At 38.8% G+C, this 280,689-nt stretch overlaps 26 protein-coding genes, 11 long non-coding RNA genes and 4 pseudogenes across 65 annotated transcripts; 20 read left to right on the top strand and 21 right to left on the bottom strand.

Annotated features, from left to right (window-relative positions):
* Positions 1-35, bottom strand: part of LOC133714179 (kiwellin-1-like) — a 567-nt pseudogene extending 532 nt beyond the window's left edge.
* A 2,084-nt stretch (positions 36-2,119) lies between these two features.
* Positions 2,120-7,084, top strand: LOC133717643 (uncharacterized). Of its 6 annotated transcripts, none has more exons than XR_009849866.1 (8): positions 2,120-2,759; positions 2,839-2,981; positions 3,055-3,257; positions 4,033-4,120; positions 5,423-5,529; positions 5,774-5,925; positions 6,234-6,315; positions 6,791-7,084. It is a non-coding gene; the product is annotated as an uncharacterized LOC133717643 (long non-coding RNA). The 6 variants fall into 6 exon arrangements; XR_009849862.1 differs by having other exon boundaries at positions 2,122-2,759; positions 5,423-5,560; positions 6,791-7,083; XR_009849867.1 differs by lacking the exon at positions 4,033-4,120 and having other exon boundaries at positions 2,123-2,759; positions 6,791-7,083.
* Positions 7,085-21,072: 13,988 nt separating this feature from the next.
* On the top strand, positions 21,073-23,833 carry LOC133716677 (uncharacterized). The gene is made up of 4 exons (XM_062143353.1): positions 21,073-21,097; positions 21,184-22,383; positions 22,552-22,973; positions 23,606-23,833. The coding sequence occupies exons 1-4, from the start codon at positions 21,073-21,075 to the stop codon at positions 23,831-23,833; spliced, it is 1,875 nt and encodes a 624-aa protein (XP_061999337.1).
* Positions 23,834-28,251: 4,418 nt separating this feature from the next.
* Positions 28,252-32,932, bottom strand: LOC133714412 (multiple C2 domain and transmembrane region protein 5-like). Of its 4 annotated transcripts, none has more exons than XM_062140522.1 (2): positions 32,640-32,932; positions 28,252-31,580 (listed from the first exon to the last, which is right to left on the bottom strand). In XM_062140522.1, exon 2 carries the CDS (start codon positions 31,493-31,495, stop codon positions 28,451-28,453), a length of 3,045 nt encoding a protein of 1,014 aa, XP_061996506.1. In that variant the 5' UTR covers positions 31,496-31,580; positions 32,640-32,932; the 3' UTR covers positions 28,252-28,450. The 4 variants fall into 4 exon arrangements, with proteins under 4 accessions (XP_061996506.1, XP_061996508.1, XP_061996507.1 ...); XM_062140524.1 differs by having other exon boundaries at positions 28,252-31,558; XM_062140523.1 differs by having other exon boundaries at positions 32,655-32,932.
* A 14,703-nt stretch (positions 32,933-47,635) lies between these two features.
* Positions 47,636-49,484, top strand: LOC133718148 (actin-depolymerizing factor 10). Of its 2 annotated transcripts, none has more exons than XM_062144965.1 (3): positions 47,636-47,829; positions 48,592-48,857; positions 49,205-49,484. In XM_062144965.1, exons 1-3 carry the CDS (start codon positions 47,827-47,829, stop codon positions 49,353-49,355), a joined length of 420 nt encoding a protein of 139 aa, XP_062000949.1. In that variant the 5' UTR covers positions 47,636-47,826; the 3' UTR covers positions 49,356-49,484. The 2 variants fall into 2 exon arrangements, with proteins under 2 accessions (XP_062000949.1, XP_062000947.1); XM_062144963.1 differs by lacking the exon at positions 47,636-47,829 and adding an exon at positions 48,083-48,498.
* A 133-nt stretch (positions 49,485-49,617) lies between these two features.
* On the bottom strand, positions 49,618-52,839 carry LOC133718147 (uncharacterized). Its single transcript, XM_062144962.1, has 6 exons — positions 52,288-52,839; positions 51,287-51,837; positions 50,740-50,932; positions 50,574-50,638; positions 50,259-50,469; positions 49,618-50,137 (listed from the first exon to the last, which is right to left on the bottom strand). The coding sequence occupies exons 1-6, from the start codon at positions 52,477-52,479 to the stop codon at positions 49,775-49,777; spliced, it is 1,575 nt and encodes a 524-aa protein (XP_062000946.1). The 5' UTR covers positions 52,480-52,839; the 3' UTR covers positions 49,618-49,774.
* A 470-nt stretch (positions 52,840-53,309) lies between these two features.
* On the bottom strand, positions 53,310-53,970 carry LOC133717732 (uncharacterized). Its single transcript, XR_009849902.1, has 2 exons — positions 53,852-53,970; positions 53,310-53,710 (listed from the first exon to the last, which is right to left on the bottom strand). It is a non-coding gene; the product is annotated as an uncharacterized LOC133717732 (long non-coding RNA).
* Positions 53,971-53,986: 16 nt separating this feature from the next.
* Positions 53,987-57,419, bottom strand: LOC133717731 (tRNA-specific adenosine deaminase TAD1). 4 transcript variants are annotated; one of them, XM_062144450.1, is made up of 11 exons: positions 57,067-57,419; positions 56,866-56,986; positions 56,561-56,754; positions 56,337-56,459; positions 56,060-56,173; positions 55,662-55,831; positions 55,510-55,586; positions 55,302-55,418; positions 55,134-55,221; positions 54,524-54,638; positions 53,987-54,407 (listed from the first exon to the last, which is right to left on the bottom strand). In XM_062144450.1, the coding sequence occupies exons 1-10, from the start codon at positions 57,245-57,247 to the stop codon at positions 54,525-54,527; spliced, it is 1,299 nt and encodes a 432-aa protein (XP_062000434.1). In that variant the 5' UTR covers positions 57,248-57,419; the 3' UTR covers positions 53,987-54,407; position 54,524. The 4 variants fall into 4 exon arrangements, with proteins under 4 accessions (XP_062000434.1, XP_062000435.1, XP_062000433.1 ...); XM_062144451.1 differs by having other exon boundaries at positions 53,987-54,362; XM_062144449.1 differs by having other exon boundaries at positions 53,987-54,400; positions 57,067-57,417.
* Positions 57,420-59,327: 1,908 nt separating this feature from the next.
* On the top strand, positions 59,328-60,145 carry LOC133716676 (actin-depolymerizing factor 10-like). Its single transcript, XM_062143352.1, has 2 exons — positions 59,328-59,470; positions 59,818-60,145. Exons 1-2 carry the CDS (start codon positions 59,328-59,330, stop codon positions 59,966-59,968), a joined length of 294 nt encoding a protein of 97 aa, XP_061999336.1. The 3' UTR covers positions 59,969-60,145.
* A 41-nt stretch (positions 60,146-60,186) lies between these two features.
* Positions 60,187-62,383, bottom strand: LOC133716675 (uncharacterized). The gene is made up of 6 exons (XM_062143351.1): positions 62,376-62,383; positions 61,759-62,178; positions 61,375-61,567; positions 61,209-61,273; positions 60,894-61,104; positions 60,187-60,761 (listed from the first exon to the last, which is right to left on the bottom strand). Exons 1-6 carry the CDS (start codon positions 62,381-62,383, stop codon positions 60,336-60,338), a joined length of 1,323 nt encoding a protein of 440 aa, XP_061999335.1. The 3' UTR covers positions 60,187-60,335.
* Positions 62,384-71,829: 9,446 nt separating this feature from the next.
* Positions 71,830-73,672, top strand: LOC133714199 (remorin-like). The gene is made up of 5 exons (XM_062140287.1): positions 71,830-72,049; positions 72,138-72,185; positions 72,376-72,463; positions 72,750-72,831; positions 73,232-73,672. Exons 1-5 carry the CDS (start codon positions 71,872-71,874, stop codon positions 73,424-73,426), a joined length of 591 nt encoding a protein of 196 aa, XP_061996271.1. The 5' UTR covers positions 71,830-71,871; the 3' UTR covers positions 73,427-73,672.
* Positions 73,673-73,934: 262 nt separating this feature from the next.
* On the bottom strand, positions 73,935-77,381 carry LOC133714198 (transcription factor MYB17). The gene is made up of 3 exons (XM_062140286.1): positions 76,531-77,381; positions 75,258-75,387; positions 73,935-74,962 (listed from the first exon to the last, which is right to left on the bottom strand). Exons 1-3 carry the CDS (start codon positions 76,664-76,666, stop codon positions 74,239-74,241), a joined length of 990 nt encoding a protein of 329 aa, XP_061996270.1. The 5' UTR covers positions 76,667-77,381; the 3' UTR covers positions 73,935-74,238.
* A 4,599-nt stretch (positions 77,382-81,980) lies between these two features.
* On the bottom strand, positions 81,981-84,067 carry LOC133715834 (LIM domain-containing protein PLIM2b). Its single transcript, XM_062142493.1, has 5 exons — positions 83,665-84,067; positions 83,325-83,418; positions 83,178-83,209; positions 82,850-82,939; positions 81,981-82,469 (listed from the first exon to the last, which is right to left on the bottom strand). Exons 1-5 carry the CDS (start codon positions 83,797-83,799, stop codon positions 82,179-82,181), a joined length of 642 nt encoding a protein of 213 aa, XP_061998477.1. The 5' UTR covers positions 83,800-84,067; the 3' UTR covers positions 81,981-82,178.
* Positions 84,068-84,570: 503 nt separating this feature from the next.
* Positions 84,571-90,072, bottom strand: LOC133717943 (uncharacterized). 2 transcript variants are annotated; one of them, XM_062144715.1, is made up of 14 exons: positions 89,936-90,001; positions 89,619-89,693; positions 89,342-89,499; positions 89,016-89,090; positions 88,826-88,927; positions 88,616-88,653; positions 88,402-88,515; positions 87,523-87,637; positions 87,215-87,405; positions 87,016-87,132; positions 86,218-86,298; positions 85,800-86,035; positions 85,657-85,696; positions 84,571-85,342 (listed from the first exon to the last, which is right to left on the bottom strand). In XM_062144715.1, exons 3-14 carry the CDS (start codon positions 89,463-89,465, stop codon positions 84,734-84,736), a joined length of 1,842 nt encoding a protein of 613 aa, XP_062000699.1. In that variant the 5' UTR covers positions 89,466-89,499; positions 89,619-89,693; positions 89,936-90,001; the 3' UTR covers positions 84,571-84,733. The 2 variants fall into 2 exon arrangements, with proteins under 2 accessions (XP_062000699.1, XP_062000698.1); XM_062144714.1 differs by having other exon boundaries at positions 84,573-85,342; positions 89,298-89,499; positions 89,936-90,072.
* A 2,215-nt stretch (positions 90,073-92,287) lies between these two features.
* Positions 92,288-93,286, bottom strand: LOC133715753 (germin-like protein subfamily 1 member 8). The gene is made up of 2 exons (XM_062142394.1): positions 93,067-93,286; positions 92,288-92,941 (listed from the first exon to the last, which is right to left on the bottom strand). Exons 1-2 carry the CDS (start codon positions 93,209-93,211, stop codon positions 92,394-92,396), a joined length of 693 nt encoding a protein of 230 aa, XP_061998378.1. The 5' UTR covers positions 93,212-93,286; the 3' UTR covers positions 92,288-92,393.
* Positions 93,287-102,415: 9,129 nt separating this feature from the next.
* On the top strand, positions 102,416-107,645 carry LOC133717242 (acetyl-coenzyme A carboxylase carboxyl transferase subunit alpha, chloroplastic-like). The gene is made up of 12 exons (XM_062143923.1): positions 102,416-102,816; positions 102,933-103,001; positions 103,507-103,953; positions 104,083-104,157; positions 104,562-104,669; positions 104,754-104,914; positions 105,065-105,179; positions 105,324-105,478; positions 105,697-105,748; positions 105,830-105,898; positions 106,229-106,306; positions 106,508-107,645. The coding sequence occupies exons 3-12, from the start codon at positions 103,579-103,581 to the stop codon at positions 107,522-107,524; spliced, it is 2,205 nt and encodes a 734-aa protein (XP_061999907.1). The 5' UTR covers positions 102,416-102,816; positions 102,933-103,001; positions 103,507-103,578; the 3' UTR covers positions 107,525-107,645.
* A 543-nt stretch (positions 107,646-108,188) lies between these two features.
* Positions 108,189-114,654, bottom strand: LOC133714824 (DEAD-box ATP-dependent RNA helicase 8). Its single transcript, XM_062141082.1, has 10 exons — positions 113,976-114,654; positions 112,380-112,440; positions 111,960-112,194; positions 111,483-111,721; positions 110,964-111,215; positions 110,690-110,870; positions 109,950-110,038; positions 109,770-109,843; positions 109,567-109,680; positions 108,189-108,674 (listed from the first exon to the last, which is right to left on the bottom strand). Exons 1-9 carry the CDS (start codon positions 114,281-114,283, stop codon positions 109,602-109,604), a joined length of 1,518 nt encoding a protein of 505 aa, XP_061997066.1. The 5' UTR covers positions 114,284-114,654; the 3' UTR covers positions 108,189-108,674; positions 109,567-109,601.
* Positions 114,655-118,366: 3,712 nt separating this feature from the next.
* On the top strand, positions 118,367-120,485 carry LOC133713611 (uncharacterized). The gene is made up of 4 exons (XM_062139646.1): positions 118,367-118,749; positions 119,092-119,250; positions 119,848-119,918; positions 120,252-120,485. Exons 1-4 carry the CDS (start codon positions 118,389-118,391, stop codon positions 120,456-120,458), a joined length of 798 nt encoding a protein of 265 aa, XP_061995630.1. The 5' UTR covers positions 118,367-118,388; the 3' UTR covers positions 120,459-120,485.
* Positions 120,486-121,267: 782 nt separating this feature from the next.
* Positions 121,268-122,233, bottom strand: LOC133716674 (uncharacterized). Its single transcript, XM_062143350.1, has 2 exons — positions 122,018-122,233; positions 121,268-121,897 (listed from the first exon to the last, which is right to left on the bottom strand). Exons 1-2 carry the CDS (start codon positions 122,231-122,233, stop codon positions 121,268-121,270), a joined length of 846 nt encoding a protein of 281 aa, XP_061999334.1.
* A 2,068-nt stretch (positions 122,234-124,301) lies between these two features.
* Positions 124,302-128,476, top strand: LOC133717685 (uncharacterized). Of its 2 annotated transcripts, XM_062144397.1 has the most exons (5): positions 124,302-124,488; positions 124,783-125,133; positions 125,741-125,902; positions 126,478-126,548; positions 128,086-128,476. In XM_062144397.1, the coding sequence occupies exons 2-5, from the start codon at positions 124,854-124,856 to the stop codon at positions 128,281-128,283; spliced, it is 711 nt and encodes a 236-aa protein (XP_062000381.1). In that variant the 5' UTR covers positions 124,302-124,488; positions 124,783-124,853; the 3' UTR covers positions 128,284-128,476. The 2 variants fall into 2 exon arrangements, with proteins under 2 accessions (XP_062000381.1, XP_062000380.1); XM_062144396.1 differs by lacking the exon at positions 124,302-124,488 and having other exon boundaries at positions 124,495-125,133.
* A 552-nt stretch (positions 128,477-129,028) lies between these two features.
* LOC133713394 (uncharacterized) lies at positions 129,029-131,082 on the top strand. The gene is made up of 4 exons (XM_062139400.1): positions 129,029-129,342; positions 129,434-129,598; positions 130,451-130,521; positions 130,658-131,082. Exons 2-4 carry the CDS (start codon positions 129,541-129,543, stop codon positions 130,853-130,855), a joined length of 327 nt encoding a protein of 108 aa, XP_061995384.1. The 5' UTR covers positions 129,029-129,342; positions 129,434-129,540; the 3' UTR covers positions 130,856-131,082.
* Positions 131,083-134,671: 3,589 nt separating this feature from the next.
* LOC133716673 (receptor-like cytosolic serine/threonine-protein kinase RBK2) lies at positions 134,672-136,703 on the top strand (annotated as a pseudogene).
* Positions 136,704-138,090: 1,387 nt separating this feature from the next.
* LOC133714553 (uncharacterized) lies at positions 138,091-138,560 on the top strand. Its single transcript, XR_009848708.1, has 2 exons — positions 138,091-138,200; positions 138,356-138,560. It is a non-coding gene; the product is annotated as an uncharacterized LOC133714553 (long non-coding RNA).
* Positions 138,561-138,686: 126 nt separating this feature from the next.
* On the bottom strand, positions 138,687-141,628 carry LOC133713684 (uncharacterized). Its single transcript, XR_009848193.1, has 3 exons — positions 141,080-141,628; positions 140,449-140,525; positions 138,687-138,932 (listed from the first exon to the last, which is right to left on the bottom strand). It is a non-coding gene; the product is annotated as an uncharacterized LOC133713684 (long non-coding RNA).
* Positions 141,629-145,662: 4,034 nt separating this feature from the next.
* On the bottom strand, positions 145,663-148,604 carry LOC133713580 (uncharacterized). The gene is made up of 3 exons (XR_009848122.1): positions 148,056-148,604; positions 147,425-147,501; positions 145,663-145,908 (listed from the first exon to the last, which is right to left on the bottom strand). It is a non-coding gene; the product is annotated as an uncharacterized LOC133713580 (long non-coding RNA).
* Positions 148,605-149,201: 597 nt separating this feature from the next.
* On the top strand, positions 149,202-150,048 carry LOC133713641 (umecyanin-like). Its single transcript, XM_062139676.1, has 2 exons — positions 149,202-149,562; positions 149,696-150,048. Exons 1-2 carry the CDS (start codon positions 149,379-149,381, stop codon positions 149,953-149,955), a joined length of 444 nt encoding a protein of 147 aa, XP_061995660.1. The 5' UTR covers positions 149,202-149,378; the 3' UTR covers positions 149,956-150,048.
* A 5,155-nt stretch (positions 150,049-155,203) lies between these two features.
* On the bottom strand, positions 155,204-208,405 carry LOC133718758 (uncharacterized). Of its 5 annotated transcripts, none has more exons than XM_062145633.1 (5): positions 208,108-208,405; positions 207,492-207,848; positions 206,773-206,934; positions 206,076-206,146; positions 155,204-155,618 (listed from the first exon to the last, which is right to left on the bottom strand). In XM_062145633.1, the coding sequence occupies exons 2-5, from the start codon at positions 207,775-207,777 to the stop codon at positions 155,406-155,408; spliced, it is 732 nt and encodes a 243-aa protein (XP_062001617.1). In that variant the 5' UTR covers positions 207,778-207,848; positions 208,108-208,405; the 3' UTR covers positions 155,204-155,405. The 5 variants fall into 5 exon arrangements, 4 of the variants coding, with proteins under 4 accessions (XP_062001617.1, XP_062001615.1, XP_062001616.1 ...); XR_009850557.1 differs by lacking the exon at positions 155,204-155,618 and adding exons at positions 204,338-204,756; positions 205,772-205,987 and having other exon boundaries at positions 207,492-208,404; XM_062145631.1 differs by having other exon boundaries at positions 207,492-208,405.
* On the bottom strand, positions 156,399-158,668 carry LOC133718759 (uncharacterized). Its single transcript, XR_009850558.1, has 3 exons — positions 158,210-158,668; positions 157,805-157,861; positions 156,399-156,640 (listed from the first exon to the last, which is right to left on the bottom strand). It is a non-coding gene; the product is annotated as an uncharacterized LOC133718759 (long non-coding RNA).
* On the top strand, positions 159,852-162,408 carry LOC133717613 (tyrosine--tRNA ligase 1, cytoplasmic-like; annotated as a pseudogene).
* On the top strand, positions 177,872-200,395 carry LOC133718622 (uncharacterized). 9 transcript variants are annotated; one of them, XR_009850426.1, is made up of 17 exons: positions 180,313-180,497; positions 180,954-181,268; positions 181,457-181,534; positions 181,662-182,227; positions 182,505-183,119; positions 183,341-183,495; positions 184,283-184,497; positions 184,582-184,715; positions 184,823-185,154; positions 185,254-185,357; positions 185,511-185,670; positions 186,073-186,231; positions 188,036-189,070; positions 189,164-189,518; positions 189,609-189,773; positions 199,811-199,881; positions 199,994-200,395. XR_009850426.1 is itself a non-coding variant. In XM_062145485.1 (13 exons), exons 4-13 carry the CDS (start codon positions 180,977-180,979, stop codon positions 185,579-185,581), a joined length of 2,562 nt encoding a protein of 853 aa, XP_062001469.1. In that variant the 5' UTR covers positions 177,872-178,256; positions 178,473-178,542; positions 179,082-179,173; positions 180,953-180,976; the 3' UTR covers positions 185,582-185,888. The 9 variants fall into 9 exon arrangements, 7 of the variants coding, with proteins under 7 accessions (XP_062001469.1, XP_062001471.1, XP_062001472.1 ...); XR_009850425.1 differs by having other exon boundaries at positions 189,157-189,518; XM_062145485.1 differs by lacking the exons at positions 180,313-180,497; positions 186,073-186,231; positions 188,036-189,070; ... (2 more) ...; positions 199,811-199,881; positions 199,994-200,395 and adding exons at positions 177,872-178,256; positions 178,473-178,542; positions 179,082-179,173 and having other exon boundaries at positions 180,953-181,268; positions 185,511-185,888.
* On the top strand, positions 202,329-203,621 carry LOC133714422 (putative F-box/LRR-repeat protein 9). The gene is made up of 2 exons (XM_062140536.1): positions 202,329-202,748; positions 203,123-203,621. The coding sequence occupies exons 1-2, from the start codon at positions 202,363-202,365 to the stop codon at positions 203,619-203,621; spliced, it is 885 nt and encodes a 294-aa protein (XP_061996520.1). The 5' UTR covers positions 202,329-202,362.
* A 1,565-nt stretch (positions 208,406-209,970) lies between the features above and the next one.
* On the bottom strand, positions 209,971-212,379 carry LOC133714217 (uncharacterized). Its single transcript, XM_062140301.1, has 5 exons — positions 212,019-212,379; positions 211,878-211,925; positions 211,544-211,705; positions 210,767-210,837; positions 209,971-210,411 (listed from the first exon to the last, which is right to left on the bottom strand). The coding sequence occupies exons 1-5, from the start codon at positions 212,368-212,370 to the stop codon at positions 210,208-210,210; spliced, it is 837 nt and encodes a 278-aa protein (XP_061996285.1). The 5' UTR covers positions 212,371-212,379; the 3' UTR covers positions 209,971-210,207.
* A 1,008-nt stretch (positions 212,380-213,387) lies between these two features.
* On the top strand, positions 213,388-215,295 carry LOC133716672 (uncharacterized). The gene is made up of 4 exons (XM_062143348.1): positions 213,388-213,958; positions 214,034-214,198; positions 214,704-214,774; positions 214,905-215,295. The coding sequence occupies exons 1-4, from the start codon at positions 213,388-213,390 to the stop codon at positions 215,100-215,102; spliced, it is 1,005 nt and encodes a 334-aa protein (XP_061999332.1). The 3' UTR covers positions 215,103-215,295.
* A 1,524-nt stretch (positions 215,296-216,819) lies between these two features.
* LOC133718803 (uncharacterized) lies at positions 216,820-218,979 on the bottom strand. Its single transcript, XM_062145686.1, has 4 exons — positions 218,471-218,979; positions 218,206-218,361; positions 217,291-217,361; positions 216,820-217,162 (listed from the first exon to the last, which is right to left on the bottom strand). Exons 1-4 carry the CDS (start codon positions 218,910-218,912, stop codon positions 216,959-216,961), a joined length of 873 nt encoding a protein of 290 aa, XP_062001670.1. The 5' UTR covers positions 218,913-218,979; the 3' UTR covers positions 216,820-216,958.
* Positions 218,980-219,488: 509 nt separating this feature from the next.
* Positions 219,489-221,180, bottom strand: LOC133715827 (uncharacterized). Its single transcript, XR_009849236.1, has 2 exons — positions 220,677-221,180; positions 219,489-219,835 (listed from the first exon to the last, which is right to left on the bottom strand). It is a non-coding gene; the product is annotated as an uncharacterized LOC133715827 (long non-coding RNA).
* Positions 221,181-222,137: 957 nt separating this feature from the next.
* Positions 222,138-226,434, top strand: LOC133716671 (uncharacterized). Its single transcript, XM_062143347.1, has 3 exons — positions 222,138-222,465; positions 223,112-224,399; positions 224,526-226,434. The coding sequence occupies exons 1-3, from the start codon at positions 222,138-222,140 to the stop codon at positions 226,432-226,434; spliced, it is 3,525 nt and encodes a 1,174-aa protein (XP_061999331.1).
* Positions 226,435-227,382: 948 nt separating this feature from the next.
* LOC133716670 (leucine--tRNA ligase, cytoplasmic-like) lies at positions 227,383-232,893 on the top strand (annotated as a pseudogene).
* Positions 232,894-233,809: 916 nt separating this feature from the next.
* Positions 233,810-245,426, bottom strand: LOC133713813 (uncharacterized). Of its 2 annotated transcripts, none has more exons than XR_009848256.1 (6): positions 244,968-245,426; positions 243,434-243,709; positions 242,963-243,129; positions 235,417-235,558; positions 235,201-235,296; positions 233,810-234,212 (listed from the first exon to the last, which is right to left on the bottom strand). It is a non-coding gene; the product is annotated as an uncharacterized LOC133713813 (long non-coding RNA). The 2 variants fall into 2 exon arrangements; XR_009848257.1 differs by having other exon boundaries at positions 233,811-234,212; positions 243,033-243,129; positions 244,968-245,425.
* A 5,273-nt stretch (positions 245,427-250,699) lies between these two features.
* LOC133713377 (uncharacterized) lies at positions 250,700-253,169 on the top strand. Its single transcript, XR_009847980.1, has 3 exons — positions 250,700-251,062; positions 251,797-251,873; positions 252,760-253,169. It is a non-coding gene; the product is annotated as an uncharacterized LOC133713377 (long non-coding RNA).
* Positions 253,170-257,909: 4,740 nt separating this feature from the next.
* Positions 257,910-260,235, top strand: LOC133713393 (uncharacterized). The gene is made up of 3 exons (XR_009847988.1): positions 257,910-258,272; positions 259,007-259,083; positions 259,968-260,235. It is a non-coding gene; the product is annotated as an uncharacterized LOC133713393 (long non-coding RNA).
* A 10,598-nt stretch (positions 260,236-270,833) lies between these two features.
* Positions 270,834-272,551, bottom strand: LOC133717497 (uncharacterized). 2 transcript variants are annotated; one of them, XR_009849671.1, is made up of 3 exons: positions 271,242-272,551; positions 270,998-271,080; positions 270,834-270,917 (listed from the first exon to the last, which is right to left on the bottom strand). It is a non-coding gene; the product is annotated as an uncharacterized LOC133717497 (long non-coding RNA). The 2 variants fall into 2 exon arrangements; XR_009849672.1 differs by having other exon boundaries at positions 270,841-270,909.
* Between the last annotated feature and the right edge of the window lie 8,138 nt (positions 272,552-280,689).

The following is a 280,689-nucleotide window of genomic DNA, read 5'->3' as shown; positions in this document are numbered from 1 at the left end:
ACTAGAATAGACCCTTTTGAAAACAAGCTCTTCATTTTCAATGTCTCTCTACTTCATATATCAATTTTCTGGAAACATTTTATTTTTATTCATATACCTCATGAACTACAGCATGAAATGGTATCTTTAGGAAAACTATATACGGCATTCACTTCTACTGAGAAGATTACAAAAACATGTCATAATTAGGCATAAAAGTTTCTAGCAGTGTGTATGATCTCTATTTATAGCCAACTTTAGGTTCTAACTTCTTTAAACCAACACAAACCGAAAAAGAAAGAAGCAAAAGCATGAAATACCTAATATGAGCATTTTAATGCGATGTTTTAATAATTATTTCCTCATATTTTACTTAGTTATTTCCTTAAATGAATGAATTTTAATTTAGTTTTTATTTTTTAGGTACATCGGAGAGATGAGGTAAAAAGAAGAAAAATGGCAAAAAATGAGGAGTCCTGATGACACTAGGATACCTGGGTGGACTAGGAGAGCCCAAGAATAAGCTCAAAACGTCATCTACAAAGGTGATATGGATTGGGAGTCATTTTTGGCAAGAAAAGATGGTTAAAAATCAGATTTTGGGTCCGTATTAGATGCAAACTGATTTTGGCCGAATTTCAAGAATATATATGGATAATGACATCTCAATTAAATCCTAAATGCATGATTATGGCCAAAGGGAGATTTCGACAGATAAGGAAGGAGAATTTCAAGGGATTGCAACAAGCAGAAAGGTTGAAAACAGGTCCAGATACATTCCTTGATTTCCACATTCATTCTTGGCCAAAATTGAGGAGATAAATCAGAAAATAATCATGCAATTAATTCAAAAATAATCTCCCTAAATCAAGGTGTTAAATTGGAGGTTTCTCATTGGTTGGATGACAAAGCAAAGCTGATGTGGCATTATTTGATTGGTTAATACTGTGTGGATCAATCTGGAAGACTTGGAGACTAAGTTGCCATCCTCCTATAAATAGGAGCATCATTGAGACCACAACAACCACACCACCACAACACAACACCACTTCTCCCATTCTTTTCTACTTACCAAAAATTCTCTCCATTCTCTAGTCTTCAGAAGCTTTGCGTCTCAACCAAGGAGGAGAAGAAGCCATGCAATACATCAAGATCCTAGCCACCATCCATCCTTGTGTCGTTCCTAGAAGATTGCTTGCTTTCAAGGATCTTCAAGTTCTTCGTCTCAAGGCTTTGTCATTCATCTTTCACGGTGTATTTCATACTTTCTTTTGTTTTCCTTTGTTTGATTTGTAGAGTTATGAATTCTAGTTAACATGACGTTTAGGGCAAAGTTTAAGCCCATTTATATGTTTTGAAATAAATTTGTGATTTCTTTATGTTGATTTATATGTTGCTTATGTGAGATTGCTTGATTGATTTTGGATTATAGAAAACTTTTGCATGTTTATGTTCTTTGGTGGCCAACTTAAGATATATGCATGTAATTGGAGCTAGATTTAAGTAGTGAAGGCTTTGGACAAAAGTCAAAATCAATTAAGGAGGATTGCAAATAGGTGAATTTATTCATAACTAGGTTGTGCACTTTGGTTGACATCCTTTCTTTGTTCTTCATGCATTGAATGTGTTCTTGAGTAGCTAGCTTTCTAGACTATGATTGCATGTTCAATAGGTTTAATTTAGGTGCTTTCACTAAGATTAAATATTGAAGGAAAGTAAAAAATGGGAAATCATTTGCTTATTAACGTTTCACATGGTCAACTTATTTCTCATGACATAGAAAATCAACTATAGGAATTGTAATTCACTACACCAATAACTTAAACGCACAACACTTTTTGCACAACGAAAAAAAAAAGTGTTGTGTGATGAAGAAAAGTGAATCACACAACACGTTTACAAAACTTGCGTTGTATAAGGTGGTTAAAATTCTGAAGTTTTTAGCTAGTAGATCATTGCACAACAGTTATAAGAATAGTTCGTTGTGTGAATGAAAAAAAAAAATAACGGAAGATTTCCCTCTTAGCCTAACTCAAATTTGGCTCTAAATTGGTGCTCCAAAGGACAACAGAATAGTTATATCTGTTGTATGAGTGTAGCTTGCAAAATGTCACACAACAGTTTCTGTTTTTGTGTTGTCTGATCAAGGACGATATATTGGCAGGTTTGGATGTGCCTCCAAAAACCACTCATTCCCCCCTTAAAATTGAAACTTGAATTGCATAGAGCGGGAACTTCCCCTCCTTGCTGCCTCAGCTCAAAATTAAAGTGTGCAGAATCAGACAACATAACTTCATTTATGTGTTGTGTGATTCATGAATACAAAATAAAAAGAGCCAACTGCCCGGTGTTTGACAACTTAAGTTAGGGCTAGCAACTTGTGTATATCCTACTTCATTTATTTCAGTATACAAAACACCATGAAAACACGATTTCTTCGTCAGTCTCCATCTCTCCCCGAAACACAGATACCGTCCTCTTCATCCACAGCCAACCTTCATCCATTAATCGAAGCGCGCCCAGCTACTCACCTAAGTGCCCAGTGAATTTCACCCTCTCTCCACTGAAACCAATTCCTCGGATCCCTAATCATCAATCGTAGAACAATGGCGAAGCAATCTAAAGCCAAGAAATCGGAGAATTTGGGAAAGTGTACCGTCACCCCCGTCCAGATCGCCTTCCTCGTCAGCCAGTTTCTCTTTGATAACAGCTACACCGAAGCCTGCTTTGTTTTCTGAACTGACGCCTCCTCACTCTTCTCTACGTCTCCGATTCAAGAGGTACCCACTTCTTTTTCTCCATCAATTTGGACTGAAATCTTCTAATATTTTTCTGATTTAGGGTTTTAATTTTTTTTAGGTGCCGAAGAGCCTGCTGAGTTTGTCTGAGATTCTGAAAAGTACAAAGCATTGGGGAGCAGAAGATGATTCGCGAAGCCAATGGCGACCCCAACAAGGCTAACAAGCCGTTCATGCGCTCCTCATCGAGCAACCCCAATAAATGTATATTTAATTGTCTATTAGTTAATTGTTCTATTTTATTGTTATGGTTATATGGTTGTCTTTTTATTTGCAGATTGATTTCTTCACATAATAAACACCCAATGGAAACCAAGGCCACCCAGAGTTCATCAGTTGCTTCTTCTACGACGTCGTTTGGGAGCTCGAAGAAGACGGTGTGGGTTTAGACGGAGAGGAAGCAGGTCATGACGGCCGCCGTGGAGAGAGGCTGGAACACCTTCCTGTTTCAGAGTTAGAAACTCGCCAATGACTGGTCTTGTAAGTTGATTTAAACTTTCAGAGTCTATTTTGATCTGGGTTTTTGCTGTAAGTGTGAGATTTTGATAAAGGTGGAAGCTTTAGGTGGAATTGCATTTGGGTTTTGTTGGGTTTTTGCTGTAACATTGAGATTTTAATAAAGGCGTAAGCTTTCGATGGAATTGGATCTGGGTTTTGTTGTGAATGGAATTTGAGTTTCATTTAAGGGTTTTATTTTGAATTTGAGCAGCGATTGCATTGATAGATCCTCTTTTGATCAAAGATGGAGGGATTTTCTATAGCGAGAACACGAGAGTTGCCACAGTTGTTGAGGTTTCCAACCCCAAAGAGTTGGAAGAGCTTCAACCCGAAAACGGGGTGGCTGAGAATGTTGTTGTTGATTTGCTGGATTAGCAGGTGAGGTTTTAGATGACTGATTAGATAATATTGCTCCTTGCTGGTGCATTTAGCTTGTTTGCTTATGTTTTCAGAGTGAAGTTTAGCTAGTGAGGTGTTGTTTCTTTAGGTGGCCGACTAAAGGAGAGTGGAGGAGACGGGAAAAGGGAGAGGAGAAGAGAAGATGAAGAAAAAAAGAAAAAAAGAAAGAAGAATCAGAGCCAGAGCGAGCGAGAGAGAGAGAGAGAGAGGAAGAGAAGAGAGTTTGGAGAGTTTGGGTTTTTATCAAAGGCTACGAATTAGGTAGTTTGGTTTTGAGGGGAGAGAAGCTAAAGGGTTTAGATTGATTTTCACAAGCAAAGATGAGCATTTGAGAGTTTGGTTTTCTGGTTTTGATCAGGTTTGTAGAAAGGCAAAAGGGGAGAAAGTTTCGGAAGTGGAGGGCTTTGTTTTGGGTTGTTTACTGTCTATGTTTGCCTTGCTTTATGGTGAGTGACTCCTTTGTTTTATAATTTTACTTGAATTTCCTTATTGCTCTATTGATGCTTGGTTAAGATTTATGGCTTTGCGAATTGGTTATGTGTTAGTACATTTCAAATCAATTTGGTGGTCCGATTGTCATCTATTGCTTTGAGCATATGAACAGTGTGTGGGATTGGTATGCTTGGTTGGTCCGATTATTATTGGTTGTTTTGAGTTGGGTGAGTGGCTTCTATTTTCTGGATTGTGTTTCTTTTCTTCATATTATGTTCTTGTTGATTGTTCTTTGATTAATAACATGGTATTGATTTCGGTTAGTTTAATGGTGCTAGTTTTCCATCTTATTCCTGAATTTGAAAGAAGTTTGGAATTTGGCAGACTTGAGCTTTGTTTCAATTCTATTTTTTTGTTCTTTTTAGTATTTGGGGTGAGTGACTTGTTTTTCTGAAATTGTCTTTCTTTTCCTGATGATATATTATGCTGTTCTTGGTTTTCATTATATACGTTTCAAATTGGTTTTCCTATCATTGTGTTATGACATTGAGTTTGGATGTTTTCATTCCTGTTGTTTTTCATCTCTCTAAGTTTCATATATGTTATCTTCTTACTAGTAAGAGTAAGAATTGCTCAGTGAACCTCTCCCGGCATTTATTCTTGACGGTTTGGGTTTTCTACGAATCTCACTCTTTGGTTTTATAAGTGGTGGAGTTTTGATGTTTATCAGATAGATAGCTTTGAAAACCAATTTTCTACTTCTTATTTCTTTATTCAGTTTGGTACCATGATTTGTTTATAGGAGAAAGTTGTTTTCCTCTTTGGTTCCATAATTTGTTTTTCAGTTATATTTCGAAGCTTTGGTTGTGTTTCATGCATTTACTGTGAGTTTTGGGAGGCAAAGTGTGTTTTGAATGAGGATTTTTGGGGGGTTTGATGCAGGGTAAAGTTCCTGAAATTTTCAGGTCTCTACAAGTTTACGGATGTTTCTTGGCTGTTCCTATTTTGGTTTTGCTTAGGACTGATATATTTGACTTCGCTGCTTTGATATTTTCTTTTCATTGTAGCAATTTCCCCACTGTGATATTACTAGGGAATTTGAGAGTCCGGTATTGATTAAGGATAATTTGGGTGCTTGATATCATATGATTTCACTCGTGTTCAGTTTGGGGTAGTTGGTTATATGATGTCTTTCAAATGTAAGTTTATAAGTCTTACATTTTGTTATATCATTGATATTTTAATACACTGTTCTGGATTTGGTTTTAAGTCTTTCAAATGTAAGTTTATAAGTCTTACATTTTTTGAATATATAGCTGATGGATATATCTAGTTTGTCTGCTTACCAAAATGTTGGTCTACTTCAAAAGAAAAGAAGCACTGAAGTTTTATTTCCTCAATATAACCCCACGCCTGATGAGAGGTGCCCATCTACAATATCCTTCATCTCTTGGGTATGATTTTACTACTTTGATTAGGAATTTGGGTATGAACTGGAGGTGGTATTTCTTCTGTTTGGTTTAATCATGATTATGACTTTGTTGGTTTAAACATCTCCACAGAATATCATGATTATGACTTTGTTGGTTTAATCATTTGATACTCATTAAAGTATAGCCATATAACAACTAGATCTAATGTAGTATGCTTATGATGTTCTCGATCAGAAACGGAGCAAGGAATATTTCAGCAGGTTTTAAAAGGCGAACTCGATTTCATATCAGAACCTTGTCCCAGCATATCTGAAAGTGCCAAGGATTTGGTCAGGAGAATGCTTGTGAGGGACCCAAAAAAGCGGATAACAGCCATGAAGTACTTCGTGAGTACAGACTTCTCTGCAATTTGGACTTCTTGTTGCAATTAAAAGTTTCATAGTTTATGTTTTCATTACTCGATGATATCTGTGGAGATGTTTATCTATGTGCATGTCTTATGGTTTCTGATAGCCATAGACATAATTTGTTGTATTGACCATATATAAAATGTCTTTGTTGGACTCTCTAAATCAAGGTCAATGGTGCTAGAGAATGATCAATTAGTATAGCTTGGGTATAAATGTATGATAGAATGGGGTACTTTATTTAAGAGATGCTCTGACTTGTTTAATTTTATCAAATATATGTGCAGTAAAGGTACTTGTGAATAGCAAAGAAGCTTGTGATCATGGGCGAAAGGTGGGAGGCTACATTATATTTTTTTTTCTTTTGAGGTAGTCGCGTTATTTTTTTTTCTTTTGATTTACTAGCATTTGTACATAGTTGCATAGAAATCTAGAACTCTTCCTTGCTTATATGTTTTTCATTGCAAACTCAATACAAGGGGATGCATTTTCACTCTATTAAGTACTTGCAAGAAATATGTTCCTGCTTTCTAAAATCAATTGATTTCTGCATAAACAGAAAAATTACAACAGTTTCAAGGAAACCAAAGACTTCTCAATTGGATGACAATTCAATTTGAAGCTATTTCTCTGTCCTTACTAGGTTTAACATGAAAAGAATATTACTCTGTCAAAGCTGATGGTGTGCTTAAATTCAAAGCTATTTCTGTACTTGCTAGATTTTTCTGGAGACATCCAATGTTGGGCATAGTATTAGCTCTACTCTTAACTAATCATAGAATGTAACATTTAATTTTAGGTAATAGAGTTGCATAACTGTATTGTTGTTTTGTCTGAATTATAGGTTTGGTACTTCATATGGTATTGCTAGTAGAAGTGAGAAGGGGAGCAGAGGTAGAAACTCGGGGAGCTTCGGAAAGATGATGAAGTGTGTTTGCTCGGGAGAGCAGTTAAGAGCACCAGATGATTTGGTATTTTCAGATGTGGAATGATTGGGCTAAGTTTGTCGTCAATACATATGTCTAGGAGCTATTAGAATGGTTTTTTGTGTTTTAATGTATAGATGATTAGGAAATACATCATTTGTAGTACATTTGACTATAATGTATGAATTGTACATTTGAATATATGGTTACTATAATGTTGTTCATTAGGTAAAATGGAGCTATATATGCACAAAATATAGCAAATGAAATTGATCATACAACAGGTTTATAGTGTGGCAATCCAACGTTGTCTGAATACATAAAAATTGGCCATTCAGTCAATGCATTCTTTACATATCACACAACGATAAAAATTGAACTAATGTTGTCCAAAACCAATTCACACAACAAACAGACAATAAAACTGAAGTGTGATAGTATATCAGACGACAATGACATTAAAGAACACGTTGTCTGACTAGGCTTTCCAACAACAGTTTGAAAACAAGTTCTGTTGTATAAATGATGCATCTGCCATGCTGTGCAGCAGCTCTGCCTAGCATCTGCCGAGAGAAGACACAACGGTGATAACGAAAATCTGTCGACTGATTGCATATCATACAACGGTGTTGCACCGTTGTGCAAATTTTAAACACACAACGCTCCGATACACAACGGTGGGCGTCCAAATCAGACAACGAATTTTACCCGTCGTCTGTTTCATTTTTTGGTGTAGTGATTGGATTTCATTCATATGGATATGGTTTTGATCTTTATTCCTTGCGTTCCACCCTTGTATATATGTTTTTACTATTTTCTTTCTTTTATTTATTTTAATTTTCGAAACCTTAATTCTTAAACCCCCCCTTTTCATTATTTGTATATATTCTTTTGGATTAAATACTTGTTACTCCTCAAATTTTTGCCTGAAAAACAGTTTAGTCCCTCGCCTTTCAAATTAAACTTGATAGTCCTTATTCTTTCTAATTCTCACACAACAGGTCCAAAACAGGTCTAAAATGACTATTCTACCCCCAATATCCTTTTTTTATTTTTTTCTCTCTCTTTTTTCAATTTCTCTCTCTCTTTTTATTTATTTTTTCTGCTTTTCTCTCTCTCCCTCTCCACAGATCGATCTTCTCCCTCTTTTTTCAATTTCTTTCTGCTTTTCTCTCTCTCCCTCTCCAACAAACCTAAATTTGAACGAACATATCAAGACCTGGAAAACAGCAATTACAACCAATGTACAAGAGATTCATAAAAGAACAGTTCAAACACTGAATTCACAAAATGTTTAAACATCCATTCAACAAATGAAACTAGTGATTCGACCATCTTAAAGTATTCACCACAACTTGTTTGCTGTACCGACAGAAAATCTTTCCCATTCCACCAGTCAACACAATCACACCGACGAAGGATTGATTCAATTAAATCTAACCAAATATGAGATATGTAGCAAATGGCTTATTAGGTATTTAACAACATAATGTGTAAACCCAATAATTGGAATTAGATTTAGGTGTGAATCAAATAGACCCAGTTAACAAAACCCAATAGGTTCATCAAATCAAGCCTAACATCAAAACAAGCAACTCGAGATCCAACAAACACAATCATACACAGACCAATTCAACCAAACAAAACCATGAAAAACTAAAAGTTGGGATCAATATAACAGCAAATTGGGGATTCAAAAAAAGCTCGAAAAATCGAATAAAAAAAAAGGAGTACCAAATGAGGAGCACTTGTTGACACCTTCAAGAGTAACAACAGCAGTGAGAATGAAGACAAAGGGCAACAAGAAAGCGAGGACTAGAATGGTGTGGAAGACTATTCTATAAGAGATGTGACGAGCTGCGACCTTGATCTTCATCAAGTCAATAAACCCATTGCTGCTCGAGATCGTTATGCTTCTCATGCTCGGCGAGAAGTGAAGCTGCATCGTCGTCTATGCAGCCCCAACAACTCCTTTTTGTTCTTCTTGTTCAAATCCCTATCACAACCACCCCAGCTTTTTGTCAATGCCACCCATGCCCTCACCATTAGATCCAAACCCACCAGCCCCAATACCCCAATTGCCTAAATCGAATTCAGATCTAGTTCCACGCCTCGAATCTCTGCTTCTTCTTCTGGGTCTTCTCAGAGACCGCATTGGAGATTCAAAGACTCAAACTTTTCTTCGCTTCTCGTCCCAAGAAATTGAAAAAAGAGAGAGAAGATCGATCTGTGGAGAGGGAGAGAGAGAAAAGCATAAAGAAATTGAAAAAAGAGAGAAGATCGATCTGTGGAGAGGGAGAGAGAGAAAAGCAGAAAAAATAAATAAAAACAGAGAGAGAAATTGAAAAAAAGAGAGAGAAAAAAATAAAAAAAGGATTTTGGGGGTAGAATAGTTATTTTAGATCTGTTTTGGACCTGTTGTGTGAGAATTAGAAAGAATAAGGACTATCAAGTTTAATTTGAAAGGCGAGGGACTAAACTGTTTTTCAGGCAAAAGTTTGAGAAGTAACAAGTATTTAATCCTATTCTTTTTGTAAATTTTTACTTTATACTTTAATTCTTTATTTGTTTTTGCAATTACAGGTGTACCCTCAATCCCCGGCTAGAACGATCCCTACTTATTCTATACTAACGATGACATCTTGCAGGGTTAAATTGCGCGCTTACTTTTAGCGTATCAGTACCATATATGTACAGGGGCTTTGCTCTTAACCTTCATCATTCTTGTTTCAAACTGGTCGAGTATTAAAGCTCAAACCTGCCATCCAAGTGGCAAGGTAATTGGTAGAAACCAATGAATTAAAGGCTCAAAAAGAAAAAATCTGGCCTGAAATTGAGTGTGTTTCAATGATTAGGCGATGAGGCTGCTGAGGCGTCAACCAAGGCGTGAAAGGCGACGCCCAAGGCGCCAAAGGCGTACGCGCAACAACAAATGAAAAATGACATCGTTTTGAAATGGATTGGGTTTAAAGCCTTTCTAGGTCGCGACCCCAGAATAATTGAGTGTTGGAGAGCCGATTTCAGCCCTCTCTCTTCCAAAAGGTAGCAAGTTCGATCCCTAACCCAGAGTTCTAGTTAGGAGTTAGATTTCAATTCGCAGCAGTCACTTTGAAGGTATTGGAGTTCGATTCACAGCAGGCCATTGTTCGATTCGCAATAGGCCATTTGAAGGTATGATTCCAATTGATTCCATTATAAATCTTGAAAATAGTGTTTGAACCAAGGCTATATTTATCTAGGTTTGAGTTGTTCCCGTCTAGAAAATCATATATGTATCTGGGTCTGAGTAAATGTCTTACTTTTGGGCATCATTTGTTGATGGGTTGATTGCATAGTAAGGAACTTTTAAGTTGTATATAATCTGGTGATTTAAGTTGTAAGTAATCTGGTGCCTTGGTCAATTATAATCTGCTTAAGCTCTGTCCAGCAACCCCATTAATTTGGTTGCAGTAGTTTGAGATTTGATTTGTTATCAGAAAGCTGTCCAACCGTGAAGGCTCGGGGAGTGGCTTGAAAATGGGGTTTGAAGGATTTTCTTCAGGAAGGGGTTCTTCTCCAACAGCCTTCCGAGCCATGTTCTCGGTCCTTCTCTTTTGAAGTAGTAGTTGGAAGATATTGAGGCAATTTGACTTTTTTATTATTCTTTGGCGCCATTGGTAATTGGACTCCCTTCTGTAGATAACTATAGGCATTGGTGATTTGGTGTATGGTAATGCATCAGAATGATGAAAGTTGATGCTCTCAAAGAGAGTCAGTGATGATTATGAATGGGAGCTGAACTGGGTTTACTATATTGAGGCCAAGTAGTATATGATTGTCTCTTGTACGTGTTAACTGATATGCCATCATTATAATATTAATTGTGTTAATTGATATGCTGCCCGAAATAGTATATGACTATCTCTTGTGTATAATACCAATTGTAGTTTAGATCTTTGGTCTTTCAACTTTAGATCTTCGATTTCATTTTCTGTTGGTGATTTTGTTGAATCATATGGTTCTAGTACTTTATTTATTATGAGTCAATGACAATTAATAATGTTCTTTTGGTTACTCTTAATGTGGTATATATAAGAGTAATAATTACATCAATATAGGTCTTTTACAGATAAGGCTTACGCCTTACGCCTCAAGACGAACGCTTTCTTGAGGCTCACAGAAAAACGCCTCGGCCTACGCCTCAGCGTTTTAAAACATTGCACGCGCGTGAGGCCCATAAAAGCTTAGATCTCCAAAGATCAAAGTCTTCTGGAATCTCAGGTTGGATCATAGCTTTCGTGGATCTAATTGTCATATCCCTTGCAAAGGTGAAGAAGCTTTCACCTTTTTCATCCTGAAAGAAATGATAATCGTATCAGATGCACAATTATCACACTAACACCATATAATAATGGAAGAGAAAGATATAGAAGTTCATCATATCAAATATACTACTTGTACTTATCAACAAGAAAGGGAATATAGACAATTGAACCAGACGCAACTTGAAAGTCTCAAACTCGAGATCTGCATGGTACCATTTCTCAAACTCGTAATTCATATAGTTTAACTGGAAATCAAGCGTCAGAAAAACAGCCATCTGCCGCTGAATGCATCCCAGAATGTTAAAGCTTCTTGACCGGCCGTGGACTTTTGACTTTAAGTCTTCTTGTGTCAACAAGGTTTCTTCTATTCTCCAAACTCTCCCTGCTGGTCACCATCTCAAAAAGAACAGCATCATAGGACTCGAGCTCCTTTTAGAGGGTTCAAAAGTACCTGGACGTGGTAATTAAGATCATCAATCTTTTTATATCTGGGACAACCAATTTCCACTCATATTGGTTAAAGCACATCAAGTTTCCCTAATCCAATACAAGGCAATAAGGTATACGATAAATGCATGCCTGTAATCTTAAGGTATTTAAGTTATGAGTACTGCCAGTAAACAACTATAACACATTTCGAAGTGAGCCCCAAAAGAAATTGCACAATTAGGAACCCAGGATATAATCTACCCTTACGTGTTTCTCGAGTTGTGTTCTTAGCATTTCATTAGCCTTCATTTTCCAAACTCCATCTATCATAAAGGTTGCAAACACTGCATTTACTTAGCTCACTATATCACTCCTACTTTTTTCAACAACACCTTAAACTCTCAGCTCTGTTGAAAGCAAGAGGCTTTAGCTTGTAAGAGACATTCACAACTTCCAAAACAAGGTTTAATAGGCGCTTCAAAACATAACATTTTGCAGCATTTTCAGGCTAGAAACAATTACCAAACACTTCCAATCCCAAGTACATAATTGCCATATTACTAAAAGCAATTTAGTCAGTAACATACTCTTTATCTGCTATGTGAATCGTGGAAACAAAATCAACCTACAACACTAATTTACGACCTGAAATCCTAGATCAGAGTTCATAGAGAGTCCTAATTATAAGCATATATGGAGCAGATATGTAATATGACAGGACCCGCCCCGGATTTCACCATGAAATCCGAGGTGGCCCTGCGGGGTCCACCTTAGAAGAACTTCTTCCAAAAATTGGCAGAACTTCCCCTAAAATAAACTACCCAAAACCTGTAGAAATGAAATTTACACTTCTAAAACACTCATCCTTATGCTCCTGGAGCCACCCTGCTCCCCAAATCACAACATCTCCCATTTCACAAAACTATTCTGAACTTAAGAATATTAATCTCAAGGGTTATCAGAGCAATCTATTTCTTAGGCGTACAAGAATGTAGAATACAAGATAAAGGACCGATACTTTTATAATGCGGAAGCTATGACAGCTATGCCTCAACCCCAAGTACGCTCGACCTCAAGCTAAACTGGCCTGCAAACTGGGCATTTGAAACCGAAGGGCCCAGGGGAAAACATTTAAAAACCGTTAGAGTGAGTGGATGAAAAATAAGTAATTTCGAATGAATAAGTGAAACTTAATGCTTTCCCAAGTTATTCTCTAAAATCTCGCATGCAGTAACAATATTGAAAAATACTTTTAATCATCATCTTTACTGCAATCTTAATCACGTAAAAATAGAACATCTTGCAATCTCTTAAAATCTCATCCTCAATCCTTATAAAAAAAAAAAAAACATCCTTTTCAAGAGGCTTGCTTGATGACTAGAAAGGACTGCTGTCTAGTCATGTCATGCCATCTGGGAGGGACTGCCACCCAGATGATGCATCGGAAGTGACTGCAACCGGAATAGGAGGCGGTGGTAGAAGGGACTGCCAACTAACCACAGGTAGTAGACGGGACTACCAACTAACTACCTCATGTCATCTGGAAGGGACTGCCACCCAGATGACGCATCGGAAGGGACTACCAACCGGAATAGGAGGCGGTGGTAGAAGGGACTGCCAACTAACCACAGGTAGTAGACGGGACTGCCGACTAACTACATCATGTCATCTGGAAGGGACTGCCAACCAGAATATAGTCCGGAATGGATTGCCAACCAGACTATTACCTAGAAGGGACTGCCAACTAGGTAATATACGCATGCGCCAAAGATAGCCTCCTCAATAAACTGAATAGCCTCCTCAATAAACTGGAAACAACCTCTTTCAATTACTTGCTTTCGGAAAGAAACTCGCTGTTACTTCAATAAAACATTAAAAATTCAACGAAAGCATCACTCAGGATTATCTCGCTAACTCAAGGCTGATAAGTGAGGAGCTCAAAACTCAATAAATCTCGATAATTCAATCATGCTCAAATATTTGCTAAATCCTTCGTACTCGTATATCATCATAGAAACTGATATTCGAAATCAATAATTCTCATAATATTTTCTGAATCAGTCACTTCCCGAAAATCATTTCCCAACTCAATAACTCATAAATAATTAGCTTGAAAAATCTATTGAAAGCCCTCGGGAAGGAAATCCACTAAAAATCCCGTAACTCATAGAGCATAATAAATCTCAAGAAATCAAGCTCAGAAAATCATAATACTCAATAATTCAAATAATAAATTAAACCTCAATCGGAAAATAATAATACACTGCATGCACATTTAATTTTAAACAAATGTCCACTCACGGTTTGCGGCTACAACGGCCGTCCAACTATCCCGTCCTCAAACTCACATATCCGTCGTCCTGAACAATCAATATAATAAATAATTGTTTCTCAAGAACCGAGACTTAATTTACGATAATAAATTCAATACCCTAAAACCAATAAATCATTGGATGCTCGAAATCAACACGGAACGAGCCCAAGCTTCATACGTTATATCCAATCAATAATTACATCAACATATCGAAAATAGGATCGATCCAACGGTCAGATCTTCCCCAAATCAAAATCCAAACTTTCCAAAATTTTGAAAATTCCTATTAATATCCAAACCTCCTCCAATTTCCACTAAACACCTATCTATATAATCGTAACAACAAATACTATCCAACAGACCAAAACAACTCACCAGGAACGGCCGGACGCGCCGCCACAGGCGACTGCACCTGGGCCCCACGCGCCGCCGGTCAACCACCATATCTGGCTACCAAATTTTACCAGCATCAACAACTCAACATTCTAAGCATTTTTCACAACTACAGCAAGTTCCAATTTTACCTGTAAGTGATCGAAATTGGCCGGTGAAGTTTTTTCCAGAAAAACCCAAGAACCCTAGGATTTGAAATCGTCGATTCAACCTCCACACTGCAAATCGTGGCTAAAGGGTAGGGGCAAAATGATCCTTGGCAAAAACCGAACCTTCGACGCCGGTTTGGTGGCCGGAGAGGGCCGGAATCGCCGAAAATCGACGAAAGTTCCGATCGGCTGCAGTGAACTTCACGGCTCAAAATCGAGCTCCTCCGGCCGAATCACAGCAAAACACCACTACAGATGTGACAAGGAGGAAGAGGCGAGCTTGCCGGTGTCCGGATTCCATCGTGGGTCGGCCGGAGAAGGAAGAAATCGGGGGAGGAAGAATCGGACCGAAGAGGAGAAAAGGATCGGGGAAGAAGAGAGAGAAAACTGGGTAGGTTTCCAAAAATGGCAACTTACCACAGTAACTTTCTATATTTATAGAAAGTTACCGTGAACAGTAACTTTTACATTTTCGGCCATAACTTTCACATACGAACTCCGATTAAAGTGTACCACATGTCCACGGACTCGGTTTAACGTCATCTACAACTTTCATGAAGAAAATTTCCTAAAATTTTGACCCGAACAAAAAATCAACTTTTAGGGCCCCCTAAAAAGTCGAAACGGAGCCAAAAATAAAAATAACTCTCGTTTACCGTCCGAAAGACTAGTAAAATGGTAAATTTGGGTTCGGGACGTTACATAATATATATATATATATATATAAGTAGTTGCAGGAGCATATAGACATATATGTCGGATTGCTGAATATTCTTACAAACATCTCATCATGAAACAAGGAAAAAATAGCCATTAGACAGTCATACGGTGAACCCATAAGAGATTCTTAAGTGGTCCCGAATCATGGTACACGTGGTGGTCCGGGTTGAAGTTATTGGCCCATATGATTTGTGTTTGTTTCTGATTGGTCTCTTAATTTAGTTATTTTTTTTTTTTTCACCCCCTGCATGGTCCCTACAAAATTTAAGTGATGTACAGATAATTAAGTAAGCTAGAACTAGCAGTACAGAAATCATCCTTATCCTAACTAGATTACAGAGGCTGCACAATGGAGAATACAATCTTGCTAGCTAACTGCAAGGTGGGTTTTGATTCAATTTTGGGGCATAAGGACAGATTGCAACAAATCAGGACAAGAAGAATAATGTTATTGCAATGAGTGACGGATACTCACTCATGATAATACCTAACAAGTACTAGGAAATCCGAATAATTTATACTACAAAATAAAGGAAACATGAACATAACACAAAGATACACAAGATGAGTTATTAGATTACAAAGAAACCAAAGTTAGGAGAAAGCTTTGGAGAACAGGATGGGTTGGTATGGTATTCCAAGATGCAAGGAGGCAGGAATTGGACGGTGAAACAATTTTCCTTGTCAAATTCAAATTGAAATGGTATGGCATCACACCTCATCTTCATACTCCCATGCTTATAAAATTCATTAGGTGGATCATTGGGGATGACAATGCATACATTGTTACCTCCTAGATGGAGGAAATGATAGCTTGCTGGTTCACCAGGGATTCTGGGAGCTCCGGCGGCTGCATCTCACGGATTAGCGTTATTGTCTCTTGGTTTTCATCTAAGGACATAGCATACACTGTTATACGATCTAGTTTAGTGGTCTTGGAGTGAGAGGTAAACATTATCTTCTTGTTGTTATGGTGTTCCGGCAGGTCTAGGACTAAAGCTTGTCCCCAAAAGGGAAAAGGGCCGCCTCCGCACATACTAGGGACTCTTCTCCATTGTTGTTTGTTTGACTCGTCAGCCACGTCAAAGCAGCACACCGGCACCTTGCATTAGAGACGAAAAACTTGGTGCCCACAATTGCATAAGACATGAAGTGACCATAGTCGGATGGAAAATCAGGCAGTAGGGACCAAGTTCGCTCTTTGCGGTCAAATACCTCAAATGAATCAGGAGGACAGTAAGAAAACTCATAATTGCACAGGGAGTAGAGTTTGCCGGCCACCTGCACCGTCAACGGTCAGTGTTTCCCTAGGTTTAGAGTCCCATCCATTTTCATGATCCCCTTCTCGGGATGCTTGGTATCAAACACATAAGCTTCTCGACTGGAGCAACATCCACTAAAAGAGCGTCTAGAATGATTTTGTGTCAGACCGCTGACGAAAACAATTTGGGAGCCCAACACACCGCAACCCCCAAAAATGGGGAGGTCATTTCCACCCCTATATATAAGTTACTTGTTGTAATTCTAATTTCATTTTGGATGATGACAATGAGAAGAAATCGCCAAGATTGATGGCGCGGACAACAAAAGCATCCCATTTCTCCTTGGGCTTATGAATGGATTGGTTAACTTCAAAGCTACAACATTAGAGGGACTTACGATAAACCTCCTCCGCGTTCAAGCTCCTACCGCATCGAACAAGAGTGCTCTGATTCTTCTTCTCCTTTCCACTGCTTGTTTTCACTTTCAAGTCTTTTTCACAGCGTCGGATCGTCTGAAGCTTATGTGGATGCCTTTCCTCTTCTTTGCCAGATCGTGATTTTTTGGTCATGCGTGCTGTTTTTTCCTTGTATACGAGAATACAATAAGATGCGGCTTTGACTGATCATGGGGCCTTTATTTTATTTTTTGAAATAGGGCCAGTACGGCTGTCCTCAAATCTTGACCATTAATGAAACCTCAGAATACATGGGGGGACATGATACTTGAACCCCAAATTACAATAAGCATAAAAAAGATAGTGTCTAATTTTTCTAGGTTTTCTACTTTGATTAGATTTTCTATTCCTAATGTGATTGGATTGTATGTTTCTTCTAAATCAATTCTATCCCAGGGCCTCCTTTTCCTTTTCCTTTTCCTTTTGGAAGTAGTAGCCGCCGCGCGCCTGCCATATCGGTGATTTAATGAAATTTTTGAAAGGGAGAATAGTCACTTTGGTCACTCAACTATGACCCATTCGACACTTTGGTCACTCAAGTTTCAAATATATTACTCTGGTCACTCAAGTATTACATTGTCATTCACAAAAGTTACTTTGTTGTGAGAAAAAATGCCCCTTGGATGACTTTTGTTAATGACAGTGTAATTCTTGAGTGACCAAAGTGATATATTTGAAACTTGAGTGACCAAAGTGTCGAATGAGTCATAGTTGAGTGACCATTTGTGAAATTGTCCCTTTTTGAAATTTTCAATGGGTACCCTCATGAACCTGAAGTAATTACACTACCGAACTGGCCTCTTGTCTTCCTCAACTCTTTGTCTCTTCTCCGTCAACTCTCTCCCTCTCTCTCTCTCGATGGTCTTAGGACGATGTCGTTCCTCCATCTTCGCTCTCCCCGGTAAGGGGTATTGTTTGTGATTTTGATTTCATGGGTTTCAGACTTTTAAATTGGGTAGTTGGTTCTGATGTTGTATTGTTGTTAAATGGAGTCTTGTTTCTCTTTGATTTCATGGTGCTCGGTCTTTGTCTCTTATTTCTTTCTTGTTTTTAAATGGAGCCTTGTTTTCAATTTAGCTGGACTTTACTGAGGCCTTATGGATTTTACAAGGGTGGTGTTAATATCTGGCTTAGGCAATGTTGGGTTTTCAGTCGGCACTCTTCAATTTCATGCCTTTCTACAGTGGTGCTATTGGTAATCTGTGCCTGGCACGTATGTGAAAATTGCATATCCACCACTTCTTGAGAAAAAACTGGGTGTGTTAGATTCTGTTTACTTGCCTACTAGTGACTTTTTTTTTTTTTTTTGACTTTGTCAAGGGGAACCCAAAGGCTTCCTAGGCCCAAGATAAACCCCTTCGGCGCATGTGAAATGCTCCAACTATGCATTGCAGCACAGTGTCTCGCCACTTTGACAGCTTCGGGGTTCGAACCTAGGTTGGGGAGCACACCTAACTAGACAAGAACCACTAAGCCACTTGCAGTGGTTTGCCTACTGGTGACTTAGTCTGAGGGATAAATGGATTCAATGTCTATTTTCAATTAAAATGACTATATTACCGTGATCTCGTAAACTAATATGATTTTTGATATATACTTTTGAACTACATTATATTTTTATGTCTCCATGTCCTAACAGTATTGTCGACGCCTCTAAAGCTGTGTGGAAGGCCTTGGCAGTGCCGGAGAGCGACTGGGGTGCAATGGAAGTACAATGGTCTGATGCCTGAATGAGACCATCCACATGTTACATGTAACATAAATTTCAGTAAATAAGGTTCCCTCGTTTGCTAGGCATGAACCTATCCTACCTATGAGGCCGCTAGCTTGTAATTGAATTATATGTGTGCATCTCCTGGCAGCAAAGAAGAAAAACAATCTTATAAATACCAAATTGATCAGTTTTGACTTGGTTTTTTCTGGCTAGTAGATCTCTGAGGCTTTTGAGCGATATAGTGGTAGCCAGGCACGTCGTATGTGACTCTTAAGTTTGTTTTCAAAATGGAGACCTGGGGGTGTTTTTCCAGCCTATTACTAATATATGAAAGTTCAGTTTACTATTCACACCTGTTCATTGGGTGTGGAAAAGACGGTTTTGCCCTTGCTTTTCACGCATAATCTCAGGCTGCCATTGCTTTTTGGGTTTTTTGCACCAACAGTGTCTAGACACTCGGGTGACTGACAATATGATCCCCGAACTTTAAAAGTTATCAAAGTGATACCCAGACTCAATTTTTCGTATCTCTGGCGTACCTGCGGTCATTTATCGTAACGTCTCCGTCAAATTCAGCATGTGCCACGCACGTGACTCCTTAAATGAAGGCAAAATCGACTTTTACACATATTTCAACCCTAACCTCGATCAAAACTTGAAATCCCTCTAAAACAACACAGTTAAACACAAAAAGGAACCAAACTGATTCCCAAGCTTTGGCTCCCAACCCAAAAATTCGATAAAAGTGAAAGAAACTATCCGAAAAGGATTCGATTGGATTTGATTCCTGACCAAAGGTGACGATGGCAAAGATGTGGAGGTTTTTTAGAGAATCTGGCCCCAGACGCAAAGATAGTAAGTTCCTTTTCTTCTTTGATTTAGAATACATGGTTAAAGCCAAACGATCCAAAGCCAAAAACGTCACTTTCAGAGACTCTGTGTTTAGCATTAGGGTAACCCAGATTAGGGTTTTGATTAAGACGAAATAGTATTTTAGGGTTTAGGGATTTGGGGCTGAAATTTTAAATTTTCAGTGGGAGTGGTCCATGTATTGAAAATTAATATTGTCTTTGTCATTTAGTTGTTTTGGATTGGATTTGGGTTGTTTAAATTTTCAGAAACAATTTTATAATGATTTCGATTATGGGTACCAAATTATATATTGGATTTAAGCGTTTTGTTAAAGCATTGGTTTTTCTGGGTTTACGGTTGCGATGTATGCAACCCAGGTCATACATAGGAGGATTAATGGTGTTCTTACCCATTTTCAGTTCCAGAAGATCTATACACCATGGAAATACACCATAGTGGTTACTTTGACAAGCTTCCGGATGGTACGAAGAAGTATAGGGTGGCTAGGTTCAACAAGGATGGTGGGAAGATTTGGCTAGATGGGTTAGATCCTGACATGATTGCATGGACAGAGTTCGGGAATATAGCCTGGGATCTTGGGTACAGGGAGAAGCCCATTTCATACTACTTCAAGATTCCAATGACTTCTTGCAATGAGGGTTGGGTGCCGATTAGAAATGATGCAGATGCGTTGGAGATGGTTAAATTGATTCCACTTAAGACTAGGCAAATCAGTGTGTACATAACTGGTGGAGGGAGGAGGAGGAAAGCAGAGGCTGAAGCTGATGACTTGGTGCCAAAAGACCCAGATTGGGAGAATCCCTTGAATAGGGTGACTGGTGAAGAGAGAAAAAGAATGGAGCATGAAAGCAACCTATTTGGGAGTCAGTTAAATAGGGAGAGTGATGTAGGTGGCAGTTCAAAGGGAGTAAATAAGGTTGGTGCAGATGTTAATGCACATGGAGGGAGGGTTAGGCATGAAGGAGGGCCAGCTGATGTTATAAATTTGGAGGGAGATAGTGATGTGGATGTGGGGAAGGGTGTGCAGAGGCAAAGTCAAGGCACTTTTGGAGGGCTTAGTGACTTGCTCCTTGACTTGTTTGCTTCACAATGCGAGGTGAGGAAGGGAGGTAATGACAAAACTGGGCAGGAGCAGAATGAAAGCCACCAGCAACAGGAGGATGACTTAGGGGTATTTAGTGGATTCTACAATGCATTTGTCAAAAGGCCTAGACCAAAGCATATCGCTAAGAGGCCTAAGCAGTATGGTCCAGCTGTTGAAGAGGCAATCAGGGCATCTGAGGAGGCTTTGAAGAGATCTGAAGAAGAGCCTTTGAAGGCATCTGTTGAAGAGCCAGAACAGGTTGGTGCAGGCCAAACAAGACCTGAGGTTGGGCAAGTTGTTGAAGAGGCTGCAGCCCAAACTATACCAGAAGTTGGGCCAACTGAGGAAGAGGTTGCGGCCCAAACAAGACCAGATGTTGGGCCAACTGTTGAAGAGGCTGCAGGCCAAACAGTTGGTCAAGACAAGGGGAAGAAAGATAAGGGGAACAAGGCTGCTAGTGAAACAGCAGCTAGCCAAGAAGAGGAGATCTGAAAATAGGTCTAATGGGAGACAAAAGAAACAGCCACGGTACAATACCAGAAAGAAGGGCAGCAAGGGATATGAGGAGGTAGATGGTGATGATTCAAGCTCGGATGGTTCAGATTTTTTTGTAGACAGTGAATATGACCAAGAAGATTCTGAGGACGACCAACAGTTTGAAGAAAATGTGTCAAATCCCCAAAATGTGGAAGAATTTGAAGAGATGAGATTCAGAGGAGATTGTAGTGATGATGGGGTTGAAACAGATGAAGAGTTGGCCAGTTTGAAGGGATCTGAGACAGAGGAGGATGAAGATGGGAATCCTCTCCCTATAGCAGCTTGGAGAGGCATAAAGCTCAAGTCTTGGAACAGAAGGGTAGATCTGAAGAACCCTAGGTTTGTGGTTGGTTTGTGTTTCCCAAATTCGAAACAGTTGAAGGAGGCAATCAGGGAGTATGGTCTGGTGAGCACAAGAGGAATTTGGTTTCAAAAGAACACAGCCAAGAAGATTGAAGTTAAATGTCAGTGGGGATGTGATTTTTGGTTGTATGCTAGTGGGATAGCTAACCTTGGGCCTAACACAGTTGTCATCAAGACTCTCAAATCTGAGCACAAGTGTTCACATATTCATTCCAGTCACCACCTAAACTACAATAGGGTTGCTCAGGAGGTTCAGCAAGACCTCTTGGTTGATGAAGATTGGAGCAGAAAAGGGATTCAGAACCACATCCAGAAGAAGTTCAATTTGGATGTGAATGTGCAGACCATCTCAAGGGGAAAGAACAAAGCCAAAAGGATGAATGAGGGACACTATGTTGAGCAGTACAACAAGCTGGCCAGCTATAAGAAGGAATTACTGAGAAGCAACCCAGGTTCAACAGTGGAGATCAAGACCGAAATGGTTGGGGACGTGAGGAGGTTTCACAGAATGTATGTGTGCTTGCCAGCTTGCAAGAAGGGCTGGAAGGATGGCTGCAGGCCTTTAATTGGGTTGGATGGGTGTCACATTAAGGGCCACCACCCGGGCCAACTGTTATGTGCTGTTGGGATAGATGCAAACAATGGGATGTTCCCCATTGCCTATGCAATAGCTGAGGTTGAGAACACTGATTCATGGAGGTGGTTTTTGAGGTACCTCATGTGGGATTTGAGGATTGAGAGGGATTCAGCCTACACCTTCATAACAGACAAGCAGAAAGGATTGGGGATTGCAATAGCAGAGTTGTTTCCCAATGCTGAACACAGGCACTGTGTTAGGCATATGTACAACAACTTCAAAGCAAAGCATCCAGGAGAAGGCCTGAAACAGCTAGTTTGGGATGCAGCAAGATCAAGTACAAAAGTGTGGTTCAAAAGGCATATGGATGAGATGCAGCAGCTGGATCCACAAGCATGGCAGTGGTTTCAAGATAAGAATCCAGCTCAATAGAGTAGAGCATACTTCGGAGAAGATGGGAGGTGTGATATATTGTTGAATAACCTATGTGAGTCATTTAATGCAGCTATTATTCCTGCTAGGGATAAGCCAATATTGACTATGCTTGAGAAGATAAGGATGGACTTGATGGTTCGGATGGCTAATAGAAGAGTTGCAGTTCGGGGCTGGAAAGATATGGTTGGCCCTAGGATTAAGAAGATTATGGATAAGGTGGCAGAGAGAACTTCATGTTATAGAGCATGGAGTAGTGGTGAATTTGAGTTTCAAATTACTGGAGGGGGAGATAATGGCAGCAAACATGCTGTGGACTTGAGGCTTCACACATGTACATGTAGGAGGTGGCAATTGAGTGGCATACCTTGTGTTCATGCCATATGTGCCATTAGAAGCAAGAAAGCAGAACCTGCCCTGTTTTGTGATGACTACTTGATGCCTTCTAGTTATATGGAGGCATACAGTCCCATTATCCATCCTATTGCTGGCATGGTGAGGATGATTGGGAAGTTGTGGATTACCCCATTGCACCTCCCCCATACAAGAAGCAAGCTGGAAGGCCTAGAATGACCAGATTCAAGGAACCGGGTGAGAATAAGCAGGCACCACCAGCCCCTAACCCAACCAACACAACAAGGATGCCTAGAACATATACCAAGATGACCTGCCAGGTCTGCTTCCAAAAAGGGCACAATCGGTTGGGATGCCCAATCACTAAGGCAAAAGCAAAAAATGCAGCAGCAGCAAAGCAATCAGTGAGTCATTTAAATTGTTGGTTTTTTGACAATCACACTTCATCAAATTAATGTTGTTTCCATTGTAGGGGGAAGGTACTTCTAATGGTGCCCAGCAAACTAGAAAGAGGCAAAGAAGGCAGCAGGTTCGGCTTATAACCTTGTCATTTTGTTGGTTTTTGTGGTTGTTGTTATGATCTGTTGGTTGTGGTTAAGCTTGTGCTCCATTTGGTATGCTCTAGTTTGTGATATGTTGCTTATGGTTAAAGTTGTGCCCCATTTGGTTTGGAACTAGTTTGTCATCTGTTTGTTGTGGTAAAGGTTGTGGATTTATGCTAGTGATCTGTTGGTTGTGGTTGTGATGGATATGTTTATGATTTTTACATGTAGGCACCAAAAGTTTCAGCTTCAAAGGGTAACACCAGCTTGAAAGATCAGCTCATTAAGTCTAGGAAGGCTTGGAAGAAGCGAAAGACCATGGAGGGCAGCCAAGGTGTCAATGCAGGGCCTTCTAGTTCACAAACAAGACATGCACCTCCAACACAAAGTAGCCAAAACCCAGCAGCAAAAAAGGCACAGCAGAAAGGCCAAACTGAATCTGAATGGGCAGGATTTTAAGCCATGTTGACATGAACCAATCCAGTTTTTGTTTCATATATGATCTGTTCAATGATGTTAAGAACAGTTGTTGTAATTGCTCTCTTTTGAAGACATTTTCTTGAACAATTTGTTGGTTTATAGAGCAATCAATGTATGTTGACTTGTTGGTTTGATATTGTCATTTTTTAAATCTTTATATCCATGCATCAAAACAGATACCTTTGCTTCTGATATGGTACATCTCTTTTAATTATGTTTTTGTAGCCATCTGAAGTGATATAGGTATTGGTCAAATTTGAAGGGAAGAGTTCATAGGTTTGACAATGAGGGAAAAACAACCCAGGTCTTGGTCAACTTAATGTGTTTTGGAGGGAAGAAGTTGTGGTTCTCATGTTATAAAAAGAATTGAGGGCAAATCGGACTTTTTACCCTCATTTAAGGAGTCACGTGCATGGCACATGCTGAATTTGACGGAGACATTACGAAAAATGACCGCAGGTACGCCAGAGATACGAAAAATTGAGTCTGGGTATCACTTTGATAACTTTTAAAGTCCGGGTATTATATTGGCAGTCACCCGAGTGTCTAGACACTGTTGGTACAAAAAACCCTTGCTTTTTTTACTCCTCGCGTGTCAATTGTCATCGTTTCTTTGTTGCGCAGAAACCAGATAGCTCTAGAACTGATCCACAGTCTCAGAGTAATAATACTCTTCTGCTTGGAATTGAATTCTTTCCCGAAAACTGACCAATTTGCTGGTTTTCTGTTAAGGGAAAAAAATACGCTGACTCTGCAACACTGATCGTGAATCTTCAACAGCCCGTCAACTTTCTCTCCGTCGACAACGTGAAGGTGAAGTTTCAATTTCGTCCAAGTGATTGATTGTTGGTATATACTTCCAATACTCATGTAAGCTATTTCAATTTCCTGGTAATTGATTGTTGGGTTCTTCAAAATTGAATCTTTAATTAATTTCCCAACTGGCCTTTAAAAATTTGATGGTTTCTGAAGTAGTTTGGTGCTGGTTTTTGAAATTCAATGTTGAATTGATGTGTGTATACATATATGGATTTAATCATGATTCTATAGAATTGCATTTTCTCTCTGCTTTCTGTTTTGTCATGAAGATATTTGTCAATTGTAAATCTAGGATGGTCTTGATCGATTGGGTTTTCTAGATGGCTAAATTACAAGTCTGTTGTCTTTATAATTACAAAATTTGACAAACTAAATGGAAAAGGTAGATAATTCGGTTGTTTACTTGATCTGTGCACAAAGGGTAGATAATTTTGGAGCTTCTCGGAATTGAAGGAGGAAGAACATAGTATTAAAACAAATTGATAGATGTATGAAGCTGTGTTTTTGTTTGCGTTTTACAACTGGGTAATTGGTGCATGATAGCCATCATATTTCTTATTCTTCTGTCTGGTTTTGTTAAAGGTTGGAGGTAGAGAGCTAGGTTGCTTCTGATCGGTGGTGTACTTATCATTTGTCATACCTCTACAGAAGCTACATAGGTTAGTCAGTATCATTTGCCGTCCTAGATTTTTTTTTTCTCTGTTTTTTTTTTCAAGTTTTTGGTACTGTATCTGTAAGATCCAATATATTCTGTCAAATGTAAACTGTAGGTTTCAATTCCCATACAGATCATTTGTACTTATCATTTGCCATACCTCTACAGATGCTACATAGGTTAGTCAATATCATTTGCCGTCCTAGATTTTATTTTTCCTTTTTTTTTTTTTTTTTTTAAGTTTTTGGTACTGTATCTGTAAGATCCAATATATTCTGTCAAATGTACATTGTAGGTTTCAATTCCCATATAGATCTTTAATTTGTGTAACGGACTAATGGTGTAGTATGTTGCCCTTTTGTTTCTTTGGATAATTTCCATTGATAACAGTGGTAATGGATAGATTATTTGGTTGGTTAATTAATTGAAGAATTAATGGTGTTGTATCATACTTTTATGTCTCTTGGCAACTTACTGCTCAGTAAACAATCTACTCACATTAAACTTTTTATTGACTTTTAGTAAACCCTTAGTAAACCTTCAGTAAGAGAAATGACTTTTTAGTTTTTATTGACTTTTAGTAAACCCTTAGTAAGAGAAATGATGACTGTTTTTGGAAGTGAAACCAGTGATGTGCAGACAATAACTAATATAAGTAGATTTCATTATGCTACTGTTCCTCTTTCAAGTCTTGGTTAACAGTGTTCAACTAGTTGCCACAGCTTTCTTTCTCTGCTGCTCTGTAAAGAAAATCCAAACTCCCAAGTCAAGGTAAAGCAAATCTTCAATCTTTTAGTTTCTTCCCATGGTTATCTTTACTGGGTTGTGACCTGTTCTGTTCTTTGCTTAAAGCCACTATTGAGAAATAAAGCTGAAATAGTGTCTCTTGATACTTCATTTTTGTTTTCTGTGATAATTCTATAGATGAGTTTGGCTATCAATCATTGTGGCGATTACAGCATTAATAAGTCTTTTGTTTAAGGAAAAGAGAATTGAGAGAGAATTGTAGAGAGAGATGTCCAACATATTATTGAGAATAGGAGCCCTATATATAGGGATTACAAAGTACATATTCTAATGTTACAAGGAATACTAATCCATCTATGATTAGGAATTCTAGAACCTTCTCTCCTATTACTACTCCTAGTTTGATAAGGCACACTAAGTCGATTTTCCTTCAACATCTTTCACTACTTCAAGCTAGAAGCTTGCCCGCAATACAAGTCATGGTCAGTAGATTTTGATGTGATATTTGGCTGATAATCTATTATGTTTGTTTTATCTATTCTTAGGATTACTTTCCAATAACATAAAAGAATCGTTTTTGTGGAAGTTAAGGTTGAATTTTGTTGTTGTATGTTCTTTAAGTATACTGGCGTTTTGATTATTAAAAGTCGTGTTCTTGATTTTATATGTTAGTATAGATTCAATGTGTGAATACAATCTAGCACAATTGTTCCTCAAATTTTTTTTATCTTTAAGGTAGATATATGGTGCCTGTCGGAGTGCTGAAGAGACATTCTACACCTCAGGATGTTTGCCGAGATTTTGCACCATTGGCAAAGAATGATGGAAGCAGTAGCTTTCAAATTAAGACATTTGCAAATGCCATAGCAGGTAATAGCCTTTGTCTGCTGCTTAACAAATAGCAAAAAGTACGTTGCTGTTTCTGTATTGGTTTTTCTCCTCTTTTTTCTAACATGGGGAATATCTTTACTCTTCAAAGTTCAGATTTTGAGGAGTCAGTCGTTGTTTTGCTTGATTGTTCGTGTTCTTTTGTTTCATGTAGTTTCTGAAAAATGGAAGGAAAGTTTTCATTTACATGTGATTAGGAAATTGATTATATCATTTACAGATGATGCACTTGCATATATACATGATATACATGTACATTGCATTCATAGCTTTTCACTTCTACTTCTGACTCTTAGGGGGTCATGGTGCTCAAATGATTCTATTGCAATTTTGTGGGATTATACCCCCCAATTTGGGACAGTGATCGAAAGAATTAATGAAACTTTTTTTAAGGAAATCAGGTATTTCATTGTTCAATTAAGCTTCTTCGTGATTGGGTTTAGGGTTTTACTTTTACTAGATGTTCTGCAAATATTGGAACATTTCATGCCAAAAAAATTGGTCTTTATTTATTTATTTGTTTTTTAAATTACAGTGATGAATTTTCAGCTTTTAATTTTGATAATGAAAATTATTACCTTTTAAACTCTTGAAATTGGAAGAATATTTTGACCTGATTTTCGTGTTTGATTAATCTGATTCTGAAAGTTCTGATCTTTTGTTGCTCTTGGTTTTATTTGCAGCACCTGTGTACCTAATTGGAGCAGAATTGCTCATGTATGTAGCTGGTTAACATACCAGATTTTCGAATCTGTAAAAGATACTCTGATTACTGATATAATGTTTCGAACGTTTCTATTTGTTGTAGTTAAACATATAACATACCCGCAACATCGCACGGGGTTGGTCTCTATCATTGTCTACTCAAGCAATTACTCTCTTGAACAACAGTAATGTTATGAGATCAGGGATACCATGTAATGTTATGTAATAATTTCTTTCTTCCATTACATACATCTAATTCATTGACAACAGTAACTTCCGCAGCAAAGCGCGGGCACAATTTCTAGTTTGTTCTATATTCTACCTTGAACAATTCATATATCGTTCCGATCTAACTTTTCTGCTGATGGCTTGAATGTTGAGGGGACAGATGTGGACAGCTGATTTCATCCCCTATACTTCAGGAAACAACTAAAATCTTTTCTAAGACGAATGCGTGACCCCAAAGCTGTTACAACGTGAGAGCATAGGCAATTAGCCAATTACAACTTGTAATTCGTAACTTGAGAGGATTTGAATTAAAAAGGCAGTTTGGATTTAAGCCAACACCACCATGAAGAATATATGACTTGTAACAAATACTAGCATTCCACTGATAGATACTTCAAATACAGAACACAAAGCAAAGCTGCAAAAGCACTAAACTTAATTCTACAGTTGCATACATATGCATTTCAAGATTGAAATACACTTAAAAAGAACAGCAGCAGATACACCGAAAGATTTACTGGCAGTGCAAATTTAACCACATCTCAATGGACCATCTACAACATACTATCTGTCCTCGCTGGCAGCCTTCGGAAAAAGTTAACTGGGGCTGATGGCATCTTATGCCTGAACCTGGGGTGCCTCATGAAGTAAACCCCACCAAGAAGAACCAAAACCTGGAAAGGTGTTACGTATAACACAATAGCAGCCACAAGACAGAATGTGATAAATAACATAGTGGCACGAGGATCCCGCCAGCTGAGAAGCGCCTGCATTCGCTCCCCTTGAGTTGCAACATCACCCACCACCGTTTGAATCCTTCCAGCAACACTCCTTAAGCGATCATACCTCATCCGAACCATATCTGAACCCTTAGATGTTGGAAATGTGTCGAATTCTTCATCAAGCTCATCTGGGTGCACGGCATCTGCATATGAGATCCTTGTGTTCATGTGAGGAGGGTACCTTGGGCGAAGTCGGAAATTCCAAATCCCAATCAGAAACATGTACAGGAAAACAGTCGGCAAAATCAGTTCAGGAAAGCACACAAGCATCACAAAGAGAACATGTACAAGTGCTGTTGTGATGGGGTTTTTCCACATGCATACTTCTCCAAACCATTTTCCAACAGCAAACAATCCCGAAAACACAGTCATCAGTCTGAAAAAGTTTGCCTTGCTACGCCTCATGCTCCAAAGATGAGAATCTGCATCAGACATGTATTCCACCACTTCCTTCCTAAGAGGTGGTTCCGCCCGACTAAGCCGGGCTGCAACTATGTTGACAGCTTGGTGACGTAGCATGTCTTGCTGCATCACAGTCAACGGCCTTACATAATGCATCTTCGGCAAAAGAGGTCTAGAGTATTTGAACATCATGTTAACCAGTGATGTGCATGAAAATCTTATTGCAAGATGCAATTCACCCATCTTCTTGACACCTGAAGGATGAAGGACTAGTAATGGGTAAGTGTGTGTGTAGACGCGACCAGTCTCAAGGGTAGACATACGAATCCTGACCTTGCCAATTTTCACATCTCTGTTGCCATTTGAATTACCAAAAATCTGAGAGTTATCGAAAACCCCCACTGTGAGAACGGTTGCAGGATCAAATACCTCCCAAGTGTACTGCTCATTGTACTTTGGGCTTAGACTGTTATTTATGGTTCGAGTACGAACCCATTTGTGCCCATACTTTGCTACACAATATGTATCTGATGTACCCTTCCCATCCCTTGTTTTCATTGGGTGTAGACCATTAGCATTTAGAATTCCGAGCTCCAAGACACCAATGGATGACTTCCAAAGCGGCTTAGCTGTAGGTCGAAGGTCACTACTATAGTGAGTAGACTCATCAAGCACATGATACCCTCCATCAAGACAAATACGAAGATGAATCCTGCTGGAAAACCTATCTCTTTCTTTATCTTTCTTCCGCTGCTCTCCCTCCAGCTCCATGGCATCTGACATGTGCTTTTCAAGGTTATACCACCGCCCACGAATATTTCGATCATCAGCACGCCTCTCAACAGTGTTCAATGGTATGACAACCCTTCCTAAGGTCTCATCTTTGTTTGAACCAACACGATCTTCAACTGAAATGATCAGATGGTCATCAAAGGGTTCAGCAGCAACAAACATCAGGTCCTCATTCCACATTGGGTTCAGAATTCGAGTTTGAACTGTTTTCGTCTTTAGGACCTGATTACCAATTTGTACTTTTGCATATGCATCTGGGAACCGAGACCTGTCAGATATAATCAAGTCCTGTGCCTCAATTACATTTACTCGTACATACCATAATCGTGGTGAATGGTAAACTTTTGAGCGCGAATGTGCAAAAGTAGCCGAAGAAGTATCATCAGGACCAATTGCATCAGAATGCCATGCATCTGGAAAAGCCTCATCAGCTTGTGTGCCATACCATACAGCAAGCATCAGTTCCCCATTCCTCTTCTCCCCTTTCTTGTTTTCTATCCGATACCATTCTGGAGCCAATGGACTATCAGGTGGAACTCGTGTAGGAACTTCATGGAGATCAAACCGCACAAACCCAACATAATCATCTTTCATAAGATCCTTGTCTTTGACCACAACCTCCAATACATGTGCTTGCTCATTTTCCTTTGCAAAGGCAAACACCTCATTCCATTCAGGGTTCTTCTGCTTCTCAAAATGCTTTGTAACTCCTTTGTAGTTCCCTATTCTTACTTCAACATATGGATCAAGGCTTCCAGTAACATCCATCATAGGAAGATCGCGAGCTTTCACAACTCGTACAAAGAGGTATTGCATCTTTTCAACAAGGTCATAGGTGCTGGATGGTCTGTTGGTACGCATAACCCGCCCACCAACAATTTGCCCCCCTCCAAGGAAAGGACTCGTCTCTTTAAGCATATAATCAGAAGGTTGAGATGATGAACCTGAGTACATGCGAACAGTTTGAGGTCCCTGTGGTTCAGACCTCATCTCCTGCATCCCATAGTTCACTGATGGCTGGGTAGCCGCTGAAGGAATATTCTGCTGTTGTGCTATGGTAGGATTTGGAAGGTGACGAAATGTGTGTCTCGAATCAGCTCTGTCGTCAGAGAATGGGTTTGGGACATTATTTGGAACTTGTTGCAAGGGCGCTTGACCATGTGTGTGGCGTGAACCTCTATCCATCGAAGAGTCCATTGCTGGAAGTGGATTTGAGGATCTGATAGACGGGTCATCAGTAACAAAAACTTTGAGGCCAAGCTCTCCCTTCACACGTGAGAAAATACCTCTCTTTTCCAAAGGATAGTGCAAAACACAAGCATCTGAGTATGGGACAAATGATGTCCCAGTAAGACAAACCTTCCCCAAGAATGATTTGGAGTTGGCTTTACCATGGTTGTAAACATAGGCTTCAAGACTTAGGTTAGAGAGGTCGTTTGGATCAGTAACGTTGAAGTAAAAGCTTTCATTCCAGACAGGATTGAGATCTCTTTCTTTTACACTGGTTCGGAATCTCTGATGATCAAAGTGAAGCTCCACAAAGGCACTAGCTGAACCCTGTCCATCTTTGGGCATGAGGTCATGTGCATCCACGACCTCCACCCCTAACTTGAGGTTGCTCATGGGACTTTGATCAAATTGAAGCAATACTGGGGAAGAATATATATATCTAGCTGCTTGCAGAGACTGGCAAGAAAGAAAGAAGAACCTGAGAACCAACAAAAAAGAAGAGATTCAAATTTTATAGATGATATGCTAAACAATCAAAGTAGTAGGAAACAGAGAACCATGAAACAACTGACATATATAGAATCATTTCAAAAAGAAGTGCTTAGGTGGTGCTTCATAAAAGAATGAATGGCCGTTTCAGTTTCTTTCATATTATTCTATTTTTGTTCTCTTCAAAAATCTAATATCATTCAAATTTGTCTCTGAACAGAACATATGTGTTCTTAAGGGAAAAAGGAGCTATATTTTGTAATTGTTATGTCACAGAAAATTGGCACTAAAATGAAATCAGAAGTCTGAGAATCTATACAAACTTAGAAAAAGGCAGATTATGGCCGAAAAATGCTTCAGTGCTATAGCTTCCTATTAAGCATACGATCTACAAAAGAAAATGAAAACAGAAGAAAAGGAGGAACAAACAGCAAAAACGTCCTTGACCTTTCTAAGATTCATCAAACATCCAAATTCTCATTTCCTCAGAGACAAAAAAGGGGGGCAAGAACATACAGAATCTTCCTTAATTCCCTCTCTTTTTCCACTTTTCTCAGAGCAAAAATGAATAATCTTAGCACAAATTCCTTGCTCTGTTCTCTGAGATTACTAAAAACTATTTGAAAAGTTAGGTCTCTAAAGAAATAGTATATACCCTGCCTTTTTGTTCAGCCAAAACCCAAAATCACACATAAAAGCCAATACTTTTCAGATTACTCAAAAGTTGGTGAAGAATTACTATAAACGCAGATACATAAAAAGTCTTTACATTCAAAAACCAATTATCCTGATAAAAGAGGAAATAAAGATAACTATTTTAAATTACAAACAGACAAAGATTAAAGCTTTATTATCTGGTAATTCTCAAATTTCAGTAAGTAATGGAAACCCAGATAAGAACACCTCCCCTTTTGACCAAACTTCACCTCCAAACCCCAAAGCTCTCAAATTTCCTCAATGATCAAAAACCCATTAACCTCAAACAACCACAACACACAACAGCAAAGCAAAGCAAAGCACCAAAGAAAGCAAATGAAAAAGCACTTACAAAGATGGAACACACCTTGTTTTAGAGCTTGAAAGGTTTGAGTTCAGAAAAAGCTCACAGCTTTGAGATGAAAATCCAACAACACAAAGGCCAAGAGAAATTTATAAACGCATAAAAAGCTAGAAAATGGGAAAAAGGGTGGTAGTATTTCTGGGATGGTTCCAAAGAGAGGAGAAGAAGAAGAGAGAGAGAGAGAGTCGTCGAAAACGAGTTAAATGAATGGTTTTGATTGGCGTTAACAGAGAAAGCAGGGTTGGGGGGTCTACTAGGCGAGGCTCTCTGAGTTGAGGTACGACTCTTGACTCTCTCTCTCTCTCTGAGTCGCTCTGTTTGTATTTTAGCTGGAGGCGCGTTTAAGTGCATAGATAAAGACCAATACGCATTGCTTTCGTTTTTCTGAGTGCGTTTTACAGGGACAGAGTTCTGTGTACTCGCTCCCTTTGTGGGCCACCGTGGCATTTCACCAACATATTGCTTGGCTGTTTCTACGTGTTTTCAAGTTTTAAAAACATGAATGACAAGGATAGGATTGATTATCTATCTATCTATCTAAGCTTGTTGGTTAAGGTAAGGGAGATTAAATCAGTGAGGTCGTCTGTTAATTATTTGATATATGATATTGCAAAAGTCATGAGTTTAATTTTTATTGATATTGTGGGTGAGTAGGACCGGGAATAAAAATTAAATTTTGAGGGTTTTGTTAGGGATTGAGTTTGGCTCATTGTGGTACCAAATAGTTGGCAAAATTTGGAAAATTCAGAACAGTGGTCAAATTGATTACAAAATGACTTCGCCAACAAGAGTTGTTTTTGCTGCAGAATGAAGAAAAGAATATTGGTGCTTTGTTGTTTTTTGATACAAAATATTGGTGCTTTGTTGGGATAAACAAGGGTGCAAAGAACTCATTGCGTTTGTTTAAGGAGAAGAAGCAATTATTGTAGCTTGTTTTGGGGGCCAAGAGGAAACTATTATAGTCAAATTTCACATCATTTGAAACAAGGTAAAACTATTGGTGGGTAACACTAACCAAACTGGCTGAGAGTGGAGTAAAAAATTAGGGATGTGATGTGAGAAAGATATTAATTTGATCTCAATATATTGGACGTGCCAACAAGACGTACATGGAATATTCAACATGGTACTCTTCATGAAAGTCATTTGAGAAAAGTCTATGCGCAAACGAGGACGAGGGACCCAGTCTTGCTACACAATCCTTATTTTAGGTTTCGATTGTCATCTTCTGATTTCAAGTTTTCAACAGACAAATCACTTGGATGTTTGATCTTAGCAACTACAGGAAGTCAAGCTTAAACTGTTTGTGCATCGTCATCATAAATTAAGTTACTACCAACTCGATCTCAAGTTTTATGCCTTTTGTCGCATGCTTATAAAAATTAAAATGAAATAGAAGTACGAAAATCAAAATGAAATAGAAGTACGAAAAATCATAGTCAGAGGTTTGATTTCGAAGTTAGAACCTCGAAAGGTTCTACAATGTATTAATATACTGAAACATTAAGTTTATTTAATTCGAGATAAATGTAGACTTGGTCAATATAGATTGTATATATACATTTAGAATGACTTGCTTTTTCTATCATTCATATTGATCCACGTAAATATCTAATGAGTATCAAATTTAAATATTTGTTTGTTGACCTTTAATTTAACGACACTCAATGCATTCAATATATATATTGAAAACAGTCCTAAAAACTTATGAATTATTATATATATCAAAAAATAAAAGAGCAGATAATGTATTCAAACTAACAATGGAGGTAAGTAAGCTTCCTACCTTGCAGCCTGAAGCTCTAGGTCTGGTAAAAGATGATATTGATGTCACTCTGGTGATGCTGAAGAAGAAGTCGGGCAGGCCACGTAGAAGTAGGAACAAGAATCCTCACCCTAGCAAGAAGCTGAATGTTGCTACTTTGCGACTCCCTTACCCTGCAGCTACTGTTACTGATCCTAGCCCTAAAGACAAGGGCAATGAGAAGCTTTAGGTTTTCCAAATCTTCTTGCCTATCACTAGAAGTATGGTTTAATACTACTTGCATTTTAGTTCCTCTAATTGTACACCAATTGAAGTCTCTAGGTGACAAGGTTATTATTCAAAGGGAGGTAGGTAGCAAGGATTGTTTTCTTGTTTTTAGACTCAATAATGGAACGCATTTGTTAACAATAAGGGTTATCTGTGTTTTACTTGGTGGCTTGTACCATTTACGATTTTGGTACAAGACAACATCTAATGTACGTACGTGTCTTCTGGCATTGATAAGTAATGAAATAATATATTCTTAAAAGAAAATAAATAAATAAAAAACTAACAAGTTAACATATATCTCAATTTGATCAAGTAGCCGACTAAATCTTTGCTGGATCTGACAAGGTTCTCTGAAGATCTTGGGAACATTCTTTGGTCTACTTAGCTTTATTCTCCAGGTATTATTCATGACTAAGGTTGCTTCAATCCACAAACCAATCCAATCCACAAATAGTGACGCATTGCTTCAATGCTTAACTCCTAAGGTTGGCTCTTATGTCATTGTCTGGCAGCAGAATAACTAAAAGTAAACTGGTCCTTTCGATCGTAACTGTTTTCCGTCAACTGAATAGTACATTCGACTACAACTAATTATGAACCTCCCCGAATTCTTAACTACTAGAAAAAGAAGGGTAAAGTACACCGTAGGCCTGAAATCATGTTAAAACCTTTTTTACCAGAAAATTTTATGGTGCTGTGGTGTATGATATGGTACGACGAATTACCTTCTTTGTTTTTTTGCTGTGCAATTGCAATTTTAAAATCAGTTTTGCAATTGTCAAAAAGGTAAATGCATCATGAAATGATTATATGATGTACGTAGGAATGGGCAAACGGGGGATTTCCCCACCTCCACCCCCATCTAAAATTTTCGCCGCGCCCCCGTTCCCCTTCTGGGGATTTTTTCAGATGGGGGATTCCCCGCCCCCGTATTGGCTATCTAAACTTTTTTTTTTTTCTATTTTCTTTCTTTTCAGATTTTTTTTTTTACGTACACAGCTGGACCATAAAATTTATGAAAATTAAATGTTGCATGTGCTTCACGAAAAATGTATATGTTTGTTGATCCATCAAAATCTTGGATCATCGTTAAGAGTTTAATGCATATATAAATGCAGGTTGAGACATTACATCCTTGTCAAGCTTTTATGAAGATTCAATTCCAACCGAAATACTTATAAGTTGCTACCTCACCTTCATGATGGTATGAATGTAACTGGAAGCAAACCTGGCGGGCCTGGGCCCTTCCTGCACTGATATTATTCTAGACTCATTTAACATGTGCAGCATTTTTCTTTCTTTGGAACATTTTAGCATATTAGGGTTTTGAATGCCACAATATACAATACAAAAGATTTTTGGGTTTATTACTTTTGAGTTGGCAGATTAATATGCTGATTTTGATGTTCTGGACGAGCTTGAATGAGCGAATTATTTCTTTTATAGTGCTTAACCACTACAAAATAAACAGTTTAGTTTAGTTTTTTTTTTTTTTTTTTTTCTATCGCGCATACATACACAAGGTCACAAGGAGATCATTGAAACAACTCTCCGAAATACTATCAAGTGAAATTAGTGCACAGACCCCATGTTAGATTGAGCATTAAAGTATTAAGGTTCGTCATTAATTGACTAGGGTACTTTTCTTTATCAATATTAAGCCAAATTGAGACCACTTGAGCTATTATCCCCAAATAGAACGCGGCACACGCACGAAGAAGAAAAGGTAAACCAGGAGTCTGTTCGTTCTCTCCCGGCCGAATGCCACAGGTGATCCCGCCGTTGCGTTCCGGCCCGGGAGGGGATGTCGTTGCTGGTTAGTGGCGGGTCCTCAAGGCAGAGACGTGGTCCAAGGGAGGAGGGTGCATCTCAACCTCGGGTTGGGCAGATCGATCTCGATTTGTCCCTCTCGGATCGGGAGCGACGACGGTTCTGGGGTTATGGCAAATTCTTTCTTCCCAGCGGTGGGTTATGGTGTCATCGACCAAGCGATGTGGGTTATGGCGGATGCGGTCAAATCGTGGCAGAAGGGATCCCTGTTGGGATCTGTTTCTGTTATGGTTTTGGATCTGGATGCGGTCGCCAACTGGGTGTAGGATCTGCTTGCTTTTTGGCAAGGTGGAGGGGCGGTATCAGGATGCAGTGAGGCCGCGGGGTGGTGGTGATGGTGCTCGCCGACGGCGGGAACGGTTTGCGGCATTGTTGGATTACTGTTGGGGGAAGTGGGGGTTGGGTCGGGCCTCTGTTTTTGGGCCTTGCTGGTGCTGCATGGTTTTCAATTGTTTTGGTTTTAGTTGTGTTTTCATTAGGGTTTTCTGTTTGGTTTGTTTAGGTTTAATAAGTCCCTACTCTTCTGAGCTAGGGTGGGTCTCCCTCTCTGTTGAGATAGCTAGGATGTGGTCTAGGTGTTATGCCATGTAAATGGTGTCATTCCCGAGGACGAGGACGATTTTGTTCAACTCTGGTTTACTTTTGTTGTCGATTTGCTGGTAAGCGATCCTTTACACGTGGTCTAGTACCTTCGAACACGGTGTTGAAGAGGACGCTGCCTTCTTTGCGGTTGATTACGAGGTTTTACTGGAATTTTCGGGTTCATATGTTCAAAGTAGCCTTGGAAATGGGCGTCTGGTGGTTAGAGTTTGGGCCCTTTGGCCTGATGGTCTCTGTAACCGCGGTTTCTTGGGGTTTTGGTTCATGTCCCCCCCCCCCCCCCCATTGTAAGTTTTGTTGATTAATGGTTATTTTATGTTCTCAAAAAAAAAAAAAAAAAAAGATACCACTTGGGGTATTAAGGGTTTCTAATTTCATGTTTAAAATTGTAATCCTTCAAATGCACTCAATACATGAAAGATTCGTCCATGATGTGGTAAGTAGACTATTTTCATAAGAAAAATAATAATAATAAACTAGATTAGCTTTATACAGTGTTATGATTGTGTCTTTTTTTTTTAAATGATTAAATATTTGTTACTCCTCAAACTTTTGCTTGAAAAACAGTTTAGTCCATCGCCTTTCAAATTAAACTGGATAGTCCTTATTCTCTCTAATTCTCATATAACAAGTCCAAAATGATCCGAAATGACTATTATGCCCCTCATTTTCTATTTTTATTATTATTTTTATTCTCTATTTTTTTTTAATTTTTCTCCCTTTTTTTATATACTCTCTCTCTCTCCCCCTCTCCCTCCCTCCCTCTCTCACTCTCTCCTGGCCGCACGGTCTCTCTCTCTCCCTCGACCTCTCTTCTTCTTCTCTTCCTCTGCCATCACCGGAGACCACCACTTCCGGCCACCATCTCACCAAAAACCTAAACTCTCCATTTCTCTCTGCTCAGCTGCGCGTCCCTCTCTCTCTCCCCTGACCTCTTGCTCCCTCTCTCTTCTTCTTCCCTCTGCAACCACCGGAGAACACCATCTCCAGCCACCATTTCATCACGCCGCCACCTCCAATCGATCCAGCACCCAAATCCCAGAAACCCCTTTGCCCGCCGACGCCGTTCGAGCATCACCGAAGCTCTTGGCAAATAGATACCCAGACACATTACCTCTCCTCCCTCACTCTTTGAACCATGTCAACATTATCATACTACACCAATATACAAAGTAAACCCAGATTTCCTACTCCATTTTCTTCTTTCAATTCGCAAACTAGAAACCTGCTATTACCATAACCATTGTTCACACTCAATGCCTATATTCCTCTTGAAAAAATAAAGGAAGCAATTGAGCCAACTCGGACATATCATCATCATCAGCCACTGATTTCAATCCTCCACACATTGCGTCTCCACTGTCTGATCAAACACTCAGCCAGGATCAGCCTTCCGGTCACTCTCCGATCATCGTCGGAGGGCCACGTGTTCACACCAAATCGAGACGCAGCAGCCTTCGCAGATCGCTGGTCGCTGCTCCGTTCTTAGCCAAAAAAGCCGACAACGGAACAGAGCTCGGCGGCGGAGAAGCATAATAAGCTCCCGATCCATCGTAGATCACATCCATCACCTTGAACTCTGCAACCTTGATCTGCTTTTGCACCGTCTCCGGGTCGGGTCCCAACCGGTCCGTGGACCCCAACACCATATCCGAATCCGAATCCGGAAGTGGTGGTCTCCGGTGATGACAGAGGAAGAGAAGAAGAAGAGAGGTTGAGGGAAAGAGAGAGATCGTGCGGCTAGGAGAGAGGGAGAGAGGGAGGGGGGGAAGGAGAGAGAGAGAGTATAAAAAAATAGAGAAAAAAAATAAAAATAATAATAATAATAGAAAATTGGGGGTAGAATAGTCATTTTAGACCTGTTTTGGACCTGTTGTGTGAGAATTAGAAAGAATAAGGACTATCCAGTTTAATTTGAAAGGCGAGGGACTAAACTGTTTTTCAGGCAACAGTTTGAGGAGTAACAAGTATTTAATCCTTTTTTAAATCAAGGATTAGGCGATATTCACTCTTTTGCAATAGCCGATTTGAGGATTAGTCAAGCGCCCACCCTCACTCCCGAATGAGATGGGCCATTACAACAGGAAACCCACCGCCCGTCCCTCCATTTATTTAATAAACTACAAAGAAAATACAAATAGAAAGGGGCCGGGACCAAACTAAAACCTTTCCAATCAAAAGAAATGTGAGAAAAAGCAAACAAAACATTAACTAAAGTTAATTTACTGTTATAAAAAATTAGTCAATTACTGTACCGACATGGTAACATACTGGAGTAATTTTTTTCTCTTGCATGAATTCTCGACATCTAACCATTTTTAAGGCATATTTGCATAGTCAATCAAGGTGGATCTGCATAAAGTTCACTGTTTCTGCTTTCTAATATGTCAGGCTTCTTCTTTTTTTTTTTTATCATGAAAGCATTACAACTTTTTAATGTACTTAAATGGTCACATTATACACATTATCCACAACATATTTAATTAATATTAATTATGATTTAGCAGAAGCATATGCAAAGTAGGTTGGAATGATTCTGACTCGGATGACAGCACCAAGTATCATTAACAATTAGTTATAAAGCCTAACATACACATCCTTATATGGATGCATATAAGATTTGATAACTTAAAAAATTAGGCATGCATATCTGTATGGGTAGGTGGATTTCTTATAGTATTTTACTTCTATGAAAAGTGACTTCAATTTCAATAACCACAAAATTTAGGCCATGATTGATAATAAGTAATAACAAAGTGATTGATAATCATGTACCCCACAACGTTCACGTTCTAAATCATAAATTTGGTCAATTTCTAACGACTCTAATGTTGGGGCTTCCTCGCTAGAAGAACAGTGCATGCAATTTCCAGGAAGAAAAGTACCACACGGTTACTAATTTTACTAAAGGGGGCCAAAAACTCTTCAATTCTCAAGAGACCTTTAGCTACGTAGCCTAGTTTCTTTCACTTGTGAATATAGATTTTTTTAATTATTTTTTTTACTTTTTTTAAATAAATACAGGATTATGCAATATTGGCTCTTCTGCAACAGCCGATTTGGGGCGTCAAGCACACTACCACATCCCCAAAAGAAATGGGGCCATCACAACCGGGAACCCACCGCCCATTGCTTTATTAAAAAATAAAGGATAAAAGAATACAATGAGGAAAGGGAGACCAAACTAAAACCGTTCCCAAAAAGAGCAATAACAAAAAAAGAAAAAAGAAAACTCCTCCAACAGAGAAAGTAAAAAGAAATCATTCTGTGTGCAGCAATTGTGATTACTATGTAGAAACAGCTTGTGCAATGAAACATTAATTGCGGCGAATATATGAAACTCCAAAAGCATCGTGTGACAACAACCAGTGAATCTCCATTGGTGGAAATAAGAACCAAGAAAGAGATGGATAAGCTAAACCCAAGTTGGTGAGACCATCAGCAGCCGCATCACCCTCCCTGAGAACATGAGAGTAGCGAAATTGCATTACTCGGAGATGAGCTAGGCAATTACGCCAAGGGATTCGCATAAGCCAAGGAGGAACAAAGGTCGATGACGTGAGACAATTGACAACGCTAGTAGAATCACTCTCCAACCATAAATGATGTTAGCCATGCAGATGTGAAAATTCAACCCCAATAATGACAGCCATCAGCTCCGAATCGAAAGCATTGCCAATACCCAACCTACCACAATAACCTCCAATATAACAACCACTTTCTCCCCTGAAAATTCCACCACAAGCAGCTGGGCCAAGATTGCCTTTGGCAAGACCATCAGTATTGAGTTTTATCCATGGACGCGTTGGAGGAACCCATAAAACAAGGCGGGGAGACCGCACCATTTTAGCCACCGGCTGCACCCCAAGCTCCAAAAGCAAATTGGAATCCAACCTCCCCGAAACACAACCAGAAAAGTGAGGGGATGCAAACTTAATCCAAGCCTTGATTGAACAATAAACACGTCTAAGAGAAGGCGGTTTATTGTCAAAAATAAGACGATTATGTGTCTTCCATATCTGCATTAAAGAATAAAGACACACTGGAAGCCACACATTCTTTAATTGTGGTGAAAAATGCTTACTAGTGAAAGAAACCCTTAGGTCCTCAAGAGTTCCTTGAGAGGTAGAGAAGTGCCAAAACAGCAAGCAACCCATTGCCAAACATGCTGAGCAAATGAGCAGGTGACGAATAGATGAGTTGAGTCCTCCACATACCCTAAAGAACAAAGAAGGCATTTTGAAACTAGGGAAATTTTACACTTTTGAAGCTGCACATCTGTTAGAAGCTTATTATGAAATAGCCTCCAAGCTAACAAAGTATACTGAGGCGGGATAAAATGCCTCCATAAGTGAGAGGCCTATTCCAAAGTAGGGAAGTGATGACGTACCAACTCATAACCATTCGAGAAAGAAAGAACACCTGAGCTAGAAAGCTCCCAGATAAGAGAATCACGCTCTGTGTAAATTGGAAGAGGAACATTTTTAATCCGTAGAGCTAAATCCGGGAACAAATCATAGAAATGACGTGGCAAGGACCATTGTTGATTAGTAATAAAATAAGACACACGAATGCTCAAAAGTGGTGCAAGGCGTGAAAGATGCAGCTCATCCAATATTGATACATCAAGCCATTTGTCTAACCAGAAATTAACTGAAGCACCGTCACCAATAAGCCAACGACAATTTTGATAGATGAGAGGAAGGGATAACTTCAACCCATGCCAAATTGAAGAAGTAAAATAACCCCACTTCATGTACCTAGAAACAGAAAACCTTTGGAGAATAAAAGATCCCCACTGAGAGTATGAAGAAAGAGCATCCCAACCAAAACGTAAAAGAGTTGCATGATTAAGAGCCTTAGGATCACATAGACCAAGTCCACCCTCATCTTTGGGAGTACAGACTTAGCGCCATGACACAGTAACCAATTTGCGCATAGCCACATCCCCAAACCTGATAATGTTTCGAGCACAAGCTACTAGGTGATTTAGAAGTGAGCTAGGTAGACCAAATATACACCGAAAAACTATGCAGAAGCATACTTTGAAACCCGATTGTACAAGCTGCACTCGACCAACAATAGTTAACAATTTACCTTTCCAACCCATAAACCTAGCCTTAGCTTTATCCGCTAATTAAGGCCTGAAGATGAACTCGCCGGGGCTTACCCTCGAAATATTGGAACACCCAAATAGGTGAACGGAGCTTTACCTGACCGAAATCCCAACACATGCTTAACTCGTCGTTGATAATGCAAATAAGGTTGACCCAAATAAAAAGTGCTCTTCTCTTTATTAACCAAATGCCCAGAAGCACTCCCATAAAGATCAAGAAACTGTTGCAGAGACCGAAGAGAAGAGTAATTCGCTCGACAAAATAGAAAAAGGTCATCATCTTATAGAACATGAGTAATAGGAGCACAACCTCTTGGAGTGGAAATAGGTTTAATTTTTCTCGTAGAGAAAAGATTAGAGAGACCGTGGCTCAGTACCTCTTCTGCCAAACAGAATAAGAGAGGGGAAAGAGGTCCCCTTGCCGGGCGCCCCTGTTATAGGAAAAGAATTCATGTGGTGAGCCATTCACCAATACCGACAATCGAGCAGAGTGAAGAATAGTTTTTATGCAACCCACAAACAAGGAGAGAAACTAAATTTATAGAGCACCTCAAAGAGAAAGTCCCAACTGAGCATACCAAAAGCCTTAGCAATATCAACTTTAATACCAACATTCATTTTTCCTGTCCAACAAGTTAAACCCTTCAGAGACCAAACTAATACAACCTGCAATATGACGTCCCTTAACAAAAGCTGACTGTTGCGGAGAAATTGTGCGAGAAGCAATAGGACCGGCCGTGTTGACATAATCTTCGGAATAATCTTGAAAAGAAAATTGTGAGGCCAATTGGCCTATATTGAGACACCATGCTAGCACCGTCGACCTTGGGAATAAGAACAATGAAATTAGAGTTGGCATTCAGAAGTAGCCAATTGTTCATGAAGAAATACTGCACAAAAGCCACCACATCAAGACCAACAATATCACAACATTGTTGATAAAAGAAACCGGGAAACCCATCCGATCCAGGTGCCCTAAAAGGGTCCATTGAGAATACTGCCTCACGAATCTCCTCAGAAGTAGGTATAGCAAAATTTGTTTTTTTTTTTTAGGAAAGAGAAACTAGCCAATATATTGATCAAAAGCCAGAATGACCATTACATACCCTTCCGCTGTCATGTAAGACAGGAAAAAAGATGTGTTAGTACCCACAATGGTACATAGGAACTAGGTCACTCATTTGACATTGAATACATCATAAACATAGCGGGATCCCCCTTTGGTACTACGCCGGAGGCGCTAGAAAATTAGAAGGATCCGGCCCTCCCAACCTAACCCGGGAAACAGTTAATCTAGTCGCCTAGAGACCTCAATTGGTGTACAACTAGATATACTGAGAATTAAGTCGACAAGACTAAGACCCAATACTACAACTAGATAGGAAAAAACCACTAAATTGCCCAAAAAAGGCCAAATAGAAACTAGAAAATAACATAAAGGAGTAAAAGACCAGCCCACAGATTCGGCCCAGTAGCCAAAGGAAGACCAAAGGCCCAGAAACCAAGCCAGGGAGTGCAGGTCGGAGCGAACTCGCCTTTGTTGCCGGACCAGCACGTCGACTCCCGACGGACCATCGTCGCTGCACCAACTGACATCGTCTGCCGGATCGTCGTGGATCACGATTCCAAACCGAAATCTGATCCGATACAGGTTCGGTCGCCACAGCCTCTGTCCTCCGTCAGACCTTCTCAACCCCAAACCAGGGAAACCACAATGACAGCCCACCTCCGCCGCGCACCGGAAACCCTCCGTCGCACCACCCTTGCTCGAAAAACCTCCGCCGCGCAGATCGAAAACGAAACAAGGAGGAGCCCCTCTGCTTGTCGTTCTCTCTCCAAACGCGACCCAGTCACTCCCAACCCTCCGTTCCTGCCCAAAACCTCCTGGCCCTCACCGGTGGACTGACACAACTAGTTCGCCCGTCCGACGATGACGTCCCATGGACGCGCAGCCGGACGCGGCATAGGAAAATTTCTTAGGGTTTTCGCTGCTCCGACTTTCTTGGAGCTCTCGGGGACTTTTTAAGTTGGGGGAGGTATAGCAAAATTTGTTAGTTGACTGTCCTTTTCATTTTGTTAAAGACTTAAAGGTCTAAATGTGCACTCAAAAACCTACAATTCGGGATGATGAACACAAGGTGAACGATGCCCTATTTTAATTCAAGAATGGGAAGTCAACCAAATACAAAGATGATTCTTCTCAAAAAAAAAAAAAAAATACAAAGATGATAAATAAATAAAATAAATTGGCGGAGTCCACTCTTTGCTCTGTTATTAAAACGTGCACGAATAGCAATATGAAATTATAACATACAAAGAGTCTCATATCAAAACTACATGTCGTGTGGTTGAAAAGTATTTGGACAGCTTTTCCTTACGGCATTAGAGTGAGGATAAGAGTTTTGAGTAATATTTAACTAGTTTTGAATCAAAAATTAACATCACAAGGGCTATCTAAACAAGTACTTGACAAGGATATGTAGCTAGTGAGGAGTGTCTAATCAAAACTTTTCATATCCTTCTCTTTTTCTTTTCTTCTTTTTATTAAGGAAGAAGAAAAATAATTGAATTAAAATAGGGCATGGTTCACCCTATTTTAACTCGGGTCACCAGCATGACAAACTAGAATACTTACCACTATACTACAACGACTTGATGTTTTAGGTTTTTAATTTATTTTATTTATCAGTTAATAATCTATGATTAAAATTGTGTGACGTACATTTTTTATTATTAGTATGACAAAGATTATTCGTAAATAAGCCCTTAGGGTTAGCCCAAGTGATTCGAGGAGAAAGGGGGTGCTAATCTAATTATGTTCAAGCTAAACTAAGGGTTTGATCCCCTCCAATATAACCAAAAACATGAAGAAAATAAAAATCGAAGGGTTCTTGACCTAAAGCACCAAAATGAGCCAAAATTATCTTACTTATCCCAGTAACAGATTTTTATTCCCACTAACCCAATTTAAAGTAAAGAGACAATTTTACCCTCATTCAAATTAAACAGTTACATCATGTCTCTCTCATTCCTCTTATCTACACACACACACACACACACACACACTCTCCCCCTCCCTCTCCGTACGTACAGATCACCGGTCCTCGCGATAAAGTGTTTCCATTTCACCAATGGCGAGAGGCCCGACGATGACGAGACCGAACCCGGCGTTGTTTCTCACACGCCATCCAAGATCTCGTGGGCGCAATCCCTCAGCGTGGCCTCCAGCAACTCCGACAACACCAACTACAATCGTCGGTCTGAGTTCAACATCGACTCCTGGAACATGTCGGACTCGGCGGCCTTCTACTCCTTGCTGAGTCAGCTCCGGGCCAATGATCTGAGGGTGTTCGCCCTCTCTTAGCTCAAATCAGCGAGCTGCGGGTTCAATCGGGCCATGCTGATCGACGAGGGAGGGTTTAGGGTTTTTGGGCCTCGAATTCTGGCTGAGACGGATGTGCACCGCTGTCATCTTCGTCCTCGGCAAGAGGGGTCTCGAGCTTGGATCCCTCAGCTGCACTCAAGGTCCGGCCCAATTTCTGGGTGGGTTTGCTCCGATTCGGTGCCCAGAGCATTTTCTGGGTGCTGAAATCAAATTTTTTTTTTTGTTTTTGTTTTTTTTTAATAAACTGTGGGCAGAGGCCGAGAAGGAAAGAAAAAAAAGATAAAAAAATGTCTTATTATCTCGTAATAAAGGTTTATTACAAGATAATAAAAGATTGGGTGCGGCTATTGCCATCATATTATTTTCTTAGTTCACCCTACAAACATTTGAATTATTGAAAAACTATATTACCCAAATACAAAATGACTAAGGACTAAATACTGTTTAGTCCTTGAGCTTTTGACCATAAAACACTTCAGTCCCTGACCTTCTAATTTCACACGTTTAGTCCTTGTACTTCAAAATTTCGGACCAATAGGTCCTTGCCGTCTAAAACCTCAGTTAAGTCGCGGCAAAATGTCTATTGGACTAAAAGTACACTAATTTTCTAAAATCTAAATTTGTAAAGAAAACTAAATACATAATCAGTTAATTAAATACAAAGACTATTTAATTTCTCATTGGATAACATTAATCTTTTTCTTCTCCACCCAAATTTGAATTTATTACTTTTTTTTTTGTCTTTTTGTTCTCTCCTCATGGTTAATTCGTTATTCAATTCACAAAACCATTAGTGTTAACTTCATCAAAATCTTTGCAATATTCTTTATGAACACTGAAAGTAAAAAATTAAAACACGAAAAAAAAAATCAATATTTTCTTCATTGCTCATAGTTGTTAACTTACTAATTTTTTTTATATAGATTGAAATAGACGAACATTGAAATTGAAAGAAAAAAAATGGAAGTAAATCAAATTATGATTTTATTAGAAAACTTTAATATATTTTAGTTTTGTTATTGGTATAAATTAAATGAGAGATTTTCGTTAAAAAAATTCTTTTTTAATTGGATATGTCATATAAGGATATTTCTAGAAAGAGAAATGGGTTAGATAAGTAAATTTAATAATTGAAATTAAAATGTAGGGTGTAATGAGCAAGTAGGGTGAACAAAGTAAATGATAGGGTGGCAATAGCCGCACCCTAAAAGATTTTGAATTGACGTTATCTTCTCATCTTCTTCCTCAATCAAAGTTTTATTTGTCTAATTTTAAGAAGATTAGTTCCCCTTCCCCCTAATTAACATTTATTGCCCCCCCCCCCCCCCCAATAAAGGTTTATTGAGGGACAATAAAGGTTTATGAGGGAGGCAATAAATCTCTCTGCTGATCTATAAGATCTCTAACGACCTCTTTGGGGACCTTCGACGAGGTTTCAACTTTTATTGCCCCCTAATAAAGGGCAATATATAAAGGTTTATTGGAGGGGTAATAAACTTGTCCGGTCACCTATGAGATCTTCGACGAGATTTTCATAGAAGTCCGGTGATCGGTGATCTGATTCTTGCAGCCGGTGACTCCGGCGAAGTCTCCTACGCCATCTCTCTCTCTCTCTCTCTCTATGTAACAAAGGGGTGAGGGCAAAATAGTCTTAAAAAAAAACTTAATCGGGTATTAGAGAAGACCTTATTAAAAAAAAAAATAAGTTGGTGGTTTTTTTTTCCTAGAATTAGGGTAAATGATCAAAAACTCTAAATCGAAAACCATCTCCTAGCAGTATTAGTTCAATGATGGCCTTAGATCCTTGTAACTAAATTGCGAAGTGCATGGAAGACCAAGGTTTTGAGAAATCTTAATGTGGAAGGAAGGCATAGCTTTGCCAAAATACCCTATTATTAATTGTGAGCATATTTCATCAAATTAATATCCAAATGCACCCTTAAACGTGGCAACATGAAAGTTTTGTTGACGTGATCAGCCTTGGCTAATTAAGAATATTATCAAAAATCCCAAAAGAAAATACCAACCCCCATTTTCCTCCCACAAAAATCTCTCCTCCCTTAGCTTTCTTTCCATTCCAAACTCTCATTCATTTTCTTATGCACTTAACAAAATCATCAATTTTTCCAGATCTGTCATATCTATCCTCTCTTTTTTTCTGCATTTTCCCTGCTCATTGCTCAAGGTTCATCTCACATAGGACAACAACATGGTACGCTTTCTCATTGAAATTTTATTATTTCATGTGACAAATTAAGATGATGAGGGTGACTTTTAACAGAATTATGAAAATGGGTACTTGCCAAATTATGAAACACAGGTACTAATGGGGTTAGGTCTGTTTTGTCGTTTTCCTTTCTTAATTATATGATGATAACACATAATCGATTTTCCATGATATAAATTTGATTGATCGATAGTGGCGGAACCAAGAATGTGTTCGTTGTTGCCCTGTTGGGGCATGATAAAGTAAAAGTGAGATGAAATATGGCCGGACATGCCTCAGCAGTCTCTTATAAAAAAAATTGAGTGCATTCGGATCAAAATTCCATATATTTATAATTTCAGATTAATGGAAGGGAAAAATTAATTGTTGGAATAGAATGACCCCATTGATTTGTGGCTCAGGCTCTGTCACTCATATCAAAAAGCCGTAGGAAGGCTGACCCTCAACATTAGCTTAGCTATGTAGGCATTTCAACGAACACTACCTTTACATGAGTTGTCTGGTGGATATATTGACTCCATTAGCTCCACCATGGCTGTGCCACTATGATCAATGTTAATGATCTTTGTAGCATAGTAATCTTAAAGTATTTATTCTTAATCTGAGTTCCCAAGCTCTAGGCTCCCTTCGATGTTGTTCCAAATTTATAAAGTTGTACGTTATTTAATTACTTGCTTATGTAGTTGTGTGGTGATCTGTTATTATGAAATTTACGAGTTATACATCCCCTAAAATTGCTGCGTACAGTCGAACTCCGCGTCTGGAATGGCTGTGCATGATGATTGTAAGCTCAAGTTCTTGGAACTGAAAGCGAAGAGGAACCACCGATTCATTGTGTTCAAGATCGAGGAGAAGATACAACAGGTGATTGTAGAGAAGCTTGGAGGTCCTGATGAAAGCTACGAGGACTTCACTAACTCCATACCTGCTGATGAGTGCCGCTATGCTGTCTACGATTTTGATTTCACAACCGATGAGAACTGCCAAAAAAGCAAAATCTTCTTCATTGCATGGTTAGTATATATGTAGACCATAAAAAGCATATGAACTATTGATTAGCAATCTATAAGCATACGCATATATGGGGTGTCATTATTTGACAATACTGAAGCGTTTTACCTGAATAAGCACAAATAAATGGTTTTATTAAAATTTGAAGTGCTTTTTGTAAAAGTACTTGAAAGCTTCTCCAACTCGAATTATACTTCTCCATAGCATGTCAAACATCTGATATGATAGAGAACATGTAATTTGTGACACATAGTTCATGAACAAAGCTACTCTTCAAACACTGGTGCATTATTCACTACTTGCTCACCCAAGCTAGACCATGTAATTGGCTGTTTTCTGTTGTATACAGGTCGCCTGATACGTCGAGGGTGAGAAGTAAGATGCTTTATGCAAGCTCCAAGGACAGATTCAAGAGGGAATTGGATGGCATTCAAGTGGAGTTGCAGGCAACAGATCCTAGTGAGATGAGTTTGGATGTCATAAAAGGCCGAGCACTCTAAATCCTCATGTAGAGAATTCATTCATCCCTCACTGTCTTTATGTCACATGATGATCATCAAATTAAATTTTCTCAGTTAATTGTGACTGTGAGTGAGCTATTTTATACTGATTACTTGCTTTTCAGATCAGCTGTGGATTCAAATCTAAAATATTAGTTTGCTATGGCTTATGTGATCAGATATATTTTTTTTCTGTTCTCTTACAAAACAAAAATCTTACTTATTTTGAAGTTTTGTTTAGTATGAATATAGTAGAAGTTAGAGCATCTAATCCCACATTAGCTAGGAATTTCAATAAGCAGAATTATGGGCATGATCTTTTGCCATTGTCAGTATCCAGGTTTCAGTTTGCTCATCTAAGAAGGGAATGGAACACATAGGAAACGCACTAGAGAACACATGTATGTACAAAAGGGCCTCTATTGTTTTTTATTAGAACTCTGCCAATATTCATTTTCCCAAGCTTCCACTTGCCTAGTTGAGTTGGCTTTTCTCACAAGAAAATCACGAAGAGCTTGAGGATCATATGGAGGAGGCAAAGAACATGGGATTTCATCACTAGGAGACATCACCATGGACTCCTTCATGAATTTCTTCCATGTGCCAGTTGTAGGGCATGCCATTGTTTCAGAACATAGTTCCGATGCGTTGGGAGGTATCGTCGGTTTGAATTTCAAGAGCTTTGCATATTCATTCAGTACATGAAACATGTAGTCATACACATAGTCCATCTTCAGATCTTCTTGTATGAAGTTGCTTGCTGCCTCCCCAATTGCCTCTGCCTGTCATATTTTTAGTAAATCCCAGTTAGGTTATACCGATAAGACTACATGTTAAAGACCACCTAAAAACATAGCATATCAGACAGTACGTATAATGACAAACAATGGGACTAAAATTCACCTTTTTCGTGTGATTATTTCCCCATTCCACAGCAAATTTGAGAGAAGTGCACTTGCTGTTGTCCCTAATGGGCCAATAGTGCTCCAATGGTAGCATGCCTCTCATGTAGAAATCGTAATAACGAGGGTTTACATATAAGGTCATAGAATCACATGCCAGTATGTATTTTTCACTCACAGACCATGCCCATCCCTCTACATAAATTTTGTACCTGCACAAACCGAAGTTCTCTGTATATCAGTTAGTTGAAGTGGGAAACTAGGTAAAAGATTAAAATTGTCAAGATGAAATTTCAAAATAAATTTTAAAAGCTACCTGTGCTTGCATTGATCTTCTAAGCTGGACTGCTTGTACCCTTCTTTGGATTCTTTCTCCCAATTCTGAAGTTCAGTAAACAATCTATCATTTGGTGTTTAAAATTAAAAGCCAAGAAAATTACAGTCATATGTGATTAGATATAATTGGGGAAGTTAATATATACCTGTATGTATAAGAGTGTATTCCAGTCATTTTGGTCTGAAACATTGCATTTGAGAAGGTCTTTCCTGGTTGGAGCCACATTTGGGTTACCTTTCCAGTAAGCATAGGGCACCCTATCCTTCCACTCCGTTCTTTTATTGCCTTCCTTTATGCTTGGCAATAAGTTTTTCCATGGCTTTATATTGGTCTCAGCCCTATCAAAATTTAAAACTTTAGCTCAAATTTAAATTTCAATTAAAAATCTTAAATTGATCCTTCCAAATCCCTCTTTTTTCGCATGTGTGAGAGCGTTCGAACATATATAACTAAATGTTTGAACACCCTCTCACATACAAATTGTGAGATATGTAAAATCTTTCGAACACTCATAATTCAATGGACGAACACCCTCTCATATCATGCATTGAAAACCCCTCATAAGAAAATTTCAGTTATATTTTAATTAGATCTAACGTTGTCCCCTAAATTTAAATGGACACAGTAAAACGAAGAAACAGAAATTAAGGGACTTCACATGCAAACATATAGTGCAAGACAGAAGCAATTACCAGCCCCAAAAAGACCAATCTGGGAACACAATGTCCAAGCTGCCCTCATCGGCACAGTATCGGAAAACAGGCGGCGGCCCTGCATTTGGTCCCTGAAAGTCTTTTGATCGGACCACAGGCCGATCATCACAGTCGAACATGATCTCCAAGTCAGGCAATCTACCAGGGTATACCCTTAGAAGCTGCAAAATGCCCCATAATGTAAACATGTCCCTAGTTTGTATGGACTGCCTATACTTCTCTAGGTAGGCCTTGCCGTCCACAATCACGAGCCTAAAATGTGCGGTCCTGTGCGCCCGCTCCACCATGTCCCTCGTGATTCCCGTCTCTCTCCATGGCCATAGATCTTCGTGGATCCATCGGAAGTATGATGGGCATGTGACATTTGATGGAAGGTTAGGACTTGTAGGGTTGTGTTTGCTAGGGTAGGTTCTTGGACAAGTTTGTGTCACATTAATTCCAGTGGCACATTGGAGTGGGAATTCAATGGTTCTGGGTATTGTTGTTGGTGTTGGGATTGATTTGTTAGAAGAGGCACTTGAAAATATAAACTGAAAAGAGCAAACTCATGAAAGATATATTCTAGTATTAAAGATACAAAGTTTATATGCAATGCAAGTTATGATTTCAGTGGTAGCTACTTCAACAATTTTCTGATGAACTATTGAGTATTCTTAAAAACTTATTATGCGCATTCATAGTTTTTCTAACCCTCAAAAAAAAAAAAAAAAAAAAAAAAAAAGAACATTGCTATTTAGACCAGATTTCTGATCGATGAGTGATGTGATCATCGATCTCTCTAGCTAATAGAGGTCGAAGCAGGTGGATCTCACAATTGATCCCGCTTGTACATATGAATTCACGCTTTATTAGAAAGATGGTCATGAAGGTGACTAGCAAAAGTGGTCGAAAGAGTAAAAATTCGAGTTAAAACACAATGGCAGGAGCTAGACTAATGGATTGCATATACTGAAACTTCATAGGAGTTTAACTAAACTTACGGAGTCAATATCAACACTCCAGCCGGCAAATACCAGTCCAGCAACAAAGAAGAACAACAAGAACAAGAAGGCTACAGACGTAAATGTCCCGCTGCTCTTCTTCGTTGGCTGCCAACTTGATCCTGCAAAATTCCTATGCAATCCTGACCCGTCCAAGAAATCATACAAATGCTTCGCATTGTTCCTCTTCATCTCTATGCATGCAGATTGATTTGCTGCTAGGTAGCCTCCCCTAACAAAACCTCAATACTACCCTTGCTCAGTTTCTTGTTTATGGTTATACGAGTCCCAGTCTCTGTGGACTTGAAAGTCCTATTGGCATGGAAATGATATATAACGAATGTAGTCATTTTCAAACGCACATTTGAAATCTGTGGTTTCTTACTTTGAAAGGTTCATTCACGTTTTCTGCCCACAATATGCTCCATAATCAAATGCAGGATTCCTTATATAACACAACAAAAAGTCTTCCCCTAGCTAGTCTAAGTCTTGGCCAAACAGGCCAAAGCAACTTGCGTCTTTCTTCAAATATTGGAAATGGGACAGTACTACGTTATGTCTAGATCAAATTTCGAATGTACCCTTGTCTGCATCTCACAAGCATCTTAAGTTAGTTGTTACAGAAGAGGGCAACTTTGTCTTTTCATTGATACTCCATTGTCCTAGCTGGGCTGCTAGGTAGTCTTTGTTTGAGTGGGAGGATTAGGCACTTCCCAGTAAAACAAGGCTACATTAGCAGCAATTGCTTTTGATTTTTGGGATGAAACAAAGTCAATGGTGAGATTAAGTTTTAATGTTTAATGATCTTGTTAATCAGTCAATGGGAAACTTATCTTTTCGCAAATTCATTCAGGAGCCATACTTGAACAGAGAAGATCACATGGTTAGTAGTTTAGTAGAGATTAATAAATCACATGGTTTTTGCATCGTTAGCGTGTGATTACAATTGTAACAAGCTTCATTAAGAGTTACAAGGAACGATCAACGTGTTAAGAACGGCTTAGTTAGTTGAGGGTGAAAACTAATGACGGTTAAAGTGAGTCTTGCATAGAAAAGTTGAGTTATGGTCACATAATTAATGACACTATCCATGTTGTTCAACGTGAAATGAAGATGGTGAAAAAAGTGAAATCATATGGTGGGGTGCCAAAGCAAATTGTAAGGGAAGAGTAACAGATGTCATCTTCCTTATCTCTTATTGGATACTCCGGCTTATGCTCCACCCTATAGGGATGTCTTGCTGTGTTTCCTTCCTCCCACCATGGCGGTCAAAGCTTCATAGCCTCTTAGAGACGGGCGTGAATGCACCCGTCCCTCATGTGTGCCGGATCTACAAAGATTAGTGAATCGCGCACCAATTCTGCGAGAGGGAGTACCGTTGCACCCATCACACAGAAATGTTTCTCCAACTTGTGTGCAATTACTGGAAGGTTGGACTCGTGGGGTTAGAGCTAGGCTTGCCATCACAACTAATGCCGTGCAACTTACTCTTCAGTTAAGAAGTCAATGACTATTAAAGTGAAGTTCATATGACCCAGGAAGATAAGAGTAACAAGTACGTAACCTGTAAAACAATCCATTGAATTTCAGTGAACCATTTCGCATCCATGGCAGAGACTATGCAAACTCCATTGCTTCTTTGGCTCACCCTAGGCACTCACATTAGGGAGGCCATTACTCCTGGAGTTGACAAGAATCATTAATTATATGTTAAGAGCTCAAGGCGGAGAAAGATACAGATTTAAGGTCTCATTCTTCTAATTTTTCTTGCCTGTTCGAACAATTCGTCTAACAACTGCTATTCGAGTGTTTTACAATCAATCAATAGATGGCTAGCTAGAGAATCAAACTCCACGTGTCCACTGGAAGGGCAGCAAGAAAATTCTATACCAATTCGCACTAGAAAGCGTGAGAGTGTTGACTGTGAATCTGTCATCGAACATGTTTCCAGAAAGATGTGACAGTTGTGCAGCAACATGCTTTTGAAGGCAGAGACAGGTGAAGCAATGACATTTTCTTAGTTGGTGACTTGGACCCTTCGCTCTTAAGTTCATATGATACCCTTATCCTCAAAGCTGCTAGAAACCCTTTAAGCCACATCAGTATCCTGAAACTGCAAGCTTAAAAATATTTGCCCCAGATAATACTCGATTACCATTTAAATTTCAGTTTAAAGATCACAACATGCGAAAGCCATTACTAATTGTGGATAATGATTGAGCAGTAAATAACTGACCTCACTCTCCCATAGCAGAGAATGCCTCCAAATCTGGGGGCTTCAATAGCCAATTACTAAAGGTATGTCTTCTTTTTAGAACTTTTGACATTGCATTGTATTCATGTGCCCTTTCCTGCATGAGGATACCAGGTCTAAATAGTTAATGGATGACAAGTGATAGCCACTAATTCACACCTTGCTATAGTTAGCTAAGAAACTCTTCTTCCTTCACTCTTTTTTGGCTGTTTCAGAATACGATAGACAACAGTGCAGATGACCACATAATTAACTCAATATTATCACATAAAATTGAGCAAAATGTAATTCATAGACATCTGATATTTCTTTGAACATTAGTTCTTTTTGTTTTGTTTTATAATTAGACACTGATTCTACTCAGAGCAACAACAAAGCTTCCACAAACAATTACAAGCAAACTATAATGTCTACACCTAAAGCTCTTACACTTGCTCAGTATAAACCAGTACCACAACTTAGCTGTTACATTTTCTAATGTCATAAATTGTAGTCATTTATATTCTAAACAAAATTCCCATAATTACTGCATTGCCCACATAAATGAAACTTAATCAAAAGATGTTTGCAAAATTCAGAATACTGATTCTACCTTAATTTCTCGATACGACATCTCATTGACATGGATTTTGGTGGGGCATTCATTCCTTAGGGACAAGAAAATCTCCAAAAGCTGTTTTCTGTCAAATAGTAAGAAGAATTTGTCAATGACAGAAAGTGCGCATAAATAATTTAGTTTGGATCATAATTGTCGCCCTACTTGCATATAGGGGATTCAGTAGACGGACTGCGTGCTCCTTTTGCAGCACCTTGCTTTCTTCCTATGGTTCCAAGAATGACTTCATGCAAACCAGACTTATTCCAACATATCGAATACCTGTGAATCAAATCATGAATAAATCAATGGTAACCAAACAGTTACAGGATAACTTTGCATTCAGAATATGTCGAATTAACTAACAAAATACCCGCATGTTATAGTGGTCAAAGCGGTCTCAGAATGTTGAAATTCCTTTGGTGGCATTGGAGCTTCCCAGAGTAGTGGCTGCCATTGGCATTAGCATAGACATTTATAAGAACCTGGACATTTTCAATATCACAGAGTAGACACTTCACAGACCTGGTTCACCTGAAAGGGACTGGTCAGCTCGCTTGATAATGGTAGGACACGATCATGCAAAGCTTGTTTCAGACAATCAACCACAAGAACCTTTTCGGAGTTGATAGGGGATTGTCCAACAGTAATGGAAGAAAGGTATACAGGTTGAAGAAAGAAGGAAAGCAAAGCACCTGAAATAAGAATACAAACTATCTCATTCACTGATAGCTAATAGTGCAACCATTCAAGTTCTGTGAGTATAACAAGCATAAGCGCACAGTACACTATATGAAGTGCAAGCATGCCTGATCCAAGACAAATCATGCATTTTACAGCATTCAGTTCAAAATAATTTTACACCAAAAGTGTCGATTACTGGGAACTAACTGATTAAGTACATGATAGATCAAAGGACGAACCTTGAACTCCAACGACATTCCAACGAGCTATCTTGTCAGAGCAGCTAACTGATAATGTAGTATCACCACGACCAGGCTTTCTTTGAACCGTGCCAATTAGTTGTGAAGCGTCACCTAAAAAAACATATCACATGCAGACGCTCCGTGACTAAGACTCATGTCAAGGGTAACGATTCCTTTCACAAAAGAAAGTAATGACATTCATCATAGACATATACTGTTTTCCAGCAAACTATTTACACAAGCAAAAAGATGACAAGTTCAAAACTCCCTTTACCATTGTTCTCTAACAAGGCCGGCTTACTTATGGAATCATTAAGCTCCTCCAGTAATGAACCCCCTCCGCTAGGTGAGATATTTTTCAGGGGAGACAACAATGAACTCGGCGAAGCAATCCCACCTGCAAGAAACAACAATTAGTACAATCACAACATAGCTATTACATCAAAAAATTAACCAAGAGAAAGCTCTTCTTTTTCCTATTTACAAGCCAAAACTTACACGGCAGTTGCGATATATACATGTGCAATTTCCAACCCTTCCTCATTGTGTATTTTCCTTGTCCATCATCACCATCTGGGTCCAGTTCAAAAATAAACTTTTTCGCATCATCGTTTCGCAACTGTTTGCTTCCATTGTTATCTCTTTGCCTACTATAGATTTCAGAAAGACATTGTATCTGTGCATAGAAGAACCTAGCACCAGGCAACCCACACACCACCACAGGACGACACAGTAAACAACAAGCAGAAACAAATGCACATTCCCTCCGAACAAAAATAGGAATGAAGTGAATGTGAAGGGACCTGATTAAAGCGCGGCGAGCGATGACTTCGGCGTGGGAATCGTTGACGATATCGCCGCGGGGGCTGAGGAGTGAACGGCCGACGCATTTGGTTCCGGTTCCCAATGCTACAACTTCCAATTCTGATCAGCAATTCAAAATCAATGATTCAGAGACTGTTTGGTTTCAATGAAAGTGAAGGAAAAGAAGGAAAAGCGAGGACCTTGAAGAGGAGAGGAAAGGAGGAAGGCGGCCAAGACGGTGACTTCGCGGCCCTGAGGCTTGCCTTTCTTAGGAAGCGAGTTGTAGAGTGAGAGCACCTTGTCTGAGACTTTGTGTCCCCAATCTGAGTCTGTAGAAGAAGGACAAAACGACGGCTTTTCCAAGCAGGGAGGCGACGTCATGCTTTAGTGGTGGTGGGGGAGTTAGGGGGTGCTCCGGCGAGGTTCTCCGGGAGTTAGGGGGTCTAGAATCAGTTAAATGGGCCAGAACTTCTAGTCTAATATTGAGTCCACCTTTGCTTAGGTGGTCGAATCACGACCGTTCAAAGCTCATTCCTCGTAGACTAACTTGTGATTAGGTTAAACTAGTTTAGACATCGATATCTCAATATATATCGAATTAGTTGAGTCCATGCATTCATATATTGTAGACTACCCTGGAACCAAAACAAGTAATTGATAGTGAACTAGTACTCTAGACAGAAAAGAACATTAAACAATTGTGATTAGCTCAAGAAATGAAGAAATATGTGAATCGAATTTAAGATTAAACTAAGTTGGGGATTTAGTTATCTTCTCCAACATAACGAAATAGAAAAGTAGAGTAAGACAACCCAAGAAAATACTTTGACGGCTACATAGAATTATAGACGTCATTGAACATTGGACGTGAGTCGAGTTTATGTTTGGGTGCCTATGTTTGGATATTATTCTACTTACTAATTAAGTAGGTGGAATTGCATAGGTGGAAATTTTTTTTCAGTCTCGCACAACAGAGGCATGCAAGATGTGTCTAGGGAAAAAACCAACCTTTTGTGTTTTTTTTTTTATACGAAAAGAATATGAATTAAAGGTGGAAGCCTCTAGGGCATCCTGAGTTTACAACATCAAACAGTAAGGCTCTTACGGCCTCAATAGGGACCCTCTTAGTCCACATTGTTCCATTTTCATGTCTATGACCTAAGTTAGCTAAAGCATCCAGCACGAAGTTTGCTTCTCTAAATATATATGTGCTTGAAAGAGATCGATTCAAAGCTTGTGGCAATAGCTTGGATATCTTGGATGATTTTGATTAAGCGCCAAGGCGGCTGAATGGCGTTGTTGACAGCATTAATGACTAGTTTGGAGTCTCCCTCCACCTCAATTGTGTTGTAGCCTTGCTCTTTGGCACTTTCAAGTCCGTCTCTTAGAGCAAGGGCTTCTGCTAAAGGAAATGTAGTATTGTCGACTTGTCTGGTGGCTGCAATAAGAGGTCTGCCACGATTATCACGTACAACAAAACCATCACCAGTAGAAGTTCTGTTGACAGAGCCATCGAAGTTTAATTTAACGGCACAAGCAGAAGGAGAAGTGCACCGTATGGTGGAAGGTTGGTTTTGAGAAGAATCTCTTCCTGCTTGTCCAGCTGATGAGCTAATAATAGCTAGTATCGCAGATTCGCAGCTAAGGCTGCTACCACAAACTGTGGATTTAAATGAGTATTTCTAAATACTTTGTCATTTCTGGCTTTCCAAATCTGCCAGCAAGAGATAATCAATTTGGTATAAAGTTGGCTATCACTTGGAAGACCTTAAGATAACCCTCAGTCCAGTCCAAGTTTGTATGCATACCTGTTAATTTCCAGGCGTATGACATGCATACAATTGCCTTAAAAGTGGTAATTTGAGTCCTCAAAATAGTAATATTAGTCCTCAAAGTGGTAACATGAGTCCTTAAAGTGGTAAATTTTCTTAGTTACCACATGAGTCCTCAAAATAATAATATTAGTCCTCAAAGTGGTAACATGAGTCCTTAAAGTGGTAAATTTTCTTAGTTTACCATATGAGTCCTCAAAATAGTAATATTAGTCCTCAAAGTGGTAACATGAGTCCTTAAAGTGGTAAAAATAGTTGATGTATGAGAAATGTTAACATACCATAGCTTTACCCTAATTTCCATACTTCATTTGTAAAGCTACAATATCTAAAGAGATGATCTGCAGTTTCATTGTCAGAATTGCACAAAGGACAAGAAGTATGATTGATTAAACCAAATCTAGAAAGCCAATCTCTTATTTTCAGTCTCCCTCTTAGGAGAAGCCATCCAAAGAGCTTAATTTTTGGTTGGATATATATCAAGTTTCCATAATTTATTATAATAAGCTCAATTTGGTTATGATTTTCCCTAAACAACCAACCTTGATAAACCAGCGTACTAATGCTCAAGTCTCAAACGCCAATTGGAGTGAGCATCTCCCTCCTAAACTGCAAGTCAAGACATAGGGATGTTTGCCTATGAGTGCCGCGCGCTATGCTACGAGGACTTCACTAAGTCCATACCTGCTGATGAGTGTCGCTATGCTGTCTATGATTTTGATTTCACAACCGATGAGAACTGCCAAAAAAGCAAAATCTTCTTCATTGCATGGTTAGTATATATGTAGACCATAAAAAGCATATGAACTATTGATTAGCAATCTATAAGCATACGCATATATGGGGTGTCATTATTTGACAATACTGAAGCGTTTTACCTGAATAAGCACAAATAAATGGTTTTATTAAAATTTTAAGTGCTTTTTGTAAAAGCACTTGAAAGCTTCTCCAACTCAAATTATACTTCTCCATAGCATGTCAAACATCTGATATGATTGAGAACATGTAATTTGTGATACATGGTTCATGAACAAAGCTACTCTTCAGACACTGGTGCATTATTCACAACTTGCTCACCCAAGCTAGACCATGTAATTGGCTGTTTTCTGTTGTAAACAGGTCACCTGATACGTCAAGGGTGAGAAGTAAGATGCTTTATGCAAGCTCCAAGGACAGATTCAAGAGGGAATTGGATGGCATTCAAGTGGAGTTGCAGGCAACAGATCCTAGTGAGATGAGTTTGGATATCATAAAAGGCCGAGCACTCTAAATCCTCATGTAGAGAATTCATTCATCCCTCACTGTCTTTATGTCACATGATGATCATCAAATTAAATTTTCTTAGTTAATTGTGACTGTGAGTGAGCTATTTTATACTGATTACTTGCTTTTCAGATCAGCTGTGGATTCAAATCTAAAGTATTTGTTTGCTATGGCTTATGTGATCAGATTAATTTTTTTATGTTCGCTTACAAAACAAAAATCTTACTTATTTTGAAGTTGTGTTTAGTATGAATACAATAGAAGTTGGAGCATCTAATCATTAGCTAGGAATTCCAAGTGTTACATCCCAATAAGCAGAATTATGTGGGCATGATCTTTTGCCATTGTCAGTATCCAGGTTTCAGTTTGATCTTCTAAGAAGGGAATGGAACACATAGGAAACGCACTAGAGAACACATGTATGTAGAAAAGGACCACTGTTGTTTTTTATTAGAACTCTGCCAATATTCATTTTCCCAAGCTTCCACTTGCCTAGTTGAGTTGGCTTTTCTCTCAAGAAAATCACGAAGAGCTTGAGGATCATATGGAGGAGGCAAAGAACATGGGATTTCATCACTAGGAGACATCACCATGGACTCCTTCATGAATTTCTTCCATGTGGCAGTTGCAGGGCATGCCATTGTTTCAGAACATAGTTCCGATGCGTTGGGAGGTATTGTCGGTTTGAATTTCAAGAGCTTTGCATATTCATTCAGTACATGAAACATGTAGTCATACACATAGTCCATCTTCAGATCTTCTTGTATGAAGTTGCTTGCTGCCTCCCCAATTGCCTCTGCCTGTCATATTTTTAGTAAATCCCAGTTAGGTTATACTGATAAGACTACATGTTAAAGACCACCTAAAAACATAGCATATCAGACTGTACATACGTATAATGACAAACAATGGGACGAGGGACTAAAATTAACCTTTTTCGTGTGATTATTGCCCCATTCCACAACAAATTTGAGAGAAGTGCACTTGCTGTTGTCCCTAATGGGCCAATAGTGCTCCAATGGTAGCATGCCTCTCATGTAGAAATCGTAATAACGAGGGTTTACATATAAGGTCATAGAATCACATGCCAGTATGTATTTTTCACTCACAGACCATGCCCATCCCTCTACATAAATTTTGTACCTGCACAAACCGAAGTTCTCTGTATATCAGTTAGTTGAAGTGGGAAACAAGGTAAAAGATTAAAATTGTCAAGATGAAATTTCAAAATAAAATTTAAAAGCTACCTGTGCTTGCATTGATCTTCTAAGCTGGACTGCTTGTACCCTTCTTTGGATTCTTTCTCCCAATTCTGAAGTTCAGTAAACAATCTATCATTTGGTGTTTAAAATTAAAAGCCAAGAAAATTACAGTCATATGTGATTAGATATAATAGAGGAAGTTAATATATACCTGTATGTATAAGAGTGTATTCCAGTCATTTTGGTCTGAAACATTGCATTTGAGAAGGTCTTTCCTGGTTGGAGCCACATTTGGGTTACCTTTCCAGTAAGCATAGGGCACCCTATCCTTCCACTTCGTTCTTTTATTGCCTTCCTTTATGCTCGGCAATAAGTTTTTCCATGGCTTTATATTGGTCTCAGCCCTATCAAAATTTAAAACTTTAGCACAAATTTAAATCTTGTCTGTCTAGATGACAGCGGAATGATATGTAATGACCTATTCTGCCTTATGAATATATTTTCGCCCTCGGGCACTTCAAAAAAAAAAATTAAAAATCTTAAATTGATCCTTCCAAATCATTCTTTTTTCGCATGTGTGAGAGCGTTCGAAAACCTTATGCTTGGCCTCAACAGTAAGGTTCTTGAGGCCTCAATAGGGATCCTCTTAGTCCACATTGTGCCATTTTCATGTCTATGACCTAAGTTAGCTAAAGCATCCGCCACGAAGTTTGCTTTTTTAAATATGTGCTTGAAAGAGATCGATTCAAAGCTTGTGGCAATAGCTTGGATATCATGGATGATTTTGATTGAGCGCCAAGGCGGCTGAATGACGTTGTTGACAGCATCAATGACTAGTTTGGAGTCTCCCTCCACCTCAATTGTGTTGTAGCCTTGCTCTTTGGCACTTTTAAGTCCGTCTCTTAGAGCAAGGGCTTCTGCTAAGGGAACTGTAGTATTGCCGACTTGTCTGGTGGATGCAATAAGAGGTCTGCCACGATTATCACGTACAACAAAACCACCACCAGTAGAAGTTCTGTTGACAGGGCCATCAAAGTTTAGTTTAACAGCACAAGCATAAGGAGAAGTCCACCGTATGGTGGAAGGTTGGTTTTGAGAAGAATCTCTTCCTTCTTGTCCAGTTGATGAGCTGATCGATAATAGCTAGTATCGCAGATTCGCAGTTGAGGCTGCTACCACAAACTGTGGATTTAAATGAGCATTTCTAAATACTTTGCCATTTCTGGCTTTCCAAATCTTCCAGCAAGAGATAATCAATTTGGTATAAAGTTGGCTATCATAAGGTCTAGACAACAATACGTCTTGGAAGACCTTAAGATAACCCTCAGTCCAGTCCAAGTTTGTATGCACACCTGTTAATTTCCATACTTCATTTGCAAAGCTACAATATCCAAAGAGATGATCTACAGTTTCATTGTTAAATTGCACATAGGACAAGAATTATCATTGATTAAACCAAATCTAGAAAGCCAATCTCTTGTTTTCAGTCTCCCTCTTAGGAGAAGCCATCCAAAGAGCTTAATTTTTGGTTGGATATCGAGTTTCCATAATTTATTAATATGCTCAATTTGGTTATGATTTTCCCTAAACAACCAACCTTGATAAACCAGCTTACTAATGCTCAGGTCCCAAACGCCAATTGGAGTGAGCATCTCCCTCCTAAACTGCAAGTCAATACATAGGGATGTTTGCCTCAAAATCGCCTCAGTCGAAATGAGAGGTCGAGTAACGCAGTCGGAAGTAACGGGGTTTACAAGCGCGATAAACCCTAAAGACATAGTTCTGGAGTCCACCAGAGAAATAAAGAAAAATCTCTATATTTTATTAAATTTGATATGATAAACTGATTCTAGTACAAAGCATAATGATGCTTATATAGGCATCCAAAACCCTAAATCATAATCTGTCAAGAAATCCTAAAGAATCCAAATTAAAAAGGAAACTAAAAACCTAAAATAAAAAGAGTCCTAAAACAAATGTAAGACAAGCCTAAAAATATTAAATCTCAAATCGGATAATTAAAACGATATATTTTGGCATAAATCTGTTAGGGCTCACTAAATTGAGTCTTGAAGATCTCGTCGTTCCCATTCTGGAAATGTACCATGCATCTCAAACGGACATTCTGGCCAAAAGTTGATCAAATCTGATTCACAATTAAGACCTGACTTTTCGCACGAGAAACCTGAAAAGTCCAAAACCAAATTTTCTTGGATATTGCAGTGGCTAGTAACCTCATTATGCGTGAATTACCTATTTTCCAATCACTCTTCTTGATTCCACGCCGCTTCTTTATTTTTCTAGTTTTTCGGCTAAACCAAACTCATTCTCGTCCTACATCATCGAGGGACCAAACAAGGGAGTAACTGATTCCCCCATGCATAGTCATTGGTCATCACAACCAAGAGTAGAGTGACAGGGATGGCCGTCCTTTGTTTGAATCATCGATGATTAAACTAGCCCAACATTGTGTATAGGATCTTGAGCAAGAGCAAAAGTCTCTCAAAAGAAGGAAAAATAAAATTAAAAAACAGATATATTCTCACTATCTAAAGTGCAATACTTCATTTCTTCGCTTAGTAGAATAACGATTGTATTGCTCTCTCATTATCCCGTTTCTTTCATCTTGGGCTGCTTCTATTTCGCTCGTTGTTAAGATGCAAAAGTTTAAAATCAGACAAGGATGATTAGAAGCAGCTCTAATTCAACTCTAATTTTTCCAATTCTATTCACTTCTTTATTAGTTTTTTTTTTTTTTTTTTAATCAAACCCCAAAAGGCAGTAATATATTCATCTCAAGGCAGAATGACCATTACACACTATTCTGTTATCATCTAAAGACATACAAGAAGGATATGTTAGTACCCACAGTGGTACATAAAGTAGGTCCACTCATTAGACATCAAATATGTCGAAATAGCGGGTCTCCTCCTTCGGTAATACTCCATAAGATTCGCTAAAAAACATAAAAGTGTATAACTCCCTAACAAATAGAGAATTATTGAAAATAAACTAAGCTACTAATGTAGGGTTCCATAAACGAAGGAAAATAATAGAACGAAAAAAAATCTAAACTAATAAGAAAAATCTAAATTTCTTTATTGTTATATGTACTTGTGCATTTGATTAATAAACACGTGTCTTCATCTCCTTGAAAGCTTAGGAAGCTCAGGTGAAAAAGTTACTCAGGAGAGGATCCGCTCTCTCCTTCCATACCCCCCCCCCCCCCCCCCGGTTTCCTTGCACTATTTACTCATTTTTCATTATTTTATTACATTGAATACAATCTTTTTAACAATTTTCCTTATGTTACCAAACACCGGAAAAAAAAGTTCGTGGAAAATTTAATTTTCCTTCCCATGAGAATGACAAATTAATTATTTTCCTTTCTGCGAACCAAACGAAGCCTAAGGGGCAATTTTTGAGGGACTACGAGGGACAAATGAATCTGACAGCTAAAAACAAATTGTCCCTCACAGTCCCTTAAAAATGTCTCTTAAGATTATCCCTTAGGTGAGCAAGACTGCATTCATCCAGGTGCTATGCAATATTTGTTTTAGATTCATTTAATCATTATTTTATATCAATTAGATTAAAAAGAAATTAGTTAGAACTTGAGCCCCAATGCAAGGTCTTGAGTGTTGTGCATTTAAATTGCCTTGAGTCCTCAAATTATCATAACCGACCTTGATAGAGATTAACAACATGCTAAAGAACGGAAATAAGATAAGCCACTGTCATATCTCACAAGGAGAAGTTAGGGAGGGGAGCGAGAGCATTCTCTTATCTTATCGTCATACTATTAAGTAAATTAGAAATTTCATAGTTAAGACATAAAGATAATAAAGTTATAAGAGACTTCATAGAGAGCAGAGCCTTAGGGTTTTTTGGGTAGAGCGTGGCGGTGGCGTAATTGCCGGTTGTGTAGCACCGACACATCATCATCGTGGGTCATGAGAAGCATATCTTAGCATCTACTGTTTGGCGAAGATCGAAGTGATTTGACTTGTTTAGAGGCGAGGCTTCTCAGTGGCGAGGTTTATTGCGCTGTCGGATCGAGTTAGATCGGCAACGGTCCAGGGAGGCCAACTTGGTGGATCTTGGTCAGATTACCGAGTTGTCGAGGAGGTTTCGCACCGTCTTGGGTTTCCTGGTTTCCGGCCTTGGTCGAGCGGCGCATCGTGTGTTTAACAGGCCGTTGGTGATTCTGATCGAAGTTCCGATGCAATGGAGGATAGTCTTGCCACTGGAGAGCCTAACGGTGGCAGAGGCAGTATGGCAGCAGTGGCCTAGGGTTTTTGCCCTATTGGCTCGAGTTTGGGCTTGAGCCTTTGGGCCTGGATTCAAGCTTGGGTTGTTGGGCTCAAATATGTGGGTTCAACTTTGTGGGCGTGAGCTCCACCTTGGGTTTATGAGGCAGGAAAGCCTTCCCGTTAGGCAAGATTTGATTTGGGCTTGGGCTCAAGTCTAGGCAAACTGAGCCCTAATGTATTAGGGTATTGAGCCTGTGTAAGGTTGGATAAACTTCTATGAGTCTTTTTGTGAGGGTTCTTTTTAAGCATTGACTAGGCCAAAATCAACCCAATAATTGATTAATGGGGGGATTTTTGTGTGTGATTCAGATAATGAACAGAGCTTGCAGCGTGAAGAGTGGTGTGGGAGCTAGAAACACACTGCGGTGAGAGAATTGGATAGTTTTTGGATTTGGGATTTCTGGGAAGGCTTGAAGGACGATTTGGAAGGGTAGCTGAGGACTGGGTTTATGCTTGAAAGCTTGAAGGCATGACTGCTATAGGTGCTTCTCAACTTTCTGGGCTTTTGCTCGATTTGTGCTCCCCCCTTTTACACTGGAAAAGCTCTCCTTTTATAGACTCTATTGGAGAGGCTTTGAAGCTTCAGAACATTTGGATTTCTGGGTAAAGCAGTGTTTTCTCATCAATCTATATAGAATCTTTGCCTTAAATTTAGGAAAAGAGATGCTTGCTTGGAAGATGAGAGCTTGGGGGACGTAATGGTTGCCACAGCGGTTGACACTCCTTGTAGCAGAGGCAGCTGTAGTGACGGGAAACAAGGAACGAGGCAGACTAGGTGGTTGAGGGGAATTGAAATTTGTAAACTCATCGTTTAAGGTTAGGGTAGAGGTTGGCGGCTAGGGTTTCGCTGATCTGAGGATATCAACGTTGAGAACGAAGGTTCTCATAGATCGGAGGCGTGATGGCAGAGGCTATGGCGACTCGGCTGGCGGCGGCACTTGCATTGACGGATGACGCGGTGGTGGAGTTTGGGGAAGCTGGAGCAGCGACTGTTGCTGCGTCTGGCTTTTATCTGGTGGGTCGTATGTTGGCACCTAGGGCAGAGGATGCTGCTGGATTGCCCAAGGCGATGGCGGCGGTATGGGGCCTGCGTGATCGTCTCTCGATCACGAAGGTTGAAGGGGACCGCTTTCAGTTCCGCTTTGCGGTGAAGGAGGAAGGTCAGAGAGTTCTGCACGGGGGCCCGTGGCATTTCAAGAATCGGATGCTCTTGCTGGAGGAGTATGATGGCTTTGGGGCGCCGGAGTTGGTTCCATTGAACTCGTTGGAGGCATGGTGTTTGGACCCAAAATGAACATTTTGGCCTGACAAGGCACGTCTTGGAGAAATTGAGCCAATATCAGTGGCTCAAGCTATATATTTTCGACAAGCTCGAAATATATATTTAGAGGCTAAATAAAGCCTACTATGGAAGTATGACAAGTCAACTTTAGCATATTTTCCTACTTCGGCTAGGAAAAACCGAGCTAGACAAGGAAGGAGGGGTGGCAGACTAACCAAATGAAATCGAAATGTGCTGAAACTTTCCAGATCCATTCTAGACAGCCCAAGGATCATTTCTTATGAAGAGTGCAAGAGCGTTTTTTGAGTGGAAGGCCTTCAAACAATCAGCCCAATTTTCTACAGAAGCAAAACTGGAAAACTGGACCTGTAAGAGGTCCAGCAGCATTTTCGGCCCAACCACATGGAATAAAAATCTGAAAATTTGTCAGGATGATCTACACTCATAGTGGAACATTTCATATGAAGAAGTCTAAGGCATATAATGAAGTCTTGTTGGAGAAATAATTGAAGGAATAAAGGGGCAGAAACTGACCTAAAACCAGCTCAATATTCACATGTTCATGTTTCCTACCCACATGAAGAAAGCTAGATGTTTTTCTCTTTTTCCTTGGATATATTTTTCTTCTACAATCTCTTTAATAGATCATCACCACTTCCATGTTGCTGCACCTTCATGCTTTGCTTTCATTTCATCTTTTCTCTATCTTTTCCATATTTTACAAGTGAACTTAGATCTACTTTCATTATTTTTCTTCCACTCATCATTTCACTCTTCTTTTTCTTCCCTATATAAACACCTTCTCCTCTCATTCTAAAACACACATTCACATTCAACAACAACATCTCTAAGATGATCTAAGTTCTCTCTAGAGCAAACCTCTCTAAGAGCAACTCCTCTCCTTCTCTTTCTCTTACCGGTGATCATACTCCTAGTCCTAGTCTTCCCAGAAGCCGACTTTCAGTGCCACCAAACCCTCTGTCAACGTGCTTCGGTCCTAGTCTCCTCGGGAGCCGACGGTAGTGCCGCGACCACAACGGTTACAGAACCAGCCAAGCAAGGGTAACGCCCTAGCAACCCAGCCAAGCTAAAGTCACGCTTTAGCAAGTTCTCTCTACTTCCCGGTGGTTCTCGCTCTGCTCGATCTACAACATCGAGTATCGATTTGGTGACGCAAGAAGATTAGCAAAAGTCCTCACCACGAGGCACAAAGAATCCCACGACGAGGTTGGTGCTCTCCTCGTCCACAATTGCTTGAAAGAAGTCAGGTCAAGGGACACCCCCGACGACCGCACCCGAACGGTGCTGGCACGCCCGCGCAAGAAAAGAGACTGTTGACCAGCTGCAGCAAAATTGGAGCCAAACACATGGGTCACGGTGCGACGTCTACCTCCACGTCTGCAGACGGAAGAGTCGTTGATGTTGATTGGATCGTCAATGGGCCGGTTTCTGCGAGCAGAGAAGTTTGCACTGCAGCGGGGTTCTCCTGACCAACGCTTCCGGGTCCTCTTGGATGTTCGCCGGCGTCTCTGGGGGCAGCGGACTTTTGGCTTTACAGAGACGGTACGGGCGGAGGTGGATCTGTTCTATGAGAAGGTCAAAGGGTGGTGCAGAGAGTGTGGCCTTTTTGACCATGGTGATCGGGTGTGTGATCAGTTTTTGATTAAGAAAAGTGGAGGTGGGCTGACAGGACCTACAGGGTTAGTATTGGGAGGTCAGGTGACTCCGGCGGCAGCTAGGAAAGAGCCGGCTAAGGTGATCCTGCCAGAGACTCCAAGGTGCAGCGCTGGTGTTCCTGTGACACCTACACCAATCCTGTTAGGGCCGATGGCAACAACTGGAGTGCCAAATCTCATGGATATTGTTGGCCGGTCCATGGAGATGCTAAAGGGGATACCAAGCTGGAATGCTCCGTGTCCCATTCAATCTGGAGTCCCACTGAATATACCGGTGGCTCCCATAGCTATAGAAGCAGCACAAGTAAGTGGTGTGAAGCGCTCAGCTTTTTCTGTGCAAGCTCGTCCAGGTAAGAAGGCTAAACTGCGTTCTGATTCTTCTGCGTTAATGTGCTTGGATGTGGAGGAGGGTTTTGGCTTACCTAATGATAATGGGAAAGTGAAAATCTCACCTTTGAAGAATAAGAGGGGTAGGCCTAAAGGGTCCAAGAATCAGTTAGGACCAAGGGTGCGTAGTAAGAGAGTGGTTCAGAAGATTACTATTGCCGAGACTGCTGACGGACAGGTGGGCAATGCCTTGTCTGTGATGGGAGAAGATACTCCATCGGGGGAGAAAGTGGGTTCTGAGGAGGTATGTGTGAGTCCTCTCCTGATGGGAATGACTTCGGGTACCACTCAAGAATGAGTTTTGTCGCCAAAAATATTCGGGACATTTTGGCCTCTTGATTCTCTAGGATGTTCTAGGATAGATTTTGGCAGGGCTTCATGATCTTTAAAAAGGTTGAATTACTTAGGTAGTGACTCTTTTGACAGTCCCACAGTGATGGGTCATTATGTGTAATTTCGCTGATCAATGCAATGAGTTGACAATTCTCTCAAAAAAAAAAAAAAAAAACTCATCGTTTAAGGAAGAAAGACATCACTCTTAACTAGTCACAAGATTTCCCTTTCACTACCTAGCAGAAGGAATCGATCATTCTTGAGGATTTTAGTTTGATCTGTGTGTGTACAATTGCTACGGGGAAGAAGGCAAGATTAGAATGAAGAGGAAGAAAGCTAGGCTTTCTGTTTATTTGGGTTTTGAGTTTTTAGGAAAAAGGTTGGTCCAAATCTCATATTCACCATTTCGCTATCGATTTAAGTCATCGGGGTTGGATTTCGGGCCCAAGACCGAAATCACCAACAACACTAAATCAATAGACGAGCAATATGTATTTTCGTAACCTTCCACACCACACCCACTTTTGCAAGCCTCAAGAGTGTAATTGTGGCTTGGGTCCACATGCGTGGCATGATGGTTCAATATGCAACTTTTAAAGATAAATGTGGTTCGCATGTGTGTTTCCTTTTTTTGGGTTGAAATGTGTGTGCGACATGTCTTGTGATTTTTTGGGTATCAACACTTTTATAACGTTTCTAGTTTTTGCTTGTACCACAATTGCGTGATTGGCAAGTGAGAGCTAGTTGAATGATTTCTTTCTGTAGGAGGTTTTCTTACTTAATTGTGAGCGTCCCAGTGATCTTTAATGGTTTGCTCTAGCTTAGGAAGGTTATTCCGGATTTTCTTGACAGATTTTTTATGTATGTTTTAGTATACTACAACATATTTGTTGTTGATCTAATGATATCAACTTATATTGAAAAAGTAAATTAGAAATTTCATAGTAAAAGGAATATGAAAATCTATCAAGATCTATTAAAAGTCTAACAAATTTGATTAAGTTGTGTATAAAATTGGGTTATGCCGGGCCATGCTGCCTCATTCATGGGATTTAATCATGAATTATGTTGATCAATAAACACTTAATGCTTAACTATAAAATATTTAAAGAGAAGTATTAAAGTGATTGATGTGGGTGTAAAGTAGCCTAATTTGGAATCAAGGCAACATCCAACTATCCAAGTCCTTATTCGTCAATCTTATCATTGTTGATCCAGCAAGAAAAGGCAATGATCTTGGCATTAGACAGGTAAAGACAGTGAGTGATACAAAGCACTCAAAGCAAATTTGGGCTAATCAAGAGCTTAAAGACGAATAAAAGCAAATAATGGAGAAAGAAGGGCACATTGATTCGAGCTGTTCTTGCTTCTTCTTTCTATTCTACGCGATACTGACAGCTGGCCAACAGCGAAGTCCTCCACATAACTGCACCACCAACATGGTGACCAATCTCAGCTGTCAATTCCTCATTACTTGCTTTGGAACAGGGACGCCCCTCCAAGCGCGTGGAACTCTTTATAGATTTTGTTTTTAAAAAAATTGGGTAATTCAAAAATAATTTATGGCGGTAAATAAGCACGATACAGTTCGAGTTCGATTGTATCCGCTATTTGTCTCGTGCTTGTAAAATACATGAGCCGAGTTCTAGCTAAATATTAAACTTGATTAGAAAATTAGCCAAGTTTGAAGTATGAATATTTGGCTCGTCAAGCTCATGAGTAACTCGTATTTTAAGTAGTTCGATCTTGTTAAAACTCAGCTTATGAAAATTTATAATATAAAAATTTCCAATATCATTCTCAAAACTTACAATTATTTTGGGAATTGTTATCGACGCACTCTAAATGTCTTTTTTATTTATTGTATAAATATTGTGTTAATAGCAATTTATAGTGTTAACAAGAATTCTTTTGCCTTTTAAAAAAAATCATTTTAAGGATGAATTTAAACTTTTAGAATATCATATAGCAATGTGAAAAATATCTTACATTTGAAAGGTGTGCAATTTGAACTCAAAACATCACCCGTTCAATTTATGTACTTATTCAGTTAATTAAGTTAAAGAGTTTGATTTGAGCTAAACCATAAGTGCATAGCCTCCACTTTCGGTGTATAAAATCACCTCAAGGCTCAACCATCATGATGTTTCACTTATAGACATTAAATGTTTATTAAATTTTTTTTATCGTCACCTAAACATTACTGTATGTCGCTCTCATGACATTTATTATTTATATTAAGAGAGTTCATGCACTACTATTAAAATTCATATTTTCACCTTGAATTTCACTCTCCTTTTCTGGTCAATACTCAAAAGCATAGCTACTATAGAGAATCCATTGTTATGCTCCTTTGTTCAAAATTTCAAACACAAAGAAAAGATGAAAAACAAACATAAAGAAAAAGAAATGGAATATCGGTGCCCCCGCGTTTCGTACGCGCGTAGAAAAGCCCCGCCATTACGTTGTCACTTCGGATGCCCTCCTTTGCCGACAAAATCATATCTCAACCGCGCCCACGTGGCGCAACTCCACCAGCTTAAACGGCCCGGTCGACATGAAATCCAATACGCATATAAGCCGTGTGATCCACTCGTATCAAAAATCCAACGGCCAGAAACCCTCGCGTCCACCGCATACTCTCTCACTCAGATATTTATAATAGAGAGAGGAGTGCTGGAGTGGGTTATCCGTTACATGCATTATTGAAAACTTTTATGGGAGCTAAAATGGAAGAGGAGGTCAAGAAAGTCGAAACCCAGCCTACTCCGGCGCCGGAGCCACCTTTGGCCTCCGCCCCCGCCCCAACCGACCAGAAGGCTTTGCTCCCACCACCACCCGGTGCTGCTGCTCATGTTGATGACTCCAAAGCTCTCGCCTTCGTTGAACCTGAAAGTAGGTTTAAGTTTCTCTATGGAAATGTATAGTAAAAAGTAACGAAGTAGTACGTGTAAGACTAAAAAGTTTCCTTTCTTGGTGACAGAGGTTCCAGAGACCATTGCTAAGAAGCCCTCAGCATCGCATGATCGAGGTGATTAACCTTTTTTTTTTTTAATTTTTTTTTTTTTTTTTTGTGAGAATTGAACATGTGACCTCTGTTTTGTGAGCTCGTCGGTTGTTTTGATTAACTATTTTGGTTATTGTTGGAATGAGATGATATTCGGAATTTGTTTGAGATGATTTATGTGGTGTGTTGTTAATGGTGGTTTTTATTTTTTCAGATGTGACTCTTGCAAACCTTGAGAAGGAAAAGAGTATGTCTTTTGTGAGGGCATGGGAAGAGAGCGAAAAGGATAAGGCAGAGAACAAGTAAGGCCCTGTGGTTTTTTACCCTCTCAGATTAATTCTCTTTCAACTAGTGTTATGGGATTCATTGGTGATGTTTTTTTCTGGCTAATTTGGTGATATGCCAATAGGATTGTGCTTTTGTACCATAAGAGGCACAAAAACATAGTACTAGTATTTAGGTTGAAGTATGACTGAATTGTAACCATTTCAGATTCAGATTGTTACTGGAAGAAATTAACCATTTCATAGTTTTTCAATTACATGAATAGTTTCATGTTCTAATGACTTGATGAACTGTGTCAAACAGGGCACAAAAGAAGCTCTCAACTGTTACTGCATGGGAAAACACCAGGAAAGCAGCTATTGAAGCCAAACTGAGAACCATTGAGGTAAATTCTAATTCCATTTCTAGTTTTTGTTTGGTTCTAGATACATCCATAGAATGTTGGACCCTATGGTCCATCCAAAAACTCCATTACACTGCTTAGGAAAAGTTTTGCCTTTTAATTATTTTCCACAAACAGGTTCTTTGACCTTACAAATATGCCTGAAAAATTGATCTCTTATCTGATTAGTATGCTCACAAACAAAAAGATTCACATTCTTATTGATCCATAAAGCACACTCGTTTGTTTATCATTCCGTTTTGTTTCAATGGAGAAATGGCATTGGCACAATTTGTGGAACCAACCAGTCTTTAATTAGAAACCAAGTTGGCTGAGTTTGAAGCAATTTGTTAGAGTTCCTTTTAAGTTTAATTCAATTATAACAAACTTCAAATGCTACCAGGAAAAACTGGAGAAGAAAAAGGCACAATATGCAGAAACAATGAACAACCAAATTGGTATGGTTCACAAACAAGCAGATGAAAAGAGGGCAATGATTCAAGCAGAGCGAGGGCAAGAACTTCTCAAGGCAGAGGAAACGGCTGCTAAATACCGTGCAACTGGGGGCGTTCCAAAGAAGTTCCTTGGCTGTTTTTGAAGCATTTGTTTGAGTCTGGTTTGAAAACAATCAATGTAGCTTCTGGTTTTTACTTGTGTATATCTTTTTTGCTGCTTGTTGTCTGTCATTTTGTGTGAAAACCTGAATGGAAAAGTAGCAAGTGTTCTTTATATCCATCTCTGTATAGGAAGTGTATTCGATTTCTGAAATCAGTTTCCTATTTTTAATTTGATTGTATCTTTTTTATTTTTTATTTTTTCCAGTAATGAGATAGACAATTCTACACTTTCATCTTGCAATCCCAACTTGGTTTTTTTTTTTTAGATTGTTTCAGTGCTCGTGGTTTCACTATTTGTTCTACTGCATTAAACTCTCGTTGATCCCCAACACAATAATGTACTCAAGAAACCAGTATACAATGATGCTAACAGTTATAAATTCTCAACCTTTGTCCAAGTTGATGAATAGATGGGTTATGTATGAGATGGCAAGCAACTAAACCAGATGACATATAACATGGCATAATTTCTTCACCAAAAGAGAAAGCAACTGGAAAATATTAGTACTTGATAGCATCTAAGTTATATAAGATGTCTGAAAACGATTGTGGAATCTGTAACTACTATACATACAGAATCCTAACATACTTTGTTAAGGAAATCCTAACATACTTTGTTAAGGAAATCCTACCAAGTGGTAGCAGCACTGCCTCACAGTGGGCCAAAAATTTGGAACAGGACCCTTCATCTTTGCTCTCACTAATTTGAAAGCTAATATAGGAAGCAGCTACCATATAGCAAAACTTAAGCGGCAGATTCAGATACAAAAGAAGCTCCGAGGCCTGCTTCGATTCAGAGAGGGCAAATGAAAGCATTTTCTAACTTGGTAGAAGTGCTTGTTGCATAGTCATTCATATTGTCTTCTAAGAAGCTCATGTCATTGTTAATGGGGTAATCCAGCAGCAAATCCATTGCAGATTCTGACGAGTCATCTAATTTGTTGGAGCTTGAAGAGTCAGAACCACGTGTCACATTTTCAGTGTTGGACTTGTAAATCCTGTAGACCATATCTTCACCAGTAATGGACTTGAAAACCTTGTATTCTATATCTTCATCTTGATTGCCTGCCATGGTCGATGACCCCATTAAGCAATGGCCAATTTCTGTTGTCACAGCCGAGATTGATCCACACTTCCCTGAAGAAGATGCCTCAGAGATGGGGCTATCAGACGGAGTTTTACCTGCTGTGGGGAACTTTCTGAATGACTCCCCAACTTCGGAGTACCATAAGCGCAGAAAGTAGTCCGAATCAGATTTATCCAGAAGTGGGGTACTGAAGTTTGATGACTCCCGTGACAGCCTAGCCTCAGCTTCAAGCCTAGCACTCTCCCATTGTGCCATGTGGCGTGTCGCGATGGAAGTTGATGCTTTGGAAGTTGAACCATCAGAGGTAAAGGGCTCGTGACTTTGTGGATTGACCCCCATGCGGATAAGGCGCTTCCTCAGGTGCGTGTTCCATAAGTTCTTGATCTCATTGTCAGTTCGTCCAGGTAACTGAGAAGCTATAGCAGCCCACCTGCAAATTATTTTTGACACAACTAAGATAACTAGAAATAGGATACAACACAATTGACATACAATTTCTAAATGCTCATCAGTCTGAAAAAGTTGTAAACTAAGATGCAGCAATTGAATTGTAGTTCATGTATATACTGTATAGAGGTAGGGTCGTATGAGAAATAACAATTTAACTTTAAGCTTCAGTTTACACAAGCAAACAGTAAAATATTATTTACTGTGGTTGACTTAGCACAGTAAACAAACGTTGAATCAATTGAAATTTTCCAAACAGAGAATAACAGATTTACTACCTGTTTCCAAGCATGCCATGGAGCTGAATGATAAGCTTCTCTTCTTCGTCAGTGAAAGGGCCTCGCTTAATGTCTGGTCTCAGATAATTTGTCCACCTGAGCCGGCAACTCTTTCCACAACGAAGAAGACCTGTTCAAGCAGAAAATCATATAAATATGTAGAGCATATGCCATAGTCTTACTTAATACTCTGTATCAAACATAACTTCCATAAAATTTGACTTGACATTACACTCGAAACAAATACACAGGGAAATGGGAGAAAATAAGGAACATGAAAAGAAACAAAGCCATTATGTGAAGAAGTGGCATATAGACGGAGAAGTTTCTTCAAAAGACCATAAGACATATTCTCATTTTTGAAAATGATTTATCCCTCGCGTCCAGAAAAGACTTTAAAGCCTGTTTTCTGAACTTAGTAAGTATGCTCAATATTTGGAATTGCAAAGCCACTACATAGCTACAGACAAGTTGAAGGGGAAGTCAGCTGGCTGTATTATGCTCATCTATCCACACATATACAAAATAAAAAGGGGAAATTAAAGAACAAGCAGAAGTAACAAGGAAGCAGATTTCATTATGCAGGGGAACAGATGCCATCCAACTTATCAAAAGAGAACTTGATTTTAATTTAAGTCACCCAAATGGTCAAAAAGGTACTGTTCATAAGGAGTTGCATCTTTAGAAGAGATAATAATTGCTCAAAACGTTTGAAATTTCAAAACTACATAACCACAAACAGGTTAAAGGGGAAGGTAACTGTAATTTTCCTGAATTATCCACCTACTTACACATACACAAGAAAGATACAGAAGAACAACGTAACAAAGAAGTGACTTTACTAGTATACCAACAGATACTACCCAACTTACCGAAAAAGATAAAGATCTCAAGTAAACCAAAAGGTTAAAACGGTTTGACCAGTGCCTAAAACCGCTTAATCATATTCCCTCAAAGTTCAAACACAACTCTCCACCTCTGAGAATAGGAAGAAAAGCTTGCAACTTTGGGGTTTAGCACTTTCAAGTAGTTATCAATCACTTCACATCCTATGAAAAAAAAAAAGAAGCTTTTCTTTGATTTCACAAAACAAGCCACCAAAGCAACTTTTTGGGTTCAAAAATCTTTAAAAAGGGACTTTTTCTCTGGTTCCAGAAAACAACAAACTCAAACAACTTTTGGGTCTCAAAAGCTAAGAACTTTACCATCAAAAGGGCAACATTGACCAAAACCCAGATAGAACGAGTAGCATTACACACAAAGAAATTTAAACCTGCATGATGTGGGAGAGTTCTCCAGCTGCCATGTCCCTTATTCTTGTTGATGTAATGGACAAGAATCTCATCCTCATCAGGTGTCCATGGACCTCTCTTCAGCCCCTTCTTGTCACAACATGGAGTTCTTCCCATCTCTCTTGGTTTTAATTCCAAACAGATAAGAGAGAGAAAGAGAGGGAAATCACAACCACCACCAACACAAACACAAACACAAACCCACCACTACCAAACCCCCCAGCCCCAACAATTAAAGAACACCCCAAGCAAAACCCTTTATAGCCCCAGTCTTTAGTTCTAAAGTTTTGGGTATTAAATGCTGGAATGTGATGTCTATCTGAAGCCAAAAGAACAGTGATACAAATAATGGATGTGGGCTTGTCTGAAATCCCAATGGAAATGAAAGGGTACAAAGCTCTCTCTCTCTCTCTCTCTCTCTCTCTGTAGCTGGTTTCAAGCTGTCTCTTGCAATAAATGTGTTGGGGTTTGGTTCAGAGAGAAAGAAAGGAGGAAAGGAAAGGAAAGGAAAATTGAATCATCATTGAAGAGTAAGACTTGGGCCCTAAACAATGCAGGAAAGACTTTAATGGTGGGGATTTCTCATTTTTGAGGTTTGCATTTACACTCAACTGGTAAGAGAGAGAAAACAGAGCAGTAATGGTGGGATTCTCTCAACTCAGAAAGACAGGGTGAAATTTAATGAGGGGCATTAATGGGGAAGACAGTGACTTGCTGCAGAGTACGGACCATGATATGACTTGTGCTTGCTTGCTCTCCAAAATTTTAAAAGAGGTTTTGTTTGCTGGTCTTGGTTGCTGTGTTGAAATTTTGGTCTTGTACAGAGGTAGAGATACTACTCTCCTTTGGTTGGTTAGGGACCTTGGGAAAGTGGAGTGGGGAAGAAGGAAAGGGAGTGTGGTTTTTTTTTTTTTTTTGCTTCAGTGTGATTTTTGGTTTGACTCGCTGCGTGAATGAGAGCAATTTGGGGAAGAAGCCAAGTTGACTGAGTAGTATGGCACAATGACCTCTGTGCTGACACGTCATCTGTCAGTTGAATTCAAGTTTCTATAAAGTGCTGTATGTCTTTTTTTTTTTTCTTTTTCTTTTTCTGTTTTTAAGGTGTTGAATGTTGATCAACAGTTTGAAGCGACTTCAACTTGCATTATACCAATAATTAATACAAAAGAGACCAAGGTCAAGATTGAACGAATTCAATGGTACAATGAACTCTCACTCTAAATGATGAGAGATTGAATGAACTCACTCTAAACGATGAGGAGAGATTGAATGTAATAATAAGAGGAGTTTGAAAATAAGCGTTAACTGTAATAAAAAAAAAGTATTTTATAATAAGAGTTGTTTCGGTCTATTCTAGTCGATGTTATGGCTCAAAATTGTGACGTATGATTTGGGAGTTTTAAAACAAGTTCGGTTTAAGTTGCACTTTCGGCCAAACCAATGGTAATCACCGTTTGCTCAAACCAACACTACAATTAAGTCGGAACAAGATCTCCGATGCGGCTTTTGGTATTTCGGGTCTTTACAACCTTTGTTTTTGTTTTTGTTTCTGTTTAAAGAATGGGGTCTTTACCACCCGAGATGAAATGCTCAAATACGTCTCTTATACTAATTTATTTCAATAATAGAGGTATGAGCTCATCCAATTATCACAAACAGTCACCCCAAATACCGACACACACCCGTATTGTACAAATTTATTTGTTTGTTATTAGATTTTGATATTGCGGAAGTCAAAGTTGGCGGAAAAAGTAGTAGACTAGTGCAAGGTGTTTTAATTTTTTGAGGCAGTGTCATAAATGTGGTCACTTGAAAGTCAAGACTGGATACCCACGTTACACTATTTCTTGATGGGACTGCCTCTCTGCCTAGCCAGAAGTGACATGATCGAGCTATTCTAACTTCCATCGGTCCAATTCACCATTTTTTTTCGTTGCTTTTGAATTTTGTGTTTGGAACGTGACGTGATCATAATCATTTTCACGGTTGAAATTCTGCCGGAACATTTATACAAAACATCTTGGCCGGCCAAGCACATGTTGCCAGTCGTGTACGTATTTTTTTTATGACAGAATCGTGTACGTTGGATATTCAAAAATCTTTATTTTTAGGTAAATCATGCATACATCATTTTCTTTATTTTTTGTATCATTGGCAGTAGCTATGAATGATTTGGTTTTCAAGTCGAGTTGTACTGTAATAATTTAATAGATTGTTTCTTTATGAATTTTGAATTGCCGTGCAAAGTTTTTTTTTTTTTCTGTACAAGAATTTTTCTAAAACTTTTTATGTAGGAAGCATTGATCTTACCTTTGTTTTTCTAGGTTAGTGTGCACACAAATAGAGTTCTACGCGGTTAGACAAAGTATGAAAAAATTATAAAAAGAAATTTGAGAATCCTCAAAATTTAAGATTTCATCGTTATCGTATGTTAATATAATAACATTTTTCGTATATGACATATTTGATGTAATATTTACCATTATGAAAGCATCTTTAGCAGACTCTCTATTTTAGCTCTTTAGCTATTTTGGAGAGTATGTTTAGTTTTATCTATTTTAGCAGCTGCACCGGACTCTTAAGTGGCTCTCCATTATAACTTTTAGCTATCTCGCTCCTAAATATAGAGAGCGAGATGAGACTCTCTATAATTTAAAACATTCATTTTAAGTTATTTTATGTAATTTATAAATACATTTAAACTCTTTAATCATCATTTAAAAAATAATATAAATTTAAAATTAGCTAAAATAGAGAGCATTGATACATACGTATTTCTAAAGTGGTTAGCCAAAATGACTTTCTAGCTATTTTAGCTAAAATTTAACTAAAAAATGGCTAGCATTGCTAAAGATGCTCTGAGGACTCATATTATCATTTGAACAACTCTTGTTGTAACTAGAAAAAAGTATTCGTTAAGGTAAATAAGATTCTTATTGGAGACTAGCTTGGAGTAAATTAGGTTCTTGTTTGAGTAACTAAGTATTAAAAATAGTAATTGTATGTATGTCATAAGTTAACATATTGTAGAACTTTCCTAACATTTTTTATGAATATAATTGAACCTTAAAATTGAGGGAGGTCAATTCGATTTGCTCCGTCTGTAAGCTCCGTGTGAAATTGTTTATGAAAATAACAAAAGTGCTTCCTTAGTATTAATAGAAGCGTTTTTAGCAACATTTGGCAAGAAAAAAAGGTTGGTTCTTTTTTTTTTTTTTTTTAATAGAAGCGCTTCTTACAAAACACTTGAAAATTTTATGAAATACTTGGTATTTTTAATAAAATTGGTTCGAGTGGAAGCGTCACGTAACAAGAATATTTCTAGTACTTTTTCTTCTTTTAAAAAAAAAAAACAAAGTGAAACAACAATATGTTTGATTAACTTTTGAAAAACCTCTACGTATGTAAGCATGTTTGAGCGTTTCAAAAGAACAGTTGGCAAGAACATGTACAAGGCGCTTAATTTGTGCCTCAATGTGATTGATAGCCGCGTCCAACGCTGTCCATCTTGAGAAGACGAAGACAACTAGACAGGTAAGATTATAACAAGGATCCAGGACGTGATTCTGGTTTGACTCTTCGCAAGTTAAGTTTGTAAAGCCTTCATTTTTGTTTTGCCCTAGTGTTTCCCTAATGATTTGCTCTTCTTACCAAAAACGAAAGTTTTGCACAATGTTCTTATCGTTAATGCTCGTTTTGGTTCCTTATTTCATTTTTGACGTTTCTTTTATGGATAGGTCGGTAAAGGCTCCGAGCTAACTTGCCGGCCTATCCATGCATGCATGGCTCTGGCTCCACATACTGTGCTACCCATGAGTTATGAACCTGCAAACGCAATAAATATGCAGATATACCAGAGCAGAGAGACCAGAGAGAGAGAGAGAGACATCACAGACGGGAAGCTAGGGTCGAGAGAGAGAGAGGTGTCTACCGATTTTAGCGTGTGCTGTCGGCTGCAGCTAATTCGTACATGAATCAAATACATAACGTGTTCATAAATTCATTCCATTAAAATCGGGTTTATTCATGCTTTGCATTAAGCAAGCAACTAGCTTACGCATTTTCTTAGAGTTTAGCCCCGGCCTGTGTCATTTTATGTCCGTAGAGTAATTGTCATCGCAAATAAGCCAACTCATGATGAGTTCGAGTCGTGTTATCGAGAAATTAAGAAAATTGACAACATTAAGTAATATAGTAATGTTCGATAAGGCTCTAATGATGACTATTAAAATAAAGACTTTTTAAACAATGATTGTAAGACCAGCTTTTCGATCACATTTTGGCCAATTAACCATTAGATGTTTAAATATTCATGCGTAGATTAGTTATGCAAATTTTCAATCAAATTGAAATTCGTTAAGACATTCATAATCCTTATTTATCATTTATGAAGATGAAAAGTTTAGATTTGACAGATTTGATTCATCCATTGATTTAATGCTAGTTTGGTTCCTTAACAATTAGCAATTTGAAAGAAAATTTTCAGAATGATCTATTCGTGCATATCTAAACATCTAACGGTTGATTTGTCAAAATACAATCGAAAAATTAACCTCACAATCATTTATTAGAAAGTCATCATGAAGTCCTTATTAGAACCTCTCCCCGAAAATGTTTTGTTTGAAATTGGTAAGATCTTTTGGCTTGCAAAATTGAATCAATATCGGGATAGAAAAAAAATATTATTGTTGCTTTCAAAATCAGTGATTTGTTTTTTTCTGGATTGGGATTCAAACCACATTATATAGCTGCCAATCTGACATGTGAAATAATTCCTGCTTCCCATCAATGTGTCCAGTGTCCTAATAGTGGCTGCAGATTCTGCATAGTCACCCTAAACATTAATACAATCCAAGACATATGCTATGCTAAAAAATTGCTTCCTTTCTAACAAGCAAAAGCACTTCTCCAAAAAGCACGAAGGGAAAGTGGGACATGAAATCAAAGAAAGAAAAAGCATAAGATCTCTTTTGGGAGCATTAAGTGGAATTAATAGAATTTAAAACCAACACATAGGCATACTTGTCATTTAACAAAAAACAAATTAAAAAAAAAGAAGTGAAAATTGGGGCACTTCTATAAAACTACCACCATTTTTTTTTTTTGACTTTGTCAAAGGGAACCCAAAGGCTTCCTAGGCCCAAGATAAACCCTTTCGGCGCATGTGAAATGCTCCAACTGTGCATTGCAGCACAGTGCTTGGCCACTTTGACAGCTTCGGGGTTCGAACCTAGGTTAGGGAGCACACCCAACTAGGCAAGAACCACTAGACCACTTGCAGTGGTTATAAAACTACCACCATATCCCTATTCATATGGGAGAAAAATGAATTGCATCAAATTAATCATTAACTTATTTGCATTGGCACTAATGTTAGGGTTAAACTTTTTACATTAACTTCTGAATGAAAAATTGAAAACAAAAATGGATATAATAATGAAACCATAGATCTGTTTGAACACAACCAACCTCAAAATCAGCTTACAATCTCAAAGTAATTTGTGAACAAGTTGAGTTATACATATATTTGAACAGGATGGGATGGTTGATTAATTTGCACCCAAGAAAACAAAATGCAAGTAACTCTGACAGAGGCCTTGGAAAAAAGATGCATTAATTTAATTTAAGATTACTCTTCTGACTGGTCATTCTGGTCTTTAGGTTGTTCTGGTTCTGGCTCTGGTTCTGCGGCTGGAGGGGCTTCGGGCTCTTCAGCAGATGGTTCTTTAGGTTGTGTGACATTTTTCTTAGCAGCCTGGAGCACATGGCTGTAATTTCCTTTCTCCATGAAGAGCTGAGCGAAATGGTGCTTGCAGTAAAGGATTCCATCAAGAGCAGCATATGATGAATGTGTAAGGGGACAGCCCCCATGAGCACACCTGAAGCATGTCTTGTGGTAACTTTCTCCCTCCAATGTCACCTGTTTTATACCAGACATACTTAGTCTCCAGATCAGTATAATAACTTACTGTGCCTCGGAGAAGGTTCTCTTGCCAAACAATCTGATATGTTATTTTTTCCGATTGTGAATTAGAATCAGAGATTAGGTAGAATCATGTCTAAAAGAATGGTCTATAATCTATATCAAGAATTTGACAACATAAACGCGGAAAGAGAACATTGTATCTACTATCCAACACGATCATAGATCCGTACCATTGTTATCAGTATATCTAAATGAGTGACTGGTAATATTAACATTTTTGCAGCATATAACATTTTTCTAGTACTGAGAAGAAAGGGTATTTGAATCAATGAATGTATATATGTTGATGGAAGATTCCTTTTAATAATGCATACCTTCTCCAGTGGATAGACTGTCTTTGAGCAAGTTGCACACTTGTCTTGGGTTCCAGAGAACATGGAAGAGAGTTTGCTGGGTGCCCTATTCTGTAGGACAATGTCATATTTCACATGTTACACTAGGTCAATTATCTCAAGAGAAAACATACAGTTTTGATCAATTGGTCATCATCATCATGAATTTCCATTCACCAATAGCTGGCATCAGTTCCAAAAATTTAGAAGTTGATTGGGATTAAAACCAAGTTTGAATGCCAGGCATTGGGCTTTGATCATGGTTGGTGAGAAATATATACAATATGCATGTGAAAGTGAGCATACATACCAGTACTTCACTCTGCTTCTCAGCGGACTTTGCTGCAATGAGATTCATGCATCATAATAAACATTGTTAGTTAAAGAAGGAAAAAGAAAAGTAGCGGCTATCAATTCAAAAAATAAAGAAATGAAGGAACAGGAAAAGAAGTTTCACCAAAATTCTTGCTGAAATTCCCAGATTCCTTGAAAAGCTGCTCAAAATGAGGTTTGCAATAGAGGATTCCATCCATGGAGGAATAGGTGCTCATCTGTCAAAAATTATCTCATTCATTTCCATTTTTAGATGATCCAAACAATAAATCTGCAAATTTCCTGTATGAGTCTCACTCATGCGTGAATGATTGTTAACCGTTGATCGATATGAGTCTTAGGATGAACCCCTATCAATCAATGGTTGAGAATCGAAGACAAACTCAAGAAAAGAAAAAACAATGCACATATACAGTGTTTTAAAGTGAAGGCAAGGAGAAAGACGATCACAGAAGTATAAATACCGAGAGAAACCCTTTGCAGTGGCTGCATTTGAAGCAGGATTTATGATAAGGTACTCCTTCAAGGGACAACATATCAACCACATAAACAGTCTTATCACAAGCCTTGCATTTATCCAAAGTTCCTGTAAATGCCATTGTTTCTCCCTTATTCAAAGAGATCCAAAAATCCCAGAAATTTGGTAGAAATGTGTGCTTTTTTCTTCTTCAACTCAGGTGTCTGAGGATCAAAGCCGAGTTTGAATAAGGGAAGAAGCACCGTGCTTGTTACCGGTACCTCAGATCGAAATGGAGATTGAACAAAGTCTCTGGTGTGTCTTAATAAAAGTATATTTATATCAGATTATAATGGATATTGTCATGCTGGTAAATAGAAGCAAGTGAATGGAGACTAATGCAAGGATGTTATGTGGGAAATGTATTGCTCAAATTGTGGATGTTATCTGATTGGATTGGAGTGAAACCAGGTTGGTGTTCTGACCTTTTCAAGAGAAAAAAAGTTTAAGATGACAGATTGATAGCCAGCCAACTGTTTTGCTATTTGGTTGTTGGTAGTTATGTTAGTTAAAATTAGAATTCTTCATATGTGTGAAAATCACTCCACCCTTTTAAAATCTGCAAGGATTATTGAAAAAAAAAAAAAAAAAGAAACTGCAAGGATTAGTAATGGCAAAAGATAGTGTTGAGGCAATAGGTGATCCAATGGTCCAGATTTTTGCCTTCTAAAATTTTACATTTTTTTTTATTTACTTTTGAGTATCACTGCCAAAAGAAAAAAAAAAAAAGATTATTTCACTCGCGATTGAAAATTGTATTCCAAGAACACTATTCATGTCTTCTTTTTATAAAAAAATAAAACCATTAGTTACAGTGAAAAGTACAATTCCAGAGCAGATTAAATTGAGCGCAACAACACTTGTAATTATCGCAACCAAGAATTCTGAGTATACAAACATTTCATATCCCAACTCAAACTGAAAATATAAAGTATTGACATATACGCATGGTAAAAGAAAGGCACATTGGCTATACAGGTGAGATAGTAATGCAAAACTAACCCCATTAGAGCAAATCAAGCAATAAGAGTTCTTGAACGACCCAACCATGGAGGCAATACAACTTGCTGACACAGTATGAGATCGGAGATGGTCTTTCCATGCCGGTCAATTCTTCTAGAGCAGTTTACACCACCATCAAGAATGTCCCTAACCACTACATTCAAAGATCGGATTCCCTTCACTTCATAAATTTCCACCTTTACATTTTCGTCGACCCATTTGTCTCTTTCATTGATGGCATCCGCATCTGGAAAAGAAGAGGAATTTAAAAGAGTTGACACTACTTTCTTTACCCACTGCGGTGTTATGATCCTCTCCAACCTCTCTACATCTGGAGGAAAATGTGGGATGATAGAAAAATTCAAGTCATTTCCTTTGTCTCCAGCTCGGCTATGTGCTACATCATAGAGTGGAATTTTCTGGCCAGATGGAGCAGGAGAGATTCTTCCAGAAAATGGAACATTAATAGAAGAATCGACTTCACTTGCTTCTGAAAACGGCAATGCAGACACACAAGGAAGACTAATATTTGTCCCATCTTGAAATTCAATTCCTGTTTTATTTGATTTCATCACTCTGGTGTGCTTTACTGCAGTCTGCCAGAATACGTGTTCACGCTTGACCTGAAAGGCAACACAATTTTATTTTCTTTTTTCACTTATTTTGTTATGTGTAAAAAATATGGTCACCAGTTGAGTTGAAAACCTGATCTTATCAGTCAAAATAGTAGTTGTAACAGATGTTTGTTGGACAGAAGTGGGACACTAACATTAAAGGTTCAATAAGAAAAAAAATTTAACAAGACACAAAAAAAGAAAGGGAAAAGGGACAGGAACTACTGATTACTATACTTATGATTCAAGTTTCAAGTTTATGAAAAGGGTGATTAAAGAAAATCGCTTTGTAGTTGAGGAGGTGAGGAAGAGCAAGAGAGTACCAAATATTTTTCAAGGATGATCTCTTTCTTGTGTCCAGTGCTGCAATAAAAAGGTGAACAAGGTCACAGGTGATTTCTCAGGTGGCAAGCTGCTGATTTAAGAAAGAGAAAAAGAAAGATGCAAAAAGTGATAACAAATTTACCTGATACCACCACCACCAGCTGGTCCATTTGTATATAAAGCAGTAAAATCTGTAATAAATTGGACTGCATGCTCCTTTAGCTTGAATAACCCATCCATGCGTAACCTAATATCGCTAACCATATGACATGAAGCACTGTCACTAAGACCAGTTGCCTTCAGGCTATCAAGCCCAACTATATAAGAAACTACATGGCTGCTAACATCAGGAATTACTTCTTCCATCCATGATCTCACCTAATATAATATAGACACAGGAAAAAGCTAAGCTTTTGGGAAGTTTCCAAGTAAAGCAAAATCAATTTGAACGCTGTCATTCAAAGAACAGAAGAAGTAAAACAACTACACTTTCACATAACCAACAAGGCAAATTGAAGGAATCACAATAACATGGTATTAAGGGTTTTAAATTTATCTACCAGAAATTCAGCAATCTTGGCACGTTTAACACATTCAAATCCTCCATAAGATATTTCACCCCATCCTTTCCAACCATAGTCCTGAAAACTAGAAGAGTAAAGCATTAGCCAACAAGGAACCAGCCAAGAACAGTGTTAATTATGCTCACATTAGGTGAAAGAGGGAAAGAACTATTGATCTCACATGGCAAGACATGCTTAAGTTAGTGACAGATAAGGATTAGGACATCAAAGCATAATTTTGCCTTGTATAGCATTTTATGAGGTAAAACAACCCACAACAGATTTCAAAGTGAGTAGATGAGTATTATAGCTTAAGCAGTGTAGTAAAGGAACATATCAGAGAGGTAAGAAGGCCGAGATCACAAAGAGCAGCCAAGTATTATAGTATGAAGCAGGGATACTAATAAATACTATGTTAGAAAAGATATTGGAAATAACATGCACAGGAAAAAGGACATGGAAAAGAAAGGAATTGATAAACAAATTTAATCTCTTTTCTTTCTTTTTAAAGGATGCAAAAGTTATCTATCATTTAGCAGCCTTTATCTCAAGAAAACAGCATTAGAGGAATTACTGGAACTAGAGCAGACATTATTTGTGGCAGACATTATATGACCACCAAGACTCTTAAGGAAATTAGAAGTTGCAGTCAATGGGTTCCAAGATTTTCACATAATTGAAATTAAGTTACTCACACAAGGACTTTAAACCAGAAATCTACCACTCGAGCAAAGTTCAAAACCCATAATACTATGAAATTGAATAATTTTTTTTTCTTTAACCGTAAGAATGTACCTTTGGAACCAACCGCAGGAGTTTATCAGGAACTGATACTGCAGATGGTTTTGCTCCAGCACAGAGGACCTTACAACTTGATAATGGGTAGAATGAAACATCCCGGATATCAATTATCTGCAATTGAGAAGAATCTTTTTCTTTATCATCCCCATATATTTCAAAAAAAAAAAATGCTTGACACACTGATTTCACGTACCACATCAGGAGTTACATAAGCACCTGGATTCCCGATCTCATAAAGAAGTTGTTGAGCACATGTACTGAAGTTCAAAACCCCACCACTACCCTCTGCCTTCGCTACACATACTTTTCCATCAGAGCTAATTTCAGCATAAGGAAGTGACAAGTCTAGGAGCTGAGAGGAAGACATGTCTCGAGACTTGTCCCCTACAGTAAAAAAAAAAAAAACATACTTAAAAAAGCAGTAATATCAAATACGTATACATTGCAATTCTGCCTTGATGACCCTTACTGTTTTATGAAGTAACTAAAATAAAAGCTCACCTGGGTGCATGAAGTATCCCCCTGTGAGTTGACAACCACACTCTAGAAGATGGCCTGCCAGAGACCCCTGTGCTAGCTGCTCCAAGTTGTCCCAGTTCCAACCAAGTTCATAAATCTAAACATACCACTATAATAATTCAGCATTCCTTCTAAAAGGAAATGACTACAGAAGAACTAAGAAAGTAAGAGAACTAAATTTTCAAATGCTGTCAGTAGTGAAAAAATAAAAATATACACACAATGATATCATTCCCCAAGCAATCAGGTCAACAGGACAACGTTATATTGAAATAATGAACATAGAACTTCTTAACTTGGCATGATTTTAAGAAAGAAAGATATAATATTGCTCAATCATAGTGGTCATGTTTGGTGTTAGATAACCCTTTTTCCTAGATAAATGTCAACAACATTTCAGTTATTGGAATAATTGGTTCATATTTTGAATTAGTTCCATCATTGAAGTAAGTTTCAATCTTATAACTAATATCAAGGGGCATGTGAAGAAATATGAAATCAAGAAGGATTGATATATATGTTATGACTTATGATCTTGTATAAGTGAGTTTTTGGTTTAAAGATTTAAGCACCCAACTGAATAGGTTCCAAAGGCTTACTTTAGTTAAATTAATTATCAAGAGTGCTTCAATAAGTAAAATGATTATGTGGATGTTATGGTATATAAAACTAGACCAATGAAACATTCACTTAACAACCAAAAAGCTTATTGATTACTTACTACAGTAATCAATAACCCTAAGTGCTGGGGTGGTGAGTGCACTCATCTTCCTTGCTAAATGTCTGGTTTCAGTTGCTACACCCTCAGACAAGGCTATGAATTATTGTATTGGAAAAAATAAATAAATCATCATTTCATACCATTGGTGCTAAAAATAAGGCAGCATCTGCAACCCGTGAAGTTATAATTACATTTGGCTGATACTTTTCCAAACATTCAACAATCGGAGCCGCTCCCAGATAGGTGCTAATACCCTTCACAAGTTAGAACAAAGGTGTGAGATCAACCTTTTCCGAGCACGATACAAACATCATTTATAAACAGAAATCAAATGCAAGAGTACTAGATTCTTACACCTTCCAACAAAAATGACTTCTCATGAGAGGCTGAACCTACATAGACATTCAAAATATATGTGCTGTATTAAATAGAAGTTTCAGTTGATACAAAAATAAAAGAAAAGGTACATAGTACAACCCCTTAAGCTTCCATCAAAATAAGGATTGTGTTATAATTGGTGTCAGGAACCCCCCTATAGTTTAGTTTGTGCCTACTATTGTATACCTATATTTGTGAGAGAAATCTCATGAGCCACAGCAACAGAAACACTAAGCCCCAAGCTGCTGGCTATTTCTATAACCTTTTCCTGTGCCCCCGGTGGATCCACTTGCAAGAAAGATAGAATTCAACAGTTAGATAAATGAAAAGGCTTGCCAAGTAAAAATATGGAAACTGCATTGATTTAGGTCCTCACTTGCACCCATGTTGGTGATTATGCAAGTTCCTCTCTCTACAGCCAAAGGAAGGAGCAATCGCATCCAGTCAGAAACTGCGTCATTAAAAAGTACAATAGAAGGAATTATCAAAAGAAGGAAGTTTAAACAGTAGAATGCCAGCAAAACTGAGACTTTCTTATCAACTGTAGTCAGATTCTTATTCAAGAAGATTAGATCAATATCAAACAGGTACCAAAGGAACTAACTTAAGATCAATAAACAAATAAAGAACAAACGTCACATATATAACAGACACATACTCCTTGAATCATAACCATCACCACCCGAAACCATAACTTGATACCGTTCAGCAAGGGTGCGCTCTGCGAGGCATTCAAGCACGATATAGTTGAGCTCTTTGACTCTCTGCAGCAACTTAAGAGCTGCCAAAGGCCTGTCACCTCCAAAACCAGCACCACAGCCAACATAGACCTTGTCCCTTCTCCTTTTACAATCCTCCCTCTGCAGTTCAACATCAACACACACTCAACCCTCCCAATCTTTACTATAATACTATATAGAATCAAGTAAAAGATTCTTTCAAGGCAAAGAACATTAACAACAGTTCCAACAGAACTAACCAGCTTGATCACACAATTGCGAATTACACCTCCTTCATGGATTTCCATTTCTACAAACAAAGTCCCAGAATTTACCTACACATAAATTTATCAATTATCATTAGAACCCAGAAAACTCAAAACCCTTTACTTATCTTCCAAATGAGCAAATTATATATATGCAACTGGGTACTCCCAACTCAAAAATGAACTGGGTTCAGAGCAATGAAGGTGATCATAAACCGGAAAAGAGTTCAGATAAGTAAGAGCTTGTAAGAAGAGAATCTAAACCCTTTCAATCAATAAGTTAAATGGAGTAAAACATGAAATCAGTTCACCGTTGATGAAGAGAAAGATGGTGTCACCAGCAGGAAAGCCCGAAGTAAAGCTTAAGCAAACAAGATTCAGTCTTTTCTGTAACTTGTTTGTATAAATCTGTCCATGTGGGAAGTTTTGTCTTTATATATATATGTCCAATGGGTCCCAGATATTACAGAAGTCTTTTAATCTTGATCTTCTTCTTCACCCCACCAGTCAAGAAAGACCTCCTCCGATTTTTGTTCCCAGTTAGTTATTGTAAAATAAAAATAATAAATTAAAAAGGTGTGCTAATAACAATTCTCATTATCCTTTCAAAAAAAAAAAACAATTCTCATTATACAATTTTTTATATAAACAAAAGTATTTAGTTGTTGGAGTAATTTCTATCATGGAATTATGTTATAATTTTTTGAATCAAACTATTTCGGGCATAAATAAATTCATCACAAGTCAGAATGATCATTACATATCATTTCGCTGTCATCTATAGACAAACAAAAAGATAGTAGGGGCAGTTTTTCTGGGTTGGATCTGTGGATAACCCCAGATCTGATTTCGAAAGGGAGGTGCTCTGGATCGGAAGAGGATGGACTGGGAAACTCCGTCGGTGGAGCGTCCGGCCGGTTGGAGACCCGGCGGTGGCGAAACTGTTTTGGGTTTTTCAGATTGCTGAAGCACGGTTGTACCCACAGTGGTATATAGAAATAAGTCCACTCATTAGATATTAAATACGTAGAAAATAACATGAAGTCTCAATTGGTACTACTCAAGAGGCGCTAGAGACACCATCGTGCACTAAAAGTGCATAGCTTCCTAACAAATGAAATTATTGTAAATAGACTAAACTAAAAACATAGTATAGGCCTAAAGGCAAAACCCAGCCCAAAATTTCAAGTCTATAAAGCAGCCCAAGGGAAAGTTCCCACTCAAAGTTCATAAAGCCTGGCTTAGCCTAGGCCCAGTCTCCCTCTGCATCCCCGTCGCCGCAAGTCACAACTCTGGTATAGCTTCGCCTCGACCTACGCCGTCGTGACCCACACTGCCGTGACTCACACCTCCACGGAACAACATCACCTCTACCAGCGTCCCACGACCCATCCTTCCATCGAATCAGAACAAAACCACGACGCCGTCAGTCCAAGACGTCGTCGACAAGGCCCTCTGATTCTATTCAGGACGACAAACGCGCCTCAGAGATTTCCACTAGACCAGATGCCGAAACCAACCTGCAAAACCTTAAGCATAACACCCTTCTAAGAGCTTCCTCAGACAACAGCATCAATACCCATCCGGCAGCAGACCACAAAACGTCAGCGAGGCCGGAGACCAGCCTAGACGTCAGGCCGCAACCGGATGAAAGCGATCTCACAGTGCAAAAAGTCCGCTGCCGACTTTAGAGCTCAAAGAGAGAGAGAGAGTTTGAGAGGTTTTTTGGAATTAAGTTATAGTTGAGTTTGTCTTTCATGAATTAATCAATCCTATATAGAACTATTAGTCCATGAATTTGTCTTCCATTTATTCAAACTAGCAACGTTATTGTGATGTTAATGGAAAATAGATTGACTAAAAAGAATAGTTGTTATTTATTTTTTGGACATAAAATAATGGTAGTTTGGCTAATTACACTTTTACACTTTTATCTATTTATATTTTATTAACTTAATTTGATAATTATGTTATTGAAGGGTATTATAGGTACTTCAAAATTTAGTGAAACCTTGACACCAAAAGAGGGCCTCTATTTATAATAGTAAAGATTACATTGTTTAGAGTTTGGTTCTAGGTCCAATGGTGATTTCATTAGGTTGTATTAGGATAGTCTGAATGGTTTGCTATTGATGTGACCCTCTTGGGTAAGTCATATTGTATAGTTATTTATTTTTTATCAGAATAAAGGCGTGACGTCCTCTTTTAAAAAAAGAAAAACTGAAGAAGGTTGCAAATTTTCTACACCGACAAAACACAATAAAGTTTACACATCACACGTTATTATTATTATTATTTTTTATAAGCACATTGCACATTATACATGCATGTTTCATTTGACCAAAACAAGAAGATGTCTACACACGAACTATAGATAGAAAGAGTGACCACCAACCTCTCGGGCTTTTCGTTTTCTTTGTTTTTTTTGTTACACATACACGTATATATAGCCTTCCCTTCCAGGAAGCATGTGAGTGCCTTGGAATATAATGTAACTCTTTCAGGGATTTGGAAAGTTGGTGTAGTGTTATCATTTTATATTAGCAGCCTCCTGATAATGTTGTCCTGAAAGAGATTTAGAGATAGGGCACACAGACCCTTTATATGATGCAAGAATTTATTAATACTCAAGTTCCAATAATCCACTGATCAAGGATGAGGTGTATTACATAAGTAACTACCGTCTTATTTTTAATTAAGCTTAATTAGATTATGTGTCGTACAATATGGCACATATGGCCATCGTAATACATTTGTTATAGCATGTTCTTAATTGTTGTCATACCAGAACTGTTTCTGGAGATACTGAACGACATTGTTGTCAACTTGGAAGGCCTTGGTGAGAACATCAAGGTTGATTGGAGGGTTGGAGCCGAACACTGCATTGGCTATGGTGATGACACCTGGATTCTGGCTGCTAAGAGCTGCAATGGCTACGGCTTTATCCTTTCCGATGTTGAACTGGAAGTGAATGAGACCAACTGGGAAGACAAACACATCTCCCTTGTACAACACTTTGGTGAAGAGGCTGTTGTCAGATGAAACGAAGCCAACGTAGAGAGTGCCTTCCATGACCATAAGGACTTCCGTGGCTCGAGGGTGGGTGTGAGGAGGGTTTAGTCCGCCATTTGGTGCAAAGTCTATGCGAGCTAGGGATATCCCAAGAGTGTTCAGCCCTGCTATTTGCTCCACATTAGCTGGGGTGACGTCGGAACCTAGCGGATTTGATGTGTTTCCAGGAATCCGGAGCCCGGAAAAGAAGAAATCATCTGCTGTTGCAAGCTTTGGGTCCCTGCAGAATTTTCCATTCACAAACACTGCAAAATGGAACATCATATCAGAACATGCATGCATTCATGCAAATAGAAAAATTAATCATATAATCTCCATACATATGGGAAATAATATATACATATCCTAGTGAGTAGTGACTACTATATACCAGCAGAAACAACAGTTTGTGTGGTGTTAAGTGCTACACAGAAATCTTGGAGAGGACTAGGATCAGAGGCAGATACAAGGTGGAAGGTTGCCAATGCCAATAGGGCAAAAGCAGCAGCTGTAGGGAAATGAGCACCTTTCATCATCGTGAGTGAGTGCAATACTCGTATATGTTAGTGTTTTGTATAAGAGATAATTGGAGGTGGATGAAAATGTTGTATGGAGCAAATGCCTATTTATAGATGGAAGAGACGGAGAGAAATACATTTGAACTGGTCTTGGATTTGTCATGTCTATATGGAAGCAGCCAAGCTGTAGTAACTTTGAAAAGGTATTAAGAAGCAGGTAAAGACTTGGATTCTGTACCAATTCTTGTGTGCCGTGCTAATTAATTGACCCTCTCTTTGCCTTATTTATAAATATTGACAAAATATTAAGGGTATATGTAAGTACAGAATGGAGGCATAATTTCAAACTAATTAATAGGATGACTAACAAACCCAACAATTTCAAACTAATAGGATGACTAACAAACCCAACAACTTCAAACTTCCGATTTAAGATTGCAAAATGGTTGCTGTTCTAGACTAGGATTGCAAAATAGCTTCGGTCCTAATTGTAACCACTGATATCAAATTCCTTGAACAAGTTATGATTTCTCAAAATACCAAACCATCAGGAAAATTAAAACATCACACCATATTTGTTGAAGCATTAAAACCCTTAAAAAAAGGAAAACAACTGCGGGCACTATACCGGTTGAATCAATCCACTATGAAAGGAAACAATACATAAGAGACTAATTCTTACTCATCTCACCAAACTCATTTCATGAGGCAGTAGAGCTCTACACACTCTTGCTATTGCTTTGTCATACAGACTTGATTCATGATCATCTTCTCAACAACGGCACAAGAATTCTCTCGCTTGTCAATCGCCTTTAGGCACAACTCAACTCTCTAACAAACTAGTTAGAATTATGCAACATGACACACATAGAAGCATAAGAACAAATTTGAAGGATCAGCTTTGGGATTTAATAATCCTTCAAGAGTTAAGCATGGAACAGCTCATGAAGGGTTCTCATATGAAATTATGGCTGATGCTTTCTGTAGACAATAAGGGCAGAAAAAAGAGGCAGCGAAGATATTATGATGGATTCGCTCACTAACCCTAAGGCCTCGTTTGGTTCACGGAAGGGAAATCAATTCCCTTGTCTTTCCCATGGGGAAGGGAAACTAAAGTTCTTGTTCAGGTTTCATTTCCTCTGTTTGGTAAAGCAAGGAAATTATTCTTGAAAGACCATTTGATTTCCCTTCCGGTGTTTGGTTGATGCAAAAACGAAAGTAAAAATATATCAATATTTCAATAATACCCTTGTATTTTAAAATAAAAACAACATCATAAAAATTCAAAAGTACACCAATTTTTTATAGAAAGGGTATTGTTGTCCAAAACTTTTGTAATAAATGCTAGGAAATAAGAAGGGAAAATCAATCCCCTACTTTCCCCTCTGTCAGGATAGTATTTCCGGAGTTTGTGGTTACCAAACAAAGGAAATTAAGTAATGACTTTCCTTTCCTGAGTCCTCAATTCTGCAAACCAAACGAGGCCTAAAATCCCCAAAACACCGTGTGTGTGTGTGTGTGTGTGTGTGTGTATTGAACAACGAAGTGATAAGATTTTTGTTGGGTTTCGGATGGGAATGGACCAGAAAAAACGACACTCCAAAACCTATAGAAGTTAGGTCGTTGGAGTAATATATATTAGCACAATTCCAAGTCAGCACATCAGGATTGAAAAGCAGGTTCAATCCTGAATTAGGAGAGAACGACAAGATCACTCCTATACACAAGTATGAGCATGCATATGAATGCAAGAATTACCTAATGGCAGAGTGTTGAGATGAGACGTGCAAGAAGTCTTGAAGCAGTCCATACTTATGAAGGTCCAAGAGATGTATATATAGTAGCCGAAATTATAAAGACTCTTGGATGTTGAGCTAGGAAATGCCAATCCTACAATATTTTGCACTAACAGTATATCAGTTTAAACCTTGAGGTGGCTTTTGTAATAAAGTTCGACATTCCGACATTAGGTATGAGCTCAGCACAGTGAGCTAGGAATTCTATCAGTTTATACCACGAGGAAGATGAGAGGTAGAAACAAAAAGAAGAGAGCTAGTTAATTAGAGGTGGCTAATGAGATTAACCAGAGTAAATATTTTAGGTTGCTTGGAGTAATTGCTTGCACCTTATCTCACAGATGCATTTTCGATCTTCTCATATTTTTAGGGAGGGCAATCAAGTGGCTGATGCTCTTGCTAATATGGGTTTATCCTTGACTGGCATCATGACTGCTTCCATCCTTCAGTATTGTCGGCGAGATGAACTTGGTCTCCCAAATTTTTGAATATGTTAAGTTGTTTAGGTTGTTTCTATTGTTGATCTGATTTCTCGTGAGGGAGGTCTTGCTCTTCCCCTATGGTTGTAACTTTTTTTTCTCTTTCTCTCAATAAATTGGGGTTGGAGAGCTTTCTCTTTCCAGTGTCCGTTTTAACCAAAAAAAAAAAACAAAGATTAAATATTTTAGGTAGTAGTTAACGAATGGAAATCAAGTGTTCCAAATGTTTAGTGATATGATTCATTAATTCCAATATTTGTACCAAAGAGAACGATAATATATCAACTAATTAACATCAATCTGGATAATGTTGACCATAGCTTCCCGGAATTGACAGCCCCTCAAATGTCTTCTAGAGTTTTGGTCATGCATTTCCACAAGTTCACCTGCACCCTAGAAAGTAGAAACAAACTTCAAACCACGAGTGCAAGACTTTTTATCTCTTACCCTTCAGTTCAGCATTAAGAACATGTGTATAGTGGTACTAGTAGTTTTCAACTGGGGAGAGAATCCTCCTCTTTATCTACCTAACCTGCTTAAGTTTTAAACAACAGTGACAAGTGTATATAATTACATCTAGCGGCTGGTATCAATTTTGGACATCAATTTCTCCCCACTATACTTTTATTTTAATTTTTTAATCCTTGCTCATTGCTCATTTCACGACCAAGGACAACGCTCATTTGTCTTCTTCATCTATTTCAAACCCAGGTTGCCCCTTCATCATCTTCCTTTAAAATCACGATCATAGCAGAGCTAATTTTCAATTGTTCCCTTCCTGATTTTATCTCACTCTTGCAATTATTTTTCTTTGGTCTTCTTATTTGATGTTTTTATTTTTCTTCGTTCTTCTTATTTTTCTTTGCAGTCCCATTCCTATAAAAAAAACACCACAAAGTTTCAATCTTTCAATTTTCCGACGACACACAGAACACCAAAACCAGTTTTCCGACCGGCCCAAGGTGAAAGCTCTCACCTTTAACAATCCTCTGGCCTTTACCGGAGCGTGACGAAGTCCCCGTCCCCTTTGGTGAATTGGGTGTCGCCGGAAAATTGAGGAGGGTTTAGAGTGTTCTTTCCTTAAGGTTTAGTGGGTGAGCTTTGGTGAATTGGGGACCCAAACTTTCTTTCTTCTTCGAGTGTTTGGTAATTGATCTGGGTCTTGTTCCTATTTGATTATTTTGGTCAAATATTGAGAAAGTTTGAATTTTTTCCAGTGTTTGGCCAAGTGAGGAGGGTTTAGTGGGTTTCTTCTTCATCACAAATACAAACAGCAACTAGTCAATATTTATTTGAGATGACTGGGGTTAGGGTCGGGGCCAAATTATTGAGCCATAGATATGTACATTATGTATGGTAAAGAAGAACAGAGAGGGAGCTGACAAGAAGAGAGAAGAAGAAGAAAAGAACAGAGGAGAAGAAGGAAAGAATAGAGAAGAGATAGAGTAGGACAAAAATTTAGAAAGGGTATTATTGTAAAATTAGTAATTCAAGAAGATTTGGATAATTAGATTTTATATTAGCCATGTGTCTAAATCTAGTGAAAAGCTTAGGTAAGTTAGGAGAGAAACAAGCTCAGGAGAGGATCCGAGTCCTTTCAACTGACCATTTCTTTTGGTTTCTTTCATAAGCGTACTCTGGCCGAGGATTAAAATATAGATTTTTACATATCATCGAAATTTGAAAAAATGAGATATCAAAAATATCGGGAATATATAAAAAATATATATTTTTTGAAAGAGTCGATTTATGGACTTGTGGTGGCGTAGCTCGTGGCGGTTTGGGTCATGGACGGTAAATGGCAGTGGCGGCGTGGATTGTGGTGATGCAGGTCATGGGTCGACGGAGCATGGCCGGACTGATACGCAGGGAGGGGGGAGGAGGGAATGACGATGGTGGACTGGCTTAAACCAGGCTTGATGGGTCTTGCGTGGTTTTACTTTGGTGGATGCCCTCTTGGGCTTCGAGTTTTGGGCTAGGGTTTATGCCCTAGTCCATAAATTATGTTTCAGTGTAGGCTTTTACAATAATTTCCTTTTAGGAAGCTAATGCACGTTTGTATGTATCTCTAGCGCCTCTGGAGTAGTACCAAAGGAGGAACTCCGTTATGTCTACGTACTTGACATGTCTAATGAGTGGGTCTATTTCTATGTACTATTGTGGGTACTACCACTATCTTCTTATCTGTCTGTAGATGGCAGCGGAATGGTATGTAATGACATATACTAGCTTTAGATGAATATATTGGCACCCGCCCTATGGGTTTGGATTTGATCCAAAAAAAAAAATGAATGTCAACTTCATCTATATCCAAAAAGAGACTATAGGCGGTTGAAAAGTCGCTCGTTGGTCTACGAAACTACAATAACAGACCAAAACATATGACTCATATAGTACGAATTGTAGTAATGAACATGATAGTTATAGATCTCTTTGGACCTGCCGACTGTTTCTCCTATAATAGAATAATAAAGATGAATCCAATTGGATAACTGATCATGTATTTCTCCGTATTGATAAGCGTCATAGCCAAATTGATTGTTCCCTTCATGAGATTCATTTGAGGTCCCACTGTGCTTTGTGCCTAAACTGATAGAATCAAAACTTAAGACAACTAAAGAAACATCAGATGTGGTACTTTGATCATCAGTTGCACCTCTAATCCTCCTCCCATAAACGATATTCTCTTGAGCACCATGACCAGCTGTTCTAACTCTGTGGTCTTCATCTTAGGTGGCATGATCAAAATTACCTTCACAGGTAAATTGGTTCAATCCTCCACCCAAAATTATCTTGAGGGAATTTCTCCTCTTCCACTCCTCACTCGGATTTCCCTCGGAGGAAATACTCCTCACCAAGATTCACTTTAAGAAGATATCTCCTTACCCACATTCACCTTGAGGAGATCTCTCCTCACATCGATTTGCAGTTAGGGAATTACTTCTCACCTAAATTAGCCTTAAGGAGATTTCGCTTCACCCAAATCTGCTTTCAGAGGTTTGACTTCGAGATATATTTTCCAAACAGGACAATTTGCCTCTTTATTATGTCATATCCTAAATAGAAAACAGTGTTAAAATTTTGGAAAAAAATTCAGTTTAGAGCAACATATATGGAGTCTCGATGAGAATGAACTAACATGTCGAGAAAGGTTGATTTTGGTGAATTTGGAAATGGAAGGGAAGGGAAGACGATGAATTAGGTGGGAGAAAAGAGATGGCGTTTGCTCTTCCCAAATTAAACAACTTAGAAATTCTATTCAGCTAAAATTCTTGACGGGATGATTGAAGGCTAGAGTTGCCCTAGAGTTGCATCTACCAAAATTTTGTTCTAAAGAATTGAAGGCTACCAAGGGACATATTAAATGGTTGCTTCTAGGAGTTTGTTCAATCCTAAGATCATGGATTCGTCTTGTTTGGAGTTGTTCAATCACTTAAACTCTTAATGACTCACAAAATGCTTCACTATGCTTCCTATAAAAATGACATTTTTTTGCAAACGAAAATACTATTAAGAAAATAAATTTCTTATAGTTATGATACGATTGAAACTATTTTAATGTACAAAAACACAAAAAAGGGCAAGGATAAAGAGATAATTAAGTAGTTAAACAAAATATATATTCTATCAATTAGAACACAATCTAAAGACTATGCTCAGTTTGGCACCATGGGAAGTGTCATGGGACAATACCCGTGAAATGTAATGGCAGTACCAAAACATGTTAAACATTATTAATGCTATTGTTTTAAAATAAGAATTCTGGAGTCATTTTGTGGTGTTGACATTGCCAAGGTGGGATGTGTTTGTAAGCCACTCCATCAAGTTGCTAACAACAATGAGTTGTGGAAGCAGAAGCTTCTTGAGGAATTCCCTTTAGCCTTCTCCAAAATAGAACAAAGTTGTGTTAATTGGAAGTCTAGGTTTGTTGAAATTTTCAAAGAGGACAAGAAGTGTAAGTTGGAGGGGAGGGGAAGTTGGTTTTGCAGATCATGGGAACGGACTTTTGGGGATCCTCATTATGGTTATCATCCCATGGCTAAAAATTTTGGGGATCCTCGTTATGGTTATCATCCCAGGGCTATCACTCCCGGAATGAGTAGTAAGAGTTTCTCATCCAGATTCGACTCCAAAAGATGGTGTATATGAATTTCCTGCAACCCAGTGTTCCAAATTAGTAACAAGGTCATGCATTATGTATCGCTAGTTTTCTTGTTTTCTTTTATCTTAGACTTTTGTTATTGAATTTCTATCAAACGTTATAATGTTCATTTTCTTTTTAATCAGTTAGCTATTTGATTGTTTGATATGTGTTTAATCTAAGATGTGGTTTGTAAAACTTTAAAAAAAAAATTAAAGGAATTAGTAAACTTTTATTAAAATATTTTTTTATCCCACCCTATTCTAAAATCCTAGCTCCATCATTGAATTGAGCTATCATACACTCTTGAATAGAGGATAAACTTGTACCTGAAGAGTGAAGAGGGAAAACGGCAGTCGGCATAAGAACCAAAGCTTTTCGTTTGGGGCTGATTGATTTCGGAGAAACAGGGAGAGAAAAAAGAGAAAAATGTTGACCAAATTTACTAAAAAAAGCAACTTTTTATGCAACTATGCCTCTTAGAGCATAATAGAAAATAAAATAAAATCAAATACTTCAAGAAAAGAAATAATATATATCTGACCAAAAAAAGAAAAAAGATAACATATGGACTAAGTTTAATAACATATGGGCTAAGTATAGAAATTTGGGTGGGCTAGTTTTTAATATTTAATTTTTTAAATTAAAATTAAGCTACAAAGTAATGTTTTTTCAAAATTTGGGTTGGGTTGCAGCCAGAGCTAGTGTGTAGCTACGCTTTTGGCTCAATTTCAATACTGGTAAGATGCTCATCCACATCTTGTTGTATAATATTTCTTCCCATTCGTCTACTCTTTTATGACGTAAAAGACCACTAAGAGTCCTTGCAGCCAATAGCAATCCACTGCATTTTACTAAAATTTTCTCCTTAAGTAACTCAACATTTTGCCATATGTTGTTTAAGAGTGCATGGTGCTCAAAGATTTTCCAACAATCATTTTTGCAACATTTGCATCGTCACTATGATCTTGCTTCCTACTGCTCCAACATGAAAGGGGGACTGTAATGTTGCAATTGATGATAGTCACACACTCACATGTAGGAAGAGCTTCTAATGGGGACCACTAAAATGAGGACTTTTTTGTGAGACCAACTTTTCAATTATATTTCCGTAAATCAACCGGTAGATGTTTAGATATTCATGTGTAGATTATTTATGCAATTTTTTAACCAAATTGAAAACTATTAAGTAGGGGTCATCATGGGCCAGGTTAGGGCTGGCCCTACCCTAAATTTTAGGGCTTAGGATCGGGCCGGGGCTTAAATATGCTAACCCTTACCCGCCCGAAAGGCCCGAGCCACTAGGGCTGAAAGGGCCGGGTCAGGCCGGCCCTTCGAATAGGGGCAAATAGGGCCGAAATAGGCCTAAAAGGGCCTTAATTTGTTTAACAAAAAGAAATATATTTTTTTTATTTTTTATTTTTTATCTCAAAATGTGACTCAATGGTTATATAGGTAATACAAGACTCATTGTTTTTTGTTGATCATATTTAATATGTATATATATATATATATATATATATATATATATATATATACAGATCCTATCCAGAGCGGAGCTCCGCTTTGAAATTAACGGTGTGAAGTTCGAGTTTTGGGTCACTTTTCGATCTCACATCCACATCTCGACCGTTCAGTTTTTAGGTACTAGTGTATAGATCATCTCTGCAAATTTTCAGCCAAAATGATGATCGTTAAGGCATTGATAACTTCCTTAAAGCTAGTACGGTTCATGTTGACAGATTCAGTCCATCCATTGGTTTAAGTGAGTTAGATACCTTAACGATAATCAATTTGACTGAAAATTTGCAGAGATGATCTACACAGTAGTACCTAAAAACTGAACGGTCGAGATGTGGATATGCGATCGAAAAGTGACCCAAAACTCGAACTTCACACGTTAATTTCAAAGCGGAGCTCCGCTCTGGATAAGATCTGTATATATATATATATATATTAACTTATAAGTTATAACATTTATAAATATTAGTTAAGATAGTTATATTCAATTAACTATCTCTCTAAATCTCCCAAAATTAATTGTTGTTTAACAAAAGAAACAAAAATTAAAGAAAATAAAACTTAGGAAATCAATTACAAAAAATAGATAAGTTGTATGCTATAGACTAAAGAGAAACATATTTAAAAAATAGAAAATTATTAGGGCTTAATTGGGCGGGCTTAAAGGGCCGGGCCGGGCCGGGCAGTAGGGTAGGGCCGAGCTTCATTTGCATGACCCTTACCCTACCCTATTTGAGAAAGGGTAGGGCTGACCCGTCCTAATGCAAGGACCGGGTCGGGCTTCAGCCCTACGGGCCGAGCGGGCTTAGGGCCGAAGGGCTAAATGATGAGGCCTACTGTTAAGATATCCATAATCATGATTTATCATATATGAATATAAACGGTTCAGGTTTGATAGATTTGGTTCGTCTATTGATTTTATATAATTCGGTATCTTAAAAGATTAACAATTTGGAAGAAAATTTTCACAAGTAATATATTCATGCATATATAAACATCCAATTGTTGATTTATCGTAATGTAATCGAAAAGTGAATCTCTTAACCAATGATTAAAAAGTGCTCATGAAGTTCTCATTGTAGTGCTCTCCCGTCACCTGTATCTCAGTGTCTCAGACATCATCTAGAACAATTAAAAATGTTTAAACTCTCGGCGACTCATTGAGAGGGGGGTGTGTCATGACATGAGTGGCTAATTGAGAGAAGAGGCAACGTGGATTCATTAATTTTCTGGCCTCCTCAAAAATAAATATATATTTGCGCCACCGCCGTACAGGTCGGAGGCTAACTCGAGCTCGAGACGGTGGTTGGGGCTGCTTAGTAGGACTAGGTGGGTCACGGCATAGGTGGAAGTTATCCTGATTTGACTACGTGTATATCTTCTCCACGGAGCATCATATATCCTAATCCAGCTTCAGAGCACGTGCATCACACCTCCCAATCCCCTTCTTACACCACCCTCTAAACCTGAGCTGTGCTTTATTTTAATGCCACTCTCCCACTTTACTGGGCTTAAAACTGGAAACAGCCAAAACACACTGCCACCATTCCATCCATCCTTGTTCTCTTTTTGGCTTTCTAGAAACGTTCTGCACCAAACAGTTTATCTGAACTGACTGCTGGTCATCAAAAGTGAACAAAGTTTCAGCTTTACCCACTACAGAAGTTCAGAATCTCTAGTTCTTAGGTACCCATCTTCTTGGTTTTGGTTTCTTCTCTAAGAAAACTTGGCAAGAAGACAAAGGAAACTATTGTTGGTTCCCCATATGCTTTTTTCTTATGAGAATTGGAATTGTATTTCAGGTGAGAATGCTTGAGCATGTGAAGCACAAGTTTGATGTGGATGGCAGCTAAGTAGTTTTGGATATTGAGGTAAGATCATCGACTTGGATTCTGAGACAGATGGAGTAATCGCTGTTATCCTTATATAGGAAATAGCATTTGGGAGTTCTTAAATCCCTTTTTCTAGAAATATGGGTTGATGGATGCTGATTGACTTGTCTGCATCTGATTGTTGCTCCCTTTTACTGTTTCATTGAGGATTTGGCTTTAGTAAGAATTCTGAGTTTATCTTTTTTATGTTCTTGATAATGAAAGAAATGAGCAGATTGCATCACTTAGAATGCTCCAAAAGAGAAAAACATTTGTTATCCTCAACTTTCTTGTACTTCGTTGCTGAAAAGAAGCGGTTATCTTTTCATTTAGCTAGTTACATTATTAGCAAATGGAGTTCTTTTCTCCCTTTTGAATATTTGTAAGCTGGAAGGAGGTGAATGAATCTCAAAAATTCTCCCATCTGTTATTTTTCTTCCTATGTTTGTATGAGAAATTTGCGTAGCTTGTTTGAGCTAGTGTTTTATTGGGCTTGTAAATGCAGAGTGCAGCATGTGAACAATTGGCAGGTCATGTGTGATGTATTAATTTAGAAGGTAGTGAGTTGTTTACCAAGATGACCACTTTATCACTAATTGCTGGAAACTGTGGAAGAGGAAAAGGAGGTGAAGATCGTGGATTTGAATTGCTCCATCCATTTTCAGGAAGGAATCCTCTCACTAGTGAGTTGCTTGGAAGCTCATTTACAAGGGCAAATCGAATATGGTCCAAGGAACTCTATAGGAACAGAAGTTGGAACAAGTTCAGTATTTTTGCAAAAATTAAAAAGGGGAAGAAGTATGATTATCCATGGCCTGATGACATGGATCCAAACATCAGCAGTGGACACTTGAGTTACCTCTCTCATTTCAAGCCACTGACTGAGAAGCCAAAGCCAGTTACACTTCCATTTGAGAAGCCACTTATTGATCTTGAGAAAAAGATCATTGAGGTGTGTTGCTTTTGTTTCATTGTATATTACTAGTACCTTATAGCATGCGGCATCCATTTAAACCGAGTCTCATACCATGAGCTCCTTGCCAAACACTTGGTATTTAATTAGTAAATCTTGCTATGGCAGGTACGTAGAATGGCTGATGAAACTGGTCTAGACTTCAGCAATCAAATTGGTCAACTGGAGAACAAGTATCAACAGGTAGAGTTTACAAGCTGGCACTCCCTATGTTCTGTCAAATTTGCTGTTATATGTCACTTCGCATGAGTATGTGATGATTTCTATATTGGTAGCTCCTTTTCTTCCCATTAAGTTTATTTCTGGTGTGTAAGATATATGTTTCTTACATTAACTCTAACTTTGAATTATAGTTTAAAAGAAATTGCTGGGTAAAACTGCATCAAATGAATATGAGTTATTTTCATTTACACTGTTTCTCAAGTTGTTCTTAAACAATGTAATGGTCACCAAAAGTATTTCATCTTTTGTCTTCTGCTGAGGAGAATCTGTGCTTTAGACTGTTCAAATTCTAAACTTGGGAAGATTTTGATCATTCTATTACTGATAGCATTTAGATAATGTGTTGTAATTGCAAATCCTAACAGGCCCTGAAAGACTTGTACAAACATTTGACACCAATTCAACGTCTATCTATTGCTCGACATCCCAACAGACCAACAGTTCTTGATCATATTTTAAATATTACAGAGAAGGTAGTTTGCTTATCACATCAGTTTTTACTCTTTACTTGTACCACTACCTCATCATTAATTCATTTTAATCTTTTGATGGTATAGTGGGTGGAACTCCATGGAGATCGTGCAGGCTATGATGATCCAGCTATCGTTACTGGTCTTGGGAGCATAGATGGCAAAACCTACATGTTTATAGGTCATCAGAAAGGTAGAAACACGAAGGAGAATATTGTTCGAAACTTTGCAATGCCAACTCCACACGGGTATGTTTCAAGAAGACTTTGGTCAGATTAATAGTTAGAAGGTGCATAAAAGTTAAAGCATTTAGAGCATACTTTGTCAACATTATGTTGTTGTTGATATTTGAAACTAGCTGTGCAGCCATGTTCACATAAACCATACTTTGTAAACAGGTACCGGAAGGCACTGAGAATGATGAAATATGCTGATCATCATAAATTTCCCGTTGTTACATTTGTTGACACGCCTGGGGCTTTTGCTGATCTCAAATCTGAGGAACTTGGCCAAGTAAGTCTGCAACTTTTATCCTTAATTTGACAGTAACAACCAGTAGTAGATCTTCCTTTTTTTGTGTTTTTTTTTTCTAGGATCATTGAATTACTTTGAACACAGGCTATCATACAACAAAATTTACATATGTGATTTATGCAGGGTGAAGCAATAGCCCATAATCTTAGGGCTATGTTTGGCCTGAAAGTTCCGGTTGTAACAGTCGTAACTGGTGAAGGCGGTTCAGGTGGGGCTCTAGCCATTGGTTGTGCCAATAAAATGTTTATGCTGGAGAATTCTGCTTTCTATGTTGCAAGGTGAGAACAGTTATTTTCCCATTTTACAATTCATTTTTTTCAAAGGTGAAATTTTATCAAAGTTTATAATAGACCCTTTCACTTCATCCAAGTTCTTCAAGTTTTAATTGAGCCAATCTACTTGATTTGGGACATACATGTTTTTTTTCTTCCCTGTCCTCATTTCATGCCATGATTTCTGCAATATTTATTTCTTGAGGCTCTGTTTGTTGGTGCAGTCCTGAAGCATGTGCTGCAATACTGTGGAAATCTTCTCAAGCAGCTCCTAAGGTATTGGAAAGTTGAAGTATTACCCTATTCGCGATGTAGGCTATTCATTTCTAATCCTAGTTTAGTCCCCAAATTGTATAGGCGGCTGAAAAACTAAGGATAACAGCTCAAGAGCATTACAGATTGAAAATTGCTGATGGTATCATCCCTGTAAGTGCTTTTCCTTTCTGATTGATATGCTTTTGTTATTTATTTTTTTAGCTGTTGTATGCATTTGATATTCTCATTCACCATTCTTTGTGCACTTGTATTGGTGACAAAACACAGTTAAACTTTGTCTGATATGATGAGAACTTTAAAAGATCAAATCTTTAAAGAAAAAATGTGCATGGAACCAAATGATTTTTTATCTTCAAGGGTCTGACATCTGTATCATTATTTTCTCATATTTGAAAACTCTTGAGATTCTTCTTTGGTTGTAAATTTCATTACTGATTGTGGATAAACTAATTAAGCCGATGATTGCGGCTCTACTTACAGGAGCCTCTTGGTGGTGCACATGCTGATCCTGCATGGACTTCCCAACAAATCAAGAATACAATTGTCGAGTCAATAAAGGTAACTGATATGTACATATCTTTTCCATATATAGAGGGCAACATGAAAGAACAAACTTCCGTCTAAATAAAATGCCTAATTTTACAGATTCATATGCTTATTGACATAAGCATGAGCATTACAAGATTCATATGCTTTTGTCTGACACACAACACTCCTATTATGTTTCCCATAACTTACCACTTAACCATATGTATCTAGGAATTGGAAAACATGAGCACAGAAGAGTTACTTCAGCATCGAAGACTTAAGTTCCGGTCAATTGGAGGGTTTCAAGAAGGCATTCCAGTGGAGCCTAATAGGAAACGTAACATGAAGCCATCTGAGATTAACATGCCAAAGGCTGCTGACATAGAGTCCGAGATTGAGATTTTAAAGAAGAAGATCCTAGAAGCAAAGGGACCATCTGATCCAATTACAAGCCAAGCAATTGAAAAACTCAAGCAAGATGTAGACAAGGAGATCACCAGTGCATTTATTTCAATGGGTTTGCAAGAGAAACTAGAATCAGTGAAGATGGAGTTATCTACAGCCTCACAAAACACACCAAGTCAGCCCCTCAATCCTAGCTTGAAAGAGAAAGTGGACAAGATAATGCAGGAGTTTAACCACAACTTGTCGCGGCCGGGGGCATACCTTGGACTCAAACAGAAGCTTGAAAAACTAAACTTGGTTAATGGGATCATTGAGATGGAGGAGAGGAAGAAGAAACTGAAGGCTGAGATTAATCAGAAAATTCCAGCTGAGCTAAAAGCCAAGATGGAACTTCTGAAGAATGCTGAAGAAAAGATATCCAAAGGGGAAACACTGGATAAGGATTTGATTGAAGAAGTAGAGGGAGTTAAGAAAGAGCTTGTAGAAGTTTTAAAGGCAGCCAACTTAGAGGTTGTTGGGGTGGCCAAGAAAAATGTGATTACTGCCCCTCCAGAGTTGAAGGAAAAGATAGAGAAGGTAAATAAGGAGATATATGAGGAAATTGAGAGAGTTATAAATACAGATGGTATTAGTAGAAAAATAGAGGACTTGAAGGCGGATATAGAGAAAGGCTCAAGCTCAGAAGACAGAGAGAAAGCAGAAGCAAAGATAAAGGAGGAGATTCTTGCTACTTTGGATGTAGAAGCACTAAAACAGAAGGTTGAGAATTTGACAGTGGAGTTGGGTCTTCCCAAGGATAGTGTTACAGAAGACAAGGTTGGTGTTGAAAATGGCCGATTTTAAGAGAGTGAAATTTGTAATGCTCTTTCATGAACTTGGAGATGAGATATTATGTAAATTTTTGTTGCGATGTACTCGGTTGAGGTGCTATTGTAGTACTATGGTTTGTATGCGGTTTGTTATCTTTTTTTTGGTCCAATCTATTGCAGAAGCCATCATAGAGAGAAGCTTCCGCAAATGTGCTCCTTTAAATTGGAATGCAGCTGTTTGCTTCATGATGATGATCATCATCGGCAGTAAACTTAGGGATACCTTGCCACCCAGAAACCAATACGAAGTGACAGAAATGGGAATTGTTCTAAGCAATTCTCGGTCTCCTGGTGTTGAGAATGTTTCAAACAGAACACACAGCCACCATAGGAAACAGCAAAGAAATTAGCAAACTCAGCTGAACCACAGGTCCCTGTGTTTGATCTCAACAGACGTGATTCTTTTTCCTGGTTTCCTATTTTCTTTGTTCCTTTAATATCGTCGTAATTATTTTTCAAGGCTTTGAGCATTATCTAAAAAAATTTATGGTTAGTGTGAATGACATCCACAGGATATAAAGACCAGAAACTATACAGAATGAAGAGAAAGAAACGAGATACAATTAAAAAAATATGAAAACTTAAGAATTCGACTAAAGCCAACCAAAGATGAAAGCAAGCATAAAAACGCAGGAACAGAATGTCACAAACAACAGGTTACTGACTAAATATATCCAATAGAAACAAGTTAACAGCTAAGTTAAAGGGAGCAGCAGATGAGCGACAATTCAAACAAGGTCAGATACATTAACTATTTAGAGCAGGGAACAAGCTGACAAGGGCTCAAAGTAGAGAAACCCAGATTTTATTTTCTCCTGCTTGCACAAGCTATCCTTCAGAAGTTCAACGGCGGCCAACGGCCAAACTCGAACACCAAGTACTACAAACCAGTCTGTTAATAAAAACAACAGCTCTGAACTGGACCCAGTATCTATCTGGAACCTATTGACCAATCTAGAACTCTCTCAAGGTCGAACAAATGTTTCACGGCCATGAAAATTCAGCAGTAATAAAAGCATTCACGGGACAATGCATCAACCAAAGCTGTCCAACAGAACCTAAATCCGAATAGTATTCCTCCCATCGCAGTGTTATACCTTCTTGAACAGGGAGCTCCTCTACCCCTATAAGAGAGAACATACATAATTAATCACATGAAATAATCTGCCAAATAAATGAAATATCATCATAATGCAAAAAAAAAAAAAAAAAAAAAAAAAAAAAAAACCCTACGAATGAAACATATGCACACACAGTGAAGCTAACAGCAGCATTCCAATTTAAAGGAATTTGAAGGGGAAAATAAAAAGAATCTGAATCCTGAAGAAATTGAGGTCCATAAAGATGACAAAACTGAAACACTGTCGACCTCTTCCCCTTCACATTCCCATTCTTGTATTTCTCTACATCCAAGGATCCAGACAACAGCCATCACGGCATATTTGCCCAACCAACATGAACCAATACTCATCCAAAACATTATTCCTATCTCTCAACTGACTACAAACTAGCTGAATTAGCTCTCTGAAGATTCAGTGATCCTTTTTACTCAACCTACTACTCTGTAATCCCAAAGTAAAATTTCTAACATCAAAGCTCTGCTCAACATATACATAAATATTCTCAAAGCATAAAAAAGAACACTAAATTTTAGAAAAAGAAAAAAGAAAATAAATAATCTGACGTAATTTTATCAGCCATTGCCGACTTTAGTGGCAGCCAACATTGGCTTTAAATTGAAGGGTTAAAGCAAAATTTTAATAAAAAAATTAATAACTGTGTATAGAATCACCCAAAGCTTGAAACCAAATTTCACCTCTGACATTACACTCATTTTAAGAAAGTTGACTTGAGATTGTCAACATAAGCCCCATCTCAACATAACAACAATATGTTTGCATATATCTTAGAATGTTTGACCATGCTAGCCCGACAAAAACAAACAGAACTAGAAATCAAGCACGGTGAAATGCACTGTTACATGTGCGGTTGTTAAGAATCATGTCCAAAATTTACCATCATTGACTGCATAGCAAGATTTCCACTACTGGTCACCGGCAATAAATTGCCTGATCAATATGTGGGGGAATTTGCTTGATCTCAGTGCCAAGTTCTTGCTCAATTCTATACCTGTAAAAAAAAAAACATATTTATGTTAAACTACAAATAAAATACCACTGTCTTGATGCAAACTAGATTTGAAAGAAATGAATACATACAAGTTGAAGCGGTCCTCATAGGTGATCAAATTTACAGCCAAACCAAGGTGTCCAAACCTTCCAGATCGACCCACCTGCATGTGAGATAACACCATTAAAACAGGAAATATACCAAAGGAAAGATTCATGTAAACACTGCATCACTTTTCTAAATTGCTTTATATAAAGACTGCTTCTTACCCTGTGCAGATATGTCTCTGAGTTCTTTGGAAAATCAAAGTTAATGACAACATTGACAGCTTGAATATCTATTCCTCTTGTAAATAGATCTGCAGGTATGCCCCAGAAAAAGAAGCTAAATATTAAACAAAATCTCAAGTTTTTTTACATAAAACTCAAATTGAAATAAACTCAGAGAAAACAGGACAATATGGTTCAAATTAATATCAAGACGTCTACAAACACTTCTTTTCTGGATACCAGAAACCCCTTCAACCCAGTTTGTGGACCCTGGTTGAAGCTGGGGCATCTTGGCCAACCCTAGATTCTTGAGGAGGCAAGAAAGCTAATACCCTGGTAGGTACACTTAGAGGGTTTGAACCCATACCACATGGGAGCAAGGTTATACACAAAGAATAATGAAATAGTCCATCACAAATGCACTATTACATTGGTAGACTATTTTAATAGGTTAATAACACCTTATACAAGAAATAGTATTATTTCCCTCCAATGCAAGTCTTTTACCAAACTTGCAGAAAGGAAAAATTGCTTATTTATAATATGACCCAAAAAAAAATTAACCAGCAATACTAGCAAATTGATTCACCCTCGACAAAATACACATTATTCAAAGCCAACATAAACATTTCAAAAATTTCAAATAACTAACATAGCCCGGTCGCGCTTAAAGAAACTAATAGTTTACAAAGGAATATAATGAGAGAGAGAGAGAGAGGAATGAGACATCAACAACATACCAGTGCAAACAAGATTTCTGCATGCACCATTACGGAAGTCATGGAATACTCTGTTACGATGGTCTTGTAGCATCTTTGCATGAATATAAAAGCATGAATAGCCCAGTTCTGTAATTTTCTTGGCCAATAACTCCACCCGATTCACAGAATTGCAGAATATGATTGACTGGTTTATTTGAAGCTGAAAAGTAGACGCATCGTAAATAAGAAAACACCACAGGAAATGAAAATTTATTGAAAATATGAGTAATAAAAACTGCATCTGTAATCAAACCTTGGAGAAAAGTGTGTTTAGGCAGTGGACTTTCTGTCTCTCCTCGACAAAAGCATAGAACTGTGTGATACCCTTTAGAGTAAGCTCATCCATAAGGTTGATAACATAAGGCTTGTGCAGATATCTTTCTTTGAAGTCCTTAACAGTGACAGGAAATGTAGCTGAAAACATCAAAATTTGCCGATTTGAAGGCAAGAAGCGGATAAGCTGCTCCACTGAAGGTTGAAACTCCGGAGACAAAAGTTTATCAGCCTGAAAGATATTAGATGCACATCAATAGATTGCTGCAGCTCAGGAAGCTAAATTAATCCACTCTACCACACAAACTGCTAAGACTAATGAGGTTGTAACTAGAAGGACACTTAACTTACAATTTTGACCAGCTAACTAAGACAATATCAACCATACAAATAGTTCTTTAAAGTAGAAACCTACATATAATACTATGTAGAGAGAATTTAGCAAAGACGTGAAAACATGTAGTTTTCATAACTAAGTTCCCAGAGGTCAAGTTTTTACCTCATCCATAACAAGCATAGAACAGTCTTTCAAGATGCAAACACCTTTCTTTGAAAGATCTAAAATTCTTCCAGGAGTTCCAACGAGTAAGTGAACCGGTTGGTATAAACGCATGATATCATCCTTTAAGCTGGTACCTCCAGTAGTAACCATAACTTGTATTTGCAAATGCTTCCCTAGCTCCTTACAGACTTGTGATGTTTGAAGGGCCAACTCACGAGTTGGAACCAGTATAACAACTGTAGAAAAAAGAAAATCTCAGCGAACTCGTAAATGAGCATAAGGAGGACACTAATCCAAATTCCAGGTTTATCACGGTCAATCGATCATTCATGAGATAAGCAGCTTCACTAGAAAGTTATATTCATGCATAGCGAGAACTACCAGTATCGACTACAATAGCAGTAAATATTTCAATACTAACATCTTTGAAACCTAATCACATGCAAGAATTCAACTAGATCGTAGATAACAAACCTTGAATTACATTGTTATCTTGATCAATTTTTTCCAAAGCAGGGATGCAAAATGCAGCCGTTTTCCCCGTTCCATTTTTAGCTCTAGCAAGAATATCACTACCAGTTAAAGCAATTGGTATACTTTCTTCCTGAATAGGAGATGGCCTTTCAAATCCCTTCTCATATATTCCCATCAGTAGCTCACGTTTCAGAAAGTAGTCCTCAAACTCATTTCCTTTAGTTGCAGTAACATCCTGAAGAAAATTATAAACAACCAGCTCAGGTAACCAACAATAATCATTTTATAAGATTAATTCATTAATTGTGTTTATAAATGTGACCTTCATCAACTATATGACACATGAATAATGCTCCAAAATCTATAAGGAAACGTTACATTGACAATACAGTACACATGATACAGAGTTAAATAACAAACCTCTGTTCTGAAGCGCGTATCAGCTGGAGGAATCTTTAACCTTGCCTTCCAATCTTGCGAACTAGAGAGGATAAGTAAAAGAAGAGAGGTAAATGAGATTGCAGGTAGAGCATATAAACATGTCGCAAAATACGAAAACAACTAAAAGCAAGAAACAGTAACACTTTTGCACTCAACTATATTAAATCTGTGCAGTGGAGGGGGAAAAAAAGACACTTCCAATACTTATATAAACCTCCAAACAATATTCTATCTAATGTTTACAATTTACAACCTCCCTTATGGTTCATAAAACTGATAAAAGATGAAGAGCTACATGGGAAGTGAAAACTAGTCCAAGGTAAAAATCCCTTAGAAATTACTCTAATAAAAACCTCTAAACAAATAGTCCATCTAATGTTTACATTTTACAACCTCCCTTATGGTTCATAGAAGATGAAGAGCTACATGAAGAGTAAAAACTAGTCCAAGGTAAAAATCCCTTATAAATTACTCTAATATGACTCCTCAGTCCTTCATGATAACTGGAATATAGAATGTAGTCTTCATTAGAAAAACCCTAGTAGTGTGGTAACAATCATAGTCCAAGCAACCCAACTGAAGTAAGTATCTATGTTTTCCATTATTAGCCTAAACGAGATACCACTTGAAAGCTATAAAAAGGGCTAATAGTTAATGCTTTTATCAATACAACTAAGAAATCTATTTTTCAAACAATTGACAACAGAACTCAAACCTATGAGGCAATGACTAAGGTCCTAGCTAATAAAACTACCATTTCTTACTTAGACCCTAGTTCATTGTAAAATGAATTCCAATCTTCATACCACTTTAGCACCAAGAGAGTCGAATTCAAGCATACAACAAACACCCTTTCAACAGATTTTCTCTAAATTGAAATCTAGCAAGAGTAACATCAGATAGAGGAATCAGATAAGGTCTTCCACAGGTCACATTAGACATATAAAGACCTTATCACTGGAAAATACCATGACTCCTAGCCAGTAACAGGAAAGTACTCTAAGTGCAACAAAGAATCTACTCTTCATTATACAAACCCTAGTAGAATCACAGTCCAAGCATCCCGACTGAAGGAATAATCAGGTTTTCCGTTATTAGCCTAAACGAGATACCACTATAGAAAGAGTATAATAGTTAATGCTTATCACCAATGCAACTTCTTATCAATATAATTTTAAATAAATTTACAACAGAACCAAACCAATGACTAGGCCTTGCTAATTAAAGTTGCATTCTTACTTTCACCATAGTCTGTTGAAAAACAAATTCCAATCTTTTATACAGTTTTAGCACCAAAAGAGTCAAAAGACAAGCATACACCAAATCTACTTTCAAGAAATTCTATTTCAATTGAAAATCCACCACACTTAACATCAGATAAGGTCTTCCACAGGTCACATTACACAGACAAACACATTTACACACAATAACTCCCTACATTATTAAACTCATTATCATAATCCCCGAAAATTAGAACTAGAATCCGAGCCTATCCTATAACAAACCTCATTTCACTAATTGCACAATAACACAACCAAATTCTAAAGACATAATTTTTCCACACCACACACGCACCTTGGATCGACGGCCTCGGACTGCACAGTCTTCTCAACCTCGTCGACGGCGGAATCGGCACTGGTGCTACCACCCAACTGGCCTCTCCTGAGCCACTGTTGCTGCTGCTGGTGGTGCTGCTGCTGTTGCTGTTGATGGTGCTGCTGTTGCTGAAAGTACTGTTGCTGCTGCTGGTGGTTCGGCAAAAGATTCCTCTGTACATATTGCTGCTGGTGCGGCGGCCGAGACTGAAACGGAGGGTTCGCATTCATTCCGCCGCCGCGACCGGCTCCGATCCCCGGCGGGTACCTCCCTCTGTTGTTGTTCATCACCACGACTCAAACCCTAAGAAAACCCTAAAACAAAAAAATCCTCGGGAAAAAAAAAATAATAAAAGGAACGAAGCTAATTCGTGGTTTTCTAAGATCGTAAAGCCTAAATCGGAGCGCAAACTCAAAAGATTCTCTGCGCGCGACTGTGAAAAAAAAATCAGAACGAAAATGGGAACAGATAAAAGCGAAAGGCTAGGGTTTTGGGGGAAAATTGGGGGGCGGATCTAGAGGGAAAATGAGCCCGGGAGAGGAAGGAATTGAAGGGCTTGAAGGTAATTTTGGGGGGGGGGGCCTAATTGGTGGATTGGGAAACCATGGGAGTATTTTGGAGAGAAAAGGAGGAGAGGAGATGAAGTGCTTCTTCTTTCTTCTTCTTGTTGTTGGAAAAACCGTTCTATTTGGGTAAAGCTAGGGCGTCACTGATTTTGTCTATTTTGCATCAACGGCCCCCACTATGTTCTAATATTTGCATCTACACCGTGGATCCGACCCATCAATTTTTTTAATTTTTTCTAATATAAAATTGGATAATGATATTGATACACAGTCATACTGCTTTTGGGTCCTAAAATGGGATTCTTATGACTTTGACTTGGAAATAATGAATAACTGCATTTCTTTCTTGGGTCAATTACATACTAGTAGTCTACGATCACATATTCTAAAAAAATAAAAATAGAAAAATGGGTAGTTATTGCAGAAAAAATAGATTCAGTGGTAGTTATTGCAAAAAGAAAAGTGGGGTTGTGGAATCATTTCTTTTTAATTTTCTTAATAAAAATCTATTTTATAAGTGTTCTATTTATCCTTGTAATTTAATTTATTCTCAAAGTTTTTTAATCTTTCAGGGCTAAATCTGTCAAAATTTTTAGGCCCCGTTTGGGATTGCTTCGCTTTTAAAAAAAAATCAACTTTTATTTAAAATTTTAGATTTTATTGTGTTTGGTAAATAAATAAAAAACAGCTTTAATTGAAAGTTATAGGTCACTGGCAGCAGATTTTAGAAGCGGCCTAGAGGTTGCTTTTAGAAGATGATGTGGATCAAAACACACTTTACAGTTGTTTTATGTACTGACAACACTTTTAAAAATATTATTTACCAAACACGAAACAATTCACAGCTGATTATTCTCACAACACAACAGAAGCATTTTTTCTCAAAGTTACAGCAATCCCAAACCAGCCCTTAGTTTTGGCTAACAAAGTTTCTTCTCTTAATAATAGTATAGATAGATAATGCCGTTTTTTTATTTTTTTTTAGTCATAAGGTCACCAACTACTTTTTTCCCTCATAAGGCCACTAAGTTAAAAAAATGTGTTAAATTTTAGATATAAAAACCAACATATTTATGTCAATGCCACTATAATAAAAAGTCAACAATCATTCTCTCTCTCTCTCCTCTCCGACGAGGTCTCCTGCCGACCTCAGGCCAACTCTGGCGGGTCTCCGACGACCTCTGGTAACCGCAAAAGGTACTGTCACTAGCAACAAAAGTTACTCCAATGAGATTTCCGACAACCTCCGGCGAGGTTACAAAAGTTACTGTTACCAACAAAAACTACTGTCGATCACTAGCAACAAAAACTACTCTGGTGAGATTTCCGGCAACTTTTGGTGAGGTAACAAAAACTACTGTCACCAACAACAAAAGCTATGCTCCCCAAAACCAAAAGCTACTATCCCCACCAACAAACGCTACTCTCACCAACACCAGAAAACTACTCTCACTAACAGCAAAAGCTGCTACTCTCACAAACACCAGAAAACTACTCTCACAAACACCAAAAACTACTATCACCAACAACAAAAGCTACTGTCACCAACACCAGCGAGCTACTCTTACTAACAGTAGAGAGCTACTCTAGTAACAAAAGCTACTCTCACCATCAACAAATGCTACTCTCACCACCGTAAAAAACTATTATCACCATCGCAAAAAGCTACAATCACCACTATCAAAAGCTATTCTCACAAACAACAAAAGATACTCTCATCAACAACAAAAACTCTTCTCACCAACACCAAAAAACTACACTCATCAAAGCCGAAAGCTACTCTCACCAACTCCAAAAGCTACTCTCATCAACAACAAAAACTACTCTAACCAACATTGAAAACTGCTTCACTTGCTCTCTTTCTGAAATGACGCAAGTGCAAGACAAATATTAACGAGGCAAAATGACATGACAAGAAATCCGTAAAAGTCTTAGCATCGCCACTGACCCATCCCAAAATCAAATTGGGATTTACAAAAAAATTATGAAACTTCACCAATAACTATTACAAACTTACTCATAGTTCTAATAGGGAGGATTAGAAACCAATAACTATTACAAACTTCACCAAAAGATTTCTGAAACTTCACCAGTAACTATTACAAACTTACTTATAGTCCTCATGCCAATAACAATGCATTCAGACTGGAAACCCATAGCTAATAAGCGATCATTTCATTTCCTATCAAATCATTTCCATTGTATTGCCAGAATTCAACCACATAAACAAAAACACAAACCAGAACAAAATACATCGGAAACACAGATACCATAACATCAAAATTGAACAATGAGGCATAAAATTAAGATCCAATTTCATTACCAGAAATCAAAACAATACAAAAGCTACTCATAAATCAAAACAACTGTAAAATCCATAGGAAAAACCCAAATCAAACCAAAGCTATCAAAAAGCTATCAAATTGAATGACAAATAACAATACAAGAGTTTCTACCTTTTCCAAACATAGTAACAATACATGATTCAAACCACAATTCTATAAGAAAATCAAAAACTTAGCACAATGAAAACATAGAACGATCAACTCCAAATCTCCAACCCTTCGATTTCCATGCCAGAGATTAAATTTAGAGTATTCAGAAATCAAATAACCGTAAGGTGAATTAGCCCAGAGATGCGATCCGGAAATAGAAAGTACACCTCGAAGCCCGACAAGGATGACGAATTAGGGCAAATGGGCTCGGGCCCGACGATGAAGAACGCGATCTGGATTCAGCTCAAGATGAATTAGTGGACACTGATGAGGAGCGTAAGGTCGCCGGAGTTGAACAATGCTGTAGTCCTTAAAGACGCCGATCATATCATATCAGCTTCACCTTCAGCCTTCTCACCTTGCGCAACGGGAGTGTGAGATAGCCGGATTAGTGTTAAAGGCGGTGGACTTAAGGACCTTGGTGAGCCATTTGCCAGCGATGTTGTCCTTATGCGCGGAGACGCTGAGAATCTACTCCGCTCGTCTCCATTCGGGTCGGCTTCGACTGAGAAAGGTAACGGAGATGGAATCAACGACAAAATCGACGACGACATTGAGGAAGGTAGCTGCCGAAGCCGAGCGAGATGGTAAGGAAGAGTTTTCTTGGAGGAGAGAGAGAGAGAGAGAGAGAATGATGATTTTCTTTCACGAATGATGATTTTCTTTTTGGCGAGAGACTGATCGATAGAGTTAGTTTTCTTTCACGAATGGCAAAATCGTCAGGGAGGAAATAATTTGAAGATGCAAGTGGCCTTATGTGTACAAGAAAAATTTAGTGACCTTATGGCTAATTTAAGTTTCAAAATGAAACTTTTTTGAAACTTATGAGTAATTTTCTATAAAAGGGAGCAAGTGACAAGCGCTTGAGCTAACAACTTAAATCTCCAATAAATATAAATTTTCTCATTAATACTATCAACTAAAATCTTTGAGTCACTCTTTCAACTGGAAATGTAATTATGCGCATGTATCCGTGCGACTTTCAATCCGGCTCTCAGGGCTAAAGCTACTAAAGCATCACATGAGAATTTGATGCAAATAATTTTAGTAAAAAACAAAAGACGAAACAAAAATAAAATGCCGTTGCCGCCCTTGACCACAGCATTTATTTTTATTACAGAGGGAAGAAAATTCCTGAACAGTCAAATAGTAATCTCAACAAATGTGTAATTACTAATTAGTGCCATACGTGAAATTAGCAAAACATTAGTGCCAAATGTGTAATTAATACAATTCCGAACAGAATAAAATCCCCGCCCATTGTTAGTTACACTCCTAAATTTCCGAACCCCATTTTCTCCTCCAACAAAATTCTCCGGCTTTCTTCCACAATGCCGCGGTGGTTCGACCTCAAGCTTGATCGGCGCAAAGCGATTCTGCTGAAGAAGGCCGTCGGCGCCATGGCTCAGGTAGCCTTTACCGACAGAGAGCTCGCCGGCCGCCCCCAAACCGCCGACCTCTGCATCACTCCGGAGATCGTCGCACTGGTTTCCAAAACCAAGTCAACTGATGCCGTCAGCGCGCTGATGATGCCGGAACTGTTGATGTCGAGCTTCGAGTGCTACGAAAGCCGGAATCTGCAGTTCAATCTGCACAGCTTGCTTTGCCTATTGGAGCAGAACACTGAGTTTGCGGTCACTCTTTATGGCGAGGTAGAAGATGAGGATGTGATTTGGTACGAGCTTGAGGAAGGTACGTGAGTCCCAATTGAACTCGGTCATAGAAAATTTTGAGTGTTCTTGGTAATTATTTATGTGAATTTGTTCTGGTAAAACTTGCTTAATGATGATTATCTGCATTGTATGTTCAATTCTTCATATGGTGATGAATTCGCTGATGACATGTACAATTTTAGTGACGTTTGGTTGGTTCTTGGAAAATTCTTCGAAAGTTATTGTTCTTTTTGGTGGTTGTTTTTGCGTTTGTGATCTGTTTCTTGATTTTTTTGCTATGAATTTGTTTTCGTAAAACCTGCTTTTGGTTTAACAATGATCTGCATTGTATATTCAATTTTCTATATTGGTCTCTCGTCAGGTTTTCGCACGATTTACACCTCTACAATGCGGCTGGTTTCATGGACTAAGGATGAGATGGACCTGGGTTTCTTGGTATATAAATATCCAGTGCGCCTCGGCTTGTCTTCAAAGAGCTTTTGTGACCTTATCACTGATATGGGTTCTCATGGGTGTACAGGTACTTGGTGGAATTATGATTTACTTATTTTGAAAGTTGATGAATTATACTTCTTGAATCTCCATATATTGCAGCTTTATGCCATTTGGAATTGTATTAATAAGGTCATATCTACTATATCGAGTTAACCAAGAGATGCTAGTATGATAGACCATGGTAAGAATAGATTACATGACCTTATGCATGGAGTGACTTATAGTTGAACCAGCTTATAGATCGATCAGATTAGATGCTTGTATGGTTATCATGAACTTCAATATACTATTGGTTACATAAACTTATGGTCTTCATGACTGCTTTATGGTCATCATATGATAACTCTTCATAACACTCGGGAAAACTGAAATGGAAAACAAGAGCTCAATTTCATTTAAATTCTTTTCAAATTTGTTATTGATCAGCAAGAAATACATGCATAACTGAACAATGTGAGTCATAAGCAAAGTTATATGACTCTAAGACTGAACATAGCACTACTGGTTTGCAGAATCTAAAGACTCAAGGAATCCTATGCACTCAACAGCAATCTTGTCATTTTAGAATATATTACTAAATTGGAAAATTATCATGACAATCCTCTCATATGCATTATTGCAGTTCATGCCACACTGTTCAAAAATGCAGTTGTTTTCCGTGTAGTGAATTATGAGCTTGTCTTTCCAACAGAGGTATAAATTCCATTTCGCACTCATAATATCGGTAGTCTTGTTGATGTATGATATATGTGTTGCTGAGGCTTTTATATATGTTACATTGATGTGAAATAGCCTTGTTGAGGTGTGATTGATATGTTTATATTGACCCTGGGTTTTGATGCCTTGCTGGAACTTTTTAGTTGCTGATGTTCATTCTTTTAGCATCATATGAAGCTAGCAAAGTATAAGCAGAATTATGTATGCATTGTCATCTTCTGTAGGCAACTCATGTGTCTTAATTTCTAGCATTAGTGGCAACTCCTTGTAATGCTTGTTAATTTAGTTCCATGTTAAACTGTTCTACAGCCCTTGATTTGCGAGACTCAGAGTGATCGTGGATTTCCTTGTGTGTTGAAGTTTGATATCCAGCGCAAGAGTGCGCTTCTCAATGCCGCTACGTTGTCAGAGATGATATGGATATGGTTCTCGGATTCGTTCACCATGCTCAATTTCCCAATTCGTGGCCTGGGTAAACTTGTCTTTGGCCATCATAACTTTATGGTGACCAATTAGTTGAGATGTATAGAGGTGTCTGTTGTACTTACTACTTAGCAGTATAAGTGTGAGTGGATGGTGCAATTCTGCAGGAAAATGTTGAGAAATTACGTATGTAAAATCTCTATTGATCGAGCTCCCATTCATAGATAGAAATGAGCTTAGTATGACCTGATGAAGAAATAGATTTGAGTACATGGTTACTGGCAGAGTATGTTGACTTTGATAGAATCAGTTCTGTTTCATCAGTTCATGAATAATGAGAGTTGAACTTCGCACCAACACTTGCCTTGCTAAATTGAATGGGAAACTCTCTAAAATGCAGTCTAGTCCATTAGAGCTGTTAACCTACTCTTGCATGACATGTATGCATGCATAGGTGGAGAGTGGAGACCATCTCGCAATGGTCATTTTGCTAGAAGAAAAAGTGTGAATGTATCAAACTTATAGTTTATTAAAAAATTTATCTATTTCAACCCCAAAAGGTTGGTGTGGTGGTGACTAGCTAGGTTTGACAATATTTGTGGCTCACTCAAGTTGGACGCTCACTAACACCAAAATAGTCAGCCTTCTTGACAATAGTAGAGTTTTATTAGTAGGATAATTACGGAATAAATTGTAAAAAATCAGATATAAGTAGATCTAATTTCCCTCGACTCACTTGGTACACAAATTAGGAGATTGATTCAAGTGACTATGATTTACTTTTTTTTTTTTCCTCTTAGGTATACATCAATTCGGATTAATTTTTTTTTTCTTAACAATCAATTCAGAGTTTTTTTTTTTTGCGATAAATAAGTCAGCCCTTTATTAAACTAGGAAAAGAATTACACAATGCAAAGTTCAGCTGCTACTGCAGCTAGAAGAAAAGACGGAGTTGAGAAATAAAAGCAGTCCTGCTGCAAACCACAAGCATGAGCTGCTAGACAATGAGCAACAGTATTGCCCAACCTGCCAACATGGGCGACTGACACAGAAGGTTGAGATGCCAACATGATCACCAGATCGTCATAAATCCGTCCCAACACGGAATTATTAGTACCTATAGCTGCACTTAATTGTCCTTGAACTGCCAAGGCATCTGTTTCCAGAATCGCAGGTAAGAAGGAGTGAGCCGACGCAAATTCCAGGGCTTTTTGACAAGCTAAGACCTCCCCATGTTCCGCCGATAATAGACCACTTAGAGGGCAAGCACCTCCTGCCAGCATAATTCCAAGCTCATTTCGGATAACAAAACCCACACCACCTTGACGAGTGACATGATTAAAGGCCCCATCAACATTAATTTTCAAAATCCCCACCGGTGGAGCCTTCCAGCGAACCAGTCGAATACTTCTACTTGTAGAACCACTTTCTTTCATGTTATGGAATCTAAACTCGTGTAATCGAGTCATAGCACCGATAACCACATCACCCGGTCCCTGTTGCTTTTGGTTCCACACCCGGTCATTCCTCTCCTTCCACGCACTGAACAAAAGAAAGAGTAGGTCCCCAAAAGCGATCGGTGACAAATCTTTAGCACAATAACCCATCCACTAGAGCAGATCACTACCTTCCATCTGAGGACCGTAGCATACCTGCCTAAGAACAGCGTTAGACTTTAACACTTCTTGAGTAAAAGGGCAATCCCTACAAAGATGTAGAGTGGACTCCATGTGATCCTCACAAAGCACACACATAACAGAATCTAACTGCACTCTTCTCCACTCCAATTTAACAAGAGATGACAAGATATCCAAACAAACCCTCCAAACATGAACTTTAGCTTTATTTGGAATAGAAACCTTCCACATCTTCTTCCAGAAAGTAGTCCCCACCAAAGGAAGAGTAGAACTTGAGCTCAGAGAAAAACGATAAGCAGAGTTAACTGAGAATTTACCATCCTTCGTCAGCCTCCAAACTAGGGGTGGGCGCGGTGCGGTTCGGTTCGGTTTGAGGCCCAAACCGCAACCAAACCGCTTTTTTTCGGTTGGCCTATATATCAAACCGCAACCGCATTACAAAAAGGCTGAACCGATTATTTCGGTTACACCATTTTTTGGTGCGGTGCGGGTCGGTTTCGGTTTGGAGCGGCTTATTAATTTCAACTAGAAAGAGAGGGGTAAAATCAGACTTATTTTTACCTAACAATTTCAATAAGGCATAAATAAATTTTGAATGCATTTAGAGTCCACACAAATCGGCAAATGTCACCCAAATATATATCAAGCAACTTGCAGAAAGACCATAACAACTTATTACACACACACACACACACAATATATATATATATATATATATATATATATATATATATATATATATATATCAATGATCAAACAAACATAACAACTTATTACAAACTGAAAACCTAATCAAAAATGGATATATATTGAAAACCAACATTCCCATAAATAGAGAAATAATAAATAAAAAAAATGTAATTAAAATAAATTCGGTGTGGGTCGGTTTAAATCGGGCGGTTTATGACCCGAAACCGCAACCGAACCGCTTTTATACTGTTCGGTGCGGTGTGATCATAAAACGATACCGTTTTAGTTCGGTGCGGTTACCGAACAGTTTTTTCGGTGCGGTTCGGGTCGGTAACCGCATTTTCGGTACAAAATGCCCACCCCTACTCCAAACCAACCTATCAGCCACCACCCGTCGACTTAACGGTATGCTAATAATCCTCTCTGCCTCCAATACTGGAAACAATCTCCTAATCTTAACCACATCCCACAATCCTGTGTCCAATATCAAGTCTCGTACCATAGTGACCTCACTTTGAGCCAACTCCGTCCTTAGAGCAAGTGCAGCGGTTGCTCTTTGACTGGGCAACACATGGGATTTCTGAGGTGGTGACCAGCCATTGTCAAAAACACTCCTCCACCGGTTGTGTTTTGACCAGCCATAGTTTGTCTTTTGATGACCCAGGCCAAGAAAAAAGCCAACAGCCTGACTAATTTCTTGACCCAGCATGCCTGGCTGCCAGCATGCATGTGAGCTGACGTCAGCGACCGAAAGCAAAGAGAGACATAGAGCAGAAGATGCGTGGAGGCAACGCACCAATGAGAGCAGAAGACGCGCCGCAATTGCTGACCGCTGCTGGAATTAGTTTTGTCGCCTAGCGATAAGAAATGGGCGGAAGAGAAAGCCACGTGGAACCTAGCCGTTGGGTGAACTGGAAATTTGAAATTTAAAAGTTGTAATTTTTTTTTGAGAGAAAATTTAAAAATTGTATTTGAAAATTCCTCTTATTAAAGCACACACCTCTTAGTAAATTGCATAATTATGACATTAATTATCCATAAATATCTATTATTATCATCTATTTACATCAAATATATTTTAATTTTAAAATTTAAAAAAAAATGTAAAAATGAACAGTTAAAACAATCAATAAAGAATGAAAATGAACAGTTAAAAATCAATGAACAGTGATACGTGAACAGTCTTGACTGGTCAAGAAAAAAAACGGGTGGAAATCCATGTCCAGGACAGTGAACAGTTCCTTGACTGGTCGAATTCTTGACTTTTCGACCTTGACATTTCTTGACTACAGGTGAACTTGCTCTTAGTGGTCTCCCAGCAGGCAAGGCCCGAACCCAAGAAGCAGAAAATTTGGAAATTAAGAAAAAAAAAAAAAAAAAAAGCGAAAGAGAAAAAAAAAGCGGCAGGGCCTAGTAAAAAAGCAGGCAATTCAGAGTTACTTTATGAGTTGAGTTTGGAACGGAGATTCTACTTTATTTCAATAAAAATAAATTTGGAAATTAAGAATTAAAAAAAAAGCGAAAGAGAGAAAAAAAAAGCGGCAGGGCCTAGTATATAAAGCTATAATTACAAAGCGGCAGGGTCTAAAAAAATTCTTGAACAGTCAAACCTCTCTACACTGATGGCGACTCTCTCCGTGTCTGCTCGGCATAGATCTCGGGTGGTGGTCCTCCGACGACGGCTGTGTGAGTGTGGCGTCCTTAACCTCAGCGAAACTACGTCGCTCTGTATCACTCCATGCCGATACCGTCGGCGACGACGATCCGATCGGCTTCGCGACCCTGAATTCCAATAGGTACTTTTATACTGTCTTCAATTTTACGGTGGCGTTTATATTTTCTGGGGATTTACGAGTCGCTGGGTTTAATTTCCGGGAACGGGGCCAAAATGTAATTAGAAGAACTTTAATGCTAGTTTTCTGAATTACTGGGCCAAATGTGTAAATTAGATAAAATCCCAACAGAATAGAACACCCATAGTTACTGTGCCTATTTCTGAACCGCTTTTCCCTCCAAGAAAATTCTCTCCCATCTTTCTCTCCGTTTCACAATGTCACGGTGGTTTGAGCTCAAGCTTGGTTTTCCTGAAGCTATTCTGCTCAAGAAGGCCGTAAGAGTCTTCACTCAGGTAGCCTATTCAGACCGAGAGCTCCCCACTTCCATGTTCAACGATTTCATCCCCAACAATGCGGACCTCCAGTTATCTCCGACCATGGTCCTACTGGTTTCCACAAACTCGCATTTTCGGCTTTCGGAAATGACCACCGTGCTGGCGATGCCGCGCTCCTCCATGTCGAGATTCTGGTGCTCCAAGAGCTGCCGCACGCTGTGTGTTTCTCTGCACAGGTTGAAATGCCTACTGGAACGCAGCGCTGGGGATTCAGTTACTCTTTATGGTGATGAACAAGCTGTTGATAGGATTTTCTGTGAAATTGGGGATGGTGAGTAAGTAGAGTAACAGTTTTCGTAAATTGATTCGGGGTTTCTTCAAAGATGATAGGCTGGGTTTCAAGATTGGGGGTTTTGAGGGTTGCAGGGGAATGAATCAAAGTCTCGGTTCACTTTACAGATACAAATTTTATTCTCTAGATTCTTTGAGTTATTGTTTGTTTGGTGAAAGAAGAAGTTGTTGTTGTTGTTTCTGGGTTTATGATCTCTTTCTGTGAATCTGTTTTCATAAAACCTGCTTCATTTTAATGATTATCTCAATTTATCTGCATTCTATTGACAATTATATTCTTCATATATGTCTCTGTTCATATTTCCGCATCATTTACGATTCTACACTGTCGCTTATTTCATGGAATTGGGATCAGATGGACTTGGTATACTTCACAGTCGTAGGATTCAATATTATTTTTGTTTGTTTAGAGGTTAATAAATCAAAGTCTCGAATTAGTTTACAGATGGAAACTACAGACGTTACGTATTCCCTTAGCTTCAAAGTTATTGTTGTGTGTTTATCTCTTCCTTGATAATTTTTTTTATGAATTTGATTTTGTAAGACCTGCATTTTCATTCAATTCTTCATCATATGTCTCTGTTCAGATGATGGCATCAAATACTCCTCTACACTGCCAGTGATTTCATGGTGGGATCAGATTCAGATGGACCTGGGTTTCGTAGGATATGAATATCCAATGAGGCTGGGCTTGTCTTCAGAGATTTTTTGTTCCGTTATCACTGAATTGGATTCTCATGGGTTTAAAGGTACTTAGTGGAATTATGATTGCTTATTTAAATTTTAATGAATTATACTGCTAAAATCTCCATATTTATGCAATTTGGAATTGTATTGATTATGTCAGATTATTATATTTAGTTAACCATGGTTTAGATGCCTGTATAGCAGATCAGTTTAGATGCTTCATGGTCATCATGAACTGCAATACACTTGGTTATCCTTAGATAACCTTATGGTCATCGTGACAGCTTTATGGTCGTCATGAGTTAACACTCCATAACGAACATAAAAACTGAACGCTCAAGCATCCTATAAATTATTTTTAGAATATTTTATCAAATATTAGCAAGAAACTTATGCATGACTGAACAGTGTGATCGGTAAGCAAATTGATATGAGTCTACAACTGAAACTAGTGATTTAAATCATCAAAATGTTACTCCCACTGATTGCAGAATTAAAGACTCGAGTAATCTCATGTTAGTAACATAGTTCTTGAATACCCCCATTATCAACAATATTGCTTAAGAAATTATGCACTGAACATATATTATTAAACTCGAAGATTATCCTGACAATCCACTTGTATGCATTACTGCAGTTCATGCCAAAGTATCAGAAACCCAAGTTGTGTTCCGGGTAGTGAATAACAAGACTGTCTTCAAAAGAAAGGTATAAATGATACTTCTTATTCATAATATCAGTAGCTTTATTAATGCGTGATTGATGTTGTTGAGGCCTTTTTCTAGTTGCAGAATTGATGTGAAATAGCCTTGTTGAGGTCTTTATATATGTTGCTGGATTGATTGAAATAGCCTTGTTGAGGTGTGATTGATATGTTAGTTGACCCTGGATTTATGCACTTTTCATATGCTTGATACAATGTTTGGCTGCTGCGTGATTGTTTAGAAAACCTTAGAATCCCTCAGCATTTGAGAAGCTTAAAAAGATATCACAGAACTCCATTGCATAAAACTTAAAAGAAATTTGATTAAAACACACGAAGAATGCAACCAGATTACAGGGATAAAAGGACAAGTGGGATCTCATTAGCCTCATAGCCAGTATGTGTCCAAGAAGAGGAGATATTGAGGAAGGGGAAGGGCATTGCTATGAACCTTATTCTACAGACCTCAGTGTAAGAGTTGAAAATTGGACCTGCTACTTCATAACCCTGGTTAACACATCTACCTTCAACAACAATAATAGGTCTCACAATCTTAAACCTAACAAGCCTGTTGCTTTGAACATATTGAAATTGCATGGTGGACATATAGGCATGATCTTTAGTACTGAAAATAAGATGAGAGAAATAAAGTTCTTTTGATGCCTATGAAAAATTGCAATGAACATACAGATTGTTCAACGAATCAGCAGCATTCCCAATTCTATGTCTTACAGTCTAACCAAGTTTCCCTATTCATATCCCAGATAATTAGTTTTGTTCACAAGCTTATTCTTTCTTGTTTTAGATATTTTTACCATAAACCATGTCCGCTCCTTTATTTTTCCTTTCTCAATATGCAATATTGCTTTGACCTGCAAAGTGTTTGGCATACTTTTTCTATGTACTCCTTTTGTCCTCTAAAGTACATCTCCCTTTGATTTAGATTAACAAACTCTTTCTACAAAAAGGCTTAGCAAGCAAGTGTAAGAGAAATGTAGCTGTGCGTTCAGAATTCACTCAATTTGATAAGCTTATATTTTCATATGGTCATGTAATCTTAACAAGAGAAAAGTTTTAAGTGTGATTATAGTACTTATGGGTCATATTGCTCATATTAATATGTTAATGGTATAACACAATCTGTTCTAAAAGCAACTCATGTAGATGATGTAGCATATTATATAACTTCAGAAACCCAATTTTCTCTAAGATTGATAACTTCAATGAGGTTAGAGGTGGGTAGGACTTTTTTTCTTGGAAAATGTATTACAATCATTTGTAGAGCCTTAGTATACCTGTCACTATCAATATTTTGGAAGATTATCTTGGTTAGCAGTAACAGTTAGAAATTGTTCAGTTGCTGATTTTCATTCTTGTAGGTTCCATATGAAGCTAGCAAAGTATATGTAAATGAAATAAGAACCGAAGTTTACATGAATGAACATTGTCATGTTCTGTAGGCAGCTCATGTGTTTGAATTTGAAGCATTAGTGGCAACTCCTTATCATGTTTTATTTGATTCCTTGTTCAACTGTTGTGCAGCCCGGGATTTGCGAGATTGAGAGTGTTGGTGATAGATATCCGTTTGAATTAAAGTTTGATCTCCAGCACAAGAGTGCGTTTCTCAATGCTGCTAGACTGTCAAAGATGGTATGGATACTTAAGTCTGTGGAGTTGATCACTGTGCTCAGCTTCCCTATTCTTGGCCTGGGTAACCTCATGTTTACGGCACCCAATTAGTTGATTTGAGATGTATAAAGGTGTTGTTGTTGTACTAAGTAGTCCAATTGTGAGTGGATATGGCAATTCTGCAGTATAATTGAAATCCCTAATGCATAAGTAGAAAGGTGCTTATATGACTATGAAGTATGAACCTATGCATCATTTCCTTTCTGAACAATGCAGTTTTAAATGATGAACAATTAGATAGTTACTGGCAGGGTATAATGTTGGCTTTGATTGAAGTTCTGTTTCACTAGTCCATAAATATCAAGCGAGATATGAACTTTGAAGGGTCATTTGTAAGAAATAGATAGTTACCGGCAGGGTTTAATGTTGGCCTTTTGAGCAAATCAACTTCTGTTGTGATGATTCAATTTTTTTTATTTTATTTTTATTATTATTATTTTTAAATGTTGAGACAAACAATCTCATTCTAAAGTGCAAAGTAGTAAACAATCCTCTTTTTTTTTTTTTTGATCAAGTTCGAAACACAAGTACTAAACGTACTTAAGCAGTTAAACTTTTTGTATATGATCTTATGCTAGACTGAAGCTCGAGACAAAGTCATGCATAGAGCTTATTTTGGAAAACACTCTGGATTGTGAGAATTACAAAAACTATACGGGGTATCTTTGCAAATATAACAATTTAATGGAAAGCACCTGAAATTCTTAGAAACTCGGGGGCAAAAGTTTAAATAATACACACCGCCAAAACCGAAATGCCCAAAGTCAGTTAGTCACACAAAACTAGAAATAACAAACTCTCTCTCTCTCTCTCTCCCCGATCACCATGTCGTCGTCGTCGTCATCGGAGGAGGAAGCAGACTCTGAATCTCCGATCAGCATGTCATAGCATCCACAACCTCTTTCCCGCCTCATCTTGACGCCTATCTCGAACTGCCGCGTGCGACCTTCGCCGCCCTTCGCTGCCACAAGGACCATGTGCTCCGCCTCAACCTCCGCCTCTTGGAGGACCGAATCGCCGCCACCACCGTCAACGGTTGTGATGGTGTTTCTGCATGCTTCTCCGGAGAGAAGTACAGGCACAGCGCCTTGCTCTATTCTCTGAGGAACAGTAAGTAAACTAATTTCAAGAATTTGGGGTTAGGGTTTCAGATTTTTCAATTCGGTTTTGTTTCAAATTGTTTAGCTTCAATTTGTTTCAGAGGAAGGTTTTGCCGCGCACAGCTCTGAGATACCGCTCATTTGCTCCTATCCCGGTTTTCTGGCGACGTTAGATTGGTCAGACTACAGTTATCAACTCAGCATTGAGATGCCGACGGAGACTTTTAAGCAACTTATCAATTCTTTGAGCTTGTATGGGTTTGCAGGTACTTTTATATAGATTGTGGCAGATTTAGATGTGAGATTAATTTTACTAGTGTAACATTAGATGAGTAATATATCAGTTAATTAGTTGATCCAGCGTTTCTCTATATTCTTTTTCATGTACAATTTTCTATGTCTAACAACCAATTTTGCCCAAAATCCCTATTTTCTATAATGTAAGTTGTGCTGTTTGTTTTACGTTGTCGGGTGTATTTTCGACTAGTCTAAATCAGGGTATCCTATCCGTATCTGGTATCCTTCCCATTGTGATGAACTAGAGCAGGATTTCAATGTGTGAATTGGCACTAGTAATACATAATTGGCACTTCTCAGTTAATTAGTTAATTGTGAATTGGATAAGTTTTAAGATGTTGTGTTTGTTTGACGTCCAGAGATTGCTCCTTTTATTGTTGGAAGGGATTGCTGGTGAAAGAGTCCAAGACAAGTCTATATATATCCAAGTATATAAATTTTTTGTCACAAGACAAACTACTTGCAGATCGAAGGGGATTTTCCTGCAAATACCCCAATATTATAAGCTTCTGTATATCCAATTTGCTAATTGAAGAGTCAAGTTCTCGACCTTATACATCTTGTTTGCTACACAGTTTGCACTTATGTGCTCATTTTCTTTAATGTACACACACATATGCTTTCGGATTGAATTTGTTGGTTTGGTTAATGCATGGTTAGTGGCTGCACTACTTTTTGTTGAGAAATTTCTAGCAATGGGTTTACAGGAGCACTGTGTGGTTTACTTTGGATCAGCCACTGGTTTAATGGGCGTTTAATTTTTCTGTTGCTTCATAACATGTTGTATATGCTGCTTACTGGTCTACTATGCATCATTTCAGTTCGTGCCACCGTGACAATTACTCAAATCATGTTCCGTGTAGTCAATGAGGAGGTTGTTCTGAGGGCAGAGGTAAGCACTATTAATACCATGCAAGTGTTCTCCCCCACAGTTTATGGGTTACCAATCTGGACTTTTTTTGTTTTTGCTCTTCAAAAGTCCAAGATGGTCACTGATTCACTATTAACTTTATTTTAATGTTGTGCAGGCTGAGGTCTACAAGATTCTGCGTTCGAGAAGTCGATATCCGTATTTGTTGGAATTTGGTCTCCATCAAAAGAGTGCATTCCTGAATGCGGCGAGTCTATCAGACAGAGTTAGGCTTCACCAGCTTTTGGATTTACGCACTGTGTTGGAGGTACCTGTTAAGGGACTCGGTAGCATCCTGTTTTGTTTTAAGCTTTAGGTGATCATCTATGAGTCAAAATTTACATGTATTTTCTCTGTCCTCGACTGAAAATTCTTGTGGGTGTATCGATTTCCAGTAGATGTTGCAGAATCTGTCTCCATCACCGTTGTTGACAACATCTTTGTCGTGTTGGAACTTGGAAGTAGCTTACCTCCACCTCATCTTGATTGTACCTTAACCCTGCTTAGTCAGCTTATACACCTTAGAATGCATAAGAAAAGAAACATAACCATGTCAAACTCATTTTGTTGATATTGCTGAAAAGGTTCAGGAAAGGATCTTAATCTCATTGTTTCCATTATTGGTTCAAAAGATATCTACAATATATGCTTTAAACTACTAGAGGATATGCTTCGCTTCAAACTATTAGTGAGTAGTGACTTTTTTAGCCTACTGGTAATGAGAACAGAGAATCTGCAGCAAAGTTCTTGACCAAGAAGAATCATGGTAACTTGATGTACAATTAATGCATAATGCACAGGAGAAAGAAACTGATCGATAGTTGCTAACACGAAAATTTCCCCACAAAATTCAAGTCCGATACACTATACATTATAGACATTATAGGGATTAGGGAACTGTTGGAGCCACAACCTGTTAATTTGCTCAACGCATCTTCTTTACGATCAAACTCTGCTCATATGTTCCATGGTTCCTGTTCTTGGAAAAATCTCCTGACTGCATTGCAATTGGTCCGAAAGCGCAACTTCACATGTTTGAGATTGTTGAATTGGAAGAGGGAGGTTTTTGGTGCACGTATAAATTAGATAAATTCCTTTCCTTCTCAACTTGAAGCCTTCCTTTAAATGCCTTTCAGTTTGTCGAATGTTCAGTAAAGAAAACAGTTGCTTCTACCTGAACAAGATGATCCTTACCGGAAGCAAATAAAGGTCAATAACAATTGAAAGATGGGATGGGCTTCCAATCGTAAAGCAGAGGAATCAGCTTAAAGGTTTGTTTGACCAGAATGGGTTCTGGCAAGAGTCATCATCGGCTGTTGAGAGTATAGTTTTGATTTATTACAACAATCTGTTTGGTTCTGATAATGTTTTCCAAGCCGGTTTTATCCTCTATTTTCACTTTTCAGGTGGTTTTGTATGTTTGTGAGCTTTTCCTAGTAATAACGGGTAACTGTTTTTTTTTTTTTTTTTTTGGGACTTATTTCCATGATGTTGCTTTTAGAGACGATCAAATTCAAATAGTTAGAGCACTGAGCATCCGCTTGATTGATTCATCTACGTACTCATCAACTGATGGACGACGTCCCCTGTATAAGCCAAGAATATGTTAAATAACATTACGTGTATATGGAGGAGACCGATTTTAATTAACGTAATTAAAAGGGTTATTATCACAAATGGTACCTGAATTATACCTCAATTTTATCGATGGTACCTGAACTTCAATTTTGATCACAACCAGTACCCAAACTTTTCGATTTCATTTTAAATGGTACCTAGAGCCACCTCCGATCACTATTCCGACTAAAAACAGCATGTAAGGCGATCATAGTGATGATCTTTGATGATTTCAAGGATTGCGATCATATATAGTGATGATCTTTTTGGTAATAGACTTGCCTTGAACTTTTTTTTAATTTTTTTTTAATTTTAGATTTGGCTTTTTTGGCCGGAATAGTGACTGAAGGTGGCCTTAGGTACCATTTAAAATGAAATCAAAAAGTTCGGGTACTGGTTGTGATCAAAATTGAAGTTCAGGTACCATCGATAAGATTGAGGTATAGTTCAGGTACCATTTGTGATAATAACCCTAATTAAAAACTCATACCTAATAGAGGAGATCGACCGGATTACGTTATGACTTGGGACTTGTTACAGCCATAAATAGAACTCCTATTTGTTCCCCAACACTACTAAACGATCGAGCAAAACCCTGACGGCCCCACAATCTTGTATCTTTCAGCCTGCACAACATTAGAATAAAGTTAATAGTGATCAATTTGAACTTTTGAACAGCAAAAGAAAACCTGACTGGTAACCCATAAAGTGTGGGGGAGAACACTATTGCATGATACTAAATAGTGCTTACCTCTGCCCTCAGAACAACCTCCTTATTGACTACACAGAACATGATTTGAGTATTTGTCACAGTGGCATTAACTGAAACGATGCACAGTCGACTGGTAAGCAGCATGTACAAGATGCCATGAACAAACATTATAATTACATTGCTGAGAAGTGCAGCGATTAAAGTACCAATAACAAGACCAACAAATGCAATTCGAAAGCATACAAGATGCAGAGGTGAAAATTGTGCAATAAATAAGATGCAGAAGGTCAATAACTTCAATACCAAATTCTGACATACATAAGCTTATAATATTGAAGTGTTCCCAGGAGAATCCAATTTTGCAAATAGTTTGTCTTCTGACAAAATATAAACATAAATATTAGACTTGACTTGAGTCTTTCACCACCTATAATCATGCACAATCCCTTGCAACAATAAAAAGACCAATTTTCCTAACAATACAGGCATTTCGGTCTTGATTCCGCACGTTGGACTCGAACAACTTGATTAAAACATCAATACTTCACATATGACCGGCGTTCACAGATGAAGAACAAGTCGGCACATAAAAAATGACCGGCGTTCACATATGAAGAACAAGTCGGCACGTACAAGGCAAGGCATTCCTTTATTTTCAAGGCTTCGCCGCGTCTAAGCGTCTTAGACTTGATCAAAAAAAACCCTTTTGGTCTTTTCTCACTCATTCGAGCCCTACTTATAGACTTCAATTCTTTCTTTGGGACACATATTCTCATCAGATATCAGTAGTACTCACATACAATTCCATTAGAAGAGAAGAAGATGTAAACAGTGATAACCAAGAAAGATAGTCCATAGCTTGCCAGCTTCAGTCCTTCAATTTCAATTACTCTGTGAATCAATGGCAGATCCTAAATCAAAGAGTATTGATTTACTGATTGTTATCCGTTTCTTGTATCTGCTTTCAATCCAATATATTCTGTAAATCAAAAATTAGTTATTACCTTAGATAGACTATAGTCCTTGTATAAATCTAGGCTTTGTACTGTAAAGCAATTATCAAATTCAAACAAATTATTCCAATCTCTTCCTATGTTCTTTATGGTATCAGAGCGGGTTACCCACGTGTGCATGCCTAAGGGCCAAACGGGCTCAACGTCACCCAAAGTTGTCCACGTGTTTGGCTTGAAAATTCGCCACACGTGCGGCACCACAACAAAATAGGGTATTAGTGACCAAATGTCAGTGACCACTTCAATATTGGTCACAAATACTATTGAATTAATGACCAATACTACTGGCTGGTCACTAACACTTTTATAGGACCGACTAAATTCATTTACCCGCCCATTGTTCAAACTTTAATGACCAAAAATTTTAGTACTAATGACCATTCATTTTGGGTCACTAACGTTTTGAACTAATTAAAGAGTGGTTTCCCTCCAGTGACCAAAACTTTTCAGTTGGAGGGATTTTTTCTCTTAAATCTTGAAGTAGGCGGGCTCTTAAAACACGCTTTTCAAAATGAAAAAATCGGGGCATTCTATTTTGAACTCTTTAAGACCATTGTTCACAGATCCAAAACATAAAATCCGGGCAGTGGTATCCAGAACTGTGTTGTTGGAGACACCCAGAGCTAGAAAAGGGGGCCGACGATATCACTGTCGGAGCAGTGCACAGACAACAAAAAAAGACAAGGTAAGAGCTGATTCTAATTCCAATCAACGAATTTGAGTTTCATAAATTGCCTTTTGCAGCTGAGCTGGGCCAGCTCAGCTGTAAGAGCCCTATGTATGTATTTACATGTGCACTGGAATTAGGACCTCTTATGAGTTTGCTTCCTATCTGGCTTTTCTCAAGTTTGCCTTGCTTAGACTATTGAAAGGTGGAAACTTTCGATCATAAACCTTGGTAAATATTGCTTCTTTTACCTCGTGTAGGCCTGAAATGCCTATGTTTTCAGTGCCTTATCATCCTTGCCCTGGGAAAGGATAGGCTGAACAAACAAATTTAGCTGCGAGCACCTCGCAAGTGCTATATCCACCTCCTTTGTAGGAGCCTTGGGTATTTAAATTCATTCTTGTCACATGTTGAGATTTGGTTTTGTGATTTCGTGTTCAAATAGGTTGCAGTAGGAAAGTCATAAGCTGTCTTCTGTGTTTATGCTATCTTATATTAGTCACTCAACTTTGTTCCAATAATGGATACTAGCTTAACAATATAACTTGAAAGCCCAAGTCAGTACTTGGACTAATATCTACAACTTCAAGTCTCCATTGGTGACTTTTTCCTTCTCTACACTCCAAACTGCCACCAGTGATTTCTAGAATGACAATACATTTGGAACTGGTGGCAATATGCGAAATTCGTAAGGGTTCTTTCAAGGATAGGCAACTAGTAGCAGTAAAGCTGCTGACTACCAGACAAGAGATCGATGAGAAAACTGCAGGCTTTCTATCTGAACTTGGCATTATAGCTCATGTAGACCGTCCTAATACTGCTAAGTTAATTGGCTGTTGAGTTGAATAAGGAATGCACCTTGTTTTTCGGTTACCTCAACTTGGGAGTTTAGGTTCTCTCCTGCATGGTCCAAAGAATGATATTCTTGATTGGAATAAAAGGTGTAAAATTGTTTTTGGGGCAGCAGATGGTATGCTGTATCTTTATGATAGTTGTCAGAGGGGATCATCCATAGAGATGTCAAGGCTGATAATATTCTACTGACACAGGATTTTGTGCCTCATATATGTGATTTTAGCAAAAGTGGCTACCGAAACAATGACTCATCACAATGTTTTTAATTTTAGGGTGCATTTGGTTAATTAGTTTACTCCTGAATATTTTATGCATGGAAAAATTTGATGTGTATTCTTTTGGGGTCCTACTTTTGGAGCTTATAACTGGTCGTCCATCTTTGAATTATCCTCAGCAAAGCCTTGTTATTTGGGCAAGGCCCTTGCTTAATGCAAACGACCTCAAGGAGCTTTTTGATACTTATATTGGTATTGGTGACAACTATGACAGCACAGAGCTGGATCATATGGTGTTGACCTCATCTTTATGCATAGAGCAGTTTGCTATTCTACGTCCTCTCATGAGTCAGGTTGTGGTACTGGAGGTGACGACTATGTCACCAAGTGTGCCAAAGAAATGAAAAGGAGGTCCCTGCAAAGAACATACTAAGAAGAATGTTGGATGCACAAACATATAACTCAACAAACTATCTGAGGGATCTCAACCGAACAAGCAGATTGCTTTTGGCTCTTGAAAACAGATTAATGGAATCTTCCCGACACAACTGTTAGTTCATTTTTCTAGTGTGCTTGCAAAGACCATATGGTAATCTAAGTTGTTTTTTTTTTCCATGTTATTTGCAAGCACTCTCATTACCTGAAACTGTGACTTTATTCATAGTGCTTCTGATCAGTTCTGTGACATGTATACTGCAACATGTTATGACAATAGTTGACTGGAATTTTTATTTACCTTTTTGAATTAATTAAATTGTGCTAGCTGTGTTTTAGCCTGAAACTATAAAGACTGAGTACTTCAATTTCTTTTACTCTCACAGGTGGAGCTTCACTTGGTGAAGGAGATCTCGGTCCGATCAAACTCCTTCTTCGAGGCTCAGAGCCAGTTGCAGGATTTGAATGTGAAGATCGTTGAGGGATGCAATCGGATTCAGGAGCTTAAGGAGACCATTTTGCTGTTGGATGTGGATTTGGTGGACTCTGCGAGGCAGATTCAGGAGCTCAATGTTACCAGGAGTAATTTGTTGGATCTTCAACAGAAGCTGAGGCTGATTCTCTATGTCAATCAAGCTCTTTCGGTTCTCAAACTGGTATTCCATTGCACTTTATCTCTTCGGTTTAGTAATGCATATCGATTCTTGTATGTTTACGATTTTACGACAATTGTTAGCTGTATAGTGTAGAATTCTAGAGTTGTAGTAGCTGTTTACGATTCTAGGGCCAGAACAGGTAGAACCTGATGCTTGAGATTTATAGATGGTAGTTGCACTATAAAATGGCAATTTGCAGTTGGTAATGTTTTGGTATATAAGACTTCATGCAACCTCATAGTTCAACCTCTGTAGCTTTGGTCTCGGTCCCTCACTTCATGCAAAATTAGCTCTTAGTATAAGACTTCTTGCTGGTTGGCACATATCAATAACAGCCGATTGACACAATGATATTTGATTACTGGTATTTTGAATAAATCTTACTAGGACTCAATCTAGGAAAGTCTGTAAGATTTATTAATGTTAAGATTATTTTTTTTTCCTGGCATTTCTTCTCTTTTCTTGTTTTTGTACAAGTACGTAAAGTTGTATCCCATTCTCTATCTTCTGTTGTAATATTCTTAGTAGAACTAGAAATATGATTATATAAAAAATGTTTTTGATTAACCTGGCTGCATTGTAATTTGTACAGTTACAACTTATGACTATAGGCAACCACTTTGTTGATATAAATTGATATACTTTTTTCTGTCATACAACTTATTGCCTCTGCAGATTGTGCTGGAGTTTTGGATGTCACAGACGACCTACAACATTTGCTGGTATTTTTCTTTTACTGTTTCATTGTTTTGTTTTGTTGGAAAAGCTAGTGTTTTGCAATATACATTCCTATGGGCAATGTGCAAGTGTTATTATATTACTGATGTAGTAGTACCTCTTTTGAAAGTGGCAGGTGATCTGTTATATGTAATTTTAGATATTTTAATTTGTCAGTCATCTTCTGCTTGCATCCTTGATTTGATATTATCTGTCCTTGTATATCACCTATAGCTTGTGAGTCATACTGATCCTCAAATCTGATATTTTCTGTGGTAATGCAGGTGTTTGTGTTGAATATAGATACTAGAAGATTATTCTCACTGTGTGTTTCTGATCCACCGTCTTCCCTGTCTTCCCTTAGTCCCAAAATCTTTTTGTATAGTCTTTCAATTACTCAATTGAGTTTTCTCTGTTTATCTAATACCATACTGTTTGTGTTATATAGAGATACTAGAAGATTATTCTCACTGTGAGTTTCTGATCCACCTCCTAGGATATTGCCCAAGTATGTGGTTTTTGTACAACACGAAGACACCGTCTTCCCTGTCTTCCTTTAGTCCCAAAATCCTTTTGTACAGTCCTCAATTGAGTTGTGTGTTCTCTGTTTATCTAATGCCATACTGTTTGTGTTGAATATGATTTATGATTGTGTCTTTCCATTGCAGGCGGGATTGTAGTTTCCAGTATGGTAGCTTAGTTGATTTGGTAGATGGACATACATTAGTACTTTATCATAGGCTTCGGCTACTGGTTCCCAGTGTATACATGAAGGTATGCATACACGAGTCATTGGGCTGTTGGAATTATATTATATTATGGAAACATTATTATAGTGTATGTAGTGAATACTAGGCCTTTTTAGATGCAACTCTTACTACATTAGGATGAAGGTTATAACTTGCTATATATGTTTGGTTATATTGCAGATTTGGTCTAAGCTTCAAAGAGTACGTACATCTTGCAAACCCTCATTGAAGGCTCATTGAACTTCTAGAAAGACTTGAATGCATTTCTGTCTATTTTGAAATTGTTATCAAGGATGGATATTAACATCTCTATATTTTAGATTTGCGAATGTAGTATTTCAAGATGGAGATATTGATAACTGGTTTTAGAGTACATTTCACTTTCTGGTGATGGACTACATATTGAATGCTACCTTTAGCAGGTTATTGCATAAAAAAATGTACATTGTCTCCATTTTGAAAATGTAGTGTCACGCCCCGAATTTTGAATAACAAATTCAAATCCGAAACATGAATTAAACAACTTAAACAAATAAACGTTCTGAATTTTTTTTTCTCAGAAACAACCTCGCCACTCACGCTCAAATTCAAAACTCGAAGACCTCGAGTTAATTATTACAACTCACTCGTACAAAGTAAATTGTAAAGCTCTAATGAGCATAACAAACCTCACAACTGAAAATCAGAGTATTACAAAGCAGCTACTCTACACGGTTCGATCACCTTCCTGAATTCTCCAGTCCTGTAGGATTATCCGCTACACCGTTTGAATAGTGTACCGGGATTGCAACAACACAAAACCCGGTAAGCTTTTGACAGCCAGTATGAGTAAAAGAAAGAATGGTTGATTTATTATAACACAGTACTTTTAACTCAAGTAACAACCAACAATTTCAACATCCACAAAGAAAACCACAATCTCGATAATCGATCACCAAAATCATTAACTCCAAATCATTTGAAATCACACACAAAGAAATCAAATGAATCACTCATCTCTACTCTTAACAAGATGTCTTTATCCCCACAATACGGAATAATATTTCTCAACTTTCTACAAGTCTCATCCATCACTGCACTTCCCAATTAAACTAATAAGAACATTAATCATGCATAGAAAATTAATTCAGGAAATAACCAACACGCATAAAATCAGAAGTCATAGTAATCCCTGCATATAATTTAGTTCAGGAGATTACATTAAAATCAAACAATAAAATGAAAACGAGAAATAAACGGGAAATCGAACCATAGAAATGATCAAGGAAATAAATAGAGATAATAAACAATATAACCGAAAAAGAAGAAAAGAGAAAAAGAATAGAAATTTAAACAAAAGAATTAACAAGGAAATTAATTAAAAACATCATCAACTCACACTAATAAATCCATCCAAAACTCAACACCTTTTACCAAAAGGACTCTTACAAGTCACATCGTGACAAAATCATAGGAAATGTTAACCTAACAAATCATTATGAAAATCCGGTCCAACCTGGACACGTTGGCAGACAGACTAGAGCTCTAACTGATCGAAATCACTAACCGGGCCAAAGGCGTAATTACGATATATTGCCTGAGGATGCAACCTGCAAACCCCGGATCTTTAGGCCAACCTGACCCTTAGATCAAAACATTTAAGCGAGTCGCACTGGACCCAAAATGTTAAAACAAATCAAACGGAGAAATCACAACCTGTGACTCTCAAATCCTCAGACCACCGGTCGTCAGATTAAAACATTTAAAATGGTCATACCGGACCTGAAAATGTTTCCCAACCCAAAAGGAGAAATCACAACCTGCAACTCCCCAAATCCTCAAACACTTTTCAAAACAATAGAAATACCATTTCCCACGACATATTGTTTCCCGAAAAGTCATACCCAAAAACAATATATGAACTCACTCACAAATATTGTTTGCATCACAACAATTCTACCAATACATATATGTTTCCGACATATGTAAATATTCAATTCAATAATCCACTTACCACAATGCCACACCATCCATATATATATTCCACATAAATATATATATACGTAATTATCCGCTCAGGGATAATCACTAATACCAACTATAGTCCACACAATAAAATCGTGAAATTCATTTTTATAGTTTAAATACATTTTACTTACCTATGGACCGTAGTTGATCAAGCCCATATGATTTAAAACAAATATTTATTTCATAAATATTTTCACACAATTACGACAAAATAAAGTAATTAAATTTATTCGGTTCGTAATATGAACCACGTGAGGTTTACTCACCTCTGATCCAGCTGCGTCTTCTTAACAGCTCAATTAACAATCTCACGAATCGTCCGCCAAATAAATCCATCGATCACCTAATCCAATAATGATCTTAACTTAGCCAACAACTCAAAAGCACACATATACGGGAATCTGACGGTCGGATTCTAACTTATATAAAAATCCGACGGATGGATTCTCACAAATCGCCTCCCGAATCACCATTTCTCAATTATACGAAGATCCAACGGTCGGATCTTCGTCCGTGACCACACAAAGTCATCGGGACAGTCATACGATCAACATATCAAATCTACAATTCCATCAGACGGTCTGATCTTCACAGATCACAAATCGAACGATCGAAATCGATCGAAACTTAAAAATTCATAACTTAATCATACGATATCCAAAAATTACGTGTAATATACCAAAATGATCGTATTGAAATATAGAATCTGAAAATGTACAGAAACCATATTTTTGATCCCCGGAGGTGGCCGGAAAGGGCCGCCGGAGTTAGTGGCAGAGCCGCCGCCGACCACCGCCAATGGTGTCGGGGACGGGCTGCTCTTCTTCCTCTCATCATGCTTAACAATTTTCATAACTACCATGTAAGCTGAAAATGACCGGAAGTGGTTGAAATTACCTAAAACAGTCGAGGTGGCCGGAATTTTTCCAGAAACCGGCGAGAATTTGCAGAAACCGGCGAAGCTCCGATCAACGTAAAAATGTCCTCCTTTCGCTTCGATTCCTTCAGGAGACTTGTTCAGAACTTAAAGACGAACTCACTGGTTCAAGAATCACTCAAAACGAAGCTCTACAGCTCGAGATATCTTGATCGAAAGCGTCGGTGGCCGGAAAATTTCCAGAATCCGGCGAGCTTGAATTCCGACGTAAAAACTTCAATTTCTCGCTTCGATCCCTTCATGAAAGTTGTTCAAAACTTCAATCTGAGTTCACCAGCTCAAGAATCACAAGAAATGATGGTCTGTAGCTCGAGATATCCGGATCGATAGCTCCGGTTTCGTTCTTGGTTGGGTTTGACTTGCAGCCACTGCTACGGGCCACGCCACCGTGTGAGGCTGCTTCTGGGAGCTTCAGGAAGTTGAGGCGAGCTTGTGGATGGATTTTGGTGAGGATTGGTGACCGGTAGCTTGAGATATCAAGCTTGGTTCCAAAACGAGCTCAAACCGGGCGGAGCTTCCCGCCGCTGCTGGTGGCCGTGTCACGGTGCAAGGCTGCCTCTGGCAGCTGCGCAAGGCTGAGACGAAGCAAAAGGAAGTGGTTCGACGCCGTTTGGTGGCCGGTGGAGGTAGAGAGAGACCGAAGAGCCTTTGCTCTGTTTTTCGGTTTCGGTCGAGCGAGAGAGAGAGAGAGAGAGAGAGAGAGAGAATTGTCTGCTTCTTTCAATTATGCAGACATGTATGATGATTAGAACAACCGGCCTTGAATCAAGGTACACCTTACCTTTTAACAAAGGTGTTTGCCACCAAATTTTTTTGAATAAAAAAAACAGGTTATTACAATCTACCCTCCTTAAAGAAATTTCATCCCGAAATTTAAGCGCAAGTTAATTGCTCTCGATTACGGTTAACCTAACCATCGAATCTCCATCTTTCCCAAAACTGTAGTAATCTACAAAGCCACAGCCCTTTGTATAAAAATACATTCCTATGGCCACTAAATCCTTTCAACACGATGTAGATTCACAAAACAACTGCTCAACATCACTCCACATCAATTACACAAAATCATCACGTAGATCATCACTTAGATCTTCACAGAGATTATCTCATAGATCCTCACATAGATCATTACCCTGTACTGGCATACAAGCACAGTAAAGACTCCCACAAAGCGTTTCGCCACTCCATTAGCATCACGGTAAATCTCTATAGTAAAACTTAAGCATGCACTATTCTACACAACAATAGAGATGCATCACTCAAAACAAATCATCCCCAAAAGTACGCCAATAAAATATGTCACCCAGTGATGATGACTTGGGCTTGCTCAATCCTTGGGCTAAGCATTAGGGCTGGTCAATTGGGCCGAAGAAACCGAACCATTCACATTTCGAACCGGCCCGAACCAATTTGGGTTTAACATTTGGGCCTACCATTCGGGCCGAACAATTGGGCTTACTATTTGGGCCTACCAATCGGCCCACCGACTTCCAGCTCGGCTACGGTATGAAATTGTACATACCGTATATATGTATGCATACCGTACATACCGTATATACGTATGCATATCATACAACTGTATATACGTATGCATACCGTACAGACCATATATACGTATGTATACCGTACATACCGTATATACGTCCGTATATCAAGTATATACGGGATCCAAAAATATTTGTAAGAGGTAAGGTTCGAACTCCCGACCTCGAACACGAAGGTTTTGCTCCCAACCACTGAAGCAAGAGCTGCCTTCATTAATATATGCTCACGTGTTATATTTATTATGTCATAAGCGACATAAATAAAATAACGGGGGAGGCAAGGTTCGAAACCTTAACCTGCTGCACGAAACCTTTGTCCCCAACCACTGGAGCACAAGCTGTGCTTAATATAATGTGTACAAATTTTATACTTATTATGTCATAAACGAACATAATAAAAATAAACGAGAGGCGAGGTTCGAACCTCAGACCTCTTGTACACGAACTTTACACTCAACCACTCGAGCACGGCTGCTCACGTTATTATCCATACCAATCCTTTTATTTAAACCAACTGTTTCAACTGTTTCAACAATTCGGCCCAAAACATCCAAAACTGTTTCAGAAACTCGGCCCATCATGTCCAAAACTGTTTCTGAACCTCGGCCCATCAGGCCTCCACCCACAGCTACAGTGATGCCTTGATCCGAGACAGGCCCAAGTACGGCCCACTTGTGTCACGGCTTATCCCTTCCGTGATTTACGGCAGTCAAATCTACTTTCGGCTACAGCTGTCTGCCACAGCGCCTCGAGATTCCCTCGGTCCCCTTACACGCTCTCCACGCGCCAACAACTTTTCCGGGTTTCAGGGCGACTTTAATCCAACGCGTAGAATGAATCACAGGAATCGTCCATCCAACGGTGGAGATCTGCTCACCTCGCTCTATAAATAGGTGCATTCTGAGGGCGCAACTGTTCACTCCAAAGGAACGAAAATCTCTCCTGAGTTCCAGCCCCTCTCTCCCAACTCTTCAGCTTTCCTCTTCTTTCAAAACTCAAAACATTTCTTCTTCGATTCAATCCTTCTCTTCTGATCTTCTCTCCCATCTAGTTGATTCAATCCCATCTTTCCTCTGAACTTTCAGATCTCTAACCCACCATCATCATCCTTAATCCCTTTAACAACAACTCCTTCAAACACTCGACAACTTTACTCTTCGATCTTCACATCCCCTCAACCCATCACCATGGAACCACGAACTCTGCAACTGATGGAGCTACAAACCCAGCAACAAATCGAGGATGGAGGAAACAACCAAGCAGCCAGGAGTAGTGCCAACACAGATTTCTGGCGAAGCCGTGCCAGGTGGGTTCCTACTCCAGATCAAATAAGGATCCTCAAGGATCTTTACTACGACAAGGGAGTTAAGACCCCAACTACAGAGCATATTCACGAGATCTGTCTCCAGCTGCAACAGTATGGACAGGTTGAGGGCAAGAACATTTATTTTTGGTTCCAGAATGTCAGGGCTCGAGAGAAGCAGATGAAGAGGTGCAATCAGGCTGCTCAAGTGCCCATGGGAACTAGTTCTCCTGGTACTGGTGGATCCATTGATCTCAATTTTGGGTCCACTGGTTCTACTGGTGCTGGTGGATCCATCGACATCAATTTTGGGCCAGCTGGTGGATCCATTGACATCAATTTTGGATCCACTAGTTCTACTGGTGCTGGTGGATCCATTGATCTCAATTTTGGTTCCACTGCTTCTACTGGTAATGAAGGATTTATTTACTTAAAATTTGTTTCATAATCTTCCTCACCCTTCAATACTAATACCAGTACAACTCTTTTGGCACAACAGGAGGACAATCTTCCATGGAACAACGAGGAGGAGTTCGCCAGGAGTTTGAAACTCTTCCTCTGTTCCCCGTGCACGGCGAGGACGTCTATGGTAACCCGAAGACTACTTCCGAGGAAGGTAGCGCATATGATTACTATTTCGGTGGCTCAGGCGGTTACAACCGTGGATCTCCAGTTTCTCTTGAGCTCAGCCTCAACCCATCCGGAGCTACTGATTAGGCTTAGTATAGCGTAGTTCCAATTTCCTTTTTGTAATATTAAATCAATAAGATGGTGTGCATGTTTTCTTTTCTTTTTGTTTAACCAACAACAACACCAAGGATCGAACCTTGGTCACCCAATACTATTTTCAAAACCATAAACAACTCTACTGCACACATCTCTCATAATGATGCAATAAAAACAATCACTCAAAAAGAATCCAACAATCAATTAAGTCGCATCGAGGTCTAGCTAGTATCGTCTGAGTCAAACCAAACACAAACAATTTCGTCGCTAGAATCAGGGATTAATAAAGCTAAACACTTCCTGAGTCAGCTGGGAAAAACCCACATCCTTAGAGTTACTCTTATTACTCTTATAAAGTCTCAACCATTCCATCTAAAAACATTTGTACGTCCAACTTAAGAAGGCAAAATTTCTATCAATTCATACTCGTATCCACATTCGATACTTGCATAGGTCAACATCATGCCTTCAACCAAACACTTCAACATTCAAAAGAACCGCACTTCCATAAAACAATTCTCATTGACTCAACAGAGTTAAATCCGGAGGTTCCCATTCCTCAAAGATTGTAACTCGCGGTAACTGAACTTATTCTAATACGAACCTACAAGACAACTTTACGGTTCTAAGTACTACCTCTTCGAATATCCATCATCTAAGAAGTATAGTATGCTTGGCTAATACACGTATAACACTTAAAACACAGTATAAGTCAAATACAAGTCCATATTAACCAAGTTGTTACTACAGGGAAGGTATTCACGTTCCTAAAACGACCTAGCGGCCTAAACAACTCCCAACACTCACGCATACCCAATGACTTAGCCAATACCGAAGAGCACACGATGGGGATCCGCTGCAGACGGGCCATCACTCGGAAAGTATTGACACATCACCAAATATGCACCTTACGCTCTGATACCAAACTGTCACGCCCCGAATTTTGAATAACAAATTCAAATCCGAAACATGAATTAAACAACTTAAACAAATAAACGTTCTGAATTTTTTTTTCTCAGAAACAACCTCGCCACTCACGCTCAAATTCAAAACTCGAAGACCTCGAGTTAATTATTACAACTCACTCGTACAAAGTAAATTGTAAAGCTCTAATGAGCATAACAAACCTCACAACTGAAAATCAGAGTATTACAAAGCAGCTACTCTACACGGTTCGATCACCTTCCTGAATTCTCCAGTCCTGTAGGATTATCCGCTACACCGTTTGAATAGTGTACCGGGATTGCAACAACACAAAACCCGGTAAGCTTTTGACAGCCAGTATGAGTAAAAGAAAGAATGGTTGATTTATTATAACACAGTACTTTTAACTCAAGTAACAACCAACAATTTCAACATCCACAAAGAAAACCACAATCTCGATAATCGATCACCAAAATCATTAACTCCAAATCATTTGAAATCACACACAAAGAAATCAAATGAATCACTCATCTCTACTCTTAACAAGATGTCTTTATCCCCACAATACGGAATAATATTTCTCAACTTTCTACAAGTCTCATCCATCACTGCACTTCCCAATTAAACTAATAAGAACATTAATCATGCATAGAAAATTAATTCAGGAAATAACCAACACGCATAAAATCAGAAGTCATAGTAATCCCTGCATATAATTTAGTTCAGGAGATTACATTAAAATCAAACAATAAAATGAAAACGAGAAATAAACGGGAAATCGAACCATAGAAATGATCAAGGAAATAAATAGAGATAATAAACAATATAACCGAAAAAGAAGAAAAGAGAAAAAGAATAGAAATTTAAACAAAAGAATTAACAAGGAAATTAATTAAAAACATCATCAACTCACACTAATAAATCCATCCAAAACTCAACACCTTTTACCAAAAGGACTCTTACAAGTCACATCGTGACAAAATCATAGGAAATGTTAACCTAACAAATCATTATGAAAATCCGGTCCAACCTGGACACGTTGGCAGACAGACTAGAGCTCTAACTGATCGAAATCACTAACCGGGCCAAAGGCGTAATTACGATATATTGCCTGAGGATGCAACCTGCAAACCCCGGATCTTTAGGCCAACCTGACCCTTAGATCAAAACATTTAAGCGAGTCGCACTGGACCCAAAATGTTAAAACAAATCAAACGGAGAAATCACAACCTGTGACTCTCAAATCCTCAGACCACCGGTCGTCAGATTAAAACATTTAAAATGGTCATACCGGACCTGAAAATGTTTCCCAACCCAAAAGGAGAAATCACAACCTGCAACTCCCCAAATCCTCAAACACTTTTCAAAACAATAGAAATACCATTTCCCACGACATATTGTTTCCCGAAAAGTCATACCCAAAAACAATATATGAACTCACTCACAAATATTGTTTGCATCACAACAATTCTACCAATACATATATGTTTCCGACATATGTAAATATTCAATTCAATAATCCACTTACCACAATGCCACACCATCCATATATATATTCCACATAAATATATATATACGTAATTATCCGCTCAGGGATAATCACTAATACCAACTATAGTCCACACAATAAAATCGTGAAATTCATTTTTATAGTTTAAATACATTTTACTTACCTATGGACCGTAGTTGATCAAGCCCATATGATTTAAAACAAATATTTATTTCATAAATATTTTCACACAATTACGACAAAATAAAGTAATTAAATTTATTCGGTTCGTAATATGAACCACGTGAGGTTTACTCACCTCTGATCCAGCTGCGTCTTCTTAACAGCTCAATTAACAATCTCACGAATCGTCCGCCAAATAAATCCATCGATCACCTAATCCAATAATGATCTTAACTTAGCCAACAACTCAAAAGCACACATATACGGGAATCTGACGGTCGGATTCTAACTTATATAAAAATCCGACGGATGGATTCTCACAAATCGCCTCCCGAATCACCATTTCTCAATTATACGAAGATCCAACGGTCGGATCTTCGTCCGTGACCACACAAAGTCATCGGGACAGTCATACGATCAACATATCAAATCTACAATTCCATCAGACGGTCTGATCTTCACAGATCACAAATCGAACGATCGAAATCGATCGAAACTTAAAAATTCATAACTTAATCATACGATATCCAAAAATTACGTGTAATATACCAAAATGATCGTATTGAAATATAGAATCTGAAAATGTACAGAAACCATATTTTTGATCCCCGGAGGTGGCCGGAAAGGGCCGCCGGAGTTAGTGGCAGAGCCGCCGCCGACCACCGCCAATGGTGTCGGGGACGGGCTGCTCTTCTTCCTCTCATCATGCTTAACAATTTTCATAACTACCATGTAAGCTGAAAATGACCGGAAGTGGTTGAAATTACCTAAAACAGTCGAGGTGGCCGGAATTTTTCCAGAAACCGGCGAGAATTTGCAGAAACCGGCGAAGCTCCGATCAACGTAAAAATGTCCTCCTTTCGCTTCGATTCCTTCAGGAGACTTGTTCAGAACTTAAAGACGAACTCACTGGTTCAAGAATCACTCAAAACGAAGCTCTACAGCTCGAGATATCTTGATCGAAAGCGTCGGTGGCCGGAAAATTTCCAGAATCCGGCGAGCTTGAATTCCGACGTAAAAACTTCAATTTCTCGCTTCGATCCCTTCATGAAAGTTGTTCAAAACTTCAATCTGAGTTCACCAGCTCAAGAATCACAAGAAATGATGGTCTGTAGCTCGAGATATCCGGATCGATAGCTCCGGTTTCGTTCTTGGTTGGGTTTGACTTGCAGCCACTGCTACGGGCCACGCCACCGTGTGAGGCTGCTTCTGGGAGCTTCAGGAAGTTGAGGCGAGCTTGTGGATGGATTTTGGTGAGGATTGGTGACCGGTAGCTTGAGATATCAAGCTTGGTTCCAAAACGAGCTCAAACCGGGCGGAGCTTCCCGCCGCTGCTGGTGGCCGTGTCACGGTGCAAGGCTGCCTCTGGCAGCTGCGCAAGGCTGAGACGAAGCAAAAGGAAGTGGTTCGACGCCGTTTGGTGGCCGGTGGAGGTAGAGAGAGACCGAAGAGCCTTTGCTCTGTTTTTCGGTTTCGGTCGAGCGAGAGAGAGAGAGAGAGAGAGAGAGAGAATTGTCTGCTTCTTTCAATTATGCAGACATGTATGATGATTAGAACAACCGGCCTTGAATCAAGGTACACCTTACCTTTTAACAAAGGTGTTTGCCACCAAATTGTTTTGAATAAAAAAAACAGGTTATTACATGTAGCGACACACTTAGTGATCAAGTTTGTTAGTTATTAACATCAAACTTAACAACCTAGAATAATTGCCAATTTAGTTACCAAATTATCAGTAATATGGTCACTAAAATTATGCAATTTAGTGATCATTGGTATCACAATTTAGTGATGCACATGTAGGTCACTAATGTCATTATCAAGAAAGATAGTCCATAGCTTACCAGCTTCAGTCCTTCAATTTCAATTACTCTGTGAATCAATGGCAGATCCTAAATCAAAGAGTATTTCTTGTATCTGCTTTCAATTCTGTAAATCAAACATATGTTCTTACCTTAGATAGACTATAGTCCTTGTATAAATCTAGGCTTTGTACTGTAAAGCAATTATCAAATTCAAACAGATTATTCCAATCTCTTCCTCTGTTCTTTAAACAGATCAAGAAAGAAGGAGAAGCCAGAGAGATCGAGATGGAGAGCCAGAAGAAGATGATTGTTGTTTTTGGGTTAGTTGCTGCTGTGTTTTTACAGTGTGTGGCGGTTGAGACATCGCATGTGGTGGGAGATAGCGTAGGCTGGACCATACCACAGAACGGCGCACAAGAGTATGTCACATGGGCGTCTGATAAGAAGTTCGTAGTTGGTGATGTTCTGGGTATGCATGTTTCCCGTCTCTAGCTTCTTAATTTCACTCATATATCATCACCATCATCTTCTTCTTGTTGTTGGGCATTGTTCAATGATCAGTTAGCTAACCCACTCGATCTGTTCTTAACTATCAATCGCAGTTTTCAGCTTCGCGACAGGCACACACGACGTGGTGGAAGTACCCAAAGCATCCTTCGACTCTTGCAGCTCCACCAACCCAATCGGCAGCACCATCACCACCGGCCCGACCAACATCACTCTCACCTCCTCCGGCGAACACTACTACATCTGTACTTTCGGCCTCCACTGCGAGTCCGGCCAGAAGCTCGCCATCACCGTCTCAGCATCCGCCTCCCCTTCTGCACCATCTCTATCTACCAACCCTGACGACACGTACTAGAAAAATGGCTATATGTCATTTGACACTCTTTTGTATTTACGGTATTATTTGTTTTCTATATTCATCGCTAAATAAAAGGCTAATTTAAATAAGGGTGCGGCTATTGCCACCCTACAATTTTCTTAGTCACCCTACAAATATTTGAATTATTGAAAGACTATATTACCCAAGTGCAAAATGACTAATAAGTACACTAATTTTCTAAAATCCAAATATGTAAGAAAAAAAATAAATATATAAGTAATTAATTAAATACAAATACTACTTAATTTCTCATTGGATAATATTAATCTTTATCTTCTCAACCCAAATTTGAATTTATTACTATTTTTTTGTCTTTTTGTTGCTTCCTCATCGTTAATTCATTATTCAATTCACAAAACCATTACATTTAACTTCATCAAAATCTTTGCAATATTCTTTGTGAACACTAAAAGTAAAAATTTAAAACATGAAGAAAAAAAAAATCAATCTCTTCTTCATTGACCATAGTTGCAAATTTACGAATCTTTTTACATAGATTGAAATAGAGAACATTGAAATTCTTGATCAAAAAAAAAAACATTGAAATTGAAAGAAAAAAATTAAAAAATGGGAGTAAATCAGATTATGATTTTATTAGGAAACTTTAATAAATTTTAATTTTTTATGAGTATAAATTAAATGAGAGATTTTCATTAAAAATATTTATTTTCTAAACGATATTCTTGGAAAGAGAAATGGGTTAAATAAGTAAATTTAATAATTGAAATTAAAATGTAGAGTGTAATGGGCAAGTACGGTGAACAAAGAAAATGGTAGGGTGGCAATAGCCGCACCCTTTAAATAAACATCTTATATACATACAGTTAAGGGTGTGAAATAATGTTAACAAACCATTTTTTATTTATTTATTTTTTTCTGTTTTTTTTTGGGGGGGGGACTTATTTCCATGATGTTGCGTTTAGAGACCATCAAATTCAAATGGTTACAACCAATTACGTACCAATGGCTTGAGCACTGAGCATCCGCTTGATTGATTCATCTACGTACTCATCAACTGATGGACGTCCCCTGTATAAGCCAAGAATATGTTAAATAGGAAAAAGAAAATATACACGTAATGTTATGGAGGAGACCGATTTTAACGGTATAAAAAACTCATGCCTGATAGAGGAGATCGACCGGGTTACGTTATGACTTGGGACTTGTTACAGCCATAAATAGATCTCCTATTTGTTCCCCAACACTACTAAATGATCGAGCAAAACCTTGATGGCCCCAAGAGTTGGAACCCACGTAAAACGACGCCTGAGCCGCCGCGACTGGACGGAACTTCCGGGCGTCGTTATGGAGTCGATACTGTCACGTCTCGGAGACATTGAGTCCCTGACGGTGGCTGAGATGGTGTGCAAGACGTGGCGTGAAATCTGCAAAGACCCTATGCTGTGGCGCACCATCGACTTCATGAGCAACCATACAAAGTTCATGTTCGGGCCGCCGTTGCGTTACGATATAGTGAAGATGTGCCGCCGCGCCGTACACCGTAGCTCCGGTAGTTTTGTCTATGTCAACGTCGACTACTTTTTGCAACAACGAACTGTTAAAGTATATCACCAACAGGTTCGAATTATTAATTTTTATTTTATTTTATTTTATAGAAAGCATGTTTTACTTTGTTCTCGTTCTCTCTATATAATACATAGAGCAAATTCAACAAATGATATTCTCTTTTTCTTAAGTAAATGAACCGTGATTTTGAACCTAAAAGATGTACCAGTGAGGAGTTCCTCCTCAGAATATGGGATGTCTTTGAAGATATGGGGGTGATATATATCACATGAATTTAACATTGCTGATAACAATTGGCAAACGTAGTAGAGAATGCATACTCGATATACACACGTGTAAATATTGATGCATATAGAAATGTTAGAATTCATATATGTATATTTTGCAGTGATTGTGTTGGTCATTTAGAAGTTTAATTGTACGAAGGCTAACATTGCTTTCTTCTTAACCTCTCATACAGTTCAGCTGGCTTTATTAGACACCTCAGTTTGTTCAATTGTGGCATTATAACTGATGAGGTGTTGTGTGAAGCAGCTTTGAGACTTCCAGTTTTGGAGGAACTTGACATTTCGATGTGCAAATTCGCCAGTAAAGCTCTACAAGTAGTTGGGCGCTGCTGCCCTCTTTTGAAATCATTCAAATTTAACACCCCGAATGGAAGAAAGTCTTCCAGGCAGTATTATAGCGACGAGGATGCAGTTGCTATATCAGTAACCATGCATGGTTTACTCCTCCTTGAGATCCGTAGGAATGAGCTGACTTGCAATGGCTTGGCGACAATTCTTGATTGTTGTCTTCAACTCGAGATCCTTGATTTGCGCAAGTGTAAAAACCTGAGATATATGAGCACAGATTTGGAAATAAGATGTGTTGAAAGAATTAAGAAGTTGTGGCTCCGCGGCCCGATCGATCCCTCTAGTATATCGGACTTGAATTTGGTGGGCAAACCATCTTATTAATTTTTATTTTAATTTGTTTCTAAATTTCCCGGTCAATGGTTTTCTTTTTCATGTGCATTATTTTACCATGAGTTTTTTTTTTTTCTTGAAACGGGATTTAGAACCCAGCCTAACTGGGAGGCTCAACCCCACGCCCGTAATTATTTTTACCATGGGTCTTTTTGTTCATGAACTTTGCTGCTGATTCTTTGTTGTCATTACCATTAGGCTAAAAGGTAGACCACTAATCAACCCAGATTTCATAAGTAGAGGTTGGTCTGGATTGTCATTCATAGATCGGTACAGAGTATGTAACCGATGTAAAAGGAAATTTCTATAAGTATGTTACTTTAAACAAACAGCAAACATTGAATCAGCAAATCACACTACTAGCAAAATAAGCAATACACACAGATTTTATACATACTGACTTTCACACTGATAAAAAATCAGTGGCTTTTAGTTTATAGATATAGATATCCGTGTGAACTAAAAATTGGGTCCCACATAAGCACATGCTCACACTATTACTCACTGAAATCAGTGTGGCTAAACTTTCTCACAGATGTCTGTATGTACCAAATATTTAACTTATACTGATATCTGTGTGAATTATTTTATACATAGATATTCGTCAGAAATAATAAAATTATAATTTAAAAAATAATTTTCATTGACACAGTCATCTGTGCAAATGATTTTTCACACTGTTGTCAGTATGAATGTGGTAGTGACACTGATATCAGTATGAAGGTTCACACAGTTTTCTGTAAGAAGTGTTACTTTTCCCACAGATATATGTGCCAATATTTAATTAATAGATGGATGTGATAAAAAAAAAAAAATTTGCATTTCACGGATATCAGTGTGGATTGAGAATAAAAACGATCAGAGAAACAAATCATACACACAGATATCCGTTTGCAGTATTGTTGTTAATACTCACAGCTGTCAGTGTGAACCCTAATAATAATTGTTAATTGCCCCTAAAGCTGGTCATTCATAATTACCTCACACTACTAAAATTGCATTCTGTATTAATTTATATTAGAATTCTAATAAAATGTTCCTTGACTGACACATATTATGAATCTTTATATTAGTTTAGTAAGTAGAGTTTGCAAGAATCACTACCTCTATCTCTCTCCCATCGGATAACTTTTTCCAGGCTCTTAAAAGAGTTGTTGTCGTTTTAGTTTCAGATGTTTATCTTCTCATTTATCTCACAAGTATCTCTTTGTCTCTCTCTCAGGAAAAATTCAGTTGCTATTTCTTTCTTGCATGTGGTTAAATCGGGTGAGGCCAATCTCATCTGTTTAATTGGCTAAATTTATCGATCAATCATTGGGTTGCGCACAAGTTTGGCTTTCAGGAGAAGATAGATTTGTTCAAGAAGGAGATGGTTGTGCCTTGAATCAACTTGGTGCCAAGATCGGAGCTCGTCCTTCATCGATTCTAGATCTCCAGGTAAAGGCACAAATTCATGACCTTATTTTGAATTGATATTATATTTATTTGCTAACTTCTTACTATTGTTTGTTTACTTGTAGAATGAAAGAAACAGTAGATTCAGATCGATCTCTACTGGGAAATCTCTTTGAAGAACAATGAAGAAATTATGCGGTTTGGATGATTTTCTATTTGCCTATGTAAGATTTCTATACATGAGTATCCCGTCTCTTAATATCAGTAGATTCAGATCGATCTGAATCTACTGATATTAAGAGACGGGATACTCATGTATATACTCATTTCCTGTGGATCTAAGATCTGATGACAATGAAGCGGATGAAGAACAGATCTGGAAATTATGACTAATTGTGATTATTTAATTAATCTTTAAAGTAAATTAAGAAAAACAAAAACATCCTCAATGGTATATTACTGTAGAGATAGGTCCCGTAGAAAATACATCAGTTCACACTGATATTAAATACTAAATATTTTCAATGGTATTCTGGTGTAGAGATGGGGCCCGCGAAACTTCACACTGATTTTTTTATCTGTGTGGAAAGACCAAAGGCCACCCCCCTCAAATGGGACAGAAATCCATTCTGTGAGTGTAGGGTGCCTATTGGCTTTCCCACACAGATATCAGTAACTATTACATATATTACCTACTGATTGCAATCAGTGTGTATAAGCAATTTTGCTAGTAGTGTCACAAATGGGGTTTTCTCTAGATTCAATAGAGATTTACATTAATATTGAGGCCGGGTCACGGGGTTGACTGAGTGGATTAGTATTGAAAGGAAGTCGAAAGCATATAATAAACTATGAGCGTATATTATTCCAATTTCCTAGTTCAACAGTCGGTTTCCTCATATTCGTATGTGTCTTGATTCGATCCCGATCGCCTAGGTCAACCAAATAAAGTTAATTTTATTAACTACACCCTTTACAATGGTAAGATTGTCAACAAAAGCAAGTTATAGAGAAATAGGCGTTAGATGTAAGAACTACATTATTTTCGGGACTTTTAAAATGAGATTTGTTTGTCTCATTACTTAAAAAAATTAACAAAAAAAATTTTAAAAAAAGAAGGAAAATAAAAAATGCTTTGGATCATCACAACAGTTGATCGCTCAAAAGGCCAACATTTTTTATTATTTTTTTTTTTTTTTACGACACAAAAGGCCAACCTTATACCCTGCCACAACCATCTATTTGTTATAAGCGACCCTTCAAACTTCACATCGCACTTGATATTTATGGACTACTGAAGGAGAACTTCAATCAAAGCCACCATTGTACTCTGCCAGTAACTATCTTGTTCATCATGTAAAACAGGATTGTTCACAAGGGAAATGATGCATAGATTCATAGTCATACTAAGCACCTTTTTATCGATGCCTCAGGGATTTTACATTTATAACTTTTCAACGATACTGCAGAATTGCAATATCCACTCACATGGACTACTTTGTAAAACAGACACTGCCTCTATACATCTCAAATCAACTAATTGGGCACCACAGGGTTCAGTTGGGTAAACATGAGGTTACCCAGGCCAACAATAGGGAAGCTCAGCACGGTGATCAACTCCACAGAGTTAAGTATCCATACCATCTCTGACAGCATAGCGGCATTGAGAAACGCTCTCTTGTGCTGGAGATCATACTTCAACACAAATGGATATCTACCTCCATCACTCTCAATCTCGCAAACCCCGGGCTGCACAACAGTTAAACAGGGGATCAAATAAATAACATGATAAGGAGTTGCCACTAATACTTCAATCTCGAACACATGAGCTGCCTACAGAACAGATGATAAGGAGTTGCCACTAATGCTTCAATTTCAAACACATGAGCTGCCTACAGAACATGACAATGTTCATAAATGTAAACTTCGGTTCTTATTTTTTTTACGTACATATACTTTGCTAGCTTCATATGAAAGCTACAAGAATGAAAATCAGCAACAGAACGATTTCTAGCTGTTACTGCTAATATACCAAGATAATCTTCCAAAATAATGATAGTGACAAGTACATTAATGCTCTACAAAAAATTGTAATACATTTTTCCAAGAAAAAGTCACATCCACCTCTAACCTCATTGAAATTAACAATCTTAGAGAAAATTGGGCTTCTGAAGGCATATAATATCCTCCATCATCTACATGAGTTGCTTTTAGAAAAGAAAGTGTTATACCATTGACATACTAATATCAGCAATATGAACCATAAGTTCTATAATCACACTTAAAACCTTTCTCTAGTTAAGACTAGGAAAGTAGGCCCGCGCGTTGCCGCGGGAGTTAGGATTCTTTGTGAATTGTTTATAAATGTTGGTTGTTTGTGAGTTAAAGGAATTACAGAAGAGTAAAAACAGTGGAGATACACATACAGGCAATATATATATAGGTTGTTTATGTATACAGATTTGATTGAAGTGTTTGACAGAAGCAGAAATTAGAGGAGCAATTCAAGAAGTTTGGAAGGAAGTTCAAGCAAAGTTCAGTTGGCAGTGTTGTTTATGAATATTCAAACTTATGTTGAATGTGGATAAACTACAATGTTAACTGAACCTTGCTTGAACCTCCTTGCAAAGTTGTTGAATTGCTTCTGTAATTTTTGGTTCTGGTATGTAGTAAAGTTAATTGTGGGAAATTTGCGCCTTGTGGTTTAATTTGCTGCTAGGTGAAGGAGTAAAAGAAACGGCAACATGAACCTTCAGAATGGCAAGGGGAACCTCGACAAAACAAAACCAAAAGTTAGTCCAAAATAAAACCAGAATTCATCCAGATTGAGATAAAAGTCAAGGCAATAGAGTGTGATCAGCTTGAGCAAAAGTATGGCAGATCACATATAAAACTCAGTAAGGAATTGACGGATCGAGACAAAATGAAACCAAATTACATACATTAGTGATGAACATCAACTAATCTGATGAAAAATAGCAAACTAAATTTGTGAAATTAAGAATAAGTTTATAAGGTTCCGGATAGTTTTCTTTTTATAGGTACTTCTCTCTTTATGTTTCCGATAAGGAAAGGTTCTGTTTTCCAATCTGATGTGCAAGTTCTGTCTTTCTGAGAAATTTAGTGAACGTGGAGGTTATTGAAATGCAGTTTTGATTAAAACGATTTTCTTAGCTTTTTTCTACCGGAGAAAAACTGAGGTTTGATGAATTGTAATTAAGAGTAAATAGGAGCAAAAACTTCCAAACTAACAAAGAAACAAGTACTTACTATTTGAAAACGCAACTTTTTGCAGAGAGTTCAAACTTTGTGATAATGCTTATAGTATAGTTTGAATTTGATGAGATGAAATGAGAAAGGTTTCAAGGTGTTGGAGTGTGAGAAGAAGACTGCTGAAAGTGAGGTTGACGCTTCAAAACAAAAGTTCAAATAAATTTGCACATGTAACTTCCATGCGGAAGTTTATTTGAAGTACTCTTGGTTCGAAGCGTCAACCTCACTTTGAGCAGTCTTCTTCTCACACTCCAACAGCCTGAAACACATACTCATTTCATTCGTAATGTTTGCTGGCAATGTTGATGATCTAGAGGAGAAAAAAAAAACAAAAAAGTCTGTAAGAGTTGCAAGAATAAAGAAAAATGTAGAATAACAAAAATATGAGTATAAGTGAGCAATGTAGCAAAAATATCAATATAAGCAATGTAGCAATGTTAGTCGATGTTTTTTCCCTTGATAAGCTTTTTGATACTGTTGCAGATTCTACAGCAATAAGGTTCAATGTGATGGAATAATCATATTGACTATGTGAAAATGTAATAGTCATTATGGTTTAGTTATTAACGATATTAGTAACTTCATTCTCTTCCCATTGTATGTTGTTATCACGAAAAATGTTTGAAGTGCATAAAACTTTGGAGCTTGAATTAGTGGCTTACCTATTCAAGATGATTGATGTGGTGCAGCCAAGTTCGAAAACAATTATGTGTCCTTATCTGTCACAATTACAATAAATATGAGATATGGTGACAATTAGTGTTGGTAGGTAGTCTGCAATAAGAATTCATGAAACTGCAAAGGTAACCTGTATACACACACCTAGTGATTTTTTTGTTAGATTTTGGGCATTGAAACATTGAGGAAATCAAAACTGAAGTTAAGCGTTTTGTTTATGAACATAACAATGAGAATGAAGTGATCAAATTTGATGACTTTGTGAAATTATGATGGATATGCAGAATTGATTGTAAAACAATTGATGAAGTTGATGTAAAATTCTTGCATATATATTTGAACAAGTAAGCATGCAATATTGATAAAAATTAGAGGTAGGGCAGAGTTACCTGCATTATTGCTAGCTTTTGTGAGAGGTGTGTCTACTTCCGTTTGTGGAGTGATTGCTGGGGTAAATTTGAGGACAAAAAGCGATCTTAACTGGATGTTGATGCCATAAGGCAGCCCGCGACTCAGAGTGAGGAGTCGGCAATGGGAACCCTGAAGAAAATCTCGACCAGCAAAAGCATCAGAATTACGCTCGGCTGTTACATCAAGTGGATGATTGGCTAGTGTAGTTTGGCTTCTTAACTCCCGGTTATCTATAGTTGATTTTGTTTGAAATTTGAGTCTGCATATAAGAATGGCTGGTTTCATAAATGATAGAAATGGGTAAGAGAAACTGCAAGGTTTGAGAAACATCAAAATAAAAGCGGAAATAAAAGTGTTTGTGATTCTCTATTCTTTACTTTTGGAAAGTATAGTGCTCTGTTGAGGCTGTAGAGTATGAAAAGCCAGGACAAATTGCTGCATCTATAAAGATTATGTTGGCTGTGTACATGATTATAAGGATTTGGATGAATTAGAAACTTGATAGAGTAAAATACGAACAAAGTTTTTATTCTATATCAATGTGAATAATCAGAAATCAAAACAATCGTAATGGTCTAAACAAAGTTACAGATGTTCGGAATAGGTAATCAAGATTATTAAATTTTGATTCTCTTGGTACTACTTAATTTTGATTCTCTTACTTTGTTTAAGAATTGTCTGGAGCTGAAACTTGGTACTACTTAATTTGGTGTTTTCCACTATTAAATTTCATAAACATTAAGGCTCAGTTATTCAATCATTTAGTATAGGCAACAAATCAGTTTATCATGTTCTCTGTTTGCTTATATGTTCTTTACATGTTTGTGAGAAACGTGATGACTTCTTTTTGATTTTAGCATAACAATCATATAAGTAATTGAAAAATTATATGAATACTTGAAAGTGACATGTATAGAAGAGCTGCTCATCTTGCTCAGTTTCTTCTAGAAAGCCTGCTCAGTGATTTTTCTTGAGGAAACAGTCTTCCTTAATATGACCAAACTTGTTGCAATTTCGGCATTTTGGTTTTCCCTCAAACCAATAGTCTATTTCTTGATGATTAGTTTTGTGGCAAATTCCACATGGAGAATAATTTATTTTCTCCTTTATATATTTTTTGATTGGCGCATATTTGGGTCTATCTCCTCCTCTAGAAAATTTTTCAAACTTCTTTTTTCTTTTCATTTAATTTTTCTGAGATCGAATATTGAGTTTAGATTGAAATACACTTTCTATAGGACTTTCATTCCGACTACTCAATCTTTTTCTCATAAGCTTCTAAAGAGCATATTAGTTCTGTCACCGAAAGAGTTATTATTTTTTTACAATGTTCGATGGCAGTTACTATTAATTGGATCATATTTTTCAGTTAGGCTAATGAGTATTTTTTCACCTACTCTAGTCTCACTAATATTTTCACCATAGGCTCTTAATTGATTTACTATTTCCTTTAGTCTGGAATAATAATCTTTCATTTTCAAGTTTTCAAGATCTCTCCTCATTGTTTGTAATTTGACGAAACGTACGTTCCTTGGAACTCCCTTTAACATGTCCCAAGCTGTTGGGCCATCCCTCCTTAATTGGAGGAAGAAGAACGTGGGAGGCAAAGAAAGAAAGCAAGATAAAGAAAGTGGAAGACAAAAGGGAAAAGCATGCTGCAGGAAACATGGAAGGTGAAAGCAAAAAGAGAAAAGGTGAAAGTGAAAGGAAATGAATAGTGACTGTTCCTTTCACACCTCTTTTTTTTTATAAAGAGCTGGAGAGAAAGAGAAGGAACGGCAGAAGTTCACAAAATCCTCTTATCGGCCAGCTTGTGTAGAGAGAGTAAAGGCAGTGAGTCCAAACTGCAGATAGAGAGAAAAACATCTTCATCCAAGTAGAGAGTGAAGAGTGTTTTACTACATGTTGAGAGTGTAGTTGTTGTTAGGTAGAAAAACAAGTGTGAGAGAGAGTTTCCTTCAAGTAGTGTTCTTGAAGTTGTGTATCTCTTGTACCCACATTATCATAGTGGAAGTTCTTGTTGTTGCTACCCCGTGGACGTAGGCATTTTGCTGAACCACGTTATATCTGGTGTTCACTTTCCTTTTACTCGTTTTATTTCTTTGCATATTATCCTTTTGTGGTTGGAGTTGTTATTTCCATTCTATTAATTTTCCCAACACAAGCTTCCTTTGCTGTGGAAGCTCCCTTGATTCTTGAGAAGCATGCATCATCTACGGCTTGTTGAATGGCGTAAAGAGCATTCACGACTCTTTGTTTCTCCTCCTTTTCTTGCTGTATTTGCTCCACCGTGGGATTTTCCGGCGTTGAGAACCCTTTCTCATTTTGATGCTCCAGAAGGCGTAATTCTCTCCGGAGAAGATTGGAAGAGGAATGGATGTTTGATTGGATGTAGATGCCGAGATGGTGGACTCAAGTGTTTCACCCCGAATTCATCGGAACAGCTCTGATACCACTGATTTGGTTAATTACATTGACATCTCTCTATACATAATAAGTCCACCGACTTGTTTCACCGACCTTCCTCATGTGATTAACTCCACCGACTTAACATATGTGGTTAATTGCTAACCACTCACTAATAAACAATTCTAGAACTCACTGCACATGATTAATTACATGGTCATTCTAGACTAAGACATGTTCTAGACACATGATCTAGATAGCTAGAGAAGAATAATGTGCATTACTTGTTTTAACAGTGAATTACCAAATCCTAAACGGAATAGGTCCACCAAATCCTAAACGCAATAGGTTTCCCACAGGGAAATCCTTTCCGATAGCGAATATATTCCCTATTCCCTTAAGGAAAGTAATCCTAGAACTCTATATAAGGCGTGACCACCGTATGTTTAGAGATATCTTTGAAATCCATCACCCAGACGCTCCAATATCATGGCAACCAAATTGGCACCGGAGCAAGTAATTCTTTCAGACGAGATCAAGTCTATGTCGATATCTGATGCGCCTGAAGACCAACAAATGACTGTTGCCAAGAGGTGCGAGCTGATTTTAACCGTTGGGGAGCAGTGTATTGAAGAAGACGAGCTTCAGAATCTGCTTGAACGCAAGCCTGAACCCATCGCCTACGACGGGTTCGAACCCTCGGGCAGGATGCACATTGCTCAGGGAGTTATGAAAGCAATCAACGTGAACAAGCTCACGATCGAAAGCCGGCTGCAGGGTGAAGATTTTGATTGCAGACTGGTTCGCGAAGATGAACAACAAAATGGGGGGCGACATGCAAAAGATTGAGACCGTGGGACACTACTTCATTGAGGTTTGGAAATCTATAGGAATGGACCTTGAAAAAGTGGAGTTTGTGTGGTCTTCGAAGGAGATTAATTCGAGGGCACATGAGTACTGGCCTCTTGTTATGGACATTGCAGGACGAAACTCGATAGAGAGGATGAAGAGATGTACACAAATTATGGGTCGAGAAGCCGGTGATAACATGCCTTTAGCACAAGCCATGTACCCATGTATGCAATGTGCAGATGTATTCTTTTTGAAGGCTGACATCTGCCAAATGGGAACGGATCAACGCAAAGTGAACATGCTTGCGAGAGAGTACTGCAATCAAATAGAGAAGAAGGACAAGCCTGTGATCTTGTCGCATCGGATGCTGCCCGGCTTGAAGGAAGGGCAGAATAAGATGTCGAAAAGTGATGAGTCCTCCGCCATATTCATGGAAGATGATGAAGCCCAAGTGAACTTGAAAATCAAGAAAGCTCACTGCGTTCCCGGAGAGGTCAAGGGCAATCCGTGTTTGGAGTATGTGCAGCACCTGATTTTCCCATGGTTTAATGAGTTTGTTGTGGAGCGAAGCGAAAAAAATGGCGGAGACATCACTTTCACAAACTTTGAAGATCTGAGTAAGGCTTATGCAAGCGGCCAGCTTCATCCTGGCGACCTGAAACCGGCATTGGCGAAATCCTTGAACAAAATGTTGGAGCCGGTAAGATCACACTTTAAGAATGACCCGACTGCAAAGCAGCTACTACGAAGTGTGAAGAGCTTCAGAGTCACCAGGTGATCAATGCCAGCACTCTTCCTCCTCTTTCACGATGGTCCTCTCCACTAAAATCTATCGACATTTTATGGTTAATAAAGGCTTTTGTTCTCACTTTTTTGCAACACTTTTATAGTGATGGCTCTGACTTGAATAGAATGGTTCCCGCAGACACCTTGTCGAATCCCGAATCCCTTATGCGCCATAATCTTTGTTAGTTAATGAACTACTAGTTATACTCTTGTCAAGGCATATATAAACAACTTATCTCTCACCAATAAATTAAGAACAACGGCCCTAACTGTCAACAGCCCCAACTCATCTTGGCATGAAAAAGAACATGCCTTCATGAATAAAAGTAGGAAAAAGAAGTGTAAAGACACGCAGTCGTTAATCACTATACTTGTTTTCCAAAACGGCGTGTATATGAAACCGATTTCAAGATAATTCTTCATATTTTGACATGAACTAACATAAAAAAATTATGAAAATGCTGCAAATAATTTGTCATTGAAGAATGCAATCACCAAACTTACTCGAACTTAATAATTACATCATGACCCAAATCAAAGTTCAATTAAAAAGTTTGCTACTTAACATTTTTAGATTTGGGTGGTGGGGCTAAGTAGCAGCAACACACTCATGGAACCAACCCAAGGTCGAAGCTATGTCTTGTTTGAAGCTAAACTAATTAGCAGTCCTCCCCGTGGTGTCACACTGGACTCGAATCGAGTCACTCGATAGTAAATTCCGTTCATGAATCCGACCAAGTTTGTCCGAACTCAGTTCAAAAGGCCTGAGTTTGTCATAACTCATAAATCAAGTGAAAAATAACCAAATTGTCCAAGTCCAGGCTTATTAATACAACATGCTGGTCAGGAATTTCAGTAATTAATGAATTTTCCAGTATGCGCGTTTACATGTATCTAACATGTAAGGTTTAATCTTGCTAGGTTATGTTGCAGATCCTCAACTTCTAACTGATTTGACATTTATCAGGAATCAGAAAAAAAAAAAAAAATTGCTATATATATGAGATCTTGTAACTTTATAAGGATGTTTCTTACGCTTATCATCATATGTATCAATAAAGAAAATCTTATATTACATTAGCATTAACTGTTGCATAACTCTGCTATATATACTCAATGTTGGTGGTTGTTATACGGTTACGGTTATACCTCTATATGTTACTCTTCATATTCGTTTTTGTTTACTGTTTTAATTAACCTGTTGCATGTTGGATATTTAACAGATAGAATATCGTATCAGGGTCTAATGCTCAAGTATCAACATGAATTATTGCAATAATGCTTGTCTTTAATAATTGAAAACTTAGTCGATCTGCCCTTGTTTTTGATCCCTTGGAATTTAGGGTGAGATTTGTTCATCCACATATTGGATTTAGGTATTAAACAACTGTAGGTGATATGTAGGCGCAATTCCTCTGATGAGGAAGTTCCTAAAACGTATTAAATAAGTAATGAATATGACAAGACTATACCAAATTACTAATGGAAATTGTCCAATTGTCTAATACTACTGTTCTTGCCTTCTTGTGGCGATCTTTGATCATTGTTGCACAAAATTGTAATGCAGTTGGCTTATATTATGTTGCATATATTTGTTTGCATTAATATGTTTTAGCTAATTGCGTATGGCGATACATGAATGTACACCAAGGGAACCATGACCTTTGAAGTAATCTTGAAGGAAAATATTCCAAGAACCGTACCTCTCCAGTATTTATCTGTTGAAGTCTTCGGTTGGAGCAATACAATTGTTCATAAGATTCTCTCAGAAATGTATCCACATTAATTAGACATACAACAAGGCGATCAAAATGTCGTTTAAGGTTTAACAAGCGCTTTATACCTTAATTATGATCGGAAGATTGATTTTAGAAAGAACTTAATTGCATGGGAAATTCTAGTTTAGTGGTGGGTATCTCATACCCACATTTACAAAAGTGAGAACAAATTTTGTTGTCAAAGTTGTAATTTGAGTCCTACTTTGTGTAATCGTAGTTCTAATAATGGTAATTACACATCTTAGGACATTTTACAAGTTTTTGAACAAATTCGTTGTCAATGTTGTAATCTTAGTTCTAATAATGGTAATTACACCTCTTATGACATTTTTACAAGCTTTTGAACAAATTCGTTGTCAATGTTGTAATTTTTGTTTAACTATATGTAAATAGTGTAAATGAATATGGTAACTTTTGTTCTCAATGTTGTAATTTTGGTTCAAATACTTATAAATTTTTGTTTAAATAGTTGTAAATGAGGGTATCTCATACCCACCAGTACACTAGCTTGTCTCTAATTGCATTATATATAACCACAAAGTAAGGTTTGATAAGTATGTTGAATTGATTCAAACTTTTCTAGCTAACTCTTGAGTAGCCAAGAGCTAGCCATTACTGAGTATTATTTTTTGGCTTGAGCATAATCTCTTTCGGGGAAGTCTAAGGTGTGTTGATGTTTGTCATACATCAACTTTTTAATAAATATATATTAAATTAAATTTTTTTTTTTTGATCAAGTATATTAAATTAAATTAGTTGGTGAAACCTGTTGTACAGGTCAATAGGTTATCCACTTATAATTTGACATGTGTACTAAAAAAAAAATTACCATACTAAGTACTCATTTATTGTTTTATATGTAAATCGTTCAAAAACTTGTAATGAAGATCGTAGTAATTACTTTGATTACAACTATAATTATCACTAAATATGTCCAATGTGGTTGTTTGTTGTAAAATGACTCATCGATGATATAATTTACAAAAGAAAGGACTATAGTTACAAAAAGAACAACTGGATTACAAGAATAAGGACTTGAAAAATTTTAGGTCTAATATGATTATTTACCATATAAATGAAACATTTGTTGTAGCAGTGGTAAAATGATCGTTTTTTTTTGTAAATAGAATTACATTTCAAGTAATTATCATAAAAACAACCATAATTACAACGTTATACCTCAATTGTTGTAATTTATAGTAAAATGCATTGTCAAACGAGTAATTATCTCATGGATGATGAGATTTACACAAGAAAAGTATTAAATTACAAAATATAGAACTTTGATACACAATTAAGGACTCGCGCCTCATTTACAACATATACATAAAGTTTTACCACTTTGACAACAATTCGTTGTTACATTAGTAAAATGGGTCTCAGACTTGTAATATAAAAAATTACCACAAATAAGAGCTTGATTACTACTTCTACAACAATTCGTTGTCTCATCGGTCAAATGGTTCTCAAACTTGTAATATTAAAGAATTACCATAAATACAACCTTAGTTACTACTTTGGACCTCAATTGTCGTAAAATCAGGAAAAAACATAGTTAAATAAGTAAATAACTCATAAAGGACAGTAGTTACAAGATAGACAACCTTATTACACTATAAAGAACTCACCGCAAATTTACTTAAATATATGAAGTTTTACTATTATAGCAACACACTCGTTGTTTTATTAGTAAAGTGGTTCTGAAAACTTGTAATAATGAAGTATTAACACTTATTATAACTAAATTACCACTTTTTACCACAATTCGTTGTTTTATTGGTAAAACGGTTCTCAAACTTGTTATAGTGAAGTATTGACACTAATTACAATAAGTCGGGTTGGAATATCGAACATGGTTAATCAAGTTTTTTTTTTTTTTTTCTCGAACTGAGGATTGGGGTTCTCTATTTGCCTTTCTCTTCCAGCGTCCTTCTTCCTTCTTCCTTCTTCCTTCTTCCTTCTTCCTTCTTGGTCCATAGTTGAAATTCTAGCGTGTCAGATCCATGGCTGCCTGAACATCGCTTCCGCTATCACTTCTCCGCTGCAGTTCTCTCCATCCTTAGTTTCTCTTGTCTTTGAATTTACAGAAATCTAATCGAAGAAGCCCCAAAACCCCCAAATCAGAATTCCCAAACCCTAAAATTTTCAATCTCTCTTAGTCATCCTCGGAGCCAGAAGCCGACTAATTCGAACTCCAATTCCAGTAATGTCCAATCCGTTGGGGTTTTGTTCCCTCCCTGACGCATTACTTCACCAATATTCCCTTCTGGTTTTTCTCTTCACCATCACATTCTCCTCATCATAAGGATTGGTTGTCTTAAGGTTACTTCACTACTAGCTTTTCTTCTTTTTCTTCCAGAGGCTCGACTCGTGTCAGCGATGTGGAGATGTCAAGTCTGGAGGAGGAGGAGGACTGGAATTTGGGGCTTTCAATGGTGGAAGACTCAGAGGAAGAGGGTCTTCGTTCGGGTTCGGCAGCCCAACTACCGGCTCAGATGTGAAATCTGGAGGTTGGATTTGTACCAGGTATGCTTGAAATACATACCGCACAGGCATGCTACTTACTTGAAGAGCCATGGCGCTATTGTTTTTTTTTTTTTGAATAATGTTTCTGACATTTACTAAAGAGAGGGACATTTACTAAACAAGAGAGGAAGACATTCTTAACCCTTCATCATATGTTACGCAACAAGTAAGCATTTGTTCAAGTACTACCAACTTTTAACATTTTATACAGTTGTAAAATTGATAGGAGTAATTCTTGGATAATTAACTTTCTGGGTCAATGATGGTTAGGTGGTCTCAGATTGCACAACATTTGCCTGGAAGGACAGACAATGAGATAAAAAAAACTTCTGGCATTCTTATTTGAAGAAGAAAGTGGCCAAAGCTGATGAAGATCAAGATCAAATGGAACTAGCTCAAAGCAAGTCTCAGTACACAAGTTTATATCTGGGGGTGATTTATGTAGTGATTTTATCTTGCATAATGATGTGATGTATATAAAAGGGGGTGAACTTTGAACTTCTAATTATGCTTCTATATAATAGTAAGATTAGAGAGATTGAATAGTGCTTATCCTTACATGTGAGTTTGCTGTTGGATAGACATAGTGCCATTCATTATTTGTTTCAACTCATGGACTTGGATTTCATTTGCTTATCTTTCCTTAGTTGCTTTCTCAGCTGGTCTATATGAAATTATATATAGCTTGCCCACCAAAGCAGATCTTTTTTTACAAACCAAACCTATTTAGCTTCATTTGATGAAATAACTCATTGAAATTAAGATGTTTTATCGTGAGGAGGAGAACACAGGAAAATAAAATGAAGTTATTCCTGGTGTTATCATCACTAATGGTGTGCAGAGTTGGCGTCATATATATATTCCAACAACGTTGACACAAAAGGCATATATATAGAAAAATAGCATCAGACATCCAAGGAAGGATAAACAAGGCTTTTAGTTTGTCATCATCCATAGCATTTCAGTTAAACCATCAAAATCTAAAGTGACACCTAAAGAAATGCAGTTCTAACAATCAAATGTAACTAGTTGAAACTTGGTGTGCGCTATTGGTTATTTCTTAGGTTTATTCTTTGAGCCACGAGGCCGACCAGGACCCTTTTTCCTGTTCGTGTTGGCTGCATCTATTTCTTGGATTGCCTTCATTTTCTTTGGAGACCTTTGCAAACCTTCATCGGTATCACTGCGTGTTGTGCTGTCTTGATCTGTCTTCATTGTGTTTGGTCCACGTTTCTTGCATATAACTTTTGATTGAGAAAACCAGGTAAAATAATGCAGTTCAGAGGACTTGATGCACTGTTAACATAGCAACTTAATTCTTCTGTTTGGTATCATGATTGGTGATCAAACTATAACAAGACATCAATCAGTTAAGATTCACAATGGAGGAGTCCTAAAAGTGATCATAATGTGTTATTAAAAAAAAAAATACTCATGTCATTAACAATGCTAGTTTCAACAGATCACCTACATATTAGAGAAATTATATACTAATGAAACAACTTCCAAGCAAACAATAGCACAGATTTACCAAACATATAAACACAACCATTATGATTCTTGTTTATTATTCTCAGATACCTTAGGTTCACAACAACACAAATCAAGAAGCATAAAACAAACAAGCCTACAAGAAGTGGGCAAAAGAAAGAGATACCGTTTAAGCAGCTATAAATGCTTAACTGACAATATAACATACTAGGCAGTGAGTCCTAAACTATAGCAGAAATACAAGATTAACGGGTTTTCAAATGTTTATCGCAAACAATAGATATTGCCTAGACTATTATCTCCCCCTAAATATGATATAACATGAGGTCAATAAGTTCTATGTTTGCCAAGGATGGGACTATGATGTCCACTAGCAGAAGCCATTGCCTCCAGCACGGAAAGGGGGAAAAAAAAAAGTCAAGCTAAGGCCCCTGATATACATGAACTAAAAGCCACCAAGATGTCTTATTCTTCAATCAAGTCAACAAGAACTGATCACCATTATCATCTAAATGATAATGGCGCAACCTACCAGCTAAACTTTAAAGTCTTATAATCGAAGGATTCCATCGAGCCTTTATAACTAATCAGCAATTGCTAATTTCATGGACTGTGCTCCAAACTATTTGATAATTTTGACTTGGGATAGATCATCTATTATGAATTTTATGTACTTACAGGCTTGTTGCATAGAATATATAATCTTGGAGGGTGACAGCTTGTCTTCGCTATTCCCAAATATACTGAACGCAAAATCGAAGCAAACAAGGTGTTAACGTTTGAAGTTCAGCGGTAGCTAAACCTTTGCTAACGCTGGTCCGATGGGCGGACCGATACTTGTGGTGTTCTCAAAGCTTCTGCTACCTGTCAAGTAAAATACAGAGGGCGTCAGAGGGAGACCGCATTGGGCGGTCTTCTCTTCTCCGATGCCTAAGTTAGTCAATGTATTTATGTTGACAAAGTAACAGTAGGTAAGTATTGAATGCGTAATTAATGAGGAGAGAAGAGGGAACCTTTTATAGGTGAAGAAGGAGCTGATCTTCTTCATGTTTTCGATGTGGGACTGATATGCTTCAGTCCCCAGCTTCTGGAGCTTCTGATGCTGTTTTGGCGCGGCGCGTCAGCGGTGATCTGGGGGTAAGCCGGGGCTCAGGCGGTAGCCTGCTTGGCTGTGTACCCGTATGTAGGTCACTCCTTTGGCGGGGGTTGGTACCGCTGGCGGTAGCATGAGCGTGGCTCATTATAGCTAATTATGCTTGCAAATGTCTATGTAAGTACACAAGGTTAATGAATCAAGATTAATTGAACATTGAAAATAGGAATCGAAGCACTGGGATGGACTCAAATTTGATAAACTTGAGAATAGGAATCGCGATTGCATGGTGACGGTGGGAAATTGAACACCAAATTGAAGCAAACAAGGATTACTTGAGGATGGCAGGAAGAAAAGAAGCTTAATTGAAGAAAACTTACGAGTGGGATATGTTCCTCAACTCTCTTCCTCCTTCCTCTCGTCTTCTCCTCTTCACTTTAGAGTTTTTTCTTAGAACAAAACTAGACAAAAACTGAATGAATTTTGTTACAAAACTTGACGAGTTTCTTCCTCTTTTCTTCGTCTTCTCCTTTTCAATTTAGGGTTTCCAAATTTTAGCGTGGATATGTGATTGGAACTTTGAAAAAAAAAAAAAAAAAAAAGGTTTATACAGGCTACCAGGTAAGCAGGTCACCACTATTGAATATCCTAGACCATTAGATATATTCATATTTTAATTATATCCAACGGCCTAAAATATTTGAAAGAGTTGATGTATGACATGCATCGACGTATACTAGAATTTTCCATCTCTTGAAGTTGAATTATAATTTGGTTCTAATTAAGTAAAACTTATCTTCTTCTTTTGAGGAGAAATAGTAATTCTCCCATCTTTTTTTTGAGTAGTGAGCTCCATCTCATCAACCACAGACAAATTAAGTCGATGCTAGCAAAGCTAAAAGCTTCTAACCAGGCCTAACAACAGCAAGCTCAGCCGCCCTTTTTGCCCACTCAAGCTAATTACATCTGCTCCACCACCAATTTTGGAGCTTCCACCAACGCCAGAGTTAGAAAGATCTTGTTTGCCAAAATGCCTCCAATAGTGAATACATTGCCAGAAACTGGCCGTGGCGGAGTCGAGTGGGTCAGGCCTTTGCGTAAACCCGCGCCACCATGAGTCCCAACCGTTTATGATCGCAAATAACAACACCTGAGGCACCTGAAGCCTTAGAAGGTAGCTTTGAATCATCCTATGATTACTTACCCAGTTTGTCAGAAACCCTAAACCCCATTAGGGAATGCAGGGATAAATTAGCCGTGGCAGATAGCGGTGGCTTAGCCCACATATCCTCCACTTCTTTCAGCGGGGTTTTATCACATCCATCAACACAGTCCCGGGAAAAACCCTTTCAACTTGTCCTTCGTTCCACAACCGCCTAGAACGTAAACTGGCGCCGCCGCCGCATGACCATAACCAAATAAAATTTCTTTCATCCGATCTAGAGCCAACGTACTGATCAAACCTAATATGATATGCAGTGGCCTTCATCTCTGTTCAACTGAAGCCCCTCAGTTTGATTCAGAGTTTTCATGCAGATCGAGAAGAAAGAGATCCAAGCTTTCAGAACCAACCCATCTTTTTGAACGAAGTTTACAAAAGAGGTGAAATACTACTTCTTTGAGTCTTTCAGTTTTATCATTGTAAATAGAAAAACTCTTCTGCTTCTTCATCTGGTCAGTATAATAGGAAATATTGTTCGCTTATCACGTTTTAGTAGCATATAATGAATTCTATTGTTCTTTTGGATGACTTCTCTGTATGTTTCTTACGATGGTTTGGAACTTGATTCAGCTCTTCAGTTTTATGATAATGTCAAGTTCCACACTGTGGACTATGGTGATCTTTTAAATAATAAAAGACTGGAAGTTTCCCTGCAAACCAACGCCTATGATCAAATGGAATTTTGAATTAGATTGTCGTAGAATGGTTTCATAGAATCTGTACCCTTATGATTCTTCTTTATAATAAACTGTATCCTTATTCGTTTAGTACATACACATAACCAATCTCAAATCTTACAGTGTATACCTAGGTAGCACTGAAAACCGTGATGGTTATACACCACGCTTTGAGGGAAGTTGATGGTACATTTTGTGATGCTCTAATTAAGTATAGTTGGAGTAGAGATCATATTCTGAACATATCTCATTTGCTTTTCAGTAAGAATAATAAATGACCATGAAGATTCTTTGACATGAAGCATGGACTATTGTACCTGCATTCATTTATATGCATCATATCTCGAAGAACGCCTGGACTATTTTTGTGTTCTGAAGTACGATGTTCAGAAAGATCACTTGGTATGCAGTTTGAATTGGAATTTATGTGCAAGCTTTTTGTATGTACACTATTCTTTCTATATATATATATATATATACACACAAATTTTATCCAGAGCGAGGCCTCGCTTTGAAATTTCAGAGCGAGGACTCGCTCTGAAATTAAAGTGTGAGGCTCCTTTCTTAGCCCTTGGATCAATTTACTTAAATCTAATGGACCATAACTTATCTCTCTTAACCTTGGTTAAGACCCATGGGTTAACAAATAAGAAAAAGACAAAAACAAAACAAAAAACAATCGCACAAATCTAGAGTTTTTCACGCTCAAGACGTCTCATCCTCTTCTCCTCTGCTGTGCTCGATCTTCTCCCCTGCTGTGCTCTTCTCATTCAAGCCGTCTCAATAACTGATACATATATGTGTGTTCTCTTTCTTCCCTCGCTACTTACCCATTATTGATATACACTTCTCAAACTTCATGAAAGGGTGAAGGGTGGGGTGATATTCTATACGTTTTAACTATCAGGGACTTACGATCATTGCATTCAATGGAAGTTTTGATGCAAAATGTATTAGAGAAATTCTCAGTCCAGGGCCGACATTTGTTGGAATGAAATTTCTTTAGAGTATGTTTCTTTACTACTCAAGGAATTGATGTGTGTTTTCTTTATCATATAAGAACTCGTTGTCATGAGAAATATTTGGGCCTCCCTACCTATTTGGGGCGCAACAGAACTGAACCTTTCTCTTATATCAAAGAAAGTTTAAGTAAGAAGTTGGCAGGTTGGCAAGGTCAATTACTAAGCGGATCTGGTAAGGATTTGCTGATAAGGGTTGTGGCTCAGGCTCTTCCCTCTTATGCTATGAGTTGTTTTTTGTTACCAAAGGACTTTTGTGATTCTCTTCATCAGATGTGTGCCCGGTTTTGGTGGGGAAGTAAAGCAGATAACCGGAAAATTCACTGGATGTCTTGGGAACGCTTGTGTAGGCCCAAGGATGAAGGAGGGATGGGGTTTCGAGACTTGTATGCGCATAATTTAGCTCTACTAGCCAAGCAGGGCTGGAGAATTTTGCGTAACCCTAATTCTCTGGTTGGAAGGTTGTTTAAAGCTCGTTATTTTCCTCATAGTGACTTTTTATCTGCTCCGTTAGCTCGTTCTCCTTCAGCTTGCTGGAGGGGAATTTATACTGCCCAGTCAACTCTCAGGCGTGGTGTGAGGTGGCAGGTTGGTGATGGTGCTATGATCAGGATTTGGGAGGATGCATGGCTCCCTAGACCAGCTCTATTTCGTCCTATACGGTATGGTAACTCTGCCTTGATTTTGGTTAGTGAGCTATTGCGTCATGGACAGTGGGATAGCGATTTGATTGCGGCTAATTTTGATGAGGGTGATGCTTCTCTCATTCTTTCTATTCCTCTTAGCTCTAATCATGTAGCAGATAGATTGGTTTGGCATTATGACATGAAAGGAAGGTTTACAACCAAAAGTGCCTATAAACTGGCAGTCAGTTTGTTGCACCCTAATGTCGCGGCTAGCTCTAGTTCTGTGGAGTCCACTCCTATCTAGAAATCAATTTGGGCAGCCAAGATTCCAGGTAAAATTAAAGTTCACATTTGGAAAGCTTGTGCTTCAATTTTACCTACTGCTTCCCAGCTTCGAGATCGTAGAGTTTACCTCCAGGATGGCTGTTATTTCTGTAATGACGCAGAGGAGTTTGTTGCACATATCAGCAGGGAGTGTGCATTTGTGAAAGACCTGTTCGGTCTATTTCCATCTCTACAGCCAGTTATGGTGGCACCAGTGAGTTCTATTATTGATTGGTTGAGCTTCTGTCTGTCTTGCTTGTCGCATGAGGACTTTGAATTATTGCTTATGCTTATTTGGGGAGTTTGGAAGGAAAGAAATCAGAGAGTTTGGTCTGGGAAGTCTCATTCTCTAGCTCAAGTTCAATTCCAAGTGTTGTCTTTATTTCATAGCTTCAAGGCAGTTAGTGTGAAGCGCAGATTCAAATTGGGTAGGCAGATCAAACCTTGGTCACCTCCTTCAGCTGGTTGGCTAAAAGTCAATGTTGATGGTGCTTTTGACGACAATCTGCACAGGGGAGGACTAGGTGTTGTAGTCCGTGATTCCTTGGGTGTTTTTGTTGCTGGTGCTTGTTGCCGATGTGATAATGTAACTTCACCCTATATGGTGGAGGCTTTGGCTGGTCGCTTGGCTTGCCAGATAGCCTTAGAGTTTCATTTGTCACCTGTTACTATTGAGACTGATTGCTTACAGTTGGTTCAGGCTATTCAAGCAGAGGGTGAGGATACTTCTGTGTTTGGGAGAGTTATTGATGATATCTCTCTGGCTTTGACCTCTTTGGCGGGTTCTTTCTTTTGTCATGTTTATAGGGAATCTAATACGATTGCTCATAAGCTAGCTCATAATGCTATGATTTCAGGGTTGCAAGTTTCTTGGAGTGGGGATATCCCTCCAGCATTTGATGAAATCCTTTGTAACAATTAGGTTTTATCAATAAAGTTTGTCGTCCTTCATTTCAAAAAAAAAAAAAGAACTCGTTGTATTTAACATTGTTCCATTAAATATTGGCAAGTTATTTGTTTAGTTGCCTGCCACTAGTGTAATTCATTCCATAGCCGAGAAAATTAAGGTTATTAAATGCATTAGCGAACTGATGTCTGGGGATTTTCTAAATATATTTTGGTAAATTTATGATCCCAACAGATATGGAAGTTTATATTCTAAGACTTCTATGACCCATATTTCTTCTTGTAAAGATATTCTATGACCCACATTCTTGCATAAGCATATCGTCTGCCCTTGTGTTTAGTTTTTTTTATTTTATTTATCTTTTTTTGTTTCCTCCTAGCCTCTCTTATGTTGTTGTTAAACAAAGGTAACATTTCTGTTTGTGCCTTAATGCAGGAATGGAGTCACAACAAAATTTCGATGATACTGCTATCTATTGTCCTCAAGTGAAGGTCGATCTAATTCCTGTAAAGAACCAAGAATTTCATACACTAGAAGACGTTGAGACGTTTTACAAAAGCTATGCAAAAGCATCAGGGTTTGATGTCAAAAGTTTACTAGCGAGAAGAAGAATGGTGTGATTGTAAAAAAGGTGCATGTGTGCTCTAAAGAAGGAACATCAAAGGTAACAGGAAAGAAAAGATATAGGAATCAAACCCGAGAAAATTGCAAGGCAAGAATAGTAGTTGTAAAACGTGCTACGATCGGCAAATATGTTGTCACTATTTTTGATGAGGGTCACAGCCATCCTTTAACTACCCCACAAAGAAAACATCTGACAAAGATCCATCGTCAGGTTTCATCGATTCAAAAATCATTAACGAAACAACTGACTGCAGTCAATGTGCCTACATGTACACAATTTGACTTTCTTGGAGTACATTTAGGAGGAGTAGAAAACATTGGATGCTTGCAACAAGATATTTATAACTACAAAAGGGATTGTCGCAAAGAGGTGAAGGGGCATGATGGAGATATGTTGCATGAGTACTTCTTGCTGGAGAAAGAAAAAGATCCTTCATTAATATTCAAAATAGAGGTTGATAACGAGAACAGGATCACACATATCTTTTGGGCTGATGCAATTTCTACACGATCTTACAAGTTTTATGGTGATGTTGTAATATTTGACACAACTTCCAATACCAATATGTATTTGTTGATCTTTGCACCTTTGGTGGGAGTAAATAATCATGGACAGACAATAATTTTGGCTTGTGCGTTCTTAAGCAACGAGACAACTGATTCTTTTGTTTGGTTCTTTAAAGAATTTTTAGATGCAATGCCAGATGATGCTCCGAGGATGATTATTACTGATCAAGATCCAGCAATGGCGAAAGCTATCTCTGAAGTACTCCCACAAACATTTCACAGGTATTGTAGCTGGCATATTCTAAATAAATTCTCTGAAAAAATAGACCCAGGAAAATATACTCGTTATTATGATGAATTTCAAGATTGCATATGAAATTCAGAAAATAGAGATGAGTTTGATGCAAGTTGGACAACGATTGTTGAGAGTAGTGGTTTAAGTGATAATGGATGGTTAAAGACTATGTATGATATTCGGTCAACATGGGTGCTGACTATATATATATATATAGAGGCCCGATCACAGGCGGACGTCCGCACTGTCGCTAAAGTGCGGACGTCGACGCAGAAGCAGCTTCCAGGCGGCGACGGCGGCGCGCGGCTTGCAGGAGGGAGGCCGGAAGCATCCTGGACCGTTCTGGGCAGCGATCGAGGTTAGAGGAGATCGAGGTTGCACGTTCTGGGCAGCGGCCGGACCTGCAACTGCAAGGTTCTGGGCAATGCTGGAACCTCGTCGCCGGCGACTCCACCCGACTGCAGACCGACTTCTCAGACCCCTAGCCCCCCTCCGACAAGCCCCGCCGCGCCGTCGAAGCTTGATCGAGGCCGGCGGAGCGACGTCCACACTTTTTCTGGGTTGCGGACGTCCGCTCTCGAACGGCTATATATATATATATATATATACTATCTCAAAATTTCATACCATTCCATCCAATATTCCTTATGATGTTCCTCCATCAGGTTGCAGGTAAAATTGCCAAGTTGTATGCTGCAATTACAGATGGTATTGTCAATTTAGTTAACAACGCAGGCCTTGGTTTTCTATGTGCACAATGATGGGCAGCTGCTACAATTAATGATGGGCAATACTTGATGTTGTCATAGAATTGTTTGATAGAATGTTATTGTAAACTGCAATAATGTAAACCTAACCATTTTAGATAGATGAAATTTTCGCTCAGTTTATCATTCTGTCATTATAGTTGATTTGGGGAGTCAGAAAATTGTTGTAGGGGTTTTTGGGGAGAGCGCGTATTAAAACTGAGTTCAGTTGGTGAGTTGAGGTCAATGAGTTCAGGTTATTATTTTTAACTGCTGACGGGAGTGGGAAATGGCGTGGGTGTCCAGTTGAGAAAAACTAAAGATGAGTTGAGGTCGGTTTGAATCATAGATTTGTTGTTCGTGTTTTGTGCGATAGGTATAGCGATAGACATAGAATCATCGGAGACAGATTTGATCCGTTGAGAGAGAGAGAGCTTCAGAGTGAGAGTATTCAAACCGACCTCAACTCATCTTTAGTTTTTCTCAACTGGACACCCACGTCATTTCCCACTCCCGTCAACAGTTAAAAATAATAACCCGATCGAACTCATTGACCTCAACTCGATCACCAATTGAACTCAGTTTTAATACGCGCTCTCCCCAAAAACCCCTACAACAATTTTCTGACTCCCCAAAAACGCTTGCAGCAACTTTGTGATTCAAACCCAAACCCAGGGACAATTCCGTCATTTCCCAACGCGTATGAACAATTGAAAATAGTAACCCCCAACTCAGCTTTAGTATATGTATAATTACATGACCATATGAATTCTAAATGCACACAGCTCCATTTCTCTTACACTTGCTTACTAAGCCCTTTTTGTGGAAAGAGATTGTTAGTCTAAATCAAAGGGAGATGTACTTTAGAAGACAAAAGGAGTACATGCCAAAAGTATACCAAACACTGTAGAGGTAAAAGCAGTGTTGCATATTGAAAAAGAAAGAAAGCATGTGAACATAACTTTCTATCTGGAATATGAATAAATTTCCCTATTGATATAGAATTGGGAATGCTGCTCATTCGTTGAGGCATCTGTATGTTCATTGTAATTTTCCACAGGCATTAAAAGAACTTTATTTTTTTCTTTTCTTATTTTCAGTACTAAAGATAATGCCTATATGTCCACCATGCAATTCCAATACGTTCAAAGCAACAGGCTTGTTAGGTTTAAGATTGTGAGACCTATTATTGTTGTTGGAGGTAGAGGTGTTTACCAGGGTTATGAAGTAGGTTCAATTTTCAACTATTACACTAAGGTATGTGGAATAAGGTTCATAGCAATGCCCTTCCCTTTCCTAAATATCTCCTCTTCTTGGACACATATGGCTATGGAGCTAATGGCATCCCACTTAATTGTCCTTCTATTCCTTTAAGCTGGTTGCATTCTTCATGTGTACGTTTTAAGCAAATCAATCACACCTCAACAAGGCTTTTTAACATACATCTAAGAGCAACTCCAACAGCTTCTCTATAATTTTTGTATTATAGGGAAGCAAAAGTCAAAGCTTTAAGCAATTTTTCTTCTTCAACTCCAACAGATTCCCTAGTTTACAACAATTTCTAAAATCTCTAAATTCTTCCTTAAAATTTTAGAGATTGCTGTAAATTTAGGGAATTTTGTTTTCTCTCTCCTCACTTTCCCTAAAATGGAGAAAGTTATAGGGAATCTGTTGGAGCAAAAGAGGCTCGTTTTTCCCTAAAATAGAGAAAAACTAAAATATGGGGAAACTGTTGGAGTTGCTCTAAGGACGGGTCTGGAAGTAAAGTGCCGCTTTTGCCCTTCGTTTTCTCTGATTTCGTTCTTGGTTTCTACAGAAAGAGAGAGAGAGAGTCAGAGAGGAAGGAGATGTACATCTTGGATAGCTCTGCCGTGTACCAATTACGAAACACCCAATCTACTATCTTCGGGAAGCCTCTATCAGTCATGTATCGGAAGTGTTCTTATTCGATGGTGTTTTCATTCTGAGACTGGCGCGAGAGAGTAAAGCTAATCCGAGAGAGAGAGAGAGGAAGAAGAGGAGATTGGGTTGTTGGAATCGAAAGCAGAAGAGAAGAGGTTCGTCTGGATTTCGTAATAGCGGTCTTCTGCGACAGAGTGAGGCCGATCCGAGAGAGAGAGAGAGGAAGAGCAGGAGACGGGAAGAGGTAATGACTTCGCCTGAAATTGAAAAACCCAATCAAAAATTCAATTGGTGGGTATTTGAAATTTGGATTGCGAATGCTCTGTTTTTTTTTTTTTGTTCAGATTCATGGCTGCTAATTATTAGCTGTTAGAGATGAATTTTAGCCCTGGATAAAGGCTTGATAGAGGTTAGTGAGAGCTCATAATACCTTTTTTCGTTTGGGATTTTGTTGAAACAGAAGAAAAGAACAAGAACAAGAACAAGAAGAGGAAGAAGAAGAGGGAAATCGAGTAAATTGATCATCCCAGGTACTTTTTCTGTGAATTGTTGCCCAGTGTATGTCAGTTAAAACAAGTCGCCAGCTTTTGCTTATTTGAAATACTATTTACCATATCTGATTACTCCTCATGTTTATTGGGTTGCTGAATTTGGAGTTTGATGTGATTCAGTTTATAAGAGATGTAAGATAAAAGCAAAGATTTTCTTATCAGCTATTGGAATTATTGGGTTTTGATATGGGGAGGAAGGGGGTGAATTTGGGTGGTAGGTAAGAATGATTTTCTCGGTTTCAGCTATTAATGATCTTCTGAAAACTGGAGTTATGATTTTCTGGGTTCCTTTCTTTCTTTCTGCTGGGTTTTGGATCTTGGCTATTTGGCTATATATGTAATGGAGCTTGGTAGCTGAAAATATGTGCAGCTACTATTAGAAATATAATTAACTAATCAGTGTTTGCTCAATTTGACTTTCAAACCTTTGTTTTTTTTGCTTTCACTTCTGTTTACAGCAAATTTGTGTTCAAGTTAGATTTGACATGGATTTAACCTCTAGATATGATATGCTGCAGGGATTTCCATAAGCATATCAAAAGAGGCAGCTAATACAGTTCGAGAAGAATCTTAGAACTTAGAAAACAGCACATCAGTTGATAGCAGAAAAAGGTAACAGTAGCTAAACCAGTAGGAATGTATAAAACAGTGCTTACAGACTTAATGATATTACTATTTGCTGATACCTTTTTGCCATGTGCATACTATTTGGATCAATCTTTTATTTTTTGGATCAATCCCAGCACAAACTATTTGCTTTTGTATTCGCTTAATTTCTGTTTTCGATGTAAATGTAGGTCATGCTTCTTATCAGAATTGGTCTAATCTGTGGGATTTGGTCAATTTCAGTGGGTGGTTCTTTTTTTTTTTTTTTTTTGGGTTTTGTCTTATTGCATGTGATTATGTGAAATTTGTTCTTAGTTTCTTTTAGTGTTGTTCGTGTTTTTAGTTGGTAGCCTAGCATCTACCGATTAATAGTTTTATACTGTGCTAACAATTGAAAGTTGGAACCTTTTTAATTATTAAATCAAATGAAAGTCATTCTGGTGTCTGTTATCTAATGTTCTTGATTGGCATCAAATTTTTGGACAATTAGATTAGTTTGTTCCAAACAATTTCAGTGTTATTTTGCTTTTTTTATTTTATTTTTTTTTTTAAACCACAAAAATCTTGGATCTGAAGTTGTAAACAGTTCAAAGTTTGAAGGTGGTTTGAGCCAATTTTTGCAGTTAGAATTGATCGAAGCTTGGTTTGAGCCAATTTTTGCTGTTATTGTCTGGTAGAAAGGAGGTAACAAAATCATTTTAGTAAAAACTGCAGTTCGGTAACCTTCAGTTCACTAAAATTCAAACCTCATATTGTTTCAGTATTTTTAAATTTCTGGGAGGGATAGGACTGGGAGATCAGAGTGGAGAAGAGAACCTTTGTTTATTGGGCAGGTAGAGGGAAGAGTACCTTACCTATAAAAGGGAAAGTTCCAGGCTTTGTAAAGGTGTGTTTGTGTAAGCAAAAGGCCAAGCCAGGAAGTTGATGAAACCTGACCAAATATACAGGGACTCACAGATGAGTTTGTTTAGATTGCAGAAAAGGTAGATAGTCCACAATCAAATTAAGCTCAGGTAGCTATAGACTATGTAGAATATAAATTATTTAATCTTTTGTCCTACATAGATGGTGATGAAGGAAAATACAAGTGCTTGGATCTGGTAGCTAGCTAGCAATCAAACTACATAGCTTTTTGCATGTTAATGAGGTCTACGTAGGACTTCCAGTAACCTCTTTGCCTGGCCTTATTTTCACTGACTGGCTTACATTATCGGCCAATGTATGATTGGTCAATTCTTTGATATGTAGAAATAAGTGCAACACACTTATTGCTAGCCTTATTTGCAGCAGCAGACATCAATTTCAAATGCAGCAGGGCAGTGTTAAAGGTGAACAAATATGAAATGTCAACAATGGAATTCCAAAAGCACAAAGGAAAAAAAAAAAAAAAAAAAAGACAGAAAAATGAGTGTTCTGATAGTTTAATTAAGCTATGCAGTCTAATTACCATCAACATTTAAATGACATATATTTCACATAAGTCTAATTTGATCAAGTTTGTTTCCGGAGTTCATATTAGATGGTGATGCGCATTAGGATCAGCACATCATGTTGTGATAAGTTAGTTCAGTTACTGACTGTAGTGTTGTGGAGGAAGTAATGGAGAATTCTCGTGTCGAAAATTTAGCAGCCATTAGCTTTTAGTGTTAGTTTTCGGCCATATAGATTATATATCGATTTGATTAGAACACCGGCTTCAGAGGTTTGTAGCTAGAAACACACACATTTACTTGTATTAGAGTAATCCTTTTTAGAAATGGAATGACAGTGGCAGTGATTTTCAGGCGCTTTTTGTTTCGGCGGGACGATGAATTTATTTAGAATATCTAGTCAACATGTACAACGTGTACCGGCTGCTGCTGAGCAGCCGGTTGTTTATGAACCACCTCCGGAGGCGCAGCTTCCCCCGAAACCAGCAGGACCAACTCTGGAGGGTTTAATTGCTGAAGATTCATATCCACAGTATTCTGCAATTGCTGATCATGTTCGAGAAAATGAATCCGGAGTTGAACATGGCGCTGGTGCAAAGAACGACTCATCTGTTATAGCAAAGCATCATGACGTTTCGGATGAGGAAGGATGGATTGCGATTCCATACAGTAAGTGATTCCATTACACTGACTTTGTATACATTGATATTCGGTGTGACGTGGACACTTATGGATGCACATAAAGTGAGTTCTAATATGCAAATAACACGGTCCAGTGGGTACTTATATTCCTTATGTACACTTTAGCATTGTTGTGATATAGTCTTGTATTTCTAAGGCTCGTTTTGTTCTTGTAGAAGAACTCCCCGATAATTGGAATGATGCACCGGATATACAATCATTACGCTCTATGGACCGCTCCTTTGTTTTTCCCGGTAGCTGTTTCCTGAATCTCCTCTCTCTCTTTCATTCTTGACATGTATTTTCCCAAACATGGGAGAATATACCAGTAGCTAATATGACCTGAAATCTATTATATTATTTTTTATTATATTTTTTCAGGTGAACAAGTTCATATCCTTGCATTGCTGTCAGCATGTAAGCAGGATACAGAAATTATTACTCCTTTTAAATTAGCTGCAGCTATGAATAAAAATGGCTTAAAGCAAAGCCCAACGAAGCAAAATGGGAATGTGGAAGATGAAAATGATACATTGTCAAGAAAAGGAGAAAGTAGTCCTGATAGTCAAGGTACAGATCAAAATGGTGAAACCCTGTCAAAAGAGAAGGCTGATCCACAAAAGGATGTTTCTGCTAGTGAATCCCTTCTTCGAATGGAGGATCACAAAAGACAAACTGAAATATTATTGCAAAGATTTGAGAGGTCTCATTTTTTTGTTAGGATTGCGGAGTCAGGTGAGTCCCTTTGGTCAAAAAAGGGTTCTTCTAAGAAGTCTTCAGAATCGTCTGAGATGGATGGTCCAGAGGACACGTTAAATGGAACCCAGAAAAGTGCATTGTCTCAACTCAATGCCATTGTTGATAAAGGAAATTTTGATCCCAACGTCTCTGGTGGTGTAGCAAGAAATAATGTCAAGTGTTGCTCTCTTTCTAATGGAGACATAGTGGTACGTGTAGTGAAACTTATAGGTTATTTGTTTTATTTTTCTATATGTACGCGCACACACACACATTTATATTAAAAGGGGACCTGGCTGGAAAAAGGGGGGGGGGGGGGGGGAGAGTTTCCATTTGCCTAAAATATGGAGATTTAAGTTAGTTATCTGCTGCTGTTTTGCTTTTCGATACCTTCCAGTTTTTTGAATTCTTTTTTTTCCTCTTGCTTGCTAAATTGTCTTTACAATCATTTATTCTCATTTCATTTTCTTGTTTGGAAGGGTGCAGGTTCTTTTACAGGTGAATGTTGGTGTAGATTTTTTGAATGACCCTGTTATTGAGATTCTTCAGTTTGAGAAGTACCGTGAGAGAAGTTTGTCTACAGAGGCTCAGGAGAACTTGGTTTATGCAAATCCGGACCCATGTGGAGAGTTGTTAAAATGGCTGCTTCCTTTGGATAACGTACTTCCTCCTCCAGCTCGTCCTTTATCTCCTCCTTTAACTTCCAATTCAGGAATTGGTGGCACACCTCAAAAGCCCACATCCAGTTCTCAGATTTTCTCCCATTTTAGAAGTTACTCCATGTCATCACTACCACAAAATACTACACAACCACCTGCACCTAATAAAGCCGCCAGTTCTAAGCCAAGCTTTGATCTTGAAGACTGGGATCAGTTTTCATCTCTGAAGCTCTTGAAGAGTCAAAAAGCTGGTTACGACGGGCTTTTATCTTTTCGAGGTGTGTCATTGGAGTGCGAAAGATTTTCTGTTCGTTGTGGATTGGAAGGCATCTATACACCAGGAAGAAGATGGAGGAGAAAACTTGAAATCATACAACCTGTAGAAATTCATTCTTTTGCTGCGGACTGCAATACAGATGACCTTCTCTGTGTCCAGATAAAGGTGTGAACAATGATATTACCAGATCTAGTTTTTTTTGTTGAATATGCATTCTTTTCTTCTTCTTTTTTAGGTTAACTGGTAATTTGCCAACAAAAAATTCTTTTTAGTCTTTTTGTTGAATATGCGTTCTTTTTATGATAGAACTCAATCATTCATTAGAATGGCATGTTTTTTAATCTTTAATCTCAAGATCCTACTGAAGTTGTCAATATGTTTTGCAGAATGTTTCTCCAGCACATGCACCAAATATTGTGGTGTATGTAGATGCTATAACGATTGTCTCTGAGGAGGCTTCAAAAGGTGGACAGTCCGTATCGTTACCAATTGTATGTGTGGAAGCAGGAAGTGACCATAGTTTACCAAATTTAGCACTCAGGTTATTGTTATGTCTTGGTGTCATTTAAGAATTCATTTTTATCACACAGTAACACCGCAATCTTTTTTGTTACTCCTAAAAGTTCTATTTTTTGTGTTTTCTAAATCTTAATTGAAATATATAACTAGGGTTAGGACTTTGGACATTATATGAGTTGCAAATGCCAAGGAGTTGGGGTCAAGTTGTCTGAGGACTGATTGCTTGCTGCTCTGTGTTTACGTAGGAGTAGTGCCTTTATATGCACAAGTGTAGGCACAATCCTAGGACAGTTGAAAAAGCTTAAAGACCAACAGAAAAAAAGAATAACAGCTTACATCTGCTTTGACACCAAATTGGCACAGGGAAACAACCTCAGTCTAACTCGTTGGCAGGTTTTCACACAGCACAATGCGCACCTTGTGCACAGAATGTTCACCTTCATTCTGTGATATTAGATATTGCCTTGGGAGGCGGATCCAGCAACAATGAGTCATAAAGGGAGACCGAAGCTTGAGGCTGGAGGTTCATGTCTTTGGGTCTTGAATTTGACTTGCATGAATAAAGAAAAGTTGGGAAAATACGTAACATAGTCCACTGAAACCTGTCAAGAGTAGATATCAGGATTAAGACCTAGAGAGCGGTAGCTAACCAGTAGCTATTAAGGTTGCTATTGTAAACATTGTGAAATTGATGTTCACTACTATCATGGGAATCTTTAATTTAGACATTTTTTGTTTGTTTGTTTGTTTAGTTTTGGAATCTTAAGCTTATTTCTTTCTCTTGATCTCACTAGAATTTCTTGTGACAGGAGGGGTGAAGAGCATTCTTTTATTCTTAAACCAGCAACAACCCTGTGGAAGAATTTCAAGACTGGTGGTGATAGAAGCACTCAACAATCACTAGCACAGGCTGGAAATGCAGCATCAAGTTCACGTCTAGCATTGAAGACTGCTGAAGGAAAAAGGGCTGCTTCAACTGCTGACCAGTATGCAATTATGGTATCCTGTCGGTGCAACTACACGGGTAATTATGTTCCTTTTAGTTTACCATATATAGGGAATTTGAGTATGTTGTTTTTAATTGTGATTTGTTTATGTATGTCTGCAGAGTCAAGATTGTTTTTTAAACAGCCAACAAGTTGGCGACCGCGTATTTCAAGGGATCTTATGATATCTGTTGCGTCTGAAATGTCTGGACAATCTAGTGCACCAAATGCTGGAGTCTCCCAACTTCCTGTTCAGGTTTCATATACTGATAGCTTGTATCATATGTGTATGTGGGAGCTGTCCTTTTTTTTTTTTTTTAATGTTTGTGAAGTAGGTTTCATCTAAACCTTTCAATTGGTCAGGTCTTAACTCTTCAGGCCTCAAACTTAACAACTGAAGATCTATCTCTGACGGTTCTTGCCCCGGCTTCATTTACTTCACCACCTTCAGTCGTATCCTTGAATTCTTCACCTTCTTCTCCAATGAGTCCATTTGTTGGTTTTCCTGGGTTTACAGGAAGAACAACTGCCGAGAGACATAACTCTACAATGCAGAGGCTGAACTCAGCACCCTCTATATTGACAAATCAGAAACAAGCTTCTTCTAATGGACAAGCTTCTCCAGTATCTGATGTTGTTCCTAGTGCTGGTTTAGGTTGTACACATTTGTGGCTTCAGAGTAGAGTTCCACTAGGGTAATACTTCAACCCCCTGTCTCATTTTGTTTTATTTTTATTTTTATTTTTTATGTTCATGGTTATTCCATTTATTATAATCTTGTACGGTCATGTTAGATGTGTTCCCTCCCAATCTACGGCCACCATCAAGCTTGAGCTACTTCCATTGACCGATGGCATAATTACGCTGGACACTCTTCAGATTGATGTCAAGGAAAAAGGTAGTTATCCCCCTGTTTCTACTGCGGATTATAGGTCATCCATTTGACTGCATAACATTATATACCTGTGAAAACTTCTGCCCTTAATTACGTGCCAAAACGCAACTTTAGATTTCTTCTTCTGACGGAGGGTAATATTTTCTGGCATAACAGGTCGTACTTACATACCTGAGCACTCGCTGAAGATTAATGCCACTTCCAGTATTTCCTCGGGGATTTTTTAAGAAACATCCCGTGCAACATGCATTTCATTCCACATTCGCATTGAAGTGTCAACTTCTGTAGTCATCGAGCATCAGGCTCTCAACAACAGGCACTGAGGTTTCCCTTGCTTTGTTCAGTAAAATTGTCATGTCAATTTGTCTTAGAAAACACAACCTCACATTATGTGTTGTAAACCGGGATTTGAGAATAGGGATTTTTATAGCATACCTCTTATTGGGAGAGACTGTATTCTTTGTAGATGAATCTTTACTTGTGTGAAATGTAATCGATTAATGCAGAAGAGTTATACACCTGTTCATTCATTTACATGACACTGGCTTGACTTTTACGTTTCTTTTTTATTTCTCCTGATTCATTTACTATGTTTTGATAAATTCTGATTAGTGTGAGTTGCTGCCCACGTCTCGTCACGAACTCATAAAATGTAGTAGTCCCATTACATACAAATCATATAGGTAGTTTAACTTTCAACATCATGTTTTTATTACAGGCATGAATCATGTCATGGCCAGAGCCTCGGAGAGTACAGCTTTGAAGAAGTCCTCAGCTAATAGGTTTGTTCCATATACTAAAACCTTAGATTGCAATTGATATCAATTGGAGGCCTCAAGATATAGCATGGCATCAGCTGATTGGCTTCCGGCTATCAGTAAGCTTCCTTCACTGCTAGAGTTGGACTTGACTTTTTCTCATCTTCATCACCTCCCACAGACTGTTGGCGTGAGTCCTACCGACAAGGATGGCCGACAATGCTGGAATGCTGGCGTGAATCATGCCATTATATTAGGAATATTCCTTTTGTAATAATATCCTTTTGTAATAGGATTTGATGTATGTGATGTATATATACTCTGTTCTTAGAGAAGAAATACTAAAGAAAATCTCCCAATCCTCTCGTTCTTTTTGACTTGGTATCAGAGCCAAAATTAACACAATTCGGGTACTTCTTTCGTTAGCTGCTAATCTTGATTGGTCTTTGCAACAATTTGATGTTAAGAATGCATTCTTGCATGGTGACCTGCATGAAGAAGTTTATATGGATTTGCCTCCTGGATATGGTACTTCCACTGGAGAACAGGTGGTGTGTAAATTGAAGAAGTCGCTTTATGGCTTGAAGCAGTCTCCCAGAGCTTGGTTTGGCCGATTCACCAAGTTCATGAAGAAAATTGGATACCGACAGAGCAATTCAGATCACACCTTATTCCTTAAACATCGGTGTGGTAAGGTGACTGCCTTGATTATTTATGTTGATGACATGGTTGTGACAGGTGATGATATTGAGGAGATTCAAAGGTTACAAGGTCAGTTATCTTCTGAATTTGAGATGAAAGATTTGGGTAATTTGAAATATTTCTTGGGAATTGAAGTTGCTCGTGGGAAGGATTGTATTGTGTTGAGTCAAAGGAAGTATGTCTTAGACTTGTTGGCAGAAACAGGTATGCTGGATTGTAGACCTGTTGATACTCCTATCGAGCAGAATCATCGGTTAGCAGAGTACTTGGACCAAATACCTACAAATAAAGGGAGATACCAGAGGTTAGTTGGACGGTTGATTTATTTGTCCCACACTAGACCAGATTTAGCCTATGCAGTTAGTGTGGTGAGTCAGTTTATGCACAATCCCAGTGAGGTCCATATGGATGCTGTATTTCGTATTTTACAGTATTTAAAGTCTGCTCCAGGGAAAGGATTAATCTTTTCAAAACACAATCACTTGGATGTTTTTGGATACACAGATGCAGACTGGGCAGGTAATATTACAGATCGTAGGTCTACTTCGGGATACTTCACATTTGTGGGTGGTAACTTGATTACTTGGAAGAGCAAGAAACAAAAGGTGGTGGCTCGCTCCAGTGCAGAAGCAGAGTATAGAGGAATAGCCCGAGGACTTTGTGAGATGTTGTGGTTGAGAAATTTGTTGAGAGATTTGGGGTTCAAGCAACAAAAGGCTATGCCGCTTTATTGTGATAATAAGGCTGCAATTGAAATTGCTCACAATCCAGTTCAACATGATCGCATGAAACATGTGGAGGTAGATCGACACTTCATTAAAGAGAAGCTGGATGAACATATCATTTTGTTTCCCTTCGTTCCTACTGAAGAGCAATTAGCAGATATTCTTACAAAGGCTCTATCAAGTAAAGCCTTTTATGACTCACTTGACAAGTTGGGCATTTGTGATCTGTATGCACCAACTTGAGGGGGAGTGTTGGCGTGAGTCCTACCGACAAGGATGGCCGACAATGCTGGAATGCTGGCGTGAATCATGCCATTATATTAGGAATATTCCTTTTGTAATAATATCCTTTTGTAATAGGATTTGATGTATGTGATGTATATATACTCTGTTCTTAGAGAAGAAATACTAAAGAAAATCTCCCAATCCTCTCGTTCTTTCTGACTCAGACTTCCATATCTAAATTTCGCATCACTCTTGGGCTTTAAACTCTCAGATAACTACTTGTCACAGTATGTCTCCAGTTCTAGACTTACTGGCTCCCTTCCTGAAAGAGCATGGAAAAATAAACATTGCAGTTTGCAGACTCTAGACCTATCATATAATTCTGTAAGTATGGATGTACAACAATTTGTTGAGGCTTTGTCTACATGCAGTAATAGTAGCTTAGAAGTGCTAGATTTCATGTCAAGTAATCTCCATGGATCACTGCCTGAATGTTTGGGATCCCTTAAATATTTGGAAAGTCTTGGGTTCAGAAAGAACTCACTCTCGGGTCCTCTCCCAGCCACAATAGGAAATCTGTCACATTTGCAGGTCCTGGACCTGGCCTCCAACAACATGATGAATGGTTCCATCCCAGAAAGTATCGGACAACTTTCAGAGTTGAGAGCATCGTTATTCTGGGAGTCTGGGGTGGTTCATGGGAAGGTGTTATATCTGAAATTCATCTTCCCAATCTCTCTAGTTTGATAAGTTATTCTCTGTCTTCCACAAACTCTCTGGTTTTCCATGTCAGTCTTGACTGGACTCCTGCCTTCAATCTATTGTTTCTCTCCATCAGTGATAGCAAACTGATGAATCCCGCTTTTCCAATGTGGCTCAGAAATCAGAGTTTCCTCGATGAAATAAATTTCTCAAATGTTGGAATTTCAGATGCAATACCTGATTGGTTTTGGAAAATGTCACAATCTTATTATAATTGGTGGTTTACTGTGGATCTCTCTGATAATCAATTGAGAGGGCGCCTTCCAAGCACAGTAAATTTTTCTGTTGGAGCATACGTTAATTTGAATAACAACTTCTTGGAGGGTTCTCTTCCACTTTGGCAAAATGTAACGGAGCTCAGCTTGGCAGACAATAGATTTTCCGGACCAATTCCCTTGAGCATTGGCGAGGAGATGCCAAATATGGTGACCCTAGATCTTTCTAGGAATAACCTGATTGGTAGCATCCCCGCTTCCATAACAAAACTCAAGAAATTGGTTTCGCTTGATCTCTCAAGGAATCATCTGTCTGGAACCATCCCCAGGTTAGTAATGACTAGCACCATAGATTTTTCCAACAACAATCTATCTGGTCAAATTCTACGCTTCATGTGCTCACAACTATCTTCAGTGTCCAGGCTGAGATTAAGCAACAACAATCTCTCAGGGGAGATTGACCAGTCCTTTCAAAACTGTACAAGACTGTTTACGCTTGATCTTGGAGGGAACAAATTGTCAGGGAGCATACCAGAGTGGATTGGAAAAAATCTGTACGTATTAATTCTCGGAGCCAACAGATTCACCGGAAGTATGATGATGATGAGGATGGTTCCGGATATAAAGGGCTGTATGTAAAGCATCACACTGGGATTCATTGTGGGATTTTGGGATGTTTTTGGCAATGCCATCGACGACTATGAAGATGATGATGGCATTTCTGTATGCTTCTCCGGAGCGAAGCCGAACTACAACGCCCTGCTCTATTCTCTGAGGGTGAGTAAGTAATTATTTTCTTTCAAGAATTTGGGAGGTTTCAAATTTTCAATTATTCAATGATTTTTATTTGGCTTCAATTTGTTTCAGGGGATGCTGTTGCCACGCACAGCTCTGAGATGGCACTCATTTCCTCATATCGGGGTTCTTTGGCGGGATTGGATTGGTCAGATTACAGTTATATAGTGAGCATTGAGATGCCGGCCCAGATTTTTAGGGAACTTATCAATTCTCTGAGCTTTTATGGGTTTGAAGGTACTTTTAAGCAACTTATCAATTTTTCTGTACATTACTGATTACTTAGTGAAAGTCAGTTGTGATCAATTGTGGCAGATTTAGATGTGAGATTAGTTTCAGTGTTTGTATATTTAATTAATTACTTGATGCATGTTTAAGTAAAATAGAGATTTGAGAGAAATTGTAGAGAGAATTGTAATCATATTATTGAGAATAGGAGCCCTATATATAGGGATTACAAAGTACTAGTTCTAATGTTACAAGGAATACCAATCCGTGTAGGATTGGGAAATCTAGAACATTCTCTCCTATTCCTATTCCTAGTTTGATAAGGCACACTAAATCGATATTTCTTCAACACTCCCCCTTGTGCCGCTTCAAACTTGGTGGTGACGCTTCATCCGTTGCCTCGTTAAAAACCTTGCCAGGTAACAAAAACCCTGTGGGATAAAAATAACCCTGGTCGAAGGACAAAAAGAGCACAACACGTCCTTCACTCTTCGAGATCGAACATGTAGACATCATATCTCCCCCTGATGTCGATATCTCCCCCTGATTGCTACAATCGTGGGAGTTCGGATAACTTTCTCAATCCGATGCTCTTCACATGTTTCTCGAAGGTGGATTTAGGTAACGACTTAGTGAATAAGTCCGCTACATTATCCTCTGATCGGATTTGATTCACTTCAATCTTTAGAAGTGATTGTTGTTGCTGATTATAAAAGAACTTAGGCGATATATGCTTGGTGTTGTCGCCCTTGATGAAACCTAACTTCATTTGTTCAATACAAGCTGCATTATCCTCATAAATGCATGTAGGTTCATCTGTGGTAGACTTCAAACCACAACTTCCTTGAATGTGTCGAATTACAGACCTTAGCCATACACATTCACGTACAGCTTCATGTAGAGCAATAATCTCTGCATGATTTGAGGAAGTAGCAACAAGGGTCTGCTTTGTAGACCTCCAAGATATCGCAGTGCTTCCCATGGTAAAGACATAACCCGTTTGGGAGCGACCTTTGTGAGGGTCAGAGAGGTACCCTGCATCAGCAAAACCCATCAAAACATCATTGTCGTTTTGATGGAGGGGGATAGGGTGAGGCCGGCCACCCTTGATGGTGGTGACGGCGTTGGCGGCAACATGGCCGGCCACTATGTTATGGTGGACGGCGGCTCCATGCCTAATGGGGTCCGATCCCATTCTTCCGTCATTCCTCTTCTCTCTGTAGGGATAAAATAGGCCCATATCAATCGTACCTCTTAGGTATCGAAAGATTGTCTTTACACCAATCCAATGGCGGCGTGTTGGCGCAGAGCTATGTCGAGCTAACAAGTTCACTGCGAATGAGATATCCGGTCTTGTGCATTGAGCTAAGTACAATAATGCGCCTATTGCACTCAAATAGGGCACTTCGGCCTCTAATGGTTCTTCGTCCTCATCCCTTGGACGAAACGGATCTTTTCCGGGCTCAAGACTACTGCCGATCATGGGAGTACTCGCAGGCTTCGCTTTATCTTCATTAAAGCGCCTTAGGATCTTCTGAGTATATGCAGACTGATGGATCAAAATCCCATCACTACGGTGCTCGAGTTCTAAACCGAGACAAAACCGTGTTTTCCCAAGATCTTTCATCTCAAATTCGGATTTCAAGTATTTAGCAGTTTCCTTCAACTCATCTAGAGTTCCAATTAGGTTCATGTCATCGACATAAACTGCTACGATTGCAAATCCGGAACTTGTTCTTTTAATGAACACGCATGGGCATATTTCATTGTTAATATATCCCTTCCCAATCAAGTAGTCACTTAGACGGTTATACCACATCCGCCCGGATTGTTTTAATCCATATAGTGAGCGTTTTAACCTTATTGAAAACGCGCTCCGTGGTTTAGAGCCACTTGATTTGGGTAATTGAAGTCCATCTGGAACCTTCATATATATCTCTGAATCTAGATCCCCATAGAGATATGCTGTAACCACATCCATAAGCTGCATGTCAAGTTTTTCGGAAACTACCAAACTGACAAGGTAGCGGAACGTTATAACGTCCATTACGGGAGAATATGTCTCCTCGTAGTCGATTCCAGGGCGTTGTGAGAAACCTTGCGCCACAAGGCGGGCTTTATATCTTACCACCTCATTTTTCTCATTACGCTTTCTAACAAAGACCCATTTATGGCCAACAGGCTTTACACTTGGGGGTGTCTGCGTTACAGGCCCAAATACCTGTCTCTTTGTTAGTGAATCCAATTCAACCTGGATCGCATCTTTCCATTTAGGCCAATCTGCTCTTCGTTGACATTCTTCAACAGAGCGAGGTTCGATATCATCATATTCTATAATTCCTTTTGCAATATGATATGCAAATGCATCATCAATCGCCATAGAATTTCTATCCATCATCTCATGTACACTAGTGTAATTTATGGAGATCTCTCTATTCTCTGGAGTTGGTTCTGACATTGGAGCGTCCTCCAATGATGTCTCTTGGACATAACCATAATCCGGAATATTCTCATGAGATGGATTATTTACATCGATGATTAATGGATTATTTTGTGCCAAACTCGCTTTCTTTCTTGGGCGAGAATCCATCGAACCTATGGGCCTCCCGCGCTTCCTGGCAGGAGCCATGGGCCTAGCCATAACGTCACCATCATTGAGAGATGGGACGTTGGCGCCATGCTCTGGTAACCTTGAGATGGCGTCATGTCCTCTAATTTTAGGGACATCAATCCTTGCAGGCACGTTTGCAGCAGGTATATGTGATCTCGTCACTTTAGAGATATCAGAAAACGCATCAGGCATCGATTCTGCTACGTTCTGAAGATCGAGAATTCTCCGCACTTCAATTTCGGACTGTGCGGTTCGGGGATCAAGATGAGACAGAGTGGGGACAGACCACGACAATTCCTGTCGTTCCTGTTGAACATTGATGTTCTTATTTCCCCCTAACGACGGGAAGACTGTCTCATCGAAGTGACAATCCGCAAATCTAGCGGTAAAGAGATCGCCTGTCAAGGGTTCTATGTAGCGGATAATCGTTGGAGAATCATATCCAACGTAGATGCCTAATCGTCGTTGAGGACCCATTTTGGTGCGCTGTGGCGGCGCAATTGGCACATAAACTGCACACCCAAATATGCGTAAGTGTGAGACATCAGGCTCATACCCAGTCACCATCTGGGACGCAGAAAAGGGTTGAGTGGCAGTGGGTGTCACGCCCCGAATTTTAAATACAATTAAAATCCGAAAACATGAATTATACAACTTAATAGAATAAACGTCCTGAATTTTTTTCTCACAACAACCACACTTCACAACTCTCAATAATACATCTCACAATTTACAAAGCTGTAAACTGAAACAAAAACTCTAACCCGCACGATCTCCGCCTTGATCTTCCTGACCTGTAGGATTTCCCGCTACACCATTTGAATTTAATAGTGCACCGGGAATTGGCAACAACACAAAACCCGGTAAGCTTTAAAGAAATCTTTAAAGCTCGTATGAGTAAACAAGAAATGAACGGTTGATTTATTAAATCATATTTCTTTTAACTCCAGCAAAACAACCAACAATCACAACAACCACAAAGCAATCCACAATCCCCAAAATCAGTCACTAAAATCACCACTCTAAATCACCAAGGATTAATACGGGATCTAAACTCACATATTTCTTTCCAAAACCCCGAAAGCGTATTTATACAAATACGGTGACTGACAGACTAGAGCTCTAACTGAATCGTAGCCCATCACCTGGCCTAAGTTATGGCATCCGACGTGATTATCAATATCGTAGTTCATCAACATAGGTTAGAACATCCGATACACATACTCAACTTAGCCCATCACCCAATAAGGGTTGGGGCGTCTCTTACACTCGACCAATCGTAGCCCATCATCCACCTAGTATTAGAGCATCTGATTCCCCCATACTGGTCACTATGTTGACCCTTAAAACCAAAATCGAGTACAATAATATGCTTTCACACAATAGGATCAATAATTCCATGATACGTACTATTATTGTGTATATATGTACTCAAAATACAACTCCAAAAATCACCAATCCATACTCAATCATATCATCACTCAATACCACGTCATCCATAAATTTCCAATATAATTTCACCAATCACTATCATCATTATAAAATCACACATCTCCATGTCACACCAATCCATATATAACCACGTAAATATATATATACGTAATTATCCGCTCAGGGATAATCACTAATACCAACTATAGTTCAAGCATAAAAATCGTGAAATTCATTTTGTATAATTAAATCATTTTACTTACCTATGGACCGTAGTTGATCAAGCCCATATGATTTAAAACAAATATTTATTTCATAAATATTTTCACACAATTACGACAAAATAAAGAAATTAAATTTATTCGGTTCGTAATATGAACCAAATGAGCACAGTGAGGTTTACTCACCTCTAAATTCCCGCTGCGTCTTCTTAACAGCTCAAAATACAATTTCACGAATCGTCCGCCAAATCAAACCGTCGATCACCTAATCAAACATGACCTTAACTTAGCCAATAACTCATAAACATAATCAAACGACAATCCAACGGTCGGATTGAAATTAAATGATGATCCAACGGTCGGATCCTCACGGATCGCCCTTAGGATCATCCTCCAAAATTATCACGAAGATCCAACGGTCAGATCTTCCTGAATCGCCCTTACTAACATCTCCACAAAATTATATGAAAATCCGACGGTCGGATTCTCACGAATCGCCTTCCGAATCACTATTTCTCAAATATACGAAGATCCAACGGTCGGATCTTCGCCCGTGACCTCACAAGGTCACCGGGACAGTCATACGATCAACATATCCAAAATTGAAGCAAAACCGATGGTCAGATCTTCACAGATCGTAAACCAAAGATAAACGTAAAAACGTTAAATAGTAACGTCAAAACGTAAATCCACTATTTATCAACTTTTTCTAACATGACCATGTTATATATCAAAACGCTCGTATGGATGCATAGATCATCGCCTAGATAATGAAAACTCGAAATATGGTCTGATGCGCCGCCACAAGCGGTGGTCAGTGGGCGGTCAACGCGGCGGTCAACGCCGGTCAACCACCTCAGATGGCAAAGTGACCAACTACAAACTGGTTCAAAATGAAAGGGTGGTCGACTTCCATACCTGGAGCTAAGCCTGGTTCGGCCTAGATCGTCCTAGATCAAGCGTTGAAGTTGGATTAATCTCGGTCGCACGATCAGATCCTAGATTGAATCAGAGGCGTCCAAAAAGTCAAACATTGATCTAGCGGTCTACACTCAAAATCGTGATGAAAGACTTACATAGGGATGATCAGGGGGAAGAGGAGATCACGAAAATGGGGAGGATCGGCCCGTGCAACGCCGGCACGGCCAAGATCCGGTCGGGTCGAATCCGTTTGGCTGAGCATCTTCGATCCAGGTCTGGGGGCAGCGGCTCGACGAAGCGATGGGAGGGAACGACTGGGCGTGGAGCGGCGATCACGGGGGAGTCCGGGTCCGGGGACGGAGGAGGCCGGAGGCGAGGTTTCTGACCGGGTCGGGTCGACGGAAACCCGAGGGTTCTGAAGGTTTTCGATCGAGAGAGAGAGAGTCCGGGGGACTATTCCGCAAAAACAGAAAAGTTTCGTCCTTAATGAATAAATCAGAAATTTTTCCTATTTATAGAAAATTCCCAATTTTCAAATATTCATAACTTAATCATACGAACTCCGAATAATGCGTTCCACATGTCCACGAACTCGTATCGACGAGCTCTACAACTTTCATGAAGGAAGTTTTCCCAAATTTTGAACGTATAAAAAGTCAACTTTGTTGACCCCCTAAAAACGTTCGTTTTCGAAAATAAAATCGTTCGAACTAATTCCACACTTCTCCAAGCTTCGTACTCGCTCCTACTATCGTGAAATCATTTCTAAAAATCCACGGAATTTAATTTGGATTTTCCGGGGTATTACAGTGGGCCTCAGACGAATAAGCACAGCTGCATGCAATATTGCATAGCCCCAAGCAGAAATAGGGAGATTGGTGCGCATTACCAATGCCCTAGCGACCATTTGCAGTTGTTTAATGGCGGCTTCTGCGAGACCATTTTGGGTGTGAACATGAGGAACAGGATGTTCAACATCAATCCCAATGGACATGCAATAATCATCAAAAGTCTTTGATGTAAACTCTCCAGCATTGTCTAATCTTATAGACTTAATAGGATGATCAGGGTGGTGAGCCCTTAACTTAATGATTTGTGCTAGGAGTTTAGCGAATGCAGCGTTCCTTGTGGACAATAGCATGACATGTGACCAGCGTGTCGATGCATCAACCAATACCATAAAATATCGAAATGGTCCGCATGATGGTTGTATAGGTCCACAAATATCACCTTGGATTCTTTGCAAGAATGGTATATTTTCTTTAGTGTCCTTTGCATAGGATGGTCTCGATCCTAGATTTGCTAAAGAGCAGGCTTTGCAGAACGAATAATGGGCTTTAGAAATAACCAATGAGGATTTTGGTTGAGCCATGAAGTCACAATTGACTTTAGAAGTAGAAATTGGAGTCAGGAGAGCAGAGGTGGCGTCAAAGCCACCCTTGAGCCGCAGGGGGATGGCGGCGCCGGCTAGTGGTGGCCGGACTTGGAGGGGGAAGGCGCCGTGAGGCGCAGGTGCTCCTCCTTGATCCAAATTTCGAGTTTTACTTCCTTTCGTTCGGAAAAAGGGATGTCCGTGTGAAGTCTTTAATATACGGATCATCATGTCACGACCTGGGTGTCCCAAACGGTCGTGCCAAAGCCTATATGTGTCGGAATCCCATAAATCATCTCTCATGACATGGTTGGATTCAATGACTCGAATAGTGGTTGCATACAACCCACTAGAGCGACACATAAGTTTCTCTAAGACTCGTTTATGTCCGTAGTCATTAGAGGTGATGCAAAGGAACTCTTGTCCATTCTCACAATGTGTTTCCACATGAAAACCATTGGCTCTTATATCTTTGAAGCTTAATAGGGTTCTTCCTGCCCTAGGAGCATAAAGAGCTTCGGTGACATTTAAACTCGTGCCATTTGGCAACATAAATTGGGCTGGACCTCTACCATGAATCAATTGAGATGATCCAGCCATCGTAGTCACGGAAGATCGAGATGGCGTCATCCATAGAAATAGTTGCCTATTTCGAAGGATGGTATGTGTAGTTGCACTATCCACGAGGCATTCTAGCTCTCTGGGAAACATACTGAAAAATAATAAAGTTCGAAATTAAAATATGTCCAAGACATTGAATAAATCGATACTTTATTAATAATAGCCAATGATTACATCAAAGTTTCGTGACCAAAATCTAATCCAACATAAGAATCAAATCGTAGACAAATCGTAGTCATTCTATCCGTTTGGTAACTCCAATCAAATAGGACCAGGGAAGTAGAGAAAGATGTCGGTGGAGCAAAGCTCTCTTAAGTACCACTAATCTTAATTACTTTCCTAGACATCATATTTAATTAGATGCGCCACATAAGATAGAATTAATACCAAATGTCTTTTATTGACTAAGGCATATTGCCATTACATAATTCTTGGAAATTAAAAATAAGGACTAAACTAATCAACATCTGCAGCATCCTTGTGCAATTCTTTGTCAGATTTGAAGTCCGCTATGGTGAGATTGACGTTGGCATCATCACCATCTTCTTCTTCTCCTTCGGCCAAATAGGCTTCATGCTCTTTGAAGTCTCTATATGCCTTGTAATGTGCAGCTAATTGTTTGCTTGCATTGCATTGCTTGAACCAATGTTCAATAGATCCACATCTATGGCATGCATCATTACGATTTCCTCCCTTGAATTGAGATGCATCACGTGCATAAGGACGAGATTGACGTCCTTGTTGGACAATGGCGCCACCCCTATGGCCGGCGGCCTTGTGTCCCCCTCTCCCACGTTGGCCCTTGTTGCCACGTGCTCCTGCGCCATTTTGGCGGTTTCCTTCCTTTGTAGGGCGGTTATATGGACCAAAACGTCCGTTGTGTCCCTTAATTTTAGGGTTCCGCTCCTTGCGCCCTCCTTTGGGTGCATTATTATAATCCGCCTCTTGAACGCTCTTAGTTCCTATAGGCCTTGAATTATAATTCTTCACGAGGATATTATCATGTTTTTCAGCTACAGACATAATATTAATTAGCTGATGAAACCTCGTGAGCCGTCCAGTATTGAATTCAGTTTGGTATTGCTTTGATAGCAAAATAGCTGAGACGGGGAAGGTGGAGAGAGTTTTCTCAATTAGTTCTTGCTCTGTGACAGGTTGTCCACAGAACCCCAACATGGTTTTGAGGCGAAGAACTTCTGAATTATATTCAGCTACAGACTTGAAGTCGGCGAATCGTAGATTGCCCCATCGAACTTTCAAGTCGGGGAGGAGGGTATCCTGAATATTACCAAAACGCTCTTCTAGCGCAACCTATAATTCCCTAGCATCCTTGATTGCCATGTACTCCAATCGGAGTGATTTATCCATGTGGCGTCTCATCAAGATGAGAGCGGTGGCATTATTTGTAGCCGTACGCTCAAATATGAGGTCGGGATTTGGTGCTTGAATTACGGGTAGGATCCCTTTTGAAGTGAGGTGGTTCTCAACATCTGTGACCCAACTATGATATTCCGAGCCAGTTGAGTCAAGTATAGGAAAGTCAAGCTTTGGCTTCGACATCCTGAAATAAGAAGAAGATATATATTAGTTTCGGAGTTTAAAACTTCCACGACAACTAATAAATAAGATTTCTGAGCTATGCTACCAAGAAATCGATTTCCAAGAATAATTGGATTAGACCGAAACAATGATGTTTATATGGTCAAAATTCGATGCTTACGGACGCTCTTAGTCCGAAGTCTTACGAACGCTCTTAGTTCGTTAATTGCGTGAATCCCCACGATTCCGCTTTTCAATGATCGAACCCACGTTATAAGAAAGGTGGGATGTAGAAGAAGGGAGGTTGCAAAGTCCCCGAAGAAAAAGAAGGAGGAATTTAAATTCAGAAAGCGGGAACTTTAATATAAATACTTACTTGGTTAGTTGGAGCTTGAATCCTTGAATTCTTGTACTTGGAAGCGATGTAGCTTGGTTGGTTTGTGTACTGCAGATTGCAGTTGCAGTCGGTTAGTATTGCAGGGCAGAAAGGCTAGTCAAGCTAGCTGGAGACGCTGCAGGGGCAGCAGACTTGCGGCAAAGTTGCAGGAACGCTGCAGGGGCAGCGTGGAGCGGACGCACGGGCGCGGGCTGTGAGCAGGGCGCGGGGGCGCGCAGATGGGCAGCAGGGGCTGTGGTGAAAGGCTCAGCCTGGAGGGCTGCAAGAGCAGGCGGGCTAGCAAGGGGCTAGGTGCTGCGGCAGTTTTGATGAAGAGGATTTCAGATTTTGTTTTGTGGCTAGAGTCGTGCTGATAACGTGTTTAAGTAAAATAGAGATTTGAGAGAAATTGTAGAGAGAATTGTAATCATATTATTGAGAATAGGAGCCCTATATATAGGGATTACAAAGTACTAGTTCTAATGTTACAAGGAATACCAATCCGTGTAGGATTGGGAAATCTAGAACATTCTCTCCTATTCCTATTCCTAGTTTGATAAGGCACACTAAATCGATATTCCTTCAACAATGCAGCATTTCTGTATATCCTTGCAAAAGTATATTACTTTTTTGTCACAAGACAAACTAAATACCCCAATATTAATTATAAGCTTCTGTATATCTAATTTGCTAATTGAAGAGTCAGTTCTCGACCTTATATCTTGTTTGCTACACAGTTCACACACACACACACGCTTTCGAATTGCATTTGTTGGTTAATGCATGATTAGTGGCTGCACCAACTTTTTGTTGAGAAATTTCCAGCAATATTGGGTTCTAGAGGAGCACTGTGTGGGTTACTTTGGAGCCACTGGTTTAATGCCCATTAAATTTTTCTGTAGCTTCATAACATGTTGTGTATGCTGCTTACTGGTCTGCTGTGCATCATTTCAGTTCATGCCGATGTGACAGCGACTCGAATTATGTTCCGTGTAGTCAATAAAGTGGTTATTCTGGAGGAAGGGGTAAGGTCTATTTAGTACCATGCAATAGTGTTCTAGCCCACACTTTATGGTTTGTTGTTGCTCTTCAAGAGTCCAACCTGATCACTATTAACTTCATTTTAATGTTGTGCAGGCTGAGAGATACCGGATTCTGCGTGAGAGGGGTCAATATCCATTTTTGTTGGAATTTGGTCTCCATCAAAAGAGTGCATTCCTGAATGCGGCGAGTTTATCAGACAGAGTTAGGCTGCACCAGCTTTTGGATTTACGCACTGTGTTGGAGGTACCTGTTAATGGACTCGGTAGCATCCTGTTTTGTTCTAGGCTTTAGGTGATCATCTATGATTCAAATTTTACATGTATTTTCTCTGTCCTCGATTGAGAATTCTTTAGGGTGTATTGATTCCAGTAGATGTTGCAGAATCTGTCTCTATTACCATTGTTGACATGCAACATTTTTTCATGTTGGAAGTAGCTTGCCTCCACCTCATTCTGATTGTACTTTAACCCTGCTTAGTCAGCTTATACACCTTAGAATGCATAAGAAAAGAAACATAACCATGTCAAACTCATTTTGTTGATATTGCTGAAAAGGTTCAGGAAAGGATCTTAATCTCATTGTTTCCATTATCGGTTCAAAAGATATCTACAATATATATTTTCAACTACTAGAGGAAATGCTTCGCTTTTTCTTGTTTTACAGTAGCATACTCTCCATTTAACATCACATACATACTCTGGAGCGATGTATGAATCACAATCCAGGGCGGTAATCTCTAGTCATGAAATTCGGGTTTATTAGTGAGTAGTGGCTACATTTTAGCCTAATGGTAATGACAACAGAGAATCTGCAGCAAAGTTCATGACCAAAAAGAATCATGGTAACTTAATGTACAATGCATAATGCACAGGAGAAAGAAACTGATAGTTGCTAACACGAAATTTTCCCTACAAAATTCAAGTCCGATACACTATACATTATAGGGAATGGTTGAAGCCACAACCTGTTAATTTGCTCACCACATCGTCTTTATGAGTTTACGATCAAACTCTTCTCATATGTTCCACGGTTCCTGTTCTTGGAAAAATCTCCTGACTTCATTGCAATTGGTCTGAAAGGGCAACTTCACATGCCTTCCCATTTGTCCACTGAAACTTTTTACTGGTCCAAGGGAAGTACCAAAACTCATTCTCCTAGTGGGTACCTTTATGTACAGGTCTTAAATTTCAGTTGGCGGCGGAGCTTGCCAATACACGTTTGAGGTTGTTGAATTGGAAGAGGGAGGTTTTTGATGCACGTATAAATGAGATGAATTCCTTTCCTTCTCAACTTGAAGCCTTGCTTACTTCCTTTCAATGCTTTTCAGTTTGTCAAATGTTCAGTTAAGAAAACAGCTGCAGCAGTAGCGATTTTAATTACTGCTACCTGAACAAGATGATCCTTACCGGAAACAATTGAAAGATGGGATGGGGTTCTAATCGTAAAGCAGAGGAATCAGCTTAAAGGTTTGTTTGCTTCTGATAGTGGTTTCCAAGAGGACTTGGATCCGGTTCTATCCTCTATGTTTCAGGTGGTTTTGGATGTGATGGCTAGCTCTCTTCTTCGTGAATATTCTAATGAAGAGATTTGTGCGGCATTGTTTCAGATGCCTAACGATAATAGGTCTCACAAATTTTAAACCTAACAAGCCTGTTGCTTTGAACGTATTGGAATTGCATGGTGGACATATAGGCATGATCTTTAGAAGTGAAAGTAAACGTACAAAAAGAGAAAATAATGAACATGCAGATGGCTCATGAATCAGCAGCATTCCCAATTCTATGTCTTATAGTCTAACCAAATTTCCATAATCATATTCCAGATAGTTACTTTTGTTCACAAGCTTATTCTTGTTCAACATAATTTTACCATAAACAATGTCTGGCATTGAAGAACAAGAATGGAGTTATTATTGTTCCCCCTGCAAAAAGGTCCAAATTAAGTTGGGCATCCCCGGCTAAGAAACTCAAGCTATCAGCTGAACCAAAGTTGAGGAAGAAGCGTGCATTCAAAACACGCGGTTGAGGTGCCTCCAGAAGCTGTGGAGGGCATGGATGTTAGCAGGGTCAGCTTGTCGTTGTCAGAACTTAGGGTGCCCATGTGTAGGGGTTTGCAGGATCATGAATATTCTCATACATTAGTGTTAATTCTTCAATTGTTTCGGAGCTTTTCCTTAGTAGTGTCGGATAACTGTTTTTTTCTTTTCCAAATTTCCATGATGTTACAACCAATTACCAATGGCTTGAGCACTGAGCAGCCGCTCAATTGATCCATCTACGTACTCATCAACTGATGGACGTCCTGTATAAGCCAAGAATATGTTAAAATAGGAAAAAGAAAATAAGATTACGTGTATATGGAGGACCCATTTTAACGTAATTAAAAACTCATACCTAATAGAGGAGATCGACCGGGTTACGTTATGACTTGGGACTTGTTACAGCCATAAATAGAACTCCTATATGTTCCCCAGCACTACTAAACGATCGAGCAAAACCCTGATGGCCCCAAGAGTTGGAACCCACGTAAAACGATGCCTGAGCCGCCAAGACTGGACGGAACTTCCGGGCGTCGTTACGGCATCGATACTGTCACATCTCGGAGACATCGAGTCCCTGACGGTGGCTGAGATGGTGTGCAAGACGTGGCGTGAAATCTGCAAAGACCCTATGCTGTGGCGCACCATCGACTTCATGAGCAACCATACAAAGTTCATGTTCGGGCCGCCGTTGCGTTACGATATAGTGAAGATGTGCCGCCGCGCCATACACCGTAGCTCCGGTAGTTTTGTCTATGTCAACGTCGACTACTTTTGCAACAACGAACTGTTAAAGTATATCACCAACAGGTTCGAATTATTAATTTTTATTTTATTTTATTTTACAGAAAGCATGTTTTACTTTGTTCTCGTTCTCTGTGTATAATACATAGAGTAAGTTGAAAAAATGATATCCTCTTTTTCTCAAGTAAGTGAATCGTCATTATTTTGATTGAGGAGTTTCCCCTCAGAATATGGATGTCTTTGAGGATGATATATATCACATGAATTTAACATTGCTGGTAACAATTGGCAAACGTAGTAGATAATGCATACTCGATATACACACAAATGTAAATATTGATTTCTATATATGCATGTCATAATTCATATATGTATATTTTGCAGTCATTGTATTGGTCATTTAGAAGTTTAATTGTATTTCTTCTTAACCTCTCATACAGTTCAGCTGGATTTATTAGACACCTCAGTTTGTTCAATTGTGGCATTATAACTGATGAGGTGTTGTGTGAAGCAGCTGTGAGACTTCCAGTTTTGGAGGAACTTGACATTTCGATGTGCAAATTCTCCAGTAAAGCTCTACAAGTAGTTGGGCGCTGCTGCCCTCTTTTGAAATCATTCAAATTTAACACCCCGAATGGAAGAAAGTCTTCCAGGCAGTATTATAGCGACGAGGATGCAGTTGCTATATCAGGAACCATGCATGGTTTAGTCCTCCTTGAGATCCGTAGGAATGAGCTGACTTGCAATGGCTTGGAGACAATTCTTGATTGTTGTCCTCAACTCGAGATCCTTGATTTGCGCAAGTGTAAAAACCTGAGATATATGAGCACAGATTTAGAAATAAGATGTGTTGAAAGAATTAAGAAGTTGTGGCTCCGCGGCCCGATCGATCCCTCTAGTATATCGGACTTGAATTTGGTAGGCAAACCATGTTATTAATTGTTTTTTATTTATTTATTATTATTTTTTTCTTTCTAAAATTTCGCCGTCAATGGTTTTCTTTTTCATGTGCATTATTTTACCATGAGTCTTTTTGGTCATGAACTTTGCTGCAGATTCTTTGTTGTCATTACCATTAGGCTAAAAGGTAGACCACTAATCAACACAGATTTCATAAATAGAGGTTGGTCTGGATTGTCATTCATAGATCGGTACAGAGTATGTAACCGATGTAAAAGGAAATTTCTATAAGTATGTTACTTTAAACAAACAGCAAACATTGAATCAGCAAATCACAAATGGAGTTTTCTCTAGATTCAATAGAGATATACATTAATATTGAGGTCACGGGGGTTGATTGAGTGGATTAGTATTGAAATGAAGTCGAAAGCATATAATAAACTATGAGCGTATATTATTCCAATTTCCTAGTTCAACAGTCGGTTTCCTCATCATATTCGTATGTCTTGATTCGATCCCGATCCCCTAGGAGAAGAAGAAGGAAAATAAAAAATGCTTTGTATCATCACAACAGTTGATCGCTCAAAAGGCCAACATTTTTTTTTTTTTTTTTTGATGACACAAAAGGCCAACATTATACCCTGCCAAAACCATCTATTTGTTATAAGCGACCCTTCAAACTTCACATACGCACTTGATATTTATGGACTACTGAAGTCTGAAGGAGAACTTCAATCAAAGCCAACATTGTACTCTGCCAGTAACTATCTTGTTCATCATGTAAAACAGAATTGTTCACAAAGGAAATGATGCATACATTCATAGTCATACTAAGCACCTTTTTATCAATGCATCAGGGATTTTACATTTATAACGTTTCAACGATACTGCAGAATTACAATATCCACTCACACGGACTACTTTGTAAAACAGACACCGCCTCTATACATCTCAAATCAACTAATTGGGCGCCACAGGGTTCAGTTGGGTAAACATGAGGTTACCCAGGCCAACAATAGGGAAGCTCAGCACGGTGATCAACTCCGCAGAGTTAAGTATCCATACCATCTCTGACAGCATAGCAGCATTGAGAAACGCTCCTCTTGTGCTGGAGATCAAACTTCAACACAAATGGATATCTACCTCCATCACTCTCAATCTCACAAACCCCGGGCTGCACAACAGTTAAACACGGGATCAAATAAATAACATGATAAGGAGTTGCCACTAATACTTCAATCTTGAACACATGAGCTGCCTACAGAACAGATGATAAGGAGTTGCCACTAATGCTTCAATTTCAAACACATGAGCTGCCTACAGAACATAACGATGTTCATAAATGTAAACTACGGTTCTTATTTTGTTTACATACATATACTTTGCTAGCTTCATATGAAAGCTACAAGAATGAAAATCAGCAACAGAACGATTTCTAGCTGTTACTGCTAATATACCAAGATAATCTTCCAAAATATTGATAGTGACAAGTACATTAAGGCTCTACAAAAAATTGTAATACATTTTTCCAAGAAAAAGTCACATCCACTTCTAACCTCATTGAAATTAACAATCTTAGAGAAAATTGGGCTTCTGAAGGCATATAATATCCTCCATCATCTACATGAGTTGCTTTTAGAAAAGAAAGTGTTATACCATTGACATACTAATATCAGCAATATGAACCATAAGTTCTATAATCACACTTAAAACCTTTCTCTAGTTAAGATTACATGACCATATGAATTCTGAATGCACAGCTCCATTTCTCTTACACTTGCTTGCTAAGCCCTTTTTGTGGAAAGAGATTGTTAGTCTAAATCAAGGGGAGATGTACTTTAGAAGACAAAAAGAGTACATGCCAAAAGTGTACCAAACACTGTAGAAGTAAAAGCAGTGTTGCATATTGAAAAAAAGAAAGCTTGTGAACATAACTTACTATCTGGAATATGAATAAATTTCCCTATTGACATAGAATTGGGAATGCTGCTGATTTGTTGAGCCATCTGTATGTTCATTGTAATTTTCCACAGGCATCAAAAGAACTTTTATTTTTTTCTTTTCTTATTTTCAGTACTAAAGATCATGCCTATATGTCCACCATGCAATTCCAATATGTTCAAAGCAACAGGCTTGTTAGGTTTAAGATTGTGAGACCTATTATTGTTGTTGGAGGTAGAGGTGTTTACCAGGGTTATGAAGTAGGTCCAATTTTCAACTATTACGCTAAGGTCTGTGGAATAAGGTTCATAGCAATGCCCTTCCCTTTCCTAAATATCTCCTCTGACACATATGGCTATAGAGCTAATGGCATCCCACTTGTCCTTCTATTCCTTTAAGCTGGTTGCATTCTTCGTGTGTTTTAAGCAAATCAATCACACCTCAACAAGGCTTCTTCACATCAACTATGCAACATTTATAAATGCCTCAACAACACATCAATCACGCATCAACAAGGCCACTGATAGTATGAATAAGAAAAAGCATTTATACCTCTGGTCTGAAGACCATCTCGTTATTCACAACCCGGAGCACAACTTGGGTTTGTGACACTCTGGCATGAACTGCAGTAATGCATACGAGTGGATTGTCAGAAGAATCTTCAAATTTAGTAATATATTATCAAAAGGATGAGATTGTTGTTCAGTGCATAATTTCTCAAGCAATACTGTTGATCCTCCACGAAGGGTTTACCAATGGGTTCATTCAAGGACTAAGCACTCAAATGATATACTTGAGTTTTTTTAGTTGCACAATCAGTGGGAGTAAAATTTTGATGATTCAAATCGCTTATTTCAGTCTTAAGACTCGTACAAAATTTGCTTCACTCTTAGATTCATATAAATTTGCTTACGGATCACATTGTTCAGTCATGCATAGTTTTCTTGCCAATATATAATAAAATAGTCAGAAAAGAATTCAAACAATGCTTGAGCTTTTCAGTATTTATCTTCGTCATGAAGTGTTATCTCATGATGACCATAAGGTTATCTAAGCATAAGTAACTGCATTGCAGTTCATGATGACCATAAAGCATCTAAACTGATCTGCTATACAGGCATCTAAACCCATGGTTAACTAACTATACTAATCTGACATAATCAATACAATTCCAAATGGCATAAATATGGAGATTTTAGCAGTAAAATTCATTAAATTTTAACTAAGCAATCATGATTCCACTAAGTACCTTTAAACCCATGAGAATCCGATTGAGTGATAAAGGCACGAAAAATCTCTGAAGACAAGCCAAGCCTCATTGGATATTCATATCCTACGAACCCTGGGTCCATCTGAATCTGATCCCGCAATGAAATCACTGGCAGCGTAGAGGAGTATTTGATGCCGTCATCTGAACAGAGACATATGATGAAGAATTGAATGAAAATGCAGGTCTTACAAAATCCAATTCATAAAAAAAAGATTATCAAGGAAGAGACAAACACACGGCAATAACTTTGAAGCTAGAGAATACGTAATGTCTGTAGTTTCTATCTGTAAAGTAATTTGAGACTTTGATTTAATAACCTCTAAACAAACAAACATAGTCTGTCAAGAACTCTAAGTCCATCTGATCCCGATTCTATGAATAAGTGACAGTGTCGAATCGTAAATAATGCGGAAATATGAACAGAGACAGATATGAGGAATATAATTGTCAATACAATGCCGATAATCATTAAAATGAAGCAGGTTTTACGAAAACAAATTCACAGAAAGAGATCATAAACCCAGAAACAACAACAACTTCTTCATCTTTCACCAAACAAACAATAACTTAAAGAAACTAGAGAATCAATTTTGTAACTTAAAAGACTTCGATTCAAAACCCCCAATCTTGAAACCCAGCCTATCATCTTCCAAGAAACCCCGAATCAATTTACGAAAACTGTTACTCTACTTGCTCACCATCCCCAATCTCATAGAAAATCCTATCAACAGCTCCCTCATCACCATAAAGAGTAACCGAATCCTCAGTGTTGCGTTCCAGTAGGCATTTCAACCTGTGCAGAGAAACACACAGCGTGCGGCAGCTCTTGGAGCACCACAATCTCGACACGGAGGAGCACGGCGGCTTCATCGCCAGCACAGTGGTCATTTCCGGAAACCGAAAATGCGAGTTTGTAGAGACCAGTAGGACCATGGTCGGAGATAAGTGGAGGTCGGCGTTGTTGGGGATGACATTGTTGAACATGGAAGTGGGGAGCTCTCGGTCTGAATAGGCTACCTGAGTGAAGACTCTTACAGCTTTCTTGAGCAGAATAGCTTCAGGAAAATCAAGCTTGAGCTCAAACCACCGTGACATTGTTAAAGAAAGAAGGAGAGGATTTTCTTGGAGGGAAAAGCGGTTCAGAAATAGGCACAGTAACTGTGGGTGTTTTATTCTGTTGGGATTTTATCTTATTTACACATTTGGCCCAGTAATTCAGAAAACTAGCACTAAAGTTCTACTAATTACATTTTGGCCCCGTTTAGGGAACTCCCCAGAAAGCAAACCGCAAAATTGAAGACAGTATAAAAGTACCTATCGGAATTCAGGGTCGAGAAGCCGATTGGATCTTCGCCGCCGACGCTCTCACCATAGTCTATGGGTGAAACGACGTCGATCTGTACCACTCTTCGGTCCATAGAGTGACGCCGTTTCACCGAGATTAAGGACGCCAAACTCACACAGCCGTCGTCGTCGGAACACCGCCGAGCAGACACAGAGAGAGAGAGAGAGAGAGTCGCCAAACTCAATGTAGAGAAGTCTGACTGTTCAAAAATTTTCAGACCCGCTTCGTAACTATAGCATTATGTACTAGGCCCTACCGCTTTTTTTTCCCTTCTTTTTTCATTCTTAGTTTCTAATTTTTATTGAAATAAAGTAGAAATCTCCATTCCGACAAAAACATAAAAACTCTATGCCTCAAGTAAAACCCCGAATTGATTGTTCAAAAAAACTAATTCCGAATTAATGTGTACAAAGAAAGGAAAAAAAGGTAAACTTTGGTCACACGAATCAGTCTCCCAATTCGTACACCGAATGAATCAAGGGATTCAACCTACTTATATATGATTTTTTTTTTAGAATTCATTCCGCAATTATCCTATGGACGAAATTCTATTGGTGTCAAGAAGGACCAAAATAGTGAGCATCGAACTTGAGTGGCCACTTATGTTTGATTTTTTACAATTTATTCCGCAATTATCCTATCAAAGAAACTCTATTGGTGCCAAGAAGGCCGACCATTTTGGTATTAGCAAGCATCGAACTTGAGTGGCCACAAATAATGTCAGACTAAGTTCCAACATAGTGAGCACACCAACCCATCGAGGTTAAGATTAGGGGTGTGCAAAACATGGTACAAACCGGCCAAACCGGTTAAAACCGACCGATAAATATAGTTTGGTTAAGGTTTTTTAACTTTAAAAATTGAAAATCGGTTCACTACCGATCCAAACCATTTATGAACTGGGTTGGTTTGGTTTCTCTTGTACTTAAACCATAGAACCCGAACCGACCGGTATGTTTGAAATATAAGAGAAGTTTTTTTTTTTTTTTTATATATATATACACACATAATAAATATATATTTATTTGTCCGGTTTGTTCTAAGTAAGTTCTAAATCTCCAGTTATAACTTTATTCTAAAATGATATACTATCATATTGAATTCAAGGCCCAAAGGCCTAAAACCTTAGTATATAATCTCTATAATTTTTTTGATCCTTTCATATCACATCTCTGATCTCTCAATCTCTCATTCTTTGACCTTTAATACTATCATATTAAGCTAGTATTAATGGCTAAGTCGTTAAATAAGTGAATCACTTTGAATCTAATTTAGGTTTTAGTTTTGGACTATATGTTTTAGATTTTAATTAGATAATTTAACATAATTTCAATTCTTGAAATTGAATTTTTACTATGAATTTTTCATAAATAGCATGTTAATATTATATAGGTGAAAACCGCCTAACCGACCAAACCAAACCATCTTTAATTGGATTGGATTGGGTCGGATTGAGCTTATTTTTTTTGATGACCGGTTTTCCAAAATGCCTAAACCTCTCACTTTGGCATAGAGACGGTTTGAAGTCAAAACCGATCCAACCCAATCCGTGTGCAGCCCTAGTTAAGATAGATAAATTTTTGGACACACTACCAAATTTTGATACATTCACACTTTTTCATCTAGCAAAATGATCATTTCGAGACGGTCTCCACTCTCCACTCTCCACATATACATACATCCATGTCATGCAAGAGCAAGTTAACAGCTTTAATGAAGTAGACTGCATTTTAGAGAGTATCTCACTCAATTTAGCCGGGCAAGTGTTATTACAGAGTTGAAATCTCATTATTCTTGAACTGATGAAACAGAACTTCTATCACAGTCGGTATACTCTGCCAGTAACAATGTATTCAAATCTATTTCTTCCTCATGTAAAACTGCATTCTTCATCATGTATCCAAATCTATCAAACTTATACTAAGCTCATTAATTTCTAACTATGAATGGGAGCTCAGTAGACTTTACATACGTAATTTCTCAACATTTACCTGCAGAATTGCAATATCCACTCACACCAAGACAGCTAAGTGCAACAGACTCCTCGATACAAATCAACTAATTGGTTTCTATATAGTTGTAAACTTGTAATGGCCAAAGAAAAGTTTACCCAGGCCATCAATTGGGAAGCTGAGCAAGGTGAACTTATCCGAGGACCATATCCATATCATCTCTGACAAAGTAGCGGCATTGAGAAGCGCCTTTATGTGCTGGATACCAAACTTCAACGCACACGGAAATCCATGATCACTCTCAGTCTCGCATCTTGAGGGCTGCACAACAGTTCAACATGGAATCAAATAAAGAAACATTACAAGGAGTTGCCACTAATGCTAGAAATTAAGACACATGAGTAGCCTACAGAAGATGGCAATGTATACATGTAAAATTGGGTTCTTGTTCTGTTCATACATACTTTGCTAGATTCATATGTTGCTACAAGAATGAATATCACCAACTGAACAATTCCAGCAAGGCATCAAAACCCAGGGTCAATATAAACATATCACTCATGCCTCAACAAGGCTATTTCACATCAATTCAGCAACATATATAAAGGCCTCAGCAACATCTATATCATAAATCAACAAGGCTACTGATATTATGAATGAGAAATGGAATTTATACCTCTGTTGGGAAGACACGCTCGTAATTCACTACACGGAAAAGAACCTCATTTTCGAACAGTGTGGCATGAACTGCAATAATGCATATGAGAGCATATATTGTTAGGATAATCTTTGAATTTAGTAATATATTCTAAAATTAAGGACGTACAAGATTTCTGTTGAGTGCATATATTCTAAAATCAAATATTCAAATATTGTTGATCCTTTTAGTAAGGGTACCAAAGGTCGCATTGAAGAACTACGCTCACATGGATTACTTGATCCTTAGATTCTGCAAAGTGCAAACCACTATGGCTATTTTCAGTCTCATATAAGTTATGCTTATGAATCAGTACCTTGTTCAGTAATGCATAAATTTCTTGCTGATCAATAACAATTTTGAAGATAACTTAAATGAAACTAGAGCTCTTTTTCAGCATTTTCCAGTTTTCATGTGTGTTATACATGAAGAGTTATCTTATGATGAACATAAAGCAAACATGAAAACCATAAGGTTATGTAAGCATAAGTGTATTGAAGTTCATTATAACCATAAAAGCACCTAATTAAACTGATCTTTAAGTTTGTTCCACCGGTTCAACTATAAAGCCACTCTATGCATAAGGTCATGTAATATTCTACTTACACTGATCTATTATACCGGCATCTAAACCTTAATTGGTTAACTATGTAGATCTGACCTAAATAATGGCATAGAGCTGCTATATATGGAGATTCAAGAAGTATATATAATTCATCAAACTTTCTGATAAGTAATAATGATTCCACTAACTACCTGTACACCCAAAAGAATCCATATCAGTGATAAGCTCACAAAATCTCGCTGAAGACAAGCCAAGGCGCACTGGATATTGATTTGCTAAGAATCTTAGGTCCATCGCATCCCGATTCCATGAAAGCAGTGGCATTTTAAAGGAGTGAATCATCCTATCAGGACCTGAGAATAGAGACATATGAAGAATTGAATATACAATGCAGATTCATAGAAAGAGATCATAAACTCCGAAACAACATCATCAATTTCTTCTTATTTCACTAAATACAACCATAACTTGTGAAGAAATTTTCCAAGAACCAACCAACTGCACTAAAATTGTGCTTGCTCTCACCATTCTCAAGCTCATAGAAAATCACATGATCACCCGGTTCATCAGGATCTGAAGAATTGAACATACAATGCATGCAGATAATCATTAAGCAAGTTTTACGAAAACAAATTCGCATCAAGAACACTCAAAATTGGGACTCACCTTCATAGCCAAGCATATCCTTACTTTCTACCTCACCATAAAGAATGAGCGCATGCCGATTGTTCAGCTGCAATTGGCGGTGGAGGATTTCCAGATTGAACTGCAGATTCCGGCTTTCGTAGCACTTGAAGCTCGTCATCAACTGTTTCGGCATCAGCAGCACGCTGACGGCATCAGTAGCCTGGGTTTTGGAAACCAGTGCGACCGTCTCCGGAGTGACGCAGAGGTTGGCCTTTTGGGGGCTGCCGTCGAGCTCTATGTCGGTTAAGGCTACTTGAGCCATGGCTCCGACGGCCTCCTTCAGCGAAATCGCTTTGGGAGCTTCAAGCCTGAGGTCGAACCACCGCCACATTGTGGAAGAAAGCCGGAGAAGTTTGTTGGAGGAGAAAAAGGGGTTCAGAAATTTATGTGTAACTAACTATGGGCGGGCGATTTTATTATTTTGTTGAGAATTGTCTATCACACATCTAGCACCGAAGTTTTGTTAATTGCACTTTTGACCCCGTTCCCGGTACCTAGTGGAATTCGGGGTCACGAAGCCAATCGGATGGTCAGCAAAGATTTGATTCGGGGCGACGTCGTTTCGTTGAGATTATGAATTTGGAGAAGCAATCAATTTCTATTGTGATGATTCAACTATGTAATTTACATTGGAGCTCTTTCTTTCCCCCTCTACACTTGTACCACCTTCACACTACTTGTAACATTTCCCATCCTATATATTCACCACCACGCCCCAAAATATCACCTAATTTATCACAAAATGTTGAGACAAACAATCTTGCATAAAAATTATAGAGTAAATTGACAAGTCGAGTAACGAGTGTATTGTTTCAAGTTAGATACATCAATTGGAGAACATGGAGTGACATAATGACGACTAACCTAATTGACACGTGATAGTAATTTAGTCATTTAGATTAACTAAGTTGAACTTGACGAATGAGAAATTGACAATTATGATTGACATCTGAAGATATTTTTGTATTTAACTTAATTGATTTTGTCAACTGTCACTAGTGCTACACTTAAGCTCAACCTACATCCGAGTTGGGAGACTTTTGAGACTTTGGTGTCGACCTTCATTGAGCTTATTTTGGGAAATACTCGGGATCGTGAGAATTACCAAAAACTATGCGGGGTATCTTTGTGAATATAATAATTTAATGGGAAGCATCTGAAATTCTTAGAAACCCGGGGGTGAAAGTTTAAATAATACACCGCCAAAACGGAAATGCCCAAACCGGTTTAATAGTCAGTTAGTCATACAGAACTAGAAATAACAAACTCTCTCACTCACACTCCTCCCAATGCAATTCCTCTGAAACAAACTCTCTCTCTCTCTCTCTCACTCTATCGCTCTCCGATCATGAGCGCCGACTCATGGGAGACGGCGCCGGCTTCACCGGAGGAGGAGGTCATGTCGGAGGCGGCGGCGGCGGCGGCGTCTTCATCATCGGAGGAGGTTGTGGAAGACACAAACTCTGATGAAACTCAGACCACCATCGCGTCATCGTCGTCGTCCTCGGCGGAGAAGAGGCAAAATCTCTGGTTTTATGCGGAGCTGAACCAAGTCCGTCTTCTCCAGAGGGCCTTGAGACCTTTGTTTCAGACTGCCTACACCGACCGAGAGTACCCTGACGACATGTTCCTCGCCGGACATATCCGCGACGCCGGCCACGTCTGCATATCGCCGGACGGGATTCTTCTGATCTGCACAACCTCTTTCCCGCCTCATCTTGACGCCTATCTCCAACTTCCTCTCGCAACCTTCTCCGCCTTTCGCTGCCGCAAGGAGCGCGTGCTGGACCTCCACCTCCGCCTCTTGGAGAACCGAATCAACAGTACCGTCGACGATTATGAAGACGATGATGGCATTTCTGTATGCTTCTCCGGAGCGAAGCCGAACTACAACGCCCTGCTCTATTCTCTGAGGGACAGTAAGTAATTATTTTCTTTCAAGAATTCGGGAGGTTTCAAATTTTCAATTATTCAATGATTTTTATTTGTTTCAGGGGATGCTGTTGCCGTGCACAGCTCTGAGATGGCGCTCATTTCCTCATATCAGGGTTCTTTGGCGGGATTGGATTGGTCGGATTACAGTTATATAGTGAGCATTGAGATGCCGGCCCAGATTTTTAAGGAACTTATCAATTCTCTGAGCTTTTATGGGTTTGAAGGTACTTTTAAGCAACTTATCAATTTTTCTGTACATTACTGATTACTTGGTGAAAGTCAGTTGTGATAAATTGTGGCAGATTTAGATGTGAGATTAGTTTCAGTGTCTGTATATTTAATTAATTACTTGATGCAGCATTTCTGTATATCCTTGCAAAAGTATATTAATTTTTTGTCACAAGACAAACTAAATCCCCCAATATTATAAGCTTCTGTATATCTAATTTGCTAATTGAAGAGTCAGTTCTCGACCTTATATCTTGTTTGCTACACAGTTCACACACACATGCACACACACGCTTTCGAATTGCATTTGTTGGTTTGGTTAATACATGATTAGTGGCTGCACCTACTTTTTGTTGAGAAATTTCCAGCAATATTGGGTTCTAGAGGAGCACGTACTGTGTGGGTTACTTTGGAGCCACTGGTTTAATGCCCATTAAATTTTTCTGTAGCTTCATAACATGTTGTGTATGCTGCTTACTGGTCTGCTGTGCATCATTTCAGTTCATGCCGATGTGACAGCGACTCGAATTATGTTCCGTGTAGTCAATAAAGTGGTTATTCTGGAGGAAGGGGTAAGGTCTATTTAGTACTATGCAATAGTGTTCTACCCCATATGGTTTACCAATTTGTCCTTTTCTGTTTTGTTTTTGCTCTTCAAGAGTCCAACCTGATCACTATTAACTTCATTTTAATGTTGTGCAGGCTGAGAGATACCGGATTCTGCGTGAAAGGGGTCAATATCCATTTTTGTTGGAATTTGGTCTCCATCATAAGAGTGCATTCCTGAATGCGGCGAGTTTATCAGACAGAGTTAGGCTGCACCAGCTTTTGGATTTACGCACTGTGTTTGAGGTACCTGTTAATGGACTCGGTAGCATCATGTTTTGTTCTAGGCTTTAGGTGATCATCTATGAGTCAAATTTTATATGTATTTTCACTGTCCTGATTGAGAATTCTTTAGGGTGTACCGATTCCAGTAGATGTCGCAGAATCTGTCTCTATTACCATTGTTGACATGCAACATTTTTTCATGTTGGGTGTAGCTTGCCTCCACCTCATTCTGATTGTACTTTAACCCTGCTTAGTCAGCTTATACACCTTAGAATGCATAAGAAAAGAAACATAACCATGTCAAACTCATTTTGTTGATATTGCTGAAAAGGTTCAGGAAAGGATCTTAATCTCATTGTTTCCATTATTGGTTCAAAAGATATCTACAATATAATTTTTAAACTACTAGAGGAAATGCTTCGCTTTTTCTTGTTTTACAGTAGCATACTCTCCATTTAACATCACATACATACTCTGGAGCGATGTATGAATCACAATCCAGGGCGATAATCTCTAGTCATGAAATCCGGGTTTATTAGTGAGTAGTGGCTACATTTTAGCCTAATGGTAATGAGAACAGAGAATCTGCAGCAAAGTTCATGACCATAAAGAATCATGGTAACTTAATGTACAATGCATAATGCACAGGAGAAATAAACTGATAGTTGCTAACACGAAAATTTCCCCACAAAATTCAAGTCCGATACACTATACATTATAGGGAATGGTTGAAGCCACAACCTGTTAATTTGCTCAACACATCGTCTTTATGAGTTTACGATCAAACTCTTCTCATATGTTCCATGGTTCCTGTTCTTGGAAAAATCTCCTGACTTCATTGCAATTGGTCCGAAAGGGCAACTTCACATGCCTTCTCATTTGTCCACTGAAACTTTTTACTGGTCCAAGGGAAGTACCAAAACTCATTCTCCTAGTGGGTACCTTTATGTACAGGTCTTAAATTTCAGTTGGCGGCGGAGCTGGCCAATACACGTTGGAAGAGAGAGGTTTTTGGGGCACGTATAAATGAGATGAATTCCTTTCCTTCTCAACTTGAAGCCTTCCTTTCAATGCTTTTCAGTTTGTCGAATGTTCAGTAAAGAAAACAGCTGCAGCACTGCTACCTGAACATGATGATCCTTACCGGAAACAATTGAAAGATGGGATGGGGTTCTAATCGTAAAGCAGAGGAATCAGCTTAAAGGTTTGTTTGCTTCTGATAGTGTTTTCCAAGAGGACATAGATCCGGTTCTATCCCCTATGTTTCAGGTGGTCTTGGATGTGATGGCTAGCTCTCTTTTCGTGAATATTCTAATGAAGAGATTCGTGCGGCATTGTTTCAGATTCCTAACAATAATAGGTCTCACAAATTTTAAACCTAACAAGCCTGTTGCTCTGAACGTATTGGAATTGCATGGTGGACATATACATAGGCATCATCTTTAGTACGTAGTGAAAGTAAACAAAAAGAGAAAATAATGAACATGCAGATGGCTCATGAATCAGCAGCATTCCCAATTCTATGTCTTATAGTCTAACCAAATTTCCATAATCATATTCCTGATAGTTACTTTTGTTCACAAGCTTATTCTTGTACGTTCAACATAATTTCATAGATCGATTATGAGAGTACTAATCAACCCAGATTTCATAACTAGAGGTCACTGGTCTGGATTGTCATTCATAGATCGGTAGAGAGTATGTAACCGATGTATAAGGAAATTTCAATGAGTAAGTTACTTTAAAACAAGAAAAAGCCAAGCATATCCTCCAATACTTCAAAACATATATTGTAGATTTCTATTGAACCAATGATGGAAACAATGAGATTACGATCCTCTAATTTCCTGAACCTTTTCAGCAATATCAACCAATCGAGGAAAAACAGAAAATACATGTAAAATATGACTCATAGTCATAGATCATCATTGCCTAAGCTTAGAGTAAAACATGAGGCTGCCGAGAGCACTAATAGGTACCTCCAACACGGTGCGTGAATCAGTAAGCTGGTGCAGCCTAACTATGTTTGATAGAATAGCCGCATTCAGGAATGCACTCTTTTGATCGAGACCAAATTCCAACAAATATGGATATTGACCTGCGGAATGCACAATCTTGTATCTCTCAGCCTGCACAACATTAAAATGAAGTTAATAGTGATCATCTTGAACTTTTGAATAGCAAAACAGAACCTGATTGGTAACCCATAATGTGTGGGGGAGAACACTATTGCATGCTACTAAATAGTGCTTATTACCTCTGCCCTCAAAACAACCTCCTTATTGACAACACAGAACATGATTTGAGTATTTGTCACGGTGGCCTTAACTGAAACGATGCACAGTAGACTGGTAAGCAGCATGTACAAGATGCCATGAACCAACAGTATAATTACATTGCTGAGAAGTGCGGCGATTAAAGTACCAATAACAAAACCAACAAATGCAATTCGAAAGCATATAAGATGCACAGGTGAAAACTGTGCAATAAATAAGACGCAGAAGGTCAATAACTTCAATTAGCAAATTCGACATACATAAGCTTATAATATTGAAGTGTTCCCAGGAGAATCCAATTTTGCAAATAGCTTGTCTTCTGACAAAATATAAACATAAATAGACTTGACTTGGAGTCTTTCACCATCTATAATGATGCACAATCCCTTTCAACAATAAAAAGACCAATGTTCCTCTAATCTCTGGAAGTGAAACAAACACAAAATTTTGAAGTCCTCCAATTCACAATTGAGAAAGAAGTGCCAATTATTACTTGCACCAAATCCAGTTCATCACAATGGGGAGGATACCAAATATGGATACCCTGAACTAGAAAATACACCTGATAATGTAAAACAAACAGCACCACTGATACTAGGCCGAAACAGCAAGATTGGACAGGCTCACAGATGTGCGGTTGAAATTGCGAATCAAGTTAGACACTTGCTATATAAAACAGAAAAATTGACATGAATTCGGAAACAGAGAAATGCATGCTGTATCAACTAACTACACAATGAACCGGTAGCATTGGGTGATCTAATCGGAGTTTCAATACTCCGGAGTGCTCTATAACTTTCGCTATACAATGACTGCCATATTACTCATCTAATTGTACAGTACACTTAACACACAATGGAATCCCATATATACAAGCTCAGAAAATTGATAAGTACCTGCAGATCCATACAAGCTCAGAAAATCGATGAGTTGCATAAAAGTCTCCGCCGGCATCTCAATGCTCAGTTGATACTTCGACACATGCCCAACCACCCGACCCGGCTTCGAGTTCATCAGTGCAATTTCAGAGGTTTCCAGTTCACCACCGTCCACTGAGAAACAAAAACAAAAAAAAAAAAATTGAAGCAAGTAGTCATGGAATTGAAACCCTAGCTAGCTGGAAACAAAAAATAAAGCCCCAAATTCTGGAAACCTACTCACCGCCACCGTCCCTGACGCCATAGATCAAGGTGTTGTAGTTGGTGCTCTCTCCGGAGAAGCGTATCGAAACGTCGTCGTCAGAATCATAGCCGCCGACGGTGGCGTTGATTCGGTGCTCCAAGAGGCCGAGGTGGAGGCGGAGCACGCGGTCCTGGCGGCAGCGGAATTGTGTGAAGGTCGAAATCGGCAGCGACAGAGTTGTGTAAACAGTAGACCGGAAAGTGGCTTTGGAGGCCAGTAAAACACCGTCCGTCTTGGAAATGCTCATCAAGCCGTCGTCGAGGATCTTCCCGGCGAGGAACATTTCTTCCGGGTACTCTTTGTCGGAGTAGGCGGACTGAAACAGGGGTCTCAAGGCCTTCTGGAACAGTTGAGCTCCGTTCATCTCCAAACGAAACCAGAGATTGTCCGGAAACTCTTCCTCCGGTGACGGTGACGCCATGGTGATCGGAGAAGGTGATCGGGGGGGAGAGAGAGAGTTTGTTTTCAGAGAAATTGCATTGGGAGGAGTGGAGTGAGAGAGTTTGTTATTTTTAGTTTTGTGTGACTAAACTGACTACTATACTGGTTTGGACAATTCAGTTTTGGCGGTGTATTATTTAAACTTTCACCCCTGGATTTCTAAGAATTTCATATGCTTCCCATTAAATTGTTATATTTGCAAAGATACCCGGCATAGTTTTTGTAATTCTCACGATCTTGAGTACTTCCTAAAAATAAGCTCAACGAAGGTCGATACCAAGTGATCAAGCTCATATCTATGACTAGGGCTGGGCACGGGCCGGGTTCAACAATAATTTCACTGGGCCCGGGACCAGCCCGTTTTTCATTGGGCCCGGACCCGGCCCGTTTTGACACAAACAAGGACCGGCCCGGGACCAGCCCGTTTCATTTCGGGCCGGGCTTGCGGGCTTTCGGGCCCAAAAACCTGTACTTTACTATTTTTATATATACTTTGCTATATATCCAGATTTCATTCATATCACAACCTGGTGAAGATTTGAATCAAAACACAATATCAAGATCCAAAGTTCAAGCTGCAAATTCAAATATCCATAATACATAATATCCAAATTCAAGTACTCATCAAGAACAATTAAAGCTACAATTGAAATACAAAGTGTCCAAATTTAAATACGAAGTCCAAATTCAAGTACAAATATGCAATGAAATAGAAAGTCCTAATTAAAATACAGCTTCCTTCCACAGCAGCCAGTCGCCGTTTAAACCCAACGTCGAAATGATTCTTCTAGCTTATAGAGGAATGAGTGGAAGGGAAGCCGCCAGCGGTTTCAAACTCTTTCCCATACAGAATTACATTAGTTAAAGGCTTGGACAGCTGCCCAATTGCCGCACAAACACCAGCTGCAACCAAAACCCATATAAAAAGTAAAAAAACATAGAGATGACCACAGTCTTGAACTTGCAAGTCTTTATGCTCCAATAAAACAGAGAGTTTTAGCAAACTACATTAATACATGATTATTAAATCCAGTAGCTGTTCAAGTTTAAAAATAACAATAAAAATAAAAAGACAATTTTTACAAGTAATGATTTGTATTCAACTTCGTCATACATTTGTTCACAATTCACACATTTTGATTTCCTAATTCAAATAGAGACTTGGTGAGCCATATATTGAACATATTGTCAAGACTAGCTATTCAAATGCAGAGTTTATAGTCACAGATAGAAACTAGCAAGAAGGGCGAGCAAAGAAACCATATCCAATCCCACCAAGACTATTCAAATGCAGAGTTTATGGCCTGTCTAAATGATTTTGGGGTTAATTAAACTTATGAATATGTCAACTGGGTTTCTTCGAATTGAAATGTAGATATCTAACATTGAGTAAGAAACAAAAACTGAGCCTTTATAAAATCGAAATCTAAACGCTGAGCTTCTTGTTTACTCTTGACATATATGGAACCCCAAACTCAAATCCTAAGCACCACCTGCAATTTCAGCAAAATAAAGTTTATACCTATAGCTCCAAAGAAGTCAAATTCTCAGAATCAAATCGTTTGCTCACCAATTACTCAATTAAAAACCCTAAAATCACTTCAAATCCAAACTACCCCACAAATTGACCACATAACTCTCTAATTCAAGCCTTCAATGCACAAACTACCTTCCCTTGACAATTAAACTGAAACCCAGTCCTTCAATTTCACAAAAACTATAATTGAGGAAGTGATTGGAGTACCTTAAGTGGTCGATGGCCCAGAGCAGTCTCTTTCTTTCTTAAATCTTAATGGAAAGAGGAGCTCGATTGGATACCTAACCGATTAAAACCCAATTTGATACTTGCAAAATTAGATTGGGATCACAGCAGAAATACTCCACAGACTGAATCAAAGTCCCCTTGGCACCAAACACAAACCCAGCGAACCGCCTGCAAATCAATAACAAATTTAAAACTTGACAAGCGAAAACACAGTAAGAACACAGAGAGATTGAAAGGGGGAGAGGGATACAGAGATACAAAGAGAAAGACAAAGAAACTCATAGCGTGATGTGAAGAGAGAGAGAGCAGTCTCGGCATCTCGCGGTGCAGGTGAAGTGAGGGAGAGAGCAGTCTCGGCGTTGGCGGATATGGCGGCCTCTCTCGGTTCAGATCGGGTTTGGGAAGAAGGACCGAAGGAGGCGGCCTCTCTAAGTCTCTAGGTTCAGATCGGGTTTGGGAAGAAATGAAGGCTGCTGAGACTGAAGGAGCTTAGGTATTTTAGTGAGGAATATAATTCAGTGCGTCCGATCCTATGTTAAGATTTTGAGCCCTATACTTGGACCAATAATATATGGACATCTGTCTATTTTAACTAAAACGGGCCTGACGGGTTTTTTCAACTTTGAAAGTGAAGGCCCTGCCCGAACCGTAACTTTGAAATTGAAGGCCCGGCCCGAACCGTTTTGCTTTTTAAAAAAATAGGGCCCGGCCCGAACGGGTCGGGCTTTGACAGGCCGGTCCGGGTTTGCGGGTTTGCGGGTTTGCGGGTTTTCGGGCTTAAACGCCCAGCCCTATCTATGACGTTTGTCTCAAACTCGGCTGCGGGTCGAGCTTAAGAGTAGCACAAATGAAAGTTGACAAAAGCAAGTTAAATACAAAAATGTCTTCAAATGTCAGTCACAATTGTCGATTTCTCATTCGTCAAGTTCAACTTAATTAATCTAAATTGCTGTCACGTGTCAATTAGGTTTGTCATCATGATGCCACTACATGTTCTCCTATTGATGTATCTAACTTGAAAAAACACACTCGACTTGTCAATTTACTTATTGAAAAATGAAATTGTTTACTCTGCAATTTTTAAGCAAGATTGTTTGTCTCAACGTTTTGTGATAAACTAGGTGATATTTTGGGGTGTGGTGGTGAATATACATGATGGGGAATGTTGTGATTTATGAGTAGTGTGAAGAAAATTCTTAATTTCAATGAAACGACGTCGTGCCTTATCGATCTTTGCTAACCATCCGATTGGCTTCGTGACCCCGAACTCCACTAGGTACGGGGAAATGGGACAAAAGTGCAATTAGCAAAACCTCAGTGCCAAATATGTAATTAAGACAATTCCCAACAAAATAAAATCGCCCACCCATAGTTAGTTACACTCCTAAATTTCTAAACCCTTTTTTCTCCTCCAACAAAATTCTCCGGCTTTCTTCCACAATGCCGCGGTGGTTTGAGCTCAACCTTGATCGCCGCAAAGAGATTTCGCTGAAGGAGGCCGTCGGAGCCATGGCTCAAGTAGCCTTAACCGACATAGAGCTCGCCGCCCGTCCCCAAAAGACCGACCTCTGCGTCACTCCGGAGATCGTTGCACTGGTTTCCAGAACCCAGGCTATTGATGCCGTCAGCATGCTGCTGATGCCGAAACCGTTGATGTCTAGCTTCGAGTGCTCCGAAAGCCGGAATCTGCAGTTCAATCTGGAAATCTTCCACCGCCAATTGCAGCTGAACAATCGGTATGCACTCATTCTTTATGGTGAGGTAGAATGTAAGGATATGCTTGGCTATGAAGATCCGATCGGCTTCGCGACCCTGAATTCCGACAGGTACTCTTATATTATATACTGTCTTCAATTTTGCGGTTTATTTTCTGGGCATTTCCCGAAACGTGGCCAAAATCTCTCTAGCTAGTGCTAGTTTTCTGAATTACTGGGCCAAACTTTATTTTTTATTTTTATTTTTTGAGAATAATTGATTCCATTTCCTAGTTGACTTTGGATTAGTGTTTCTATTCCTATTTAAATTTGGTTTCCTAGACCAAGTTGGATACAAATCTCTATATAAAGCTTGCCGGAATCAAATATTGCTGAGGAGATGAAGATGAAGTCAACAAGGAGAGACCGTCTTCGAAAGATTGAGGAAGACGCTCAAAGATGGTGATAAGACTCACTATAGTCTCAGCCCATCTTATATTATATCCACCCAGCTGTCTCTCTAGCCGTTAGGATTAGCTAAATATCTTCAAGTCCTTTGGACAGGTGTCAATTGCTTCCAGCTGTATTGACTTGTTTCCAACGTAGTTATATTCTGTACTGAAACCCATTTTGAGGCATGAATGAAAATATGAACTTCTTTTGAATTTCCTTTGCTTTCCTTTATGCAATTCCTTTGTTCCTATCATTTGGTACTCAAAGCCATGACCTTGAGGGGGAACCAGATCCAATCCCCCTCCGTCCCCATGACCAACGCCTCCATTCCGCCGCTTCCGCCCACCCCTCCCCACAGCTCCTCCGCGCAGCCATCTTCTTCTTCCTTTCCACCATTGCTTACTATGGAGCAGCTTCAAGCTCAAAACGCAGACCTACACCACTCCATCGATACTCTCACACATCATTTTGCTGCCTTTCAAAGCACCGTGCTGCAGTCTATCTTGCAACGATCAACCCCTCCCTCCCCCTCCTCCGTGTCCACAGCCTCCTCCACCCCAACTTCTTCCCACAACCCACAAATTCCTTTTGGGTCTTTTTCACCCGCCACCACCTCCTGGTCTGGCTTGGGTCCCTCTAACCCACCACCCACATATCACAGCCCTCCGCCACATTCAACCCCTCTCAATACTACATCTTCACTGGCTCTATCCGCCTCCACCACTACACCCCTATCCACACCGCTTCCGGTCAGTGGTCCCTCTTTATCCACCATCACTTCGACACACCAACCACAGTTTTTCTATCCAGAAATGCCTTACCCATATCCATACCCTCCACCACTATTTCCATACCCTTCACCACCATATCCCTACCACCCTCACCCATTTCCATATCCAACACCTCTTCCTTGCCCAGATCACACCAGACAACCACCTCCTCCCAATAACCATGAGTTCAGACCCCCTAAGGTGGACCTCCCTCGTTTCACCGGTGACGACGTCGTTGGTTGGTTGTCCATGGCTGAGCGTTACCTTCGCTCTCATCGAGTTCCACCGGCTGAAAAAGTAGCCACCCTCGCCACCCACTTTGGTCCTGACGCCTCTATGTGGATGAGTGTTTTCGAGCTCCGTCACCCCAATTCTTCTTGGGAAAATTTTGTGCGTGCGTTCCTGGAGCAATATGGCGCTGGTAGCCTCACCGACCTCAAGTCCACCCTTTCACATCTCCAACACACAGCTTCGGTGGACGATTTCGTCAACGCTTTTAAGAAGCTAGCATGCCGGGCTCCGGAATGGGGAGACGCGGACCTCTTACCCATCTTTGTTGGAGGCCTCCGCCATGAAATTCGGCATGATGTTCAGGCCCTGGAGCCTCAAACGTTGAACGCTGCTCAACGCCTTGCCCGGCGATTTGAAGCCAAGCTCAGCGATGCACGTGCCGCTCGGCCACCCAAACCCATCCATTGGACCCACTCTGCACGAGCAATTGGTGGTCCCAGCAACAGCTCCGTACTCCCTATTAGACAGCCCAACGGCAATAATTTTCAGAATGGGTTGTCCACGGCCACAACGCCTGCCCAACGCCCCTAAAACAGAGGCACCTTTCGGCAATGGTCCACCTCTGAGCAGCGTGACCGTGGAGCACGGAACCTGTGCTTTCACTGTGACGAACCTTACAGCCCCGCTCACGTTTGCAAAAAGCCAGTGCTAGCCATCCTCGACTGCCCTGCCCTTTGCCCAACAGAGGACCCCTCCCCAGCCATCGACCCTTCTCCACCCGAGGAACCCCCTGACCCCATCCCGGAAATTGGGTATCCTCTAAATTCCATCACTCACACCAAATTGGGTGAGATGATGCGTTTCCAAGGTTCACTCAATGGTAGCCCCATCACTATCTTCGTGGACTGCGGCTCCGCAATGAACTTCCTGAACCCTTCTATTGCCCAACGATTGGAGCTTCCTATTTCGGGCATCTCTCCTATACATTTTTCCTCCGCTTCGGGGCACTCTATTACACCTTCGGGCTTAGTCAAGAACATCACTATACAAATCCATTACTACACCTTCTTGGACTCCTTCTTATTACTGCCGGTTGCAGGGTGTGATTTGCTTCTGGGAGCTCCATGGTTGGACTCCTTGGGCTTTGTTGGTTGGCATTTCTCGGAGAAATTGATGGTCTTCACCTCGAATGGCAAGTGCCATATTTTACAGGGTATTGTCAATAGCCCAATGACTTCCCCGTCCGTTGCTCAAGCTGAAATAATGGGCCTGCTACCACCAGATCAGTTGGACCTATCTCCAATCGATATTGGGCCGGACTCGGTCGCATCTGTCCACATCAAGGCTATTCAATCCCTTTTGGACCATTTCCACGACTTGTTCACACCATGTTTGGGCCTCCCACCACAGCGGCCCATTGATCATAAGATTACCTTGCTAGAGGGCACCAACCCTATCAATGTACGCCCATATCGTTATGCTCACTCCCACAAGGATGAATTGGAAGCCCAAGTCCGTGAGATGCTCGCACAAGGCATTATCCGGCCTAGCACTAGCCCCTTTTCCTCACCGGTTCTTTTGGTGAAAAAGAAAGAGGGCACATGGCGTTTTTGTGTCGATTATAGACAACTTAATGCAGCGACGGTAAAGGATCGTTTCCCTATTCCCATTGTTGATGAATTGTTGGACGAGCTACATAGGGCACACTATTTTTCCAAACTGGACTTACATTCCGGGTATCATCAAATACTAATGCACCCCGAGGACATTGCCAAGACCGCTTTTAGGACACACGAGGGTCACTATGAGTTCGTCGTCATGCCTTTTGGTTTGTCTAATGCCCCTTCTACTTTTCAAGCACTCATGAACCACATTTTCAAACCACTGTTACAGAAATTTGTTTTAGTTTTCTTCGATGACATATTGGTTTATAGTGCGGACTTGGAGTCCCATATTGCACATCTTGCGGAAGTATTTACAATTTTGCAGGTCAATAGTTTGAAAGTCAAGCTTTCTAAGTGTACATTTGGGCAGCCCACAGTTAGCTATTTGGGTCACACAATGTCTGCCCAAGGTGTTTCCATGGATCCTACAAAGGTCCAATGCCTTCTCTATTGGCCCAAACCCACAACTCTTAAAGCCTTGCGTGGGTTCCTTGGGTTGGCCGGATACTACAGGCGCTTCATTCAGAATTTCAGCTTGATTACCAGGCCCCTCAACGATATGCTCAAAGTTGATGGTTTCAATTGGTCCCAAGCCTCTGAAGATGCCTTCCTTCACCTCAAGCATGCCATGACAACTGCCCCTGTGCTCGCTTTACCAGATTTTTCGAAACCTTTCACTATAGCTGCAGATGCAAGTGGCATTGGAATTGGGGCAGTGTTATCACAGCAGAATCATCCCATAGCATTCCTCAGTAAAACCTTGTCACCCAAGAACCAACTACTTTCAGTATACGACAAGGAAATGCTTGCAATCCTCTTCTCTGTGGAAAAATGGCGCCCTTATGTTTTGGGAAGACACTTCACGATTCTCACTAACCATCAAACTTTGAAACACTTGATGGATCAGAGGATTACTACCCCTTAACAAGAAAAGTGGATGACAAAGTTATTGGGGTATGATTTCACCATTGAATACAAACCTAGGAAACTCAATACGGTTCCGGATATCCTTTCTCGTCGTCATGAGGTCTGCACCATTCAAAGTATCAGTGCGCCTATTTTCGACTGCCTTACGCACATCGATAACGCCTGCACAAGAGACCAAGAAGCCCAAACAATCATCTCGGCCCTTCAACAAGGCACTCCAACCAAGAAGAATTACTCCCTATTGCACAACAGATTGTTATACAAAAACAAGGTCTATGTGCCAGCTTCTTCTGAATGGCGCACCAAACTGCTTACTGAATTTCATTCTTCCCTGCAAGCAGGCCATTCCGGATACTTGAAAACTTACCTCAGATTAGCCCGCAATTTCTCTTGGCCTGGGATGCGCAAGGCGGTGAAAAGATTTGTAGCTTGTTGTGACCAATGCCAAAGACAAACTTACGAAACAATTCACCCTCCTGGTTTGCTGAATCCACTTCCGATCCCGGATAATGTGTGGCGAGACATTTCCTTGGATTTCATCGACGGATTACCGGATTCCTCTGGAAAAAATTCAATCTTGGTGGTTGTGGATAGACTTTCCAAGTATAGCCATTTTGTTGCCATCACACATCCATATTTTGCTGCATCCATCGCGGAAGTGTTCCTCTGAGAAATATTTCGCCTCCATGGCATGCCAAGATCAATCATCTCGGATCGAGACCCAATCTTCCTCAGCAACTTCTGGAAAGCTTTCTTCAAACTCCAGGGAACTAAGCTTTGCCACACATCTGCTTATCATCCCCAATCTGATGGCCAAACAGAGGTTGTCAACCGATCATTAGAACACTACCTTCGCTGCTTCGTGGCTGACAAACCGACCTCTTGGAGTGAACTGCTGCATTGGGCAGAATGGTGGTTCAATACCACACATCACTCTACAATTCGAATGACTCCATTCGAAGCTCTCTACGGCTACCCACCGCCTACGGTTTCAATGTATTTACCGGGCACAACTCCCGTGCAAGCAGTCGACTCTACTCTCCAGAAGCGAGATGCTCTCATTCGGTCCCTGAAATCCCACATGACAATTGCTCAGAACAGAATGAAACAACAGGCTGATATTCACCGTACTGAAAGAGAATTTGCCATCGGCGATTGGGTTTACTTGAAACTCCACCCATATCGTCAACAATCTCTGGTGAAGCGACCGTCCCACAAATTAGCCCCAAGATACTATAGGCCATTCAAAATCACAGAAAGAATTGGGAAAGTGGCTTACCGGCTTGATCTCCCCGCACAATCTCACATCCACCCAGTCTTTCATGTTTCCCTGTTGAAGCAACGTGTGGGTGACATCACGATATCTTCCCCTACTCTTCCACCTTTCGATCACAGTGGCGAACTGCTATGGACTCCAGAAGCTGTGCTTGACATGCAGGTTGTCAAGAAGAAGAACTCTCAGATAACTCAGTGGCTCATCAAGTGGGCTGGCTTGCCAGTTGAGGACGCCACCTGGGAGTCCGCTCAGGACATTGTCGCTCGTTTTCCTTCCTTTGGCAATTGAGGTCAACTTGCCTCTCATGGGGGGAGGAGTTAATAAGACTCACTATAGTCTCAGCCCATCTTATATTATATCCACCCAGCTGTCTCTCTAGCCGTTAGGATTAGCTAAATATCTTCAAGTCCTTTGGACAGGTGTCAATTGCTTCCAGCTGTATTGACTTGTTTCCAACGTAGTTATATTCTGTACTGAAACCCATTTTGAGGCATGAATGAAAATATGAACTTCTTTTGAATTTCCTTTGCTTTCCTTTCTGCAATTCCTTTGTTCCTATCAGACGGTGGGAAGAGAAGCAAGTTTTCAGGGCTGAACCCCGTGAAAATACTCCCCAACCAGCAGAGAAGTTTTTTGGAAATTTCCCTTTCCCGTACATGAATGGTTTCCTTCATCTGGGACATGCATTCACCATCTCCAAGCTTGAGTTTGCTGCCGCTTATCATAGGCTAAGAGGTGCCAATGTGCTCTTACCATTTTCTTTCCATTGCACCGGAATGCCCATCAAAGTTGCTGCCGATAAACTTGCAAGAGAGCTCCAACAGTTTGGCTACCCTCCAGTATTTCCCATTGATGTGAAGCAAGATAAAATTGAAGCCAAAGCAAAAGCCAAAGCTGGAGCAGAGAAAAAACATAAGGGAAAGAAGTCCAAGGCTGCAGCAAAGTCCGCCGGACAAGTCTTCCACTGGGAAATTATGCGTGATGGTTTCGGATTGTCTGACAGTGAGATATCCGAGTTCTAGGACCCGGAAAAGTGGTTGAAGTTTTTCCCACCACGTGGGGTGGAAGACCTGAAAGCTTTTGGGTTGGGATGTGATTGGAGACGTTCCTTTATTACTACTGACATGAACCCTTTCTTTGACAACTTTGTGAAATGGCAGGTTAGGAAGCTCAAATCCAAGGGTAAGATTGTGAAAGATGTCTGGTACACTATATTCTCCCCATTCGATGGGCAGCCGTGTGCAGATCATGATAGGCAAGAAGAGAAGGAGTTCAGCCACAAGAATACATTGTCATCAAAATGGAGTGTTGATGTCATAATTTGGTTCGCCAAATACTTTTGACTTTTCAACCCACTCCACGTAGGACGCGTTGAAATGTCAAAGAGTTCACGATAGGACTCTGACCTTTCAACGCACTTAAGCCTTTCGTCGAGAAAGAAAAGATAATCCTAAGACGGAAATAACCACAGCTAGTGACATGCCTCACTTTGGTACTCCAAGTCTTCAACCTTGGATCTCCACCTCTTAAGTCTTGGACGGTCACCATATGATTGATTCACCATCTTGGATGGCAAGACAAAAGCATATCATGGCCTCACTATCAGGGAAACATAATCCAAAGGAATCAAGAGCCTCAACCCCCAAGAACAAGAGTTCGACCTCTAAGCTTAAAACCCTCGACCTTTAAGGATCATGGCCACGAGCTCCAAGGCTAAAGCCTGGACTATCAACTCACTCTCAGACAAAGTCATTGCAATGGGACATAGTTAGCGGAAATCAAGGGCTAACTCTCACCTACTAGGCCAGGTGTCATGCTCTGATGATGAGTATGGTCTGTGGCATGGCCCAAGAGTGACGTGAAAGGAAGAGACCACAGAATTATGACACCTGTCACCAACTCTGTCAGATGGAGTGTCAGGAAGCGGAAATTACGGGCTGACACCCCGATTTTAGGGAAGAACCCATACTTTTCCCTTTCCACCTCAACCACTCTTCTCCTATAAATACCAATCCTTTACAAGCAGAAAGGGACGACTTCAAGTCTCTTTTCTCTCCCAAAGCTATGCCAAAATGCATAATCTATTCTCTCTCTCTTTCTCTATTGACATGTCAACTTCATTCTTATGTCAAAATGCTCAAGCATCATTCTTTCTTCTCCAATCTCCATAAATGTTCAAACACACCTATCTAACTTAGGCATCGGAGTGTGTTTGGCCGGCCTTAGGCTGGTCCTCCGATAACCTTCCATCTTTTCACATTTGCAGGTCTTTTCCATGGAGCTCCGCCAACTCGAGGAGCTGGATGCCTAGCGTTAGGTAGAGGATATTGCACGCCCAAGGCAAGACTATCAATTTCACCCAACAGGGAGCTTGGAGGCCCAACATCAGGTGAAGGAAGTCCGAGAAGAGACTGTCAGTTTTACCCAACAAGGAGCTTGGAGGCCCAGCATCAGGTGAAGGAAGTCCGAGAAGAGACTATCAGTTTCACCCAACAAGGAGCTTGGAGGCCCAGCATCAGGTGAAGGAAGTCCGAGATGAGACTATCAGTTTCACCCAACAAGGAGCTTGGAGGCCCAGCATCAGGTGAAGGAAGTCCGAGACGAGACTATCATTCACAAGAGGTAGACGACCAAGGCCACAATCATATCGAACTAATCGAAGGAAAAGATAGGCCCACTTGAAGAAAACAACCCCACCACTTTACACTTGGATTTCAACGGATCTTCCGTTGACTCGTTGATGCCGAAATTGGCACCAACATGGAGGTAGTAGCACCTTTCCCCTCAAAATTTGGATCAGTGTTGAAAGGGAGGAAGGTATTCCTAGCAGCAGCAACGTTGAGACCCGAGCCCATGTATGGACAAACAAATGCATGGGTATTACCCGATGCTAAGTATGGAGCCTTTGAGATCAACGAAACAGATGTCTTTATTCTTACACATAGAGCAGCACTTAATCTTGCCTATCAGAAGTACTCTAGGGTCCCAGAGAAACCTACTTGCTTGATCGAACTGACTGGTTATGATTTGATTGGCCTTCCATTGAAGTCACCACTTGCATTCAATCAGATCATATATGCCCTTCCTATGTTGACCATCCCAACTGACAAAGGCACTGGGATAGTCACCAGCGTACCTAGTGATGCTCCTGAAGTCCTGATGATTATATGGCTCTGCATAATTTAAAGTCAAAATCTGCTTTGAGGGAAAAATATGGTGTGAAGGAAGAATGGGTGATGCCGTTTGAGGTTATCCCAATCATCAAGGAAGGAACACTGACCGTGGGAGAATTCGTAGGAAGGAAAGTGCAGGAGGCGAAACCCTTAATAAAAAGGAAGCTGATAGAGGTGGGAGAAGGAATTATATATTATGAACCTGAGGAGCAAGTCGTGTCTCGGTCGGGTGATGAATGTGTTGTGGCACTTACAGATCAGTGGTACATCACATATGGGGAAACTGAATGGAAAAAGATGGCTGAAGAGTGCTTGTCCGGCATGAGCTTATATTCCGATGAGACTCGGCATGGATTTGAGCACACTATAGGGTGGTTGAATCAGTGGGCTTGTTCACGGTCTTTTGGACTTGGGACTCGTATCCCCTGGGATGAAGAATTCTTAGTTGAGTCACTGTCTGATTCAACTATTTACATGGCTTATTACACCATTGCTCATTTTTTACACAATGGAGATATGTATGGTGCCTGCAGGTCAGAAGTTAAACCTGAGCAAATGACTGACGACGTCTGGGATTTTGTTTTCTGTGATGGCCCATATCCCAAGTCATCTGACATCTCATCATCAATTCTTAAGAAAATGAAGAAAGAGTTTGAATATTGGTATCCTTTTGATCTACGAGTGTCAGGCAAGGATTTGATCCAAAACCATCTAGCCTTCTGCATATACAACCACACGGCTATTATGACGTCCAAAAAGTACTGGCCTCGTGGCTTCAGATGTAATGGGCACCTCTTGCTTAATGGTAAGAAGATGTCCAAGTCTACAGGGAACTTTAGGACCCTTCGCCAGGCAATTGAGGAATTTTCTGCTGATGCCACTCGGTTCTCTTTGGCTGATGCTGGAGATGGTGTGGATGATGCAAATTTTGTATGCTGCAATCTTGCGGCTCACTAAAGAGATTGCATGGATTGAACAAGTTTTGGCTTCAGACTCTTGTTTGAGAACAGGTCCCCCATCTACTTATGCTGACAGGGTCTTTGCTAATGAGATAAACATTGCTGTACACAGGACTGAGCTGAATTACCGAGATTACATGTTCCGAGAAGCCCTCAAGACTGGGTTTTATGACCTTCAAGCAGCCAGGGATGAGTACAAGTTTTCGTGCGGTGCTGGGGGCATGAACCGTGATTTGGTATGGCGTTTTGTGGATGTGCAGACGCGTCTTATTACTCCAATCTGCCCACACTATGCAGAATATGTGTGGAGGGAACTTTTGAACAAGGAAGGGTTTGTGGTAAATGCAGGATGGCCTGTTGCTGATGCTTCAGACTTAACCCTCCAGAGTGCCAATAAGTATTTGCAAGACTTCATTGTTTTAATGAGGAAGCTTTTTCACAAGCAAGTTTCAGGTTCAAATAAAGGCCATAAGGGTACTCCAGTTACATTGGTCACTGGAGAGAACAAACTAACTGGCTTGGTATATGTTAATGAGCATTTTGATGGGTGGAAGGCAGAGTGCTTGAAAATACTTCAAATTCACTTTAACAGTGACACTCGTACATTTTCTTCTGACAAGCTGATACAGGAGGCGCTACAGGAAAGTTCTATTGGTCACTCTAGAGATTTTCGAGAAACCCTGAAGTTGTGTATGCCTTTCATAAGGTCAAAGAAGGATGAAGCAATTGCAATTGGGGCTCGTCCCTTGGACTTAACGTTGCCATTTGGAGAGATTGAGGTCCTTCATGAGAACTTGGACTTGATCAAGAGGCAAATCGGTCTTCAAGAGTTGCATGTTTTGTCCTTTGCCAACCCTGATGCTCGCGCTTTAGCTGGTCCTCATGTCAAGCGGATAGATCGGAATCCTCCATTTCCTGGGAGCCCCACTGCCATCTTCTTGACTTATTAGCTGATTAATTTTGTTCATATATATCTGCAATCTCTCATTATTTTTGTACTTATTTGGTCTGTAATCCAAACTTTCGAATATTAATATATATATCTATAATGAATCTATAGAAAACCCCATTTGTGGATTTTTTTTTTTACAGTAACATACTCCTGCAAATTCCCTTTATATCACATACATACTCTGATACAGGCTCATACAGCATCTTTTTCTCTTCTTTATTTCCTTTTTCATTTCCAATGTTTTGCTAGCAACCAATTTTGATGCAATCTCCATTGTGCCTCTGTCCAATCTCTGATTAATTTTCTTCAGTTTTTTCATCCCCCAATTCCCCAATTTGTGGAACTGCGAATTTGCTGATTCAATGTTTGCTGTTTGTATTACATTATTGGGTGTATTTTCAACTTGTCTTAATAATGTATCGATCCATATTTGGTATCCTCCCATGGCGATGACATGGGGCAGGATTTCAACTTGAATTGCCTCTTATAATTGGCTGCACTACTCGGTTAATTGCGTTTCATTGCTAAAGCTTCAAAAGGGATTGTTGGGGCAATCAAATCTATGTCCTCAAACAAGCCTCTGTTTGTTTTGTTATAAACAAACTATCTGAACGTGCTGCAAACATCCCAAATATTAAGAGATTCTATGTATCCAATTTGCTAAGTGAAGCATCAAGTTCTCAGTCTTCTGTGTCTTATTTTCTGTACAGTTTGTACTTATCTGCTGATGTGTTATAAGCTATATATATGTGTGTGCGCGCGCGCACGCTTTCAAATTGCATGTGGTTTTATTGGTACATTAGTGGCTGCACATTTTGTTATGAAATTTCCTGCAATGGATTCTTAAGGAGCACCCTAGCAGTTGCTTGGAGATATGCCTAGTCAATAAGTCAAAAAAGTCTTTCTTTCTCAACACCAGAACTTGAATAAAATGGTGTACAGTAAAAATCCATAATATGCAAATCAGCATTTGATTGAAACTTGAAAGATTCCAAGTACACACAAAAATTTCCATAAGACTAGAAGTTTAAGGTTTGGAAAACAGAAGCTGGGACATAAACATGGTACAACACTACAACAAGCTCCAAGACAAGTTCATTCCATCAAGACCCGTTCTAATTGCCCAAAAAAAAAAATTTCACAACCTGTTCTAACTGCAGGTGCAACGGTTGTGTCCTATTTGGCCACATCATCTGCAGTGTATTGGCCTCCTTCTGGCCATGAGCTGACACTCATGAGTGTTGTTCTGACTGCAGGTATGAACAGCACATACTCATTTGTGAAATTGACCCGAAAAACATGCTAACATGCCAATTCTACCACAACTGCAGCGTTTGTTAAGCACATCCTCTGGAAGACCCCAGGATGATGGGCTAAAGTAGAATGAATGTCCCTATAATGTATTCTGCAGGGTTCCTGCAATTGAAATTGAGAAGGTAAAAAGATGTGAAGTGTGAGAATTTGGTAGCAGAAGTTTTCAGAGGGGATATATAGGTAGACAGAATGGCGAGTACAGCCTGTAAGTTATTTGTTCAAGTATAAAATCATATTATCCTAGATGTGCTTATAATATGTTTGACCACTTACTATGCAACTTCTAGCTACGTGTAGAATTTTATGAAACAATGGCAATGATCAAAGATACCCAAAAGGTGGATGGAATACTGATAATAGATACAAGAACATCTTACTGATGAGAGATAAAAGCTTATCCAAGTGACAACAATAAAGGCTTGAGTTATAGGAATGTGGACCACTGCGACTATGAAGTCAAATTATACTCATAAAGACATAAAGTATGTGAATTGAGTATTTGTCAGGAAAATTATTCATGAAAATTTACTTGTGTGAGTACCACTAGAGAGCCAAGAGAAATGCACACACAGACACAAATCCTAACTGCCATAGTTAATGGAATGGGGAATAAAGAATGATTCAAAATTGATAATGCAATTATTTTACTTTCATATCCAAAATCCAAATAATAGACGCTTGTTAGCCATTTTTACATCAATATCCCATTGTTCAATGCTCGTCTCAATCTACATCTTTGACAATTTAAAGAAACATAAACCTTATATAAGGTTATTTTATCAATTTTCAATCTGCGCGGTGCCAGCTTGATTTTACATCAGCAAAAGATCTGGTCTCTTGCATCAAGTAAACACTTACTAAATATGAAAGCAATACCAAAACAGAAGAAAATGTCAATACAGCTTTATCCCAACATTATCTGAGATTTTCTAATACTTTCTACACTTGGAAACAGCTCCTCTTCATTTAGTTTTGAAGCTCCAGTCTTTAACTCTTAATGGATAATCATGTCCACTATAAGCTACAACTAATGATCCTACATGTGCATATAGAATAGGATGATAAATAAAAACTAAAAGTTTCTAATTACCTCCCGAGAGTAGTCGCTTTCTGTTTCGCCATTGAGATAGAGGAACATATCTTCAATGGCATATACAGTTGTTCCCATTCTTGGGTTTCGGTAGCACTGCAAAAACACAAATCAAGCTATAAATTGGAAGTCATTATGAGAATCAAGCTCCACTACTTGCAGAAAGTTTTCGATATCATTATATATTTGAATTGCTGAGAACATGGTTTTTCAGACCTGGTTCTTGATTTCTGTATTTTGTTGTTTGGGAGCAGTCTTGGCTGATTTCCCTACCTTGTTTTCTTTGTATGGCACAGGGTTCAGGTTTTATGTCTTCCCGTTGCGTATTTATTTCTAATAAATGGAACCAGGCGTGGGGCTGAAAAAAAAAAAAAAGACATGTACCATTAAAATAGTAAAGTGTAAAGAAAATCACAACTGTTGTAGTATATATGAAACATGTTGTATTGTTCATTGTATAAAATGTCTATGTCATGTATAAGATAAGTATTTGAGTGAATAGCATAGGTATAGTGACTTGTGAGTCAAGCTTTATGCCAATGGGGAACAAGTGTGGCAATCATCATCACAAACCACAATGTGGAGCTGCAAATGGAGATGCCACAATGGAAGGCTACAAATGAAGATGCCATCAAGTTGTATCATTATTTACTTCAAATGTATCCCTATAAATACCTCCTATTGAATGAAATGAAACACACACTTGAATCTCTATTCCCTCTCTCTCTCTGTCAATTTTGCTTGTCCTTAAACACGTTATCAGCACGAAATTGCTCTAGAATTAGAATCGAAATTGAAAAGAGTAGAGGAGTTCAAAATCTGATCGAAGCCATTTTTCCAAACCAACAAAAAACCTCCAAACCCTAGCTCATATCAAAGCCCTTGATCCAAGAAGCCCAGAACCGGTTTTAGAACCTCCAGAACCGGCCGGAAACCGCCTGAACCGGCCACCGGAAAAATTGAACCGCTGCCGGACCGCTGTCGAGTCCTGCCGAAGTGCTGCCGAGCAGCTGCCGAGACCTGCCGAGTCCTGCCGAGCCCCTGCCGAGCAGCTGCCGAGACCTGCCGAAGTGCTGCCGAGCCCCTGCCGAGACCTGCCGAGACCCCTACGCAGCACTTGCCGAGTCCTGCCGAAGCCCCTGCGCAGCAGCTGCCGAGCACCTGCCGAGGACCTGCGCAGCAGCTGCCGAGCACCCGCCGAGGACCTGCGCAGCAGCTGCCGAGCCATCTGCCGAGCAGCTGTCGACAGATCTGTCGAGTAACTTTCCGGCAACTCTCCGGCCACTTTCCGGCCACTTCTCCGGCAACTTTTCCGGCCACTCTCGGACACTTTTCCGGCGACTTTTCGACAACTTTTCCGGCGACTTTTCTACGACTTTTCCGGCCATTTTCCGGTGACTTTTCCGGCAACTTTTGGGCAACTTTTTCGGTCATTTCCGACAACACTATTTCAAGGTATTCTTTACTAAAAGTTCCCGCTTTTGAGTTTTTATTTATTTTTCTCCTCCTTTTTCTTTTTGGGAACTTACAATTAAAAAGCGGAATTATAGAAATTCACGCTAAACGAACTAAGAGCGTTCGTAGTCAATGAACTAAGAGTGTTCATAATATTCGGACTAAGAGCGTCCGCAAGCATCGACTTATGACCCTATTAAACATCATTGTTTCGGTCTAATCCAAATATTCTTGGAAATTGATTTCTTGGTAGCATAGCTCGGAAATCTTATTGTTTTAGTTTTTCGTGGAAGTTTTAAACTCCGAAACTAATACATCTTTTTCTTCTTATATTTCAAGGATGTCGAATGAACCTAGACTCGAATTTCAAATCCTTGACTCAACTGGTTCGGATTACCATAGTTAGAAAACTGACGTTGAGAACCATCTCACATCAAAAGGGATATTGCCCATAATCCAGGCACCAAACGCGGGCCTTGTGTTCCAACGAACACCCATAAAGCATGCACAAGCAATTATCTTGATGCGACGCCATATGGACAGAGCACTCAGATTAGAGTATATGTCCATCAAAGATGCAAGGGACCTATGGGTAGCGCTAGAAGAACGCTTTGATAATATCCAAGATTCCCTCCTCCCTGACTTGAAGGTTCAATGGAACAATATACGCTTCTCCGACTTCAAGTCTGTTGCTGAATACAATTCAGAAGCTCTTCGGCTAAAAGCCATGCTGAAGTTCTGTGGAAAACCTCTCACAGAAGAAGAGCTAATTGAGAAGACTCTCTCCACCTTCCCCGTCGCAGCAATTATACTATCAAAGCAATATCGCACTGAATTTAATGCTGGACGACTTACGAAGTTCAATGAGCTTATCAATATTTTGTCGGTGTCTGAGAAGCACGACAATATCCTTGTGAAGAATTATAATTCAAGGCCCGTAGGAACCAAAAGCGTTCATGAGGCAAATTATAATGCACCCAAGAAAGGGCGCAAGGAGCGGTACCCTACTAATAAGGGGCATGTATACCCTAATAACAGGGGACATGACGGACGAATGGGTCCATACAACCGCCCCAATAAGGAAGGAAACCGCAACTTTGGAGCGGGCACACGTGGTGGCAATTCCACACGTGGGAAAAGAGAATATAACAACACCATGGGCCGTAACACTGTGGGCCGTGGAGGTCGCATAATACGCCGTGGTAGTAGCAGCAACAACCCGCCTAGGGAATATCCACAACGTGCACCTCAAATAAAGAAAGTCAACCACAATGACGTGTGTCATAGGTGTGGATCAATCGAGCATTGGTTTAAGCAATGTCAAGCAAGTACTCAACTAGCTGCACGCTACAAGGAGTACAGGGAAATGAGGGAGCAAGAAGCTCACCTTGCTGAAGAAGAAGATGGTGAAGATGTTATTCTCACCATAAAAGACTTCAAAGCTGAAAATGAAAAGCACGAGGATGCCGCAGACTTTGATTAAAATAGTCTTTTCTATTTTCCAATAAAACGGCAAATGTGCCTTAGTCAAATAACAATTGAATTGACTCTTTCTCATGTGGCGTACCCAATGAAGTATGATGTCTAGGCAAGTAATTGAGATCGGGGTATTTAAGCGAGCCTCGCTCCACCAACATCTCTCTACTTACCTGGTCATATTTTATTGGAATTACCAAACGGATTGAGCAATTACAATTTGTATAAAGTTTAATTTTATATTGGAATAAACTTTGGAAACTTTGATGTAATCATTGACTATTTTCCCTATTAATAAAGTATCGCATTATCAATGTCATTGACATGTGTTAATATTCCGAACTTTATTTTTTCAGTATGTCTTCGGGAGAATTGGAATGCCTTCTTGATAGTGGCACCACACATACTATATTACGACATAGGCAATTATTCTTATGGATGACGCCTAGTCAATCTTCAGTGACCACGATGGCAGGACCATCTCAATTGATTCATGGTCGTGGACCAGCTCAATTTCTATTGCCGAATGGCACAAATATTAATGTCGCCGAAGCTTTATATGCTCCAAGGGCTGGAAGAACCCTATTAAGTTTTAAAGATATAAGAGCCAATGATTTTCATGTGAAAACACATTGTGAGAATGGACAAGAGTTCCTTTACATCACCTCTAATAACTACGGAAATACACGAGTATTAGAGAAACTCATGTGTCGCTCTAGTGGATTGTACGCAACCACTATTAGAGTCATTGAATCCAACCATGTCATGAATGAAAATTTATGGGATTCCGACACATACAAACTTTGGCACGACCGTTTGGGACACCCAGGTCGAGATATGATGCTCCGTATATTAAAAACTTCACACGGACATCCATTCTTTAAAACAAAAGGAAGTACGAACCAAAGAAAGGTTCAAAGAATTACTTCTGAAGCATATCATTCGTTTTGCAAAGCTTGCTCTTTAGCAAAAGTAGGATCGAGACCATCCTATGCAAAAGACATTAAAGAAAATATACCATTCTTGCAAAGAATACAAGGTGATATCTGTGGACCTATACATCCAACTTGCGGACCATTTAGATATTTTATGGTGTTGGTTGATGCATCGACACGTTGGTCACATGTCATGCTCTTATCCACAAGAAATGCTGCATTTGCTAAACTCCTAGCACAAATCATTAAGTTAAGGGCTCACCACCCTGATCATCCTATTAAGTCAATTCGTCTTGACAATGCTGGGGAATTTACATCAAAAACTTTTGATGATTATTGCATGTCCATTGGGATCGAGGTTGAACATCCTGTCCCTCATGTACATACCCAAAATGGTCTCGCAGAAGCTGCCATTAAAAGACTTCAAATGATTGCTAGGGCATTGGTTATGCGCACCAATCTCCCTATTTCTGCTTGGGGCTATGCAATATTACACGCAGCTGTGCTTATTCGTCTAAGGCCCACTGCCACCCAACCTTTTTCTGCGTCCCAGATGGTAACTGGGTATGAGCCTAATATCTCACATTTACGCATATTTGGGTGTGCAGTCTATGTGCCAATTGCGCCACCACAGCGCACTAAAATGGGTCCTCAAAGACGATTAGGCCTTTATGTTGGCTATGACTCTCCAACCATAATCCGCTACATAGAACCCTTGACAGGTGATCTATTTACCGCTAGATTTGCGGATTGTCACTTTGATGAGACAGTCTTCCCGCCTTTAGGGGGAGACATGAACACTAATATTCATCAAAAAGGACAGGAATTGTCGTGGTTTGTCCCCACTTTGTCCCATCTTGATCCCCGAACCGCACAATCTGAAAAAGAAGTGCAGAGAATTCTCGATCTTCAGAACGTAGCAGAATCGATGCCTGATGCGTTTTCTGATATCGCTAAAGTGACGAGATCACACATACCTGCTGCAAATATACCTGCAAGGATTGATGTCCCTAAAAGACATAATGCCATCTCAAAAATACATGAGAATGGCGTCAACGTTCCCTCTATGGGTGACACATTGGCTAGGCCCATGGCTCCTGCCAGGAAGCGCGGGAGACCTATAGGTTCGATGGATTCTCGCCCAAGAAAGAAAGCGAGTTTGGCACAAAATAATCCATTAGTCATAGATATGAATAATCCATCTCACGAGAATACTCCGGATTATGGTTATGTCCAAGAGACATCATTGGGGGACGCTCCAATGTCAGAACCAACTCCAGAGAATAGAGAAATCTCCATAAATTACAATAGTGTACATGAGATGATGGATAGAAATTCTATGGCAATTGATGATGCGTTTGCATATCATGTTGCAAAAGGAATCATAGAATATGATGATATCGAGCCTCGCTCTGTTGAAGAATGTCAACGAAGAGCGGATTGGCCTAAATGGAAAAATGCGATCCAGACTGAATTGGATTCACTAACAAAGAGACAGGTATTTGGGTCTATAATGCTGACACCACCAAATATAAAGCCTGTTGGCCATAAATGGGTCTTTGTTAGAAAGCGTAATGAGAAAAATGAGGTGATGAGATATAAAGCCCGCCTTGTGGCACAAGGTTTCTCACAACGCCCTGGAATCGACTACGAGGAGACATACTCTCCCGTAATGGACGTTATAACGTTCTGCTACCTTGTCAGTTTGGTAGTTTCCGAAAAACTTGACATGCAGCTTATGGATGTGGTTACAGCATATCTCTATGGGGATCTAGATTCAAAGATATATATGAAGGTTCCTGATGGACTTCAATTACCAAAATCAAGTGGTTCTAAACCACGGAGCGCGTTTTCAATAAAATTAAGACGCTCACTATATGGATTGAAACAATCCGGACGGATGTGGTATAACCGTCTAAGTGACTACTTGATTGGAAAGGGATATGTTAACAATGAAATATGCCCTTGCGTGTTCATTAAAAGAACAAGTTTCGGATTTGCAATTGTAGCAGTTTATGTCGATGACATGAACCTAATTGGAACTCTAGATGAGTTAAAAGAAACTGCTAAATATTTGGAATCCGAGTTTAAGATGAAAGATCTTGGGAAAACACGGTTTTGCCTCGGAATAGAACTCGAGCACCGTAGTGATGGGATTATGATCCATCAGTCAGCATATACTCAAAAATTACTAAGGCGCTTTAATGAAGATAAAGCAAAGCCTGTAAGTACTCCCATGATCGGCCGAAGTCTTGAGCCCACAAAAGATCCGTTTCGTCCAAGGGATGAGGACGAAGAATTATTAGAGGCTGAAGTACCCTATCTAAGTGCGATAGGCGCATTATTGTATTTAGCTCAATGCACAAGACCGGATATCTCATTCGCAGTGAACTTGTTAGCTCGACATAGTTCTGCGCCAACAAGCCGCCATTGGATTGGCATAAAGACAATCTTTCGATACTTAAAGGGTACGATTGATATGGGCTTGTTTTATCCCTACAAAGAGAAAAGAAAAGACGGAAGCATGAGATCAGACCCCATGAGGCAAAAAGCCACCTTCCGTAATGTAGACGCCGGCGACACCATCAATGGTGACCGACGTTCTCCTCCTCCCCTCCATCAAAATAAAAATAATGTTTTGATGGGATTTGCTAATGCGGGGTATCTCTCTGACCCCCATAAAGGTCGCTCCCAAACAGGTTATGTCTTTACCATGGGAAGCACGGCGATATCTTGGAGATCTACAAAACAGACCCTTGTCGCTACTTCCTCAAATCATGCAGAGATTATTGCTCTACATGAAGCTGTGCGTGAATGCATATGGCTAAGGTCTATAAATAGACACATTCGAGGAACTTGTGGTTTGAAGTTTACCACAGATAAACCTACATGCATTTATGAAGATAATGCAGCTTGTATTGAGCAAATGAAATTAGGTTTCATCAAGGGTGACAATACTAAACATATATCACCGAAATTCTTCTACAATCAGCAACAGCAAACACTTCTAAACATTGAAGTAAATCAAATCCGATCAGAGGATAATGTAGCGGACTTATTTACTAAGTCGCTACCAAAAAGCCCTTTCGAGAAGCATGTGAAGAGCATCGGATTAAGAAGGTTATCCGAACTCCCATGATCTTCAGGGGGAGAATAAATCAGGGGGAGTATCTAGAAACATACTCCACACTTAATGCGCGTTGCACTCTTTTTCTCCTTCGACCAAGGTTGTTTTTTCCCACAGGGTTTTATTACTTGGCAAGGTTTTTAACGAGGCAATTTCGAAGCGCACGGCTTAGACAAATACTATCGACATGAAATATCCAAGGGGGAGTGTTGTAGTATATATGAAACATGTTGTATTGTTCATTGTATAAAATGTCTATGTCATGTATAAGATAAGTATTTGAGTGAATAGCATAGGTATAGTGACTTGTGAGTCAAGCTTTATGCCAATGGGGAACAAGTGTGGCAATCATCATCACAAACCACAATGTGGAGCTGCAAATGGAGATGCCACAATGGAAGGCTACAAATGAAGATGCCATCAAGTTGTATCATTATTTACTTCAAATGTATCCCTATAAATACCTCCTATTGAATGAAATGAAACACACACTTGAATCTCTATTCCCTCTCTCTCTCTGTCAATTTTGCTTGTCCTTAAACAACAACATATTAGAATCAACTATATGAGATTTTTTGGGAGCTTAAGCAGAATATCATGTTCCTTGTTTGATGGTTCCAAAATTATAAAAACCTGAACTTTTGAAAGCAGTTTCAAGTTCTTTGGAAGGAGCAGGGCCACAAGAAGTTTGGCATAAATTCTACATGATCTTACTAAATGATAGAATCTACTTTTGCTTGCAGTCGTAATGAATCTAAAAGAAAGGTACCTTAACAACAGTGCGCAAGTTCAAACTAACTGAGATTGATACAACATACTCTTCCATTTCTTCCTCTTACCAAAACCATGATGTATTGTTTCAGACCCAAGTAGCCATTATGCAATTATGGGTTTCCAAATTGGCTTATTTGCATTCTTTGATGATTCCAGCTTCATCTGGACAAAGATAAACTGTATTCAATAAGTGAAAGCAACACAATGCCAAATATTTTGAACATCCACATTCTCATTCAGCTGAGAAACCATTTGGTATCGTTTCAACTTTCAAGAACATCAATTTCTATGCATGCACAATAATACACTTATCAAAACGAGCCAAATTTGGACAAAGATAAACTGTATTTTCTGCCAAAAAGGTAATGTATTCAGTATTTGACAAACACACAATGTCAGACATTCTAAAAATTCACATTCCTTTTCAGCCTATCCATATCGGAGAAACCGTTCTAAAACTCAAGACCTTTTCTGACTGCAGGTGCAACGGTTGTGTCCTGTTTGGGTACATCGTCTGCAGTGTACTGGCCATGAGCCAACGATCATGAGAGCAGTTCGCATTGTAGGTCCGAATGTTATGTCCCGTTTGGCCACAACAACCACAGTGCACGGGCCTCCTGACCACGGGTCCACGCTCATGAATGCGTGGTTGTCCAATGGAAAGAATGGGGACATGCACGTTAGCATGTTGGAGTCTTAGCCTGTGTGGCTGGGCAGAAGGTTGCCTCTCTAGGTATGGAAGCTATAAATCAAGAAGAGTAATAAATCAAGTATGAATCTTGACCAGATAATCCAATAATAAGAAAGCTACAATTACAAATCATCATCTCAATCAAATCATAATCATACAAATGTGAAATTCGTAACTTTTAGAATATAAAGAAGAAGACAGAACCAACTAGTTGAGCATAACTTAACATTATAACATATGCATTAGTAACTTGTTGTATCAAAGTCCAAATGAAACAAAATCAGGCAGAAATTAAACTATCATAAGGTAAGGAAAAACAAATATAGATTCTAGAAATGTACACATTGACAATCATGATCAGATCTCATCTGTAAAGAAGCATACATTCAACTATCATAATTGCATGAAGAACTAAAACTAAGTTCCTCAGCTTTCAAAGTGAGATTGTAAGAGAAAATCTGAGAGTGGAAAAGAGTCTCAATGACTGAAGTAGACTGAAGAGAGAGAAAAGAGCTAATAGTCTGAGGAGAGACTGGGAGAGGGGAAAATAAAGGAATGAAATGAAAGAGCCGGCCTTTAACATCAATGGACAATTATGTCCACTATAAGGTGCAATCGATATATGTTGATTGATAACTTTTGGTAATTTTTTCCAACATGTGTAACTAAAATCGATATAAATGAGAAAAGTTTTCAAACACGACCAATTTTTTCTTCTAGCATCGTAACAAGCTTCTACCTTCCTCACCAGCTATGATGTCAAGTTGACAACCTAAGCATCACTATGATTAAGTGAACTAGATGCACAACCCTTTATAGGATTCTATCTAAAGTTGACAATAATGTTACTAAACTCAATTTCATGATTTGCTAAAGTTTAGATGTTGCTGACAGTTTTATGGCTGCAAGATCTACCCTTGCTTGCAGTCTATAATCTAACATTGAAACTGATTTTACTTGTTCTCGAGTAGATCAAATCTTCCCATCATGGTTCTTAAGCACCTAGCTATTTTAGCTACTTCATAGTATTTAATTACATAAAGCAATCCATACACAGTCGCAGCTAGGTTAAAACATTATAGTGTCCCAAGTTCCAGACTTGACCTCTCAAGCAGATACATGTATAATTAAGAAACAACAAAATCAAAACTTGAACCCAATTTAACACACTGCAACACTCTAATCTAATCAGCGATCCATGTATAGCATTCAGTGCAGTCTATGTCAAAACCAGAGCTAGCATTCAAACTTGAAACGCTGAAAAAAACAAAACACTGATCATATAATTCTGGGCTAACAGCTACAGTACCTCCACTGATCACAATTTCTTTGGGGCAATTTCTGGAACACAATCCCTGCATTGTGAACAGAGCCAGTATAAAGGGTACCACGTGGCGCCATTATGCTTGATCAACAGCAGAGCAGTTACATGCAAGAAGCAAAGATGGCAAATTTGATGCTTCCTGGGGATTGTGCCTTTTGGGTTTTTTGCATTTGATTTCTGGGTGCTTTGTTTGGAAGGTTCTTCAAGCTTAATGGGATTGGTGACAAAGAGAGTAAAATGGAGTTGAGGTGGATTTTGGGTGGGAATAAAGAGAGAGAGAGAGAGAGAGAGAGAGAGAGAAAGAGAGAGAGAGAGAGAGAAGATGAGGTTTTGGGTTTGGAGAACAGGGGTGCTGCATTCAGCTGTTCTTGGCCACAAGAATGGTAATGGGAAAAACCAGCCGTTTCTGATTTGAACGGGGGTAGGTGACTTCAAACCACATCGTTTTGTGCTGCCTTTTGGGTTTTTTTTTTTTTTTTCTCTCCCAAAACATTCTTTTTTATTTTATTTAGTTTGAAATGTTCTGTTGACGACCAAAACAAAAGTGCAAAATGATAAATAAAAGCCAATAAATATGTGGGAGGTCTAACATCTGACTATCGCAGTCATTTGTTTTTTTATCTACCAGTTATTTTATGAAAAGAAAGTAGCAGTTTTAAAAGATCGAGTGTCCTAGATAGGGCTGCCACTTGGTTTGGTAATTACCAAACCGACCGAATACCAACCGATGTTTTAGGTTTGGTAAACCGACTTTTTGGTAACCGAGACTGATAAAACCGAAATCGAAAATTACCGAAAAAGTTGGTTTGGTTTTGGTAAATACCGAATCTACCGATTATCTAAATATTAGATTTATATACTACAGTTTTCAATACACATACATGTATATTAAGAAATAAACATAAAAACTTTTATAATAGTATGAATATTACTACATATACTACATTAATAGTACATGTATTTTAAGTAACTTAGTCAAAGATGGTTAAATAACCTAGTTTTAGTGAAAATTGCTAAAACTTGATGTCATATATACAAAAGAAAGCTATAATTAGTATATGAATACAACGTTTATGACTATAAAATTCAAAAACCTAGTTTTGTTCATTCTAATTTATATTATAAATAATTAGTTGTTCTAAAGTTGGTAATACCGAAAACCGAAATACCGAATTTGGTAGATATAATTAAGAACCGAAAATTTTGGTTGGTAATTGGTACGTCAGTTTTGAAACCGAAAGCTTTGGTTTTGAAGTTGGTAATACCTATAACCGATTCAAACCGACCGAGTGACAGCCCTAGTCCTAGATCACAAGTGCTACTACAAAACCTATTTAGGCTTTGTAAGCAGCACCAAGCGACACTCCTTGCATGCCCCATTTCGATTGGGCGATCGATAGATGTTGTTGGAGTTATGTGGCTACATGCACATTAATAACGAGGGTAATTTTTCTAGAAAAGTCTTTACCTACTCCACTTTCAGGCTAGGTAGCTCATTAGCATATGAACTTCTGTGCGTGCGCGCGTTATTGATGATTCCAAGCGGGTTAGTGGGATTCCTAAGTTACTTGATTTACCTTACAACTTCCTTGTTCAAAATTTTAAATATATTTAGCGATGATCGATATCTTAGATTAATGGGGTGTAGTACTTAAAAAAAAAAAAAAAAATCTTAATAGACGACTAGTGATTATAATATAACTAAAGAAATGATTTGTAGTTCTATATGTAGACTATACATATAATTTTAGGAAATCGAGATGATGAAATCTATCATGAATTCAGATAAACAAATGATTTGAATGAATGATGATTGAAGAGTTATCGATATATATCATCGTACCTCTGGTAAATCATGGATTTGATAAGTTGTGAAGACACCTCGTTTCCCTCTTCAGTGATAGCATGATCTTTCTCTTCATCTTTGTTGTCAAACATGTCGAAAGCTATTATACTCTTTGTGATTCACAAACCTGAAAAGTAAACAATAAGTCGAAGATGACCAAAGATTTGTGCACATCTAATTGTGAATGTTTGGATTTCGATTTATAGGCCGATTGGGAGGATTCTTAAGAGAGTAAACTAGGTGAATATGGAATGGTTTCTTATCTTTTTCATGTGGGATTGTGAAAACAATGGGTTTTAATACATAATATATCAAACCAATATCCGGTTTTGTGCATATCAAGTTGTCCGACGTCACTAGGTTTTGATTTATAAGCCAATGGGATTGATCTAAAAAAAAGCAAATTTGGTACAGAAAGGTCTCTTGTCCTTTTTATGTTGGATTGTGAAAACAATGGGCTTTAATAGTCAAACCAGTATGGTCTTTGGTTTTCACAAAATTTTATGTATTTCTTGCATATCTATACGTTACTTTGGTATTGGTTTCCTATTGAGTGATTTTGAAATTCGTCATTGACTAACATGATTTATTAAGAAAACATAACTTAATAAGAAAACGTATCGAAATTGGCGAACTAGAGTTTACACATCTTATGATTTTTGAAGAGCGTTCGCTACAATTACTGAAATAAAATGCTACCTTAGGCCTCATCATTTGGCCCGCGGATCAAATGGGCCGATGGAGCCCTGCAAGCCCGATGGGTAAAAGCCCGATCCGGCTAGCATAAAAGCCCACAAAAGGCCCGGTCCGGTGGGTAGAGGGCCGAGATTGGTTTAGAGATTTAAAGCCCAGCTTGGCCCGCCAAAAGCAGGTAAAAGCCCGCCAAGCCCGACACGTAAACCCACAAATTAAATATTATACTATGTGTAATTAATTATATATATAGGGTGGTCACACACCCATTTTCTCTATTCACACATCCCCTCTATTTTTCTATTACTTTAATTCAATTTATTTTTACAAATTACCCTAATTACCCTCCCTTGCAATTCTTATTATTATTATTTTTCTTCTATTTTGCAAGTCAATCATCGCCAAATTCTAAACCCTTATTTTCCCCCAGACGAGGATTTCAAAGCCCTTATTTTGCAAGTCATTTTGTGTTCAAGTTTTGCCTTAGTTTCCAAACTCCAAACCGCATGAAATTTTAGCATGCTCTACCTTAATGTGTTTAACTTGATTCTGAAAAATTTCAAGTTCATCGCTACACAAATGAATTTTTAGTGAATCTCCAAAGCTGAACTGTTCCTGCCTTAAGGTTCACTACAGCAAAATCAGTCTTTTACGGCGCACATTTGACGTGCACCGTAAAAGATTGTCATTTACGGCACACATCTCAAGTGTGCCGTCAGAATGTGTTTATTTGGATCATTCATGGCATGCATCTTATGTGTACCATAAGTTTAGTTATCTATTAACAGCGTGCACAAATATGTGTGCCGTAAATGAATTATTTGACTAAATTTTTTTTTGTTTCAATTTTTTTTTCATAGAAGTATATTACATTTTTTTTATTAAAAAAAAAAACCCTCATCTGATTTCAACCACCCTTTCTTTACGTTACGTTATGATTTCAATCACTTCTTCTTCAAATTTGAGCTGCCTCTCTTCCTTGCTCCCTCTCTAAATCTGAATCATTCTCTCACTTCCTCTTCACTGTTCGCCTGAAAAGCTTTAAAGCTCACTTCGTCTTCGCCTGCAAAGATTTCAAGCTCACTTCGTCTGGCGCCAAAACCACATCTACTTCCCGCTCAAGTTCTCAAGGTTTGAGAGCTCAGTAATGGGAACCTTGAGCTCAGGACCAGTCTTTCTCTCGTTATTACTCTCTTGGTAATTTCATTGAACACCTTCTCTGCATTTTCGATTTCCTGCTTTAAATTCTCAGTAGCTCCTCTCCTGCATTTTGTTGATTCACCTTTTCGTTTCAGCTCGTTTTGAATTTCTTGTTGATTCTGCGGTTCGATTAGTGTTTGATTATGTGGAATGATTGGTAGAACTAAGTGAGGGCCAAGTTATCGTTTCAAGTTTTGGTTTTCAGTTTCTGTTATGTAGTTTTGCTTTTCGGTTCGATTAGTGTTTGATTGTGTCGAAATTTAAACTGAAAATTCATTGTCAAGTTGAAGTTGTTTTTGAGTGTGATGAAATTCATGTATTAGGAGTAGTTAGTTCACCAATGGGAAGTAGTTAGTTCAAGTTGAAGTTGTTTTTGAGAGTTTCAGCATTTCTGGGTTCATAAAGAAACAACTCCTGTTGTGATTTACATATAATTTCATAGCAATAATTTGAATATTTTTCAATTTAGCTCTTGAACATTGCATTATATTGACAGCATGTTATATGTTTTTAATCCGAAATCAAAATGTGTATAGGTCATTGAATCTCTGAGTTTGTGTTGGTTGTTTTTAATTCTTATAAGATTGGGTTACTAGGTTTTTGCAGGTGAAGTATTCGCAAGAGCCGGACAACAATACCAAGTGTAAGTAATTTGTAGTTTAACCAATGTGTTTTGTTTTGTAGGCCTATTAGTATGAGTTTGAGTTTTTTTTAGTGTTCATGAAAATCTAATGGTTTTATTGTTTTGCAATGATGAATCAGCCTGCAAAGCCAGATGCAGCGATCTCCGGGTTCATTTTAAGGTACACAGAATTTGATATAGTAAATAAATTGACTCCTATTTAGTGTTTATTGTTATGGTGATGGAATTGGGCTTTTTAGTTGTGACTTGCTTGCACTTTGATGCCATTGTCTAGATTGTTAGGTTGGTGGTGCTTTTAGCTCTAGTTTTCGTATTGTTCTTATCGTGAATAGTTGTTACCAATAGGAAGTTCTTAGGCTGCAGTTTTGTTAAATGATTTTAAATGATGAATTCTATTTCACTACATGTTTGGATAGTCTGTGATATTAGTAGATGCAATACATTTGGAATGGATTACAAATAACAATGTACAATTTTGTTTTCTTCTTCCTCTGACTCAAATCTAATACATATGATTTGTAATAGAGTTAAGATGGCTCCCTGTGAAGTATTTGATATGAATACAATGTGGAATTGGCTCCCTGTTGAAGTATTTGATATAGATTATTTTTTATTTCGAATTGCAGAACATTGCAGGCATACATTTGGATCTTGATATTCCGAAATACTTCAATCTTTCTTTCTAAAAGGTAATCAATTTTGTTCAGGACTCTAGTAGTTTGTTTTTCTGATACACTTAATCTTGATAAAGAGGTGGTTCTGAGAACTTAGTGGAGTTAGAATTAAAATGCTTCCTTCATCTGATTGGGGTGTATAGAATTGTAGCTTAATTGGTAGTCGTTTGTAACAATGCTTAAATGGATTTACAGTATGTCTTACCTGCTATGCTGTTAGACCAAATCGAAACTCTTGTTATGAATGACCTTATGTAATCATTATGATTTGCACAGTTACAATGTAATACCCCGAAAAATCCAAATTAAATTATGTGGATTTTTAGAAATGATTTCACGATAGTGGGAGCGAGTACGAGGCTCGGAGGAATTGTGGAATTAGTTCGAACGATTAATTTTCGAAAAACGAACGTTATTTAGGGGGTCTCAAAAAGTGACTTTTTATACATTGGGAATTTGGGAAAACTTCCTTCATGAAAGTTGTAGAGGACATTAAACCGAGTGCGTGCATATGTGGTACGTAAAAATCGGAGTTCGTATGCGAAAGTTATAAGCAAAATATGAAAGTTACTGTTTATGGTAGATTGGTATAAATTTGAAATGTTACTGTAGCAGGTAACTTTTCTTTCTTTTCTCTCTCCTTCCCCCGTGCTCTCTCAGTCTCTCTCTTCTGCAACTCTCTCTTTCTCTCTTCTGCAACCTCCTCTTTCACCACCTCTAGACCACCAAATGGCGAGCTGCGAGCATCAATAGACTCGTCTCTTCCTCCTTATCACGCATGTGGGAGTTGTTTACGACGATTTGGCCGGAAATGTGGAGATCGAAGCCAACATTTTTACTGTAGCAAATTAGTCAACGCCGATTTCCGGCCACCTCCAGTCATAAACCCAGGTCCATTAGAAGCGCCTTAAGCCGCTCTTCATGCTCGCCAAGTCTCATAACCCAGATCGAAGCATGGAGGAAGAAAGCATAATTGGAAAATTTCACTGTACATCGGAGTGCTTAATTGTTCGGCTACTTCAAGGTATTTTCTGACTTTGTCACAGTTGAGAAAGTGATTGGAAATGTTGAGATGATGCTGTGGATGAAATTTGGTGGCCAGAGGAGGTGGTTGACCGCCGCGTTGACCGCCGTTGACCGCCCACTGACCGCCGCTTGTGGCGGCGTATTCGACCATATTTTGAGTTTTTATTATCTAGGTGATGATCTACGCATCCTTACGAGCGTTTTGATATATTACAAGGTCATTTTAGAAAACGTTGATAAATAGTGAATTTATGTTTTGACGTTACTATTTAACGTTTTTACGTTTTATCTTCGGTTTACGATCTGTGAGGATCTGACCATCGGTTTTACTTCAAATTTGGATATGATGATCTTATGACTGTCCCAGTGGCTTTGTGTGGTCATGGGCGAAGATCCGACCGTTGGATCTTCGTATAAATGTAAAACAATGATTCGGAAGGCGATTCGTGAGAATCCGACCGTCAGATTTTCGTATAATTTTATGGAGATGTTTGTTAGAGTGATTCAAGAAGATCTGACCATTGGATCTTTGTGATAATTTTGGAGGATGATCCTAAGGGCGATCCGTGAGGATCCGACCGTTGGATCATCGTATAATTAGGATCCGACCGTTGGATCATCGTATAAATTCGATCTGACCGTTGGATCATCATTAAATTAGAATCCGACCGTTGGATTTCCGTATATGTGTTGTTTATGAATGATTGCTAAGTTAAGATCGTATCTGACTAGGTGATTGACGGTTTGAGTTGGTGGACGATTGTGGATCGTATTTTGAGCTGAATTGAAGACGCAGCGGGATTATCGAGGTGAGTAAACCTCACGTGGTTCATATTACGAACCCAATACAATTAATTGCTTTATTTTGTTGCAATCATATGAACTATTGTTGGTGTTACTAGACATTCCTGTGTGAATGTCTGTATATATATTATTACGTGAAATAATATGTATTGTTGGAGTTGTGTTGAGTTTATTGTTGAGAAACAATATATTGTGAGAGGTATTGAGTTTATTGTTGAGAAACAATATATTGTGAGAGGTGTTGAGTTTTATTGTTGAGGAACAATAAATTGTTGTGATCTGTGGAGATCACTAGGTCACGAGGTGACCATGGCATCTATTAGTGAATCACGCTCTCGTACCGGGCTGGTGGTTATTAATAGTATTAAATCGTAATCACGTCTGTGGCCGGACGAGTGGTTACGTTCAGTTAGAGCTCTAGTCTGTCTGCCAAATGTGGAGTGACCTTATGAGTGAAATTGAGAGTAACTCATAAGTGTCAATATATATATGGTAACCTTATGAGGGAAATTGAGAGTAACTCATAAGGGTCTATATATATATATGAGTCTGTCTACCAAATGTTGGGAAATCTTATGAGCGAATTTGAGAGTAACTCATAAGTGTCTATATATATATATATATGAGAGTGAGTGATCTTATGAGCTAAATTGAGAGTAACTCATAAGTGTATATATATATATATATGAGAGTGAGTGATCTTATGAGCTAAATTGAGAGTAACTCATAAGTGTCTATATATATATATGAGAGTGAGAAAGTAACGTGGGTTTGTGGTGGTCTTGTAATTTAATAAATCAACAGTTCTTTCTTGTTTACTCATACTAGCTGTCAAAAGCTTACCGGGTTTTGTGTTGTTGCAACTCCCGGTACACTATTCAAATTGTGTAGCGGGTAATCCTACAGGACAGGAGAACCAGGACGGTGACCGTGCGGTTAGAGCAATTGTTAGAGTTTTACAGCAATTGTAAGTTGTGAGGTGTGTTATGCTCATTTAGAGCTTTACAATATTGCTTGTGAGAGTGAATTGTAATAATGAACTCGAGGTTTCGAGATTTGGAGTTTGTGTACCTTGTGGTGAGATTATATTGAGAAAAAAATTCAGAACGTTTATTTGATTAAGTGGTTTAATTCATGTTTCGGATTTGAATTTATTATTCAAAATTCGGGGCGTGACAGTTTGGTATCAGAGCGTAAGGTGCATATTTGGTGATGTGTCAATACCTTCCGAGTGATGGCCCGTCTGCAGCGGATCCCCATCGTGTGCTCTTCGGTATTGGCTAAGTCATTGGGTATGCGTGAGTGTTGGGAGTTGTTTAGGCCGCTAGGTCGTTTAGGGAACGTGAATACCTTCCCTATAGTATTGACTTGGTTAATATGAATTTGTATTTGACTTATACTGTGTTTTAAGTGTTATACATGTCTTAGCCAAGCATACTATACTCCTTAGGTGATGGAGATTCGAAGGGGTTGTACTTAGAACCTTACAGTTGTCTTGTAGGTTCGTATTGGAATAAGTTCAGTGGCCGCGAGTTACAATCCTTGAGGAATAGGAACCTCTTGATTCAACTCTGTTAAGTCAACGAGGATTGTTTTATGGAAATGAGGTTCTTTTGATTGTTGAAGTGTTTGGTTGAAGACATGGTGTGGACCTATGCACGTACCTAGTGTGGATACGAGTATGAATTGTTATAAATTTTGTCTTCTTAAGTTGGACGTACAGATGTTTAGATGAGGTGTACGTATCAAGGATTAGATATCTTGTTTTATAAAGAGACGTCTTAGTGGAGTTTTGGTAATTGACATGTGATACGTGATTAAAGTGACTCTGAGGCAATTATGCTGACCTTGTGTGAGATTGAATTCTTAGTGTAGACTAAGAAGGTTGTGTGGTGATTTTATATACACTACGTGATGAACTTTTAGAAGGAAAAGTTATGAGTAAAAGTATGGGTTTTTCCCTGATGTCTATAGCAGACTTGTGAATATAGTTTTGTTCAAGTGAATGAAATTGAATTTTGAGGCCTATGTATGGTGCAGGAAGAAGCATGGAGGACATGTTAGAGTCAGGCAAGGGTTTGCCTTTGGTGATTGATTTTAGGTGATATAGTTAAACGCAATTTCAGATATTGATTTTAGTGACTTTGTTAGGTATCCATAGTGGTTCAAGTGAATTACTATGTGATATGGAGTTTGATTCGATTTCTGAATCGCTAAATGTTAGGGATTGAATTGTGGTGAGTTTTTGTTGAAGCAATTGATAGATGGAATTATCGAGATTCTATAAGAGTTGTAAGAGTAACTCTAAAAACGTGGGTTTTTCCTAGCTAACTCAGGATGTGTTTAGCTTTATAAATCCCTAATCCTATCGATGAAATTGTTGTGTTTGGTTTGACTCAGAGGATACTAGCTAGACCTCGATGCGACTTAATTGATTGTTGGATTCTTTTTGAGTGATTGTTTTTATTGCATCATTATGAAAGATGTGTGCAGTAGAGTTGTTTATGGTTTTGAAAATAGTATTGGGTGACCAAGGTTCGATCCTTGGTGTTGTTGTTGGTTAAACAAACAGGAAAGAAAACATGCACACCATCTTATTGAGTTTATATTACAAAAAAAAAAAGAAAAAAAAAAAAAAAAAAAAAAAAAAAGGAAAACGAGGACTATGCTGTACTAAGCCTAGTCAGCAGCTCCGGATGGGTTGAGGCTGAGCTCAAGAGAAACTGGAGATCCACGGTTGTAACCGCCTGAGCCACCGAAATAGTAATCATGTGCACTACCTTCCTCGGAAGTAGTCTTCAGGTTACCAAAGACGTCCTCGCCGTGCACGGGGAACAGAGGAAGAGTTTGAACCTCCTGGTGATCTCCTCCTCGTTGTTGCAGGGATGTTTGTCCTCCTGTTGTGCCAAAAGAGTTGTACTAGTATTAGTGTTGAAGTGTGAGGAAGAATATGAAACAGAATTTAAATCAAGAAATCCTTCATTACCAGTAGAATAGGTGGAACCAAAGTTGAGATCAATGGATCTACCATCATCAGTAGAACTAGTGGACCCAAAATTGATGTCAATGGATCCACCAGCTGGCCCAAAATTGATGTCGATGGATCCACCAGCACCAGTAGAACCAGTGGACCCAAAATTGAGATCAATGGATCTACCAGTACCAAGAGAACTAGTTCTCATGGGCACTGGAGCAGCCTGATTACACCTATTCATCTGCTTCTCTCGAGCCCTGACGTTCTGGAACCAAAAGTAAATGTTCTTACCCTCAACATACCCATACTGGTTCAGCTGGAGACAGATCTCATGAATCTGCTCTGTAGTTGGGCACTTAAATCCCTTGACATAGTAAAGATCCTTGAGGATTCTTATTTGTTCTGGAGTAGGAATCCACCTGGTACGGCTTCGCCAGAAATCCATGTTGGCACTACTTCCAGCTGCTTGGGTGTTTCCTCCCTCCTCTGTTGGTTGCTGTTGTTGTGGTTCCATTTGTTGCGGGGTTTGGAGCTCCATTAGTTGCAGAGTTCGTGGCTCTTGGGTCATGGGGTGAGAGGATGTGGAAATCGAGGAATACATGGTTTAGTGTTTGAGGGAGATTTTGTTAGAAGGATTGGAGTTGTTGAACTGGTGATTGGAGATCTGAGATTCTCAGAGGAAAGATGAGATCGAATCTTCAAATGGAAGAAAAGATCTGAGAAAGAAGGATTGAAGATTTGGAGGAAAAGATTGAAGATCTGAAAGTTCAGAGGAAAGATGGGATTGAATCAACTAGATGGGAGAGAAGATCAGAAGAGAAGGATTGAAATTGATGAAGAAAGGATTTGAGTTTCGAGAGGAAGGCTGCAGAGTTTGAGAGAGAATGGCTGGGGAAAATTTATTTTCTTTGGTGTGAACAGTTTTTCTCCAGGATGCACCTATTTATAGAACGAGGTGAGCAGATCTCCACCGTTGGATGGACGATCTCTGAGATTCAATCCACGCGTTGGATTAAAGTCGCCCCGAAACCCGGAAAAGCTGTTGGCGCGTGGAGAGCGTGTAAGGGGACCGAGGGAATCTCGAGGCGCTGTGGCAGACAGCTGTAGCCGAAAGCAGATTTGACTGCCGTAAATCACGGAAGGGATAAGCCGTGACACAAGTGGGCCGTACTTGGGCCTGTCTCGGATCAAGGCATCACTATAGCTGTGGGTGGAGGCCTGATGGGCCGAGTTTCAGAAACAGTTTTGGACATGATGGGCCGAGTTTCTGAAACAGTTTTGGATGAGTTGGGCCGGATTTCTGTAACAGTTTTGGATACGTTGGGCTGGGTTTCTGCAACAGTCTTGGATGTTTTGGGCCGAATTGTTTAAACAGTTGAAACAGTTGGTTTAAATAAAAGGATTTGTATGGATAATAACGTGAGCAGCCGTGCTCGAGTGGTTGAGTGTACAGTTCGTGTACAAGAGGTCTGAGGTTCGAACCTCGCCTCTCGTTTATTTTTATTATGTTCGTTATGACATAATAAGTATAAAATTTGTACACATTATATTAAGCACAGCTTGTGCTCCAGTGGTTGGGGGACAAAGGTTTCGTGCGGCAGGTTGAGGTTTCGAACCTTGCCTTCCCCGTTATTTTATTTATGTCGCTTATGACATAATAAATATAACACGTGAGCATATATTAATGAAGGCAGCTCTTGCTTCAGTGGTTGGGAGCAAAACCTTCGTGTTCGAGGTCGGGAGTTCGAACCTTACCTCTTACAAATATTTTTGGATCTCGTATATGCTTGATATACGGACGTGTATACGGTATGTACGGTATACATACGTATATACGGTCTGTACGGTATGTATACGTATATACAGTTGTACAGTATGCATACGTATATACGGTCTGTACGGTATACATACGTATATACAGTTGTACGGTATGCATACGTATATACGGTCTGTACGGTATGCATACGTATATACGGTATGTACAATTTCATACCATAGCCGAGCTGGAAGTTGGTGGGCCGATTGGTAGGCCCAAATAGTAAGCCCAATTGTTCGGCCCGATTGGTAGGCCCAATTGTTCGGCCCGAATGGTAGGCCCAAATGGTAGGCCCAAATGTTAAGCCCAATCGTTCGGCCCGAATAGTAGGCCCAAATGTTAAACCCAAAGTGGTTTGGGCCAGTTCGAAATGTGGATGGTTCGGTTTCTTCGGCTCAATTGGCCAGCCTTAATGCTTAGCCCAAGGATTGAGCAAGCCCAAGTCATCATCACTGGGTCACATGTTTTATTGGCGTGCTTTGGAGAATGATTTGTTTTGAGTGATGCTAATTGAGTAGCGAAACGCTTTGTGGGAGTGTTTACTGTGCTTGTATGCCAGTACAGGGTGAAGATCTATGTGAGGATCTATGAGATAATCTCTGTGAAGATCTAAGTAATGATCTATGTGATGATCCATGTGATGATTTTGTGTAATTGATGTGGAGTGATGTTGAGCAGTTGTGTTGTGAGTTTACGTTTGTGATGAAAGGATTTAGTGGCCATAGGAATGTATTTTTATACAAAGGGCAGAGGCTTTGTAGATTACTACAGATTTGGAAAAGATGGAGATTCTATAGTTAGGTCAACCTTAATCGAGAGGAATTGACTTACGCTTAAATTTCGGGACGAAATTTCTTTAAGGAGGGTAGATTGTAATACCCCGAAAAATCCAAATTAAATTATGTGGATTTTTAGAAATGATTTCACGATAGTGGGAGCGAGTACGAGGCTCGGAGGAATTGTGGAATTAGTTCGAACGATTAATTTTCGAAAAACGAACGTTATTTAGGGGGTCTCAAAAAGTGACTTTTTATACATTGGGAATTTGGGAAAACTTCCTTCATGAAAGTTGTAGAGGACATTAAACCGAGTGCGTGCATATGTGGTACGTAAAAATCGGAGTTCGTATGCGAAAGTTATAAGCAAAATATGAAAGTTACTGTTTATGGTAGATTGGTATAAATTTGAAATGTTACTGTAGCCAGGTAACTTTTCTTTCTTTTCTCTCTCCTTCCCCCGTGCTCTCTCAGTCTCTCTCTTCTGCAACTCTCTCTTTCTCTCTTCTGCAACCTCCTCTTTCACCACCTCTAGACCACCAAATGGCGAGCTGCGAGCATCAATAGACTCGTCTCTTCCTCCTTATCACGCATGTGGGAGTTGTTTACGACGATTTGGCCGGAAATGTGGAGATCGAAGCCAACATTTTTACTGTAGCAAATTAGTCAACGCCGATTTCCGGCCACCTCCAGTCATAAACCCAGGTCCATTAGAAGCGCCTTAAGCCGCTCTTCATGCTCGCCAAGTCTCATAACCCAGATCGAAGCATGGAGGAAGAAAGCATAATTGGAAAATTTCACTGTACATCGGAGTGCTTAATTGTTCGGCTACTTCAAGGTATTTTCTGACTTTGTCACAGTTGAGAAAGTGATTGGAAATGTTGAGATGATGCTGTGGATGAAATTTGGTGGCCAGAGGAGGTGGTTGACCGCCGCGTTGACCGCCGTTGACCGCCCACTGACCGCCGCTTGTGGCGGCGTATTCGACCATATTTTGAGTTTTTATTATCTAGGTGATGATCTACGCATCCTTACGAGCGTTTTGATATATTACAAGGTCATTTTAGAAAACGTTGATAAATAGTGAATTTATGTTTTGACGTTACTATTTAACGTTTTTACGTTTTATCTTCGGTTTACGATCTGTGAGGATCTGACCATCGGTTTTACTTCAAATTTGGATATGATGATCTTATGACTGTCCCAGTGGCTTTGTGTGGTCATGGGCGAAGATCCGACCGTTGGATCTTCGTATAAATGTAAAACAATGATTCGGAAGGCGATTCGTGAGAATCCGACCGTCAGATTTTCGTATAATTTTATGGAGATGTTTGTTAGAGTGATTCAAGAAGATCTGACCATTGGATCTTTGTGATAATTTTGGAGGATGATCCTAAGGGCGATCCGTGAGGATCCGACCGTTGGATCATCGTATAATTAGGATCCGACCGTTGGATCATCGTATAAATTCGATCTGACCGTTGGATCATCATTAAATTAGAATCCGACCGTTGGATTTCCGTATATGTGTTGTTTATGAATGATTGCTAAGTTAAGATCGTATCTGACTAGGTGATTGACGGTTTGAGTTGGTGGACGATTGTGGATCGTATTTTGAGCTGAATTGAAGACGCAGCGGGATTATCGAGGTGAGTAAACCTCACGTGGTTCATATTACGAACCCAATACAATTAATTGCTTTATTTTGTTGCAATCATATGAACTATTGTTGGTGTTACTAGACATTCCTGTGTGAATGTCTGTATATATATTATTACGTGAAATAATATGTATTGTTGGAGTTGTGTTGAGTTTATTGTTGAGAAACAATATATTGTGAGAGGTATTGAGTTTATTGTTGAGAAACAATATATTGTGAGAGGTGTTGAGTTTTATTGTTGAGGAACAATAAATTGTTGTGATCTGTGGAGATCACTAGGTCACGAGGTGACCATGGCATCTATTAGTGAATCACGCTCTCGTACCGGGCTGGTGGTTATTAATAGTATTAAATCGTAATCACGTCTGTGGCCGGACGAGTGGTTACGTTCAGTTAGAGCTCTAGTCTGTCTGCCAAATGTGGAGTGACCTTATGAGTGAAATTGAGAGTAACTCATAAGTGTCAATATATATATGGTAACCTTATGAGGGAAATTGAGAGTAACTCATAAGGGTCTATATATATATATGAGTCTGTCTACCAAATGTTGGGAAATCTTATGAGCGAATTTGAGAGTAACTCATAAGTGTCTATATATATATATATATGAGAGTGAGTGATCTTATGAGCTAAATTGAGAGTAACTCATAAGTGTATATATATATATATGAGAGTGAGTGATCTTATGAGCTAAATTGAGAGTAACTCATAAGTGTCTATATATATATATGAGAGTGAGAAAGTAACGTGGGTTTGTGGTGGTCTTGTAATTTAATAAATCAACAGTTCTTTCTTGTTTACTCATACTAGCTGTCAAAAGCTTACCGGGTTTTGTGTTGTTGCAACTCCCGGTACACTATTCAAATTGTGTAGCGGGTAATCCTACAGGACAGGAGAACCAGGACGGTGACCGTGCGGTTAGAGCAATTGTTAGAGTTTTACAGCAATTGTAAGTTGTGAGGTGTGTTATGCTCATTTAGAGCTTTACAATATTGCTTGTGAGAGTGAATTGTAATAATGAACTCGAGGTTTCGAGATTTGGAGTTTGTGTACCTTGTGGTGAGATTATATTGAGAAAAAAATTCAGAACGTTTATTTGATTAAGTGGTTTAATTCATGTTTCGGATTTGAATTTATTATTCAAAATTCGGGGCGTGACATACAACGTCTATCTCAACAAGTTATAGTTGTTATGGTGAGTAAGGCGTATTTCCTAATTTATATCGTTATTGTTAATGGTGGATCACTAATTGAGTGACCAAATGTATACAACACTTCATGGCTTACTCTTAAGCCTCATTTTAATATTTGCATCTGTAAATCATTTGGTTAGCAAAATTGTGGAACACCTCTGGTGACTCTAGCATTGTTGATATTGTTTATTTGTAGTTTTGGAGAAAACTAATATATATAAACTGTGATGGGATATTGAGAAGTAGACAAATAACTTTTTACGACACCAAAAAGGTCTTTTTATGACACGCAAAATGAACTTTTACGACACGCAAAAGAGTCTTTTACGACTCGTAAAAGTGTCTTTTACGACAGGCAAAATGGTCGTTTACGACACGCAAAAGGAGTCGTTTACGACACGCAAAACAATCTTTTACGGCACACAATCAAAGTTATAAAACATCTTTCACAGCACACAAAAAAGTGTTTTACGACGTGCAAAAAATGTTTTTTACGGCACACATTTTGTGTGGCACAAGAGAAATTTGTCTTTTACGACACGCTTCTTTGTGCCGTGAAGTTGTCTTTTACGATATATATTGTGTGTCGTAAAAGACCAGTTTTGTTGTTGTGGTTCCACTTTAAATGGTGTTAAATTTGGTCTTATTCTAAATTTCTCTTGCTTGAGAACCCTTAAGTCATACCCCGGTTTTGGGGGGTGTGACAAATTGGTATCAAATTTCCTAATTTCTCTTTAGATTTAGCTTGAACAAGTTAAGTTTTGAGTGATGAGGAAGTAATCAAGGAAATTGAGTGTTTTGTCTTATTTATTTTTGCAGGGCAACTAAAATATTAACTGAAATGAGGAGCACCTTTGTTGCTTCCTGAACATTAACTATTTTAATGAGGTAAACTCTTTTTCTAGGTCATTAGCTAATGTTCTTAAAATCTTATGTAGGGTTGATGATTCAAATTTGTTTCTTACATCAGAATTTTGACCATGATCCATAGATTTTGCACGAAGAAGTTAAGTTTTGAGTGATGTGAAAGTTATCAAGAAAGTTTTTGTGACTACTGATATCCATTATAAAACTCTGCATTGACTAACATTGTGCTCTTTCTGTTTATGTTTTGTTGCAGATTCGTAATGCCATTACGTAACAACAATCTTTTGACTAAAGTGCTATTGTATTTTCTTTGGATGCTATTTTGCAACATTTGAGATATTATTGCATAGGATCTACTTGTTACATACTGGAAATAATGTTCCAAAGTCTAGTGTATTTTTCAGCCTAATGTTGAACTTTTATTTATGGGTGAGTGTTCTTTCAATACAGTTATCTAAAATACATTATATTAAGAGTTTCATACCATTGATTATGCGTGTGCTTGCATTGTCTAGCCCCTCAAGTAAGTCTTGTTCAATTAATTTTGAACTATACTCCAATTTTTTTATTTTTTATTTTGTACCTAGAAATTTTCCAAATTTGCAGACTGCATCTAAAAATGGCTTATTGATAATCTATAAGAGACGAGAAACTTTAATAAGCTACGTGCAATATTAGAACCCTAAACAACAAAGGAGTAAAGCATGCGCCTTACCCCTCCGACTTGTATGAGGACAAACTTTGCGATTTGTCAAATAATTGACTTGCCAAATAGAAAAAAGAAAAAAGAAAAATAATCAGAAGGGTGCGGCTATTGTCACCCTACAATTTTCTTTATTCACCCTACTTGCTCATTACACCCTATATTTTAATTTCAATTATTAAATTTACTTATCTAACCCATTTTTCTTTCCAAAAAAACCCTACAATTTTCCTTGTTCACCCTACTTGCTCATTACACTCTATATTTTAATTTCAATTATTAAATTTACTTATCTAACCCATTTTTCTTTCCAAAAACATCCTTATATCTATATTCAATTCAAAATTTTTTTTTTTTAAATTTAAATTTCTCATTTAATTTATACTAATAAAAAAAACTAAAATATATTATAGTTTCATAATAAAATCATAATCAGATTTAATTCCATTTTTTTTCTTTCAATTTCAATGTTCGTCTGTTTCAATTCATGTCAAAATATTAGTAAATTAATAATTATGAGCAATGAAGAAGAGATTGATTTTTTTTTTGTATTTAAAATTTTTCACTTTCGGTGTTCACAAAGGGTACTGCAAAGATTTTGATGAAGTTCACACTAATGGTTTTATGAATTGAATAATGAATTAACGATGAGAATGCAACAAAAAGACAAAAAATAGTAATAAATTCACATTTGGGTGGAGAAAATGAAGATTAGTGTTATCCAATGAGAAATTAAGTAGTATTTGTATTTAATTAATTGGTTATGTATTTATTTTTCCTTACATATTTGAATTTTAGAAAATTAGTGTACTTATTAGTCATTTTGCACTTGGATAATATAGTCTTTTAATAATTTAAATGATTGTAGGGTGAACTAAGAAAATGTTAGGGTGGCAATAGCCGCACCCTAATCAGAATTGCAAGGGAGAGTAATTAGGGTAATTTGTAAAAATAAATTAAATTAAAGTAATAGAAAAATAGAGGGGGTGTGTGAATAGCACCATAGGGATAATGACCATTTACACAATTTTGGGGTTAATTAACCCCACTTACCCAAACACTCTAAGAGATTGCCCACTTACACAATATTTTATATATATTTTGCACCCAATTAAGTTTTTTTTTTATTACTTTTTATTTATTTTTAGGATAATTTTGCCCTCTCTTTCTTTGTCACTTAGAGAGAGAAGTCACCGGAGACCTTGCCGGACTCCGGTCACCGGTAGCCGGAAGTTCTCAAAAAGCTCGTATGAGATCTCAAGTCACGGGAGAATAGTATTGTGCCCCAATAATATTATTATATATTGACCCCCAGTAGCCCCTAATAATATGATTATTGCCCCTCAATAATCATATTATTGACTCCCAATAATCATATTATTGCCTACCAATAAACATATTATTGTCCACAATAGTCCACAATAATCATATTATTGCCCCTAATAATCACATTATTGCAAAACTATTCAATAATATGATTATTAGGGGAGAGAGGAGAGAGGAGAAATCACCATTAAAATACACGAAATCTTATCCTCATATATATATATGTCGACCAATTCCAGAAAAACACTTCCAGCAAAAATCCAATTCCCCAAAAACATGTCTCTGACCATTAAACTTCATGTAACCACGTTATCATCATCATATTATTCCAGGTCCTTGATTTCAGGTAATCATCATCATATTATTCCAGGTCCTTGATTTCAGGTTATCATCATCATATTTCTCCGCCACAGGCACGACGTGGCTTAGGTCCAAGACGAGATCCTCTCTACGCTTCTCGACTTGATCTCCTCCGCCGTCGTCAAACTAGACATTGATGTGCGGCTGCTTGATTTCAAAATTGAAGCCGTGGCTCCGAATATCGGCGTCGTCGTTGTGGATGTGGCCGAATGGAACTAGACCAAGCAAGAAAAGCAGCAAGCATCGGAAAAACGCTTACCGCCGACCTGCCCTAGCTCTCCCTCGATTCGGACAAACCGAACCCGTTGTTCTCCCTCAGGTTCTTTGGACGACCGGAAATTTTCAATCTGTAGACATGGGGGGAGAGAGAGAGAGAGAGAGAGAGAGAGAGAGAGAGAGAGGGAGGGAGAGAGAGAGAGAGAGAGAGAGAGAGAGAGAGAGAGAGAGAGAGAGAGAGAGAGAGAGAGAGAGAGAGAGAGAGAGAGAGTGTGTGTGTAATTTATTAATTAAAATGAGGGCAATACTGTCAATGGATGTTAGATTGGGTAAATAGGAGTAAATAACTCTTAGTGGAGTAAGTGAGCAATTTTTACCCCAAAATTGTGTAAACGGTCATTATCGCATATATATATATATATATACATATATTATATACTATACAATAATTACATGTATATATACACACATATCATATATATATATATGTACACACACACACACACACACATATATATATATATATATATATATATGTATGTAAAAGTAAAATGACAATTGGCATGGAATTGGTCTACTCTTTTCATTTCATAGCCCCTTTATATAGAGAGAGAATTACAACGGAAATATCAATTACAATGATGACATTAACTACTGATTGGTCCTTGATCCATGCTGATTGATGGTGATTGCTAATTACTTGATTCCCGCTCCGTCAATCACTTTGACGAAGGCACATAATGTGTTTTTCCTTTAACACTCCCCCTTGTCCCAAGTCAAAGATGAAATGGTGCATGAGTTGTTGCCTCACTAAAAACCTTGCCAAGTAACAATAAAAACCCTGTGGGACAAAAAATACACCTTGGTCGAAGGAAAATAGCACAACGCACCTTTTACATTTGAGGATGACATGTGTGTGTTAGACTCCCCCTAACGTCTACACCTCCCCCTGATCCTTACATTAATCAAGGGAGCTTGGAAAGTCTTCACATTCGTATGCATTTCACATGTTTCTCAAATATGGCCTTAGGCAATGATTTGGTGAACAAATCTGCCACATTCTCCTCAGACCTTACTTGATTCACTTGAATCTTGAGGAGGGCCTGTTGTTGCTGATTGGAGAAAAACTTTAGCGATATGTGTTTTGTATTATCACCCTTGATATGCCCTAGCTTCATCTATTCGATGCAAGCTGAATTATCTTTATTAATGCAAGTAGGCTCTTCAGTGGTAGAACTCAAACCACTAGTCCCTCGAATATGTGTGATGATAGCTCTTAACCATACACACTCACGAACCGCCTCATGTAGAGTAATGATCTCTGAGTGGTTCGAGGAGGTAGCCACAAGGGTTTGTTTGGTTGATCTCCAAGATATCGTTGTGTTCCCACTGGTAAATACATAACCAGTTTGGGAACGACCTTTATGTGGGTCAGAGAGATACCCAGTATCAGCAAAACCAACCAAAACGTTATTTGGCGTTTCGGTGTAGAGAGTGGCGCTTTCGCCATCAACATTTCCTTTAGGGATTGCAGTTCCATCTGCGGTCCCTCTTGTCTCTCTGTAGGGAAAGAACAGTCCCAAGTCAATAGTTCCTTTTAGGTATCGAAAAATGTTCTTGATACCATTCCAGTGACGCTGCGTTGACGCTGAGCTAAATCTAGCTAACAAGTTCACTGAGAATGCAATGTCTGGTCAAGTACATTGGGCTAAGTACAATAATGCGCCTATTGCACTTAGATAGGGAATTTCAGCTCCCAACACCTCTTCGTCATCTTCCTTTGGACGAAATGGATCTTTCCTTGCATCCAAACTTCGACCGATCATGGGAGTGCTAGCTGGATGCGCTTTGTCCATGTTAAATCGCCTGAGCATCTTTTGGACATACGCAGACTGGTGGATTAGTATTCCACAAACTCGGTGTTCTAGTTCAAGGCCTAGACAGAATCGAGTTTTCCCAAGATCCTTCATCTCAAATTCGGATTTCAAGTAGCTCGCGGTTTCTCTTATTTCATCAAGAGTACCGATTATGTTCATATCATCGACATATACTGCTACAATTGCAAATCCGGAACTTGTTTTCTTTATGAATATGCAGGGGCATACTTCATCGTTCTTATATCCCTTCCCAATCAAGTAGTCACTTAGACGGGTATACCACATCCACTCGGATTGCTTCATTCCGTAAAGTGAGCGTTTCAACTTAATTGCAAACGCACTCCGTGGTTTAGAGTCACTTGACTTGGGTAATGTAAGGCCATCAGGCACTTTCATATATATCTCTGAATCTAGATCCCCATAGAGATATGTAGTAACCACATCCATGAGCTGCATTTCCAGTCCTTCGGAAATTACTAAGCTAACTAAGTAGTGGAACGTTATAACGTCGATTACGGGAGAGTATGTCTCCTCGTAGTCAATTCCAGGGCGTTGTGAGAAACCTTGCGCCACAAGGCGAGCCTTGTACCTCAGGACTTCATTCTTCTCATTACGCTTTCTAACAAAGACCCATTTATGTCCTACAGGCTTTACACTTGGTGGGGTTAGCACTACCGGACCAAATACCTGTCTCTTAATTTGTCAGAGAATCTAATTCTGCCTAGATTGTTTCTTTCCATTTAGGCCAATCTGCTCTTTGTTGACATTTTGCAACAGAGCGTGGTTCGATATCATCGTGCTCTATGATTCCTTGAGCAACAGTGTATGCAAATACATCATCAATGTGTATGGAAGATCTTTCTATCAACTCATACGCACTCTCATAATCCATTGAGATTTCTTTGTTCTCTGGAATCATTTCAAACATCGGAGCATCCTCCAGTATTAATTCATGGACATAACTATAATCAGAGACAATCTCATGAGAGGGATTCTTTTCATTGATGATTAATGGATCGGTTTGTGCCTTACTCGCCCTCTTCTTCCTTGGGTGAGTGTCAATCGAACCAAGTGGCCTCCCCCTCTTCCTTTGGGGAGCCACGGCCTCAACCACACCTCCACTAAGTGTGGTTGCAGTGCCTCTATCTACAGCACCGTGCCCCTTGTTGGGGACTTCTAACCTTGCGGGCACATTTGCAGCTGGTATATGTGATCTCGTCACTTTTGCGATATCAGTGAACGCATCAGGCATCGAATCTGCTACGTTCTGAAGATCGATTATTCTTTTCACTTCACTTTCACATTGTGAAGTGCGGGGATCAAAATGAGACAGAGTGGGGACAAACCACGACAATTCCTGTCATTCCCTTGGAAAATCCTTTTTCCTATCTCCCCCTAACGACTGGAAGACTGTCTCATCAAAGTGACAGTCCGCAAATCTAGCGGTAAAGAGATCGCCTGTCAAGGGTTCCAAATAGCGGATAGTTGTTGAGGATTCGTATCCAACATAAATACTTAATCGTCTCTGAGGACCCATTTTGGTGCGCTGTGGGGGCGCAATAGGCACATATACTGCTCAACCAAATATGCGTAAGTGTGAAATGTCAGGTTCATATCCAGTTACCAACTGGTACGCAGAAAATGGTTGGCTAGCTGTGGGTCTGAAACGAATAAGTAAAGCTGCGTGCAATATTGCATAACCCCATGCAGATATAGGCAGGTTGGTGCGCATAACCAATGCCCTAGCCACCATTTGTAGCCTTTTGATGGTGGCTTCTGCGAGACCATTTTGTGTATGCACATGGGGTACAGGATGCTCTACATCGATCCCAATAGACATGCAATAATCATCAAATGCTTTTGATGTAAACTCTAGCGTTATCAAGCCTTATAGACTTGATACAGTGATCAGGGTGGTGAGCCCTTAAACGTATAATCTGTGCTAGGAGTTTTGCAGCATTTCTTGTGGACAATAAAGCGACATGTGACCAGTTTGTCGAAGCATCCACCAGAACCATAAAGTACTTGAATGGTCCGCATTCTGGATGGATAGGTCCACAGATATCTCTTTGTATCCTTTGTAAGAATGGAATGTTTTGTTTTGTTTTGTATCTTTAGCATAGGAAGGTCTCGATCCTGTTTTTGCTAAAGAGCAGGCTTTACAAAACGAGTGATTTGCCTTTGAAATAGTCAATGAGGCATAATCGGAGGGAGGTAGTGCTTCTGGTACTTCAGAAGGCAATGACTGCATTTGAGCAATACTAGGACCGACACCTTGCAGTGTGACAGATTTTTGTCTCATTTTATTTTTCACTCAAAAAAAAGGGATGTCCATATGAGTTCTTTAAAATACGGATCATCATGTCACGACCGGGGTGCCCTAGACGGTCATGCCAAAGCCTGTATGAGTCAGTGTCCCACATTTCATTGTTGGTGACAGCATAGGATTCAATGATCCGAATCGTAGTGAGGTATAGTCCACTAGATCGACTCATAAGTTTCTCTAAAATGCGTTTCCTTCCACATTTATTAGAAGTAATATAAATGTATTCAAGTCCATTCTCACAGTATGGTTTTACATGATAACCGTTGGCACGAATATCTTTGAAACTTTAACAAGGTTCGATTAGCTCTTGGTGCATATAGAGCGTCTGTGACTTTAAATATATCTCATATTCTTTAGAGTATTTCTATTTTAGTAGAATAATAATCTTTTCATCTAATAATTTTTTTCCCTAGATGTATTCACTACTAGAATTTTGTTCATAGACATCGGTTCTGGACCGATGTTAAACTAATTTTCGACCGATGTCTTAGTGGGTGTAGAGAAAAGTATAGACATCAGTATAAGCGCGTTTTCAACCGATGTCCCAGACAACAACCAACATCGATTCTAAAAAACAAATCGATGTATAATCGTTATAATCATCATATATTTGTATGTTAGGTATGTCTAATTTTTCATATTTTCACATTTTATGCTTAAAAAAGTATATGTCGAACAATACCTACTTGAACATTTGCATCGATTTCTATTCCAGAAGCGATGTCCAGTACACTTGTAGACATCAGTTCCCATGAGTATTGTTTGTTCGTAAAACCGATGTTCACCTTTTGACCACACATCGGTTTGCTCCATGGTAGGTGATTTGTATGTTCATAATAGATTACGGTTTGGTGATTAGAAATCGATGTGCAGTAGTTTTGATTACATCGGTTTTGAGTTACAATTCGATATATTGATAATCATAGGACATCGATTTCATTTTTGATACTGATTTCTAATCTCTCAACTGACTTCGTTTTCCTTGGCATTACTGTTTTATTATGCTTTAATATACTTCACTTCATTTTGACAAGCAGGATGTGAAAAGTTTGCATTTAGCTATTGCTGGGAAAAAAATTGCATTTCTCATCATCCAAAATTAGGGGCTTTCCATTAATTTTCTTTCCAAATTCATGATTCAACATAATTTAGAAAATAAACCCCTAAACTTACAAAAGCTAGCTTGGAAACATATGAGCAACAATGTACAAAAGCTCCACACCAAGATTTGCTTCAAAGCCAAAACTAGCTAGCCTTACTCAAAAAACATCTTGGCAGTCACAGTCCTACATCAAACTCTGTATATAATCAGCCACTTCAATGCGCACCTCGTCAATTTGATTTTGGCTATATGATTTCCGCGTCTTTACCGCCCACTAGAAATATATAAACAACACACAAGGCACAGTGATTGGGTAAACAAGCTAATGAAGATAATTAGTGTGGAAACCCTATGGACTATCTATAGAGGCCAACACTAGCAATATAAAGACTTGGAAGTAACTGGAACGTAAAACAGAAACAGAAACAAAATAATACCTTTTTTCAAATGCTTCTATAACATCAGAGACAGATTGGAGATTCTCCAAGGTTCCCATGTATTGGCTATCTCTGGCCAGCCACGCCCACAGAAGCACAACACCAACAGGTTGATTCTTAGGATATTACTCTGGCTCCTTTGTTAACTAATGTTGCTTCCACCTGATCAGCAGACTGACAGCTAGTTGACTCTAAAATTCTGCATACAAATTGCAGAAACAAGGTCATGTGTCACTTATCTGCAGCATACATCAAAATCCTACAAATGTAGATATTATTGATGAGCATCTGAACACAATCTAGACTGAAATCTGTCCAGCAACACTTGATAAAATAGGTACTCAAATAATCTGAAAATCATGTAGAATTTCCAATAAAAGGATCACATATAAACCTGGATAACAGGTGTTCAGCTTCCAACTCCGTCATAAATGCACTAATAAGTGCAAAGTTTGAAACTTTGATCTGTCAAGTTCAAGCAAAATAAACATTTACAAACCCTCAGACAAATATCAAGCAAAACCAAAAAAGAAAAAAGAGGCATTGAAAGCATAGCATAGCAGCACTGAGAACCATTGCTAAAGGCAAAAGCCTTATCCTGCATGTTGGACCGTTTCATATTTAAATCGCATTGTACTCCAAGAGCAAGATAATTTGATGTGCAGGAAAACCAACCTGTCCAGCAATATCAGAAGCAGAACCATGTATAGGTAAAAAAAGTCCAGCATCCTGAGCCAATGGGAATTATAATGTATTCAGATCAAAGAGATAAGAATTCCCACCATAGCGTACAAAATTCCAAAAGTAAATAAATAACTCAAAGTTAAATAAAAAATCCAAGTATAAATTACGATTGGCACTATGACATTTCTGGAGTAGCCAAGTTATTGACAGTTACTTGTATTGAACATATATGATGGTCTAAAGTATCTAAAACTAAAAAACCTGATATACAGAAAAATACAAGCAGTTCAAATAATGAATCTTGATTAGTTGAGTGCAGAAACAAACCATGTCAGGCTTGAACATCGCCTCACAAGCACCATATACGCACGCTGATGCAGTGCCAGCAACAACGAAATCCTTTGCTAGTTCCCTGAATATACATATGCACAAATGGCATCACTATAGGAAGCTTATTTGAGGAAAAAAAAAGGTATTAATATCAGAACATCCAAGCTGACCACGATTCATTAATATCACAAATGGCATCACTATAGGCCCTGCATTTGGCAGCCAAATATTTCATTAATATCAATAAGGTACTAATTTTTTTTTGCATTAAGATTATGAATTAAAGCATATGGCTGCATCCAGGTGTGACAAAGTCATAAAATTGATGGAACTCATGGAAGTGCACACTATGGGTAAATTTGAATAGTTCCCGAAAGTTCACAAGTTGGGACTTCTGAATGTCTTTCAAAAGGCAAGATCACAACAAAGTGAGCCCTTAGCAAGAAAAAGTAGAGAATGAATGAAAATCACCATACAGGTACCTTATCCCCATGTCAAGGATCTGCATATTGACGATGCTTTGTGAACTTCCATGCATTAAATCCAAGATCTTCAGAAAAGGGGTCTACAGATAGACAAACATAATTAATTTCCCTGGGTAATTAACTATGATCTAATGCTCTTAAGACTACAACCATAATTAATTTAAGATTCCATGCCATCCTCATGCTACAAATAGTACAAGTGGGAATAAAAAACAGTCAAGAAGTGCAAGGAGAAGCATACCATAGCAATTACGTATTGTAAATCCTCGTCATAAGAAAGAAGCTTCACCAAGATGGACTACAAGGTTGCCAGTTCATCTTCAGCAATCCCTTGACTGCATGCTCGGTTTGAAATACCTTCCAAGATGGAGTTCACGTGGTCATCCTGAAATAAATAATAAGATCCAGAGGAAGAAATACTGAAATAGCATGCAGATGCAGAGTTTACATTTGTGATGTTGGTTTTGCGTAACTAAACAGGCAGATTCAGCCTGTTTGTTTTTTCGCTCATCGTTTTGCGCTTAACTCCCACAATTTATGTTCAACCTGCAGATCTGCTCCATATGCTCCCTCATATCTTATCTTTATACCAATTTGCCTCATTTTTCACCAAACTCAATTAACTTTTACCCCATACAAGCTTGAAAATTTATCACACCAGTAAGAAATTCAAATACCCACAGCCCCTTGAAACTAGTAATAAACTGCTAAACTCACCGTCATCATTTCCATACATGTTCTCAACCTAAACAGCAATTGGATACACAAAAATCCAAAAACAAATGCAATCAAACATATTGTATCTAACTTGCATCTTAATTTGTGATTGCAAAGCCTTAGAATGCAGCACCACACCACAAAGACCAGTATCCGGAATATGTTCTGATAGTTCGACATGCACAAAACAAAGAGCAAAAATCACAAGCAAATGAATCTCTATACAACAACACATGGATACGCACACGAAGATTTGAAGTAAGAAGATGAAAATCAGCTCAACTCACAGATTATCCAAAAATCCTTAATAAAAAAGAAATGACAGGGGAAAACATCAAAATCCATGAGACAAATCTGCGATATTAGCTATAAAACCCTAAATCTGAAAGGTATTACCAGCCCAGAAGGTATTATTGAAAGAAGCAACAGATCTATGAAATTATATACCTTTGATAATTGCAAACTGATGGGTAACGGCCAAGGATGACAGAGAAGTTGGGTAGCCAGCATTGAAAAGAGAGAGTCGATGAGAGGATGCGCTTTGTGTTGGATGTGAGATTGTGGGTACTGTGAGATTAGGGTAAGGCTTGAGAGAAAAAGGACAAACAAAGGAGGCAGAGACGGATTACAGATAGGGTCGGAGGTGTCGTAGTGGGAGGCGCGTGTAAGACGAAGGACTGGATGAAGGAGGCGATCGACGAGGGTAACAATGGCGGCGAGTTCGACGAAACTTAGGGTTGAGTTTTGGGAGGAGCCGAAGTAAATGGGTTCAGAATGGAGGTTCAGAGTCGAGACTGAGCTTAGCCGCTTAGGGTTTGTGTTTTAGTTTTGGGGTCGGGCTGGGTGCTTTTTTTGTGTAAGTGTGAAAATTTTAAGTTTCAATACCCGCGTCCTTGAATTCATTAAAACACTTAGCGCTTTTTGCAAAAATAGGTTCCCGCAAATTTTCAAACAAAACTTTTAACACCGGTCATTTTAAGGCCCGATGTTAATGATATACATTTAAATCGGTATTTTCGTAAAACGATGTTAGATTACGTTTTTACATCGTGTGCAAGTCTGACCGATTTAAAACATGCGATGTCTATTAACAGATTTCTAGTAGTGATTGCTTTACATCCTTATAGTGCAATTTCGAACCATGTAAATATGTGTAGTAAATAAATTTGAATAAATTCAGTGCTTCAGAATAAAATTCAAAATTTATTAATAAGCCAACGATAATCAAATCAAGGTCTTTGTTCAAAATTTATTTCATCAAACCATTCTTTAAGACCAAATAATAGTCTAATTAAAAATGAGGCATTATGCCTTCACAACTGTCTTTGGAAAATAGATAAAGCAGGTCAATCAAAAACTAGTGCATCCATTGACTGAGCAAGTTCCTTGTTGCCATTGAGGTCTGCAATTGTGAGGTTGACATCTGGGTCATGGCCTCCTTCTTCCATATAGTGAGTTTCTTGTTCTTTAGACTCCCTATATCTCTTGTAAGTGGCTGCAACTATGTTGCTTGCTTGGCAGTTCTTGTACCAATGCCCAATGACTCCACACCTATAGCATGGTTCATTGCCAACTCTATCCTATTTGACTGAAGGGTTCTTAGGTGCCTTTTTGCACCTTGTTTCCACCACCTCCACGTCCCTTTCCACGTGGTGCATTGTTTCCACGTGGATAGGGATCAGCACGTCCAAACCCCTTTGCATTGGAGTTCTTTCCACCTTTCATTTTTCCATAATTAGCCTCAGGCCTAGCATTGTTGTTCAAGAGAACCTCATTATGTCTCTCAGCCACTTGCAGTAGGCTTATCAACTTATTGAAGGTTGTGATTCTTTTGTTGTCATACTCCAACTTATACTGGTTCGCTAGTATAAACGCTGAAGTAGGAAAGGTGGTAAGAGTCTTGTAGATCATATCATCTTCTGTGATTTCCCTTCCACAGAAATTGAGACGTGCCTTTAAGCGCAACATGTCCTTGTTGAAGTCATTGACCCTTTTGTAGTCAAGCAAGCGGATTCCATTCCACTGAACGACCAGTTCTGGGAGCAAAGTGTCATGAATGTTCCCAAAACGTCCCTTAAGGGCATCCCACAGTTCTTTGGGTGTCTTCAACTGAAGGTACTCCCAGCGTAGGCTAGGATCAATATGTCGCCTCAGAAACATTAAGGCATTTGCTTTCACCTTATTAGATAGTTCATCATCTTTGGGGTCGGTAATGGTGGCAGTGTAGTCTTTTGCCACAAAGGCAGTTTCTACATCGGAAACCCAACGATGGTACTCAAGTCCTTCTAAGTCCAAGATGTCAAATTCAGGTCGAGTTTGATCAGCCATCTACATAAACAAGAGGGAAGATATAAATTACGCAGTCATAAAGACATCCACGTGAATTATTTTCCAAACATATGAATTAGATTTCAAGACCAAGATTCATAATGGTCACATTTTTTTTTCGATGCTATGTGAAAATATTTTATCACGGTAAGTGTGTGTGTATAATGCGCATGAATTTTCATTATCATGGCAAAGCAGATTGTATATGTTGCATTCTAGAAATAACAATAGCACATTTAATAATAAATAAAACATAGCATATAAGAATAAATTACATGGCATGCATGCTCAAAATTCACAAATATACAACAAAATATATATATGCTACAAAAAAAAATAATAGCAATAATATATCATGCGTAAAGTAAAGTCACAAAATATGCTTAAATTTTCATAATAAAAACATAAGCAATAAAATATAAAGCACGCTTAAACATAATTATAAATCATGCTTAAATATAATCATATAAAACATAAATAATAAGGCATGCTTCAAATGATCAAAATTATCTAATTAAACATGCTCAATAACAAAATATAATAAAAGCATAAACAATAAAGTATAAAGCATGCATAAAAATAGAAAAGATAAATAAAATTCACATGCTTGCTTAAAAAAATAAAATAAAATAAAGAAAACATACTTGATTTCGAGAAAATAAAACAATCCTAGCGCACGCGCGTGTTGATGCAGGCGTGCGTAGCGATGTTTTTAAGCTTGAGAAAAACTGGGCCGCTTCCTCTCTTTTGAGCCTTGTTTTTTTTCTTTTTTTCTTTTTGGGCCGCAAGGCCTGTTTTTTTTTTTCGGTCTGGGCCGGGTCTGCTCTTTGGGCTGGCCCCTTTACTTTGGGTCGAGTTTCTTTTTTCTTTCTGTTTTTGTTTTTTTTTTCTCTCTGGGCCTTCTGTTCTTTGGGCCTTTTTATTTATTTATTTTTTTTTTTTTTTTGTGGGCCGGGTCCCTTCTCTTTTTCTTTTCTTTCTTTTTTTTCTTTTTTTTCTCGTCTTCTTCGCGCCTGCTACTGGTTTGCAGATGGCTGGCAGCGGGAGCGCAGGTCTGTAGTGCGCGGCCTGGTGGGCTGGAATCAAGTGGCCGCGGGGTTGGGTTAGGATGGGCCTGCGAGGGGCGGCGCAGGCGGGTGGTGGCCTGCTGTGCTAGCAAGGGAGGGCGGTGGTGTGCGCGCGCGGAGGCTGGGCTGTGTGCGAGGAGCCGCTATGTTGTAGGCGCTGGGCTAGAGGCTGCGCAGGCGGAGTTGGCAGGGAGGAGGGTGAGCTGATGCGCGGCCGGGGAGAGAAGAAGATTTTTTTTTTTTTTTGTTGGTGGCGGCAGAAGAAAAGTTTTTTTTTTTCTAGGGTTTGGGTTTTTTCTTTCGAAACTAATTTTTTTCTCTTGGCTATTTGCTCTAAGCGTGCTGATAACGTGTAACAGTAAAATGACAATTGGAATTGGTCTACTGATGTGCTTATATTTTCCAATATTTTTGTGCCTCTTAATCTTGATATTTATGTTTAGTTCTCCTTGTTTATGGTTCATTTACTTAGTTTAGTGTGTTTATAGGTATGAAGAGCAAGGATGAGAAAAAGAAGCAAAAAAAACAAGAGGAAAAGGATTGAGGGTGCTTTGCAATCCTAAAAACTGAAGCAGCCTCTGCAGAACAGCTAACTTTGAGGATTAAACTGTACTGATTCAGAGACAACCAGAAAACGAACCTTATATTTACGGAAAGCCCTGAATGTCTAGTTTCTGGAGAATTTTACGGTTCGTGATTTCGATATCCCTAGAGGGAGATATGGCAGTTTAAGTACAGGCAGTTCAGTCGATACGCGGATTTGTGATGTGTTTCCAAAGGCTCGAGTTTTCAAGGCCTGAATGACTTAGCAAAATTCTGGGAAGATTGATCTAGCATTATGGACCGTCTGAGAGCCCAACATATGTTTCCTTGGAATTTTAGAATGCCACATCACCTTTCTTTTGTGCTAAGTTATTAAGGAGTTCCAGAGGCCTAAAGCAAGAAGGAAAAGTTGCATCTTATAAAAGGAGAATGTGTCAAGATGGAGAGGTACCATTCAATATCAGATTTTCATCAAAGAAAGCTGCTGCCATCACGTGTTCACCTTCCATCTCCATTCAACAAGTTCTTTTATGTTTTTAAGATTTTCTATTATGTTTTCTTTGAACATGAGTAGCTAAACTCCTTTTCTAGGGCTAGGATGAGGCCCTAGCATGATTGTTTACACTTTTTGATATTCAATTGATGGATTATTAGTTTCTTTTTAGATGAATTCTTAATCTCTGCTTGAATTGTGCTTATGTTAAAGTTCTATTGATTCGCGACCTTTAGGGCTTTGCATCTAGTTATCAGAAGATGAATTTGAGGCATAGCTGCAATATAATTCATATTAGCTTCATGTGATTAAGAATTGTAAATTACATTATTACTTGAGAAAGAATAATGATTTGCTTGATTTCCTTGTTTTCTAAAACGTAATGAGTCCTGCATGTTAAATTTATACCTGAGAAGGATAAACTGCATAGTTAGGATATACGACCTTTACCCGAGAGGGACAGAATCATGCACTTAAGGAAAACTATGGTCTAGAGTACCTGAGAAGGACTTAGATACGGGAATTATCATCTGGAGAAACGAAAGAATCCATTGGTTGGTTCAAAACGTAGATAAGATTGCTTGTGGTTGATTCCGACACCCTAGGCTCATCATCATCATATTTTTACTTTCAATCATTATAGACTCTTTTCAATTTCAGTTTATTTAGATTCACTTTTTAAGTTTCTGTTTTCAAGTTATTTTCTCATTATCAACAACTCTTTTCAAAACCGTGAAAATCATAGTCTTAGTTTGAGTCATTGTGTGTGTCTTAATCGATTTGTGTTTCTTGTTTTGTGTGTTTTTGGTTTTAATTCATTTAGGTTTTCATATTGTGAATTGACTTAATATCCTCGTGGGAACGACAACCCCTTCTCTTCCATTACTATACTACATCTACCCTGTATACTTGCAGGAATTCCATCATCTACTCATTTCATTTCATAGCCCCTTTATATAGGGAGAGAATTACAACGGAAATATCAATTACAATGATGACATTAACTACTGATTGGTCTTTGATCCATGCTGATTGATGGTGATTGCTAATTACTTGATTCCCTCTCCGTCAATCGCTTTGACGAAGGCACATAATGTGTTTTTCCTTTAACAATATATATATATATATAGAATCATTCTCAGGTTCGGATATCCGCACCTAAGAAAAAAGGTGCGGATTTCCATTTTTTCCCCACTTTCCGATCACATTTTCACATCTTAGCCGTTCAGTTTTTAGGTCCTAATGTATAGATCATCTCTACAAAATTTCAGCCAAATTGGTGATCGTTAAGGCATCCAAAACTGCAATTTACATGAACGGACCGAATCTGCCGAACCGGAACCGCTCGTGTACATTGTTGTAAATTGCAGTTTTGGATGCCTTAACGATCACCAATTTGGCTGAAATTTTGCAGAGGTGATCTATACATTAGGACCTAAAAACTGAACGGTTAAGATGTGAAAATATGATCGGAAAGTGGGTCAAAACTAGAAATCCGCACCAATGAAAAACTGCGGACGTCCGCAGTGGAGAAGGCCTGTATATATATATAATCAACGCTACAAACCATATGTATTTTGGTTGGAGTTGGTTGTTATTAATTATGGGAGCATGTAGGCTTTAAGAGTTAGAGGTTGGATTAGGGTGCGGCTATTGCCACCCTACCATTTTCTTTGTTCACCCTACAAATATTTAAATTATTGAAAGACTATATTACCCAAATGCAAAATGACTAATAAGTACAGTAATTTTCTAAAATTTAAATCTTTAAGGAAAACTAAATGCATAACTAATTAAATACAAAACTACTTAATTTCTCTTCTGATAACATTAATATTCATCTTCTCCATCCAAATTTCAATTTATTACAATTTTCTTTTTTTTCTTTTTGTTGCGTCCTCATCGTTAATTCGTTATTCAATTTACAAAACCATTAGTGTTAACTTCATCAAAATCTTTATAATACCTTTATAAACACCGAAAGTAAAAAATTTAAAACACGAAAAAAAAAAATCAATCTTTTTTTTACTGCTCATAGTAGCACTTACTAATTTTTTAATATGGATTGAAATAAATGAACACTGAAATTGAATGGAAAAAATAAAAAAATGGAAGTAAATCAAATTATGATTTTATTAGGAAACTTTAATATATTTTAGGACGTCTTTTTAATTGATATAAATTAAATGAGAAATTTTCGTTAAACAAAATTCCTTTTTTAATTTGATATGTCATATGATGGAGGATATTCCTGGAAAGAGAAATGGGTTCGATAAGTAAATCTAATATTGAAATTAAAATGTAGGGTGAACAAAAAAAATTATAGGGTAATAGCAGTGTTGAGTTTGTTTTACAAGTTTGGGTATTCTATTTTTTTAATGAAGTTCTGCCAAATTTTCAGTAAAATATCTTTTTAAGATGAGCCCCGCAGTTTGAATTTCAGGATAAAATCTAGGATGGGTCCTATCATTGTTCTACGGTGGATGTTGGTAGCCTAAATCACTTGGTCAATTTGATCCGGATCAGTTTTTGGTGGTGGTCTGGACAGCTCAATGCAATCTCATTTCGATCAGCCTGGATCTCTTCGGCAATCTGATCCATCAATCAATCTAACTCATCTACAATTACAGCTCTCTAACTTCCAAGAAAAAGGACATTACAGCTCTCAGTTTTGGTGGTGGTCTGGACAGTCAGTTATGGCTGACGAAGCCACAACCAAGAAAAAGGACATTGCTAGTGTCCTCGTCAGCGAGGTCATCAATCTCACACCGACCATCTACGGGGCATGCCTCCTATTCACTAATGCTTTGTCGCCTTCAACTGAGACCCAATTGGGTCGACACTACAATTGCCTGGGAGCCACGTAACACGGTTGGGCAGACTTCGAAGACGCCGCTTTGCCTTACAGGAAGGGCCTCGAGCTTGATTCAAACTACGAGAGAGTTGAAGGGGGCTTGGCTGAGTGTTAGTTCGTCAAGGCTTATGGTGGTGTCAGCAACGTTGCCGGAATTGCAGCAAATGCCAAAGCTGATGGTGGTCCATAATTGTCTCCGGGTGCCCTCGTCTTGGATGTTCTAATCAGGGGGTTGGGAGTGTCCATATTAGGGGGTTTGAGCCCAGTTCTCGATTGAGAAGGGGGTAGTGAAGCTGCCTGCAGATGGGTCAGCATGGGTCCTTGATGGGCTTCTGGGGTTGTTAGCCTTGAAATTAGCTTTTGGGCCTAGTCTTTCATGGGTTCAAAAGGGCTATTGGGTGTTTATACCCATTTTTTTTAATGGAGTGAAATTTGCACTCCCCAAATTGAAAACCACACTCCTTTTGATTTTTATAATAATTTTAATTAATTATGTGTTTTCTGTTCTCAAAATTGTCCTCGTCTCTCTCTCTCTCTCTCTCTCTCTCTCTCTCTCTCTCTCTCTCTCTCTCTCTCTCTCTCTCTCTCTCTCTCTCTCTCTCTCTCTCTCTCTCTCTCTCTATATGTGAGTGTGGCGAAGCTTGTCGGGGACGGTGTCGACAAGGACGAGCTCTTTGACGAGGTCTTGAGGATGGTCTGGGCGATGGCCATGCCGACGTTACCGGCGCTGATGACGGAGATCTTGGTCTGGCTGTTGGTGTGGTGCCATGGATGAGTATGCACCACACAGACACACATATGATTGTCTCATTGCTCTTGATTCCATCTTCATTCCTTTAATTCCATCAAACCCAGTTGGCAATGATGAACTTTCTGTTTGGAGTCTTGGAGGAGTATGGTGTTATTCTGTCCATTATGCAGATTGCAGATGCAGTCCCCCCCCCCCCCCCCCCCCCCCCAAAAAAAAATTGAGAATAGGTTTTTTTAAATCTGGTATTTGATTGTTCAAGCCACCAGTTTATTCACTAGCTCCAACAATGCACCCGATTCGAACCCAAATCCACCACTACCAAATTGACGAACACCACCAACAAACTTGAGAGCCTTAAAGATTAATTTGTATGTTCTTTCTTCAAAGAAACCTTTACTCAACAAAAGAAAAAGAAAAAAAGAATCCGTTCTTTTTTTCTAATTCAATCTCCACTTTCATTATGAATTTCGATTCTCATATCCATCTCAGAGGTGCCCATGAGACTCTGTTGTAGATGATTGATTTAGTTGGTCTGATCAGCATCCTAGGTATGTTGGGTTGAGAAAAATTTCACTTCTAATCGAAAGAAGAAATTAGCTTTCTTTGGGAGAGAAGAAATTAGCTTTCTTATTGATTGGCAGTGGAGAAACTCAAACCATAAGAGAGACGGAAAAACTAGAGAGAGAGAGCAGCGAGGGTATTTCTGGAATATAAGAATTTCATTGATTACAAATATATTATAAAAATCAAAGGGAGTGTGGTTTTCAATTTGGGGAGTGCAAATTTCACTCCCCTTTTTTTACTATAGTTTTCTATGTAGACTAATTAGCCTATTACTGTGTTGCTAGTTTATAGTTGAATATGTTTAATTTGAATAAGTGAGTATGACACGTCAAATGAATGGTCTTATCCTATATGGCTATATATCACATGGTA

Source organism: Rosa rugosa, chromosome 6 (assembly GCF_958449725.1).
Source record: "Rosa rugosa chromosome 6, drRosRugo1.1, whole genome shotgun sequence".
Classification (NCBI taxonomy): Eukaryota; Viridiplantae; Streptophyta; class Magnoliopsida; order Rosales; family Rosaceae; genus Rosa; species Rosa rugosa.
This window is presented reverse-complemented; position numbering and strand designations above follow the sequence as displayed.

Excerpts from the sequence above, each read along its gene's own strand:
- LOC133716677 (XM_062143353.1), top strand. The coding sequence starts at position 21,073 with ATGGGAGACAAAAGAAACAGCCACG. Across the intron at positions 22,384-22,551 it reads TTGGGATGCAGCAAGATCAA|CTATTATTCCTGCTAGGGAT; the intron begins GTACAAAAGTGT and ends CATTTAATGCAG. Across the intron at positions 22,974-23,605 it reads TCCATCCTATTGCTGGCATG|GCACCAAAAGTTTCAGCTTC; the intron begins GTGAGGATGATT and ends TTTTACATGTAG.
- LOC133714412 (XM_062140522.1), bottom strand. The coding sequence starts at position 31,495 with ATGAGCAACCTCAAGTTAGGGGTGGAGGTCGTGGATGCACATGACCTC.
- LOC133718148 (XM_062144963.1), top strand. The coding sequence starts at position 48,475 with ATGTTGTTCCAAATTTATAAAGTT. Across the intron at positions 48,499-48,591 it reads TGTTCCAAATTTATAAAGTT|TCGAACTCCGCGTCTGGAAT; the intron begins GTACGTTATTTA and ends TGCTGCGTACAG. Across the intron at positions 48,858-49,204 it reads AAAATCTTCTTCATTGCATG|GTCGCCTGATACGTCGAGGG; the intron begins GTTAGTATATAT and ends TGTTGTATACAG.
- LOC133718147 (XM_062144962.1), bottom strand. The coding sequence starts at position 52,479 with ATGAAGAGGAACAATGCGAAGCATTTGTATGATTTCTTGGACGGGTCA. Across the intron at positions 51,838-52,287 it reads GGAGTGTTGATATTGACTCC|TTTATATTTTCAAGTGCCTC; the intron begins GTAAGTTTAGTT and ends TGCTCTTTTCAG. Across the intron at positions 50,138-50,258 it reads GAAATAATCACACGAAAAAG|GCAGAGGCAATTGGGGAGGC; the intron begins GTGAATTTTAGT and ends AAAATATGACAG.
- LOC133717731 (XM_062144450.1), bottom strand. The coding sequence starts at position 57,247 with ATGACGTCGCCTCCCTGCTTGGAAAAGCCGTCGTTTTGTCCTTCTTCT. Across the intron at positions 55,419-55,509 it reads TTGACCACTATAACATGCGG|GTATTCGATATGTTGGAATA; the intron begins GTATTTTGTTAG and ends TTTGATTCACAG. Across the intron at positions 55,222-55,301 it reads ACTGAATCCCCTATATGCAA|AAAACAGCTTTTGGAGATTT; the intron begins GTAGGGCGACAA and ends ACTATTTGACAG.
- LOC133716676 (XM_062143352.1), top strand. The coding sequence starts at position 59,328 with ATGTTTGCCTATGAGTGCCGCGCGCTATGCTACGAGGACTTCACTAAG. Across the intron at positions 59,471-59,817 it reads AAAATCTTCTTCATTGCATG|GTCACCTGATACGTCAAGGG; the intron begins GTTAGTATATAT and ends TGTTGTAAACAG.
- LOC133716675 (XM_062143351.1), bottom strand. Across the intron at positions 61,568-61,758 it reads CTGTTGAGGCCAAGCATAAG|GGCTGAGACCAATATAAAGC; the intron begins GTTTTCGAACGC and ends AAATTTTGATAG. Across the intron at positions 60,762-60,893 it reads GCAATAATCACACGAAAAAG|GCAGAGGCAATTGGGGAGGC; the intron begins GTTAATTTTAGT and ends AAAATATGACAG.
- LOC133714199 (XM_062140287.1), top strand. The coding sequence starts at position 71,872 with ATGGGAGCTAAAATGGAAGAGGAGGTCAAGAAAGTCGAAACCCAGCCT. Across the intron at positions 72,050-72,137 it reads CGCCTTCGTTGAACCTGAAA|AGGTTCCAGAGACCATTGCT; the intron begins GTAGGTTTAAGT and ends TCTTGGTGACAG. Across the intron at positions 72,832-73,231 it reads CCAAACTGAGAACCATTGAG|GAAAAACTGGAGAAGAAAAA; the intron begins GTAAATTCTAAT and ends AAATGCTACCAG.
- LOC133714198 (XM_062140286.1), bottom strand. The coding sequence starts at position 76,666 with ATGGGAAGAACTCCATGTTGTGACAAGAAGGGGCTGAAGAGAGGTCCA. Across the intron at positions 75,388-76,530 it reads AACTCTCCCACATCATGCAG|GTCTTCTTCGTTGTGGAAAG; the intron begins GTTTAAATTTCT and ends CTGCTTGAACAG. Across the intron at positions 74,963-75,257 it reads CATGGCATGCTTGGAAACAG|GTGGGCTGCTATAGCTTCTC; the intron begins GTAGTAAATCTG and ends AATAATTTGCAG.
- LOC133715834 (XM_062142493.1), bottom strand. The coding sequence starts at position 83,799 with ATGGCATTTACAGGAACTTTGGATAAATGCAAGGCTTGTGATAAGACT. Across the intron at positions 83,419-83,664 it reads ACTGCAAAGGGTTTCTCTCG|ATGAGCACCTATTCCTCCAT; the intron begins GTATTTATACTT and ends AATTTTTGACAG. Across the intron at positions 82,940-83,177 it reads AGAAGCAGAGTGAAGTACTG|AATAGGGCACCCAGCAAACT; the intron begins GTATGTATGCTC and ends ATTGTCCTACAG.
- LOC133717943 (XM_062144714.1), bottom strand. The coding sequence starts at position 89,666 with ATGGAAATCCATGAAGGAGGTGTAATTCGCAATTGTGTGATCAAGCTG. Across the intron at positions 87,133-87,214 it reads CTTATGTAACTCCTGATGTG|ATAATTGATATCCGGGATGT; the intron begins GTACGTGAAATC and ends TCTCAATTGCAG. Across the intron at positions 85,697-85,799 it reads GCTGGTGGTGGTGGTATCAG|CACTGGACACAAGAAAGAGA; the intron begins GTAAATTTGTTA and ends TTTTTATTGCAG.
- LOC133715753 (XM_062142394.1), bottom strand. The coding sequence starts at position 93,211 with ATGATGAAAGGTGCTCATTTCCCTACAGCTGCTGCTTTTGCCCTATTG. Across the intron at positions 92,942-93,066 it reads ACAAACTGTTGTTTCTGCTG|TGTTTGTGAATGGAAAATTC; the intron begins GTATATAGTAGT and ends TCCATTTTGCAG.
- LOC133717242 (XM_062143923.1), top strand. The coding sequence starts at position 103,579 with ATGACCACTTTATCACTAATTGCTGGAAACTGTGGAAGAGGAAAAGGA. Across the intron at positions 105,479-105,696 it reads TCTGCTTTCTATGTTGCAAG|TCCTGAAGCATGTGCTGCAA; the intron begins GTGAGAACAGTT and ends TTGTTGGTGCAG. Across the intron at positions 106,307-106,507 it reads CAATTGTCGAGTCAATAAAG|GAATTGGAAAACATGAGCAC; the intron begins GTAACTGATATG and ends ATATGTATCTAG.
- LOC133714824 (XM_062141082.1), bottom strand. The coding sequence starts at position 114,283 with ATGAACAACAACAGAGGGAGGTACCCGCCGGGGATCGGAGCCGGTCGC. Across the intron at positions 111,216-111,482 it reads CTATGCTTGTTATGGATGAG|GCTGATAAACTTTTGTCTCC; the intron begins GTAAAAACTTGA and ends AATATCTTTCAG. Across the intron at positions 109,844-109,949 it reads CAGAGACATATCTGCACAGG|GTGGGTCGATCTGGAAGGTT; the intron begins GTAAGAAGCAGT and ends TCTCACATGCAG.
- LOC133713611 (XM_062139646.1), top strand. The coding sequence starts at position 118,389 with ATGCCGCGGTGGTTCGACCTCAAGCTTGATCGGCGCAAAGCGATTCTG. Across the intron at positions 118,750-119,091 it reads TTGGTACGAGCTTGAGGAAG|GTTTTCGCACGATTTACACC; the intron begins GTACGTGAGTCC and ends GTCTCTCGTCAG. Across the intron at positions 119,919-120,251 it reads AGCTTGTCTTTCCAACAGAG|CCCTTGATTTGCGAGACTCA; the intron begins GTATAAATTCCA and ends ACTGTTCTACAG.
- LOC133716674 (XM_062143350.1), bottom strand. The coding sequence starts at position 122,233 with ATGTGGAAGGTTTCTATTCCAAATAAAGCTAAAGTTCATGTTTGGAGG. Across the intron at positions 121,898-122,017 it reads CTAACGCTGTTCTTAGGCAG|GAGAGGAATGACCGGGTGTG; the intron begins GTATGCTACGGT and ends AGTGCGTGGAAG.
- LOC133717685 (XM_062144396.1), top strand. The coding sequence starts at position 124,743 with ATGTCACGGTGGTTTGAGCTCAAGCTTGGTTTTCCTGAAGCTATTCTG. Across the intron at positions 125,134-125,740 it reads TTTCTGTGAAATTGGGGATG|ATGATGGCATCAAATACTCC; the intron begins GTGAGTAAGTAG and ends GTCTCTGTTCAG. Across the intron at positions 125,903-126,477 it reads GGATTCTCATGGGTTTAAAG|TTCATGCCAAAGTATCAGAA; the intron begins GTACTTAGTGGA and ends GCATTACTGCAG.
- LOC133713394 (XM_062139400.1), top strand. The coding sequence starts at position 129,541 with ATGCCGACGGAGACTTTTAAGCAACTTATCAATTCTTTGAGCTTGTAT. Across the intron at positions 129,599-130,450 it reads GAGCTTGTATGGGTTTGCAG|TTCGTGCCACCGTGACAATT; the intron begins GTACTTTTATAT and ends GCATCATTTCAG. Across the intron at positions 130,522-130,657 it reads AGGTTGTTCTGAGGGCAGAG|GCTGAGGTCTACAAGATTCT; the intron begins GTAAGCACTATT and ends AATGTTGTGCAG.
- LOC133713641 (XM_062139676.1), top strand. The coding sequence starts at position 149,379 with ATGGAGAGCCAGAAGAAGATGATTGTTGTTTTTGGGTTAGTTGCTGCT. Across the intron at positions 149,563-149,695 it reads CGTAGTTGGTGATGTTCTGG|TTTTCAGCTTCGCGACAGGC; the intron begins GTATGCATGTTT and ends TATCAATCGCAG.
- LOC133718622 (XM_062145484.1), top strand. The coding sequence starts at position 180,476 with ATGCAGCAGGGCAGTGTTAAAG. Across the intron at positions 183,120-183,340 it reads TTCTCTGTGTCCAGATAAAG|AATGTTTCTCCAGCACATGC; the intron begins GTGTGAACAATG and ends TATGTTTTGCAG. Across the intron at positions 185,155-185,253 it reads CAGAGTAGAGTTCCACTAGG|ATGTGTTCCCTCCCAATCTA; the intron begins GTAATACTTCAA and ends CGGTCATGTTAG.
- LOC133714422 (XM_062140536.1), top strand. The coding sequence starts at position 202,363 with ATGTTCCCCAGCACTACTAAACGATCGAGCAAAACCCTGATGGCCCCA. Across the intron at positions 202,749-203,122 it reads TTAAAGTATATCACCAACAG|TTCAGCTGGATTTATTAGAC; the intron begins GTTCGAATTATT and ends CCTCTCATACAG.
- LOC133718758 (XM_062145631.1), bottom strand. The coding sequence starts at position 207,888 with ATGTCACGGTGGTTTGAGCTCAAGCTTGATTTTCCTGAAGCTATTCTG. Across the intron at positions 206,147-206,772 it reads GGATTCTCATGGGTTTAAAG|TTCATGCCAGAGTGTCACAA; the intron begins GTACTTAGTGGA and ends GCATTACTGCAG. Across the intron at positions 155,619-206,075 it reads AGATGGTCTTCAGACCAGAG|CCCGGGGTTTGCGAGATTGA; the intron begins GTATAAATGCTT and ends ACTGTTGTGCAG.
- LOC133714217 (XM_062140301.1), bottom strand. The coding sequence starts at position 212,370 with ATGTGGCGGTGGTTCGACCTCAGGCTTGAAGCTCCCAAAGCGATTTCG. Across the intron at positions 211,706-211,877 it reads TTTCTATGAGCTTGAGAATG|GTCCTGATAGGATGATTCAC; the intron begins GTGAGAGCAAGC and ends CTCTATTCTCAG. Across the intron at positions 210,838-211,543 it reads GGATTCTTTTGGGTGTACAG|TTCATGCCACACTGTTCGAA; the intron begins GTAGTTAGTGGA and ends GCATTATTGCAG.
- LOC133716672 (XM_062143348.1), top strand. The coding sequence starts at position 213,388 with ATGAGCGCCGACTCATGGGAGACGGCGCCGGCTTCACCGGAGGAGGAG. Across the intron at positions 213,959-214,033 it reads GCTCTATTCTCTGAGGGACA|GGGATGCTGTTGCCGTGCAC; the intron begins GTAAGTAATTAT and ends TATTTGTTTCAG. Across the intron at positions 214,775-214,904 it reads TGGTTATTCTGGAGGAAGGG|GCTGAGAGATACCGGATTCT; the intron begins GTAAGGTCTATT and ends AATGTTGTGCAG.
- LOC133718803 (XM_062145686.1), bottom strand. The coding sequence starts at position 218,912 with ATGGCGTCACCGTCACCGGAGGAAGAGTTTCCGGACAATCTCTGGTTT. Across the intron at positions 218,362-218,470 it reads TGGCGTCAGGGACGGTGGCG|TGGACGGTGGTGAACTGGAA; the intron begins GTGAGTAGGTTT and ends TTTGTTTCTCAG. Across the intron at positions 217,362-218,205 it reads GAGCTTGTATGGATCTGCAG|TTAAGGCCACCGTGACAAAT; the intron begins GTACTTATCAAT and ends GCATCGTTTCAG.
- LOC133716671 (XM_062143347.1), top strand. The coding sequence starts at position 222,138 with ATGCCGCGGTGGTTTGAGCTCAACCTTGATCGCCGCAAAGAGATTTCG. Across the intron at positions 222,466-223,111 it reads TCTTTATGGTGAGGTAGAAT|CCATGACCTTGAGGGGGAAC; the intron begins GTAAGGATATGC and ends TGGTACTCAAAG. Across the intron at positions 224,400-224,525 it reads GGCAATAATTTTCAGAATGG|CCCCGCTCACGTTTGCAAAA; the intron begins GTTGTCCACGGC and ends CGAACCTTACAG.